At 49.0% G+C, this 282,450-nt stretch overlaps 11 protein-coding genes and 2 pseudogenes across 20 annotated transcripts in view; 7 read left to right on the forward strand and 6 right to left on the reverse strand.

Annotated features, from left to right (window-relative positions):
• Window positions 1-2,668: 2,668 nt before the first annotated feature.
• PIGM (phosphatidylinositol glycan anchor biosynthesis class M) lies at window positions 2,669-4,425 on the reverse strand. The gene has a single exon (XM_036344169.1). It carries the CDS (start codon window positions 4,195-4,197, stop codon window positions 2,926-2,928), a length of 1,272 nt encoding a protein of 423 aa, XP_036200062.1. The 5' UTR covers window positions 4,198-4,425; the 3' UTR covers window positions 2,669-2,925.
• A 9,128-nt stretch (window positions 4,426-13,553) lies between these two features.
• KCNJ10 (potassium inwardly rectifying channel subfamily J member 10) lies at window positions 13,554-42,134 on the reverse strand. The gene is made up of 2 exons (XM_036344162.1): window positions 41,942-42,134; window positions 13,554-14,693 (listed from the first exon to the last, which is right to left on the reverse strand). The coding sequence occupies exon 2, from the start codon at window positions 14,691-14,693 to the stop codon at window positions 13,554-13,556; it is 1,140 nt and encodes a 379-aa protein (XP_036200055.1). The 5' UTR covers window positions 41,942-42,134.
• Window positions 42,135-50,321: 8,187 nt separating this feature from the next.
• KCNJ9 (potassium inwardly rectifying channel subfamily J member 9) lies at window positions 50,322-58,630 on the forward strand. Its single transcript, XM_036344683.1, has 3 exons — window positions 50,322-50,645; window positions 53,549-54,503; window positions 57,090-58,630. Exons 2-3 carry the CDS (start codon window positions 53,654-53,656, stop codon window positions 57,431-57,433), a joined length of 1,194 nt encoding a protein of 397 aa, XP_036200576.1. The 5' UTR covers window positions 50,322-50,645; window positions 53,549-53,653; the 3' UTR covers window positions 57,434-58,630.
• Window positions 58,631-61,938: 3,308 nt separating this feature from the next.
• Window positions 61,939-69,629, reverse strand: IGSF8 (immunoglobulin superfamily member 8). Its single transcript, XM_036344376.1, has 8 exons — window positions 69,509-69,629; window positions 69,076-69,208; window positions 65,584-65,961; window positions 64,259-64,720; window positions 63,513-63,920; window positions 62,891-63,304; window positions 62,419-62,552; window positions 61,939-62,194 (listed from the first exon to the last, which is right to left on the reverse strand). The coding sequence occupies exons 2-7, from the start codon at window positions 69,125-69,127 to the stop codon at window positions 62,437-62,439; spliced, it is 1,830 nt and encodes a 609-aa protein (XP_036200269.1). The 5' UTR covers window positions 69,128-69,208; window positions 69,509-69,629; the 3' UTR covers window positions 61,939-62,194; window positions 62,419-62,436.
• A 14,726-nt stretch (window positions 69,630-84,355) lies between these two features.
• On the forward strand, window positions 84,356-108,377 carry ATP1A2 (ATPase Na+/K+ transporting subunit alpha 2). The gene is made up of 23 exons (XM_036343628.1): window positions 84,356-84,509; window positions 88,221-88,325; window positions 88,477-88,536; window positions 89,986-90,189; window positions 90,942-91,055; window positions 91,304-91,438; window positions 92,085-92,202; window positions 93,987-94,255; window positions 95,117-95,315; window positions 95,445-95,554; window positions 95,706-95,840; window positions 96,565-96,754; window positions 96,900-97,075; window positions 101,946-102,082; window positions 102,856-103,006; window positions 103,083-103,251; window positions 103,460-103,614; window positions 103,797-103,920; window positions 104,097-104,242; window positions 104,431-104,561; window positions 105,038-105,139; window positions 105,431-105,522; window positions 106,430-108,377. The coding sequence occupies exons 1-23, from the start codon at window positions 84,498-84,500 to the stop codon at window positions 106,456-106,458; spliced, it is 3,063 nt and encodes a 1,020-aa protein (XP_036199521.1). The 5' UTR covers window positions 84,356-84,497; the 3' UTR covers window positions 106,459-108,377.
• A 7,564-nt stretch (window positions 108,378-115,941) lies between these two features.
• Window positions 115,942-117,492, forward strand: LOC118673598 (annotated as a pseudogene).
• A 3,702-nt stretch (window positions 117,493-121,194) lies between these two features.
• Window positions 121,195-157,506, forward strand: LOC118673235 (sodium/potassium-transporting ATPase subunit alpha-4-like). Its single transcript, XM_036343823.1, has 22 exons — window positions 121,195-121,344; window positions 121,523-121,582; window positions 123,995-124,198; window positions 125,005-125,118; window positions 127,031-127,165; window positions 127,444-127,561; window positions 130,655-130,923; window positions 134,599-134,797; window positions 135,028-135,137; window positions 135,304-135,438; window positions 139,690-139,879; window positions 140,006-140,178; window positions 144,203-144,339; window positions 144,968-145,118; window positions 145,446-145,614; window positions 147,257-147,411; window positions 147,568-147,691; window positions 149,031-149,176; window positions 152,893-153,023; window positions 153,139-153,240; window positions 156,420-156,511; window positions 156,800-157,506. The coding sequence occupies exons 1-22, from the start codon at window positions 121,195-121,197 to the stop codon at window positions 156,826-156,828; spliced, it is 3,093 nt and encodes a 1,030-aa protein (XP_036199716.1). The 3' UTR covers window positions 156,829-157,506.
• On the forward strand, window positions 137,410-137,508 carry LOC118673800 (annotated as a pseudogene).
• Window positions 157,507-160,350: 2,844 nt separating the features above from the next.
• CASQ1 (calsequestrin 1) lies at window positions 160,351-170,176 on the forward strand. Its single transcript, XM_036344325.1, has 11 exons — window positions 160,351-160,851; window positions 162,964-163,048; window positions 163,824-163,924; window positions 164,142-164,253; window positions 164,551-164,624; window positions 164,936-165,066; window positions 166,144-166,189; window positions 166,807-166,861; window positions 167,061-167,161; window positions 168,145-168,219; window positions 169,555-170,176. Exons 1-11 carry the CDS (start codon window positions 160,573-160,575, stop codon window positions 169,705-169,707), a joined length of 1,212 nt encoding a protein of 403 aa, XP_036200218.1. The 5' UTR covers window positions 160,351-160,572; the 3' UTR covers window positions 169,708-170,176.
• A 3,244-nt stretch (window positions 170,177-173,420) lies between these two features.
• Window positions 173,421-183,406, forward strand: PEA15 (proliferation and apoptosis adaptor protein 15). 2 transcript variants are annotated; one of them, XM_036344158.1, is made up of 4 exons: window positions 173,421-173,560; window positions 179,354-179,527; window positions 181,166-181,321; window positions 181,475-183,406. In XM_036344158.1, the coding sequence occupies exons 2-4, from the start codon at window positions 179,356-179,358 to the stop codon at window positions 181,537-181,539; spliced, it is 393 nt and encodes a 130-aa protein (XP_036200051.1). In that variant the 5' UTR covers window positions 173,421-173,560; window positions 179,354-179,355; the 3' UTR covers window positions 181,540-183,406. The 2 variants fall into 2 exon arrangements, with proteins under 2 accessions (XP_036200051.1, XP_036200052.1); XM_036344159.1 differs by lacking the exon at window positions 173,421-173,560 and adding an exon at window positions 174,201-174,339.
• Window positions 183,407-184,676: 1,270 nt separating this feature from the next.
• Window positions 184,677-231,110, reverse strand: DCAF8 (DDB1 and CUL4 associated factor 8). 7 transcript variants are annotated; one of them, XM_036344155.1, is made up of 14 exons: window positions 231,001-231,110; window positions 229,873-229,946; window positions 208,720-208,794; window positions 205,311-205,984; window positions 204,256-204,396; window positions 203,253-203,347; window positions 197,033-197,143; window positions 193,197-193,269; window positions 192,675-192,732; window positions 192,071-192,178; window positions 190,586-190,716; window positions 186,738-186,857; window positions 186,232-186,348; window positions 184,677-185,642 (listed from the first exon to the last, which is right to left on the reverse strand). In XM_036344155.1, the coding sequence occupies exons 3-14, from the start codon at window positions 208,766-208,768 to the stop codon at window positions 185,526-185,528; spliced, it is 1,794 nt and encodes a 597-aa protein (XP_036200048.1). In that variant the 5' UTR covers window positions 208,769-208,794; window positions 229,873-229,946; window positions 231,001-231,110; the 3' UTR covers window positions 184,677-185,525. The 7 variants fall into 7 exon arrangements, 5 of the variants coding, with proteins under 5 accessions (XP_036200048.1, XP_036200047.1, XP_036200049.1 ...); XM_036344154.1 differs by lacking the exon at window positions 231,001-231,110 and adding an exon at window positions 230,830-230,994; XM_036344156.1 differs by lacking the exon at window positions 231,001-231,110 and adding an exon at window positions 230,874-230,992.
• A 17,601-nt stretch (window positions 231,111-248,711) lies between these two features.
• On the reverse strand, window positions 248,712-255,659 carry PEX19 (peroxisomal biogenesis factor 19). Of its 2 annotated transcripts, XM_036343689.1 has the most exons (9): window positions 255,551-255,656; window positions 254,793-254,920; window positions 254,192-254,301; window positions 253,625-253,790; window positions 253,103-253,188; window positions 252,731-252,892; window positions 250,232-250,408; window positions 249,954-249,998; window positions 248,712-249,792 (listed from the first exon to the last, which is right to left on the reverse strand). In XM_036343689.1, the coding sequence occupies exons 2-9, from the start codon at window positions 254,851-254,853 to the stop codon at window positions 249,709-249,711; spliced, it is 891 nt and encodes a 296-aa protein (XP_036199582.1). In that variant the 5' UTR covers window positions 254,854-254,920; window positions 255,551-255,656; the 3' UTR covers window positions 248,712-249,708. The 2 variants fall into 2 exon arrangements, with proteins under 2 accessions (XP_036199582.1, XP_036199581.1); XM_036343688.1 differs by lacking the exon at window positions 254,793-254,920 and having other exon boundaries at window positions 255,551-255,659.
• A 4,390-nt stretch (window positions 255,660-260,049) lies between these two features.
• COPA (COPI coat complex subunit alpha) overlaps window positions 260,050-282,450 on the reverse strand; it is a 40,748-nt gene continuing 18,347 nt past the window's right edge. Inside the window, exons 8-33 of one of the 2 annotated variants that reach the window (XM_036342348.1) lie at window positions 282,138-282,237; window positions 280,777-280,912; window positions 279,687-279,769; window positions 277,946-278,096; window positions 276,976-277,042; window positions 275,729-275,804; window positions 273,789-273,871; window positions 272,982-273,121; window positions 272,353-272,438; window positions 272,104-272,242; window positions 269,136-269,298; window positions 268,887-269,033; window positions 267,932-268,121; window positions 267,716-267,811; window positions 266,483-266,571; window positions 265,739-265,862; window positions 264,566-264,655; window positions 264,283-264,392; window positions 263,808-263,882; window positions 263,591-263,659; window positions 262,912-263,048; window positions 262,484-262,670; window positions 262,285-262,395; window positions 261,816-261,977; window positions 260,976-261,170; window positions 260,050-260,707 (exon numbers count right to left, since the gene is read on the reverse strand). In XM_036342348.1, the coding sequence (XP_036198241.1) occupies window positions 260,648-260,707; window positions 260,976-261,170; window positions 261,816-261,977; window positions 262,285-262,395; window positions 262,484-262,670; window positions 262,912-263,048; window positions 263,591-263,659; window positions 263,808-263,882; window positions 264,283-264,392; window positions 264,566-264,655; window positions 265,739-265,862; window positions 266,483-266,571; window positions 267,716-267,811; window positions 267,932-268,121; window positions 268,887-269,033; window positions 269,136-269,298; window positions 272,104-272,242; window positions 272,353-272,438; window positions 272,982-273,121; window positions 273,789-273,871; window positions 275,729-275,804; window positions 276,976-277,042; window positions 277,946-278,096; window positions 279,687-279,769; window positions 280,777-280,912; window positions 282,138-282,237 (3,066 nt within the window). In that variant the 3' untranslated portion in view covers window positions 260,050-260,647. The remainder of the gene's footprint in view (window positions 260,708-260,975; window positions 261,171-261,815; window positions 261,978-262,284; window positions 262,396-262,483; window positions 262,671-262,911; window positions 263,049-263,590; window positions 263,660-263,807; window positions 263,883-264,282; window positions 264,393-264,565; window positions 264,656-265,738; window positions 265,863-266,482; window positions 266,572-267,715; window positions 267,812-267,931; window positions 268,122-268,886; window positions 269,034-269,135; window positions 269,299-272,103; window positions 272,243-272,352; window positions 272,439-272,981; window positions 273,122-273,788; window positions 273,872-275,728; window positions 275,805-276,975; window positions 277,043-277,945; window positions 278,097-279,686; window positions 279,770-280,776; window positions 280,913-282,137; window positions 282,238-282,450) is intronic. The other variant, XM_036342349.1, reaches the window with a different exon arrangement.

Genomic DNA, 282,450 nt, shown 5'->3' on the forward strand with positions numbered 1-282,450 from the left:
TAGCAGATATAGTTAGCAAAGTGTCTGAGCAGCTAGAAACATTCCCATTTAGTGTGGTTTTTGTTCAGAATAATGAATATGAATGCTTGTTTTGACTAAATCAATGGTTCTCCTGGGTCAGTGCTGAATAAATGCTTGTGCTACTCTGATGATTCTGATCCAGGCAGAAGACATGTGCTTCCATCAATCCCTGGATGACCCCTCAACACAATGGAGAAAAGAAATGCTGTGTAATCTGTGGGCATGAGCCAAACCTCCACTCATTAGAGTCAGCTAATTTATGGCAGGATTACACAAATACGAAATTGTCAAGACGGAACCAGACATCTGAGAATCTTTACAGACATCTTCATGTATAACTACCACCATTTCAAAGAACCAGATCGAGATCAGAAGGAATAAAGTTAATAGTAACAGGTAGTTAAAACAATTATTTAGTACAAATCTAGGTTCTTTTCCTATATCCATTAGATTGAGGGGAAAGGTTTAACTCTAGACTCAAAAAGTTTTGTTTCTTTTTTAAATATTTGTATTGATTTCAGAGAGGATGGGAGAGATAGAAACATCAATGATGACAGAGTCATTTGAATGCCTCCTGCACACCCCACACTGGGGATGCAGCCTGCAACCCAGGCATGTGCCATGACCAGGAATCGAACTATGACCTCTTGGTTCATAGGTCAAGGCTCAACCACTGAACCATGCCGGCCGGGTACTCTTTGCACCTTTTAAGAAATGCCTAGCCCTAGCTGGTTTGGCTCAATGGATAGAGTGTCGGCTTGCAGACTGAAGGGTCCCAGGTTCGATTCCGGTCAAGGGCATGTACCTTGGTTGCAGGCACATCCCCAGTGGGGCGTGTGCAGGAGGCAGCTGATTGATGTTTCTCTCTCATCGATGTTTCTAACTCTCTATCCCTCTCCCTTCCTCTCTGTGAAAAATCAATAAAATATATTTTTTTAAAAAGAGAGATGCCTATAGTTCTTTGGTAGAGAATTTCTTGCAGGGCAGGACCTGGAATTGAAGTTCCCTTCAAAGACCCCAACAGAACTCAACTGACTTCTAAGAATGTTAAGGGAATGATCTAAAACATGAAAAATGTTTAGTCTTATTTAGAATATTCAAAGTAATCTTAAAGGTCTCATAGTGTAAGAATGATGCATTTACAAGGTTAACTGCCTTGTAATTTCAATGTAGTTATGAAGAGTAAGCCACAATAAAAATGTTGAAGAAAATTAATAAGTAAATATGACTATTTTTAAAAAGGTTGGAATACCAAAAAGATAATTATATTAGGATGTTAAACTTCTGTTACCCACCCCTTTCCCTGCCAGTTCTACCAAAAACATTTTAATTACTATTATAAAAGAATGAAAAAATGAAGTTAAATGACATGGCTGCAAGGTCACTAGCGAGCAGTCATATACTAAGAGACTACAAGATAATACCTAACATGGGATATAAGAAAGTCACAGTCCTCAGTTGTCTGTTATTTTCACAAAAACAGCAACCCATGCAAAGCCAACATTCTTTCCTTTTTTCTAATAGCAGGTCTCAAAAGATATCCATCAAAACACTGCTAGTAATAGCATTCTTAGTTACGATAGCCTATAGACATCTTGTTCTCAGAGGCATTTTTAGGCATGGCCTGACATACAATATACTACTCTGGAGGGATTTTGTTTATTGTTGTCTACTGTGAAAGAACAATGTTGTTAAAATACTCATCTTTTGAAATCACAATCAAAAAATCAAACTCATATATTACCATTGCAAGTTAGTGTTAGGGAATCCCCAACCTAATGGGCTATGTTAAAAAAAAAAACAAAAAAAAAACCGTTTTAAGGGTGATTGGTTGAAACTCAGAAAGCATTTTTACCCCAGAAATACTGTAGTAATAAGGGAAACTGATCTGCAAATCCTCATTTCCACTATCTGTCCCTCAATTTCCTGGTCTGAGACTAATGGACACTTAGGATGCTTCTTACACTTTCCAGGAGCCTCTCGTGCAGGTCTCTATTTCTATTATGGAATTTTCATAATTGGGGTACTTTTAAGCTGGGAAATGTCTTGCTAACAATCTGTTTTTTAATCACCTAAAATCTACCAACGTTCATTTTTACGATATAAACACTGAAATTCTAAATGAAAAATATTTTTAGTATCAGAAAATTAAAAACAAAGGGTCAAATGTCCTAAGTTTATAGACCTCAAACATCAAAAGCAAAATGCTATTTTAAGATCTGTAACAATTCAAATTTAAAAATGGATGAATTTAAATGTAATCCCTTTGGTATAAAACCAAAAGGTAATCTAATACCACTGGGACTAAGTGTTGAAAAACTAAGCTATAAAAGAAATACCTGTACATGAAACATGATTATAATTTAAATTCTTTGAATTCTTTATCTTCTAAGCCCCCATTAATACAGAATTAACTTTGCCAACCGAAACACAGTACTGGTACTTAACAATTCATATCTAAAATCTGTACGTTAGGAAAACTTTGTGAGTTTTCACAGCTATCGTGAGAGCTTTAGATGGAAAAAGTGAGCGTTAAAAGATAAGACTGCTTCTGGCAGTAGCATAGTATAACTGGAACAAATACTGGCTTAGACCTTATGTGTCTGACCACATTCCTGTATTTTTCTAAAAAAAACCACAAAAAACCTTTTAACATCCGAAAGTTTAATCAGCCCTTCCATTTTCAAACAGCCCTTCCATTTCCTAAAGGTGGGCCCCAATTTCTGAGTCCCCTTTATACATAAGTAAACATTTATCTTAATTCGTTGGAACAGATATTAGGCTCCAAACCGAACTTTCACGGGCGTGCTTAGGATGCTCAACATTTGTCCAAAGCTCTCTTCTGGTCCATTCAGAACCACCAGCACGTAAGAGATGGAAGTGGCAGACGAACCGGAGCATACACTAGTCATGTTTGCGTCTCTCCGCCAGCGGTTCCTCCTTGTAATGGGAAATGATCTGAATGAGGATGCAACAGTTGATAAGAAGGAAGAACAAGCCAGCTAACCAGATAAACAAAAAGGTGTTCTTTCCTTGAAACTCAAGCACATAGGCCGGTGCCAGCCACAGGGCCTGCCCCGCGAACCACAGCACCAGGAGCACCACCGCCCTTCTCCAGGGCATTCGCACCAGCGGCATCACCAGGGGCAGCAGGCAGAGGTACCACAGGAAGTACTGCGAGGTGCAGACTTTGTTAAACGTCACAAAAATGGCCGTGTGAAGAAAGCAGCAGAAGGCAAGGTCCCTGTGGTAGGCGAAAGACACCACCGCCAGCAGGACGGCCTGGGGCAGGAAGGCCGCCAGGCCCAGGGCAAGGCCGCCCGCGCTCTCGGCGGTCAGGTACAGCAGGTAGAAGTACGGGGAGAAGTTGTGGCGGATGTCCCGCCGGGTCAGGTGGTAGAGGTAGGTGTGCTCCAGGAAGTCCCAGCCGTATTTACAGTAAAAACCGACACTCAGGGCGGCGAAGGTGAGCCCGGCCACCGCTGCGAAGAGCAGCACAGCCCGATCCCACAGCCGCGTCAGGAAGGCGCGCCAACCGGCCTGGAGGGAACGCCGGGAGGCGCGGGGGCTCGGGTCGCGGCCCTGCTCTGGGGGCAGGTGGAGGATTATGGGAAGGATGTAGGTCACGGGGTAGATCTTCACGTGCACGGCGAACCCATAGGCCACCGCGGCCGCCGCGACGCGCCCTTTCTCCAGCAGGTACAGCGTCGTCAGCACCAGCGAGGCGACGATCGAGTCCGCGTTGCCCCGGCTGGACACCGCCATGGGGAGCGGGTTAAGCAGCCAAAAGGCGCAGTAGCCGCACGCCTGGCGGCGCCCCAGCCCCCTGAGCAGCAGCAGGCGGTATAGGAGGAAAGCCGTGAGCAGGTCGCAGCTGATGAAGAGAAACTTCCCGAAGAGTTCGCTGAGGTAGATGTTGGGGGTGAGGAGCCACCCGAGCAGGGGAGTGTAGCGGTAGGTCGCCCGCAGGTACGGGGAGCGCCCCTCGGTGACGAAGCGCGCGGCGTCCGTGAAGACCTGGTAGTCGATGTCCGTGTACCTCACGAGCAGCGTGCGGTCCTGGAAGACCCCGTAGAAAACCAGGGCGACTCGGGCGAGGAAGGCCACGCCGAACACCCCAGCGGGGGTCACCCGCAGGCTGAGGAGCCGCTCTCCCCACGGCTGGGTCGGGGCCATGGTCTGACGGCGGGGCAGCCGCTCCGCCCCACAGCCGACCTGCCTCCGGACTGCGGACCAGCGACCCGGCTCCTCGCCTGCGGCCGCCCGCGCATCTCCCACCACCTAAGCGGTGGAACCAGCCTGGCGGCGAGCACTTCCAGCGTGAGGCCCGCCCCCAGGCTGCTTCCGGTCGCGAGCCCCAGGCCCAATTCCCAGTCGCCTCAGCCGGAGTATTTCCTTCCTTTGGATTGGCTGTCTTGCTTTTAGGCCCTCCTCCGGAAGGGGCGGGACTTCTGGTCCCGGGGAAAGGCGACTTCCGCTTGCTTGCCGGTCTGTGCGCTTGCGGGACTGTCCTCTGGCCGAGCGGAGTTGGTGTTTCTTGTGTGAGAGAGCCCTTCTCTCTTCCCGCACTAACTTCAGTCGGCGGAGCCAGACCACCGAAGCGGAGCGAGCTGCGAGCTAAATTCCTCGGGCCTGGGCGGAAACCAGAGCGTGAAAGATGGAGTGAGGGAGAGTTAAACCTGTGCTAGTTCCTCGTGCTTTCCTCCGCCCGCTCGCGGATCCCAGGGGTTGGTGAGCCCCGGGACGGCTAGGTCTAGGAGGAGGTGAAGGGAGTCTGGAGCGTGCGTCCCACGCAGTATTTGGACATACTTATAAGTATTTTGAAGTTACCAGTTGTTTTTTTTATCTAAATCCGAACTTAGGCAGCCCTAGGCGGAGGGATGGGAAGGACGGGGAGTCCTCGTCCTTCCTAAACTGTCAGGCTCTTACCCGCCACTGTATTTGCTCTTCTTTCCGCCAAGATTGCCTTCCCCTCCCCGTCCCTACTCCATCCTTCAGACCTCGGCTCCAGTGTTGGCGCCTAAAGGCGTATCCTGGCTCTCCGCCGGGTGATACTGTTCAAAGGGCAGGCCCCTCCGTTAGCTGAGGGTAGATGGACAAGGGCAGGGGGCGCTAAGCTCTAGAAAATCATTGCACAGAAGGTCCTGCGCTGCTACATGAAAGCCTTGTCCGGTGCCTGCTGTCCTGTCCCAATGCTCCAGAACTCCACGTTGGAATGACCGTCCTTCATTGTATTTGTCACATTGCTTCGTGATAACTGATTTTTTGTGTTTCGCTTTCCTAGTTTTCCATCGGGGCACCTTGAGTTCTTTGAGGTTATTTTGTCCTTTTCTGTCCCTCAGCATCTGACACACGTTCCTATTACCAAAATTCTTCTAGAGTGGCATCCTCGAGGTGCTCCCAACTCCCAGTCCTTTTCTCCGAAATATCCTTTACCTAGCTCCAGTCCTGCCCCCTTCACCCACCCACTTCAACCCTACTTCTGTGAATTTCTCACTAAGGACTTTAATCCTGTAGCTGTTTCCTTTCTGGAGGCACTTACTCCACTTATAGTCGGTATTGTAGAATTTCATAATTTACTTTAGATTGTATTCATAACCCTATCAATGAGATTGTAGGGGTTTTGAGGTTAGAAATTATATCTTATCCTTAATTTTTCAATTAATCATTGCTGTCTCAGGCATATGGTCAATGTTCAGTGAATACTGATTTACTTGATTTTACAGGCATCCTATTTCCTAGGGCAAGTTTTCTAAACCAGGGTAAGGAGAATAGAAGATTCTATCCAGTCTGAACATGCAGCTCCCAGGAGTACCCTCCATTTATCCATCAATTTATACTTTGGAAGAACCATGTTACTCTTACATTCCATATTCATATTCTTATTTCTCTGCCCTTTTACTAGTATGTGCCTTTGTGTAATTATATGCCCTATGTTGATAATTACTTTTAACCATTTTTTGCATTATAATAGCCATATATATATGAGGACAGCACATCACCATTTAAACAATAATAATGCTGATGATGATTTCTAATAGCCAGCTTTGTTGAGGAATTATTTGCAATGTGCCAGGCATTGTGCTAATTACTTAAAATGTATGAAAGATATTTTGGCCTTTACAAATGAAGAAATTAAGGCTTATGGATATTAAGTAATATCCCTAAGTCACATAATGAGCTGGTGACAGAGCAGGGATTCAAAAGCAGGTCGGTCTGGCCCAGACTTTTTTTTTTTTTTTTGCCCAGACTATTCATAATCAATATGTAGCTAACCTGCAAATAAAATGTTGATGAATTCTGATTTTCTTCTCTGCCTCCTCTCATTGATCTCTTATCTGAATCTTTTTTATAGTTTCTCTGTGACTCTATCTCTGATTTATTCATTTTCTCTGCCAGAAAAATGAGACTTAGTCCCAGAAAGTAGAGGATGTGGAAAGTAGATGTCTGAGGGTTAAATAAGTAAGGGTTCCACTGGCTGGGTTGGTTAGGTGGTATGGTAGAAAGGCCCCCGCCAATTTGTCTCTATAGAGCTGACTTAATAAAGAGTTGGGAGACACCTAATTTGGGCAGATAAGGAAACAACTAATCAAAAGAAACTAAATTTGGGATCACTGAAATCTAAAGATGTGAGTTGTAAATAGTAGTGGGAATGAAGAAGAGACTGGAATCCAATTAAATAAATTGGACAGGGCAGCTTGATTTTCATTACTATTCCTAGGAAAGAGACATTCACAGAGGCTAAGGACCCCATATTGAGCTTTTTGCATTGGGCTTAGAATTCTATTTTTTTTTAATACTTTTTTTAAATATATTTTATTGATTTTTTACAGAGAGGAAGGGAGAGAGATAGTTAGAAACATCGATGAGAGAGAAACATCGATCAACTGCCTCCTGCACATCTCCTACTGGGGATGTGCCCGCAACCCAGGTATATGCCCTTGACCGGAATCGAACCTGGGACCTTTCAGTCCACAAGCCGACGCTCTATCCACTGAGCCAAACCGGTTTCGGCAGAATTCTATTTTCTTAACTCTCCCTGAAAAAGCTACATTTTTTCATATGCTTAACTGTTCATTGGCACTTCCTAATTCCACCTTTCACTGTCTGCCTCTAGGCTTCCATTCATTTAGAATAAATGGCTAGGGAAAGAACAGACATGGATAGCTCATCCCTGGCATCCTTAGCCAGGACCTTGACCTTGGTCACTGCTGTATATGCTCTCATTACCTTTTCAGATCCACTCTCCATCCTTCTGCCCTGTCTGCTCTACGTGGTTGACCTCTGTGGGCAACATCACATAGGCTTCCTTGCGCTCTGGCTTCCTATTAGGACAGGTCAATCAGTGGGAGGCACTAGCAGATCTTTGTTAGTGGCTGAGTTCTCTACCTAAGGCCATGGCTTCCACTGCAGCTATAGCCCTCTCCCTTGGCTACAGCTCTCACTCTTCCAATAACTGTCCCTTTAGGTTTAAAACAGGAAAGGCTTCCTACTGTTGTGAGTCCCTGGATGCTTCACTATTCCTTTTTTGGTTTATTAACCCAGGCCACACCTTTGTAAATAATCCCTTCATTAAACCATGTCCAGTTAGCCCTTTGAGTGTGCCATCTGTCTCCAGCTAAAATCCTGACTAATTAAATCTCTCTCTCTCTTTTTTTTTTTTTTTGGTAGATCTTGCTTACATTTCCTACTTTGTAATTTCTTTTGAATCTATTTCTAATTTTTATGCTCAGCATCCTTAGTCCAGGCCTTCCACAACTCAATGTAATGATTGAATACCTATACTGTCGTAGGATCTGTGACAATTACCTTTCCCCCCAATCTTTTGCAAGTCTCTTAACTGGTTTAGTGTCTCCTGTCTCTAGATTCTACTGCCAGATTGATATTCATAATGAATACTTTAATTAGACTCCATCCTTTCTCAAAAATCTCCAATATCTCCCAGCTGCCTATGAATAAATAATAAACTATGTAGCCTGACATTTAATCCTTCCATTATCCTACCTTTTCAACCTATTCATCTATAAAACCCTTAATTCTAGGTTTATTAACTACCCATTAAATATGCCTTGTGCTTTCTTCCTACAGTACTTTTGCTCATGCTGTACCACCTACAGGGAATTGTATTTCTCTTCATTTATTTAAATACTATTTGTCCTTTAATGCTTAACTCTAACCTCAACTCCTCTGTAAACTCTTCCCAGACCTTAACAAGTGGAAATGATCTCTCTCCCAAACAGTGGTGTTATTGTCTGTTCTATTTTTTTAATAGCTGATTATGCCATGCCTTATGAAATATATAAATCTTTTATGTTGTTTAACAAATATACTGACTCTGTGGTATACTAGTTGTGTGAACTTTAGGCAAGTTCCTTCCCTCCCTCCTCTTCTTTTGCTGCTTTTGTTGAGCATCATACATGGCAGGTGCTGTGCTAAGTGCTGGGCTTGGTCACTACTAGGTTCATGGTGATCAGATACTGACATGAATCCCAGTTACATGGCATTTAATGTCTGAGCAAGACAAACATCAGGCAAATAAATTTACAAGTAATATAAAATTGCAACTGTGGTAAGAACTATGAAAGAGGAATACAGGGTGTAATTATAGCTTTTTTAATGGGTTTGGTCTAAGATGGGCATAGTAAGAGTTACCAAGGTTGGGGGTTGGCAAGCAGTAGGGATCATTCCATAGAAGCAGGTGCAAATTCTAATATGATTGTACATCCCTTTATGGTGTGTATCATGTCTTTTATTTATTTATTACTTGAATGGTACCTTCCACCTAACAGGAACTCAGTATTTGCTGATTTTTCTTGAATCTTATGTTAAATGTATTCTAACCAGAACTATTAGATTGATACCATCTCTTTCCTAATACCTGTCCCTGTGAAATGTTTTCCATAGAGATCTCACTATTTGGAACATGTTGTTAATGGTATATCTGGCCCTTAGTGTAATGCTACTTGCTATTTTAGCTTGCCCTCCTCACAAGTTTGTAAGTTTCTTAAACTTTAAGGGATTGTATTTCATATATCATATATATCACATATGTCGTATGATTCATCTGTGAACTAGTGTTTTCCAAAGTAGATAAGTATTTTATTGATGATGATGATGATGATAAGAGTCCCAATTTTTTCCTCGGTCTTTCCATTTCTGGGGAACAAGAGTCAGTGACTGGTATCTGTTGCTCTTGTCAGAGAGAATTTAGGACTAGATATTGAACCAGACCTTTTTCAGGTTAGTGACAAATAGGAATAGGAGGGAAATCCATTCCTTTGAGAGGTGGGGGAAGAAATACCCAACAATTAATTGATTAGGCTTATAGAGCCTTAAGGAATGTCTCTATGGTAACATGGAAGGGAAATTGGGCATGTGATCACTGGCAAAGAGACGATGCCCAGTATCCAAAGCTACTTGACTTTCCTAGATTAAGCTGAGCCAATTTTCAGATTTCTGGGTCTTAAAAAAATCTTGTCCTTTAAAAACTGAATTTGAAAGGTATTTACTAAAGGACCCTAAAGTTAATGAGGGAAGGTATAGGAAGGTGTAGCAGGAATGGATACTAGCAATGCAGAGAACAGGTGTGACCACATGATCATAAGTTCTTCCAGCACAGCCAAATTCAGTCTTCTTTCCAGGTAGGCCTGTGAGTTCAGGCCTTAATCATAGATTGGTTTGGATTTCCAAAAGAAGCTAGAGTGAAAAACAGAGATTCATCCATTTTATTTAGTAGCTTGTTCTGAACAGACAAAAATAAACCAAAAAAATCTCACACATCTCTTTTCTAGGTAAATTTGACCTACTTTAGTCTTGAATGCAATGGCTGGGGAAACTATCCCTAGATACTTTTGCTTCAGTAGAGTTGGCCATTATTGAGCCTAGAGGCCCATGCTAACTTTACCGCAAACATCGTGTGTTATTTTACAAATAAATTAGGTTAAATAGCACAGGTAAAGGACCAGGGTAGCAGCCTTGGGGAGGTGGCAGTGTCCCTGGCTTGTAGCACTAGTAAAACTGTCTTCCTTTCTTTGCTAAGGTCTTATGGAAATCCCAGGATGGTCTTATTAGCTGACAGAGATTGAGGGAATAATGAGGTGAAGCACAGAGTAGGGATCTCAGAAGCCTCTCATGTAACTGCACAATCCCCTAGGGAAGCTGGTACCCCACTCATTTTCATACAGAAGTATCAGAGCCAAAGCACTCTGCCCCCGTGCCCAAATGCCAGGACTGGGACTCAGGATACCTCTAGCACAGGCAGCATTCTCTTTGGGCTTCTTGTAGCCACATAGAGGGCGACCCTCTGCCTTTGGAGTATCTTGGACCCAACACCTCTTTCATCCTGGCCTTTAGATTCTAGGGTCAAGGCTCCACTTTAGTGCCTCCACACACCAAAGGGTTCAGCTTTGCAGTTGAAGAGCCATGGCCTCCAGGGACTGGAGCTGCATTTGCCCCACTCTTGTGGAAAAAGAAGAAATTCAGTGTACTTCAAGAGAGGGAAACAGAAGGATGCTTTTATTTAAAAATTTTAAAAGTGCACAATGACAGGACACTTCTGGGGATAGGAGCACACAGTAAAAGTAGGGATTCTCCTAGATTTCTATGGATGGAGTGTCTCCTTTTTCCTCCTGTGTCCCTGGTCCTATCAGCAACACAGGCTTTATGAGAAGCCTCAGTGGATGCCTCTTATTTCTGAAGAGAATCTTGCACCACTCTGCCATAATCACACCTGAAAGCCTTCTTCAGATCACTTTCATATTAAAACTAGCATCACTGTTAAGCTTGGAAATCTGGGGAGCCCTACCCCAAAACCAGAGCAAGATATTTGCCCCGTGCTAAAATCTCTGAACATTTCCTTTCTGTACATTCAATATATTTGGTCCTATATACATCTCTCTATATACATATATATATGATCTGTTTCTCTAGATAAACCTTTCATATATATCATATCCTAATTTCCTGAGCTTCCACCTGCCTCTTGTTTGCTAGCTCACGTAAAACTCAAGGGTTTCATCAATTTCACTAAGTTCCTCAATAGTGCACTTTCTCATCTTTTGTTTTGCTCTCATCAGTTGTTTTGCCCATCTTCTGAAATCTCCCCCCTTAACATCTGTGCCTAGTGCTCTCCTGACATGCCAAGTCCATGGTTGGTGTGGTTAACGGCTTCATTTCTCACCAGACCTGGCTGCTTCTAAAGCCTAAAAGAGGATTTCAGCTCAGAAGAGAGGGGGCTATGGTGTGAAGAACCATTTAGGGTTGACCATAGGGGTGTTGTTCTGGAGGGCAGAAGAGCGGGGCTTATGGGAGAATAAAGCAGGTTGTATTAAAAGGACAGTATGATTTAAAGTGCAATTTAGAGCAAAGTCTGGGATCATAGAGCAGAATCAAAAAGTCAGAAAATATTCTCATTTTGTTATCCAATGAGAGGAGAATCTGGGGGCTTAGAATAGACATCAGGGGGTGGGAAGAGAGCGATTCCCTCAGAAGGGAAGCAGCTGTGTGCAGGAGAAACTGGATGGAGGCTAACTTGCTAATGGATAAGAAGACATATATATATACACGCAGTACTTTTTGCCCTTACCCATTGGAAGAAAGCCAGTAAGTCTAACATTGAATAAAGTTGAGAGCCCAGAAACTGGCTCTTTGCCTTCTATTCTGTTTAGACTTTCAAGTTTTTCTGGTTCTTTCTTTCTTAAGAACAAGGGAGGGGGAAGGGGGGGAGGGGGGTTTACAGTAAATGGAGAACAAAGGGTCTTCATTTTCAAGATATAATTAGAGTTCAAGAAGAGATCAATGTAAGAGAATCTTGTGCAGTTGTAGTAACTGGTGACCATAAGTCCACCTCAAAATTTTATGAGTTTCTCTGCAAGGCTCTGCACATAGATGTATACACATATTTTGTAGAAGTGTGTAGCTTGTACAGTTGGCTGAGTCCACCTTAAATAAACTTGCCACTTGATTCATACAGGGATTCTATACCAAACCATTGGGGTTGGGGGTGGGGTTCCTTTGTACCTAAATGAGACCAGGAAGCACTCTTGGGATTTGGGGTATTAGAAAAAGTTCTGGTGCCCTTATGCCCTTCCTGACCCCTGCCACAGTTCCCAGCAGGAAACAAGGAATGGCCTGAGTCTGATCTCTGAAAGTAGGCCTTTCAACTTGTCTGAAACTGGCCTCGTAGCCAGGAAAGTAGAAATGAGGTTGATACTCATTTTATAACACGTCTCAGGAATGACTGAGGGAGACCGTGGTTATTTAACCAGGAGGTATGATTTCCTTTCCCAGCATTACCTAATGAAATAGTTGGCACGTTGCAGATGGGAACTGGGAGGGGTAACTGCCAGCCAGAGTTGTGCTTCTGTCCAGACTTAAACAAAGCATCCCCAATTCCCAGAGGCTCTATACAGCAGTCTGGAAATCTGATAATTTACTCATCCCACTTGGTCTGGTTGGTTTAACTTTCCTGGGAACTCTGCTCTGTGAGTGCAGTTTTAGTCGAACATCAGTGTTAAGAAAGGGGAGCTCTTGCATTTTCCCTCCCTCTGAAGTGCTGGGGTTAAGGGAAGAGTGGGTTGGGCTGGAAAGAAGAGAAGCCAAGGACAGTGTAATTTGGAACACCATTTCCAGACCTACCATGGAGTCTAGGCACTGGCATTTTTCAGGGGAGCATATTGGTGAGGGGCATCCCATTCATAGGACACAGAGAAACCAATCCTCTTAGGGCTACCTGAAGGACAGGTTCAAGGATTTGGACAATAGCTTCGCAGTGGTCACTCCACACTGAAGAGTTCAGAATCCAGGATGGGTGCAGGTGTGGTGGTTGTGACTATAGGTTTTCTATTTCCTGGGTCATTCCAATTCCCTGGGAGCAGAGGCATCTATGAAATAACTGGGTATCCTGATGGTCCACTTTAGAAACTAAAAAAAGCAAAATGGTTGTGACCAAGGTCCTAGGTTAAGGCAGGAGTTGCCAACAGAAATTCACCAGGAAAAACCATGACTTCTTTCAACAGGTTGGTGGAGACCCCATTATAAATTGATTCCAGATTTCTATATTTCTGAGGACACAGACCTTAAGGGGACCATCAGAGTATTGCCTTGAGGAACTTGTTAAATAAAAGTTAGAGAAGGAGGGGACTCCAGCCCCAAATGACCAAAATCTCTGGTGGTGGTGATAGGTCAGGGGGAATCTGTCCATCCAACTGCATGGTCCTTCTAATGTGAGTCTCCAAGCATGCCAGAAGCCTCTAAGCCTTTCAGCCTAATCTTCCCTCTCTTTCCTCCATCCTGGCTTAAGGGGGTGGAGGGGGCGGTAATAATGCAGTGGAAGTGGGTGAGGTGAAAGGGGACAATGGAAGGAAAAATTGGACTCCAGTTGACCAAGACTACCCACAGGCCACTGGGTTAAAGGAGAGGGAGTGGAGAATGGGTGCTTCTGGAACTCTTCAGTAAGCCTGGGTAATATCCTCACCCAGAGTGCCAAAAAAGGAAGCGAGACTAGAGGGATAGGGAGGTGGGAAACCAAGGTATCAGACGTTGCTGATACGCACACTGAGGGCACTGCCCTCCTTCTCAGCTTGTTCTCTGAATGACTCCTCCAGCTTGAGCTTTTCAGGGTCTCCATAGCATACAGTGCTGTCACGTAGGCCGCTAGGAGGGGCCACTTTCACAACTTGGTCAAAAAGGCTGAAGTCAGCTATATATTTGCCACTGGCTGACAGCGAGATAGCAGGTGTGAACTCATAGCCCCAAAGGATCTCCTCTGGCAGGTAGGAAGTGCGTACTTGGCAGGTGGCACTGGTGGATTCCACTGTCCCACTTAGGATCAGCACCAGCTCGAAGTCGCCCTCACCACTGCGAAGGGGGAGGTCTTTTAAGGGACTCGTCTCATCTACCACATGGTAGAAGGTAAGGGGTAGAATGAGGAAGGGGCTGTCAGAGGCCGTGTCTACTTGAAAAGTCACATTGACCTGGTTAAGCCGGATGTTCTCACCCTCCTTGGTCTGGTGGGTCTGAAGCAGTTTGCCTGTCACCTGGCAGCCAATGAGAAGGCTCTTACGCATATTGGCAACTCGAATCATAAGGCAAGGCTTCCCATTGTGGGCAGCTACAACAGCATGCTGGCTGAAACGGATGGTCTCAGCCCGCTTCTTGGGCCGAGCAATCTTTGCCAGGAAGGTACCTGTGATGAAGATTTCCAGGATGGTGGTGAGCACTAGCTGGGCAATCAGAAGTACGATGGCCAGTGGGCACTCCTCACTGATGTAGCGGAAGCCATAGCCAATGGTGGTCTGGGATTCAAGGGAGAAGAGGAAGGCCCCAGTGAGAGTGTGCACCTGTACCACACAGGGGGTATGGTTAGCTGGGGGGCCCAGCTCCAGCAGGTCCCCATGGGCCACAGCTACCAGATACCACACCACGCCAAAGAGAAACCAGGTGCCTGCAAAAGTCGCAGAGAAGAGCAGAAGCTTGTAGCGCCACTGCATGTCGATGAAGGTTGTCCACAGATCCTTGAGGTAGAGGAAGCGCTTGTCAGCAATGTGCTCCATTCTCACATTGCTGCGACCATCTTTTGTCAGAACTCTTCGCCGTCGTATCCCTGGGCCCATTAGGGGCCGGCTTTCTGTCTGAGTGGTCTGACTGTAATATACCTTGGCAACTGATGTCATCTGGAGGGAGCAAGACAGTATAATGGAGGTTATTGCAGAAATCCAGCCAACTCCTAGCCACCACCCCATGGGAAGGAAGAAGTAACATTTTGATACCACTGATTTGTTGTCTTATTAGCAAATATTTATTGAGCACTTGCTATATGTCAGGCACTGCAAGATGCTGGTAGGCCAAAGATGAAAACATCATCATCCTTGCTCTCCAAGAACTCACAGTCTAGTGAGAGAGATGTGTTCAGTAAACAATTACAATACAGTCTAATATTTGTAATTCTTAGGGAAGACAGAGAGGAAAGAGTAATAAGTTCACAGTTCCTCAAAGATGGGGCCAGAGTAAAGAGGGCCTCTACTGGTCTCCATCACAAAACCAATTCTGTGAAGGTGTCTAATTTTGAAATCCCTCCTCACCTTCATGAATAACATCAGCAAGAACAACTACTCTGTTGATCCTTGCAGGCCAATTCCCCTTAACACACACCCTTAATCTCTCCATTTTTTTTCTCCTAGCCCCAAGTCAATATTGATACTAAGATATTCATCTGCCTCAGAAAATAACAGAAACTGCCCATTCTTCTACCCTTCAAGATGTTCTCTAAGCACCAAGCCCATTTCACTATGTATTAGTTACTAGTATCATCACCACCATCATTTATTTGCATCATCTGGGGAACTTTGGTCTGGGCTGGGGTCTGGGGTAGTATTAGGAAGAACACAGGGCAGAAAGAGTAGAAGAAATAAGCAGTGGCGGAGAAGCAACAATCCATTTTTCCAAGGACTGGGAGAAATGCCAGATTGGAGGTGGCAAAATTGCCTTGACTGAGTGAGTAGGAGGATTAAGAGTGTGTGTTAGTGGCTATGTCTGCACAAGCTTAAATTCGGGATTACTATATGTCCAATAGTAGAAAGTGGGACAGGCTCTGAAATAGAAGCTAGCTCACTTAATTTAAAGCGTCTAGCACCCCTGCCCCAAAACTAACTTGGGCTTTTCCAGCACAGAAAGAATTTTTTTAAATACATTTTATTGATTTAAGAGAGAGAATTTTTTAATCACATGAACCCTTTGACTCTGAAGCTGATGACCAGATCTTCTGGAATGAGAAAGTGGTCTCTGCAGAGTTTGGTTCTTCTTAGAGAACAGAGAGACTCATCACATTCTCCTCTCTGAGAAGTCTGAGCCATTGCATTTTATCATTCTTCACTACTCTATCTTCTCCATGGTCTTATGCCTTGAGAACCAATTACTTGGGTCCAGTCATGTATCCACCCAAGTAGGCACTAAATTAGAGATTATAATGAATGAAAATCCCAGAATGTTCAGAAGCAACCAGGAGCCCATTTTACCAGCCCCCACTCACTTGACACTTTTGCCCAAGTGACACTACTCAGCAAGACCTGCATGTCATTCACTTCCCCAATATCCTTAGCTACTTTGGAAAAAGGGAAGCTCTATAATTCTGAAGTTTGAAGAATTCTTATGTAGAGCCCCAGTAAAGTCCCATTCAGTACTCAGTAGTAGTAATAATAAACAATCATGCCCTAACTGGTTTGGCTCAGTGGCTAGAGCGTCAGCACTCAGAGTAGGGGTCCCAAGTTTGATTCCAGTCAAGGGCATGTACCTTGGTTGCAGGCTCGATCCCCAGCAGGGGGCATGCAGAAGGCAGCTGACCAATATTTCTCAATGTTTCTAACTCTCCCTCTCCCTCTCTGTAAAAATCAATAAAAATATATATATTTTTAAAAAACAATTACCACAATGCCTGCATCTATATATTTTTTTAAAATATATTTTATTGACTTTTTACAGAGAGAAAGGGGGAGAGATAGTTAGAAACATCGATGAGAGAGAAACATCGATCAGCCGCCTCCTGCACATCTCCTACTGGGGATGTGCCCGCAACCCAGGTACATGCCCTTGACCGGAATCGAACCCGGGACCCTTCAGTCCGCAGGCCGACGCTCTATCCACTAAGCCAAACCGGTTTCGGCTGCATCTATATATTTTAAAGTTTATACATTAGTATGCCTTCTCATTTGGTCCTCAAACTCTCAAAAAGATGGGAAACCTCTATAAGAGATTTTTAGGAACTCTTATTAAAGAACAGAGGAAGTGGTGGAAAGCTGTGGATGAGTGAACATTTTAATTTTCAGTAAGAAAAATGGGGGGTGGGGGGTGGGGGCAGGCTGGCCAGTGTGGCTCATTGGTTGAGCATTGACTTGTAAACCAGGTCATGGTTCAATTCCTGGTCAGGGCACATGCCCAGATTGCTTGATCCCCAGTAGGAGGTGTGCAGGAGGCAGCCAATAAATGATTCTCATTATTGATGTTTCTATCCCTTTCCCTCCGTCTCTGAAATCAACAAAAAAAATGTATTTTAAAAGAAAAATGAGGTACATTTCACAAACTACAGACAAACAGGCAAGATATTGATCCTAGACAAGATTCTGGATGGAGCATTAAGATTGTGAATACTTGGGTAGGGTGGAGGAAAGGCAGTTATCAGTAGGACCCACCATGGGTTACTAAGAACAAGTTACATCAAACTAACAATTTCCTTCTATAGCAAGGTTACCAAATTGGCAAATTAGATCACTGCAATAGATAAAGCATATCTAAGCAAGATTTTTTACAAGATCTCTCATGTCCTTGGGGATATGACAGAGAAAAATGAACAGTATGCTAATAGGTGAGTTAATAAAAAATCAAATGGTACTGGTGAGTGCATTATGATAGCCTGGAATCAGTTTTCTAGTGATGTACCAGAAAACTTTATCTTTGGACTTGCCCTTTTACACATGGCCATCAATTATGTAGATGACACAAAGCTGGGACAGATCTCAAATGCAAAGAATAAGGATCCAAAAGAAGACAGATGAGTGGGCCAAATCTAACAAAAAGGATAAATGTTGGGTCACATATTTGTGTCCAAAATTACCTGCGCAAGTTCTGGACTGGAAAGCAGAACTGTGGAAATAAATTTTGGCAGAAAGTCATGTATGAACTACCTATGTGTTTTGGTTGCCAGAAAAGCAATGCAATCTTAGGCTACTCTCATTGAATTAAAGTATCTAAAATAAAGAAGTAGATGATTCTGCCCTGCTCTGTTTATCCCACACCTGCACTATCGAGTACCAAGGAACAATCAGGATAGGAAAGGATTCAGAACTGATAATGTAAGAAATGGTTAAAGGAAATGGAAGTTTAATTAGGAAAATAAATTATCTGAGGGATATGATGACTGCAAATATTTTGTTTGAACAGCTACGTGAACGGGTTTGGAGTTTTCTTTGAGCGCCAAGAGAAACAACAGAAGCAGTGAGTTCAAACCACAGGGGGAAGGATTCTATATTGATATGACAAAGAACACTTTGCAAAGAACAATCAGTGCATCCAAATATGGAAAGAGCTTCTCAAAAGGTAGTGATTGCACTATTCCTGGAGGTGTTCGAGGATATGTTAGCTGAGTGCTTTAGAGGAGATGAAAGCTTTGGTTGGGAGATTGAAAGATTGTCTTTAAGCTTCCACTCACGGAGGATCAGGATGCCTGCCCATCTCTACCCAGACACTTCCTATGGTGACATTTGGGGATTCTTTATCAAAGCCCAGCTTTATTTGTGCTGAGCAGAGATTCTACGTATCTGGGGGAATGGAAGCTCCTGCAACTCAAGGAAAGCCTTGCTTATTACCAAAATAATGGTCTCTGATTACAGAGCACTTTACGATTTATAAAATATGTAATTTGATCCGCCCCCCCACCATGAGGTAATGGGAAAGGCCTCATTAGAAACTAAGGCTCAGAGAGATTTGCCCCAAGTAGGTTAATGTAGAGTTGATCTTCTGGCCCCTGGTCCAGAACTTTGTCATAGCAACTGTTTCTGCGTTCCCCAGGTTCACTCTTATGGGTCTGTGTTTTCAGGAGGTGCCTCTGTGGTACCCTGTATGGATGATCACAGCTGAGATAGAGAAGAGAGGGCCTGGAGCTTCTAGAGCAGCCGTGGGCAAACTACGGCCCACGGGCCAGATCCGGCCCGTTTGAAATGAATAAAACTAAAAAAAAAAAAAAGACCGTACCCTTTTATGTAATGATGTTTACTTTGAATTTATATTAGTTCACACAAACACTCCATCCATGCTTTTGTTCCGGCCCTCCGGTCCAGTTTAAGAACCCATTGTGGCCCTCGAGTCAAAAAGTTTGCCCACCCCTGTTCTAGAGGCTAGTGTTAACGGCCACTGACTTGTGGGCACTGGAGATGTGGGCTACTGGCTAAAACTGTTGTGATTGCCACCTCCAGCTTTGTGCCTGCTGTTGCCAGCCTTAGGTCTGCCTCCTCCAGCTGTTATCTGCAGCTGCCAGCTGTTGTGCTGCCAGCTGTTGTGCCACCACCCACAGCCAAGCATCTTTGTTCTCAGCAGTGAGAAGAGTCAGAAGCAGATAAACAATCAGCTACACTCCACTCCCAGCTGGCCAGACCCCTGGGCAGGGAGCAAGCCAAAGCTCCGGAAATGGTGGTTACTGTCCCACCTGAAACACCTATACTCTCTCCTCTAGAGCAGTGGTTCTCAACCTTCCTAATGCCGCGACCCTTTCATACAGTCCCTCATGTTGTGGTGACCCCCCAATTTCATTGTTACAAATTGAACATAATTAAAGCATAGTGATGAATCACAAAAACAATATGTAATTATATATGTGTTTTCCGATGGTCTTAGACGACCCCTGTGAAAGGGTCGTTCGACCCCCAAAGGGGGCGTGACCCACAGGTTGAGAACCGCTGCTCCAGAGGGTGCCGTTTCCCCAAAAAAACGGTCCCTGTCAGATGCCAGAGACAGATCTGAAGAATTCTGAAGACAAAGACAAAAACAGAGATTAGTTCTTCCTCTTCTAAAAAACGAATGAATGCGTCTTTCCCTGAAACAAAGGCCAGTCATGTCTACAGTGATATCTAGCATGTTCCCTCAGCAGATACCATCCCCACCTATTGCTTCTCACCTGTAGATAACCCAGAGCTCACTTTCTTTACCTGAGAGCTTGTGAGTCATTTATGATCCAGCATGAATGGGTTAATCAACCTTTCCTGAGTACAGGACTGCTCTGGGGTAAGAGCACTGCTCTCATGCCTCGTGACTAAAAGTGACCCAAGGCTCTCCACTGCTTTTAGGATAAGCTGCGAGCCTCTGAGCACAGCATCCAAGGCCTTCTTGATTCCGTCTGTACTTTTTGGCTTTACCACTGTTTTACATGGACCCTGGACTCCAGCCCTGTAAAGAGCATCACTTTCATCCTTTCTGCCTCTGGACCTGCTTTCACATCGCCCCGGTTCCTGCCTATCTGATGACCTCCAGTTCATCTTTCAAAACTCAAGTGTTAGTTGCCCCTTTGAAGTTTCCCCTGACCATCAAAAAAAGAGTTTGTCTTCTCTCTCTCCTCACCTCCAGCCCAGCATGGATTTACTAAGCAGGGTCTTGTACACATTCCTATTTTAAAACATCATCATGGACCCAGCAGTTCCACTTCTGGGAATATATCCAAAGACACATTAAACACTAATTCAAAAGAATATTTGCACCTCTATGTTCATTGCAGCATTACTTACAAAAGCAAAGATTTGGAAGCAACCCAAGTGCCCATAGGTGGATGAGTAGATTAAAAAAACTGTGGTACATTTACACAACGGAATACTACTCAGCTGTAAAAAAGGAAATATAACAGTCTGTGGAATCTCAGAGGGAAGGCGGGGGAGGGTGGGTGAGTGGGAAGTGATCAACCAAAGAACTTGTATGGATATATGCATAACCCCATGGATACAGACAATAGGATGGTGAAGTCCTGGGTGGGGGTTGGGGGCAGGCTAAAGGGGGTCAATGGGGGAAAAGGGACATATGTAATACTTCCAACAATAAAGATTTTGTAAAAAAATGAAATCTGGCCCTGGTCTATGTTGCTCAGTGGTTAGAGCATTGGTCCATGCACCGAATGGTTGCAGGTTCAATTCCTGGTCAAGGGCAAGTGCTTGGGTTGCGAGTTCACTCCCCCACCCCTCAGTCCTGGCGCTTTCGGGAAGCAATCAGTTGATGTGTCTTTCACATCAATGTCTCTCTTTCTCTCCCCCCCTCCCAACTGCCCTCCCACCCTTCCACTCTCTCTGAAAAGCAATGGGAAAATGTCTTCAGGTGAGGAAAAAAAAGAAGAAATACATTTGACCCTTGGACAAGGAGTTGAATTGCATAGGTCTACTTATGTGTGAATGTTTTTTCAGTAAATACTGTAAATGTAATTTCTTTTATGATATATTAACATTTTCTTTTCCCTAGCTTATTTTATTGTAAAGATACAGTATATAATACATATACAAAATATGTGTGAATCGGCTGTTTCTGTTATCGGTAAGGCTTCCAGTCATAGTTCAAGGGTCAACTGTATATCCAGCTACACTGTTTATGGCATATCTATTTGGCACATCATGCATCTCCTACTACAAATAAGCATATTGAAATAAGGATCCATGTGTACATTTTGATTAGCCTGAGGTATGATTAGCACAATGTATGACACCTAGTAAGTAGGTGCTCAAGTAGTATTTTATGAGTGAGTGAATGAGCAGAAGGGGGCTCCCAAATGACTCCAGCTGTAGGGGCCAATCTAAGAGACTTGAGAATGGACTTCGCCTCACAGTCGGGCAAGGGGGTGTGGAAGCTCTTGTCCTGGGGAGGACGAATCGAACTTCCCTCTAGTCCAGGGCCGCTCTCACTCTGGGCCTTCTCACTCCCCCTTTTTGTGTGTCTTCTCTTGATTTTTCTTACAATGTTTCCTCTTTTTCCTTATATACACGGAAACCCAATAATTAATTATCAACAGTAATAGATACACAAATGAGCCAGATGTTCTCATCTGTCATGATGTTTCCTACCACAAGGAAAGACCCATGCAGTTTCAGCTGTGTTTTCATAAACTTTTTTAGCGCTTAATGTTGCCAGATTCGAAACAAGACAGTGGAGTATGGAGATGAGTTAGATATAGATTCTGACCTTGAGGACCTAATCCAGTGGTTCTCAACCGTCTGGCCCTTTAAATACAGCTCCTCATGTTGTGACCCAACCATAAAGTTATTTTCGTTGCTACTTCATAACTGTAATGTTGCTACTGTTATGAATCGTAATGTAAATATCTGATATGCAGGATGGTCTTAGGCGACCTCTGTGAAAGGGTCGTTCGACCACCAAAGGGGTCTCAACCCACAGGTTGAGAACCGCTGTATCTAATCTAATAAGGGAGGCAACCATGAAAGAGACATGAAGTGATAAGTGCCGTAGAAGAAGTGCTAGGGAAGTTTGCAAACAGAAAGGCGACATCTAGCTTAAGGGGACAGGGCTGGGAAGGAAATTAACATTCCTTCATTGGACACCTATTTTGTGCTAGGCACTGGGCGAGGTTGTTGGTGATTTTTTTATGCTAATTCATATCATTCCCCACACAACCCACTATTTATACCAGGAAACATGGTAACTACCAGGAGTTGAGTTTTTCCTGCATATCTGACTGCCTCGCTCGGGGAAGACTATAGAAAAAAGTGGCAATGGGACTGGGCCTGAAGGAGAAGCAAGATTTGGACCCTTGGAGATTGGTGCTTAGGGGTCAAAGAGAAGGCCCTTCCAGGGAAGGGAGCAGTGTGAGCAAAGGGGATAACGGAGAAAATCCAGGGCCAGCCAGGGGGCATGAGAGAGAAGGCGGGAAATGCCATTTACTGATGTCTGCTGTAAACCAGCACTTCATATTTCATTGCTGCAACAACTCTGTAGAACAGTTTTACTCTTCGTGGTTACTGATGACATCCTGGTTCAGAGAGCCCACGTGACACAACTTACAAGTAGCAGGGCTGAGGTCCGTACCCGGTTCTGGCTGTGTTCCAAAGTCCTTTACTACGCCTTCAGGTGAATCCTATGGTGAACTTGCCTTCACCGAGCAAATCCAACACTCAACAACCAGAGACGACACCCAGCGCTCAGGGAGGGGAGCGGGAGCCAGCCCGGTGCGAAAGCTCAGTGGCAATGCCGCCAGGCTGTCTGGTGGTTGTGATGAGGCTCTTTGCCATTGCTTTATCCCGAGTTCCTTCTCCTGGGTTTGCATGGCATGTCTTTATCCTCCCTATTTCCCTCCCTTGGGCTCAGCTCCCTTCCCACATCTCCCGTCATCTGTGCTGCCTAGCTTGCCCCCTCTGATAGTTCATGCTGTTACTGAAGTGTTTCCCCCTTCTGTCCTCCTTTGCAGCTTCCTCTTTGTCTTTTCATTCCCTACTACACTTTGGTCTGGACTGTCCCTTCTTATAGTTTCCTCAGTCTCCTGTGTTGCATCCTGGAGAGCTGATTTTTGAAGATGGTGATATGGAGGAATAGTATGCTATCCATCTAATCACAACTCTGACCTTCAAATCCTGTACCAAGCTGTATCTCCATCCATGTGTCTACATCGATAGAGGCATTCTAAGCCTTGCAGCCTCCTATTCTCCCTAATTCTTCCCTCTAGCAAACAGCCTCTCAGTTTATGGTAGGAACTTGGAAATAGAGCCAGATAGGCAGTTTTCACTATAACTATTAACTAATTCAACCATTGTAGGCTGAAAGTATTTCTGAACCAATCACTGTGAAGTATAGATAATGAATAATAGGTGGATAGAAACAGGGATGTCCCAGCTCACCCTCTGTGCCAGTGTCTGCCCATCCTGCTCAAATGCTATGTGTTGGGAGAGCCCTGTGTACAAACAGAGGAGTCTGAAGCACTATCAGCCTCAGAAGCTGAGGCCAGGCTGGTCTCTGAGCCCACCCTCATCTTAGACAGCTGAGCAAGGTACATGCCCAGCATAACATTCGAGATGGAGTGAGAGAATCAGGCACAAGGATGTTTGAGGACCCTGCCAGGAACTAAGAGGCAGCATTGCCTGGTGGAGAGTGGGCTGGACTAAGAAGCAAGAGTCAGGAGCCAATCTCAATTCTGCCAGGGTCTAGCAATGACCTTGGGCAAGTCTCTGAACCTCACAGGCCTTTGTTTCCTTACTTGTGGGTTAAGGGCATTGGGTTAGTTTCACATGCCTCAAACTAGTGTGCCAGGACGTACTCAGAGCCGCAGGATTCAATTTCATGTGTTCCAGAAATGTCAGTTTTACTCAAAGATTTTGAAGTAATGCACTAACCGGTTTGGCTCAGTGGATAGAGCGTCGGCCTGCGAACTGAAAGGTCCCAGGTTCAATTCCGGTCAAGGGCATGTACCTTGGTTGCGGGCACATCCCCAGTAGGAGGTGTGCAGGGGGCAGCTGATCGATGTTTCTCTCTCATCGATGTTTCTAACTATCCCTCTCCCTTCCTCTCTAAAAAACCAATAAAATATATTTTTAAAAAAGATTTTGAAGTTAAATCTTATTTTAATATTAAATGATATATGATGGAGTAAAATAAAAAATTGCATAATTTATAAGGCAAAACAGATTCTAAAGATGTCCAGTTTATGGCGCACCTCTGTATCCTTTGGAGTATAATTCCCTCTCCTCTGCCTTTCAGAACAAATTGCTGGGTCAGTTTGGGAGACACTGTTCAAGGATTACCAAGGTCACTTCCTGCTTTAAAACTCTATACCCAGCCGGGCCGGTGTTGCTCAGTGGTTGAGTTTCGACCCATGAACCAGAAGATCACGGTTTGATTCCCAGTCAGGCCACATGCCTGGATTGTGGGCTCAATCCCCAGAGGGAGGTGTGTAGGAGGCAGCCGATCAATGATTCTCGTCATTGATGTTTCTATCTCCCTTTCCCTTCCTCTCTCTGAAATCAATAAAAACTTATTTTTTAAAGATGAAAAATAAAACACTCTGCCCAGCATGGGTCCCTCCCTCTGTACTTTGGTCCCATCCTTCCCACTGGCCTCAGTAGAGAGAGGAAATGGCTACTCAGCCTCCTCTCACCACCCATGTATCTTTTTTAGATATGGAGCCCAACTTGAATAGCAACCTTAGAAGCCTCCAGAAGGAGGTCAGCTTGCATTGCAGACTGAAAAGAAGCATTTCTGGGGTTTCAGGTGTTCTCAGAGAGAGGAGGAGGAAGAAGTGAGAACGAGGGGTCTAAGAGGAAGGCAGTAAGAAAAGCTCTGCGGGATTATGTAAGCCCTCAAGGTTGGAAGATGAATGGAGTTGGGTTTGGGGTTCTTTCCAAACTTGATGTCTTTCTTCATTAATCTCCCTCCTGTCCTGCCCTGGAGAGAAACAAATAGAAATAAGGCCAGATGCACACACATCTTGAGGTGGGGAAACAGAGGGCAGTGTGTGTGTCCAGGGCCTGCCTTGCCAGCTGAGTCACTGTTGCCTCTGCCCCCCACCCTCAGGTCTCCATCCCCTTCCCTCCCATCCTCTAGCCTCGGCCTGACACCAAGGCCCTGGCCCAGGGAAGAATAGGCTTTTCTTTCCTTGTGTCAACGTTTGGAAAGTTCTCATAGTCTGATCAAAAGAAAGGATAAAAGCCTCAGAGCATTTCCTGGGAGCCGTGGCCTCCATCTGGCCCTCTGATCCCCCCGCGTATTTTCCAGCCATGCGAGGGAGGGGCACAGCGATGGGGCCATGTCAGATGTTCTCCGCTGTCCAGAAACCACGCCTGCCTGTCTGTGGGCTGACCAGAACCACTGCCCCTTCCTCTGCCCCAATCCCAGGCAGTGCCTTCAGAGAATTGCCCAGAGGGGCATCTCAGGAACCACCACCCCCCCCCCCCCCCCCGTCCCCAGCAGAGAGAGAGGATGACTTCCTGGCACATGAGTACTGCCTCTTTGATGCATCTGCCCACTCCCTCCACCCCACTCACAGCAAACCCCACCCCGAGTCATCACTGGGCCACGGTGTCTGCTCCTACCTGCTGTCTGGGGCAGCGGGCTGCGCATCCTCGTCCTGTGTGAGGAGCTTGGCACCGAGCAGAGTTCAGCTTAGGACAAAGGATGCACCACGGCCTCCCTAGCCCCAGCTCTGACGATTCTGAGAGCCTTCTGACCTGGCCCCATCTGGGTTCTCACCTCAGAAGAACATCTGCCCGATGTTAACCCATCCCTCCTTCCCTCCACTGAAGAGCTAGGAAAGTCCATATCAGTGCTATGATATCGCTTGAAGCAATGACATGAATAGTAACCTCTATTGTCATTGTTATTCTATTGTTATCAGTAAGACAGGAGACACTGAAGAGGTTCCAAAGGACACGGGGAGACCTCGAAGGGTCTGGGCTGAGTTAGGTGGAAACAAGGCGATGACCAAGATGTCTATTCAGGATCTCTTGTTCGTGTGCCAGCCTTCCCTGGCCCTCTAATCACGCGTCATCTGGCCTCAGCTCCTGAGACTCTCCGTAGAGGAAATCTATATCCAACGGATCCCCAAAGATACTGATGGAGGGGCTCATACCAGTTTAGAGATTAAAAGTATTCTTCCGGACAGAGCCCCCTGGAGAGAGTTCACCCCCGCCCAGCTATTACGGCATAGGAGGCTGATAAGATTACAGATGGGGCAGGGGTAGCCAAGAGATGAGGGGAACTCCTACAAACTTGAAGCTTCATCAGGTACCTGCCCCTCTCTGCTCAGCTCTGAAGATTTACCTCCCTACCACCAGGGGGCAGGGCTCCCCAGCCCCACAGGGCAGGCCTTGGCTCTGTAGCTGGCCTTCTCTCATAGACTCCCCCACCCCAGCCTACTCCTTTTCCTATTAGGTTGAACCACATGAAATTGCCAATTTAAAAACTTGTATCCCACATCAGCGATATCAAATGGTTCGATCTGCTAATATTTAATAACAGTAAAAATAGGAGTACCAGCCACTTGTACACCATGAGGCTCTGCAGTCTACAAAACACATCGGAAATAATTCCACTTGATGCACACAGCCAGGTCGGGTGGCAGTTGAACAGCACAGAGCTCTCTCCAAGGTCACAGCTGACCTTCCAGTCATTAAATCCAAGGTTGTTTTCTCAGTCCTTGGTCCCAGCAGGCTCTTTACAGCATTTGAAACTGATGACCAACCGGTCTGTTCTTGACACTTTTATTTGGCTCATCCTGCAATGTGGGGGATCCACTGATTTCGTAGAACTTAAATAGACATTACGTAGCCCTGCCACTTCTAGGCTGCGTGATTTGGGGCAAATCACTGAGTTTCCATTTCCTTCGTTTGTAAAAAGGACCTAATAATACCTTCTTCACAATGGTACTGGGAGAATGCGTTGAGAGCATATATGTAAGAGCTTGGTGAAGCACTAAATATGAGGAGAGTGTCAGTGGGACTCTCTGACCTTGTCCTCTGCGTTCCCTCTCTATTACTTTTTAATTTAAATATATTTTTATTGACCTTTTAGAAAAAGAGGAAGAGAGAGAGAAAGAGAGAAACAGTGATGTTTCTCCGTCGGCTGCCTCCCGCATGCAGAGCCTGCAACCTGGGCATGTGCCCTGAGTGGGAATCAAACCAGTGACCTTAGCTGCACAGGACAACGTTCAACCAACTGAGCCACACTGGCCAGAGCCCCTCTCTATTACTTTTGATCAATCTCTCTTGCTGTGGTCTTTCCTCTGACCCTTACCTGTTGGTTTTTCTCGGGGATCCACCCTTGGCTCTCATCTCTAACTACTCTACTCTCCCTTCCTCAGCTGTTTCAGCCCCACCTCACCTCTGCCTGTCTGTCCAAGTACTGACAGGCTCCCTCTATGTGAGTCGTTCCAGCTTGAATGTGTTCAGACTCATGTCCTCTCTCCTCAAATCTCTTCTGCTTCCCTTCTTGTTCACAGCATCACCATCCGTTCAGTTCCCTGGCTTTCCGTGTTGCCCCTCATCGAGTTGGTCACTAGGTCATGTCAATTCTGCCTCTAAGGGCTCCTCTCCACCTCCTTGGAGGCTTCCCTCGTCCAGCCTCATCTTCTCTGTCACCTGAAATGTTGCAATGGTCTCCCGCTCGTCCTGCCCCCGCCTCACTTTCCTCACCTCCACCCACCTCAGCTGCCATAGGGCCTTTCCCACTGCTCTTGCTTTATATCCTTTAATGAGTCCCACCGCTTTTGTGATGAAACCCAGACTCTTGGCATAGACCCCTCCACCCTCTGATTCCAGCCTAATTTTCACGGCCTCTCCTTTGGTACTTCCATTTGTTCTTCCTACGTGGCTGCACTCCGCTTGCGTGTCCCAGGGCTCCGCTTGCGCAGTTCCCTTTGCCCAGAATGCCCTCCGCCAGGACTTACTCTTCCTCTGTGTTGCTAGGACATTTTGCCGCATCATCAAGATAGCACCTTTGTCCTTCTCGAAAGACTCTGAGCTCTTTGAGGGCAGAGACTACATCTTAGTTTTCTTTTTAAGCTGGTACCTTTTCATTTAGCTTGATTGATCAGTATTTAAAAAAGGACTTGGGCCCGGTCGCTGTGGCTCAGTGGTTGAGTGTCGTGTCCACCCATGAACCGAGAGGTTCCTGGTTCGATTCTCAGCCAGGGCACATGCAGGGGCTGCAGGCTCGACCCCCAGTAGGAGCCAGGCAGGAGGCAGCCAGTCAATGTCTCTCTCTCATCGACGTTTCTATCTCTCTATCCCTCCCCCTTCCGCTCTCTTCAAAATCAATAAAAACATTTTTTTAGAAAGAAAAGACTTGGATTTGAAACCCCTGCTGTAATTATGGGCTAGGAATGTCTAACAGACAGCACATGGGCCACCACTCACCCTGTCCCTTGCCCTTTACAGATATCACTAGTTCATCACAGCACTTGATTTCTCATTGAGCCTCAGAATCTTTCTCAACGTGGTGATACCGAGAGCCATTTTCAGTCAAATGGAGTTGGCCTAACAGATGAAACCTGTTTGTTATCCTGGCATGTCTGGGTCACAGCCAAAGGTCCCTATCTATTTTTCTTTCCCACTGTTTGCCATCCTGGTCTGTGTCATTTACTAGCTATGGGAACTTCAGTCAATCTCTTCATCTCTCTGGGGCTCAGTTTCTTCACCTAAGGAGGCAATAAAACCTCCCATTGTGTGGTCAGGGTTACAGGAGAGGAAGCATGTGAAATCTGCAAGGCCCTTAGACAAATATATATTACTATTATCCTATTTTGCAGATGAAGGAAAGTATCTACTAAATTAGAGAAACAAGGGCTCAGACAGGTAAAGTGACCTGCTGACAGTCATTTAACAGCTGAGCCAGAACCTCTGTCTCAAGTTTTGTTGATTTTGTCAGGCTGCTTTTCCACACCCTAGTGGGATTGATGATGCCTTATTTCTCCTTTCTCTAGGGGAACAGTGATTTGTGGGGTCGGGTTTACCATAGCCCCAGAATTGGAGGAAGCTTCCAACTCCCTGTGCTTCATTCCACCTCCCTATAATTCCCAAGAGGAGGCCCCCTTCAAAACTCCCCCACCCCCTGCTGAGAGGGGGTGAACAGTGAGGGGAGCTGCCTGGAGCTAAGTTCCTCGGCCACTGCCCTTTGGCCCTTGCCCTCCTTCTTGTCCCCAGCCTCGGTGGCTCCAGGCAGCTGGCAGGCTTCTCAAAGCCCTGTATGGCCAGGCCTCCGGAGATAAGGTTTTGGGGTGGAGGCCAGTGAGCCACTGAGCTGTCACCAGATATGCTACCAGAGTCTGAGAAACCAGAGAGGGGCCAAGCTGATGGGACCTGCTCCTTAGGGTCCTGGGACTAGCGGGGTTCCTTACCTGCGAGAAGAGAGGCAGGCAGACTAGATCCCAGCTCAACACCTCTTCTCTATACACTTTCTTCTCTGTGATCCTATAGGTTGCACTGGCTAGGGGTGAAGGAGGGCTTGGGCTGTTGGTGGGGGTCCAAGATGGAGTGTAGAGGGGAGGCAGGAGAGTCACTCCCCCCCCCCCCATCCCCGTGTGGAAGGACCCTCAGGAGCAGCTCCCATAGGAGTAATTTCATCTTCCCACTCCTTCCAGGAGGAACCCTGCCCATCTTCCCAAATAGAATCTTTTCTGAACTGGTTCTTAACCTATGTTTTGTTCATCTTTGTATCCTCCTCAGTGCTATATATATATATATATATATATATATATATATATTCCTTAAAATAATCTATAGGGTTGGTCTACATTCCTTTTTCCTCCCTCAGGCCCCTTTTTGGTGTGTAACATGCTTCCTCCCTGGGAAGTTCTCCTTCCAAGCTTCCTATTGAAGTGTCAACCTCGCAACAGTTGGGGGCACCAATTTGGTCTCCCCATCAGCCTTTACTCCAAGCTGAAGAGCCATCTTTTCTCTAGTGTCCCTCAGTCTTCACTCCACACTGCCCTCTCCCAGCTCTCTGTAATGAGGGGTCCGGATGGGGAAACCAAGGCACCATACTTAACAGTAGGGCCTCAATGCCAGAAATCCAGAGTCTTCTGTGGGAGATAAGTTCCTCTTTCATAGTGTCAGAGAGACAGAAAACTTCAGGCAGGGGCCAAAAACTGTTCCAGAGTAGGACGACTTTGGACTTGATCTTCTCCCTGGACCATTGAGGTCCTTCTGAGGAGCCCAGTGGTTCTTTGTGCCCAGTGACCAAGGACAAGAGGACTGAGACTTGGGAGAAAAGGAGAATGAGGAGTAGGGAAAGGAAGATGGAGGGGAAGCAGAGGGGCACCAGTTCTGAAGCCCCTAGGATTATAGGTGGGACAGAGGCCATAATAACCTGACCTCCGCTGGCCTTTCCAGTGCCCGTGTTCTCTGTCCTCTACCCAGCCCTCACAACACTGTCCTCCAGCCTCACTGAGCTTCTCTCAGCTCTCGACTGGGCTCTGCTTTCTCTTTCCAACCACAGTTCTTGGCAAATGACAGGCCTCGTCCATGGAGCTCTCTTCCTCTTCCCACCTTGCTTGGTGAATTTCTACACCCACTTTAGGCCTCACTTCCTTTGGGAGGCCCTTTCGGATGCCCACACCCCCAGAAGGATGTGAGGCCCCTCTGTGCTGCCACAGTGCCAGGGATTTCTTCTCCCCCCGCCCCACCTCACAGGCCCTACAATGAGCCGGCCTTGTGCTGAGAGTTTGTGCACCACATCGTCCTGTCCTCCCTAGGAGGTGGGTAGTGCCATTCCCCTCGTATTGTTGGTGTGGAAACCAGACTCAGAAACTGTAGCTGACTGGCCCAGAAGGACCACTAGGAAGCTGAACCCGGGTCTACTTAAACAGCGGTCCGTGCTTTTCACCTTGCCAGCGCACCGACAGAGGACACCCATGCTGGGAGGCACCAGGGGTCATCCCATTCAACCCCTCATTTCACTGAAGCAGCAGCCCAGGTCTGAAAAGCTGAGTAACTTGCCCATGACCACACAGCTAGCGAGTAGCACATGTGACTTTAATCAGGATCAGGGCAGTAACCTTGGCCTTCCTCCTCGTCCCAGTCTCCCTCTTCCTACAAGATCCTTTCTTGGCCCTGGGGTGCTGAAGGGCCAGGTGGTGGGGAGCCAACCTTGGAACATTATCCATTGAACTCTTCCCCTGTCCAACCACAGCTACAGCCCAGGAGGTGTCCAATGCGCCCCACCCATCAGCAGGGATCAGGAATCCTCCCCACCCCGGTAGCAGCTGGCCCAGAAACACGCCATCAAGATCATGAAAAAATGGCAAGTAGCTGGCCCATAGAGAGGGGCAGATTCAATGTTGCTCTCGCCTGGGAGTGTGGAAATGGGCAGGAGATGTCTTTGAAACAGCTGGAAATCCCACAGCCTCCAGGGGCTCTGAGCGACCTTGGGACTATCTCCCCCGCCCAGCCACCAACCTTTGTTCAATAGGACACCTCTCTTTCTCATCAGAGGCTGTGAGTTCTCTTTCCATCCTTCCCCTTTGCCTAGTAATACCTGATTCCCTGGACCTGCTTCCTGTTATGTCAAAAGCTACCTGCCGCTGCCTAAGCAGTGTATTCTGATCTTTACCCTTCGTGGAGCTAGAGACCCACAGGGACCTTATACTTAGGGCGCATATTCAGGAAACTGAGCCACCTTCCCTGAGCCAACTTCCTTTCCTTCTCGGGGCTCCTGGTTCATGTATGGGGAACAACCTCTGACCCTCAGAGTATTCTAAGGGGGTCACCCTGGTAGGAATCTACCCCCTCCCCAACTTTCTACTTATTCCTTATCCAGTTTCCTTGTTTTCAGAGAAGGATGGGGTAGGGGTGGCGTGAAGACACTGACTAGATGCAGAATAGACTCAGAGGTGACCGTATCCCTGCCCTCCCTCTCTCAGCAGCCAGATCTGCACGCCCCTGGGTGCATCTGGGGAGGCTGAAGTTATATTTCAGGTGGGCTCTTTCTCCGACAGGGGACATTGGAAGGGGCAGTTGGAGGCAGAAGAACCACACCAGGGTATGAGGGCGGGGGCGGCGTGTTCTGGAGGAGGTGGCTTCAGCAAAGTCCTGCAGCCACAGAGGGAGCATTCCAGGTGAGGAGCAGGGCTAAGGAATGGAAAGGCCCTGCCAGGTGTGCCATTCTGATGTGAGGAAAACCCCCCGGACCTGCAGCTCAGTGTTCGATGGGATTAGCAGATAAGCAACCCAACATCAGCTTAGCTCTCCGCCTGGCGGCGTTTCTGCAGCTGTGGCCCACCCACCACCCAGGTCCCCGCACAGCGTGGTGTAAGCAGCCTTCAAATCCGTGGGGTCCCGGTGGGCCCTCCATCTAACTCCCTTTCTAGGGCACCCGCTCTGGGCTTCCAGAAGATGCCCCAGACCAGAGTGGTCGGAGAGGCATGGACACCCCCTACAGAACCTTATACAGACATAGGATGGTGGCAGGGAGGGTCAGAGCCAGGCACCATGAAGGCCATGTGATCAATAGAGATCGTAGACTCTTCAACCCCAGCAAGAAGGCAGTGGGGCTTTCTCCCCAGCCATCCCGAGCCTGGAGAGGAGTGGGGTAGGGGGAGAGTCAGGAATGAAGAGATCTAGGTCACCCTACCTAGAGACAGTGGAAGGGTCAAGGTGACCTTTTGAGGTTCTTTCTGGATCAGAATCCTAGTTAAGGTTCCTGTACCTGTTGTTCTCCCTACTCACCACCTCTCCATGCCCCCCACTCCTTCCCAAGAAAGGTGGGTAAAGATAGCTCAGTGAAAACTCCACAGGGGGTCATCTGAGTGAAGCCAAGAAGCAGATAACGACCCTCAAAAATCACTAAAAACCACCCAGAGGCAAGGAATTTCCATTCTCGCTCCAGGCTTTCCACCTGGACACATCATGTCATCTCTCACAGGGGACATGACAACTGTCCCATCCACCTCCCAGGGCCATGAGGGGCTGCGACATATGCACATGCACTGGGCCGGTGCGAGGGTGGCCCCCCTGGGCCTGCGCTGTAGCAGCCAGGGTCTGGTCATGCCAGCAGAGCACCTCCTGCCTGCTTGGCTCAGCTGGGGGTGGGGGACGGGGCCCTGCCCACCCACCTCCTCCATGGTCAGATGGGGGGCACTGTGCTCAGAGTTCAGCATAGGCCGTGTCTGTGGTTAACGAATAAGCAAGTGGGTTTGGGGCAGCCGGACATTCCCCGCCCCAGGGCCACATTCTTGAGGTCACAACAAGTGCAAACTTGTTATAACCTGTGTTGGAGCAGCAGGGGTCAGAGAGGGCATGAAGGGGGGGCTGGAGTGGTGCTGAGCTGGCTGAGGCTGGTGGAGGGGGTGCAGGGGGAAAGGAGGGGTGGGTGGGGGTGTGCAGGGGCATCTGCGAGTGGATGGTGGCGGGCGTGCAGGTCTGTGGGCCTGGGGCAGCTGCTGTGTCGGGGCACGTCGCCCCCCCTCCGCCCCCCTGCCCCGTGCCATGTGTGGGGCTGCATAGATGAGTGTGTGCCTGTGTGCCTCTGCATATATGAGTCCTGCGGTGGGTGGAGGGGGAGAGGTAGCAGCCAGGCCCAGCTGGGCACGACGAACCAAGGAGCGGGCAGGCTGTGTCCCTTCTCCTCCTCTCCGCTGGCTGCACAGAACCTGCGTTCCAACTCCATCCACAAGCTGCCCTTGCCCTGCCAGCTGGGCCTCTCCCCTCCAAGTGCCCATTTCCCCAGCCTGGGGGTGGGGGTGGGGACTTCCTACCCTTCCCCCCACCCAGCCCTGGGCCCACTCCCCCAGGCTCTCTGGGCCCTCCGGACACTGGGGCGTGTAGGGGGTGGTGTGGGGGGAGGCTCTGAAAGCAGGTGACTGTTCGGGGGAACTTGGGGACAGAGCCCCCATTGTGCCCGCCCCTGAGCCGCCTCAATGGAGCTCTCCGGCACAAAGGGGCTTTGACAATGGGCAGGACATTAGTATGCAGAGCCAGCCCCTCAGCCCTCTCCCTGTCCCACAGCCCAGGCGGGAGGTAGGGGGCTGCTGGCCACGCCAGGGGAGGCAGGGGGTGGGGCAGGGCTGAGACTGAACTGATCTTAGCCCACAGGGGTTGGGGGGTGGGGGGGCAGGCACTACCCAGGAGACAGGGCAGGGAGACTGGACCAGAGTCCCCAAACCTGCCACTCGCCAGAAAGGATCTTCCAAGTGGAAAAAGCTACGGGGACTGGTGGGATGGGGGAGGGCCCTGGGAAGCCCCTTGCTTCCAGGCAGGCCCCGGAGAGAAGCGGTGGGCATCTGAGGCCACCCACTTTCTGCCTCAGTTTTACCCTTTATTCAAGGGAATTCCGTGGGCAGGAGGAGAACGGAGCAGCAGACAGCAAGACCTCAATGCTCAGCCCGCCACGTCTCAGAGTTGTCAGCTTGGGGGCTTCGGGTGGGAGCTGAGCCTCCAGAAAGTGTGTGCGTGGGGGCGGGGAGGGGGTCCTGGGCTTCTAAGGAAGGTGGGGTGCCTGCAGCCCAGCTTAGGGCCCAAGAGCCAGGACTAGCTCTTCCTCAGTGTATATCTGTCTGTCTCCCCATCTGCCTCAACCCCTTCCCACCCCCCAGCCCCCGCTGTGGGAGAGGCTCCTCTTCTGCCCGGGACCCCTGCCCCTCTGCACCCCAGGATCACCCCAGCCCCACCAGCTGCCTTTCCCCAGTGCAGTGCCTGCCCTGTGGTGCCTCAGCACTGAGGGCCAGGCCAGGGGAGCCTGGGAAAGAGTGGGGTCTGGAGGGGGGACCGCTGAGAGCAGACGATGCCCTGGAGGGGCTGGGGGCACCATATGAGAGTTAGTATTGCCCAGTCACAGATGCCCTGTCCCTAGGGCCAGTGACCCCCAGGAGAGAGGGCGAGGCCACTTCACAGAACTGTTCCCCACAAGGTGAACCAGCAAGATCTCTGGGCTAAGCTTGTCTGGCTCTCTCCTCTGTAGGTTGCTGGGATGTCAGGAAGTCCTCCTGCTCTCTGCCCTCAAGGCTCCCTGCTCTCTTCCCATGGGCCCTGACTGGCTCTCCTGAATTGCTGGGGGAAAGGTAAGGTCTGCTTCTTTCCCCGTCTTAGGACCTGGGGTTCCCCTCTACCCCCTGGAAAAGTCTGGTGGAAGAGCACAGGGCTTGGAGTTAGAACTCGGGGTTCAGGGCCCAATAATCCTGGTGACTGTCCCTGGGACCTGGCACAGGTATGTTCCCTCTCTGGGCCAAGAAGCCCCATCTGGAATGTAGAAAGAATCACCTCTGTAGCTCCCTGCTCTCTGGGCCAATGGGCAGTGCACTCAGGGGTAAGAGTTGAATAAGAGCTAACATTATTCCGCACTATGCTAAGCCCTTTTCTAGTGTTCTGTCATTTAGTTCTCAGCAAGTCTACAAAGCAGGCACTTTTTTAAAGCCCTAGTTCATAGATGAGGAAACTGAAGCACAGAGATGTTAATAATTTGCCCAAGGTCACACAGCGAGTGAGTGGTAAAATTGAGATTCAAGCTCAGGTAGGTAGTCTGTCTCTGGAACCCACATGACTAACTATGGCCCCCTAATTCATCCCTGAACACCCAAATGGATTTTTGCAAACGTTCAAAAGGCCATGACAGCTGGGGGAGACCAGCCAGGACAGCCAGGTTGGCCAAGGTTCCTCTCGACTAGTAATTCTCAAACTGTGGTCTGCAGCCCCTGGAGGTTCCCGAGACCCTTTCAAAGGCTCTCTGAGGTCAAACCTATCTTCACAACAATGCTGATGTGTTGTTGGCTTTCTTCACTTATTCTCTCAGGAGTGCTCAGAGTTTTCCAGAAGCCACATGACATGTGATAGTGCAACATGTTGAATTAAGATGCAGACACGAGAAGTCACCTGTCTTCTATTAACCCTTAAAAAGAGCTGTGTGCCGAAACCGGTTTGGCTCGGTGGATAAAGCATCGGCCTGTGGACTGAAAGGTCCCAGGTTCGATTCCGGTCAAGGGCATGTACCTGGGTTGCGGGCACATCCCCAGTGGGAGATGTGCAGGAGGCAGCTGATCGATGTTTCTCTCTCATCGATGTTTCTAACTCTCTATCTCTCTCCCTTCCTCTCTGTAAAAAATCAATAAAATATATTTAAAAAAAAAAAGAGCTGTGAAAATGTGAAACAATGCCACTCTTACTAAACTTTTTTTAATATAGCTATTTTCATTAAAAATGGCATTTACATTGACATGCAATGGTTTTGTTGTTATATTTACATTAATAGCTATTTAAGTCTCCTCAGTTTTTTTTTTTACAACATGCTTTTTATTTTATTTTAATATATATCTTTATTGATTTCAGAGAGGAAGGGAGAGGGAGAAAGAGATAGAAACATCAATCATGAGAGAGAATCATTGATTGGCTGCCTCCTATACTTCCCCTCCTGGGGACCAAGCTCACAACCCAGGCATGTGCGGGAATCAAACCCGTGACCCTTCAGTCTGCAGGCCGATGCTCTATCCACTGAGCCAAACCGGCTAGGGCCTCCGTTCTTATTTCTAACATATCAATGGCTGTAACCCACATAAGCAAAAGCTCTTTGATATCTTTGATAGGTTTTAAGAGTGTGAAAGGGTCCTGAGGTCAAAAAGTTTGAGAATCACAGCCCTCGGCTCAGACATACCGGCCCTCTCTCCTTGACAGTTACCTGTGACTTTCTTTTTTTATTTTTTAATATATTTTTATTGATTTCAGAGAGGAAGGGAGAGGGAGAGAGAGAGAGAAACATCAATGATGAGAGAGAATCATTGATTGGCTACCTCCTACACTGGGGATCGAGCCCACAACCCAGGCATGTGCCCTGACTGGGAATCGAACTGTGACCTCCTGGTTCATAGGTCGATGCTCAACCACTGAGCCAGGCTGGCCAGGCTGTGTCTTTTTTTTGTTGTTTTTGTTTTTGTTTTTTTTTATCAGAGGGTCAACAGGGAGATTTGGATGTGGGGAAGAGTTATGTGCTGGGGTCCCATGGTAAAGGTAGAGATGAGGGACAGTCCCAGGGGTAATGTAAGACAAGATGTCAGGGCTACATCCCACTTCCCCGCATGTCTCCCAGCTTGCAGGCCCCTGCTCAGAGGGATGCTCGAGACAATGGGCTGTCCAGACTGGACTCTGACCTTGGCTCTTGCTCCACTTCGTATACCTGCTGACAAGCCCAGCGTCAGGCAGAGCACACCTCCCTGGTGAGGAGAGAGGCTCTGAGGGGCCTGAACACCTACATGGATTTTTGCATTGGGGCCAACAGTGCTGAAAGGGCTGGAAACTGGGGGCTCTCGGGCCTGCTGCTTTTAATCTTCAGATGATGCTGTCTCCACGGGACCAGTGGTTGATAAATTTCTCTTGAGGTTCCCTTGAGAGTTGATAATAGGGTCTTACATATACCCTCCTCCAAAACTCCATGGCCTCTGAAGCCAGGGTCCTCCAGCCAGAAGCAGCAGTCAGAAAGGTTTCCTAGTTAGAGCCAAGCTGGTCAGCAGGCACTCTGGGGCCAAGGGTCTGAAGCAGAAAGAGAGGCCTTTGTTTCAGGGAGCCTGCTATCTGACAGACAGAGGCCTAACCCTAGAGGAGCCCCCATGTAATGAGGGCGACAGGATGTCCCTCCAACATCACCACTGCATTGGGTATCCTGGGCAACGTTACACAAGGGACAAGGGACAAGCAGGATGCTGAGGAGGAGGGCGTACACGATGGCAGAGCCGATAGGGACACAGGAATGGAGAGTGGCAGGAGGGGTAAGACTCGGAATGGCCCGTGTGAAGGCCCAGAGTGGAAGAAAGAGCGAGGCTCAGAATTGCCATTGAGTATATTCTCCTGGAACAAGGTCTGAATGGAGCAGTCCCCCAAAATGGGGGTGCTGGAGGGGACTGAAGTATCTCGAAGACTGTGATTGGGAGTTTTCATCTGAGAACCAACAGAGATATCTAGGGAGGAAAGGCGCAAGATAACACGGGTGCTTCACGGTGATGATGTCAGGGACAATTCTGAGGTGGAGAGGGAGTCAAGGAGAGAGACTGGCTGAAGGTAGGGAGGTCATTTCGTGGGCATCCGGGCTGATGAGGGGGACAGGCTGACAGAAGAGGAGTGAGCACACACCTGAGAGAAGGTGCGGGGCAAACCTAGGCAGGGGGAGGAACAAGCAAGGTCATGTGGGGTCAGGGGTGAGAGGTGGGAGAGAGAGAAGCTGAGGGAGAGAAGTTGCTCAGAATGGGGAGGTGGACTGTCTGGGGCAGAAGCTCAACAGTTATTAGGTCTGAGTTGAAGATAGGACATCTGCCTGGTGAAAACATCGCGAGGAAGGGGCTATGGGGGTGGGGCCCCAGGCCCTGGTGCTGATCAGCCTCATGGAATAAAGACAGGAACCTCATCTTAGATCAGGCGTGTTCAGGCACTACATGAAAATTCTCCCACCTTCCCAACTCTAGAAGGGTGGAGGGATGGAGACCTAGAACCTCAGAAAAACCACAGTCAAGGGCTGGGGCAAGGCCCACGAGCCAGCAAAAATGACAGAGTAGAAAGAGCCAGGGCCCTTTGTCCAGGCTAAGCGCCATGCCCAGCCCTTTACAAATACTGACTCCTTCACTCCTCGCCCATTGTTAGCCCCATCGCAAGGATGAGGAGGCTTGTGTAGCTAAGTGCTGAAACCAGGATCTAAACCCAGAAGTCTGACTCCAAGGCTGTGCTCTTAACCAGTGCCGACTGCCTCCCAGGCACAGCCAGGACAGAAAGGAGCCAGGGAGCAGCCCCGGGCATGGGAGGCGGTCCCCCTGGCTGCTCAGTAAATCCCCGTGCCTATCTGGGCTTCATGGCGCCTCTCAGAAGTCTTCACCACGGGCTTTTTTGTTTGGGGATTTTTTTTTTTTTGGTGTGTTTTTTTTGTTTGTTTGTTTGGTTGGTTGATTGGTTTTGGTCCAGAAGGTAGTCTCCCTTTCTTTCCCAATCTTTATTTTAGATTTCTTTCCTTGTATGAGACGTGCTTCCTGAACTCTAACCTAAGTCCTTCCAGCTGCAGCCTCACGCCATTCCCAGGTCTTGTGCCACTGGAAGGGGAGTGGATGGCCTTACACACACCCCCTTTCTATGTTACTCCGTTTAGGGTTCTGCTTCTCCAACCTCTTCTGCCAACCACGCAGTTCATTCAGCTCTTACTTCTCTCCCACATTCCAGAGCCAGCCCCTCCTGCCTCCCCACCACCTCAAATTCAGCTCCAAGCTAGCAGACACCCACGGGAGAGTTTTTCCCACAATCCCCTTCTCTTTGCCCTTTCAAGGTTCTGATGGGGGAGGGGATGAAGAGGGGCCACCTAGATGCACTGTCTCCATGAAGAATGGTGGCAACACACATATTAAACTTGGATGAAGGAAGATGAGCATTGAACTCAGCCTGTGGTAGAACGAGGTGACATGTAAACGCCAAAAGCTCTGCTTCCCGGGACCTGCCCCAGCCACCACCCTTCGCTGGGTGCTACAACACTTGGATCCCAATCTTCTCCTTCTCTCCAATCTTTCTGCTGTCTCATCTCCACGGTGTGCCTCGTATGAGCCCTTCTCTCTACCCCTTCCAGGGCCTCACCACTGTCCTGGACAGCTTGGCCTCCGGCTGGACAGTAACACTGACCAGTCAGGCAAGAGGAGAATCTAGGCCAGGGAGGGGAGGGAGAGTGGAGGTTTTTTCTTCCGTCCTAAATAACTCTTGGCAGGAAAGTTGAGGTGCTCCATTGCCCGATGTCTCTTTTCCTCCCACCAATGCCTGGGGCCCAGCCTATCTTCCATCTTGTGCACATTTCGCTAGGAGACCCAGAAGGCCTTTTTCTTTGGAGGAAGCGTGTGTTCCTGCACAACGCAGAGCCCTAAACCCCTTACCCCACCACCACCCCCTGGATGACCCCAGGGGACATCTGAGCCCACTCAGACCCTCCTGTCCCAGCCTCTCTGGTCCTGGGGGACAGCAAGGGGAAAAGGCCTCTGGGTCTTCTGCCAGACTCTTCCCTTGTAGCCCAATCCAACTGAGCTAGAGCTATAAGTGCGCTCACGCACAGAGGGGCACGGGGGCCATTCAACAGGGCACAGGGAGGAAGGAGCTGGGGGATGCCAGAGGGCAGACAACGAACCCTCCCACACAAACACGCGTGGCAACAGACTGGATGTGGGGGTGCTGCTGGGAGACGAAGCTTTTCCGCAGGGTAGGGGTCCGCAGTGGGATTCGGCATTAGAACCACAGGAGGAATGGAACCATAATCCAGCCTCCCCCCGCCACTCGGTAGAGTCATTGCCATTTGATATCCACTGAGACAAGTTGGCTGCTCGGGCTCCGGGTGGGGGCTGGGGGATGGCTCAGAAAACAGCAGCTCCTTTCAGGACCCAGGTTGGCAAGGGCTTTGGGAGGCTGGACTGGCCCAGATCACCCCCCCAACACCCCCTCTCTCCCTCCCTCGCCACCACCACCAAAGGACTGAGGGGGCGGGGGGGGGGTTGGCACTGCCTAGGCCATGCCTACTGCCTCGGAAGACCAGCCCTGGCTCCTCTCCCTGGGGTGGTGCCCTCCCTCCCTCTCCTTCCTCATTTCCTCCTCCATGAAAAACCAGCTATGAGCCAGGACACCTGCTTCCTTCTACACTTGGTCCCCCATACCCAGCCTATGCCCTTAGGAAGGAAAAAGCCCTACCCCTCAGCATAGGATGGTGCCTTCCATCATGCCAGGAACATGTTCAGAAAACCTTGGAGACTAGAAAAGGGTTTGGGGATAAAACTAAATGAAAGCCGGCAGTGGCTGCTGGCCCCTCTGCAGGCTGGCCTGGACACCCACTCCAGGCCCTCCTCAGCACCCCTAAGCAAGCAGCCGTCCTCACAGAGGGCCCCAAATCCCCCACCATCATCTCCCTCATCCAGAACTGCCTAAAGGCAGTTGCGGGGCGGGGGGGGGGGCAGGGGCGGAGGAGCGGGGGGGGCAGGAGGGAGGTGCAGATTCAAACCCCACAGCTAAGGCAGACGAGCCAAAAAGCTTTAGCCACAATTTGTATTGGTGAGCAACATAATCAGGCTCTAAGCCTTGGCCTTCTTTGGGTCCAAATTTGTACTGGCTTCTGCAGCAACCCCAGTTCCCCATCTCCCTCGCTCCGCCTGGGGTGCTTCATTAACAAGAATGAAATCTCTCCATCAGGGCGGCCCTGCTTCCACTTCTGTCCAGTTTTGTCCTTGTTTCCATCCCAGGCCTTAGCTCTCCTCCCCAAATCAGGGAGTTCCCTCATTTCTTTCCTAACACAGGTGCCCTTGGTGAGTGCCTGACGGAGAAGGGGTGGGATGGGAAGGGCATCTCCCCGTGAAGGTGAAGGTTAGAGCCCAGCCTGCCCTTCTCCCCCCAGCGGGAGTGGCCTTGCGGCTCTCCTCCTGGGGTCTCTCTCAGTGGGAAGCACTGGGGGAGAGGAGCCGTCACCAGGAGGTTGTGTCTGAAGTGGATGGCAAGTCCGAATGGAGGGTCCCAGGCACACCAGGTTACTGAGGATCCCCAACCTAAGCTGTGTGTGTTCTTCCCATGGTGCTAAGTGGGTGTCGCTATGTGGGTAGGGGGCAGGGACAGGGCTGGGCAGGGAGTGGGAGTAACCTGAGGATCCTGGGAAGAGGGGGCGCTGTCTGGAGGGCCGGGGTGGAGGTGCATGGTTCTATTTGTTGGAGGAGCTGTGATGTAACTGCAGGTCTGCCCAGTGGGAAGGGGCACCAGGAAAGCCCCTTCCTTGGCCTGAAGGGCTGAGGTGACCACGTTGGCTTACCTTCTAGGAGCCCTTTCCAGGGGGGTCCCTGTGGGGCCGCCTAAAAGGGGGGCTGAGGAACAGGGCCATACCACGGAGACCAGCCAGGGTGGGGGCCAAGTCTTGCCCCCCACCCCGACGTCTATGGAAGGGAGGTGGACAGCATCCCGGCCGGAGCGGCAGCCCTCCCTCATCAGGGCCAGGGGCTTACCTTGGGTCCGTGCTGAGTGGCCCTTCGGATGCGCAGCAGGACTGACGGACAGACGGGGCGGGCGGGCGGGAGTGAGGACGGAGCTGTGCGACGGCAGGGCCGGACTCTTAAACCGGAGCTGGGATCAGATAAGGGCTGGTCTGGGGGCCGGGGCCGGGGTCGGGCCGCTGGGGGCAGAGCTGGGCCGGTCCGGGCCGCCCCCTCCCTCCGCAGCTCGGGAGCCAAACTTTGTGTGAATGGAGGGCCCGGAGTGGGACCGGGTGGGCCGGGCGGGAGGGGGCTCCAGACCAGCCAATGGGAGCGTGGAGCGCCAGGCCCGCGCTGCCCGGATTGGAGGAGCGCGGGAAGGGGCGGGGCGGAGGGAGCGAGGGAGCCGAGCCCAGACGCCGGAGCAGAGCGCAACACCCAAAGACAGAAAACCAGACAGGCTCGGGGGGGAAGGGGAGACGGAGACGATCCGCGAAGTGATAGAAGCGGCGCTGGCAAGATGACAGGGAGAGGGAAGGAAGGAGGCGGCCGTGTCCGAGTGGGGAACGGCGCGGGAGCCGGCGGGGCGGGCCCGGGCCGAGTTACGGAGGTGGGAATGAATTCAGGGCTGCCCCAGGGGCGGACAGGGGCTGCGACGGGGACTCCGGGGTATACCTTTCAGTAGTTTCCTTGCCCTTCGCCGTCTCTCAGCACTGGGTGTGGTCCTGATGCCGGATGGATGCGCAGAGCACCATCCCCACCTGCAGCCGCTGGGTCAGCTGGGTCAGGAAGGAGTGATGGGGCGCTGGAGGCGGCAGACAGGGAAAGGTCACTCTATTTAGGGGGTCCCAGCGGACGGAGGAGGACCAGGTGACATCTAAAGAACGCGGGAGACGCCGGTACTGGGCGGTGATGGCACTTAAGGCAGAAGGAACAGCATTCACCTGGAGGCACAGGAAAATGCAAGTCTGCTTGGGATCATGCAGCAACCGGTCCGCTGGACTAGACGGGGTTGTGGTTTTCAACCTTTTCATCGCCAGCTTCTTTCATCTGGATTCATGGTTTTTTCCTGGGTGGGTTTTTTGTTTGTTTTTATTGAGTTTATTGAGGTGACATTGGTTAATAAAATTGGTTATGTAGGTTTCGAGTGTACAATTCTATACTACGTCGTCTGTATAATAATTGTATTATATGTTCACCACCCAAAGTCAAGTCTCCTTCCATCACCACTTAACCCTCCTTTACCCACTTATACCTGCCCCCACCCCCCTTTCCCTCTGGTCATCACTGTGTTGTTTGTTGTCTGTGTCTATGAATTTTGTTATTTTTTTCACCTTGCCCCCGTGAAGTCATGTTTTGTTTTCTTTTATTTTTATTTTTTTTTATTTTTTAATTTTTTTATTTTTAAGAACTTTTTTTAAATATATTTTATTGATTTTTTACAGAGAGGAAGGGAGAGATATAGAGAGTCAGAAACATCGATGAGAGAGAAACATCGACCAGCTGCCTCCTGCACACCTCCTACTGGGGATATGCCCGCAACCAAGGTACATGCCCTTGACCGGAATCGAACCTGGGACCTTTCAGTCCGCAGGCCGACGCTCTATCCACTGAGCCAAACCGGTTTCGGCTCTTTTCTTTTTAAATATATTTTATTGATTTTTTACAGAGAGAAAGGGAGAGGGATAGAGAGTTAGAAACATCGATGAGAGAGAAACATTGGTCAGCTGCCTCCTGCACACTCCCTACTGGGGATGTGCCCACAACCAAGGTATATGCCCTTGGCCGGAATCAAACCTGGGACCCTTAAGACTGCAGGCCTATGCTCTATCCACTGAGCCAAACTGGCTAGGGCTGAATTCATGTTTTGAGAGGTTTTTATTTCAATGTCCCACCCTTGGCATTTATTAAGGAAAAAAATAATTATCTCCCCATATTCGTTCATCATAGATATTTAACTACTAATCAGTAACCAGTATTACCATATTGAGTTGATACACATCTTGGAAAAAACAACAACAACAAAGAAACTTCAAATTTTACCTCAGTTCAGCCTCCAAAAGCCATATGATGAGTAAATGTACATTTCAAGTAGCGCCTCAGGGAGGGAGGAGGGTATGGGCTACAGGTCAGGCGCCTAGGCAGAGTGTGTTGGGCGAAGACCTGGAGTAATACAGAGTGGTGACAGTTCGTGGTCAGCTCTGAGCTCCTGAAGGCGGTGGAGAGCAATGGCAGGCTCTTGGGGGCGGGAGTGAGAGACACAGCCATGGCAGAAGTATAGAAGGATCCATCAGGGGGTGTGCAAGATGGTTTGAATCAAGGGGAAACACGGCAGCAATCCTAGATCCTTCATTCTTCCTCACCTCATTTCCCTTATCTAATCAATGCATCTGCTTTCTAAATCACCTAAATCCTGCTCCCTTCTCTCTATCTCATCCTCATGGCTGTGGTCCAGGACACCATCACTTCTCACCAAGATTACTACCAGGATCTGGAAGGTCACGAGCAGCCCAGGACCCTAACCCACCCTTCACCCTTCTCTCCAGTCTCAAAGGAAGAGGCAACCTGTATTCACTATGTGGATCCCTATACCTTTGTATCAAAACCCTAAATGCCCCTTGCTTACTGGTCACGGTTCTAACTCCTCAGCTCAAGACTTAGGGTTCTCCTCTGAGAGGAGAGAGAATATGGAGCTGAAAGAGCTGAAAGAGATGGCTTGTAGTGAAGGAGAATTCTCTGGAGAATTTCATTTAAAATGGTTCTTTTTCTGTAGAGCAGAAATGTCATTTTTTAAAACTCAGGGTGGGGACGGGACTGGGCAATTAGAAAGAGTTTTGATGTTCTAGAACAGCAGGGGTGTAAGATTGTGAAAAAGTACACAGATAGCTTGAATGGCACTGAATTTCTCTAATGCAAAAAGAGTGATGTAAGCCTGGCCAGCATGGCCCAGTGGCTGTCGACCTGTGAACCAGAAGGTCACGATTTGATTCCCAGTCAGGGCACGTGCCCGGGTTGCAGCTCAATCCCCAGTGTGGGGCATGCAGGAGGCAGCTGATCAATGATTCTCTCTCCCTCTCCCTTCCTCTCTGAAATCAATAAAAAGATATCTTTTCAAAAAGAGTGATTTGAGTTTTTGTTCTTATATTATGTTTTATAACAAATATACATATATCTGCCGTGTAGATTCCTTTGTGCATATCAAACGTCAGTTCTTAATTTTTAGGTCTTTCTACAGAAGAGAAGTCCTAGTATAGTCACCAGGATCTCAATAGGGAATCAATGATAAAGGCTTTAGGAAATTAGTATTTGTGAATGTTTACTGTGCATTTAAATATATTACTTGAGATGGGAAAACAAGTTCAGAGAGGTAAGTGGCTTGTCTACGGTAACATAGCTAGAAAGTGTTAGATTTGGAACTTGAATCCACGTATTTGTCTCAGTAAATACTAGAGTGAGTCTGCATGGTTTAAACATAATCTTCATTGTAAGCGTGAGTACATGTTGGTAGGGAAAACTTGCCAGGGTTGTGATGTCCAGTGTCCTCCATACAAAATGGCAGTTAGGGGAACCGTCTTTCTTTGACAACCTCCCTTCTCTTCTCCCAGTTTAGCAAGTTGTGTCTTTCTTATTCTTGATTGCTCCTATCAGACTCACTCCTTCCAATGTTAGCCTCATCTCTTCTTGCACCTTCTCTGTAATGAGACAGGGTTCCCTCAGAGCCCAGGAGTGAGCAATCTGTTCTGGAAGGAGGATCCATGAGTGGGCAGCAGTATGAGGGGCTTCTGCTGGGAAGAGCAGGTGTGGACAGAAGGCAGGGTGGGGGCTTCGGGTCAGGAGGTGTGAAGAGGCTCAGAATAGGCAAACTGGCACATCGTAAATGGGGAGTTGACTGGAAAGAGCAGAGCAAGCATGTCAAACTCGCAGCCCGCAGGCTACATGCCTCATTCATTTGGCCTGTGTTAGCCTTTGAGTTTGACATGCTTGGAGTAGAGACACTGACAATGCTCACTCCAGAATCCCAGGTGACCCACAAGGCTGAACAATTCCCATAAATAGTGGGCACCTTGGAGTTGGGCGATTCAGCCCACAGAGGAGAACTCCCAGAGTGGCTGAGCTACATGCCCACAGTCACTAACGATCATTATTTCGGTATACCACCTCCTTTCAGTAAATTCGATCTATACACACTTACATTTGTAAGATATAAATTAGGGCATACTTAATCACATTACTAAAGGATTCCTCCCAGAATTTCTTCAGCTAAGTGGTTCCTCTAGTACCTTTTCAATTGAGTCCAATAGAGAAAATTTCATTAACACACAATGCACCAAGGTAGAAGGGAGGCAACAGGAAATAAAGAAACGAAGGGCCAGGACCTGGAAGGCCTGAGTGTGAGTCCTGTCTGTTCTCTTACAGCCCATCCCTCACCTATAACGTGCTTGGGGTCCACCCCTTACCTGTAAAGTGAGGACTAATTCTGGGCCACCCCCAATGCCATGACTTTTTAAAAATATATATTTTATTGGTTTCAGAGAGGAAGGGAGAGGGAGAGAGAGATAGAAACATCAATGATGAGAATTATTGATCAGCTGCCTCCTGCACGCCCATACTGGGTATCGAGCCCACATCCTGGACGTGTGCCCTGACCTGGAATCAAACATCAAACCGTCACCTCCTGGTTAATAGGTCGATGCTCAACCACTAAGCCATGCTGCTTGGTGACTTTTTTTTTTTTTAAATACTCACCTGAGGGGGTGGGGGGGGGAATACTCACCTGAGGACATGCTTAGAGAGAGGAAGGGAGAAAAAGAGAGTGAGAGAAACATTGATGTGAGAGAGAAACATCAATTGGTTGCCTACTATACATGCTGCAACCCACCCACCCCACCACCACCCCCCATCTCAGATATGTGCCCTGACCGGGAATTGAACCAGCAACCTTTTGGTGCACAGGACAACGCTCAACCACCTGAGCCACTCTGGCCAGGCACCAATGCCATGACTTTTAAACTTTGATCCACCTCCACCCAATTCTATAAAGCAAGATAGACCCGTGTACGAGAAGTCTTCTCACCCTCTAGCTCTGCTGAAAACAGCCCAAAGGCCAGCAAGCCCCTCGGCCTCAGGAGCCCCACCGGGCACCCTCTGTCCTGGGTTGTCTGGTGCTTCTTCCATTTCACTCTACTCTCCAGCCACATTCAGTGCTTCAACCACATCCTCGCTCTGCTCAGAGTGTTCTAAGGTCCCATCTCCTTTGAATTTATAGGCATTGTTCTAGCCCGGCTGGCATGGCTCAGTGACTAAGCGTTGACCTATGAACCAGGAGGCCACGGTTTGATTCCCGGTCAGGGCACATGCCCGGGTTGTGGGCTCAATCCCCAGTGTGGGGCGTGCAGGAGGCAGCCAATCAGTGATTCTCTCTCATCATTGATGTTTCTCTCACCCCCTCCCTTCCTCTCTGAAATCAATAAAAGTATATTTTTAAAAAGGAATCGTTATAATCTACCATGTCAGCCTCCCTGCTCCATTAATCTCATATCCTCAACCATCTCCTGTTTCCCATCATGCTTCCTCCCCCACCTTTGAGCTTTTACCCAAGAAGTCTCATGCTCTCACTCAAGGAAACTTCCCAGATGTGTTGACCCCAGGGCTGCCCACCCAGCTGTACAGTTTGTGGGCTGCACAAAGGCACCCACTGAGGGGGCAAGTTGAGAACTGAGCTGCATTTTGCTTGGCACTTCTTGCACCGTGGTTCAGAGCTGTGTCTACTGGAGGGATTCCTATTATTATTATTATTATTACCCAAAAGTACCACTTGATCTCCAAGCTCCATGCCATACATGAGGAACGCATCTGCTGAGAGAGGTCTGTTCCAAGGTTCTTCACACACCAGCAATATGGCCCCAGCTGTGCCCCCCTGCCCTCAATATTCTCCATTTCCAACCCCAGCTTCCCATCATCACAACTGTACTGACATATTTCATTGGTTCCTTGTGAAATTGCTTTCTTTATCTCACAATATCTGAAAGCTGAGATCTCACCCATTTTTCTGAATCCTGGGGTACCTGAGAAAGCTATTTTCCTCTCACTGTGGTCAAGCTCAGTGGTGAACAGGAATTGAGGTTAGAGAGCAGGTAACGCCCAGGACCTACAGGATCAGTAAATCAGGGAGGGGGTTGTAGCCCCTTCCTTGTCCACGAGGCCAGACCCAGGGCAGCCCGGACTGAGGCAGGGACTGGCTGGTCCTCCTTCTGGAAGGTCCTGCCAGCCCTGTGATGTCCCCCTCCAGGAAATGGGGCCAGTTCTATGCAAATGCGTTCTTGCCCAGGAGTTTGGTTTCTTCTCTCCCAGCTCCTGGCACAGTGGAACCAACATGAGCGGCCGCTTGGCAGGACAGAGAGAAGCAGGCTAGCAGTCCCAAGGCTCAGGTGACAGGGCCCGGCCCAGGAGACGGGGATGTTGACTGGGGCTTTAACAGCCCTCCTGATGCCAATCTCAGCCGAAAACTCGATATTTCCACTTGGAACAAGAAACACCAGCAGAGGGCTGGGGAGAGAAGGGCCATGTACCAGGAGTGCCCCCTGCAGGTCTCACTGGGTTGCACCAGAACAGAGGAAGGCGGCACAGGATGGGTGGAGCTCTAGGAGATGCCTGGGATGGTAAGGATCATGACCGGGAGGAGGAGGAAGAGGGAGCAAGAATTTACTGAGTATTTACAATGTGCCAGGCATTGCCTCACATAATCCTCATGACAACCCCAAGGGATGGATAACGTTGTTTTCATATCTTAGGTGAAGAAACTGTTTAGAGAGGTGAAGCAACTTGCTCAAAGTCACCCAGTTGGTAGTGGACAGCTTTGGGATTGAACCCAGTCACTGCCTCCAGAGAGTATATTATTTAGTACCATCTTTCCCATCTTGCCAGTTCATTCCAGGAACTTTCATCCTCTGGTGTCCATTTCTATCTCTTCCTGCTCTTCTTGTTGAAATCTGGAGAGTAGCCCGGCTGGCGTGGCTCAGTGATTGAACGTTAACCTATGAACCAGGAGGTCACAGTTTGATTCCTGGTCAGGGCACATGCCCAGGTTATGGGCTTGATCCCCTGTGCGGGGCATGCAGGAGGCAGCCAATCAATGATTCTCTCTCATCATTGATGTTTCTAGCTCTCTCTCCCTGTCCCTTCCTCTCTGAAATCAATTTTAAAAATATTTTTAAAAAAAGGAATCTGGAGAGCAGATTAATAATATCAATAATAACAATATCCAGTGTTTGTATACCACTCTCTGCTTTTAATTATTTCCCTGGAGAAAATAAACATTGAGGTATTTCTATTTCTCCAAAGTCTTTCTTTGTTTTAATCTGTATTCCTACAGCTATTTCTGTACAGTTATCATCAACTTATAAGAATTTTCTATGTAAGAGTGTGCCTATAGGCACATTTACATATATAAAATAGTAACCAATTATATTGATATGCCACCAATATTATTGAGGCAGTGTAACTTTGTGAAAATAGCATGGGAGGGGGTGGCACAGGTGTGTGTTTGACTATCATCTCTGCCGTTATCCAAACTCTGTGACATGTGGTAAATCACTCACCTTTTCTCAGTTTTACTTTTTAGTTTTTCATTTAAAAATGAAGCAAATAATACTTACCTCATTGGGTATCTCACAGGGTTCTTAAATGAGGTATGTATCTACTTCATAGCTGATGCTCAACAAGTGATTAGCAGTAGTGTTAGTACTATGCGTGGACGCGTCTATCTCCCCCTGGGACCAGGAGCTGTCCTAGGTAGAGACGTTGATTTCTGTAACCAACCCCACCTAGCACAGTTCTTGGCACTTGGACTCCATAAACGTTTGCTGAATGAGTAGTTAGTAAGCCCTAACCTAGCCGTTTCTCGCGGTTGGACATCTGAATTGTTTCTAGACTTTCTAACAGAATTAACTTCAAAGGCCTGTGTATCTATTGCCTCATTCGGTCTGCACGCCTGTGAAGCAGGGGAAAGGCCCACACCCTGTGAGAGATGGAACAGCTGTGGCTCGGGAAGGGAGCGGACTCCTATGGGCCACATCACAACTTAGTAACAAAGGTTAGAGCCCCTGGCCCAGCTCCCCTTCCTTGGGGGAGCTCTTTCCCTCTCGCTCTCTCTTTCTGGATCACGGGGGCCTCTCCAGAAATAGACTGTGATGCTTGGCCTGACCTGAGAGCAGCAGGAGGCCCCTTGGAAGTGATGAGCTGCCGGCTCCCACACGGCCCTTTGAGTCCCCAGGAAATCAAACACCTTATTCCCAAACGCGTCAGGGCCTGCGCTTTCCCAGAGCAAGGATCTTCCCAGGAAAGAGCAAGCGTGCAGCTTTTTCCTTTTTCTTTCTTTTTCTTTCCTGAGGGGGTGAGAAGGCAAAGCTCTGAGCTGTCCAAGAGGAGGGACTTTGGCTAAAAATAACCACGGCGTGTGGCTCAGCCTCTAGTGGTACCCAGGACTGGGGAGGGAAGGGGGATGCTCTAGAGCTGTCGCCAGACTGGTTGCTGTGGAAACAGGAGAGGAGCAGGGGAGCCTGGGAAGTGGGTATGACACAGATAGCAAGTCCTAGTCAGAGCTGCCGCTACATTTAGGAGAAACAGCGTGTCCTCGGTGGCTCTCACCCTCCAAGGGGACGGGTGTGGGGCCGTCTCAGGGGCATGGACGCTCCCCTCCAGGGGTCTTTGCTGCCCGCTGCTTTCCTCTCCACGGACTGTGAGTTGAGTTGCAGGGAGGGGAGGAGGGTTGGGCCCCTATTTCCATGGCAAGTGGGGGTTTGGGGAGAGCTGATTCCTGAGGGAGTTTTTCACCAGATCTCCTTCCAAAATATAAGCCTCCTTGCTGGCGAGCACTTCCTAGGGGAAGAAAGCAAGATCCAGGAAGATGTGGAAAGGGGTCAGGGTATGCACGAAAACTAAGAAGCAGTAGGCTGGAGGAGCAAGACGCTGGAGAGAAGGTACAGAAACCAGGTCTAAACCAGAGCACCTGGGACAGAGGGAATAATTCCACACCTGTCCTTCCCCACTGAGAATGCAGCCCACTCGGGACAGCAGGAAAGGGGACCCCATCAAAGGAAGGCTCACCTAGATCCCTGGGCAAAGGGAGTGAGAGTTCTGGGGGATCACTCTGGGGCTCCTTCCCCACCCCTGGGCTGAGAGGTCGGTCCCAGCAGGCCAGCTGGGGGTCAGATTACCTGAGAGAACACCTGGCCGTCCCCCTGAAGCTGGAATGAGTGGGGCTCCCGTACCTGTCTGTATGCGCTGGGGTCTGTGAGCAGCCAGGGCTTAGAGACCACTTCCTGCGGGCATCCTGGGCTGAGGGATGGGAAGGGAAGCCCATTGTTGGGGGAGGGGAAGACCCTGATCTGCCATTGCATCGGGGCTCCTAGACCCTGTGTCCCCTGACTCCTCCTGGAAAATAAAATTGGGGGTTCCCTAAGCTCTAAGACACCTTGTGTTCGTTTCTCCTCTTGTGCCAACACACACACACACACACACACACACACACACACACACACACACACACACACACACACTCACACACACTCACGGCCTCCAGAGGTCTAGCTGCAGAGTTCCTCACTCCAGACCTTAAACTCTGGAGCGCTGGGTTTGGGGTTACATATCCAGGCTGCTTCTCCCCGGGGCCTGGGCGAGCATGCAGGCACCTGTGATCCTCATGCCACACTCCTCCCTCCAGACCCACCCCGGCAGCTCCGGTTTCCTTGAAGTGGGGGCAAAGGATGATCCCAGGAAGAAAGGCCGATGGAGAAGTCTCCAATCCTCATTCTAAGCCTTTCCTTGTGGGGTTCACATCTCCTGGGGGCCTGGGGGGGCCTGGACCGCGCTCTCAGGGCAGATTACAGCTCAGAGAGCTCCTTCCAGGGCAAGAATTTGAGGCAAAGTCAGGTGGAATGTGAGCTTTGGAGCAGGGGGGGGGCGGGGTGTGTCTGTGAGGACAGTCAGTGGGAGGTAGGGTGTTGTGGGAAGGAAATGGAGGGGAGGGGGAGTAAATGTGGGTGCTCAGTGTTCACCGGCCCTGATTTGTTACATCTCACGGAGAACAGGAGAGCAGAGGGATGCAAGCCTAACTCCCGGTGAGCTTGGTGCTCCCTCTGCCCCAGCGTCTGTGCGGATGATGGCATGTCCTTGGGTCCTCGGCCCATTCCAGGCTGTCCCCGCTGTGGAAAGAACCCGGGAAAACGGTTATTCTACAGTAACAACGGGCATGGTTAGGGCGCAGGGAGGTTTCCAGCGGGGATTTCCTGGTGTGGGGGTTTTCAACCCTTGCCCTGGAGACTGTCCCCTACTCTCGGCCACTTCCCTTTCTCCTTTGTAAGCTTGTTGAGAGGATAAGATGTGGTGGGGGTGGAGCGCGTGAGTGAGGTCCAGGGAGGCAGGAACTGGCAGGACTTTCTGTGTCCGTCTTGAGGTGAACTTCAGACGACCTGGGTGTGGTTAGACCGTCAGGGTGAATTGCGGGGACAGAGATTAGGGCACTGGCCTGACAACAGCTAGGGAGGGGGTGCAGCAGAGCAGCAGTTTCCAACCCAGATGCCAGGGCACACCGCAGTCTTAAGATGCAACATTCAACTATGTACTCAGGAGCACTGACCTCTTTTCCCTTAGATTGTCCAATTAAAAAACTACAACAGCCAACCCAACAATAGCCATCCGGTGTGAATGAGTCAAAACTATACCTATTTTTCTGTCAGAAGAAGTTCCGGTGTGCCGCAGAATTTTGGTAATTAGCTTCTGTGTGCCACAGGATGAAAAAGGTTGAAAATCGCTGCTGGAGAGGAAGATTAACTGCCCAAGGAGCCATGGAGGCCACGGGCTAATGATACCAGGAGTCTGCTCCCCTGCCTGGGCCTTTCGCCCTGGGAGGCCCTGGAGTGCTGCACACCCTGGTCAGAGGTGGAGGGCCACGATCTCGGCACCGCCTCCCCCTGGAAATAATCATCACACTTGGATAGTGCCGTCCCATTTGATCCTCATGATTCTGTGAGCTGGGGGAGCAGCGAGGGTTGTATGTATTGTCCCATTCTACTGATGTGGAGACTGAGGCCAAGAAGCAGGAAGGGCCAGGCCAGCGTGGCTCAGTGGTTGAGTGTCAACCTATGAATCAGAAGGTCATGGTTCCAACCAGAAGGTCATGGGCCGTCCCTCCTCCCACCCTCCATCAGGGCACATGCCTGGGTCTCAGGCTCCATCTCCAGTAAGAGGTGTGCAGGAGACAGCTGATCAATCATTCTCTCTCACCATTGATATTTCTCCCTCTCTCTCTCTCTCTCTCCCTCTCTCTCCCTTCATCTCTGAAATAAATAAAAATATATTTTGATATATTTTGGAAGGAGGGAAGGAAGGAAGGAAAGAAGGAAGGAAGGGAGGGAGGGAGGGACGGAGGGAGGGAACTGAGGGGAGGGGAGGGGAATGGAGGGGAGGGGAGGGAAAAGGAGGGGAGGGGAGGGGAATGGAGGGGAGGGGAGGGGAATGGAGGGGAGTGGAGGCAAGAGGAGGGGAGTGGAGGAAAAGACAGGCAGGAGGGCTTCCCTCTGGGCACCCAGCCCCGGCTGTCGCTGCCCCTCCGTGGCCCGGTTAACTCGGTCCATCTTTAAGTGCCTGCAGGAGCCGCGACGCTACCGAGAGGCGGCGGACCGCGGCGGTGCGGACCCCGGCGGCGCGCGTGGGGGCGCTGACCCCGACCCCAACGCTGCGGGGGCCATGGCGCAGGAGAACGCCGCCTTCTCGCCGGGCCCCGAGGAGCCGCCCCGACGGCGCGGCCGCCAGCGCTACGTGGAGAAGGACGGGCGGTGCAACGTGCAGCAGGGCCACGCGGGCGAGACGTACCGCTACCTGACCGACCTGTTCACCACGCTGGTGGACCTGCAGTGGCGCCTCAGCCTGCTCTTCTTCGTGCTGGCCTACGCGCTCACCTGGCTCTTCTTCGGCGCCATCTGGTGGCTCATCGCCTACGGCCGCGGCGACCTGGAGCACCTGGAGGACGCGGCCTGGACGCCCTGCGTCAACAACCTCAACGGCTTCGTGGCCGCCTTCCTCTTCTCCATCGAGACGGAGACCACCATCGGCTACGGGCACCGCGTCATCACCGACCAGTGCCCCGAGGGCATCGTGCTGCTGCTGCTGCAGGCCATCCTGGGCTCCATGGTGAACGCCTTCATGGTGGGCTGCATGTTCGTCAAGATCTCGCAGCCCAACAAGCGCGCCGCCACGCTCGTCTTCTCGTCCCACGCCGTGGTGTCCCTGCGCGACGGCCGCCTCTGCCTCATGTTCCGCGTGGGCGACCTGCGCTCCTCGCACATCGTGGAGGCCTCCATCCGCGCCAAGCTCATCCGCTCGCGCCAGACGCAGGAGGGCGAGTTCATCCCGCTGCACCAGACCGACCTGAGCGTGGGCTTCGACACGGGCGACGACCGCCTCTTCCTGGTCTCGCCGCTCGTCATCAGCCACGAGATCGACGCCGCCAGCCCCTTCTGGGAGGCGTCGCGCCGCGCGCTCGAGAGGGACGACTTCGAGATCGTGGTGATCCTCGAGGGCATGGTGGAAGCCACGGGTGCGCGGGCAGGCGGCGGGCGGGGCGGGGCGGGGCGGGGCCGGGGAGGGGTTAGACCGAGAGGCTGGTGGGGGGTGAGAATACGGAGAGACAGGGGGACCTCGGTTGGCCAGGGCATGTAAGCAGAGTTACCCCAACGAGAAGCCGGGAGATCCCCGAAGCGGCCCTGGCGGAGGGGTCTGCCCTTGGGCTCAAGGAGAGGGCTGTGATCAGTGCTTCTCTGTCCTGCGGCTCCCACGCAATTGACACCTCCGAGTTCATTCAATCTTAACGAGCACCTCTCCAAGGAAACTTGTTATTGTGCTCGTGTTTCAGAGGTGATTGCCCAACGGAAGGTTAAGCAAGTCGTCTGCAGCCACAGGCTATTCAGCGTGTTTAGTGCTACAGGTTGGAAGGGGGCGGGTCTGAGAGTCTCGCCCAGGCCCCTGGAATTTGGTGGTGAGGGTGTTCCCTGACCTGAGTTAGGCTGGCCCAGGCTGGCCTTTAACGAAAGGTTGACACCTGGTCTCACTTCTGCCTCAGTTTCCCCATCCATCCAAAGAGTCTCAACTTCCACCGACAAAGGAAATAGGTGCTCTTAGCATTTCTGGTGGCTCCCGGGAGGACTGGCAGCGCCCTGTGATGTCAGTGCCCCCAACTCAGGCTGCACAGTGAAGGCCCTGGAGGAAGGCAGGAGAAGGTCAGCGCCCGCAGCGGGGAGGCCCTTCGGGGCTTGAGGTCTCCAAGCGGGAGGCGGCTTCGAGAACTGCAGGTGGATGGCCGAAGGTTCCGGCCACTGTTGTCAGAGCTTTTGCACTCTGCCGGCTTCTCCCACAAGCCTCTTCCTGGCCCCTTCAAGCTGATCCTCTACCCACACCCTCTGCCTCGTGTTCCCCTTTTCTTCTTAACCACCCCCGGGGCCCCCTAGCTCTCTCCCTCCCCACTCACCCCACCCCCTTTTCTCTCTATCCCTCCAGCTCTGTTTTGCCAGTACCGGAGGCCGCCCCTCCCCTACAAGGATGTTCCTGCCCATCCCTCTTCTCCCTGTGCACCCAGTCCCTCCCTCTCTCCGTCTCAGCCCCCTGTCCCCAGGGTCCCTTTGGCCTCTTCTTCTCCCTCACTGGAAGCTTCCTATCCCCGCCTTCATCAAGGGAAGGAAGGCTGCAGTGACCCTGAGGTGTCCGTGTGGGGCTTGCCCTGGTGAGAGCCAGTCTGGTCAGCTGGTGTTCACCCTGCCCCCTTGTTCGGAGGTGCAGGTGGGCTGAGGTGGAAAGGAGAGGCCCCGGGGGAGGAGAACCGCTTGCCCTAGGGGTGTGCCCACCCAAGAGGGAGGACCGGACACAGGCCCAGGGCCAGGAGGGTGGGGTGGAGAAGATAGGGATGGACCTTGTCTGACTTCTGGAGCGGCAAAACTAGAAAGGATGGTATTATTTTGAGTGTGAGAGTCAGGATCCAAAATGCTTTTGAAAAGCAAGAATAATGAGCCCAAATCCAACAAGATGACATTTAAAAGGAGTAAATATAAAAATCTACATTTAGACTTTAAAAAAAATCACTTATGTAAGCACAGCATGGAAGAGCTCTGGTGAGAAAGAACTGGGGGTTTGAGTTGGCCACAGCAGTGTGATCCAGCTTCCAACGCGTTTATGTAATCTTGGGCCCTATTGGCTAGAGCACAGCGGTTCTCAACCTGTGGGTCGCGACCCTTTCACAGGGGTCGCCTAAGACCATCGGAAAACCCATATATAATCACATATTGTTTTTGTGATTAATCACTATGCTTTAATTATGTTCAATTTGTAACGATTAAATTGGGGGTCACCACAACATGAGGAACTGTATTAAAGGGTCGCGGCATTAGGAAGGTTGAGAACCACTGCTCTAGAGCATCATGGCCAGAAGAGAGCAGTGCGAAGCCCTCTCTCATGCAAGGATCAGGCCTCAATTGGATTCCTTATCAGAGAGTGCTTAATGGATCCTCCTTGGCCATTCTGGTTTACAGTCAAGAAAGTAAAATTTTGGAAACCCAGGTCGCATGAGCAGTGGTGACGGGGATGTTCAGCCTGAAGAAGAGAAGATGAGATGGAACCTCTTTCAGATACTTGAAGGGGTGTCATACGGGAGGAATGAAACCAAAGGGTGGCAATCCGGGAGGCAGATTTTAGCTCAACTATTACATCCATTGCGCAAAGGAGCGGGCACCTTGCAAGGTGGTGAGCTCTCGATTCTGGGAGGTAATTGAGTGCAAGCCAGATGCCCACAGTTGGGAATGCTCCAGTGGGAAGCCCTATATGGAGAGGGACGTTGGACAAGATGATCCCCAAGGTCAGTTTTAAGGTTAAGCTTCTCTGATTGGCATCCCCAGTGGAGAGGCAGGGAGAGAGCAGGTGGGAGATGAAGAGGGGCTGTACAAATGGACGAGAGATGAGAGAACTGAGCAAGTTCAGGAGTTGGGAAAGGGAGAAAAGTGGGCGGGACCAAAAGGGGGTGGGGCCCTCGGGGAGGGATATGAGGCAAGGTGTTGGGAATCAGGTCATGGAGTGAGAGGCAGGAGAGAGAAGCCTGGGGCTGGGATCCCTCAGGAATGACCCATGCCCTTCCCCCCAGGAATGACATGCCAAGCTCGGAGCTCCTACCTGGTGGACGAGGTACTGTGGGGCCACCGCTTCACATCAGTGCTGACCCTGGAGGACGGCTTCTACGAGGTGGACTATGCCAGCTTCCACCAGACTTTTGAGGTGCCCACACCCTCATGCAGTGCCCGGGAGCTGGCCGAGGCAGAGGCCCGCCTTGATGCCCATCTCTACTGGTCTATACCCAGCCGGCTGGATGAGAGGGTGGAGGAAGAGGGGGCAAGGGAGGGGGCAGGGGAGGAGGCAGAGGGAGAGGCGGGGGCTGACAAGGGGAAGAATGGCTGCCTGCCCCCGCCAGAGAGTGAGTCTAAAGTGTGACCAGCTTTGCAGACCCCGTGGCAGGATCAGACACAGGTACCTAGGGCGCTGGACAGTGGAGGTGGAGGAGTCCGGTGAGGTGCCTGGGAACGTGCTAAGGCTGGAGAGGCCCCTCAGAATCTCGAGTCCAGGATCCAATGTGGAAGGAGGCATCCTGATATTAAGAGAATGGAGGGCAGGGAGCGTGAACTTACCAGCCTCTCGTGTTTGACCTTCACATCTGCTCATGGGTGGATGGATGGACAGAAGGATGGACTTATGTGGATTGGATGGGAAGGTGGAAGCAGACAGGGAGACAGCTAGTGGATAGGTAAGAGGACCGACAGACAGGTGGTACACTCAGGGCTGCTGCTAACCCACTGAGCATCTTTGTACAAATTCTAAACAGGCACCCTTTTCCTCCAGACTGACACCACCCCAAACCAGGGTGAGTAGCCTGGGGCACAGAACGTGGGCTGGATCTTAGCCCGCACTCACCTCCTCAGCCTGCTTCCCTGTGCCTGGCACACCTGTCTCACCGGATACAGTAGCCCAGCTGACCCAGAGGAGAGAAAACTAGATGGAGGTGGGCAGAGCTGAGGAGGCTGCCCTCCCAGCTCCACCCCTACCCCTGTGGCAGGCTGAATGGGAGGATGAGGGGCCATAGGAGTGGCTCAGCAGGTGTGAATGACTTTGTCTGTTGCACAGGGAAGCAAAAAGTAGGGAGCTACCAGAGCTGGGGCCCTGGCAAAGGAGTGAAATGTCATAAACACCTTGGTGATGGTGGAGGGCAGAGAGGGGTTCTGAGGAGGAAGAGGGCCAGGGAGAGATTGAGGTGAGTTCACTAGAGCTGGGACACAGGGGCCCTTGGGAAAGCAGAATTAGTGAGAAGGAGTCACTCATACCATTCATAGGGTGCCCTTTGGGCTTAGAACACTGAACTGGACACATAGGGATGGACAGTCCGAGACCCATTTCCTATCTCGGAATATAGTGCGCCTGGGAAAAACAGAAATACTCCCATGGCATTTGTTTCAAACGGAGAGCCTGAGCAGTCTCTGGGCAGGGGTAGAAGGGTTTGGTAATCTGAAAGCTGGGGGTTGAGCAAGGCACGGAGAATGTCTAAGCCAGCCGTGGGCAAACTACGGCCCGCGGGCCGGATCCGGCCCATTTGAAATGAATAAAACTAAAAAAAAAAAAAGACCGTACCCTTTTATGTAATGATGTTTACTTTGAATTTATATTAGTTCACACAAACACTCCATCCATGCTTTTGTTCCGGTCCAGTTTAAGAACCCATTGTGGCCCTCGAGTCAAAAAGTTTGCCCACCCCTGGTCTAAGCCATCAGCTGTAATACTTGAGTGTGCATCAGCGTCACCTGAAGGGCTGTGGAAACTGGCTGTGGCCCCACTCCCAGAGCTTCTGACTCAATCGATCTGAGGCGGAGACCAAACATTTTCATGCCTAACAAGTTCCCAGGTCACGCTGACATGGCTGGAATGCAGACCACAGTTGGAGGGCTCCTGCTCTAAGCGAAGACCTGGAGATGGAGCACACAAGCTGAGGAGAAGCTGGGGGATCTTGGGGTGGAGACTGAGATATACAGAGTGGAATCTTGTGTGGGGAGAGGTACCCCGAAATCCAGGCTGATGAGTTTAACTCTGGGCCCAGGAACTCCCCCATCCATGGAAACTGGGAGTGACAGCTAGAGAGAGTGTTGGGGGAAGATAAGCAGGCATTTCAGATAGGAGGAGGCAGTGGCAGTCTTGAGGTGGGAGCTGCAGCAGGAAGTGGCAAGGAGGGGACCCCCTGGGCATTCTTACTTTCCCAGTAGCATCTTCGCTGTAAGCATTTTGGCCGCAAACATTTTCGCCACATACCTGATTGGCTATAAGGCAATTCTGCCATTAAAAAGAAGGAGACTCAAGGGCAGAGAGGATACATGGTGATGGAAAAAATAAAAGACTTTATTGCAAAATACAAGGTATTCGAGTACATTTTAAAAGGGTGCGGCCTCGCGGCAGTACTGCACAGGTCACTGATTTTATTTTGTGGTTGTACGTAACTACTTGGCTTAGTTCTGTGGGAAATGTGGGTTCCACGCTGCGCCTTCAAAGAGGGACCTTGGCCTCTCTTTCTGCTCTCAAGGTGGTGTCTTTCAAAGTAAGAAACCAACTTTGGGGGCAAATCATCGTTATCTGGAAGAAATGCTAATTATTTTTTAAAATATATTTAAAAAATAAAAAAATATATTTTTATTGATTTCAGAGAGGAAGAGGGAAGGACAGAGAGAGAAACATCAATGATGAGAGAGAATCATTAATCAGCTGCCTCCTGCACACCCCCTACTGGGGATTGAGCCCACAACTCAGGCATGTGCCCTTGACTGGAATTGAACTGGAGACCCTTCAGTCCGCAGGCCAACACTCTATCCACTGAGCCAAACCAGCTAGGGCTGAAATGCTAACTATTATAAGACCAGCATCCGTCTACTCGTCACTGAATAGACCACAATGGAAACTAGCTAAGATTTATATGCAATTTTAAAATGGGAGTACTGCAAGAACTTTATGAATGGAGAAATGAACCCAGAATGACAACTAGCTTAAATGAATGAAGTCTGCTGAAGGTGATTGGTTTGTCAATGGAAAAATGAAAACAAACAAACAAATACAAAAATACCCCAAACTGTCAAACAGTTACTTTATCCTGCTCACAGCAAAATTGCCTTCTGGCCAGTTAGTTATGCATTGAAAATGTTTCAGGCAAAAATGCTTGCAGCGAAGATGCTACAACGAACACACCAGATACATCCTTGTGGGATTAAATGTGGGAGAAAAGGTCAGAGAAGTGAGACATCCAATATCTGGCTGTGTCTGTGGCCTGCGGTCTGCCCAGCTGGGATGGGAGCCCCCGCAGGGCCATTCCCATTCCACATCTACCCTTCCTGGTTCATCCCAGTCTCCAAGGGCAGCCCCCCGGGATGGTGAGGGGAGAGCAATGGCCAAGTGGAGAAGCAGAGTTCCCGGGGACCTGAGGCTGGCCTCCTGAGAGGAAAGCGTGTGCCCCAGCAGGCATGCCTCTGACACTGGCCACACCCCTCTCCTGTCCCTCACTAAAAGTCTCGGGGAACCACAGTCTGCTCCAGTCCAGGCTGGGAGGCCGAGGCCCTGTGCCTCCTGGAAGCAGACATGTGGGTCCCGGGAGTCCATACCAGTTCAGGTCCACTCAGAAAGGATGTCTTCGCCGCAGGTCACAGGGCCACCTGAGCCAGCATCAATCACAGATGAGATCCTGGAAGCCTAGCGTCACCTGAAGAACAAATGTGGGGATGCAGGATGGGCTTAATTCCATGAGAAAGCTGGAGTCTGTGCGGGAGGCAGGGCTGTCTGTCCACACACACACTCACACGGTAGTTAATCCATTGCAATTGAATGGGCAGAGACACTGGGGCGGGATGGGAGGCACTGAGACCACCATACCGGTCCTCGCCACTCGGCACCGCTGGGTACAGTGCAAGGAGTCGGGAGACCTACGTCTAGTCCCGACACTGTCACTGATGAGTTCTATAACTCTGGGTAAGTCACATCCCTTCTCCCGGCCTCAGTTTCCCCATCTGTAAGAACAGCACTTAGCAAACTAGTAATGCTCAATAAATGTTTAAATAACTGAAATGGGAGACTGAAAGAAAATTATATACATATGTAATGATTTAAAAAAAAGAAAGAGTAGACTGTGCCCTTACGGTGCAGTGTAGCAAGAATCCTAAGATTAAAGATCCCTTCGGCAGAGGGTGAGGTAAGGCCTGGGGTGCCTGCAGGCTATGGGGCGGGTTGGTGCGGGGCTATGGACACACAGGCCTGCCCTGGCTGCTGTGTACCCACCGCCCAAGCAGGGCTGTGTTCTGGGGCTTCTTCTTCTTTTTTTATTGATTTCTGAGAGGAAGGGAGAGGGATAGAAACAATGATGAGAGAATCATTGACCGGCTGCCTCCTGCACACCCCACACTGGGGATTGAGCCCACAACCAGGGCATGTGCCCTGACCAGGAATCGAACCGACCTCCTGGTTCATAGGTTGACGCTCAACCACTGAGCCACACCGGCTGAGCCTGGGGCTTCTATTCTGCTGCTGTCACAGAATAATGAAGATCCCAGGAAACGTGCTGAGGCCCCAGGGCCCGTGGGAGGGGTCAGGTCCAGGACCAGTGGGACCAGCGGGACCAGCAGAATGAGAGTGCAGGCGCTGCCCGGAGCTCAGAGCTCAGACGGGGCACTGGCCCCTACAACCGAGGGGCCCCTCCCCTCTCTGTGCTTCCCTCCCTGAGTAGGAGTCCCAGGAGGAATTGGCAGCAGATGGGACCCAGGTGTCCCTTCCTGGGTGGGCGGCACAGCCCACGGAGGCCAGATGGTGTCTGTGGTGGGAGGAGACCTGGGTCACCCAGAATAGGCTGTCAGCCCCCGGCAACCTCCCTGCCACCCCCAGCCTCTCACAGCGCGATGCAGGGAAGACACGCCACGCCTGGATTTTATAAAACCAGTTTATTCACATCTTAGAAAAACTAACCAGGATGGGGAAGGCCTCCCTGCAGGCTGGGTGTGAGATACGGAACACAAAGCCAGAGGGAGGAATCGGGAGGCAGGAGTGGGGAGTGGAGGCCAGGCCCCCCACTGCGAGTGGGGGTAGGTCCAATAAATTAAAGAGCAGACAGAGGGAGAGGGTATCCGGGCAACCAGAGGTGGGCTTGGAGCTGGGCTGGAAGACAGTCAACACCTGTGAGACCTGCAGAGAAAGTGTGGAGTGGCTAAGGAGGGCCCTGGGGGGGCTCCCTCCCAGCCCTCACCCCGTGAATTCACAGGGTCCTGCAGAGAACTGTGAGCTGGCTCCTCCTCGGGGAAGCCGGGGTGGGGGGTGGGGGGGTAGGGGGGAGGCGGGGGGGGGGGGGGCAAGGAGCAAGCAGCTCCTAACAGGGCTTGAGAAGGCACGGCCGGGCTTCTTTCCCTCACCTGGGCCGGGGCCAGGGCTCATCGTTTTCGCAGCCTCTTCATGAAGCAGCAGGTGATGGTGCTAAGGATGGCGGCGCCGGTGACTAGGGCAACCGCTGCCCCCACCAGCAGGGGCATGAGCAGGGTGTCCCGGGCTGGGTGAGAGAGAATGGCTCAGCTTGGAGTGCCGCTGCCCCCCACACAGTCTCCCTGAAGTCCCAGCACCTTCTTTATCAAGCTGTCTGCACCTCCTCCCCAATCACAGCCAGCCCTCCCAGCCCACCCCCTGCCCTCTCTGCACTCAGCAACCTCCACCACCGAGGACTCTGGGCAGATGGGCCCTGGGGGCGGAGAGCTGGATTTTCAGGGCTCTCCGTGAGGTGATGTGGGGAGAAGAGGGGAGAGTGGTAGGAGGGTCAGATGGAAAGGGAGGAATGAGAGCGTGGGGCTGGAGGGAGGCGGGGAGTCAGGAGGTGGGGAGGGAGGCACTCACCATGCAGGTAGGGGTAGACTGTGACAGGCCCCGATCGGGCACTGCCCACCTGGTACCAGCTGTAGTCGGCATGCTGCACCCAGGCGCTGGGGGTGCAGTGGTATATGCCTTCGTCCTCGGGCCCCAAGCTGTGCAGTCTCAGCCGATGGCTCCGGGGCCCCACCAGCTCCACACTCACAGGGCCTCCTCCGGGTCGGACCCCCAGCTTTGCCACACCATCCTGGCCCATGCCACCCACCAGCTGGGCAGGGGCGGAGCTCAGCTCCGGGTCCTCGGGTCGCTCCACCCACCAGCTGGTGGCCAGCCGCAGCCCTGCGGGGCCACCGCGCACGGAGATGTTGCAGAGCAGGGAGGCCGTCTCCCCGCGGTACACCGCGCCTCCTGCCAGCCACGCCACCGCCTCCAGCACCACGCCTGCACAATAGAGACCAGGGCAGCAGAGGGTCAAGGGTCGGGGGCATGCGGCCAGGACCGCTGTCCAAGCAACACCCCAGGGAATTCAAGGTGTCCCCACAATCTTACAGGAGGAGTGTGAGACTAAGGCCTGGAGGCAGCTGAGGAAGGGAGAGAGGCCTGGGAACAGAAGGAAAAGGGATCTACAAGCCCAACTCGCCCCTCTTACCTTCCTCTCGCACGTGCACGGGGAGGGGCCGGGAGCGGGCACTGGCTGCTTCACGAAGCCGGACCCCAGACCCTCGGACATAGGCCTTGGCGAGGCAGCGGTAGGTGCCCGAGTCGCCAGGCTGGGCAGCCTCCATCCGTAGCCGGTAGGTTCTGGATGCCACCTTCTCCATGGCAATGTGCCGGCCGTCGTAGCCAGAGCCCAGGCTGCCCACACCCTCTGTGTCCAACTGGGCCACCAGGCGGCCAGGCCCAGGTGCCCCTGCAGGCGCCATCTCCCAGCCCACAGAGTACGTCGCATGATGGCCTGGTGGGGGCAGCGCCCCGGACACGTTGCACAGCAGTTCCAAGGGCTCCCCGGGGCCAATCCGACGTTCACCAGGCCCCACTGCCACGGCTAGCTGGCTGGCTGAAACACAGGAGGGGGAAGAGGCGTCACGGAGGCCGGAGGGGCACAGGGCACCTGCCTCACCAGCTGTCGTTCCCTTCGAGGCCACCCATCTGACTCTCCTGGAGTATGACCATCTCCCCGCCCAGGGGCCTGACTCACCCCTCAGCCAGAGCCCTCCTGTCTCCACTCCCACTCTAAGCACAGAAAAGCCATCCTGGGTACAGAGGGAAGTGATGCTCACAGCACTGCTCACTCTAGGGAAGGTGGGCTCCCTGGCCAGACAAGGACCATCTAGTGTCCCCAGTGCCCGCGGAGCCAGCCCCCGAGATACTCCAGCTCCCAGCCCCTGCCCTCACACAGGGTCTGCACGTCCACGTGGGCCAGGACCGCCCTCTTCTCCGCGATCTGGGCCCAGCTGCCGTCGGGGTCCTGAATCCACTCGGCGGCCGTGCAGTGGTAGGTGCCGGCGTCCTCGGCCTGGGCGCCCCCCAGCACCATGCGGTACCGCTCAGCCCCCTCCTTGCCCAGCCGCAGCTCCCCGGCAGCCAGCCGCTCGGCATAGGGAGCGCCGGCCTCCACGGCCAGGTCAGGCCGAAGTCCCACCACTTCCTGCAGAGTCGCTCGCCCCACGGGTGCCTCGGGCACCGCTCGGCCGAAGGACACCGCCAGGTGCGTGTGCTGCTGCGTGCTCGTCCGCGCCAGACAGCCCAGAGCCAGCTCCTGCCCCTCGTGCACCATCAGGCGAGAGGGAGAAGTGGGAGCCTGCCGGCCTCGGGGCCCGAGGGTGGCCGCAGACACCTGCAGCACATCTGGAAGAACTGGAGAGAACAGCAGAGTGAAGGAGGGCTGGGGCTGGCAGCCCTCGTCACTGTTTCCTACCTGCAACCCCTTTAGACTGTGCGCTCCTAGAGGGCGAAGATTTCATGGTGTCTGGTTTCTTCTGTAGCTCAGTGGTGCCAAGCACACAACAGGCGCTCAATAAACACTCGCTGAATATCAGAACCAGCCTACTGCCTACTCACCCTTATGTTTGGGACTGACCCCTGTTTGAAATACTCAGAGAAGTGGCTCTGTCTTCCTTCTCAGAAGACAAAGAATCTTAAGAGCGCGAGAATGTCACATGGCCTTACTCCTCCTACCCCACTCCTCCAGATCTGGAATCTAGAAGCGCCAGGAATGGAGTAGATTCACTCTGACGGGCATGGAGAAGGGATCGGACATTGTCAGGATGCTTCCCCTGTCCCAGGAGGCAGCGCAATGGAAAAGGAGCCGTGGACTGGGAGGGCAGCCACTGACAGGTTGGGTGGTTTTGTGCAAGTCACTTAACCTCTTTTTTTAAAAAAATATATTTTTTAATTGATTTCAGAGAGGAAGGAAGAGGGAGAGAGAGAGACAGAAACATCCATGATAAGCGAGAATCATGGATCGGCTGCCTCCCGCAAGTCCCCCACTGGGGATCGAGCCCACAACCCAGGCACGTGCCCTTGACCAGAATCGAACCTGGGACCTTTCGGTCCGCAGGCCGATGCTCTATCCACTGAGCCAAACCAGCCAGGGCTCACTTAACCTCTTTGGTCCTCAGGCTCCTCAGCTGCAAAGCCTAAGGGGTGATCTGACAAGTTCCTCCCAGCCCTGACTTTCTGCCTTTCTTTCTGCCCCCCCCCCCCCCCCGGGCCAGTACCTCTCAGCTCCACCTTGCCGCTGTAGCTGCCCAGGTAGCGGGCGTCCGTGGAGGGCGTGTAGCACTCATACACACCGGCGTCCTGGGCCTGCAGGCGCGCGATGTGGAGCACCGCGGCGTTGTCCCGCACACGCTGCACCTGCACCTCGCCGGCTGCCACCCGGGGCCCGAAGACAGCGTAGGAGAACCGGGTATCCCTGGTACTAACGATGCCCAGTGCAGCCTCTGGGGCCTCAGGCCTGTACAGGAACCACTCGAAGTCCTGCCGGGCGGGGCCCTCATAGCCAGTGACGTTGCAGGGGATAGAGACGGCCGTGCCAGCCACGCGGTACAGCGGCCCCTCGGGGACCAGCACCTCCCGGGCACAGCACCCGGCTCCTGTAGGAAAGAAGGGGAGTTGGGAAGGCCTGGATCCCCAGGTGTCCCCCCACTACCAGCACCATTCTTGGCCCCTGCCCCTGAAAGGAGAGGAAGCGAGGAGAAAGGCGGTAAGCCGGTGGGCTGTGTTCTGAGGACAGGCAAAGAGGACACCTGGGCCGCAAGGAACTGATGACACAGCCAGGCTTGTCTCAGAGCCCAGAAATGCCCCATTTCTGGAGGCAGAAGCAGAGCCTCTATGGGCAGAGTGGAGAACATCTGCCCGCGGTTTTAACACTTCCTGATTCCAGTTCCACCTTGATCCCCGCCGCTGGCCCGCCCCCCTCACTCTCACGTCTGGGGCTCCTGCTCTGGCCTGGTCAGCAGAGCCTCTAGCCAAGAGATGGTGAGACCACATGTCCCCCTCCTTTGTTTGAGAGGAGCTGGCAAATTGTTGCTCAGAAGGGCTGGTTGGCTCAGCTATGTCACCTGGGCCAGGGGACTCCAGACAATGGAGCCAGTGGCCCAAGCTGGACAGGGCACAGACCCAGTCATTTCTCACCACACAATGCCCGCCCCCCTCCTACCCCCCTCCAGCTGTGCCATGAGCTCACTGCTTCTCCCACCCCACAGGGCTGCAGCTGAGGCTTATGGGGCAAGGGCCAGCTTCTGCCCTGGCCTCTGGGGACAGAAGTTCCCCACCCCCACCCCAGTGCCTGCCAATCTTAGAGGCTGGTCCAGCTGATGCACAATTCCACCCCCCCTCCAACTCCCTAACAAAAGCCTTCATTTGCATATGATATGCATCCATTTATATATGGCTCCCTTTTCATAGAGAGACAGGAAATCCCAGCTGTCCCTTCCCACTTTTCTCTCCTAGGAGAGGACAAAACATTCTCTTTCTTTTTCTTTTTCTTTTTTGATTTTAGAGAGAAAGGAAGGGGGAGAGAGAATGAGATAGAGACTGAGAGAGACAAACAGCGATTTGTTGTCCCACCTTTTTACGCATTCATTGGTTGAGTCTTGTATGTGCCCTGACCAGGGATAGACCCCATAACCTTGGCTTATCGGGACCACACTCTAACCAACTGAGCTACCCTAACCCTCCCCCCAGGCCCCACACTGCCCCAGCAGATACTCCTGGGGGCTTGGAGGGCTCAGCTTCCTCCTTTCCTCTCATCCTAGCCCCACTAGGTAAGATCACGGAACCGCAGCAGGTAAGGAGGGCTGGGGCAGACCCATGAGAAAGGTAGGGCAGAAGTCTTGGCCAAGATCCCACTGTCCTTGGATGGTTTCCACCCGTCCCTGCAGAGGAACAAAGCCAGAGAGGAAGATGGGGAGCTCCAGGCAAGCAAGGCCTAAAGGGACGACCTCACCGGCCAGACGGTCCCTCCCAGGGGCATCCCCACAGCTGCTGGCCTGTTCACAGGGCAGGGGCCGAGTCCGCTGTCAAACTCCGTCCTCCAGCTCCTCCCAAAGCACTCCCTTTGGCTCCCACCCTTCCCGTGGCTGGGTCACCAGGAGAGCTTGTGGTAGCTCTAAGCTTCGGGAGCAGAGTGGGACTCAGCCCATTCCTGACCCCAGCTCTATGGCCTTCATTTCCCAGGCCTCAGTTTCCACGCTGGGGAGAGCTAACAGCTTCCGCTCTCGCAGTGCGACTCAGGAGGGCCCTGCCTGGGGGTGCTTTACATCAGGGTCCTGGCAAAGAGCGATGAGCTGACACCTTCCCTGGCACCTTCCCTGGCGTCCACCTGTCCTAGCCTCCACCTTCCCTGGCCCCCAGGCAGACTCTGCTCAGAAGGGCCCCCTCCCACCTCCCTGGCTCCACGCTGCTGATGCTTGGAGATGCCCATGGGAAAGTCACCCACAGCCTTAGGGAACCAGCCCCCAGCCAGGTCTCACCCCAGCCAGGTCCCCTTCTCTGGGTTAGCAGAGAGGGAAGAGGGAGCAGAGACTTGCTTTGCAGTCAGACAGACCTGGGTTCAAACCTTAGGCCCAACACTCACTAGATGTGTGTTCTCTGGGCAAGTGATCCATTTCCCTCATCTTCGAAATGACTGTAAGTGCCTGGCAGGCTCTTTCCTCTCTGCGCATCTCAGCGCACCTCCCTGGAGCTCCCCTCTGCCCACTGGGGAAAATGGGCCAAGTGCTAGGCAACGGGCCCGTGACATCCTCCTGCCTCCCACCCAGGACTCATTCTATTCCCACGGGCCCGGGAGCGGGCAGGAGAGGGAGGCTGCGTGGTGCCACTGTGGAGCTCTGGTCCAGGAAAGGCAGCGGGTGCTGTCAGCCTGTGCCTGGACCGTGGCAGCTCCGAATCCTGGCGGCAAGACTCCCCCGACCCTCACCCCACCCCACCCCCACCCCCACCCCAACGTCACCCCCACCCTCACCGTCACCCCCACACTGCGCTCTTATTTCAAGGGCTTCAGTCTCCTGAACTCTCCCTACAGGCCGTCAGTCTCCCTGTCCTGATGCCATACTCCTCCCGGGATCATCTACAGGGAGCCCTCAGTTCATGTCATAAACAATCCAGCAGCAGCGGCCCAGAGCACCCCACCATGGACACCCAGCAGACAGAAACGGGGTGCTTGGAGATCCCCGCACCGGTCTCCATGGAGCCTGGCTTCTCCTGAGGCAGGAAGCTGGGACTAACTGCGTGTGTCCACCAGTGGGAGGCTGCAGAGCCTGTCATCCCCGAGGGGAAGTGGGGCAAAGAGGGACCCTGCCCAGGTGGGAGGTGAGGGAACTACGCCCAACCTCAGACGATGAAGGGTGCAACCTCGGAGGGCAATTAGGGGAGACCTACTTCAAAGATCATGGGCAGGGCCGGCCCCTGGGCCTCCCGCCAACTAGGGGCAATTATGAAGCCGGGCAGACACTGCCCACGCACAGCGGGCACCCGCCTGGGCCTGGGCAGAATGGGAGGCAGAGAGGAGTCCCAGCTTTTAGGCGCAGCCACCCTAGGGTTCGAGTATCCCGGGAGTCTGGAGGCGCCCCTGACGAAGAAGTGGGATGCAAGGGGCTCCCAGATGTTGGGAAGGCTGCCCGGGCTGGGCGCCAGGCGGCAGGCACCTGCCGAGCGGGGCTGGGGCTGGGGCTGGGGCTGGGGCTGAGGGCAGGGGCCGGGCTTACCCAGCATTAGCAGCAGCAGCGGCAGCGGCGGCGTGGAACCAGGGGCGCCCATCCTGCGCGGCCGGCTCTTGGGTGGCTCCGGGGGGCGGCGTGAGCTCTGGGTGGCCAGGAGCTCGGGGGGCGCATGCCCGGGCTGGGGGCGCAAAGCAGAGCCGCGAAGCGTGGGTGCTCGGAGCGGAGCTGAGCCGAGAGGGCGCAGCCAAGTTCCCTCCTCCCCCCGCCTTCCCCCGCCTGCCCTCCCTCCTCGAAGCCTCGGGAAACCGTTCCCGCCCAGCCCTGCCCCGGCCCCGGCTCCGCCCCTGGCCCGGCCCCAGGCTACCGCCTTCCAGGCCCGCTCCCCCTGCCCCCCCCCACCCAGCAGTGTCCGGCCTGGTGCCCAGCCCCGCTTCGATCCCTCCTGACCCAGGCTCCCCCCGGACCCCCGATGTTGGACCTCGGCCCCGTTCCGGGCTCCGCGGTGACGTTAGTCCCAGGCGCTACCGGGTCGCTGTCCGGGGCTCCGCGAGCACCAGGGTCCTGAACCTCGACCTCAGCTCCGCCCTGACCCCGACTCTGGCCCCGCCCACTACGGTCCGGGCCCAGGCCACGCCCACCTCGGCCGTGGCCCCGCCCCTCCCAGCCCCTCGGCGACCTTGGCCTGGCTCCACCCCGCCCCCGCCCCCACCCCCGCCGGCGCGCGGGCGACCCGATCTCAGCCGAACCCCCATCCTCCGCGCAGCAGACCCCAGGGCCCTCCGACCCCGCACCTGCCAGACTTCCCTGGCGAGCTGGGTGCAGGCGCCCTGGGGCTGGTGGGGCGACTGTGCCACGCACTTGAGTCCGGTTCTTGGCTCCGGGCCGCTAGGCCTCGCCGCAAACCCCGCTTTTGGGGACGTGGCGGGACTCGGGGGTTCCGGACGCGAGGGATCTGGGCCGAAGGGCGCTGGAGACGAGTTTGCCAACCGCGGGGTGGCATCAGGAGGGTGGGCGCCTTCACTTCCTGGTGACCCTGGTCTGGTTGCCTAACCTCCTTTTATCCCAGTTTTCTTGTTGGCAAATTGGCATCCACCCCAAAGTGTTTCTGTGACTATTAATTGAAATAACGCACATAAGGTGCTTGGCCCATAGCAAGGGGTTTTTGAATTATTATTGAAGTTGCTTGCTCAGAGGTTTAATCTAGACTTAAGGGGAGGGTGAGCCTGGGGTTTGGGTGAAGGAGTCTTCATTTCCAATGAGGAGAGAGGAGTTCTGCTTGCTCTGCACTGGGAAGGGCGGGGCCTGCCCTGTGGGTGGGAGAATGCCAGAGGCCCCTTTCCTAGGGGGTCTGTCTCCTCCCCACTAGGAAAGGTGGGGACAGAATGGGAGAAGGAAAGTCAGATCTGCAACGCCAAGGCTGAGGAAGCTCACCTAGCATCTTCACCCTAAACCCCTCGCTGCCCCCACGCTTCCCCCACCCCCTCTAGTGAAGGAGAAACAAACCCTGAGAGGGGAAGTGGCATTGGCCAGACCAGACCTTCCTAGACTTCCTGTTCCCGAGCCTGGTACAGTGCCTGGCTCAGGAGGTGCTCAGTTGGTGCCACATGCAGAGACAAACCAGAGACACTCTGAGGCAGAATGCTGGAATCCCCCAGGGGGTCTCAGAGGTCCAGCCCCCTCTCCCAAGGCTTCCTGGACAGGCCCAGGGTCCCATTTTCTCCCACTCTGACACGTGCACAGCCTGGTCTCCCCATTTCACCTAAATTCATGCACAGGCCGGGCTGAGCTCTGTGAAAACCAAAAGACACAGGAAGTGCTGGGAGGAAAACCACTTCCTGTATTCTGGAGTGGAGTGGCTTTAATGCTTTGCTGATGCTTGAGAGATGGTGCCAGCCCTCCTCCTCCTCATGAAACTCAGGGTCCTTGTGACTTGGATTAAATTTAGCTTTAAAATTTAGCTCTAGAATTCACCTCTCTATCTCATATCCCTCTGAGAGAGCTCGACAGCCTCCACCCCGTCCCCATAACCAGCAACTACCCTCCACCCCCACCCCAGGCAGCAGGAGACAGTAGTTCAGACCTGACCAATGATCACAAGGTCTGGACCTCCACCGGCTAAAGATAACATCTTGACCTATGGTAAGTTTCAGCTCCTGAGCCCTACAGAGGGATGACTCCTTGGCTACTTTCCCATGAAACCAGACAGAGGTTCTGCCGACCTCAGAACTGTCCTTAAAACCTAAAACAATTATTTATTACCCTTCTCTGACCTCTGGTCAACCAGCTCCCAGCACGACACCGAACCCCTAACCCATGGTGTCTTGTGAGTTTGCCCTATATCATCTGTAACCTACACACCGTCAGGGAGTTTGGGCTTCTGAGCGTTAGCTTCCAGTTCTCCTGGGTGGCACCATTCATAGTAAAAATAGCCAATATTTGTCCACTGCAGTTCTCGGTGTTTAATGTTTGGCCTTGCTAGCGCCAGGTGGACGGACTGTTCTGTAACACTCATCATAGATTGCATTCACGGGAGGCCTAACACCATAAGGCCCTTTGGCTATGTTGACGTAAGGAATGCCAAGAATTTTTTTTAAAGAAATTGTAGAGAATTTTTATCAGTTTATTTGAGCCAAACTGTGGACTATTGCTGGGAAGTAGAATCTCTATGTATTGAGATAATGCCCCCAGAGAATGGCGGTTTTTTACCTAGTTTTATAAATTATCATTAAAGGAGGAGACATAAGTGGGTTACATGAAATCCATTGGTGATAGATTAGGGAGAAAGTAAAGTGGGGGAAACTCTGGGATTGGATAAGAAAGTAAAATGATAGACACATACTTATTGTACATAGGTGGGTACAGGATAGTTAACAGTCAGCAATTAACAAGATAACAATAACAAAGAGGGAATTTGTGGTTTTGCCCTGGTGCATTGGTTGTGTCCTGATGCAAGTTACCCAGACATTCCAAAGGTATGTTATCATAGAGGCAAGAAGACAATAGCCTCAGTTAAGTTCAAAGGTGATCTTTGTCAAGGAAGCTACAGGCCTACGGAGGGACTACCCACCTTGACCCACGGTTAGCTAGGAATTGTTATGCCCAGACCATCCGACGTGGTTACTCTTGGTCCCTGAGTTTGTCGGGCCTGCCATGCTGGCCTCCCCTGAGCTTGTCAGGTTTAGTACGTGGCTTCTTTTTTTTCATCACAGATATTATTTCTAGTCTTTATAGCATATTCACCAGTTGGTGTCATCTAACAGATAAGAAGCCGGAGGATCAGAGAGGTTAAGCATTTTGCGCAAGGCCACACAGCTTCTAAGCGACCAAGGTATTGTAGCTGAGGCCCATGTTCTGCTGCCTGCCACCACAAAAAACAAACTCGTGAGACAAATACTGGTGACAAAGGAACGTGGTTTCATTCACGTGCTGGTCACCTGAGGGAATGGGGGACGCTTGTCACAAAGCCCATCTCCCCACCTCGGTGAAGGCAGAGGTTTTTATAAGGAGGAAGAAGCAAAATCGAACAACAAAATCAAGGAGAGGGGGTTGAAAAGTTCTCAGCACAGTCCATCCCGATAAAGATCTAGAAACTGGTCAAGGGAGGTCTGGCATGCGTCATCCTGGCTCTTCGTCAACCTGGTTCTACGTTTGAAGGTCAACAACTCTCCCGGAAGTGGGGTGACTGAAGGTCAGAGTCTGTATCTTCTGCAGTTAGTTCCTAGGATTCTTATACAAACACTAGAGGCCCGGTGCATGAATTTGTGCATGGGTGGGGTCCAGCAGGCTGGACCCAATCAGGTGGGGGAGGGGGGGCGATTGGGGGCGGGGCTGGCCGAGGGAGGAGCCACGGGCAAACTCCTAGTCAAACTCCTGAACTCCCGGTCAGGGGACCATTTGCATATTAGCCTTTTATTACAGAGGATGCTGTTTATCTACAAGCGACATATCGGTCCAAGTCAGCATTTACAGAAACAATGTCAAAAGAATGGTGGGGCGGGTTACAATCCCCACTGCTACAGTATGAGGAGCTCAGAGGGACATGTCCCCAAAGCCCCACACTTCCACGCCCCATTTTCTCCACCCTATAAACTCCCTCATTTCACAACTACTGCCGGGGACAGGCCTCATACTGGCCGCTGGAGATGCGTGGTAAACAAGTCCAGCATGGTCCCTGCGCTCAGGGAACATACAGTCGTACCAGGGAGACATCCCACACTAAGTAATAACCAACGCTCAAGGAGGGCACACGCAGGAGCTGAGGGCGACGAGGTATTGAGGGCAAGCCTGGTGTCTCCAGTCCGGGTGAATGAAACCCAGCAGGGAATGCAGCTTTTTCCAGTTGCTCCTTCCAGACTGTGAGTTCCAGAGGCCGCCAGCAGGGGGAGCCCGCGGCCCAGGCCTGACTAGCCCCTCCGCTGCTTATGTAACTTGGAAAACTGGGGGAGGAGAGCAAGCCCCAGGCAGGAGGCTTGTCACACACACTGACAGGCCCAAGTCCTCGGGATAACACAAAGGAGCTTGGTAACAGAAAGATGTCGCCTACGCAGAGCAACGCACACACACACACACGGGACATCCACATGGAGCCAGGGAGGGGTGTGTGGTGTAGACTGCAGAGCCCTCCTGGGCCCTCCCCGTCTGGCCCGTAAAAAACCCACACAGCTCACCCAGCATCTTGCTGATGCCTGTGGCGGGGTGAGCGAGAGTGCGGCAGACTCGCCCTGAGGCTCAGGCCAGCCTGTGTTCCCATGAACATGTGTTCATTTCCCCACAAGATGACATATGTACAGGGCACCCAGGTGGCACTGAAGTGTCCTGAGTATTATTAAAGATAATTAAGACCCATGTCCTGCCCTAGCTGGTTTGGCTCAGTGGATAGGGCGTCGGCCCTCAGACTGAAGGGTCCCAGGTTTGATTCCGGTCAAAAGTATGTACCTTGGTTGCAGGCCCCTGGTCCGGGCGTGTGCGGGAGGCAACCCATCCATGTGTCTCTCTCACATCAGTGCTTCTCTCACCGTGTCTCTCCCAGTCCCTTCCACTCTTTCTAACAATGAATGGAAAAATATCCTCGGGTGAAGATTAACAACAACAAAAAATAAATAACATACTTCTTTAAAAAAGACCCACGCCCTGCTCTAAGGGAGTTTATTATCTGGCTGAGATGTCACAACCCAGAGACATGGCCCTCAGAGAGGCACATTCAAAGACAGGCCCATTAATGTACTCTGACCCGTGCCAGGCACATAGCATGATCTCATTTAATCCTCACCAGCACCTGCTGAGGTCCGTGCTATTATTATTCGAGGGAGAAAGCCGGGGGGTGTAGAAGTTCAGGACTGTGTGGACCTGGCATGGTCTGAGTGTGGAGGAGCCTGTGTTCTAGCCCATCTTACACGGCTTCCTAAGGGCTGACATGGGCCCCGCACACACAGGCACACGCCCCACTGTTGACAGACCTCACCTTACAGACAGAGTGGCAAGCACATCAAAGAAACAGGCCCCCCACCCCACCCCCACACACATTAGACAAATAGAAATGCCACGAACACACACATAGCACGCAGCTCTCTTTCTTTTAAACCCCAGCTCGGTGGGAGCTAAGGATCCCACACAAGAATGTCCTATGATTTGTTTCTGTTTAGAAAGCCTTGACGCATACTGCCAGGATGAGCTATATTTTCCCACCCTCCCTCCCAAAAGGAGACATTCTCTCTGCTGACTTGTTGCGAGGCTCAAGCCAAGATAGAGGTAGAACAAAAACCTGCCTTCACCCTGACAACCAACTCACACAGCGATGCACCCAGGCAGCTGCACACTTGGGGCCCCGGGCGCACACCAAGGTACACGCAGACATCATACGCCCAAACACACTCTGAGGACTGCAGAGCCATTTCCCCCCAACACACACATGCACACTGGACCTAGCCAGGCACCTGTACCCTCAAGTGTGTGTGTGTGTGTGGGGGGTGTGCTTCCTGAGCCTCCTCTTACCCTGGCTAAGCCCACACTCCTTCCCAAGGTCTCAAACCCCTTGCCCAGGTGTGGCACGTCTATTAAAGAATAGAGGAGCCACCATGCCATTGCTGGCCTTGGCTCAACCTGGCCCTGACTCCCAGGAGGCCCTGCCATTTCTATGCCCAGGATTAGTGGCAGCTGCCGCTCACCCCAGAATGCCGTGGAGGGACCCCTGTGAGCTGGAACCCCTTCACTGACAAGTCCCTTGTTCCTCAGTCTCAGGGCTGGGCGTCTGGGCTCCACTCCGTCCCTCTCCTCCAACTCCAGCGGCTGATAGGGAGCTGATGGCGCAGAGGTGCTGGGGGGTGGCATGGGCTGAGGCAACTCCCACCGTGTGATATCATGTCTTCCACAACCAGGGAGCCTGGGGTGGGGACAGGGACCCACGGAGGACAGAGACGGCCGTGGTTTGGCAGACAGAGGTTTTCGGGCTGGAGGCGGTTAGTGCCAGGTGGCTGCCTCCCAGTCAGAGATTGAGCAAGAGACAGGTGCAAAGAACAGGCCATTCACAAGTCTGGCCACACCCAGCTGGGAGCAAGGTGAGGAGAAAGCACCACACTCACTCACGCTGAACACCTGCTCTGCTCTGGGGACTCCGAGCACCCACTCACAGTCCTCCAACAGCCCCAGGGAGCTGGGTTGTCACCTGTTTTGCAGTTGAGAGAAGGAGGCCCAGAGAGATGATGTCACTTACCCCAGGTCATCTGACTAGGAGGTGGCAGCTCCCAGATGCAAGTACAAGCTGTTTAACTCCCGAACTTACGCTCCTAACCTTCTTCCTCCTGCTTCCCTAACCTGCACACACTGACTCATATATGCAAATATGTGATCTCTCTCTCTCTCTCTCTCTCTCACACACACACACACACACACTCACACACAAACCCCAGTGCATATGCAACCTCTTGAAAAAACTGTCTTTCCCCACCCGTGTATCTCCAGCTCCTGGCACACAGTGGGAGTCCGATAAAGCTTTGTGGGTGAATGAGTGCAGTGCTGGAGGCCCAGGGAAAGGGGAATCAGTGAACGTTGCGTGTCTGGTGCAACGGGGCAGAAAGGAACAAGGGGGGGGGGGTTTCACATACGCTCACGTCCAAAGCTGGGGTCCCAGCCTGGCGGAGCACCTGGGTAGGGAAAGAGAAATGGGTTCACGGGGTTTCCTGAGGTGGAAGGGGGTCGTAGCTCTGCCCTCCAATCAGAACAGAGGACAAGGAAACTTGAGGGGAACTCTGGGGAGAGAGTAGAGAAGCACACAGCCCTCTCAGCCCAGCGCAGGTCCTGCTGGTCCCCATTCCCGGCCCCGGGTCACATGGTCTCCCCGGGCCTCCCTCCTGACAGCCCGCAGCTCCACACCTGGACGCTCCAGGACCCGGCCACCCCTTGGCCATCCTGGCTGCGAGGAGTGGACAATTCCCCTTTTCCCTGGTCCAACCGAAACAAGGGTGGAATTTTTCCAAAGGCTCTCTATTGGGAAAGCAAAGGGAAAACAACGCCAGAAATAAAGACTACAAAAACAAAGAAGCAGATGGGACGCCGGGGGTGAAGGCACTCGCCGTGGGAGAGAGTGGGCCGAGGCCGCCACAGCTGTGAGCCCCGCGCCCAGCCCCCCGTGCTCAGCCCTTTGATTGTGCTCCCCACCTGCGCTGTCCTCACCCCCGGCCTTGTTCATTACATCTTCGCCTCCTGCTTGGCTGTGAGCCGCTCAAGGCCAAGTTCAGCTCTTTCGGGCTCTGCCCCCACGCCTAGCACAGTGCCTGGCAAAGAGTAGAAGCTCCACAGACACTTGCCAAGTACATGAGCCGGTGAGCGAGTGAGCAAGAGAGTGAGGGAGGAGGAAAGCACGGCCAGATCGTCTCCATGGCGGCCCTGTTTCTCCCTCCAGAGTGTGTCTCGCACTGGTCACTTCCATCCTCGGCTTTCAGAGAGCTTCTCCTGTGTCAGAGCTCGCACCTTCCCTCCCTGGGAAACAGCCTGGACTAGGCCGGGGGCAGGGAGCAGGGCGCTGGAGGTCAGAGTCAGCTGAAACAGAGACAGCTGCCCCAAGGCCAGGACACTGAAAACCAAGGGCAGAAAAATAACTAACGTGCATGGCGTTCTCAAAACAACCCTTTGAGTTAGAGCTTTAAGAAAACCAAAGCTCTGCCCCGGCCGGTTTGGCTCAGTGGATAGATAGAGCCTTGGCCTTCGGACCAAAGGGTCCCGGGTTCGATTCCTGTCAAGGGCACGTATCTTGGTTGCAGGCTCCTCCCCAGCCCGGGCCCTGGTAGGGTCTTGTGCAGGAGGCAAGCAATCGATGTGTTTCTCTCACATCAATATTTCTTTCTGTCTTTCCCTCTCTCTTCACTATCTCTAAAAATTAACGGAAAAATATCCTCGGGTGAGGATTAAAAAAAAAAAAAAAGGAAAACCAAAGCTTAGAGCAAAACTCTGTCCAGTGAGTGGTAGGCTAGATAGGACCAGCCATCATCCTGAGAGGGACCTGGGGCCGGGGGAGCGACAGGGTGCTGGTCCAGCAGCTGGAAGGAGAGGAATCCAGGTGAGCAGACTGCCCGCTCCAGGTGGCCCCGAGGCACCGGGCATTGGCGCTGCGGGAACCGGCTCCTGAGCTAGGTGTCCCTGGGGAGAAGGGCCTGGACAGAACAAACCTAAAACTGAGGGGATGAGGCAGGTGACCAAGGAGGAGTCCAGGTGCATGAAATAAAGCTTCCATGTTCCCAACCGCATCTAACACTTTGGAGCTAGGATTCCAGGACCAGGCAGCACAGCTTTGCGCGGACCTGGGTTACCAGCTGTGTGGCCTGCACCCCCTACTTGGGGAAGCAGCTTGGGATCTTTGTGTCTTCGTTTCGCCATCTATAAGATAGACCTGTATGAGGCCCAAACTAGGTAACGTCTAGAAAGAGCTAACGTCCTTAGCATGGCGCCCCAGCACCTGGGAGCTCTGAGGAGTGAGAGATCTGTGAGACAATCCACGCAGGGCTCTCAACCTTGCCTCCACGTCAAGTCATCAGGAGCTTTTATTTTTATTTATTTATTTTTATATATTTATTTTATTGATTTCAGAGAGGAAGAGAGAGAGAGAGAGAAAGAGAGAGAGAGAGAGAGAGAGAGAGAGAGAGAGATCAATGATGAGAGAGAATCATTAATCAGCTGCCTCCTGCACACCCCTACTGGGGATCAAGCCCTCAACCAGGCATGTGCCCTGACTGGGAATCAAACCGTGACCTCTTGGTTCAAGGGTTGATGCTCAACCACTGAGCCACACCAGCTGGGCTCCAGGGAGCTTTTAAAAGATACTGATGTCTAGATCCCACTGAGACCCATTAAAACATGATTCCTGGGGGTGACATCACGCATGGGCATTAATATAGCAAGCTGGCGGTGAGAACCCTACCCAGTCCAGTTCCTTCCCTTTACTGATGAGAGGTCAGTGAGGACCAGCTCACTCAGCTGGTTAATGCTAGAGCAGGTCCTATGTGGCAAGCTCCGCCCTCTCCGGCCCAGCCCACGGCTATTTCCAATGCTTCCTGGCCCGGCCTTTCTGCCTCATCTTTCCGGCGGGAGAGCCGCCCAGATGGAAGGCAGAGCCAGGCCCACCGGATGCCACTCAGCGGGAATGGAAATAGAGACGCAGGGGGAGCCCCACCCAGTGTGGCTCCGTTGGTCGGGCCTCTTCCTGTGCACCAACAGGTTGCTGGTTTGATTCCTGGTCAAGGGCCTCTGCCCGGGTTGCAGGCTGGATCCCAGCGGGGGCGCGCAGGAGGCAGCCGACTGAGGTTATGCTCTCACATCAATGTTGCTCTCTTTCTCTCCCTCTCCCCTCCCTCCCTCTCTCTCTAAAAATCAATAAACTATTCTTTTTTAAAACCTACTTTTAAAAAGACGTGGGGGTGATTGAGGGAAGAGAAAGAATCCCTGAGGGCTGGGAGAAGCCGTGGGGAGACCAGGTCAGCGGGTGGGGTAGGGGATTGGATACCGAACGGCAGGAGGTTCTGACAAAAGAAACTTGCCTGCCTTGACTGTAAGTCTCCCCAGGACCTCACACTGGCACACAGTAGGCGCTCCACAAAAGCTGGGAGAAGGGGTGAATGCTGCAGCGGCCTGGGGATGGGCGTGCGCCCCTGACTCAGCCTGCCAGTGCCAGCACATTTCCACGGGGCAGTGCTGGGAGCACCCAAACAGGAGCGCGAGAGGGAAGAGATCCTGGACTTGCAGAGAAACCGAGGCACAGAGGAGACCGAGCTCTCTGAAGCCCCGGAGAGAGCTGGGTCTGTGGGAGCCAGGCTGCGCCTGCTGCGGCCTGTCCCGGCCGGGCACCTGGAACACCAAAGGGAACAGGCAGACGAGCAGAGCTATGTCCTGGGTCAAGTGGAGGGGCCCTGGTAAGGGAAACAAGGAGTAGGAAGGAGGAGGCAGGGGGCCAAGCCAGGCTGCCTCTTGACAGGGGAGCGGGGAGGCGGGGTGCCCTGGGCCAGTGGCTGGGTCAGATCTCGGGCCAAAGCAAACCTGCCTCAGGAGGCCGAACACTTCCTCCCTGCCCAGATGGAATCAAAGGCACATGGGAGCCCTGGAGGGCCCCGCTATGACCCCTGCCCCCTCTCAGCAGGGCCCATGAGCCCAGCCTCCCACCTCCCCTGACATACTTTTCCAGCCCAAAGACTCTCTGGCAACAGACTCATCTGGTATTTGCTGATCAAATGCAGCCACAAAACGTCAGGTTCCTCAGCCCCATCGCAGCCCCGTCCTCCGTCACAGGGCTTCCGGGAGAAAGCAGGTGCTCTCTGCCCGGACCCGAGCCCCTCCTGGCTTCTGTGCCAAGAGGCAAAGGGGTCGGACTCATCTCTGTGGGTTGTACCAATAAATAAAATAGGAGTCCCTGCCCGCTCGGGTCTCCTCTGAACCCAGGTCTCCAACAGGTGGTTCTGGAATAAAGACGACAGCAGGGAAGCTCCCGTGCCCCTGGCTGAGATGTGCGCGGGGGAGGACGTAGCTGGGATTTGGGAGTCATCGGAGCTACAAAGGGCCCTCAGGGAGTTTCTCACTCTGCTCTCATTGCTCATATAGAGACGGAGGCCAGAGTGAGGGTGCCTCTTGTCCAAAGCCGCACAGCTGGTTCATGGCCCCACCAGGGCCCACGTACAGGCGTGTGCCCTTCACGTGGGGCATGGGGGGATCGCAGGGCGTGCAGGTGGGAAGGCGGAGGCCCAGAGCAGCCCTGGGCCATCCCGTCAGGGAGGGGGGTTGGCACGGGCCCCTGAACATCCTTTCCTTCTCCCTTCTCCGTGTTTGTGTCCCACGTGCATGTCTAGGTGGGACACGAACACGGAGCTAACCCGCCCAGAGAGCCACAGGAGGACAAGAGAAGTAGGATCGGGCCTGGCCGAGTAGCTCAGTTGGCTGGAGTGTCATCCTGATTCACCAAGGTTGTGGGTTCAATCCCCTGTCAGACCACATACAAGAATCACCAATGAATGATACATAAGTAGAATAATCTCTCTCTCTCTCTCTCTCTCTCTCTCTCTCTCTCTCTCTCTCTCTCTCTCCCTTCCTCCCTTCCTCTCTCTGAGATCAATTTTAAAAAATCACCTTTAAACAATATTTTAAATAAGAAGTAGGATTGGAGCAGCGGCAGAGAGGCTGAGGGAAATGCTTCTCTTCTCTCTTCGCCGTTTTTGATCCTGTCTAAAGGGATATGAAAACAGAAAATCATAAGGGCAATCCGGGGAAGGAGTAAGCAAACAGAAGCATGAAGAGGCAGAGGAGAGGGTTCAGAGTCCATTTTGAGGAGCTTGGAAAGGAAGACCAGAAAGAAAGCAGAGGAGCCGAGTCAAGGGGGAGAACCCCTGCCGTCCCGGGGTCCAGTGGGGAAACTGAGGAAGCCACGGGACCTGAACGCCACCCGGCGGCCCTGAGCCCAGCCTTCCCACCACCAGGCCACTGCAATCTTCGGACGTGGGAGGAGAGAGGGCCGGAGAGACGGGGGGTGTCAGAGGCACCTTTGTTGGACACTTGGCATGGCCACCCCAGGCCTGCTCAACACCCTTGTCCATCCTATCACCCCAAGGCAGCCTCCCCATGGAAGGAAAAACGTCCGCCCACACCCCCAGAAGGCCCCAGGAGCCTGGCCACCGTGACAAGACCACAGGCCCTGAAGAAGAAGAGAAAGGGGAGGTGGAGAGATGGGATGGGGAGAGGAGGGAGGAGAGGCTGCCCAGGGAGGGCTGGCCGCAGGGAGGAGGAAGGGAGTGAGCAGGGCTGGGGAGCTTGGTCCAAATCAGGACGGAGGCAAAGAAGTGGGGTGAGGGGCGGGAGGAGGGACAGTGGGGGTGACAGAGGCTCCCAGTGCTCCTGCCCTCCCTCTCTCCCTCCCTCTCTCTCTTTTATGATCTTGAAACAACCTTCAAGTCTGGGCTGGAGGCCCCAGGAGGCCAGTCACTTAGGAAACAAGACTGTTTCTTGGAGACCTTGAGAGCCCATCTGCAGCCGAGCCGCGCCCCCTCCCTTGGCTCAGGCGCATTCTCCCATGGACTCTCACGTACACCCACCAGGGCTCCGTCCTGCCTCCACCCACCCCTGCCTGGCCACGGACACGCACCGCTACACACAGACTTGGGGGTCAACAGACGGACACACATCCGAGGACACACATGTGTGGCCTTTCCTGTCCGAGGACCTACTCTTCAGGAATTACCATTTTGCGCCCTGGCTGGTGTGGCTCAGTGGAGAGAGCATTGGCCTGTGGTTTGATTGGTCCCAGGTTTGATTCTGGTCAAGGGCATGTACCTCGTTTGCAGGCTCCTCCCCGGCCACACTGGTCCGGGCTCGTGCAGGAGGCAACCAATTGATGTGTTTCTCTCACATGCATGTTTCTCCCTGTCTTTCCCTCTCTCTTCCACTCTCTCTAAAAAGCAACGGAAAAATATTTTCGGATGAGGATTAAAAAAAAAAAAGGTTCAATGGAATTACCATTTGGTGCATTCACAGGACTCTTCCCCACACACATCCCATACAGTGATGCTGCCTCAGTCATTAGCCAACACACACCTGGGTACACATACAGATGTGTGCCATATACTATTCTGTCTCTCTCTCTGACTCTCTCTCTCTCTCTCTCTCTCTCTCTCTCACACACACACACACACACACACACACACACACACACCTACCTCCCAGATTTCCCCATGCCAACCACCCATTTGGTTCAGGACCCCATCCCGCCCTTTGTCGATCCCCTCTCTGCCCTATGCCTTTCAAACCCACGCCCCAGACCAGTCTCCTGCCTCCCCCACCTCCTGCTTTCAAGTCTTTTTTACTCTCCGCTGTATTCCTCGTTCCAGGGGCCTCGATCCAAACTGGCACCACTGACTGTTCAAAGGAAGCAGGAGCCCAACCCAGGGTCCCAGATCAGAGGGCCAGGCGTCTGCACCCCTTGATGTCCTGGAGTCTGGCCCACCGTCAAGGCCCAGGAGGTCCCCCCAGGGCCCCCACACTTACCTGGGCAGGGAGGGTGCTCAGGGGCACCTGGGGGAGGAATAGGCCCCGTGTCCTGTCATCTGTCATCTAGTCCCAGTGTGGGAGCAGCGTGCCCTTGGGGCTGTGCGCTGGCCCAGTGCAGAGCAGGCACGGAGCCTGCCAGGCTGTATGGGCACAGGAAGGGCACAGTCCTTTCCGGTCCTGGGCCTGACCACAGGGCCCAGAGCCAGGGCCTTGGAGGGGCTGGCGGCTCTGGAAGGAACCAGCAGGCTGAGGGAGGGGAAGTAGAAACCAGGAGAGCCCAGCGCTGATTTCTCATCGATCGCACCTGGTGCTTGCAGAGGGCCGGGCAGAAGGCAGCCCAGAACCCCAGCCCAGGACTAAGGAGCAGGCGCTTCCTAACTCCCTAGTCATCCTCTGTCCACCCTGAGCCGGGACAAGGCTGCCCTTCAGCTGCCCCATGTGAGCGACCTCCTGGTGCGGCCAGTGACTCCCAGTGACTCCCAGTGACAGGGAGGCAGCCTCTCTGATGTCTACCCACAAGCTTCTTGCTGCACCTTCAGCCGCACCCCCTCTCTCCCGCACACAGGGGCCTGAACTGGGCCGGGTTCCTGTTTCCGCCTGTTCCCTCCCAGGCCCACATTCAAGGTCAGTGGAGGGGCCCGGAGGGGCCCAGAGAGCCAAGGGGGCTGCCCCCTCCTACCCACCTCCCACTTGTCAGCCAGGAGGTGAATGAAGGAGGTGAAAGCGGGTGTGACCTTCCAACCCTTAGTGGGAGGGCCCGTTACCGGGGGAATTCAGACTTGAGCCCTGTGCCCTCGGATGGATCTGCGGGAGGACAGGTGGGTAATCCCTCTGCACTAGCTTCCTCGGGGCCAAGGACAGACCAGCCCAGCCAGCGGCACCTGAGGCCTCCAGGCCAAAGGCCCCTTCCCTGCCCTCCTGCCCTCCCAGCCTCCTTTGGGCTCAGGATGCTCAGAGTTGCCCCCAATCCGCTGGCCTTCCTTCACTTCCTCTGTGTGTCCATAGAAATCGGGGCCCTCCGGGACAGTCCCTCCTCTGACTACTTCCGGAGGAGGCAGGGTGGGTTCGTCTCTCTCTCTGCCCTTCTGTTCTCCCTTCCTCCCTTTGCCCCTCATTCTCTGTCTCGTTCATCAAAAGAGCAGCAACTAGACCTTGAGATCAGCTGGTCCCACTCTGGGTCACCTCCTTGACACACACACACACACACACACACACACACACACACACACACACGTGCTCGCTGGCATAAGGTTACAGACACTCCTTCTCACCCCTCCCTTCCAGCTGGGGGGGAACGGGGACACCCCTCCCCACCTTCTCCAGACTCATACCAAGAGCCACCTTTGGCTCTCACCGGGTCCTTCTGCTTCACTGGCAAGGGCAGGGCCCAGTTTGGGCTCCAACGCTATTAACTTCCTCTGACTGCAGAGTCCCTGGGACTCCACAGCGGAGAACAGCCTGTTTCCCTGGGGGGTTGGAGGGAGGCTCCGGGGGACCTGGCTTCTGGTTGTCCGTTTACAGTGTTTAATCTCCTTGTGCCTGAGTTTCCTTATCACAAGGAAGGTGCACCCTGTGCCCTCGGGCTTCCTGGGAGGCTGGGAGGACTGCTCCCCTCTGCCAGGCCCCCGGGGCGCATTCCCACTCCCAGCTCCTCAGCACTGCCTCCCGGGCGCGGGAGGGGCTGAGGGGAGCACGCAGTAGGACCTCCTGACAGCCACTGCCAGTTGCTTTAGGGGCGGGAGGGGAGGAGTCCTCAGGGATCCTGTTTCAACAAACTGTTTCTTTCCAGAGGAGGGGAAGGCGGGAGCGAGGGGGAGAGGGACCTATTTAAAGCTACCCTGTTGCTGGTCATCTGTCTGGCTGCCGGGTCTCTGGCCGTCCCCAGACTGCGGAGTGGCCTGGGAAGTCTCCTGCCAACCTCTCCAGCCTAGACCCCTCAGCCACTCTGCCCCAAGATGGGCCGTGGGGTGAGTATTCCCAGGGAGCAGGGTGGCTCCGTGGGAGAGAGAAGGGCTCTCTGGAGGCTGAGAGTGGAGGGGAAGTGTGAGGTGGGATGGGCTGTGGAGGGAGGGACAGAGAGAAGCTGGCCAGCTGGGTGGCTTGAACTTGGGGCTCACAGCGCCCTGGCTGCAAAGGCACACACAGACCCACTATTCACACGCACAGACCCACTGCTCACATGCCCAGGAGCGCGCCCCTTCGGCACCCCACCCGTGACCAGCCCCAGCCCTCCAGCTCTCCCTCCAGCGCGTCCATCCGCATTGCATCTCTGTCCATTTCTGGCACAGGCCTCCCCCCCTCCACACACACACATCCCGGGGCCTCCCGGCGAAGGGGTATCTGGCAACTGTTGGTCCTCCCTCCTCCCCTGCTCCTGCTCCTGCTCCTGCAAATCTTCGTCTCCCTGGGAGCCCCAGCCTGAGAGGATGGAGGTCCGGTTTGAGGTTGAAGAGGGGCGGGGAGCAACTGCTCCTGAGCCACAGGCAGCTCCGGACACCACTGCAGCGCCCTGAGCTCCAGGACAGCTGGGAGGGTGTGGGGAGGGAAGCGATGTCCCCAGGCCCCAGGCCAGCACCCCTCCGCGGCTCCTGGCAGCATTGCCGGGGCCATGGGCTTGGAGGACTTTCCCAGAGGCTGGTGAGAGCTGCCTGCCTGTCCCCTGCCCCGTCCACCCTCCATGATACAGTGCAGCCCTGGGCATGCCAAGGGGAAGGTGAAGAGCCATGACTGGGGGGCGGGGGGCAGGCACCAGGCCTTGGATACTTGGAAATGAAATCTTTTCGCACGGCACCGGCTTTCCTTTTGTGCAACGCCGGGCACAGAGGGAAAGGGCACAGGGAGCCGTGGGGGTGCTGAGGACAGAGGGGCCTGTGGGACTGTGGGCAGTTTCTGGGCCCTGGAGGGGTCAGGCAAGGACTTGTTATTGCACTGAGTTTAGCAGCTGGAAAAACTCTAAGCTTGGACACCAGGGTTCCTGAGCTGGGGTGGGAACCATAAATAGAACGTGAGAGTGAGTGTGAGTGTGTGTGTGTGTGTGTGTGTGTGTGTGCACATGCGCACACGTGCCTGCTCCCCATCGGCTGGAGTTGATACACATTCATGGATGAGCACCTGTGTTTGGGTCTCAGCAGCAGATCTGAGAGTGTACAGACCTCCAAGCCTGCGTGGGCCTCGGTGCCACTGTGTGTGTGTTTGGGGGCGGGGGGGCGGGGGTCTGTGAGGAGCTGTCTCTGCAGTGGGGCCCCATGAAGGACGAGGTGACAACCGTGGGAAGACAGGCTGCCTTGGGACCTTAGCTGCACCTCGGCATCTCCTGGTCCCCGAGGGAAAGAGGGTCCCAGCTGGGGTGCAGGACTTCCGAGGAGAGGCAGGCCACCCCCCACTCCCCACCCAGGCCCTCTCCGTGGCTTCACCTTAAATCAGGGTGGACCCAGCGCAAGAGGTCCTGCTTGCAAAGCCATTTGACCTTGACTTTTTCAGGGACCCTAGCTGCTTGGGGACTGTGCTCCCCCCTCAGCATGGATGTCCCCTCCCCTGCCAGCCTGAGTGGCAAGTCAGGGAGCTGATCCAGTTCTGCCTGGACTGGGGATGGGTGAAGTGGGGCGACTTGGGGCTGGAGCTTGGAGTTCAACCGACAGGAGACTCCTGAGGACAAAAGCACCCCTTGCCCACATCCCCACACTGGGGTCCACTTCGTCTCCGTCCCTTTTCCCTGCACCTTCCCTCCAGAGCAAGGCCTGTCACCCGTCACCCTGTGGCTGTGAAGGGCAATGTGGGAGCTGGAGGAAGGGACAGCGGGGTGGGCGGGAACCCACCACTCCAGCTGCCACGAGAGGCTGGGGTGGGGGGAGCAGTGTCCGACTTCCAGCTTCCCCCTCGGTCCCAGCCTCTGGCTTTCTCAGAAAGAACTCTCTGTTCTCCGCGAGCATTCAAGCCCCAGACTGGGACTTGTGGGTGGGGGAGGGAAGAACAGGCTGGGGAGGTGGGGGGGGGGGGTCCTTGCTTCCTCTCTCTCTTTCTTGCCTAGGCAGCCCGCTGGCCCCAAATCTCCACAGGCTCCTGGCAACAGAGGCTGAGATCCTTGCCAGGGCAGGGGGAGGGGGAAGGGCCGGGTGTCCCAAGCTCTGAGCCAGGAGGACAGGGGGAGAGCTGAGGGAAGGGGTGCTGCGTGGGCCCTCGCCCAGCCACCACCCGACATGCCCAACGCCTGCCTGTGGACTGGCAATTATTTAAAAACCATCCATTTGATTCCAAGCTTCTTGGACTTTATTTTACATCTGAATGTACAGAAACCCTCAGGCTCTGCTCCTCTGCCCCAGGGGCACCCCTGCTCTGTGCTCACCGGCCCCCACTCCTTCCTGCCCCTGGAGCTCCAGGGGCCTCACTAAAGCTCCCAGGGCCACCGGCCATTCCCTTTCATCCACTTCTCAGCCCTTCCCACCAAGGACAGAGTTTGTGACTCGAAAGCATTTCAATTCATCCAATGGACTCTCCTAAGTCACTGCTGGAGGGAGGCAGACTTCCCTGCTCCCCCCTCCCCCCCTGCCCAGGGCTGCTTCAGTCTCATTGACATTTCTCATGGAGATAGTGCAAACTTTAGCATCTATTGGTCGAGGCTGTCCACTCTGGCTGCCCACCTCCTCTCACCCTGAGGCCGCTGGTCAGACTCCTCCCTCTCCAGGGCCCGGATTCCCAGTCTGCGATCAGGGCAACTGCCACATTCCCGGCATATTGCATAGTCCTGACTGGTGGGCCGCAGGCTTCATCCTGGCCACCGAAGGTTTCTGAGGCCGCAAAACGACTCCGCGTGGTGCCATGAGGTGGACACACGTCACTGTGCATCTGTCCAGACCATTACGCACTTGCAGACCGTACACACCAGCAGGAGGGAGCCGCTCTGGTGGGGACGCGGATGGGGGAGACCACCCCTGTGGGGACAGGGGTATATGGGAAACGCTCTGTACTTTCTGCTCAATTTTGCTGTGAACCTGAAGCTTCTCTAGAAGAAAAGGTGACTGTAGACGTGCATCGTACTTCCCCAAAAGGCCAACACCTCAGCCACGAGGCCCACCCAGGCACCCCTTCCTTACGGAAAAACAAACTGCACCACAGCATAGAAGAGCGCGTCCCGAACACCTTGCATGGAGGCGGGAACCACCACAGCGTGTGTCCCCCCCCCCCCCCCAGAGGGGCCGTTCCCCACCCTCTCCCCCGAGGATTCCCCAGGAGACACGGACGCCCGGTGGCGGCCACGAGACCTCAGGTGCTGAATCGGAAAGGGGATGCAGCGGCCTCCCGAGGCTCCTGCTAAAACGTTTCTCCGATTTCACAAGAGAACCCAAGAATGCCTGCCCCTGAGAGCCACGTGAAGTTTAGTTTTAGACTTTTCCTCCGAAGTCCAGCCACCAAACAGCTAAGCGTGGGTCCTGAGTCCTGAGCCCCTCAGTTCTTCCCTGAAATTCAGACATAGAGCCCGGTGTCTCTGTCCATAGTTTGCCAACGAAGGGCCTGGGGTTCCCTCCACCCTCACCCCCTTTTCCGCCACTGGAGCATCACTGCTTCGAACCCACTGCCCCCACTGCCCCCACTCCCCAGGCCTGGGCTCCCTGCCCTCAGGCGGGAATAGAGGCTCAGCCTCTGTCCTCCCTGACGCTCGGGGCTCTCCCTTCCTCCTGCAGGCCGGACGCGAGTCCTCGCCTGCCGCCACCACTGCAGAGAATGGAGGCGGCAAGAAGAAGCAGAAAGAGAGGGAGCTGGATGAGCTGAAAAAGGAGGTGGCCATGGTGAGGCCCTCTGCCCCCCACACATCCTCCCTCCCCCCTCCCCCTACCCCATGCTCCTTGCCTCACCTCTGGCCTCTCATTGACCTCACATACATTCTAAACACACACACGCAGCCTCCCTGCTCACGGTAATTCAGTCTCCATTCCCCAGGACGACCACAAGCTGTCCTTGGATGAGCTGGGCCGCAAATACCAAGTGGACCTGTCCAAGGTGAGTGGAGGGGCCTGGAGGGCACCAAAGAGGTGAGAGAACCACGCAGCGGCATCAGGAGCAAGGGGCCGTCCACCTGCAATCCAACCCTTTTTACAGATGGGGAAACCGAGGCCCGGTGACTAATTGGTGGCAGAATCAGAACAAGAACCCAGATGCCCTGCTTCCTAGTCTTGAGCCCTTTTCCTGTGTACCCACCTGAAAGCCAGGATCCTGGGGACCCAGGCCCCATGGGCCTCCAGGCAGGGCTCTCTGTCCCTCAAGCAGCTTCAGTGTTGCACCGTCTCATGGTACTGACATACATGAAATTGGGGAGTGACCTATTACTATTCTGACAGTGGCACGTTGGGGCCCCGCTATGTATGTACGTTTTACATACATTTTTCTAATCCTTGCAACCTTGAGGGAAAGGTGCTGTGGACCTCTTTCTCAGAGCAAGGAGACTCAGAGGAGGAGCACAGCTTCCCAAGGTCACGTCCATAGTAAGCAGCACTGTCAGATTGCCAAGCCCATCACTTTGAAAAAGAAAAACATTATTAGTAAAAAATATGGTCGTGTGACCTCCTCCTGTAGGCCCTCCGGGATTGCCCTTTTGAAAATTCTATGTCCCCATTGCTTTAACCTTATTTCCCTGAGTAACACTTCCACTGTCTGGCACTAATATCATTGATTGTGTGTCACCTCCCTAGATCATAAGCTCCACAAAGCAAGGACTCTGTGGGTCTTGCCCATCTCTGGGCAGAGCTGATAATAGAGCCTAGCATTCAAAACACGTTTATTAAATCAATGAGTGGACAGATAGAAAGATAAATAAAAAGTGTCCCCTGCCTTCAAGGATCTCCAAGTCTGGTAGCAAAGAGGAGTGCCTAGACCTCCAGTGCCATGTGGCGGTGCAGCTCGGAATCGTGTCTAGGATGTCATGGATGCAGAGAGGGGCGTCTGAGGCAGCCTGGGCCCGGGGGCAGGGCCGGGCCAGGCTTTCTGGGGAAAGCGATGGGCGATTGCTGAGGCCGAGCGACGCTGATGGTCAATAATGTAGGACTCTTCTTAAATCCTTGGTGCAAGGAACACAAATAATCCTTGGTGATGTGGGGAATGTGAAGGAAGAGAGACGGGGGTGGGGAGGGGAGGAACCAATTGAGATGACTTTCCAGTGAGCCTCAGCCAGGCTGCCTCCAGAGGAGATGATTGTGGCCCCAAATGTGAATCAGTCCAGTGATGACCAGAGATGGGGACACATCAAAATCCTCCTCAGCCGTCAAGGCCTCTAACACCCATTGCAAACCCCACCTCCCTCACGTGGCCTCTCCTGTGGCCCCTCAGCCCTTCCAACCAGGTGGGATTTCCCCTCCACCAGGGCCTTACTCCCGGCCAACGAGCTGGCGGGACGCGGTGAGGGGCCAGACTGGTGGCGGATGAAATTCCCACGCTCCTCCTTGCCTCCCTCAGGGCCTCACCAACCAGCGGGCCCAGGACATTCTGGCCCGGGACGGGCCCAACGCCCTCACCCCGCCCCCAACAACCCCCGAGTGGGTCAAGTTCTGTCGCCAGCTTTTTGGGGGCTTCTCCATCCTTCTGTGGATCGGGGCCATCCTCTGCTTCCTGGCCTACGGCATCCAGGCTGCCATGGAAGATGAACCGTCCAACGACAATGTGAGCCGGGATGCCTGACCCCTGGACCAGCCCATGACTCTGTCCTCCAACCCCGAATCTCCAGTCTAGCTGGGGGGCAGGGAGCAAGACCCTCACGTCACAGGGCCCTTTAGGCTGAAAATGGATGAGGCTTCTATACATACCTATATGCACCCCAACACACACAGGCACACAATCACTCAAGGATGAGAAAGCCCCTCTCTGTTCCTTTACACTTAAGTGGGCTTGTCTGCCCATCCCTCAGTCTTCACATCCTAGAGAAGACCTACAGTGGGGCCTTGACTTACGAGTTTCATTCATTCCGTGACGGAGCTCGTAACTCAAATTACTCGTATGTCAAGTCAAAAAGTGAATGAGTGAGACACGTGATGCTGGGCTGATGTTGTGGCGTTCACTGTGACATACGCTGCACCAACTAGCGGTGGGGTATCTGAAGCTGGCTCGTAACCCGAATTTTAACTCGCAACTCAAAGCAAAAAATCGGCCGAGAGACGGCTCGTATCTCGAAAAACTCGTTAGTTGGGACACTCATAAGTCAAGGCCCCACTGTAGTCCTGGGAACTCCCTAAGACTCTCACCACGCCTTCCAGCCTTAGGAGGTTGGGGACTGGAAGACTGAGGGGGAAATAAGAGAAGGACTTTCCTTGACCATTTTCACTTCCAGTCACAGACAAGGTAGCTTGTCCCACGTGGCAGTTGCCGCTTGAGGGTTGAGAGACGGGCAGGTCTCTCAAACCCTGTCTCCTTGCCAGCTCTATCTGGGCGTGGTGCTGGCAGCTGTGGTCATCGTCACGGGCTGCTTCTCCTACTACCAAGAGGCCAAGAGCTCCAAGATCATGGACTCCTTCAAGAACATGGTTCCGCAGGTAGATGGCCAGGCGGGGCTCTGGGCTGGGGCATACGGTTTCTGGGCGGGTCCGGCTCCTCCCTTCTCAACTTGGTGCTCTGAGATGGAGGCTTGGACAAAAAGTCCCCCTAGGTCTCTACCCCAGGACCTAGTTTTGTTGCTAAGGGCTTCTCCTCCTCCTCCGTGGGGCTGAAGGGGAGGTGGAAAAGCAGCAGGAGAGAAAAGTAGGGGTAGAGACTTCATGAGGTGCCCATGGCCTCCTTGCAGCAAGCCCTCGTCGTGCGGGAGGGTGAGAAGATGCAGATCAACGCGGAGGAAGTGGTGGTGGGAGACCTGGTGGAGGTGAAGGGTGGAGACCGCGTGCCTGCTGACCTCCGGATCATCTCTTCTCACGGCTGTAAGGTGAGGAAGCCAAGCCAGAGCAACTGGCGGGGTCTAGGAAGAAGGCCGGATAGAGCTGAGAGGGGCCCAGTTAGAGGTTTGAAGATTGGAAGGGCCAGATCCAAATGCCAACACCTACCCCGTACCCCCCAGCTGCGCCTGATAGCGCTGAGGCGCTGTCTCCTTGTACCTGTGTGTGGTGACTGCTCTGTGCCCTAGGTGTGTCTTTGAAACCCACTTTACAGCCACCTTGTACTGAGTCCCAGTTATTGTCAGATGTTTTATGTAATTCAGCTCTGTGAGGATGGTCTAATCATGCAGGGCTGGTGCATGTGGCCACACGAGGCTGTGCCATTTTCATAGACTACAGTGTTGATGGCACCCCCTGGAGTTGTGCAGTGCATAGATTCTGATGACATCCCCCATTTTACAGATGAGTGGAGGGTTAAGTAACTAGCCCAAGGTCACATTAAAATCTTGCCAGAGCTAGGATTCCAAACCAGCGCAGGGACAATAGCTGAGCAATGCTATAAATATGTGATGAGGACAAGTGTAATTTTGTCCCTCCTGTCATGGAGACTGAGCGCAGTTGGAGTTGGAAGACAGCTGTGTGTGCACAAGTGCGCCTGCCAGGCTGATGACTACACCCTCCCTGCTTCCTCCCCAGGTGGACAACTCATCCCTCACTGGGGAGTCAGAGCCCCAGACCCGCTCCCCTGAGTTTACCCATGAGAACCCCCTGGAGACCCGCAATATCTGTTTCTTCTCTACCAACTGTGTGGAAGGTGAGAGGCCAGCCTGGTGGGGGCCCCTCGTCCCAGCACCCACGGAGGGAGGCGTCTGAATCCTGAACCCCCAGCAGGATTGAGGGCTGTGGCTGTATTTACTCATCAAAAACCCTGCTCTAGAGAAGGGAACTGAGGACTTGGGGATGGGGATCCCTGAATATTACAGAAATAATCCCTTCCAGAGAGCAGGGTATTGGCTGGGATGGCACAACTCCATGGAAAAGTTACCTCCCACAGAAAGATCTCTGTTCTGTCCACCGTAACACTGAGTGGATTCCAAAGCCTTTAGGTCTTGGCCAAGTTCCCCCACCCCTACCACACACACTCACATTTACACACTCTGACACTCACACATCATACACACACGCACACATATGACACACATCACCCACTCACATGCACACCCGCCCCAAGCCAGCCTTGACTCTTGGGTGTCTTTGGCTTGACTGAAGGCTTCTGTTTCTCCTGAGTTTGGGACTTGTTGCCTCCATCTCTGGCCCTTGCTTTGCCCAGAGCCCTGGGCTGGGGGAGGGGCAGGAAAGCTTCCAAGCCCAGCGGATACTTGGGCCCTCCTTCGGGCTGTAGCTAGGACTGTGCTTCGCCAAGAGAAATTGTCATGCTCAGGCTGCCCAGGTTGACCCATCCCTGTTCTGGGTTCTAGAGATGACCAAAGGCCAGTGGACCGAGTCAGGGCTGAGGGCGGAGAGGGCAAGAGCTGGTGGGAGAAAGAGGCCCGACTATGCCAGGGGCCTCAGAAAGTGAGCCGAAGACCTTCCCCACCTCCACACCTTTCTCTTTATACCTGTCGTTTCCCTTCAGTGGATATGTGTTTCTGGGCTTCTCCCCTCTTTCAGCAAGTTGGAATTATAATGAAAATCACCTCACATTAAGTTTCCTGACTTTTTAATGTACTGAGATTCTGAAATTTGCTCTACATTTTTCACAAATGTTAAAAATGCCTAGTAAAATATTTCCATTGCTTACTCTAAAATTGGGCTTGAAGAAAGTATAGGAAATGAATGGAACTAACATTTGATAAGTGCCTACTATGTGCTAGGCACTGATCTAGGTATTACAGCACAATCTGATTTAATTGTTAAAATAACCCCTAGGTAGGGACTTGAATAAGGATTCAAGCTTAGGTTTGGCTGACTCCAACATGCGTGCTCTTCCCACTGCCCCCGCTCTCCTCTCCTGTAGGCCCCTTTAACGTCTACTTGAGGGTCAGTAATTGCCTAGCTTCTTTTATGGGATTCATGCCTAAAGTTGAGAAAGAAAATCTTAAGACTACATGGAAAACCTATAATAATAAAAGCGTAATATGCTAATTAGACCAGAAGTCCTTCCGGACAAAGACAAAGCCTGGGCTGCGAGGGCCGAGCCCCTTGCACGAATTTTGTGCATCGGGCTTCTAGTCCATAATAAGTGCCTTACTTTGTGTTTATAATATGTAAACACATCGTTTGTGGGTAATATGTAGGAGATTGATTTTACTGAAGTACTGCAGGCAATATTTTTGTTTCACTTATTGAATCTCCTCAGTTTGAACTTTAAGTTTATTTGCAAGCTCTTCCCACAGGCCCAAGTGTAAGAGAAAATAACTTGCTGTTGCACTGAGCTGGGGGTTGGCGATGTGGGCAAGAAGAGAGAGCCCCGGGAAGAACAATCTACTGACACTCCGGGAGCAGAGTCCCTGGTGGATTTCCTTCCTCAGGAAGTGGGACAGGACACAGATCCTGGGACCCAAGGCACCGAGCCTGGAGTCTCTTCCTGTGTTGCAGGCACTGCCAGGGGCATCGTGATCGCCACAGGTGACCGGACGGTGATGGGCCGCATAGCCACTCTGGCCTCAGGCCTGGAGGTGGGGCGGACCCCGATAGCCATGGAGATTGAACACTTCATCCAGCTGATCACAGGGGTGGCTGTGTTTCTGGGCATCTCCTTCTTCGTGCTGTCCCTCATCCTGGGCTACAGCTGGCTGGAGGCAGTCATCTTCCTCATCGGCATCATCGTGGCCAACGTGCCCGAGGGGCTGCTGGCCACCGTCACGGTGAGTGGTCAGGCGGAGGTGCCATCAGGGGTGGGCCTTGTTACCCTTTCCTCAACAGTGCTAGAGGCTCCTTGCTCCTCAGCAATGTTTTCACTGCCAGCCCTTAAAATCACATATCAGATTCTCATTTAATACATGGCTTAGAGTGTGAGTCTGAAAAAGGTCATTTAGTCCACGGCTCAGAGGTTGAGTCTGAAAAATCTCCGGTTGGGCTATACTTTGGCAGGCAGCCTCCCTCCCACAACTTGTCATAGTCGCCTCTTCTCACCACCCACGTGCTATTCATCTACTCCTGTCACCCAGAGCTCGTCCTGGCCAACACTCTTCTGCAAATGCTCTCCCAAAGGTCACCAGTGACCACCGAGCGAGCCCAGAGACCCTTTCTCAGCTCCTACACTCAACTCTGCTGCCGAAAGGAACCCTTCTGTCCACCTGCCCGGAACCCTCTCCTTCACTGATGACTGTGACATGTCACTATCCTGGTTCTCCTCTCCTCTGTCCCCAGCAGGGTCCTCTCCTTCTCCCCAAAACTGAGTCTCAGGCCTCAGCTCTCTGCTCTTCTCCTTAACACGCTTAAGTGAGCCCAGTTTTCACTGCCCATTCTGTGTGGGTGACTCTCACATCCCTTCGCCCAGCTCTACTCTGGCCTCTCTGGAGCTCTAGACAAATGTCTTCAACTCCATACTGGACATTTCACCTAAATATACACCCATGATCTCGGTTCAACTGCTCACACCTAGGTCCCACTCGTGTTTGTGGAGTAGGATCAAGAGAGGAGGGATAGAGCCATGCTCTGGGGGAAGGTCATAGACATCTCCGGCTCAGGCGTGGCCCTTTTGTATCCTCCTCTCTTTCTGCCAGGTGTGTCTGACCCTGACCGCCAAGCGCATGGCGAGGAAGAACTGCCTGGTGAAGAACCTGGAGGCGGTGGAGACGCTGGGCTCCACCTCCACCATCTGCTCTGACAAGACGGGCACCCTCACCCAGAACCGTATGACCGTCGCCCATATGTGGTTTGACAACCAGATCCATGAGGCTGACACCACCGAAGACCAGTCTGGTGATTGGGTAGCCCAGAGGGGTGAAGGGGTCTGGCGGGTGTCCAGGACACTGGGTGGTAGAGTGGGTGGAGAGAGAGAAGAGCTCTAAAGGGGAACCAAGCTCCTGGTTCTCCCTCATTTTCTCCCAGGGGCCACATTTGACAAGCGATCCGCGACGTGGACGGCCCTGTCTCGGATTGCTGGCCTCTGCAACCGAGCTGTCTTCAAGGGTGGGCAGGAGAACATCTCTGTGTCTAAGGTAGGGGGTCAGGGCCGTCTCCATGGCCTGTGCCCTTTGCTGATGGCCAGCTTCCCCTCATACCCTGCGGGGGCCTCCAAGGTTTCATGGCCTCTCCTCTTGGCCCTCCGTCCTTCTCCGGCCCCACTGTGACCCTGAATTCTCCTGGCAGCGCGACACAGCTGGCGACGCCTCCGAGTCAGCTCTGCTCAAGTGCATTGAGCTGTCCTGCGGCTCTGTGAGGAAGATGAGGGACAGGAACCCCAAGGTGGCAGAGATTCCTTTCAACTCCACCAACAAGTACCAGGTCTGGTCAGGGAACTGGGACAGGGGAATGGGAGGGACAGAGATGAGGGGGTGCACAAAGCCAAGGGGGAGTCATCAACATAAGAAGTGGAGGCATCTGGACATCGTGTCCCCTCACCCCTGTCTTATTCCCCAGGGCAACTTGGGTGACTACATGTCTGGTTGCCATTGCCCCTTAGCTCCCAACCTTCATTCCTTCATTCCGCCCACCCTTTTGACTCTTCCTCCAAGAGCTCCCCATCCTCTGGCCCCAGTCTCTCAACCCTTTCGTCACACTCAGTTGAAACATACTTCTGAAATCTCCTTAGCGTATCCCTCCACCTGTAAGCATTTGGGAAATGCCAATAACACAGTCTCAGCTACGTCCTGTGCAGGCCATAGAGGTAAAGTCCCGCCGAGGCCAGCTGAGTGGTGGGGAATGCTGACAACAAAGCCACCTAGCCCATGCACAAGGCCTGTCTTAACTGATCTGAATAAACATTTGCTGAGCCAATGAATGCCCTAGGAAAGTGACTCTCAGGTTACAGGCTTGGGACTTTTGTTTCAAACATCTCTCCACACACAGACACTGTCCCTATGTGACAAGGGTTGATGAGTCAGAGGTAATTTTATTAAGGGGGGGGGGGGTTCCTTACCAGCCTCTGCTCTGTCCCAGGCCCCGTGCTGGGCGTTGGGGCTAATAAGACAGTTATGGCCCCCGCTGTCACTGCCCATCCTGTCTCCAGCTGTCTATCCACGAGCGAGAAGACAGCCCCCAGAGCCACGTGCTGGTGATGAAGGGGGCCCCCGAGCGCATCCTGGACCGGTGCTCCTCCATCCTGGTGCAGGGCAAGGAGATCCCGCTGGACAAGGAGATGCAAGACGCCTTTCAGAACGCCTACATGGAGCTGGGAGGACTTGGGGAGCGAGTGCTGGGTGAGCGTCCAGAAGCAGGGAGCAGGGCTGCGAGAGGGATTCCCAAGCCCCAGGGGCTTCCCTAGGATGAGGAGCGTTAGGGGTGTTCAGGCAGCCACCTTGCTGCTCTCGATCCTCCCCTCTGCCTCCCCCCCTCCTCCTTCAGGGTTCTGTCAACTGAATCTGCCCTCTGGCAAGTTCCCTCGTGGCTTCAAGTTCGACACCGAGGAGCTGAACTTCCCCACGGAGAAGCTCTGCTTCGTGGGGCTCATGTCCATGATCGACCCTCCGCGGGCGGCTGTGCCTGACGCTGTGGGCAAGTGTCGGAGTGCAGGCATCAAGGTACCGGCCTCACTGCTCCCCTTCAGCCTCCCCTTCCACCCTCGGAAGGTCAAGAGCAGGGGTCCTCAAACTTCTTAAACAGGGGGCCAGTTCACTGTCCCTCAGACCGTTGGAGGGCCGGACTATAGTTTAAAAAAACAACTATGAACAAATTCCTGTGCACACTGCACATATCTTATTTTGAAGTAAAAACACAAAACGGGAACAAATACAATATTTGTATTTGCATGTGGCCCGCGGGCCGTAGTTTGAGGACCCCTGGTCAAGAGAATGCAGGAGCTGTTGTTGGCCTGGGGGCACCCAAGCCCCTGGTGATCTTTTTCTCGATGACTGGGAGGGGCAGCCGTCATCTGCAAGGAAAGGTCGGCCACGGCCGTGGAGAGCTCACCCTTCTTGTCCCTTGTGCTCAGAGAGCCCAGTCTCCCACATCGAACCTCTCCCTCCTTGGCATGGCTCCTTCTGTTCTGATGGCAAGCTGATATGGCACCCCTATCTTGGGGATATGGTGTCCTGCCCCTCCCAGCTACTGCCCACTGTCCCAGGCCATTTGGAATGGGGTTAGCAGGCTCCAGTCTGCATCCACTCACTCCCCCCCCCCCGCAACACCCCGCCCCCCCGCCCCCCAGAACCCTGCAGACTGGCTCCAGCACTCATTCCGCTTAGCACCCCTCTCCCATGTTTCCTTGTCCAGCTGTCATTGCTTCTCAATGGCCACTCCCTCCTTGGTGCTGCAGCTGCTCTTCATTTAACAAATATTTGTCATTTTCCAACTATGTGCCAGGCACTGTTCAAGGTGCGGAGATCAACAAACAAACCAACATAAATCCCTTCCATCTTGGAGCTTACTTTCCTGTTTCAAAGATATATCACTTAAAAACACACACACACACACACACACACACACACACACACACAAAAACACAAAGATACAGCACTTTAGCCCCGGCTGGTGTGCTCAATGGTTGGAGTGTCGGCCTGCGTAATGAAGGGTCTACAAGTTTGATTCCCGGTCAAGGGCACGTAACTGGCCTGCAGGTTCGCTCCCTGCCCCCCCACCCCCACCCCTTACCCCTCCCCCGCAACCCGTCAGTGCGCATGTGGGAGGCAACCAGTCAATGTGTCTTTCCCATATCAATGTCTCTCTCTCTCTCTCTCTCTCTCTCTCCTCTCTGCTTACCTCCCTCCCTCCTTTCTACTCTCTGAAAAGCAAAGGAGAAAATATCCTCTGGTGAGGATTAACAAAAACCAAACAAACAGACAGATACAGCACTTTTACACCCCCTCACCTAGTGGCTCACCAGGTAGGGTGCCACTGCTTCTCCGCTTTTTCTTAGCACCTCGCCTATCGCCACGTAAGTTCAACTCTCCCTGTGTACTGAGGTCAGGTACTGCGCTAGGCACTGGAGACTCAAAGGTGAATAGATACAGCCTGACCGCCAGAGTTCATGGTCTCTCAGGGGAAATGAATGCCTTTACAATTGATTAATCACAGAACAATCATAATAGCTAGGGGAGTTGAGCACTTACTATAGGTCAGATACTCTCATAACAAAAACAGCCAATTGTTTTGTAAGACTTTATATGAATCAGGCACTGCTGTTAGCACTAAACGTGTAACATCTCATTTAATCTTCACAACAACCCTGTAAGTAGACACTAATATTGTCCCTTTTTTACACAGAGGGACCAAGGCACAAAGTAGCATGCCCAAGAACACGCAGTCCACAAGTGGTAGGGCCGGGATTTGAACCGAGGCAGTCTGCTAGTTCTCAACCATCACACCAGAGGACTTGTCTGTATATATGTGTCTATGTATGATTTCTGAACCCCCTACCACTCTGTCCCTGAGGTAGGCTTCCCTATCCCCATTTAAAAATAAAACAAGCTGAGACTTAGAGCAGGTACGTAGCTTTCCCCAAATAAATCTGCCAGGAAGAAGTGGGCTGGCTATATGAAGCATGGCCTGCTCCTTAGCCTGCCTCTTGCCATGATCAGAACTATCACAGAGGCCTGGGGAGGGCCCCTCCATGGGAAGCCACAGCAGGGAGCAGTTAATTCTGCCTCAGGGAATTGGACAATGTTTTATAGAGGGCATGATATTTGATCTGGGCCTTGAAGGTTGGCAAGTATTTTGTAAGGCTGCGAGGGAGAGGAAGGCAGGTCAAGAGCAGGGAACAGCGTGTACTCTGTGGTTAGACTGTACCGGGCATTTGCGTGGGTTGCAGGGAGAGGTGGCAGAGGAGCACTGGGAATTGAGACTGAGATGGGCCAGGGCCAGGTGGAAGGACTTTGCTTAAATGCCAGACTTGGGCTTTACCCTGGGGTCCACAGAGACCCACGGGGGTCACAGGACACATCTAGCTTCTAGATGGAGGAAGGCCTCAATTTGGAGAAGAACTGAAGTCAGGGAGACAGGCAAGAAGCGACTGCAATAGTTCAGGCAAGGGACGGTGACCTGAACAAGGGCAGAGACAAAAGGGAGTCGTTACACTCAAGGAACCTTGTGAGAACTTGGTGACTAAACTGGATATGGGAGGTGAGGAAGGTATCGGAGACAAAGGGCCTGCATGAAAGGGACAGTGGCTAAGGCAGGGAGGTGAGCAGCAGGCTTGGTGGTGGCGGCAGTAGAGATGATGAGTTCAATTTGACCTTCCATTCAAAGAATCTATAAGACACCCGGGGAGAGATGTTGCAGAGAAAGTTGGAATGTGGCTTAGAGTTCAAGAAAGAGGGCCAGGACTGGAGATTGGATCCGGTTAAACTCTGGATAATTACAAGTTGTACTGCTTCACACTGCCCAGGAAAAGAGCGTGGGGTCTAGAAAGAGGGGGAGAATGAAGCCCTGGACCACACCAACATTTAGGGGCGCGTGCAGGAATCGGAACCAGTGACCGAGGGGAGAGGGCGATAAGACACGGCTAACAGTTGTTGGGCATCCACCCACGTCACCTACTCTCCATGACCTACGTGAAAGGTAGAACTCATCGTCTCCGCGTGCTGAGACTCAGTGAGGCACTTGTCTAAGGTCCCAGAGCCGGGGCAAGCCAGCACGTCCACTCTGGTAGCCTTCTGACTCCTAGGCCACTTCTACTGTCTTGGCTGCCTCCCTGAGGAGGGAGGGAAAGGAACCAGAGGGTGGAGAGGAACCAGGAACAAAGGGTCCATGGAAGCCATGGGAGGACATCTTTTTAAGGAGGGTGGTGAGCAGTGCCAAATGCCTGAGAGGAGTCAAGAAGGATGAGGACTTGACCGGAATCAAACTCTGGACCTTTCAGTCCACAGGGTGACACTCTATCCATTGAGCCAAACCAAATTTTGCCTCCAATGTCACGGGCGGGCGTGGAGGAGGGTGAGGCGGTTAGCAGTGGGGTGGGAGAATCATTGATCGGCTGCCATCTGCACACCCCTCCTGGGGATCGAGCCTGCAACCTGAGTATGTGCCCTTGACTGGAATTGAACCTGGGACCCTTCAGTCTGCAGGCTGATGCTCTATCCACTGAGCCAAACCAGCTAGGGCTTTCTTTCTTTTAATTTAAATTCTTTATTGTTGAAAGTATTGCATATGTCTCCTTTTTCCCCCATTGACCTCCCCCCAGCCACTCCCGCTGCCCAGCACATGCCCTCGCCTCCCTACTGTCTGTGTCCATTGGTCATGCTTATACACATGCACACAAGATCTTTGGTTGACTTCTTACCTCCTCCCTCCCATCCTCCCCTTCCTTTCCTCTGAGGTTTGACGGCCTGCTATTGGTTTTCAACTGGGAGGCACATGTAGCCTTGGGGGGGCAGTTTCAGCGGGGTGTTAGGGGTGGAAGAGAAGGCAGTGAGGCCTTCTCTTAGTATCTATGTGATTTGCCCCATAAACCCACACATGCAAATGCTATATCCTAGTCCAGCTCTGATTACCTTATGCTTAGAATAGCCTCTTAGCCAGCCTCTCAGATGCCGCCCCTCCCCACCCAGCTCCATCCATTCTGAAACACAATGCACACCAGGGGAGTGGGGAGGGAGGGCTCTCTCCCTGTCATCCTTACTCCGATCTGACCAGTTAGATGCCCTGCAGCAATCATATTGGACCCTAAGAAAGCCACGTCCTAGTTCTGGCTCCCTGTGCCCTTGAGCCAATCCTGGCCCTTTCTCAGCCTTTGCTTCCTCACAGGTAACAGGAGGAAGCGGTGAAGGGTCCTGCTAGCGCTGACAGTCTCAGAGCCTGTGAACTCCAAACTCCCGAACAATCTTGGAGGTTTCTCTTCCTAGGGACCCTCATTAGCATGTCATTCTGTCATGGCATTTAAACAAACGTGCTCTGATCCCCAGAACACAACTTGTCATTGTCTCTCCCCGACCTACCGTCTGAACACACACACACACACACACATACACACACACACACACACTCACACACACACACACTCACACACACTCACACACACACTCTCTCTCACACACACACTCACACACACACACTCACACACACACACACTCACAACACACACACTCACACACACACTCACACACACTCACACACACACTCACACACACACACTCACACACACACACTCACACACACTCACACACACACTCACACACACACACTCACACACACACTCACACACACACACACTCACACACACACTCACACACTCACACTCACCACACACACACTCACACTCACACACACACTCACACACACACACACACACACACACACACACACACATGCACTCCCATTGTTTTAGCTGGGATCTGAGAGCCCACCATCTGCCTTTTCCTGACTTTGGGAAAGGAATAGGCTGGCAAGGTGGGGGGCCCAGGCTTAATGCTGCTGTCCCATTCTTCGTTCTCTTTCCTCCTTTCTCCTCCCCGCCAGGTGATCATGGTGACCGGGGACCACCCAATCACAGCCAAGGCCATTGCCAAAGGCGTGGGCATTATATCAGAGGGCAATGAAACTGTGGAGGACATTGCAGCCCGGCTCAACATCCCCGTCAGCCAAGTCAACCCCAGGTGAGGCCTTTGCAGGACGCCCTGCCCCCAGCCAACCCACTCTCTCCCACAGGGCGCCCCAGTCAGACCAGGGAATCGGGACAGCAGCTCTGCGACCTGTACTGGCCTTTCCTCTGGTTCCTCAGTCCTGCGTGTGTCCGAGCTGTGTCACTGTTTATCTGTGTGACCTTGGACATGTCCCCTTACCTTCCGGAGCCTCCATTTTTTAAAAATATATTTTATTGATTTTTTACAGAGAGGAAGGGAGAGAGATAGAGTTAGAAACATCGATGAGAGAGAAACATCGATCAGCTGCCTCCTGCACACCTCCTACTGGGGATGTGCCTGCAACCCAGGTACATGCCCTTGACCGGAATCGAACCTGGGACCTTTCAGTCCGCAGACCAACGCTTTATTCCACTGAGTCAAACCGGTTTCAGCCTGGAGCCTCCATTTTCTCGACTACAAAATTAAGATACTGTCTACACTGCAGAGGGCTATAGCAATGAAATATGTATGAGGGAATGAGTGCAAGCCCAGGAAACTGGACTATGATTACACGCATGGCGAGGATCTAGCATTCTAGCATCACTTCCTGTGAGAGAGAGAAGAGAGAGAGAGAGAGAGAGAGAGAGAGAGAGAGAGAGAGAGAGAGAGAGAGAGAGAGAGAGGAAAACAGCTCCCTGGTCGGGAGGCGGGGGGGGGGGGATGTTGGGGAGGGGGGGGGAGTGTTGGGCCAGGCAGTCGGGAGAGGCTGGGTGAGGCGGGGACAGCACCTGTGTCCTGCCCTCCAGAGAGGCCAAGGCGTGTGTGGTGCACGGCTCTGACCTGAAGGACATGACGTCGGAGCAGCTGGACGAGATCCTCCGGAACCACACGGAGATCGTCTTTGCGCGGACGTCTCCGCAGCAGAAGCTCATCATCGTGGAGGGCTGCCAGCGGCAGGTGAGCGGGGCGGCCCACGGCAGGGCGCGGCCGGCGCGGGACCCGCACCCTCCAGCGTGGCTGTCCCTTCTCCCAGGGAGCCATCGTGGCGGTGACGGGCGACGGGGTGAACGACTCCCCGGCGCTGAAGAAGGCGGACATCGGCATCGCCATGGGCATCTCGGGCTCCGACGTCTCTAAGCAGGCAGCCGACATGATCCTGCTGGACGACAACTTCGCCTCCATCGTCACGGGCGTGGAGGAGGGTGAGGACAGGGACGCCTGCACACCTACTCCCCATGCCTTTTACCCAACCACAGAGCCAGCTCAGTTCCAGGCGTCTGCCACGCCGTGAGCTTCCCTCACACACAGTCTTCCTCTCCCAGAAAGTCAGGCAGCCACACCCCAGGGCGAGGGGAGGGGCGGGGCGGGGAGGGTCCCCCCAGCTCCCTGGTGCCCCCGGACTCTCCCCAGGCCGCCTGATCTTTGACAACCTGAAGAAATCCATCGCGTACACTCTGACCAGCAACATCCCCGAGATCACGCCCTTCCTGTTCTTCATCATCGTCAACATCCCCCTGCCGCTGGGCACCGTCACCATCCTCTGCATCGACCTGGGCACTGACATGGTGAGGCCAAGGGCTGGCGGGGGGGACAGGCCAGGCAACCACGTGGGCGCAGTGGGCACAGTGGGCAGCAGGTGGAAAGAGACAAGAAACAAGGGCAGCTGACCAGGCCTTGCTGGCTGCAGAGAAGGCGAGCCCCAGGCCCCCTCCGACGCCCTCTGTCCCCCACTCTCCACCCCACACAGGTCCCTGCCATCTCCTTGGCCTACGAGGCCGCTGAGAGCGACATCATGAAGCGGCAGCCGCGGAACCCGCAGACGGACAAGCTGGTGAACGAGAGGCTCATCAGCATGGCCTACGGGCAGATCGGTGCGGCCGGGCCCTGGGCTCAGAGGGAGCCCAAGGGAACTCTTGCCCCGGCTTTGGGAGTCCAGGACGGGGCCCGCTTGCCCAAGGGTCGGGATCAGACATCTCTGGCCTGTCGGTGCTGGCCCCGTCCGGCTTCCTGCTCTGATCCGGCCCTGCGTTTTGCCCACGACCCACAGGGATGATCCAGGCACTGGGCGGCTTCTTCACCTACTTCGTGATCCTGGCTGAGAACGGTTTCCTGCCGACACGGCTGCTGGGGATCCGCCTCGACTGGGATGACCGGTCCACCAATGACCTGGAGGACAGCTACGGGCAGGAGTGGGTGAGCGGGGCTGCGTGCGTGCGGACACGTGGGTGAGAGGAGGGCTAAACGCCTGGCAGTGTGGCCACCGGGGGCGGGGGCTCAGAGGGGACGGGGTGCCCAGGGTCTAACAGTGGCCCCGAACGGCGCTGCACGCCGGTCCTGCTGGTTCTTCTCACGCTCCTGCCTCTCTGCCCACCCCTCTGCAGACCTATGAGCAGCGGAAGGTGGTGGAGTTCACCTGCCACACGGCCTTCTTCGCCAGCATCGTGGTCGTGCAGTGGGCCGACCTCATCATCTGCAAGACCCGCCGCAACTCGGTCTTCCAGCAGGGCATGAAGTGAGCGCCGCCCCCAGCTCCCCGCCAGGGGGCGCTCACGGCTCCCCCACCCCCAGCCCAGGAGGATGACCTCCATGACGTCTCTCTCAGCTTGGGGACAAAGGCTTTAGTCACCCAGCTGCATACCCATAGTCATGTTTTAAGCAGAGGGGACGAGAAGGAGTGATATGACTATTTCTGAGGCGTCTCCAGGACAGAGCACATCACCCAACACAGAAAAATGATTTATCTAATGAATGAATATGTGTGCTCTAGACAGCAATAAGGGGTAACATCGCTAAGCATAACAATGAAAGAAGCTCCTTCTCGGCTTACGCACAGCATGAGGTGCCCGCAGAGAGCACGGAAGATGCACTGAGGACCTTCCCCCCACCTTTCCTCTTGCCTCTCTCCCCTCCACCACCAGGGGTCCCTGGATCCCTCCCTCCTGCCCTCCCTTCAGATGCCGCTTAACCCTCCTTTCCTTGCCTTTCCAGGAACAAGATTTTGATTTTTGGGCTCCTGGAAGAGACAGCGCTGGCTGCCTTCCTATCCTACTGCCCAGGCATGGGTGTGGCCCTCCGCATGTACCCGCTCAAGTGAGTATTTCTTTAAAAAGGCAGCTTCCATCCTGGCCGGGTGCTCAGCTGGCCCTATACGCCAAGGTTGCAGGTTCGATCCCAGGTCAGGACACATACAAGAGTCAACCAGTGAATGCATAAATAAGTGGAACAACACGTCTCTCTCCCTCCCTCTCCCCCTTCCTCTCTCACAAACAAACAAGTAAAAATTAAAAGGGCACCTTCTAGGGTCCAAGTTCTGGTCCATTCCAGTCCTCCTTGCTGGAACCAGCCTCTGATGTTCCTAACACTCTCCTCTGCTGCCTGCAGGGTCACCTGGTGGTTCTGCGCCGTCCCCTACAGCCTCCTCATCTTCATCTACGATGAGGTCCGGAAGCTCATCCTGAGGCGATACCCCGGAGGTAAGCACCTCCGCACCCCACCCAACCCCCAGAAGACGCAACCCCCACTGACCTCTCCAGGCACCCCCACCCCAACTCCGTTCCAACTACAGGGCCCCGTCCTTTCCTCGGAGCCCGCAGATGCTGGGCCCCAGGTCCCGGAGCCCTGGCTGTTGAGTCTGTCCTCCGCACCCTCTTTCTCTCAGATTTCTCTGGGCCCCTCAGTTGGTCTCTGAGGCCTTGCACCTTCCACCTGGAATCACAGGAGATCAGAGCTAGAAAGGCCCTGGCAGCCCTCTGTCCCGCCTCCACATTTTACAGATACAGAGAGACGAATTATTTGTCCAGGGTCATACAGCACAACGGACACTACAGCCAAGGCCTCCTGACTCCCAGGCCTCAGCCACGTGTGTTTTTCCCCAACAAGCATTTTGATCACTTCCTGGAGGGTGAAAAGGATGGCCTGTAAGCCAAATACAGCCCATGGATAATGTTTGGTCTGGCCTGCCCTCTCTCACGCACGTGTGTGGTTTTTTAATTGCCCAATATTTAAAACTTGGGCGCTCTCACAGAAAATCAACATTCCTGACTTCTCCTGAAAAAATTACAAGAGCTGCCCACCCTCTGCCCACACCTCTGCTCAGCAGCACTACGTGGCGGTCCCTCTAGAAACTCATTTGTTACCTGAAGAGCCACTGTAGTCATTTGCATTTTTACCTCCAGCCACTCTATGCCCTCCCTCTACTGGGCGAAGTACAAGCATCTACTGCCCCAGCTCACTGGGTCTTCTCCCCTCCCTTTTCACCTGTCCACAGTCACTTACCTCAGCCCCTGCCCCAGGCTCCCAGCCACCTGGCCTCCACCACCCCAGCCCCTGCCCTCTTTTGATGCTCACCTGGCAACCCCCACCCCCAAATCTCTCCAACAGGCTGGGTGGAAAAGGAGACGTACTACTGAGCACACTGGAAAGAAGAACCAGGACGGGAAAGACGGGGTGCCCTGGAGGAGTTGCAGGGATGGTGATGGGGAGGGGTGGTTTCAGGGGAAGATTTGGGGAGAAAGAATGAGGCCATTTAATAGGCTAAATGGGGGGTGGGGTGGGCAAATAAGCTTGGGGTGATTGCCCCAGAGATCTAACTCTGAGCAGTCAAATTAGACACTCTCCCCGGGTCCTGGTCCCTCCCATTCCACCATGCTGTCTATTTTTAGGAGGAACTGAAGGCTACTCCAGCCGCCCTATTCCCTGTCCCTCTGCCCCCACCTCTCACTAGAACAGACCAACTTCCAAAGGCAGGAACACGTCTAACCAGGAGGAAGGAAACGGTCTCAGGTCCCCAGCCGCACCCCACATCCCACCTTCACCCCTCTTCCTCTTCCTGCCCAACTCTGCCCCCGGCTTCCCCGTCTGACCCAGAAATCACAAATGGTTCCTCCTGTCGAGGCCAGAAAGGGAAGCTGGTTGGGAAGCCGGCCTGTCTCCCAGTCCCGGCTAGTTAGGAGCCTCTGGAGGAGACCAGGCAGGCGCAGACAGTGAGAGGTCAGGGTATGGGGGCCGTGGCAACCAGCAGGGGAGAGGCAGGGAAAGGAAAGAGATCCGTGCATTGGACATCTGGAATCTCCAGGTAGATACCTGGGCTCCAGCTCTGGGTCCCAGTCTTTTAGAGTGCCCTGCCAGCAGACCAAGGTCAGTGTCATCATCTCTGAGATCCCACACCCAGAGTTCCCACTGACCTTGCTTGGTGTTCTGTCTGGTCCGTGAGGCCCAGGCGGCACATCACCGATGCCCCAGCTCTCTCGATCACACGCACTTGGTGACACCTGCCCTTTGGAATGCTAGGAACTCGGAAGTGGAAGTTCCACGTTCTGAGAGGGATGGCTGCCCATCCATTCCCTGCCCGTCGCCCCCGCCCCTCCCCAACTCCCCATCCCGCCCCCGCCCCGCTCACACCCATGCTGATGAACCTGCTTTATTCCTAGGCACCGCCAAGCCAGGAGCTCCCTGGCCAACAGCTGGAATTGGGGTGCAGGGGTTCCCAGAGCTTCCTGTCTTCAAGGGACATGCAGAGTCAGCTTAGATCATGAACACGGTCAGCCCTCTGGGCCAGAGGGAAAGCACTAGGGACCTGCCTTTGCCTCGCAGTCCGCAGGGCTGCTCCTCCCAGGCCAACGCCCTTCATCTGATATTCATTGTGCCACTTTCTCATGGTGCCCGCAGTTGGTTTTCCAACTGTTCCCTCCCTTCCTCCCTCTCCTCCTAGCGTTTCTGCTCTGCAAGCAGCTCTGCCCATTCTTTAAGGCTGGTTTAGGAGGCACTGGGCGTGTCCTGCAGAGAGACCTAGATGAACAAAGCAAGTGAGAGACACTGAAGGAAAAGGGAAGGCCTAAGGCAGAAAGGAAGGAAGCAGAAAAAACAAACTCTACGCCAAGCCCATAAGCCACCTCCCAAGGCCTGTTACTTCATTACAGTGGAATTCTACTTTATGGGAAGTGCCTTGAAGTAAGTCATTGCCTTGGGCTCGGAAAACTAAGTGGGAAACCACACAAGTTAGAACCTGGTTAATTTGAGATTTATTGACTGTGGACAAAAGTTTATCTTTGTACAATTAATACAAAAGGCAATTGCTTAGTAAATTAAGAGCATAAACAATATTGCTAAGGGTGGCATATTTAGACTCCCTAAAACAATCCTTTTCAAGCACTTTAGGAATCACCATTTAGAAGTTGTGAGTGTATGGGCTAATTATCATTAATTCTTATGTATTTGTTAAAGAAACATCTGCAAGACCTTTACTTGGTGATCTTTTATAAGACATTAGTTTGAGGCACTACATATGTACTTGAAAATAATAAAGATGCATTTCTTTATGAAAAAAGAAATCCCTTCGATAATTCTATACTTAATACTTTCCTCTCTCCCAAATTGTGGCATTGAAAAGTGTGTTGAAGCAGGACTTGGCTTATAGAGAAAGAAATAAAGAGGGGAGACAGGGATTGGAGGGGAATAAACTGGGAGCAGACATCAGTGGAGAAAGCTAGAGGGGAAGAAGTTATGTTGTAAAATGATATAGAAGAAAATATAGTAGGGCCTCCTTCCTCATTGCTGAACCCACCCCAAGAATCACAAAGGGTTGTCCAGAACAGGAAAGGGCCTAGGAGTCTATTGGGGCCCACATACTTGGAGACACTCTGCTTTTTGTTTCAGATCAAAATCAGGCTGCTCTCAATCTGAGGAGGTGGGGGAAGGAGATGGTGAGCTGGGGGGCCCTGAGTGTCAGCACCAATTGACAGTCTATTGCAGCGGTTATCAACCTGTGGGTCGCGACCCCTTTGGCGGTGGAACAACCCTTTCACAGGGGTCGCCTAAGACCATCCTGCATATCAGATATTTACATGACGATTCATAACAGTAGCAACATGACAGTTATGAAGTAGCAACGAAAATAACTTTATGGTTGGGTCACAACATGAGGAACTGTACTTAAAGGGCCAGAAGGTTGAGAACCACTGGTCTAGACTCTATATTGTGTGCAGAGCCCTGTTCTGGGTGCTATCTTTGGGAGATGGAGGGGAAAGTGGGTGCAATCCTTGAGGCTCACCATGCAGCAGACTTCAGAAACCTTCATGGCCCTGGCCAGTGTGGCTCGGTTGAGTGTCATCCCAGGCACCAAGAGGTCACTGGTTCTATTCTGGATCAGGGCACAAGCCCGGGTTGCGGCCTGATCCCCCAGTAGGGGGCATGCAGGAGGCAGCTGATCCCATGGATGTTTCTCTCTTTGAAATCAGTAAGAACTTTTTTTCTTTCTGCAAAAAGCTTTATTGTTCCATTTGGTCCAATGCATGGGAGAGGGCTTCAGGGTGGTTAAAAGCATGGCTAGGAGTTTCCGGGAGAGGCTCAGGTAAAAGCCAGACACCAGGGGATGCAGAGGGGCCCCTCAAAGGCCTCTGGGCTCCACAGGCTCCTGGTTGTGCTTGAGGGTGAGCCTTTGGAAGAGACACTCGCCCAGCCCAGCCTGGGGGCGGCAGCCTGCGGAGGGGAGCCAGGTGTGGCCCATCTTCTTGATGAGCTTCACCTCCTCACCTGGAAGCGGTTCTGCAGGAAGTCGGAGCTGGAGGTCTGCATGGGTAGAACCCGGGCACACAGATCCACAGGGCCTGGGTCAGGTTCCTCCCCAAGGCCAGGGCGGCTTCCGGGGCACCCTGAGTTCTGCCCACTCATCTTGGGGGGGCTCCTGCATGTCCTGGAAGAGGATGCGCCCACCGCACTGGGTTTGCAACTTTAAGAGAAGCTCAGCGCCCTCGCGCTTCTTCTCCACCAACTCACGGAAGGAAGGAACGGCCTGCCCTCCAGAGCCACAGCGTCCAGGTGGAAATAGAAGCCAGAGAGAGGTAGGTGTGGGGGCCCGCAGAGGCAGGGGGCCAGGCGGTTGACGGTTGAAGGTTGACGGCAGCCTCCACCCTGGTGGAATAATGCTGATGAATTTGGGGGCTTGTGGTTGTTTGGCAGTAAGGATTAAGGTAGGAAAAAACACACACAAAAAACACAAAAAACGGTGAGTTGGCTGGTCCCGGAGGTGGTTCTGAAGGTGGTGATTGGATATGACGCCGGAGAGTGGCCGGAGGCTGGAAGAAGGGGAGTCAGGGTCTGTTCCATCCAAACACTGTTGAAGCAAGAGGCGGATCCGGGACCGCGAGGGCACTGCCAAGAACGTTTTTTGTTGTTGTTTTTTTAAAGAAACCTTCATGGATAGGGTGTGATGGGCAGGTGGGAGATACTTGTGTGCAGAGAAGGAGGGGTGGGTGCATTCCTCTGGGGTCCCATGGGGATGGGAGAGAGGAAGGCACCCACACGTACAGCCCTATGCCAAGATCTTGGAATAGCAGTCAGAAGTCAGTTCTTGGTCCTTCTTTATTACAACAGCTGTAGTGATGGTTATCGTAGCAATAGTTGTGGTAGCAGTAATGGCAGCTCACTTTGTGACATAACTGTACCAAACCTTTATTTATATATCTCATTTAATCCAAGCTCAGGGTCTTCTCTTTTTTTTTTTAAATATGTCTTTAGTGATGAGAGAGAGAGAGAGAGAGAGAGAGAGAGAAACATTGATGTGAGAGAAATCTTTCAGCTGCCTCCTGTACACCCCCCACTGGGAATCAAGCCCACAACCTAGGCATGTACCCTGACCAGGAATCAAACCAGGGACCCTTCAGTGCATGGGATGATGCTCAAACAACTGAGCCACACCAGCCAGGGCTCAGGGCCTTCTATCTTGATGGTCCCTCTGCCAGGAACATGTTTTTCTCCTTATTCACGGGCCTGCCTTCCTCACTTCATGTGAGCTGCCTCTTCAGAAAGGCCCTCACAGACCACCCCAAATAAAATAACACTCTGGCATTTCCTTCGCCATTCTCTTTATTTTTATTCACAAATACTTATTACCTCAAATTTAGGTAGATATAGAGATAGAGGAATGAACCAAGATGGCGGTGTAGGTAAATGTCTGTACTCACCGTCTCCCACAACCACATCAAAATTACAACTAAAATACAGAGCAACCATCATTCAGAACTGCCTGAAAGCTGGCTGAATGAAGTCCTATAACTAGGGAAGTAAAGAAGAAAACACACTGAGACTGGTAGGAGGGGCGGAGGCGCAGAACGGGCTGGTCTGATACCCATGTGTGCTGTATTTTTAATCAAGAGGGGCATCATCTCTGTGGAGGCCATCCGTGAGGAGCAAGGGGTCCCAGCCCCACAACAAACCCCCAGACCAGGGTTCCAGAGCTGGTAAGAGATGTCCCTGCAACTATGGGCTGTAAAAACCAGCGGGGATTGTGGCTGAGTGATGAGGAGGTTGCTGGAGACCCAAGTGTTCCATTTAAAAGGCCAGCACATGAACTTACTCAGACTCCCAGCACTGGGTGGCTTTGCGGGACCCAGACACATACAGGGAGTAACTGGATTGTCTGGCATCCAAGCAGGAACTTGGGTGATGGCTTCCTCCTAGTGAGGGTATTCACAGGGTTCATTGTTTCTGTGCTGGGACCTCCCCTGTCATAGGAGAGACTGGCAGCCATATCTGAGTCTCCATCAGCCTGGATCACACTGTTTCCTCCACCCTGGGGATTCCATGAGACCCTGCCCCATCCAATTTGCATCCCTACCCAAGCTGTTCACAGCGGCTTTTCCATATGAATGGCCTGTACTGGCTCAGGCTTCAGACTTTGCTAAAATCTCTTAAACAAGCTGCAGCTGGGGACAGGATGCCCCAAACCTACCAATAAAAGTCCAAGACCCAGCACTAGCACCAGCCTGCCTTGCTTCCAAGCTGGGCCTCACCTGGGCACCTCCAAGCCCAATACAAATAGTAAATAGCAGCCACATGCATATCTCTCTGTAGCTCCTGCCGGGTGGCCCCAGGCAGTTGTTGACTTTGCACCTCCATGGAGGCCCTAGAGCCAGTGCACCCAGTGGAATTTCAGACCATAGCAGATTATAATTCTACACATCCACAAGCGACACACTCAAGGGCAGACTCAGTGAGCACCAAAGCCCCACTGAAGCAAGTCCTGCTCCATAGGGGTGTTTCCTGCATAGCAGCTCTCCCATTGTAGTCACAGCTGGTCCTCACAGCTAATTGGCCAGAGGTCAACTCCTCCCAGTGATGCCAATAGCAATCAAATCTCAACTACAAGACTGTGTACACAGTCTACACAGGGGTACACCTAAAGTGCCCAACTTAGGTGACTGGGAGGCTGAGCCACTGGACCCTACAGGACACCTACTACACAAGGCCACTCTACCAATTCCAGGAGACATAGCAGCTCTACCTAATACACAGAAACAAATACAAGGAAGCAGCCAAAACGTGGAGACAAAGAAACATGTTACAAATGGAAGCAAACAAACTACTGGATACAGAATTCAAAACCATGGTTAAAAGGTTAATCAAGGATCTTCATGAGACTTTCAAGGATCTTAGTGAGAATGTCCAAGACATGAAAAAGGACCAATCAGAAATTAAGCATACACTAACTGAAATAAGAATAATTTATAGGGATTCAATAATGAAGTAGAAGATTCAGAGAATCAAATCAATGTTTTGGAATATGAGGAAGCAAAAAACACCCAATTAGAAGAGCAAAGAGAAAAAAGAATAAAAAGATATGAAGATAGTGTAGGGAGCCTCTGGGACAACTTAAAGCACACCAACATTCACATTGGGGGTGCCAGAAGGAGAAAAGAGAGAGCAAGATATTGAAAATCTATTTGAAGAAACAATGACAGAAAACTTCCCTAACCTGGTGAAAGAAATAAACATACAAATCCAGGAAGCACAGAGTCCCAAACAAGAGGAACCCAAAGAGGCCCACACCAAGATACATTACAATTAAAATGCTAAGGGTTAAAGACAAAGAGAGAATCTTAAAAGCAGAAAAGAAAAGCAGTTAGTTACCTACAAGGGAGTGCCCATACCACTGTCAGCTGATTTCTCAACAGAAACTTTGCAGGCCAGAAGGGAGTGATGAATAGCAATGACTTACAACCAAGATTACTCTACCCAGCAAAGTTTTCATTTAGAATTGAATGTCAGATAAAGAGCTTCACAAACACAGACAATAGGGTGGTGAAGGCCTGGGTGGGGCGAGAACCGGGTGGAGGGTGATAATGGGGGGCGGGGGGGCGCATCTGTAATCCTCTCAACAATCAAGATTTTAAGTAAATAAAAAGCTTCTGTGGAGCAAAAGAAACAATTCTCAAAATGCAAAGGGAACCCACTACATGGGAAAACATATTTGCCAATAATACATCTGATAAGGGGTTAATTTCCAAAATATATAAAGTACTCATGCAACTTAACAAAAGGAAGACAGACAATCCAATTTAAAAATGGGCAGAGAGATGAATGGATAAAAAAACTGGTACATGTACACAATGGAGTACTGTGCAGCTGTAAAAAAAGAAGGATCTCTTACCCTTTGAGGCAGCATGGAGGAACCTAGAGAATATTATGCTAAGCAAAATAAGCCAGTCAGAGAAAGGCAAGTGTCACATGATCTCACTCATATGTGGAATCTAATGAGCAAAATAAACTGATGAACAAAAGAGATGCAGAGACATTGCAGCATGCAACAGACTGATGTATTTTAGAGAGAAGAGATTAACCAAAGAACTTACATGCACATATGCGTAGCTCATGGACAACAATAGTGTGGGGTATATCTGGGGAGGGGGTGGGAGCGGGGAGGAGAGGGTCAATTGGGGGGAGGGGGATATCTGTAATACTTTCAACAATAAAGATAAATTTTAATAAATAAGTAAGTAAATAAATAATAAAATACGTATAACTTTACCCCCACTAGATAGTGGAATGCAAGAATAGTGCATTATACAGAAAACTGACAACTAACCTTCACTAGGAAAATGTTAAATAATTATTTCAAAAAATGATGAAGAGGTTATCAGTAAAATTCAACATCTATTCCTGATTTAAATGTTAGAGGAAGGAGCATGCAGGAAAATGGAATCCTGTTCAGAGAAGAGAGGAAGGGATGTGCTAAGGCTAGAAAACAAATAACAGTAGCAGGTACTATTATGGGACAGGAGACCTGGCCCTCAGCAGGTCTGCCCCCGGCCAGCCAGCAGTGTGTGGGTTCTTGACTTCGTGCAGGAAACATTTCACAGCACGAGTCTAGGTGACTGCGAGGGTGCATTTATTAAAGCTAGGGGCAGTGACAAAGGGCACGGCTCAGGGAAGAGGAAGCAACAGCAGAGGCCGGGCGGGGCTGCTTTAGCTCAGTAGGAAGTCACAGAAAAGAGGCCGTGGAGACAGGTTCATGGGGTTTGCCTGGGATTTGTGGCTGCTGCCCATTGCTGCCTGGTTGCAAGGCTCCTGGGATCCCTTAGAGTTTAGGAGATGCAGTGCCTATGGGGGGAGAAGAGGGGGAAGAAAAAGGGGATGTCCAAGGTGTGCTCCCCAGAGGGAAAGCGCAAGGTAGGGCCTTTGTCTTGAGGCTTTCTCTCTCTCTGGCAGGCAGGAATGTTAGGGGAGGTCTCAGCAGAGTATTCGTCAGCTTTTCCAGCTGTGCTCTTTCGGGTCCCGGTCTCCACTAATTGGTCGGCACGAGGGCAGGAGGTCCTTAGTCATTGCAGCTGGTCCTGGCATCACCCACCTAGTTTTGCTGCTTTTCTGGGCCTGGAGCTGAAACACAACTGAGGCCTTAATGTTCCCTCTAGGGAGGTGACCTTCTGCATCTGCTGTAAATTGCTCTGTCGGTTTGTTCAGCAACCTGCCTCAGTTTCCCTATTCCACTTGTCCTGGCTTACTGACCTGTCCCAGTACAACAAAAGCATACCAACCACATTTGAAATCCTGGATAAGGAGTTTATATTTAAACTAGAGGCCTGATGCACGAAATTCGTACATTGGGCAGGGGGGGGGGGGCCTTAGCCCAGCCTGCACACTCTCCAATCCGAGCCCCCTCTCACAATGCTGGACCGCTGGCTCCTAATCGCTCACCTGCCTGATCACCCCTAACTGCCCCCCTTGCCGGCCTGGTTGCCCGTAACTGCTCTCCACTGCCAGCCAGGTTGCCCCCAACTGCCCCCTTCCTGCCAGCCTGGTCACCCCTCACTGCCCCTCCTGCCAGCCTAATCACCCCCAACTGCCCCCCTGCTGGCCTGGTCGCCCCCTGACAGCCTGGTCGCCCCTCACAGGACCCCCCCCCCCCCCCACCAGCCTGGTTGCTCTATGCAGCCTGCTTGTTCAGTCATTTGGCCATCCCTCACTAACCCCCCCTGCTGGCCTGGTCATAGGCAGCCATCTTGTGAGGATGTGGTGGTTAATTTGCATATTACCCCTTTATTACATAGGATAGTCTAAATAAAGAAATAAACTAGGAAAATAAAAACATGTATTGGAGGGTAAGCAACATGATTAAATACATAAAAGATCCAAGGAAGTCAATCAAAGCAAAGCAATAGTGACAACAACAAAAAATCCTAGAAGCAAAGAGTTCAAAGTTACAGGATACAAGGTATCAATTTTTAAAAAATCAAATGTATCCCTAACTATGAGTGAAGTGGAAAATTCAGTGCAAAGAGCTTCTGTTTACAGCAGTACCAAGGTAAATCACATTCTAGATTTAGCATGTGTGACACATAGTATTTATTCAAGAAAACAAAAATTTTAAATATCATTTTATTGATTTTAGAGATGGGAAGGGAGAGGAATAGAGAGATAGAAATATCAATGAGAGTGAGACATCAATCAGCTGCCTCCTGCCTGCCCCCCCCCCCCCCCCCCACACACACACACACACTGGGGATCAAGCCTGCAACCCAGGCATGTGCCCTGACCAGGAATCAAACCGTGACCTCCTGGTTCAAAGGTCGATGCTCCACCACTGAGCCACACCAGCCAGGCAATTAAAGAAAATTTAAAAGGGCAAACAAAGAGGAGAAAGAGGGCAGCGCCCGCAGCTGCAGCTGAGCGCCAGGCTTCCCGGGCTCTGTTGGTGTTGGGAATGGTGGGATCTTTGTCCAGAGGCTCACAGGACACCGAGGCTCTCCAGCTGGCCCCCGCTGTGCATGAAGTTCCCTTTCCTGCCAATATTGATATAGACTGTGAAGTCTAAAGAAGTCATGCAGCAATACGACTCGGGCCCAACAGTGGCACATGAGCACCCAATCTCTTTGCCACCAGATTTGATCAGGTGATGAAATTTGAGGAGGCCCAGACCATGTCTAAACATGTCTTAATGGACACACCTGGGCAGATTGAAGCATTCACCTGGTCAGCCTCTGGGACAGTCATCACTGAGGCCCTGGCATCCTCATCCCCAATGAGTGCCATGGATGTGATGGACACATCAAGCAGCACCAACCCCGTGACCTTCATGTCCAGGATGCTCTGCGCCTGCAGCATCTTGTACAAAACCACGCTTCCTTCCATGGTGATCGTGAATAACACTGACATCATCGGTCACAGCTTGGCAGTGGGTTGGATGCAAGGTTTTGAAGCTTTTTGAGATGCTGCATATGTCAGTAACCTGATTCCTTCAGTGAGCTTGGTGTTCGATGAGTTGTACAGCTCACTCAGGATGGTGGGTGTGCCTGCTGTTCCTGGGTCAGGCTTAGGGGATCTCTCTGTGCAGTCACCAGTGCTGCAGAGGAATAGGAAAGGGAGAATCATCCCGAATCTGAGCGTCTGAGGAAATCACTGGCCAGTGCACAGAGCCTGCAGCAGGAAGGACAGCAGGACCACCTACAGAAAGACGTGGGCTCTGTGGCCTTGGACACAGGAACTGCTCCAGACAGCTTTTCTCCTGTGCGGGGCCCTCTGACTCGATCCTGACTAGAGAACCTCCAGTGAAGAGGCTGAGGAAGCAGACAGTGACACTGATGGTATGGACCACAGAGTTGCAGAGGAAAGCCGTGGAGAGCCAGCATCACAGAGTTTTATGCAAGAATCAATGGCACAGTCCTGGAAGAGGAACAATAAACCTCTCCAGAAATCCAAACATTTGGAACTATCCTTCCCTCTGACTGGGTTGACTATAAAGAACAATTTTTATTTTTTTATTTTTTTCAGAATAACAGAGTTTCTCTTATTAGGGAAATCTGACTCTAGTGAAGCCAGGGACAGATGCCAATTCCCCTGGGGTTTTTGCAAGGAAGGATATTCCGACTATTTTGAAACAGTATTCCTTCATGTGTAAAACTTCACGTCTTATCATTTGAACTCAAGTACTTTTCCTGCTGATAGGTGGAATGAGAGGGAACCTACTGTTCCCTTCAGTTCTCAATTATTAGGCTGAATCTATAGCCTCTAGTTCCCTAACATCTTGCCCTTGACCCCGGAGTTACCCTCTTTTTAGCAGAAAGGAAGTGGGGAAACATGAGCTTATACAGGGTGGCTGTGGAGTTTCCTTGGCAACCAGTCAAAGTTGGTAAGAAAGAAGCCTCATTATAGGACACCAGGTTTGTTGAAGAAAGTGGGCAAGACATATAATTATATATAACAAAAGTGTAGCATGCAAATTATCGCCTCCATCCGGGAGTTTGACCAGGGGGCGGGGCTGGCCTGGGGAAGGGAGGGAGGCCCCTGGCAGCCAGCAGCCACTAAGGACCGTACTAGTGCACGAATTTCGTGCACTGGGCCTCTAGTTAATAAATAAGAATCCTGCTTTCAATGGTGACTTGGATATAGAGTTTTTACTTTTTAAAGAAAAGCACAGTCAGAGTAATAAAAACATGAATACGTTGTTCTCTGAGCTAAATTCAACTGCTGTTTGGGAATTCGCAGTGTAGTAAAGATAAGAATAAGTTACTATAAAGAGTCAATCAAGCCAAAACCGGTTTGGCTCAGTAAATGGAGCGTCGGCCTGCGGACTGAGAGGTCCCAGGTTCGATTCTGGTCAAGGGCATGTACCTGGGTTGCGGGCACATCCCCAGTAGGAGATGTGCAGGAGGCAGCTGATCGATGATTCTCTCTCATCGATGTTTCTAACTCTCTCTCTCTCTCCCTTCCTCTCTGTAAAAAATCAATAAAATATATTTAAAAAAAAAAAAAAAAAAAAGAGTCAATCAAATCTGTGGGGGAGACCGAGGGCTGCTGTAGACCCAGATGTCATATTGTCTTAGACTCACTCACTCACAAACACTTGCTCTAAAATCCAGCGCTTTGAAAGTGCCATGAATATATGGGGAGGAACTGAATTGTGGCTTCAGAGTAAAGGGTGAAGGACCGCTCTGCTATCCAGGACTAAAGCGCCAGCAGGCACTGTTGTTGCTTTGCTGAGCCCGCCCCCTTGCAGGCACAGGTGAGTGTCAAATCTGAGTTTCCACTAACAAGGCTCACTCAGCTAGCCCTCAGGCCCTGCCCCACCCAGTTCAGGCTCAGGCCCCAGCCTCTTTCAGAGGCTAATCCGCTCAAGCTGCCAGCCTGGACCCCTGCTGCAGACTTTCCTAAAATCTCTAAAAGGTCCACAAACCCAAACAAGCAGGGCTGGCTCAGCGCGCCCTGTTCCTCTCGCTAAGTCGTGGAAAGCCAGGCTCCAGAGGCGGCCGGCCTAGTTCACAGCATAACCACTTGCAGGTGGTAGAGGAGCATATGGGAGTCTCTCTCTCTCTCCCTCTCTCCTCCTCCCTCCCTCCCTCCCTCCCTCTCTAAAATATTAATAAATACCACAAAGAAAAAAATACTCACTGACAAAGGAAAACACATCATAAAGCAGTGGACCAACCACCACTAAAGCTAGTACAAAATTTAAAAGGCAAAAGTAGAAAGATTATGTTTAATTGCAACAGTAAATTCAGGGATACGTACAAACACACACACACAAAAAGTAAAAAATTAGTGGCAAAAGCATCAACGTGGACAGAGCAGTAAAAATGGTAGTGATTTTAAAATGTGTTCAAACTTAAGCAGCCATCAACTTAAAATAGACTGCTAAAAAAAATTAAAAAAAATAAAATAGACTGCTATAAACATACTTGGCCTAGATGAAGCACCAGGTAACCACAAACCAAACACCTACAAGCGATATACAAAAAGTCCAGGGAAAGGCATCCAAACATCACACTACAGAAAGTCACCACACACCGGAGAGCAGGGAATAAAATAGCTGCATACCTATTAATAATTAATGCAAATGTAAATTGATTAAATGTTCCAATCAAAAGGCAAATGGATAAAGAAGAGGCGGTATGTATACACAATGGAACATTGTAGTCTCAACCATAAAACAGAGTAAAATCTTACTGTTTGCGAAAACATACCAGTAGATGGACCTGGAGGGGATTATGGTAGGTGAAAGAAATCAAACAGAAAAAGACAAATGCCGGATGGTTTCACTTATATGTGGAATCTAAAAACAAAACAAATGAACAAGCAAAACAGAAACAAACTCATAGATGGAGACAGAGAACAAACGGATGGCTGCCAGAAGGGAGTGGGGGTGGGGAGCTGGATGAAAAGGTGAGGGGATTAAGAAGTACAAATTGGCAGTTACACAATAGTCACGGGATGGAAAGTGCAGTTTAGGAACATAGTCGATAATCTATATATATATACTGCGTGCGGCCCCCACCCCAGCGGCCCGTGGGGAGGCTGGAGCTGGGGGCGGGCGGGAATGGAGACACAACACACGGGAACACCTGTCCCCGCCCCAGCGAACACAAGGCAGTGGGTCAGGTGCGGGTCCCAGGCCCCCCCCCCACCCCCGAGGGGTGCCTCCTCATACAATTTCAATCATGCTGGGCCTCTAGTATTATAATAACTATATAGGGTGTCAGGTGGGTGTAAGACTTACAAGGGGGTCACTTTGTAAATTATATAAATATCTAGCCACTGTGCTGTACACCTGAAACTAATATAATATTGAATGTCAACTAATTGGAAAAATTTAAAAAATTTTTAAGAGTCAACCCAATATCAAAATTCTCACTGTATTTTTATAAAACATGACATGTTGGTTGTGACATTCAGCTTCAAGAATGATTGGGCAAAAATATCAGAGTTTTTAAAAGTAATTATGAAGCAAATGGGTAGATAACAGTGATGCTAGCATATTTACCCTAATCGATCTTAAAACTTAGCAGACCCAAATGATGATTTTCAAAGCCACACAATCAGTAAGCAGACGAGCCAAGATTCAGGCTCAGAACTGATTTAAAAGCCCAAGCAAGTCCCTAGCCATTTTGGTTCAGTGGATAGAGCATTGGCCCATGGACTGAAAGGTCCTGGGTTCGATTCCGGTCAAGGGCACATACTTCAGTTGCAGGCTCCATCCCCGGCCCCTGGTTGGGGCACGTGTGGGAGGCAACCAAGCAATGTGTCTCTCTCAAATTGTTGTTTCTCTCTCGCTCTGTCTCTCCCCCTCCCACTCTCTCTAAAAATCAATGGAAAAATATCCTTGGGTGAGAATTAACAACAACAAAAGCCCACGCAAAATCTGACCTATTCTGCTATCTGAGCTCTTAGAACTGAGATAATCTGCTGGAGACCGTGCCTCAGTATCGGTGTGATCACACTTACGGTTCTGGGTTAGAACTTTCATGAAGCCTTTGTGATGGCAAACCTGGGCTGTTGCCACGGCAACCACAGGGCCTGGACTAGGGGCTCCCAGCATGCCCTGAAGCCCAGCTGGCCCCTCACTCCCACTGCATTGCCCACCTGCTGAGGTCCCTGTGGCATCTTCATCACTTAGGCACTAGCTACCATCCACCTACTCTTCTCCCAGGCCCTTACCTTCATTTCCTCAGCTCCATCTCCTCACCCTTTTGCCTCTAGGTAACTCTCCTGGGCCCCAGGCTCTTCTCCCCCCTCCCCCCTATTCCTACACTTCCTCCTCCCATCTCTGCCTGCTTCACCATCCACTCCCCTCACCTTCTTTCTCTAGTGTCCCCCCTCTGGCCTTGGCCCTCCTCTCTCAGTCTTCTCCTTAGTCCTCACTCCCCTTTCCCTTCTCATCCTCACTGCCCGCCTTCTCCATTCCGCTTTCTCTCTGCTCCCTCCTTTTCTCCCCACCAGTTTGTTCTTCTCAATGCTCTGCCTCCTCCCTTCTCCAGTCCCTCACACCATCATTCCTGTCACTCTCGCCCCTCAGCCCCTCCTCCCTCTCTGCCCCCCTACTCCCTGGCTCTGCTTCCTTCCCACCAGGTGAACTGGGTCAGCTGTGTCCAGGGACCACTATGGCACCTGAGGGGGAAAATGGACCAGTGGCTCCTCCTGAGCAGAATCCCAGCCCAACACCTAATGAGCCAAATAAGGGTGAAAAAAAGATATCGAAGAAGCAGCAAAAGAAGATCGATCTAGAGGAACTGAAGAAGGAGTTGGTCTTGGTGAGAAAACCCAGAATGGATGCTGACCCAAAGGCTTCTGAAAATGTTCTCAACCCTCCGCCTTTTAACATCTTACCCACAGGCCCCAGCCACCCCTCTTCCCCCAAGTGTTTCTCCCCCTCCCCTGGAAATGCCAAGGGTCACCACCTCTCCCTCAGTAACTCTGCTGTCTTCTCAGAACGACCACAAATTAACCTTGGAACAGCTGAGCACCAAGTATTCCGTGGACCTGACAAAGGTGGGTGAAGGCACTCCCCCAGGAGGCGACCAGGACAAAACCCATCACCAATGCTCTTACCCTTAACCTCCACGCAGACAAGTTTCACAGGCCACACACTTGGCAAAGATGACCATGGTAATAGCCCCCAAAGAGCTCAGCATCAGAGAAGAGGATGAAATCATGGTTTAGAGCAGCACTTCTCACACCTTTGTCCCTGGGGCCCTTTTACACTCAATTATCAAAGAGCCCAAGAGCTTTGCTTCTGCGGGTCACATCATCTATAACTAGCATATTAGAAATTCAAGTGGAGAAATTTAAAACTATTTTCTAATTCATTTTTAAACGAGAGTAGGCCCATCATATGTGTATTAGAATAAATAATAATTTTACGACAAATAACTGTTTTTCAAGATAAAAAATGTAGTGGCATTTTACATTTTTGCAAGCCCCTTTCATGTCTAGCTTTTTAATAGAAGACAGCTAGGTTCCCCTATATTTTCAGTCTTCAATCTGTTGCAATATCATATAGCCTTTGGGAAATTCCACTCTACACTCAAGAGAATGAGACTGAAAAAGACAGCCAACAATTTGGGATGATTATGAAAATTGTATGTACGTGTGGACCCCCATGAAAGAGTCTTGGCACCCCGTGGCTCCCCAGACCACACTGAGAACCGCTGGTTTGGCAGTAAAATCATATATTACTACTGTTACTATTGCTACCACTGCTGCTCCAGTCGCCGTGGCTTCTCCCACGACCACAGGCAGAGACCTTGGAGACGAGCTCTCCCAATGTGGGCTCCTCCTAGGTCTAGAATTTCTTCAGGGAGAGGCTTCATCTGGGGACCAAGGAGGAGCACAGGCTGCTTGTCTTGTATATTTGTCTTGAAAATTGTATATTTTTCAGAGGGAGGTTGGGGAGCGGATGGGGATGAGAGTTTGTTTTGCAGTCCTCTAGCAGGTTCTGCTATTTTCTTCCCGAGGAAACAGTATGCAGGCTTACACAAGGCTAACGTGAGAATCTATGCATTCAATCTGTCACTGTTTTATTTTTTTCCTATTTCTTAGCTAGAGAGGCAAAGTGGGAACCGTCCATATGTTATTGACAGTCATATTGTGTCCCATTATTACATGAGCCTTGTGCATTATTGCTGTATTATAAAGTATTCCCACTAAATTTAGAGCTCCATATGCATAGGGACCATTTGTACTCACTTTGGTAACTTACCAGAGCACTAGGCCCACGATGGGTATTCAAAAAGTTTGTGACTCACTTAGACAACGTAACAAAAGGAAGATAAACAGCCCAATCAAAAAATGGGCAATGGACCTAAATAGATACTTTTCAAAAGAGGACATAAGGAAGGCCAAGAGACATATGAACATGCTCAAAGTCACTAATCATCTGAGAGATGCAAATCAAAACGACAAAGAGGTACCATCTCACACCTGTCAGAATGACTATCATCAACCAATGACAAGTGCTGGCGAGGATGCAGAGAAAAAGGAACCTCGTGCACTGCTGGTGGGAATGCAGACTGGTGCAGCCACTGTGAGAACAGTATGGAGTCTCCTCAAAAAACTAAAACTGGAACTCACATTTGACCCAGTGATCCCAATTCTAGGAATATATCCCAAGAAACTAGAAACACCAATCAGAAAGGATATATGCACCCCTATGTTCATAGCAGCACAATTTACAATACCTAAGATTTGGAAACAGCCTAGTAAGTGCCCATCAGCAGGTGAGTGAATTAAAAAACTGTGGTACGGCTACACAATGGAATACTACGCTGCAGTAAAAAAGAAGGAATTCTTACCATTTGCAACAGCATGGATGAAACTGGAGAGCATTATGCTAAGCAAAATAAGCCAGTCAGGGAAAGATACACGTCACAGGATCTCACTCATTTGTGCAGTATAATGAACAACATAAACTGATGAACAAAAACAGATCCAGAGACAGAGAAGCATCCATCAGACCGTCAAACCTCAGAGGGAAGGTAGGGGAGGGTGGGGGTGAGGGGGAGAGATCAACCAAAGGACTTGTATGCATGCATATAAGCCTAACCAATGGACACAGACACCAGGGGAGGGGGGTGAGGGCATGAGTGTGGGAGGGAGGGTAGTGGGGAGATAAGGACACATATATAATACCTTAATCAATAAAAAAAAGTTTGTGAATCATTCCATATCCCTCCTATAGCATAAGTTTTAAAATCCTACTTATCTAGGAAGAACTTACAGTCTGACCTTCAGAGAAATTTATTGGTCTCTAGACCCATCCTGGGGCTATAATGGCAGATCGGAGTTATGAAGCCAGACTCCCCTTTGCTATAGCTGTTTTTCTTTTCTTTTAAATATATTTTTATTTATTTATTGTATAGCTGTTTTTCTTTTCTTTTTTTCATTATTTTCTTCTTCACATAGGGCCTTAGCTCCGAAGAGGCACAGAAAATCCTGGCTCGAAACGGACCCAATACACTTACCCCACCCCCCACCACGCCAGAATGGGTCAAATTCTGTAAACAACTGTTTGGTGGCTTCTCCATCCTCCTGTGGATTGGTGCCATTCTCTGCTTCCTGGCCTACGGCATCCAGTTGTATTTTCATGAGCAAGCTACCAGAGATAACGTGAGTCTGTTCAGCTACTACTGCCCGGCCCCGCCTCTGCTTACCCCTGACACACTACTGCTCAGCAGCCCAGCAGTCCTGAAGCCCAACTCCCTGGCACTCCCCGGACTTCCTAACGGAGCCCTCCGCGCCTCCTGGCTTCCCTGGTCTTTTCTCTGGAAAGCTACTGCTTCAGCTCACTGAGCTGCATGGTCCCCTCTAGAAACTTGCTCTCTCTTGATTATCTTCCCAACTGATCATCATAGCCCTTTGCAGTGCCTCTCTCTTTCCCAGAACGTCCATCTCTTCATCGCTTTCCTTCCCATCTCCTTCACTCTCTGCCCCCCACCCCATAAATAGCCTTGTTTTTTTAAAAAATATGTATTTTATTGATTTTTTTTTTTTACAGAGAGGAAGGGAGAGGGATAGAGAGTTAGAAACATCAATCAGCTGCCTCCTGCACACTTCCTACTGGGGATGTGACCGCAACCAAGGTACATGCCCTTGACTGGAATCGAACCTGGAACCCTTGAGTCCTCAGGCCGACGCTCTATCCACTGAGCCAAACCAGTTAGGGCATAAATAGCCTTGTTTGAGAGGAGAAGGTAGGCCTTCATGGACCTGGGATTTTGCTGGCCCCTTACCAGGGTTCCTTCACCAGGAAGCTGAGGAAGCCAGCCCTGTCTGGACTCTTCTCAGCCCCTGACTCTCCACCTGAGTCCTAAGGGTTCTTGCACTTGGAGAAATGAGTCTTCTCCTTGCAGGTTCCTGAGGGTGAAGGGGAAGAAAAGGATCCACTAACAAGCCCTTTCCTTCCCCACCCCCAGCTGTACCTGGGCATTGTGCTAGCTGTTGTGGTCATCATCACTGGCTGCTTCTCCTACTTCCAGGAGGCCAAGAGTTCCAAGATCATGGAGTCTTTTAAGAACTTGGTGCCTCAGGTAGGATTGCTGAGAGGGTCGAGTGACAGGAGGTATAGAACGTGGCCAAATGCATTGTTATTAAGTCCTGGGGAAGATTACGTCCCACAGTGAGTGAGGCTAGTGATGAGGGTGACGCTTACTTCAATTTTCCTCTATCTGGCCTTCAAAGTACCCTGAGGAAGGCACAGCATCACCTGTGAAGTGGTCTGCTCTAGATGCATAATTTGACTATAATGAGCATAATATGAAGCCCCAAATGAGCACATTCTATTTAAAAAAAAAAAAAAAAAGCCGGGGGGGGGGGGCGGGGCAAAGGAAGTTGGGGAGGCTAGATTCTTCAGATGTCAATGACCTTAAAGACGAGTACAACTGCAGAAATGTTCCAGGTTAAAAGAGGGTAAAGAGACATGATAACTAAATGGGATGCCTGGGCCCAGGCTGACTCCTGTGCCAGAGGAGAAAGGATGCTGTAAAAGATAAATTGGGTCCATTGACAAAACTGGAATGCAAACAGATTAAAATATTGTGCCAGTGTGAAATCACTTAAATTGATAGCTGTATTGTGGTTATTTGATATCCTAATACTTGGGGAATGAGCACAACAATGTAGAATAAAAGATCCTGATGTGTGTAACTTACCCTCACATGGTTCAGGGAGAGAAGGATTCTCATACACCCATATGTAAAACAAAGAGCAAACGACAGAGCAAATGGGATAAGATGTTAGTAGGTGAATCTGGGTAAAGGTTACACTGGCATCTTTGGTATAATTTTTATTCTGGCAACTTTTCTAAATTTTCAGGTAAAACGTATGTCTTTTACGTACCTGGAAATAATATGACAGTAGAAAGAGGTTCCTGGGCACAGGACTGGGAAGTTGGGGAGGACAGGCTCCCAAATTTCCAACAGCAGGCTAGTGTTCTAGCACTATAGCCCAGGGTCAGTATCTCTCTTGGGTGTGAGCATAACGTAATTCCTTCCTTCAGTAAGAATTCTGGGGACATGTTTCAATAGAATGAGCTAGGAGTTGGGAAACTATCAGTTGGCTTTTGCTACCTAACAAACCACTCCCCGACTCAGTGGCTCAAAACAACAAACATAGTATTTCTCTCAGTTCTGTGGCTGGGCTGTTCTGATCTGAGTTGAATGTAGCTGGTACTGGATGGTATAAGATGACCTTATTCACAAATCTGAGCTCTCAGCTGAGATTACTGGGGCCAGTTAGGGCCGTTCTCCTTATGATCTCTCTTCCTCCAGGAGGCTAGCTTGGGCTTGCTCAGGATGGCGGCAGAGGGATTCCCAGTGACAGCAGGGCACGCCCAGTGTGCAAGCACTTTTAAGCCGACCCTTGCATTGCAATTGCCAATGTCCAATGGGACAAAGCAAACTATAGCCAAGCCCAAGTGTAGGTTTGCAGAGATATACCCCATCTCTTAGTGGGGGAAGCCTCAAGTCACCGTGCTAGGAGCCCTGCGAACAGCAACGGTAAGAGTTTGCAATCTACCAAGAGCCCTTCAGGAATTATAATCCCGTACACCTGAAAATTACATAATACTATTAACCAATGTTACCCCAATACAGTTATTTTTTCTTTTTAAAAATTTTTGTATTGATAATTTGAGAAAAAGACAGAGCGAGAGAGAAGAGACAGACATGGATTTGTTACTCCACTTGTTTGTTTATTCATTGATCGGTTCTTGTATGGGCCACCGCCCTGGGACACTGGGACAACACTCTAACCAACTGAGCAACCCGGTCAGGGTCCAATGTTACACCAACACATTCTGCAATAAAAATGTAAAGATGATGTGGTGAGTGACAGTATGAGAAAGGGGAGCCAGAAGGAAGGAGACCGGGAACAGAAGGTTGGAGGCCAGGAGCAGGATTAGGGGAGCAGAAAGCTTTCCGACCCTGCCCTATCTTCCCACAGCAAGCTCTAGTAATTCGAGATGGAGAGAAGATGCAGATCAATGTAGAAAATGTGGTGGTGGGAGACCTGGTAGAAGTGAAGGGTGGCGACCGAATCCCCGCGGACATCCGGCTCATCTCTGCACATGGATGTAAGGTGAGGCGATGTGGGAAGCTAGGGGAGGGAGAGCCCAGCGTGGCCTTGAGGCACTGCGGTATCTGGGCTCAGTGAAAGAAAGTACAATCTTATTATTCAGAACCCTGAGAAGTTAACCAAGTGCAGATTTGAGGTTAGAGACAAGAAGGTGCTGATGTGTAAATTTGTGTTTCTCTCTGCACATCAATAATGATGAGCTGGTGGCAGACATAGCTGTGTCATCTTTATAAATAAATCTTTTTTCCTTGTGCTCACCTTATGACTCCTTCCCATCTCAGGTGGACAACTCATCCTTGACGGGAGAGTCAAATCCCCAAACCCGCTCCCCTGATTTCACGCATGAGAACCCTCTGGAGACCAGAAACATGTGCTTCTTCTCCACCAACTGTGTGGAAGGTGAATATTGCATTATAAATATCCTCGATTCAAAAGCAGAGATTGAAAGAATTCAGGAAGTCTCTATCTTCTAAAGGTAGTAGGGTAGGTAACAGCTGGCAAATAGTCTAGGCTCCCCATTATTCATGAGCTGTGTGACCTTGGTAAAAGGTCAAAGCCATCACATTCACATTTGTACAATGATGATGCTAAAAGTCACTACCCTGTAGATTTTTATGTGGATTAAAGGAATAATACATAAAATGCTTCACACAAGGCCTAACACATTGTAAGTGGCCTGTGATTATTCTAGATAGTGACTGGACTATGTTCTGTGGACTGGAAATAGCACAGAAGGGAGGAAAATAATTCAGCTTTCCTAGGTCATTCTTCTCCTGAGGTAAGCCCTATCTTCTTACTATTCAGAAAGAGGATATGGGCATTGGAAATTTGAGTTCCCAGAGGTGCCATTCAGCGTTGCTCCTGGTATCTCTGGCCAAAGTGGTAACAATGGACTCCATACTATGATGTCACCTTCACCTTTTCCCCTTAAGGAGGCCTGCACGACTCAATGGGCACACTTTAAAGTCATTATTCATACTGAAGAATCAATGTTTGGGTATCTAAGAAATAGCTATTTTTACCAATGGAATGTTTAGTATCTGTCAAGTGCTACAGATAACTCTGATTCTCAGAACACTATACAATAGACATTATCCCTATTTCACACATGAAAGACTAAGGTTTGAAGAAAGTAAATGCTATACCCAAGAGCACAACTCAACAGAAAAGAGAGGGTCAAGGATTCTAAAGCAAGTTCCAGACCCTCCTTGGGAATAAAGCTTGCTAATGACCTATCTGGTAATAAAATTAGTTTATTTGGAATTAACTTATAAGATAAAGTAACATTAAGGCAAAAAAAATTCAACTGGAAAGTAAAAAATAGATCAAAATGAATTTTTTAAAAATTTGATTGAACACAAAGATGCAAGTTAGCAAGCTTTCCCCACAAATTTTAGGAAGAAATTTCGTCAAATTTCTCCTTCCAAAGTAAATTTTTTGTCAGCAAAGTCTATGCATCAGATAAGAGGGAAGGTAGGTGATGGCATTCCACCTGAGGCACAAGCATCTGGCTAGAATGGAGGAGCTTGAGGGGGAGACCAGAGGGATCCAAGATGTGACCAAGAGGGTGGAGCTCGGTTGAAGGAGTTCTTGACTGTTCAGTTGAGGGGTTCCTGTGTCATCTGCACACTAGTAGCATAGCTTTGACCTTGATCCCAGATCTTTGCCTCTCTGCTTTCATCTCTGTGGACTCTGACAGGGCTGCTTGTACAGACATCGCTCTTTGGGTTCTCATGCATCTGCATGGGGGCCCAAGCTGTAGCTCTGGCATTATATAGAAGGCTATAATGGGATATAGGAGGCTTGGCCTTGTTAACCTTCCCCACGGTTGCCATCAACCCACCCTGTCTCTAGACACATTGAGATTAGTTATTAAACCCCTTCTCTCCAAGCATGGGGAAACAAACCATAGCACAAGGAATGAAAAAGAAGAACTAGACTAAACTCTGAACTAGCCTATAGATATAGGTGAAAGAGATATAGGTGACACCCGGCTCTATTCCCCCCAAAAATATAAACCATTTGAGCACCTCTCAATTATTTTAGTATTTTCCTGTCACAATGAATGCCTCTGGCAACCAGTCTGAAACGCATGTGGAGAGTACCTCCGACTGGGAACTTTCCAGAACCTCCACCTAACACTGACCTGACCTGTCTGCTGTCTGAACAGGGCCCTGTTCTGAGACTCATCCAGCTGACGGGGACTTTGGAAATATATGACAGATGTCGTGGGAGCGGCCAGATTAGAGCTGCCCCGCTAATTACACATGTGGCTTTATGTCTGCCCTTCTGGAGACCCCGAATTCATCTAAATGAAGAAAAGGATTAAACTAATATTTGAGTGCCTACTATGTACCCAACCCTCTTCTAGGCTCTTTTAGAAACATTTATTCCTCACAGCTTTGTAGGGCTTCCATCCCCTCTTAAAGACGAGGAAACCTGCATCTCACAGCATCTAAGTAACTTGCCCCAGGGCACACAGTGGGAACATTAGGAAGTTGAATTTTCGGTCCTGAATCTTTCTGATTCTAAAACAAGTACTATTTCCATAATATGTTGCTTTTCTGGGCAGTTCTGGCTGTGACTTTAATGGTAGGAATTTCAGCCATTGTGGTAAAGCAGGAAGAATTGTTTTGAGTTAAGAACCTTGCCAGGCCCCTCACTTCAAGCCATGCAGGGGAGTGGTCTGCAGCAGGTGTGTGTAAAGCCAAACATGACGTCCCAGCTCACCTTCTGATTGGGGCAAGTGCTGGCGGAGGGAAGAGCACAGAAGCCTAGCTGTGATGGCCTATCCTACCCAGCAGGGGTCAGGCTGGCTCCAGCCAGCAAAGCAGGGAGGGGGCTCAGGTCAGAGCAGGGTTCCTCACCTCAACACGATTGACATTTGGGCAGAATAATGCACTGTATGGGGAGAAGAGGCCTGTCCTGGGATAGCAGGATGGTTAGCAGAATCCTTGCCCACGAGATGCCAGTAGCAACGCCCTCCCACCCAGTTGTGACATTGTCTCTAGATATTGTCGAATGTCTTCTGAGGGACAAATGGCCCCCAATTGAAAACCAATGGGTCAGAGGATAAGAAAATACTGGAACAAAGATAGGACTCTAGCAGATGAGTGACCTCTATTTCTGGGGATCTGGAAACTTTTGGTTACTGAGGGCACACTAAGAAACATAGACAATAGAAGACATTTAAATTAAGTGTAAAGTAGACCTTCTTGACAGTGAAGACAATCAGGCAATAAAATTGGGTCTCTCTGTGAAATCTCTTCATATATATATATATATATATATATATATATATATATATATATATATATATATATATATATTAGATTAGGAGACCCTTATTTGTAGAAGCGAAATATGAGGAGAATAGAACATGATGACTTCTCAGAGGTTCTGGAGTTTCCACCTTGTGTTTGACCACTGACAGCTTTTGTATTAACCAAATCTAATATCCTTCCCAATTGAGACTCCCCGCTTCATCCACAGGCACAGCCCGGGGCATCGTGGTTTCCACAGGAGACGCCACAATGATGGGCCGCATTGCCACCCTGGCCTCAAGCCTGAGAGTTGGCAAGACCCCCATTGCTATAGAGATTGAACACTTTATTCAGATGATCACCTCACTGGCCGTCTTCCTTGGTATCGCTTTCTTCACGCTCTCCATTTTCTTGGGCTACGGCTGGCTGGAGGCTGTCATTTTCCTTATTGGCATCATTGTGGCCAATGTCCCTGAGGGGCTGCTGGCCACTGTCACTGTGAGTAGCCGGGGTAGAGGGTGGCCTCAGGGCAGACAAACCACTAGTATCTCTTTCATTGTCCAACCTCTCAAGTACAGCATACCCCTGATGTATACACAGATGTCAAATCATTTCGCTTCCAAATTACTTTTATTTGCCCCCACCATATTTTCTGGTGCATTCTTTTCTTCTCAATGAGAAAGGAAGTGAGTTGCATTGCAGAAAACATTAGATTATACATCTCGGGGAGTGAATTCCAGTCCTGGCTGGTGAACTTGTCCGAATCACTCACTTCCAGGCCTCAATTTATTCCTCAGTTTATAAAGGGAGATTAATTTAGAATCATGGAATCTTATTGGAGAGGATTCCAAAGCCCATATAAATTCAACTTTCCAGTCAATGCTGACTATCTTGCACAAAGTCTTTGGGAGATGATGGTCATTTCTAGTCATGGGAAGCCCATCCCTTTTTACTCTCTGTTCATTTCATTGTTGGGCTGCTCTAGTTTGATTGCATTGTGTTGAACAGAACTGTGTTTGGTCTCAGTTTTCCCAGCTGAGGAAATACAAAATAAGTCAATTCTCTCTCTCCTACAAACCACCCTTTAGAGTTTTGACAGTAACCATTATGTTGCCTCAAACTCTCCAGGTAGGCGGTGAAATAATAATCCCGTTTCCCTTAGCCATATGACACCGTCTTTGGGCCCCTGGTCTTGCTGGTCACTTGTTTAGGGTATGCTTTATCTTAATAAAATAAAAATGAGTGTACTACTCAGGGTGCGGTTGGACTAGCACAGAAACATTGGGACTAGGAAGAAACCAAGATGGCAGCATAGGTAAACACCAGGAATTGCTGCCTCGCACAACCACTTCAAAAATACAACTAAAAGACAAAACGGACATCATCTAGAACCACAGGAAGGCTGGCTGAGTGGAAATTCTACAACTAGAAGGAAAGAGAAAAGCACACTGAGTCTCAGAGGAGGTGCAGAAGTAAAGTGCAGAGGTACGGAGGTGCACGTGGAAAGGGCTGGCAACTGAGGACATGGTTGTCTTTTTCAATCAGGAGGGAGTCTCAAGCTCCTGACTGCTCTGAACTCCAGTTCCAGGCGAGTCTCTGGGGACCCAGACTCATATGGGGAGAAACTGGACTGTCTGGCATGGGTCGGAACTCGAGGGCGGCTTTCTCTCAGAGGTGCTTGGGACACTGAGACGCGAGGCCTCTTAGGGTAGGACTGAGGATCTGCCATAGCTGTTTGCTCCACCCTGTTGATTCCCTGAGACCCCACCCCACCCAAGCTGTGCACAGAGGCGTTTGCATATGAAAGGCCTGGCCCTTTGCAATCTGAAAATTACCTGACAAACTGCAACTGGGTCAGAGAGACCCAGAACTCCCAAAAGAAGGCCCGAGGCCCCACAACAGGTTGCATTGCTTCACAGTTGGGCCTCATCTGGGCACCTCCAAATTCCAAACAAAGAAGAGAAATCTGCAGATCTCTCCATAGCTACTGCTGGGTAGCCTCAGGCAGAGGCTAAATTAGCACCTCCTTAGAGATCCAAGAGCCATTGTACCCAGTGGTCAGATTGGGCCCATCCAGATTACAACTCCTCAGATCCATAAGGGACACACTTAGGGGGCAGACTCAGTGAGCACCAAAGCCCCACTGAAGCAAGTCTTGCCCCAGAAGGGTGTCTCCAGCACAGAAGTTCTCCTGCTGTAGACACAGCTGATTCACACAGCCAATTGGCCTGGAGGTCAATTCCTCCCAGTGATACCTAAAACAATCAAGGCTTAACTACAAGAAGACTGTGCACAAAGCCCACAAAGGGGTGCACCAAGAGTGTCCACCTCAGGTAATTGGGGAGGCTGAGCCACTGGGCCCTATAAGACACCTCGCACAGAAAGCCACTCTATCAACATAGGGAAGCATAAAAAATGTGGAGACAAAGAAGCAGGTCACAAATGACAGAAATGGAGGAAAGCAAACTACTGGATATAGAGTTCAAAACAAAACTTATAAGGTTTTTCAAGAATTTTCTAGAAACCGCTGATAAATTTCGTGAGACCCTCAAGAAATCTAGTAAGACCCTCGAGGATATGAACAAGGACCAACTAGAAATTAAGCATACACTGACTGAAATAAAGAATATTATACAGAGTTCCAACAGCAGACTAGAGGATTGCAAGAATCAAGTCAAAGATTTGAAATACGAAGAAGCAAAAATCACCCAACCAGAAAAACAAAAAGAAAAAAGAATCCAAAAATATGAAGATAGTGTAAGAAGCCTCTGGGACAACTTCAAGCGTATCCACATCTGAATTATGGGGGTGCCAGAAGAAGAGAGAGAGAGCAAGATATTGAAAACCTATTTGAAGAAATAGGCCCTTTGCAATCTGAAAATTACCTGACAATATTTGAAGACAGAAAACTTCCCCTACCTGGTGAAAGAAATAGACTTACAAGTCCAGGAACCGCAGAGAACCCCAAACAAAAGGAATCCAAAGAGGACCACACCAAGACACATCATAATTAAAATGCCAAGAGCAAAAGACAAAGAGAGAATCTTAAAAGCAGCAAGAGAAAGAAAGTCAGTTACCTACAAGGGAGTACCCATACGATTATCAGCTGATTTCTCAACAGAAACTTTGCAGGTCAGAAGGGAGTGGCAAGAAATATTCAAAGTGATGAATACCAAGAACCTACAACCAAGATTACTTTACCCAGCAAAACTATCATTCAGAATTGAAGGTCTTCACAGATAAGAAAAGATAAAGAGCTTCACAGATAAGAAAAAGCTAAAGGAGTTCATCACCACCAAACCAGTATTATATGAAATGCTGAAAGGTATTCTTTAAGAAGAGGAAGAAGAAGAAAAAGGTAAAGATACAAATTATGAACAACAAATACACATCTATCAAGTGAATCTAAAAATCAAGTGAATAAATAATGTATTGAACAGAATAAACTGGTGAATATAATAGAATCAGGGGCATAGAAAGGGAGAGGACTGATTATTCTGGGGGAGGAAAGTGGTGTTGGGGGGTGCGGGAAGAGACCGGACAAAAATCGTACACCTATGGATGAGGACAGTGGGGGGGTAAGGGCAGAGGGTGAGATGGGAACCTGGTGAAGGGAGCTCTAAAATTCAATGGAAAAAAATATCAGGTGAAGATTAACAAAAAAAAATTATTTTTAGTGCTGCAATATTTCTTCTCAATTTCATCATTTTTCCATTTTTTTAAAAAATAAATTGGTACATCCATACACACACACATTCCATACATAGCATCTTATTCCACAATAAAAGATTAGCTAATGCGGGCCTTGGAAAGATTGAACTTGAAAAAGAGGTGTGGCCTGAACGTGAATGAAAAAGAGGCTGCTGGATAGAAAAGACGAAAGGACCATGGGGGAGTGGAATATATCAGGGAAAATCAGATCATCATTCTCTAGAATGCCTGGTAAAGGAATACACTCTGGTTTTAAAACTGCCTTGAAGCCCAAACTTTCCTAATTTCCTTTCCTGTAGCCACAGATGGAGGGTTTTTGTTTTTTTAAATAGATAGGAAATTAAGGGAAATTAGTACAAAAAATTAAATTAGCCAAAAACAAATCAGATTTCCAAAACACGATGTGGTACGAGTAGCCAGTATCTTCTCTCCACTTGTTCTCTTGACTTTTCATGGCCTTAGGTGTGTCTGACCCTGACAGCCCAGCGCATGGCGAAGAAGAACTGCCTGGTGAAGAACTTGGAGGCAGTGGAGACGCTGGGCTCCACCTCCACCATCTGCTCTGACAAGACGGGCACCCTCACCCAGAACCGTATGACCGTCGCCCACTTGTGGTTCGATAAGACCATCTATGAGTCCGACACGAGTGAAGAACGCCTTGGTGACTAGTGGCATCGGTGGGCCAAGAGTGAAAGGGTTTGGGGGATTGTGATGAGTGAGCTGAGGGGGAATGGTGAGTTCAGACAAAGAGAAGACAGCTGGAAAGCAAGTGAGGGAAGGAAGGTGTGGATGAAAGATGTCTCTGTGAAGTTGTGGGGTACAGACAGGATGGAAATAACTCCCTGCTTTAAGCTCCCCTTTCCCTTGCTCATGTCTGTTCTTTCTCCCCAGCACATACATTTGACAAGAGCTCCGATACCTGGCCTATTCTGGCCCGAATCGCTGGCCTCTGCAACCGGGCTGACTTTAAGGCTAATCAGGAGGACGTTCCGATAGCTAAGGTGTCAGGCCCAAGGGGGTGGAGGGTACCTTAGTGTCCAGGGTATAACCCACCCTCTCCCCCCCAAAAGATCTCCTTCCTGGCGCTCAGTGACTTCCCCAGGCACCCCCTCCCCACTGGCCCCTCTCCTTGTCCCCGGGGCTTATATAGAAACCCCCTTCTGACAGCGGACAACAGCAGGGGACGCTTCTGAGTCGGCCCTCCTCAAGTTCATCGAGCAGTCCTACTGCTCCGTGAAGGAGATGAGAGAGAAAAGCCCCAAGGTGGCAGAGATCCCCTTTAATTCTACCAACAAGTACCAGGTACAGAACCCAGGAAAGTAGGAGAATGATTGGCAAGGGGGGCGTATTTGGGGGGAATCGGGAGTTTTGTCTTCCGCCTCACCTCTGAGCAGTAGGATAGAGAGGGCGGACAGCCAGCATCCCAACTAGGAAGAAGGCTCACCTCAAGGAAAGGTAACAAGCGGGTGAAGGGAGCAGCAGGCGATAAAAGGGAGAGGTGCTGAGCCCTAAGCAGAGCTGGAGACCCCACTCCCTGTGAAAAGAGTGAGTCATCAAAGGCTCTCTTAAGGCTGGAGGCGGGAGGGGGTGGGGGGAAGTCACGTGACAGTCCCTGCAGCTGTCAGGAGGCATCTCTCTGACTGCTGCCCTGCTGGCCAGCAGAATAGGCTGGGTGTGCCAGACACTCCCCAGAGGCGCCAGATTTCATTAGTCACCTTTTTTTTTTTCATTCCATGCCCACAGTTCTAGTGGCTGCCTCGGGTAAGCGGGTAAGCCATCAGGGGTCTCCAGCGTGTTTGTGAGTTTCATTTCCCAGGAGCCATTTGTCCGCTCTCCAGGGAGGAGTGGCAAGGAAGGAGAAGTGCCAAGTGAGGGGCACTGGTGGCATTAACCACACACTCCATGAGAGGACAGGGAAACCGGGACTTCTTCCCCACGTTGGAATCCTGGCACACTTTGAAGTGTGGAAGGTTGGGAGGGGTGGCATTGCCAGGACGGGAACTCTACCGGCTAAGGTTTGAGTTCTGTGGGACAATTGTGATCTGCTCAGGAGGGTGGGGTTCTCTAAGTTCACGCACGACTGTAAAGGTCAGACATTCGGGTGCGGTAACAGCAGAAAGGAGACTCCCAAGGCCAGTGCTGTCTTTGTGTCTTAAATTGCACGTAATCGTCAATAGCCAAGATATGAAAGCGACCCAAGTGCCCATTAATGGACGACTGGATAAAAACATTGTGGTTTAAGAAAATGTGGTCCTTTTTTATGAAAAAAAAAGAAAATGTGGTGGTACATATAGATAATGGAATATTACCTGGCCCTAAAAAAGGAATGAAGTCTTACCACGTGTGACAGCATGGAGGGACCTAGAGCAGCGATGTCGAACCTATGACACGCGTGTCAGAGGTGACACGTGAACTCATTTTTTTGGTTGATTTTTCTTTGTTAAATGGCATTTAAATATATAAAATAAATATCAAAAATATAAATCTTTGTTTTACTATGGTTGCAAATATCAAAACATTTCTATATGCGACACGGCACCAGAGTTAAGTTAGGGTTTTTCAAAATGCTGACACGCCGAGCTCAAAAGGTTCGCCATCACTGGCCTAGAGGGTACCATGCTAAGGAAAATAAGTCAATCAGAGAAAAACAAATACCATATGATTTCACTTATATTTGGAATCTAACGAATAAAATAAACAAAATTGAAACAGACTGATGGTTACCAGAGGAGAGGGGATTTAGGGGGCTGAGTGGAAAAGGTGAAGGATTAAGAAGTATATTGAGAGTTACAAAATACTCAAAGCGCAGGGAATATAATCAATAATATTTTAATAACTATGTATGGTGCCAGGTGGGTACTAGACTTATTGGGGAGAACACTGTGTTGAATATAGGATTGCCCGGCCGGCCTGGCTTAGCGGTTGAGCAACGACCTATGAACCAGGAGGTCACGGTTCGATTCCTGGTTGGGGCACATGCCCAGGTTGTGGGCTCGATCCCCAGTGTGTGGTGTGCAGGAGGCAGCCAGTCAGTGATTCTCTCTCATTGTTGATGTTTCTACCTCTCTCTCCCTCTCTCCTCCTCTCTGAAATCAATAAAATATAATTTTTAAAAAAGAGTATAGGATTGTCTAACCACTATGCTGTATACTTGAAACTAATACCAAATAATATTTTTTTAAATGATAAAACTAAGAGCAGAAATTCGTGTATAAACATTTTTAAATCACAAGAAAGCATTTTCTAAAAAAAACCCAAAAAACACATGGAATAGTGCTGGCGCCCAGAGAACATATACTAAAATTGGAACAATACAGAGAAGATTAGTGTGGCCCCGATAACATGCAGATTAGTTCATCATTCCGTATTTTTATATTTGAAACTTAAGAGGGTAGATCTTAAAGGTTTTCATCACAAAGAATATTCATAAAAAATATTCATAACCGAACATAATAAAATAACAAAAGCTAGATAGATTCTAAAAGCCCAATTACTGATATCTTCACAATGAACACCGAACAAGTAAGGGTTAAAGAACTAGATCCATCGTTTTTTGTCTCAACGGGATTTTAGTCGGTGTAATCAGATAGGTCTTTTAGGCTCAAACTGCAAACTTATTTCCACTTTTTTCTGACATTTAGTGGCCCCACTAACCAGACAGGAATTTTGTGCTAGACAGGCCTGATTAAAGCCTTTGACCGGAAAGAATTAGGTGCCTCTCCCTCTGTATGGTTCAGAATAAAAGCAAAACACAGCCACATTTGTTGGAATGTCCAACGAATAGCAGCGCTACCCAAAATGACAACGTTAGTGCTTTCTCTGAGCTCTTGAATATCGAACAGCAAAATCCTCCTCCGTGGTGTGCCCGTGTGCTCAGCCCGCCGCCAGCACACAGCTCTGGCGCTTTGCAGGGGACCTGCTTGCTGGAGGTTCCAGGAAAGCCCTCTGGCTACGTTCACTCCCTGCAGACAGCTGCCTTCACTAGCTTGCTCGTGGGGTAGTTGGAGGCCCCAGTGTGCAAGGTATTTCTTAGCCTGCAGGCCTTTTCCCTCCCTGAGATGAAAATGAAAGAAAAAAGGTTCTCTGTTCTCATATTTCCAGATTATTTTTCCCATATTTTCATCTGCAATTTCTATCAAGATGTGATTTTTCTGTGACCGAGTTAACAGCTAACGTAGGCCTTGCTGTCACCCCCACTAATCTCCAATAAATAGCCTACACAGATGTATTCAGCACTCAGAACGTTAAGCTTTTTTATTTTTTAAATATATTTTATTGATTTTTTACAGAGAGGAAGGGAGAGAGATAGAGAGTTAGAAACATCGATGAGAGAGAAACATCGACCAGCTGCCTCCTGCACATCTCCCACTGGGGATATGCCCGCAACCCAGGTACATGCCCTTGACCGGAATTGAACCTGGGACCTTTCAGGCTGCAGGCCGAGGCTCTAGCCACTGAGCCAAACCGGTTTCGGCCAGAACGTTAAGCTTTTTAAACCTTTGCAGCTTCTGCTTAAATAAGGCAAGGTGCTTCCTCTCAACTGCTCAGGCGTATTCTCAATATCACCGAACCGGTTTGGTTTTGTTTTTTTTGAAAGTTCCAATGGACCGACTTTGCCCAGGCTACACACACAGGCTTCCCCCTTGCTTACCCTTTGGGCGGTGCAGCCTGGCCTCTCTCTGCACCAGCTCACGTCCTATCCATGTGCTAATTTTGCTACCCAACAGGCTGTGTAGCAGGAATTTCCTGTGGATCCTAACAGGAACCCACAGAGTTCCTTTGCACAGATCAGAGATCAAGGGAAAATGCAAAACCAAAGTTGACCTGATTTCTCTCTCCTCCTCCTGTGTTGTTCCTCTGGTTTCCTTCATGAATATGCCCTTCTCTCCCCCCACTAGCCATACTGACCCTGACCCTGACCCCCCACGGCCCACCCACACCATCCAGCCCCTCTCAGGGGACTTTCTTGTGATTTTAGGAAGGGGTGGAGAGGGGACTAGAATGAGTAACCCATTTTTGAATTGTGTTTCACAGTTTTTAAAGGGTTTTGTTTTTGTTTGCAAATATTAACTATCATACAAACTCAGTGAAGTAGGCACTGCCGATCCTTTTGCATTTCATCAAAAAACACTGAGGTTTTGAGAAGTCAAATGGGTTGACCTGAGGTCATGAGGCATCCAGCCAGCTCAGGACACAGGTCTTTGGGCCCTAAGCTTTCTCTCCTGCCCGCTCTGGCCAGCCCACCACTTCTCTCCAGCCCTCCAGGCAGAGAGGAAGCAGGGCAAGTGAGGCACCAGCTTCTGCCCTCAGCCTCCAGTGGGGCTGAGAAGACAGAGATCCGTGTGCAAACAAAGCCAGCTGGAGGTTCCGGGACAGGGGGAGGGGTGGGCTGGCCCTGGGTGGAGGAAGGGCTGCATTGTTCTGGCACAAAGGCAACGGAGGGTATAAAACCGGTTGCCTGTCTGTTTTACCCTCAAAAACAGTTCCCTTGCTCTTTTGCCCCCACCCTGCTCTCCTGTCCCACCCATGCCTCCTCCCCTCTCCTCTCCCTAGATGTCCATCCACCTTCGGGAAGACAGTTCCCAGGCCCATGTGCTGCTGATGAAGGGGGCTCCTGAGAGGATCTTGGAGTTTTGCTCTAGTTACATTCTGAATGGGGAGGAGTACCCACTGGACAGTGACATGAAAGAAGCCTTCCAAAGTGCCTACATGGAACTGGGAGGTCTGGGGGAACGCGTGCTAGGTGAGAGAGCTGGGGGAGAGCCCCAAAGTGATTCTGATTCATGGGGTGCAAAATCTAGGATGCTGGGGTGAGCGGGATGGGGACATACATCGCTAATGACGACTGGTCCCTTGTGTCTCTCTCCAGGGTTCTGCTACTTGAACCTGCCTAACACTTTCTCCAAGGGATTCAAGTTTAACACAGATGAAATCAACTTCCCCATGTCCAACCTTTGCTTCGTGGGGCTGATAGCCATGATCGACCCTCCCCGCGCGGCAGTGCCCGATGCAGTGAGCAAGTGTCGCAGCGCAGGGATCAAGGTAAAGCTCGAGGGCCCCAGAAGCCGCGCCTGTCCCCGATCGGGACAGCAGTGGAAGGCCTTGCACAGAGTTGGTTCTTAATAATACCGCTCTCATGGATTTCTGTTTCCTTCAGCTTAGAATGTTTTCGTCTTAAGAGACTAAGAGTAAATGTCCTCTGTGGTTAGACTCCTGTCTTTCATGGAACATTAGAATCCTCAAGAGAACTTTAAAGATCTGGTGCCCAGGCCACATCCCCGGCCCATGGCATTAGAAACCCTCAGGGTGAGACCCAGGCATCTGCATTTTTTAAAAACTTGCCCAGAGAGTCCAATGTGCCGAGAGGTTTGAGAACAGTGTCCTAGGGCGGTGCTGCTCCAACTCATGTGCATGTGACATTGACACCTTCTCTGTTCCTACCTGATCTGCTGGATCCCAGACTTGGAAGAGGGCAGGTTGCAGTGGGGGGCAGGGGGCACCTTGAAGGTGTTTAAGGAGAGCTAGCTGCTATCTGTTAGACCTGGCTTTATCTTAGACCAGCCGTGGACAAACTACGGCCCACGGGCTGGATCCGGCCTGTGTGAAATGAATAAAACTAAAAAAAAAAAAGACCGTACCCTTTTATGTAATGATGGGGTTTTGTTTGTTTGTTTGTTTGTTTGTTGTTGTTGTTTTAAATATATTTTATTGATATTTTACAGAGAGGAAGGGAGAGAGATAGAGAGTTAGAAACATAGATGAGAGAGAAACATCCATCAGCTGCCTCCTGCACACCTCCTACTGGGGATGTGCCCGCAACCCAGGTACATGCCCTTGACCGGAATTGAACCTGGGACCTTTCAGTCCGCAGACCGACGCTCTATCCACTGAGCCAAACCAGTTAGGGCTATGTAATGATGTTTACTTTGAATTTAGATTAGTTCACACAAACACTCCATCCATGCTTTTGTTCCGGCCCTCCGGTCCAGTTTAAGAACCCATTGTGGCCCTTGAGTCAAAAAGTTTGCCCACCCCTGTCTTAGACCCTTGACTCTTGGCAGTTGGTTTGGAGGCAGCCTGGGCCAAGCTAAGTTCATAGAGGAGTGAGAGCCAAGGAATGGATGAAGAAAATTATGTTGAGTGAATCCCCTAATTACTACAAGATGTCTGGGGGTGATGGAGTTCTTGGCAGAGACAGCATTATTATAACACATCTACATAGGCCAGCCAGGTCATCCTGATACACCCCAATGGTTCTATGCGCTGCCATAGCATATTGTGGGAGCCACGTGGAGAGGGGCTTTGTTTGCATTTCCGAGCTGTGAAGCGGGCTGCTAGAGTGAGGAATAACGCGGTGGATGTGCCTAAAATTCATCTCATCTGGGAGTTCGTGGATCTCTGCAGCAAGAAGTAACAATTGTGCCCACGGGTGGGGAGGCCCGAACTGGAGACAAAGGGGTGACTTTAGCCAGGACATCCTCACAGCCCGAGGCAGAACGAGGCTGGCCTAGAGCGGGCAGGGGCCTCTGTGCTTTCTGGGCCACGGCTTGCTCTGCACACGGGCTCACAGGTCTTATTGTAATTTCTTGCTCCTTCTGGACCCTACGCCGGCAGGAACTTGGCAGCCTTGGTGGGGAGTTTGAATCCTCCCTTGCCTTACAGGGAAGGGAAAGACTTGCCATGACCACACGTAGTGGACACATGGGGGGCTGTCCCACAGGGAAGAGCCTTTCAGGGTCCACCCCGTCACGGGGTCGATGCGGAACTGATGGACAGCACTCGGCTGCTGGGAGAGGGCGGGTGACATCTGCAGGGCAGCAGTGTTTTACAAGAAGTGACTGTGGACCTGGTATTTCCCAGGTAGAGCCATGTGCTGGGTCTTTGGAATAACCGATTTATAAAAAACACAAAAATAAAAATATCTATTTGCCACTACCTGAGGCTCTGGGGGCGTGGAGCGACTCGACCCACGGGCTGAGCCTGGCCTCTACAAACCGCAGCAGAGCGGTGAGGCCGCAGCAGCGCTGCCAGCCCTGGAGCGCGCCTCTCAGATGCATGTGAGCCGGGGGAAGGGGGCACAAGAGGGCAGCTTGCAGGGCTGCGTGGGGACGTCAGAGGCCCAGTCAGCAGGAAGAAGTTAGCAATGAAATTCTTTTCATACTTCACAAATTCCAGAGACTGCCAGATGCCCTTTACCTCGCAGGGAGCCATTCTCTGCGGAACTGCGCTTCTATTGTCTGCGCGCATCTCCACTGGCTGAGAAACTGCGTCCTGGGAACGGGCTCTCGGGGTGCCTGGCATGGAGGTGGTACTGCCAGGAGCTGCTACAGAACCGTGCATTTGAATGTCAGTCTGGGCTAGGGACCAGGGATGTCCCCGGACGATACCACGCCTGGCCTATAGGTCTCAGGTCACTATTGATGAGCCACTGGGAAGCTCAGGGCACTGTCAGCCCAAAAGGCGCCGCTGAGGGCTCAGTCTGAACCACATCTGGAATCTTCTAATCTTCTGTGCAGTTCCCTCCCAGACCCTCACTTTATCCCACCCCCACAGGCCGAGCCTGGTGAGGGTCCAGTCCCCACAATGGAGCCAGGGTGCTTGAAACCAGTGGTGTGGGTAACAGCTCACAGTGTTGACCTTCCTCTGGCTCTGTAATCCCAGCTTAGCCACACTCTCTTCTTCCAGCACAGCCCAGGGTGCCGGTATGAATGATGAGGGCTCTGAGGAAAACTAAAAGGCTTCTCTCCACGCTCTGAACGTAGATAGGCTGGCTTTTCCAGGACCTCTGCTCCGGAAGCAGTTGGATAGTTCAGTCACAGTCAGATAGTATCCCTCCTGCTCCCTTGGAGCCTGAAAACCCAGGTCCTAGGGAATTATGGGCACTGGTGCCCAGGAAGCAGCCATTCCTTCATTCCCTTTTTAAAATATATATATTTTTTTTTATTGATTTCAGAGAGGAAGGAAGAGGGAGCGAGAGATAGAAACATCAATGATGAGAATCAATGATCGGCTGTCTCCTGCACGCCCCCCACTGGGGATCGAGGCCGCAAACCGGGCATGTGCCCTTGACTGAAATCGAACCCGGGACCCTTCAGTCCGCAGGCCGATGCTCCATCCACCGAGCCAAACCAGCTAGGGGCAGTGATGGCGAACCTATGACACGCGTGTCAGAGGTGATACGTGAACTCATTTTTTGGTTGATCTTTCTTTGTTAAATGGCATTTAAATATATAAAATAAATATCAAAAATATAAATCTTTTTTTTACTATGGTTGCAAATATCAAAAAATTTCTATATGTGACACGGCACCAGAGTTAAGTCAGGGTTTTTGAAAATGCGGACACACTGAGCTCAAAAGGTTCGCCATCACTGGGCTAGGGCCACTCCTTCATTGCTTGATTTGATCATTGTTCATTGCTGGATTACTATGTGTTAGGCAGCTTGCTAAGGCAGGAAACTTCACAAGGAGGCAGAGATACAGCCCCACCCTCACAGAGCTCTCAGCAGCGTGGGGGAGAGACACGTGTGAGCAATCGTCCAGGGTAAAGCAGAGAATGCTAGGAAAGCACGGAGCACGGACCCCTGACCTTTGGGAAGGAATGGGGCCCGGGTGGTAACAGCTATGCAAGAAGGGCTGAAATTTAGGGGCACAGGGAGGCAGCGGGGAAAAGAGAGGAAGGCGTGAGACTCAGAATGCACCTGGGCCTTGATGGAACTTCACTCGGCAGATGGAATATTCCAGATGTTCCTTTATTACCGTTTGTTCTATGTGTAGGCATTTCTGTCTTTGAGCTTAAAGAAGCAGAATAGCTTCTGAAGCAATTAAATGAAATTCTGAATATAGCAATATACCTCAGTCTCTGACTTCCTCCTAGAAAACCTAGTACCCAAATTGCCTTACGTTTTATGACCTGATGATCCTGGCCCACCCCCAAGGGTTGAAGCTAGAGTTCTTGGGAATGAGCTCCTGAAAGCAGTGGTCGGTGAGCTCGCAGAGAGAACGGTGAGGGACCCAGGACCTCCCGGAAGACGGTTCCATTCCTCTTCTCTCCCTTCCCAACACAGGTGATTATGGTGACAGGGGATCATCCCATCACAGCCAAGGCCATTGCCAAGGGTGTGGGCATCATCTCAGAAGGTAATGAGACCGAAGAGGACATTGCTAACCGGCTCAAGATCCCTATCGACCAGGTCAATAGCAGGTGAGATCCCTGAAGAACTCATATCTTCCATGTTTTCCTCTCTCACCAGCCTGCCCCACCAGATCGCACTCACTAATGTTCCTGAAGGACCCTGCAGCAGGTCGGATGTGCAGGGTTCACATAGTGCACAGTAAAGTGTACTAGGAAAACGACCACGTGGGTTTCAGAAGACGTGGAACAAAGATCGAGACAGAAAGGGGAGGAATGGTTGGGAAAGGGGGGAGGGGATGGCATGTGTCCATCCGGGAACAGTGAATGGCTGGGGGCCAGTGAGGAGGCTGGGCTGAAAGGAAAAACAAGGGGGTTATAGTAAAAGTTGGTTAAGGGGCAACTGATGAATTGTCAGCACTCTGAATTGACCTTTTAAAATTCTTTTTGCACCCTGGCCGGTGTGCCTCGGTTGGAGCGCCGTCCCAAGCACTGAAAGGTTGTGGGTTCGATTCCCAGTAGAGGCACATACGGGAACCGATCCATGTTTCTCTCATACACAGATGTCTCTCTCTCCCTCCCTCCCCCTCTCTTTAAAATCAGTAATAAATAAATAATCACACAAACAAACCCATATCCTCCAGTGAGGATTAACAGCAAAACATAATTTAAAAATAAAATAATTTTTTTTTTTGCTCAGGGATGCCAAAGCCATTGTGATACATGGCTCAAAACTAAAGGATCTGAACTCAGAACAGCTTGACAATATCCTCCAAAACCACACGGAGATTGTGTTTGCTCGGACCTCCCCGCAGCAGAAGCTCATCATTGTAGAGGGATGTCAGAGGCTGGTAAGGAGGCAGAGGAGCCGGGAGACCTGCAGACATCGCGTGGCATGGCCCAGGCCGACACCAAGCAGAGCAGTGCCTGCTGGGCCCAAGGACACTCCAGAGTATCCCATCTTGAACCTCAGAAATGGGCAGCAGTTTGCGGGCTCCCTGAGAGGGTTTTTCCCCTGAGAGTTTTAATATATTAGGTGGAACAGGAGAAGGAAGGGCTAAGAGGCCTACCTCAAGCATGATTATATCAAGAAACGGGGGATGATGAAATCAAACTGATTTGGGGAACTGGTCTTGAATCTGACAGTAATTATTTCGCTCCCTCTGTGCTTCTCCCAGGGAGCCATCGTGGCGGTGACGGGCGACGGGGTGAACGACTCCCCGGCGCTGAAGAAGGCGGACATCGGCATCGCCATGGGCATCGCTGGCTCCGACGTCTCTAAGCAGGCAGCCGACATGATCCTGCTGGACGACAACTTCGCCTCCATCGTCACGGGCGTGGAGGAGGGTAAGGAAGCAGAGTTGGGACTTGACCCTCAGACTCATGTGGGAGTTGGTGTGCGGCACTCTCATTCCCATCGTCCATCATCCAACTTGGATGATGCTGCAGAGACTGGGGAAAATCTATTATATTTCAAATCACTTTTCTTGAAATATTAATGTTTATTGCATGTCAATGGCTAATTATTTTGTATCTACAATCTGGTAATAGGTTTCATTTGTATATTGTAAAAAAAAAAAAAAAGACTGGGGAAAATCACTGTAAGACAAAATTTTGCAAACTAGATTCAGTTGGTACTTAGACCATTACAATCAGGAGCCCTTTTTTATTAGATTGGAGGAAAGGCCAGATTATTTAGCAAGACTAGGACTGTACTATAGTATCTTCTTTCTTTCATAAATATATACATATATATTTTATTGATTTCAGAAAGGAAAGGAGGAGAGAGAGATAGAAATATCAATGATGAGAGAGAATCATTGATTGGCTGCCTCCTGCACACCCTACACTGGGGATCGAGCCCGAAATCCAGGCATGTGCCCTGACCAGGAATTGAACCATGATCTCCTGGTTCATAGGTCGACGCTTTGAGCCATGCCAGGAGGGCTGTAGTATCTTCTTTCTTCTCTCATGGAGATTCAAGCAGGTCCACAATAAGTTCCAAGACATAGCCATCTCCCAGGACTACTTCATGCTCCATAATGTCAGGAGGGCCTCGTAGGGACCTATTCCATGGATGATGTTGACATATTAAGATCAATTGGAGCCTGATCTATAAATTGATTGCATGAGCCAAACTTATTACCTCTTTCCCAGAGAATTCTGAAGACAATACCCACTGGTAAACGAGAATTCCAGAATTCTGATTCCCAGGCTTCCTGCTTTCTGCCTGGAGCTATCTTACTAAAACTTACATAATAGGACAGTCCACATAATAGGAATAGCTATCGTTTTATTGAGACCTCAGATGATCCAGACATTGTTCAATATTTTATATTCAGTTCAATACATTTTTTTGAGCACCAACCATAGTTGTACCAAGTACTATTCTAGATGCTGGGGATGCAACAGTGAGGAATGAAAAGACACACAATCCTGTTCTCGTGTCATTTCATTTCTAGCAGAACAAGACAGACAATAAATTGTAGAGAATAGTCAAGGACGCTAAGTGCAATGAAAACAATAAAGCAGGAGTCCCGGTAGAGATGACAGTTTTTGAAAGGGTCATCAGGGAAGAAATCAAACCGTCTTACAAGGCAGAAGGTGAGGGGCAACCAAAGTCACAAGCCAGTTATGGCAGAAAATGAGATCAGAACCTAAGCCCAGGTTCTTTCAACTTTGGCCTTAATCTTCTCACCACTTTTATATTGGGGTTCACAAGCGCCTCTAAGTATTAACCGGGCCCAACCCTGCTTAATAAGCCATGTTGAATCCAAGAACAAAGAGTGCATAGATGGCATGTTAAGAAACCCTGGCTATAATTAATAGCCACACAATTTAGAAAGAGTTCGGACCACCGAGGCCTAGGACCTCCAGGCACTTTCACGGGTCATGACACTGCCGTATAGTGGTCTCTCTGTCCAGGAGCTGGTCTGTGGGAGGTGTGTCCTCTCTATTGTTCTCACAGAAGGTTGACCATTCTCCCCAGGCCGCCTGATCTTTGACAACCTGAAGAAATCCATCGCGTACACCCTGACCAGCAACATCCCCGAGATCACACCCTTCCTGTTCTTCATCATCCTCAGCATCCCCCTGCCTCTAGGCACCATCACCATCCTCTGCATCGACCTGGGCACTGACATGGTAAGGACCAAACTGGGACCCGGCTGCAGAATTCCTGTGAGACGGACTGAGCAGTAGGAGGACTCTGTGTCCAGGGACAGGGACCGAGCTGGAATGACTTCTGTGTTTCCTTCTGAATTTTGTGTCCCCCTGTTACTCCCACCCTCCATTCTCCAGGTCCCTGCTATCTCTTTGGCTTATGAGACAGCTGAAAGTGACATCATGAAGAGGGTTCCACGGAATCCAAAGACTGATAAACTGGTGAACGACCGTCTCATCGGCATGGCCTATGGACAAATTGGTGCGGCCAGAACGCGGGGGAAGGGAGTGGGGGATGTTTGAACCTGTCTAGTCATTGGAGCCATCTCATTTTGGAAGTCAGTTTGTTCTTAACAACAAACTGTGTTAGGCCCCGGGAATACAAGAGATCATTGATTTATGGTCTGCCCTTGACTTAAAGCCCAGCCAGGAAGGGACAAATATATATAAGATGATAGCATCTTTCCAAGGGCCAAATAAAATGAGCATAGACAGTACAAAAGCAAGCAGGCTCACCAATCATGAGGATTGTCAGACGTTTTATGAAGGAAACAGGACTTAAACTTGATGCTGAAAGATAGGGCTTAGACTAAGTGCAGTTAAGTGGGGTGGTGGGGGGCGGGGAAGAAGAGAGGAGAAATTCACATGGTCTGGTTGTGGAAGGGTGAATAAGCCAGTTTATTCCTGATAAAGGAGCAGTGGAAAATAAGGCTATAGGCAATTGGTCCAGGTTTGAAGTACATTTGAAAACCATTAGATGTCTTTGTTCTTGAGTTGCCAGGTGCAGTAGGGTGTTTCAGGAGTAGAATGAGGGGTGGACAGGGAAGAGATTGAGGACAGGGGAACCTGGCTCAGAGAAAGGCTTCAAAAGGCAGACCTTGGAAGGGGTCCATCCCAACATCTAAAGGAGGAAACACATAGAAAAAGTAGAGAAGTAGCAGCCAGACCTATGTTTGAATCCCCATTGTACTACTTCCTGCATGACCCTGGACAATGACTGAATCATTTTTGTGCTTTTGTTTTCCACTTAAGAGATGTAAATAATAATTCAGACTTGTGAAGAGCAATGTCCAGGGCATCTGCACAGTGCACAGCTCTATAGTTGCTAGGCTACTGCTGTGGTCCAGGCATGGGGAATTCAGGTTTTGAGTAAGGGAGAGGCAAGGGCCTGATGAGATAGAGGAGAGGAGAGGAGAGGAGAGGAGGAGAGAGGAGAGAAGGAAAGGGGAGGGGAGGGGAGTGGAGGGGAAGGGAGGGGAGGTCTTTGTGAGTGTTCTAATGTCAGAGAAAATGGAGAGGGAGGAGTCCAGCCCTTACTCATTGGGGAGAGGGAAGAAATTTTCTAGAAGGTCCTTTCAGATTTTAAGATTACATGATTGAAAGATGACTAGGTGAGACCTTAGAAATACACGTTGGGCCTTGGAGGCCAGTCCAACAGAAATGATGGGATCAGATCATTGCTGGAAGCATCCTCAGCATTACAGCTCCACACACACCAACCCAGCTAGAAGCAAGTCCCAGCCACCACCCCGTCTAAGGTCTGTCTTTTGAAGTCTTTCTCCGAGCCAAATTCCCCTGTTCTGTGATTCTACCACTCACAGGGATGATTCAGGCTGTGGCTGGATTCTTTACGTACTTTGTGATTCTGGCTGAAAATGGTTTTAAGCCTATTGATCTGCTGGGCATCCGCATCGACTGGGAAAATCGACACTTCAATGATCTGGAGGACAGCTATGGACAGCAGTGGGTGAGTAAGAGGGGTAGGGTAGTAGATAGTGACTAGTAAGAGTGAAGAAGTGACAGGGGCCCTGGCTGGTGTGGCTCAGTTGGTTGAGCATTCTCCCATACACCAAAAGATTGCCCGTTCAATTCCCAGTCAGGGCACATGCCCATGCATACAGGAGGCAGCTGATTGAAGTTTTGATGTTCCACTCTCACTTCAATCAATCTCTCTCTCTCTCTCTCTCTCTCTCTCTCTCTCTCTCTCCCCCTCTCCATCTCCCCCTCTCTCTAAAAATCGATAAAAACTCTTTTTTAAAAAGAGAAGTGACAGGGAAGAGTGGGTTTATCAAATTTTTGAAGAGTGGGAAAATGGAGGAAGTAGATAGTTGATGCCTTATCTCTAGTCCTAGATGAGTATTGTAACTTTCAACCTCATTCTCTAATCATGTCAGCAAATATTCTTCTCTTTGTTCACATGACTTCATTTGTGTTCATTCCTACTGTCTGTTGTCTGTCCTTACCTTCCTGTATCTTTTGGCTTTCTGGATGTCTTCTTTGCCTTGTCAACTTTTGAGGTCTGATTTCTGTTTTTCTATCTTCTAAGCATCATTACCCAGTAATGAGTGCTGGGTCCTCTGTCTCCTGTTTCTCTCTCTCCCTCGATGGGAGCTCAAATAATATAATTTCAAATCCTAAAACCCATTTTCTTTGTATATCCCTTCTTGGCTGTTCTAAATTTTTTTTAGAGAGAGGAAGGGGAAAAGAGAGAGAGGGAGAGAGAGAGAGAGAGAGAGAGAGAGAGAGAGAAACATCAATTTGTTGTTCTACTTATTTATGCATTCATTGGTTGATTCTTGCTTGTACCCTGACTGGGAGTCGAACCCGCAACCTTGGCAGATCAGTATGATGCTCTAAGCAACTGAGCTCTCTGGCAGGACTCATTCTAAACTTTTTAAACTTATAGGATTCCTCTCTGTAGTAGTCTTTTCTAACACTCAAGATGAATGAGACCCAAACTGAAGCCCTAAACCAACACTACGTGTTTAAGAATTTTAGTAAGCATGATTTTTTTTATCTGTGAATACTTCTGTCCCGAGTTCTAAGACAGTGGGAGATGTGACACCAGTTATTGCTAGGACCTTGGTACCACAGAGAAAACATAGGCTACTATCGTCATCTATAAGTGAGGACACTGCGTTGGGAAAGACTTAGTGACTTGCTCGAAGTCCTACTGTGAATCCTAGAAGAGTTGGACTAGAATTCTGGATTGATTCCTGCCTGATCCTTTCCTACTTCACCATAGTACCTCCAACCAAGTGAATTGCAAGTTTCTCAAAAGTATATTAAAATCTGGGGTGTAGCCCTAGCTGGTTTGGCTCAGTGGCTAGAGTGTCAGCCTGCAAACTGAAAGGTCCCAGGTTCGATTCTGGTCAAGGGCTCATGCCTGGGTTGTGGGCTTGATCCCACCATGGGGCATGCAGGAGGCAGCCAATCAATGATTCTCTCATCATTGATGTTTCTCTCTCTCTCCCCCTCTCCCTTCCTCTCTGAAATCAATAAAAATATATTTTTTTAAAATCTGGGGTGTTGAAAAGATTCCCCTCACACACAGTGAGCCTCAGGAGGTCATCAGATATCGGTGTTTCCAGCTGCCAACACTGCTCCAGAGTCAATGATGCCCTGAGTCCCCACTGTCCATATCACCTCAATCCCCAGCTCAAGCCCTTGTTAGTTTTATGTCTTTTTAAAAATATATTTTTAGCCCTAGCTGGTTTGGCTCGGTGGATAAAGGGTCAGCCTGCGGACTGAAAGGTCCCAGGTTCGATTCCAGTCAAGGGCATGTACCTTGGTTGCAGGCACATCCCCAGTGGGGGGTGTGCAGGAGGCAGCTCATCGATGTTTCTCTCTCATCGATGTTTCTAACTCTCTATCTCTCTCCCTTCCTCTCAGTAAAAAAAAAATCAATAAAATATATTTTTTAAAAATTAAAAAAATATATTTTTATTGATTTCAGAGACAAAAGGAAAGGAAGAGAGAGAGAGAGAGAGAGAGAGAGAGAGAGAGAGAGAGAGAGAGAGAGAAACATCAATGGTGAGAGAGAATCATTGGCTGCCTCTTGTACACCCCCTACTGGGGATTGAGCCCGCAATCAGAGCATGTGCCCTGACCAGGAATGGAACCATGACCTTCTGGTTCATAGGTTGACGCTCAACCACTGAGTCACACCGACTGGGCAAGTTTTATATTTTGATACCATCTCCCTGTTGCCAAGATGCAACTTGACGTGTATTCATTTATAATAAATTAAAGGTAATTAAAATTATTTTGAAATAACATCAAATCACATCAAAAATATCCTGAGGGAATGCAAAATGGTTTGAGAATAATCATCCTGAGGCTTAAGCTCCGTAAAGGCAGGGTCTCCGGTATGTCTCTTCCACAGCTGTGACTTTGAGATAATTGAGTACAGAGCTCTGCACCCTGGAAGTACTCCACATATTACTAGAAGCAAGGATAGCTCCTTAGCTTCTAAATATCTCTCACCAGTCATTCCATTGACTACCACTCATCCACTCATTTAGCAAATATTTCTTGAGCATCTTCTATATACCAGTTACTGTTTTGGCCCTGGAGATATGATAGTGAGCAAAAATGACCAAGTTATTGGTCTTGTAGAGCATATATTCCAGTTAGGGGCAGAGGAGGAAACAGATAATAAGCAAATATAGGACATATTGGGTCAGGTGGGGTTGGAATTGAGATATGAAGAGTCAGTGAGATGGAAAGGGAAAGATAATGGTCAAAGAGAAAGGAATGCTTGGCATTGAAACTACAAAGAGATTTAGCTATTGAGAGCACCCTGGAGTTTCACCTGGGAAATAAGCCCAGGTGGGGAGTGCTGAAACCTTCACGGGATGATGGAGAGCGTGGTGCTCAGCAGCCCAGTGCAGTGACGGAGGGCGGTGGTGAGATCTGATGCACACAAGGAGCCCATCGATCTATCCAAGTTCAATACTTGGCTCTAATTTTCAGCCTTTGTTTGCTAATCACTTAAGGCTCTGTAGCTCCCTCCAAGTACAACTTTGACCACATTCCATGATCTCTAGTATCTCAGTATTGTTCAGTCCTATGTAGCTTCAAATTCTTTATCCCATCTGCAAGAATTATAAACATGCTCTTTCCAGTCTCATTTGGGTGCACCTCTTCTGTGTTCCCATAGCCCTGTGTGATGGCTCTCTTACAACTTACCTATTGTACTCACATAACACATCTCTCTTCCCCACTAGACTGTAAGTTCCTTACATGGAAAGTGTGAATGAAGGAATGAAGGAATGGAAGAATGCTGTCTCCCATCTGGTACCACCCTCAGACGTCCTCTCCCGTCTTCAGATTCCCCTTTGGCCCAATCTTCCTCACTGGCCTCTTTTCTCCGACTCTGCTTTTCTCTTGAAGCCCACCTTCTTCTCCTACTCCACCCTCCTTATTCACTTAGTCCCGAGCCAAACGATGAGCCAGTCACTGAACTAAGCATGGGAGAGGGACACGAAGATAAATATGACTTAGGACTCTCTCCGGCCAGGAAAACAACTCGTCCTATGGCATGAGAAGTGCTAGGAGAGAGGGGAGCGAAGTGTTGGGAATCTAAGGACCTAACTCGGCTTTGGGGTCTGGGGAGGCGGCAGAGGGAAGACACCTTTGAGGTTGTCTGAATCCCTTCTGGCACTGCCCACCTCCCCGCAGACCTATGAGCAGCGGAAGGTGGTGGAGTTCACCTGCCAGACGGCCTTCTTTGTCAGCATCGTCATCGTGCAGTGGGCCGACCTCATCATCTGCAAGACCCGCCGCCTCTCGGTCTTCCAGCAGGGCATGAAGTGAGCGCCTCCGAGGGACCCAGTGCGCCCCCAAACCTGCACACAGTGCCGCCCATTGTCCCTTCCCCTCCCTTCCTCCCTGACTCCAACCTACAATGAAGCATTTTTTCCCCAGAAACAAGATCCTATTATTTGGCATCCTGGAGGAGACATTACTGGCTGCTTTTCTGTCCTATACTCCAGGCATGGACGTAGCCCTGCGAATGTACCCCCTCAAGTGAGTAAGAAAGGGATGCAAGTAGGGGGATCTCAGTGCCCAGGGAATATGTGCCTGAGCAGGGAAGGCCCAGCTGGGGCCACCTGGGAAAATGGGGTACACTCAATGTTGTAAAAAGAATTGTCTGTGCTCTGACAAATGCTTCTTATTTAGAGAGAGATTGGGGACTGTGGCCAGTGATCACAACCCCCTAGACATGCAAATTGGCAGACTTACCACAACGGCCGGAGTGGCTTTTTTTTTTTTTATGATGATATCTGGTTAGTTGTTCAAGGATACCTATGCTCAGGGCTGAAGCAATCATAAAATTAACCCAATATGCACGGCTAATTCTGTCGTATGCATGCAAATATGTGTTAACCTGCCTCTACGTGAACGGGCATACTGAAAGTCTTATTTGGTTCCTTGTTTTGTTCATGCCTGTGTTTTTGTTTTTCACATTGTATATGCTTGTGAAAAAATTCTATTTAAAAACTTTACAGAGAAAAAAACAAAACTCCCATTCCACTCCCCCCTCCCACTCCCCCCCCCCCCTCCCGCATAGAAGCAACTCTGTTAATGATTTGGTGTGTATTCTTCCACTCATTTTCTCTGCACTTACATACTTTGCTCACCTTTCTGTCCCTTGCAGTGTTTTACACAGTGCTTTGTATACTGTAGGTGCTCAGTTAATGTTTAATAACAGAGATTGTCATGGTTCTTAGATACTGACAATCCCAGGTTTGAATTTCTTTCTTTTTTTAAATTTTATAATGATAGTTGGCATACAATATTCTATATTGGTTTCAGGTGTACAACTTCGTGATTCAACATTTATATACCTTACAAAAGTAATCACCAGAGTACGTCCAGTAACCATCTGTCTCTGTGCAGTTACCCAGGTTTCAATTTCAACTCTACAGGGTATGATTCTGGTGCCTTGGACAACTTCTTAGCCATTGTAAACCCCAGCTTCATCTGCAGAGTCTCACTAGTACAAACCAGGCAGACTGTTGTGAGAATGAAATGCAGAAATGCATGTACTGCACCGAGCCCAGGACTTGGGTCAGAGTTGGTGCTTGGTTAAAAGTAACTCTGTTATTGTTGCTATTGATGCCAAAGTATAAGTGACAGTAAGTGCAGCTGGACATTGCCTGTTCTCCCAAACACTCTGCATGTGCCTGGACCACAAGACTCATCACCTAGTATTGAGATTATTTATTTTGTGTGTTTCTTTATCCCCTTTTCCTTGTTTGCCTGAGCTCCTTGAGAGCAAAGACCACACGTCATCATTTTTATTTTCCCAGAACCTAACACAAACACAAAGACGACATATGGCGATTGTTGTTGAATGAATGGGTGGCAGTATGTCCATCTCTGTTTATATATATTTGTGTGTGTGTGTGTGTGTGTCTGTGTGTGTGTGTGTAAATAACCTTGGCCTAGGCCTGTGCTGTCCACTATGGTAGTCACCTGAGTTCTTGAAACATGGCTAATGAGATGGAAAAACTGAATTTGTAATTTATTTAGCTTTAGTAAATTTTTTAAAATATGTTTTTGTTGATTTCAGAGAGAGGAAGAGAGAGATAGAAACATAATTGATGAGAGAGAATCATTGATCAGCTGCCTCCTGCATGCCCACCACCGGTGATGGAGCTCACAACCCAGGCATGTGCCCTGACCAGGAATCGAACCGTGACCTCTGTGGTTCATGAGTCAACACTCAACCACTGAGCCACACTGGCTGGGCTAGTTTCAGTAAATTTAAAGTTAAAAACTAAAGCAGTGCCCTAACCTGTTTGGCTCAGTGGATAGAGCGTTGGCCTGCGGACTGAAGGGTCCCAGGTTCATTTCCGGTCAAGGGCATGTACCTTGGTTGTGTGCACATCCCCAGTAGGAGGTGTGCAGGGAGCAGCTGATCGATGTTTCTCTCTCATAGATGTTTCCAACTCTATCCCTCTCTCTTCCTCTCTGTAAAAAATCAATAAAATATTTTTTTAAAAAAATAAATGGATATGCTTTCCATTAGTGATAGACTGAATCTAATTTGTTTTTTTAAAAAACAACAACACTAAAGCAGTGTCAAATATTTTTCTATTAAAGAAAACTTTACTGTTTGGGGTAAACTACAAACATTTTCATTTAACCACTGAAAATTTAGTGTCTGATTTGCAGTGTGCTGTGAGTATAAAATACTCACTGAATTTCAAAGATGTAGTATTAAAAGAAGACTCTCATTAATATCAATGATATCAATTACATTTTGAAATGATAATATGTTGGATATATTGGATATATCCAATTGGATATATTGGATATATATTGGATATATCCAACATGTTGGATAATATGTTGGGTTAAGTAACATATATTATTAAAATTAATTCACACATATGTAATACCCTTTGTAATACTTTAAGCAATAAAAAAAAAATTAATTGTTTCTCTTCTTTTAATGTGGCCACTAGAAAACATTACATTTCACATGTGGCTCTTAACACGTTCCATTCCGACAGCACTGGTCTAGGCCATCTCTCTGTCTTCTGAGAGAACACATGTGGTTCTGCTTCAACCCCGCCCAGAGTCCAGCTCCCTGGGCTCTCATCACAAGAGAGGTTCAGAAGGAAAAGTGTCCCCATCACTGCAACACGGAGGGGTGTGCATATTCCCGGGAAACATCCCCACAGTCTAGTCTCCGATAGGCCTCTCCTGCTTGGACAACCTCCCCTTGGTGGGTAGAAGGCCTAGAGGACCCAGAAAGCGAAGGGGCCTCCCTCAGCAACTCCCCAAAGTTGGTAAATAACCCCCAGGCACACTGCCTAGACCCGTGGTCGGCAAACCGTGGCTTGTGAGCCACATGCGGCTCTTTGGCCTTGAGTGTGGCTCTTCCACAAAATACCACGTGCGGGCGCGCACGTACAGTGCGATTGAAACTTCATGGCCCATGCGCAGAAGTCGGTATTTTGTGGAAGAGCCACACTCAAGGGGCCAAAGAGCCGCATGTGGCTCGCGAGCCGCAGTTTGCCGACCACTGGCTAGACCCCTGATGTGGCATTTATCTCTCCGCTCTCATCCCCAGACTCTGACCTCCTCAGGTGGGGGGACCAGCCCTCCACCCAACGCCCGTGCGCTGTTCTCTGTGGCTGCCCTTCTCTGGCCCCTCTGTCCCCAGCCACACTGACCACCTCTTGTCCCTACAGGATACTCTGGTGGCTCTGTGCCACTCCCTACAGCCTTCTGATCTTCGTCTATGACGAAATGAGGAAACTCACCATTCGTACTCATCCTGGAGGTAGGCCCCCTGCACCCCCCTCTGACTGAGTGGTCACCGGCCTCCGAACTAGCTCTCCCATCCCCCCTGGTTCCTTCAGACCCATTGCCCTTCCCTCCTCACTGCCTGGGCTGTGCATGGACCCCGGTCCTTCAGTCCTTGATTCCACCATCCTGCTCCTTCCAACCCTGGGCGCCCTGCGGTCCACCCTCAGGCCTCCCACCTGGTCCTCGCTTACCCTTCTGCTCACCTCGCCTGGCTGCCTCCCATTGCCTTTCCTGGGTCAATTCCGTCTCTTCTCTCCCGCAGGCTGGGTGGAAAGGGAGACCTACTACTAAACTCAGAAGAGGAAGAGCTTCACGTGACATGGGCTGGTGGGGGGTTAGGGAGTATGAGTTCGGCACGACATCTGAGTTGGGACAGAGAAATGCTGGGATGAATCACCCTGGATGAGAGAGAGAGAGGCAATCCTGGGGCTGGGCTGGTCACACCATGGGGAGGAGAGGGAGTGGGTTGAGGGTAATGAGGCCCAGTCTGCATCTCACTGGGCCCAGCAGGGAGGGACCTTGTCCTGTTGAATCAGTAGCCAGTCTAGACAGTAAACGCTGACAACATCTCTCACGTGGCTGGTTGTGTCGCATCAGATTTGGGGAGAGTGGTGATGACTGTGATGCTCTCATTCTAGGTCTCCATGGCAGCCAGGCAGCCAGGGAAAGTCAGGGACCACCGTGGAGGCTGGGAGGGGATCAGAATCGAGCAGCGTTGCCCTTGGGGGGCTCTCCCAATCTTAAAGTCACTCCCCTGCCCGATGGGAGCAAGGACAGGACAGGGCCAGCTGGAATCAGAGGAACGGGAGAGAGGAGAAAAGAGCAGCGGACCACACGCGACGGGACCCGGCACCACAGCCAGTTCTGTTAGGTGGGCTCACCCAGCCCCCACTTTTGGTCCTCGGATCAGCTTATAGAATCAGTTTTCGTGCTAGAAGGGACCTTATTTCATCAGTGAAGAACCTGAGGTCAGAGAGGTTCAATGACGTAGGAAGGGTCGTATGGTGAGTGGTGAACGTGGGGCCGAGGAAGGCACGGTGATCCCTGCCCTCCACCCCCTGTGCTGGGCAGGTCATCTCCACCCTATCCCCCCCACCCCCACCCCACCCCCTTCAGCCCTGGTTGCCGAGCCTGGGCCCACACACGTTGCTCAGTGTCTGGGGACTGAGGAGTCCGCAGGGAGCCTCTCCCTCCTGCCTGGCTCTTCCTCCCTCTCCACCCATTCACAGCTTTGCTCTGTGAAGTGGCCTATTTTGCCCTGTGGGTCAGTTCATGTTCAGGCTTCTGTTAGAGGAGACCATTGGCTGTGCCCCAAGGCATACAGCGCAGGAGAGAAAGGCGAAGGAAAGCTGGGGGGAATCATAGACCGTCTCCAAAAACAAAGTAAATGTGTTTGGTGGCTGTGTGCTTTGCCTGCCGTGGACAAGGGCCTTATACCGCCCATGAACTCACACAGCAAACATATTCTTATCCCCGCCCCATGTTAGAGATGAGGAAACCAAGGTCGTTCTGATTCCAGAACTCGTGCCCTTCTCCACTTTTCAGACTAGTCTTACAACGAGGGCTGGGCCAAAAGTACATACAACAATAAACAAGCAAGAGAATAGGAGAAGGGTTATGGGCAAGTCCAGGTGGGAGGCCAAAGAGAAGGGCCTTGGAAGGTGCAGTCAGCCCCGTCCCCACGTCTCCCCACCCATGCTCCCCTCCCTCTTCCGATGCAAGGTCTCCTAGGGACAGAGCTATGTCAGTCTGGGGTCCTTCCCTCCCCCTCCCCCCACCCGGCTGCTGACACGGCTGAACCAGACCCTGGGAGATGGAGGGGCCAGGGGGTGTGTGAATGAGGTATGGAGGGGCCAGCTCCTCAGGTTTCAGGAGCGAGAGCTTCGGGTGTCTGGTGGGTTAAAAATACAAAGGCCCCAACTCAGGGTCATTTGACACCAGTGGCTGAGCCCAAGGGCCTGAAAGCAGGGGCTCAGAGGGAAGGCGCCAGCAGAAAGCAGAGAGCCCAGCGGAGCAGCGGAGCGCAAAGGGTGGGGGAGGGTGCAGCTACTGGAAAGCATAGGGTGGAACTGAGGAGCCAAGAGCAGGAGTGGGAGCGGGTTGGGATGAGAAGTCTGGCAGCTGCAGAAGAGGAGGAAACGGAGTGAGCCTGGGCCACCGTTGAGTCCCATTTCACGCCCTCGCGGGCACGCGGAAGGTCAGACTCATCGTGGACAAGTCTGATGGCCCAGGGTCTCTGCCCACGTGCGCCCCCTCCCCCAGCGGGCAGCCCACGTGAGAGACGGGGCTGGACGTCATCTAGAATCTACCACCTACTGCTGCCCCGTGGGTCTGCCCAGCCGTCCCACGGGCTGCGGGGCTGTGCGCCCTGAGTCACACTCCCGTGAGCCAGGAGCCGGGCTCTGAGGTCCCGGGCTCCAGCGTGCCCGCCTCGGCTGGCTCCGGCCCCTCCTGCACCAGGGGCAGCTGTGCGCCCGGACTCCCTCTGCCACGCGCCCGAGGCTTTCTGTGGCCTCCGCCCTGCAAGGTCTGCCCACGGGAGCGTGGGAAAGTTCACTCCAACAGAATTCCACGCCGCCGCCTGGCTGCAAAAGGAACACCGTCGCTCCAAATCGGAGCTATCTCGGGGTGGGCATGGGGGTTTCTGGCTTTGACCCCGCCCCGCCATGGGGGTGCCTCCGTTTACCAGCGAATGGTAAGCGCCCTGGAGAAGGTCCTTCCTCCCCAGGTACCCAGAGCTGAACTCATCCGCTTGGCCCTCGCCCCCAAGATGGACTCCAGAAAGTTAGAGAGAGCCGTTCCCAACTCGGCTTGGCTCTCGGGCGCACAGAATTAACCTACATCCTTGGCGCAGGCTTTCCCAGTGTTAATCCCCCCGCCCCCTAGTGTTTATACCTGATCCTCCCTGTGAAAGACATAGGAATGAATGACTGTATTCGCCGCTCTCCTCGGCACCAGCAGCCCCGGGACCCTCCCTCTCCCCTGTGCGCAGAAAACCGAGGATCAGAGTCCAGAGCAGGAGCAGGGGGCAGCGGCCAGGGGCTTTCTCCATTCCTCGGGGGACAGAGGCGCCCCAGGCCCATCTCGCAGCGCTGCCCGCCCCCCGCCCGTCCTGCCCCTGCTTTCCAAGTTAGGAAGGAGTGCTGAGTGAAGCAGAGGAAACCGGCTGGAACTGAGCCCGGCCTCCAGTCCTGGACGAGGCTCCATCTTTTATTCAGAGAATGACCTCATCCTTGGTCCTGGTTCTTTAAAGGGAAGGGCAGAGGGTCTCATTGCTGCAGCCTGGATCGCATTTGCGCTGCCCCTCTTCACTACAGGAGCAAAGAAACAGACTTCACCTGGAAGGGGTTCCAGGTTCTAGGACTTAGAGTTAATACTGCCCGTGTCCCTTCTCTCCTGCTTCATGGGTTTAACTCTGATGCGGAATATCTCCCTCTCTACCCCCACTTCCTCCTCTCTGAGTCCCCTGGCCCTCACTTCCCCTACTCACCCCAACTCCGCCTTCACCAGCCCCAGTTTCATTTACCTCTGGGCTCATCTGCTCTTATTTTTAGCTCCAGCCCTTTCCTTCCTTAATATGGTGATGCGCTAGGCTGGTGTGGGGCAGGGGCCGAGGAGCCCTGGACATTGTGGGGAGGGGAGAGGAGGGAGGCTCTGGGAGCCGGGGGAGAGGCGCGGGAGGTGGGCGATGCCAGTCTCATGGCGCTGTCCTGGCCTCAGAAGGTTACCCGTCTCCCCTGCCAATTCTGCAAACATATTTAGACAGGACCAGGTGGGGCGGAGGGGTGCCAATCTCAGGGGCAGCTCGGGTTCCCTCCCCGCCCCCTGCTCCCAGTCCTCCTCCTGACCCTGTTCCTCTTGGCTCTGCAGACAGTGTCTCCAGGACCCAGCAGTGTCCTCTGTCCACTGCCCTAGGCCCTTCCCCACCCCACCCTCACCGTGAGCCCCCAGCTCAGGAGTCAGGACCCAGGGCCCCTCCCTCCCCAGCGAACCTCTTCTGGACCAGCAGAGTCGCCCCGAGATCTCACTACCTCCATGCGCGCCGCCGTCAGGATGGGGGCCAGAGCTGCGCCGGGCCTGCGGCTGGCGCTGCTGCTGCTGCTGGTGCTAGGGACCCCCGAGTCAGGGGTGCGGGGGCAGGACGGGCTGGACTTCCCCGAGTACGATGGCGTGGACCGCGTGGTCAATGTCAACGCAAAGAACTACAAGAACGTGTTCAAGAAGTACGAGGTGCTCGCGCTGCTCTACCACGAGCCCCCGGAGGACGACAAGGCCTCCCAGAGGCAGTTCGAGATGGAGGAGCTGATCCTGGAGGTGAGTGCGGGGGGGCGCAGGCCCCGCCCCTGTGTGCAGCCCCCCCACCCCGGCCCCCATCCTACCCCCCACGCAGGCCTTTGAGGCTGACAGTGTGGCAGGACCCCGTCTTTGCCAGTAGGACCCAAGGGGCATGTGGCCTCAGCCGAAGGAGAGAGAGAGACTTGGGGACCAAAAGTACCACTGGAGTCTGGGGGTGGGGTGGGGGAGGGGAGGGGGACTGCGAGGAACGTCTCCTCCACGCTATAGGAGGCTGGTAGTACCAGGTTTGGCTAGGACGGGGGTGTCCTCAGAAGGGGGGCAAAAAAGGAGAAGGGAGGTCCTCCAGGGGAAGGGGGGACGTGCCCCTCTGTGCACTTTAGGAGCAGCACCCCGAAGAGGGCTAAACTGAGTATAAATGTCACTGTTACTAACATCTTGCAAGTCATTTACTTCATGGCTAACGGTGTCCCAGAGCCCAGCAGGCCTCCACATGCCTCAGTCCCCCGCTCTGCCTCCGCTCCCTTGCTCCCCAGCTGCCCTATTGGATCAGGCAGGCTATTCTGGTGGGAAAATTCTTGTGGCTGGAAGAGGCTTCAGAGTGCCTTCCCCAGCTTCTCTTTGTGGGAAGGCTCTCCGCACCCCCAAGCTGACCGCGGGCTCAGGGGAGAGGGGCTCTTCTACAGGAAAACGCCTGCGCCTGGAGATGCCGGGCGGGCGATGCAGCCGCACATCCCTCCCGGGCCGGCATGTGAGCGCTCCTCGTCCCGGCCTCAGCAGCCCCCTCTCTCTCCTGGCTGGACAGACAGGCCCCGCTGACCCGGGGCTTGGACCAGGGGTGGGCAAACTTTTTGACTCGAGGGCCACAATGGGTTCTTAAACTGGACCGGAGGCCGGAACAAAAGCATGGATGGAGTGTTTGTGTGAACTAATATAAATTCAAAGTAAACATCATTACATAAAAGGGTACGGTCTTTTTTTTTTTTTAGTTTTATTCATTTCGAACGGGCCGGATCAGGCCCGCGGGCCGTAGTTTGCCCATGGCTGGCTTGGAGTATTTCAGGGCGAGATACCAGGACCGCGGGCTCCCACGTCTGTGTGCCCCTGCCAGGCTGGAACCTGCCATCTGAGTAATGAGCTGAGTATTTTTATCCTGAGGGCTCAGCATCCGTGGCCCTCCACCTGCCAGCTGCCACCCTTCCTGTCCCCCTGGGACTCCAGGAGGCTGTGTGAGGTGGGGTTGAGCCGAAAGCCACACCCAAGGCAGAGCGCACCAGGCTGAGAGTCTAGCCGGCAGGCCTGGGGAATGAGAGTGAAGGGGAACGTTCACCTGGATGAGGGGCACCCAGCCATGTCTGCTCCGGCTCTGGCTCTCTCCCTCTGAGGGTGACAAGTGCTGGTCCAGTGACCTCTACTTTCAGGCGTTCCCCGCTCATCAGCAATGTGACCAGCCCACCCCACCCCACTACCCTCCTGTTCCCCAAAATTCTCCCCATCGCGGGTCACTTGTGAGAACCCCAGGGATGTTGCCCCCCCCCCCCCTTGGGCATGGCCTTTGGTGAGAATGGATGCGTGAGCTCAGCCCTGAGCGAGGGAAGAGCCTCAGTCTCTTAAAGTCAGATTCCTCCGCATTCCTGAGGAAGCAGGCGTATCGCGCTTAGCGCTTCGAAGTTCAACGTAATAAGCTCATGGCAGCCCTAGCTGGTTTGGCTCAGTGGATACAGCATCGGCCGGTGGACTGAAGGGCCCCAGGTTCGATTCCAGTCAAGGGCACATGCCCAGGTTGCGGGCTCAATCCTCAATAGGGGACGTGCAAGAGGCAGCCAATCAATAATTCTTTCTCATCATTGATGTTTCTCTCTCTTTCCCTCTCCCTTCCTCTCTGAAATCAATAAAAATATATTTTTTTTAAAAATAAGCTCATTGCAAGCGAGCAGTAGATGGTCAGGCATTTACTGAGCAGGGGAACGTAAGGGTGGGGCTGTAGGAAAGGTGGGGGCTTTCTGGATCCTTACACAGCGTCAAGGTCAACTCTTCGACTGCCTGCACCCCAAACGGCCACTTGGAAGCATGCGGTGGGGAATAGGGGTTGCTGTGAACTCCAGGGGCTGACTCACCTCGCCCTCCCTGCAGTTAGCAGCCCAGGTCCTAGAAGACAAGGGTGTTGGCTTCGGGATGGTGGACTCTGAGAAGGACACAGCTGTAGCCAAGAAACTAGGTAAGGGCGGGTGGGAGCGCAGGGAGGGGCAGGTGGCCTGGAGACTGGATGGGCAGCCCTGGAACCGGCTAGGAACTCCACCCTGCTATTCTGAATGGAGAAAATACTGACATTAGAAGGGTCATGGCCAAGGGTCCTGGCCTCCTTTATTCCTTATAGAGGCCGATGCTCAAGTCCCAGAAAGAGGTGGACACGGCCTTCTTCATATGTTTTTCAGAGAACTAAACCACAGGACCAGGTGCTGAGGGAAAGGGGAGTCAGGGAACTCAAGTGGGGCTGCAGAGGCCTCAGTTAACGCCTCTTCCCACCCCTCCCCCTCCAGAGCCCTGGATAGGTGTTACAACACCGGCCACCAGGGGGCAACACAGGCCTGAGACTGGCCATCAGGCATGCATGGGGGTGGGGTAGTCAGTGATTAAGTCTTCCAGTCAGTAACAGCAGAGGTTAAAGGACTGAACTGGCAACTGGCCACTGGAGTCCTCAGGGGAGGTCACATGAATATCTCTCTCTAGTATGACAAACAGAGAAAGAGAAATCTTTCTACATCCTCCCCTAACACCCCCACCTGATCTCAGCTTCTCCCTGGAGAGCCCCTTGAACCAGGGCATAGACCCCAGGGGTGTAGGGCTAAGGGGCAGAGGAGGTGAGCGAGGCTGGGGAAGGGGAGGGGAGGTGGCGGGGTCCAGTGGGATATAGAACAGGCTCTGGCCCTGAATTAGGACTCTGGGGTCTGCGGGAAGGTTGGGGTCATGCTCTTCTCTGGCCCACGCCCTAGGACTAACCGAAGAGGACAGTATCTATGTGTTCAAGGGAGATGAAGTCATTGAATATGACGGCGAACTCTCTGCTGACACCCTGGTGGAGTTTCTGCTTGATGTGAGGATTCATGACCCTGGACCTAATGTCCTTGCTTTAAGACTTTGTGCCTATCCTTAACCAAACCCAACCGTATACGTGCACGCACACACACACACACACACACACCAGTGAGCACCTTCCTCCTGTTCCCAGCCCTCTTCTCCTCATCCTCATTCCTCTCTCACCAGTAAGGACGGAAACTCACTCTCTTCCTTCCATGTCCCTGCTATTCCAGGTCCTAGAGGACCCTGTGGAATTCATTGAGGGTGAACGAGAGCTGCAGGCATTTGAGAACATCGAGGATGACAACAAACTCATCGGCTACTTCAAGAGCAAGGACTCAGAGCGTGGGTAACCCTCCGACTCCACGGCTCTCCTCCCTGGAATCCCCCTCCCCCACACTTAACCCACTTCACAGCCCCTCTATCTCCTAACTCCTTGCCAGTCAGCTCCATCACCTGCCCTGATCTCCTGCACACTGGTGGTTCCCAGAGGGGCACCTCCAGCCTTCCACCTCCCCCATCACATGCTTTACTCACTCTCAGAGGGTTAGAGAGGGTGGGTCTCAGAACTAGGGAGACAGACGGGAGAGGGCTCCTTGCACAGCCTGCTCTCCCAGAGACTGACTCTGCGTCCCCCTCCAGATTACAAGGCTTTTGAGGACGCCGCAGAGGAGTTCCATCCGTACATCCCCTTCTTCGCCACCTTCGACAGCAAGGTACTCCACCCCAGAACATAGTGGGTCTCCCTCGTCCTCCTCAGCAGCCCTCCAATCCCTCTCCCAGAATCTATGGGGGCCTATTCCCTCCCTGCACACCACGCTCCCACCTCTACCTTGGGGCTCCCCCACCCCAAAGATTTTAGATGATCTATCCCAGTCCTCTCACGTCCACCAATCAAAGCCCAGAGAAGTGAAGACACTTGTCCAATGTCACAATGGCAGTCTGACTCCCTTCCTCCTCCCTGCTCCCCCGTCATACTGCTGCTCACCATAACCCTGCATCCCCTGCTCCGCCCCCACCCCCAAAGGTGGCAAAGAAGCTGACCCTGAAGATGAACGAGGTTGACTTCTATGAAGCCTTCATGGACGAGCCTGTGACAATCCCAGACAAGCCCAACAGCAAAGAGGAGATTGTCAGCTTCGTGGAGGAGCACAGGAGGTAGGGCAGGGGCAGAGCCCCGAGCAGGCGCAAGCACCTGCCTGAGACGTGGGCGGGGGGATCTCAGACAACCAGGAGGCGTCTCTCACCTGCGGTAATTCACCGCCGGATGCCAGTGCTCAAGATACACTGACTCTTTTCCACAATCTTTTGCACCCTAACCAGCCCTGAGCCCTCACGCGTAGAAGGTTCTCCATGAATGGGTACTGTGGGTTGTGACGAGTGTGGAGTGCCTGTGGTCTGCCCGGAACCGAGAGGTGCTTTCTACCTGTATTCTCCTATTTAATCCTTTTAACACCCTCAAGTACAGAGGTTCCACAGGCAACAAGTGTCAGAACTGAGTTCCAACCCAGATCTGGCCTGGGCTCTTCCTCATACATCACCCTGCACCAGTCCTACTCAGCAGGGTGGAGGGACTGGCGAGGTAGGGCGAGGATTTTGCTCTCCAGGGGATATTTGGCAGCGTCTGGAGAGAGTGTTTGGCTGGGGGCAATGCTGCTGGTATTTAGTGGGTAGAGGCCAGGGATGTTGCTAACCATCCTGCAGTGCACAGAACAGACCCCACAATGAAGAGTTAACCCGGCCCCAGATGTCCATAGTGAGAAACCCTGCCCTACACTCACACCTGGCTCCCTTCTTTCATAGAACTGCACAGCTGGAAACACCCTTTCATCTGTGTAAACCACACTCACTCTCTCCCTCTAGATCATGGTCCCCTTTATCAGGGCAGAAGTGTGTTTGCTTTGTTTAACTCTGTCTACACAGCACCTAGCACAGGGCTCAGAACATCTCAGACACCCAAATTTATTGAATGAATGAGTGAATGAATGAATGAAAAAAACGAATACTCAGATGCCCAGTTCTTACCTTCCTACCAAAAGGCTCTCTTGCAGTCCCCTTGCCCACCCTCCATCCTCCCACCTGTTTAAACCATTCCATGATCTGAGCCTGGTGCCCAGAGCTTAGACTTTGCCAGGCGTCTTTGTTCTGGGCTACAAGCTGCCCGTGCTCTAGGCAAGGCCCACAGGCAGCCTCTGCTATGGGGACTCTCTGGGGGGTGTCCTCTGTCTGTTCTAGATCGACCCTGAGGAAGCTGAAGCCTGAGAGCATGTATGAGACCTGGGTGAGTACCCCGAGACAGGGCCAGGCCCTGGGGGAGCATAGGTGGGTGCAGAGTCAAGCCCTAGAAACGTCCTCATGCCTCACTTGTAGGAAAGACAATGCGCCAGCAAAGGTTGGGGGTTTTTGTTCTGAAGAACGTGTCACCTGTAAGTTGATGAAGATGACAAGGTACCCTAGCTGGTTTGGCTCAGGGGATGGAGCGTCGGCCTGTGGACTGAAGGGTCCCGGGTTCAATTCCGGTCAAGGGCACATGCCAAGGATGCGGGCTCATTCCCCAGTAGGGGGCATGCAGGAGGCAGCCGGTCAATGATTCTCATCAATATGTTTCTATCTCTCTCTCCCTTCTCCCTTCCTCTCTGAAATCAATAAAAATATATTAAGAAAAAAAAAAGATGACAAGGTAGAGCCACAGTTCTGGGGCTGAAGGGTTTGCCAGAGGAGGTCTGGGGCCTAGAGCTGAAGGGAGGTGGCACTTGGAAAAGGATTACCACCATAAGAAGTCACCTAATCCAGAAGCTGAGTTTCCGTAAAATTCAGGTTCAGGGAAGAGGTGGGGTCTGTTCGGGGCTCTCCGACTTCGGGGAGTACAGCTAAGGCCCCCCCCTTCCCCCACCACAGGAGGATGACATGGACGGAATCCACATTGTGGCCTTTGCAGAGGAAGCTGATCCCGGTGAGGGAGGAAGACTGGATGAACTGGGGGGACTGGTGAAAGGGGGAGACGCGGTGTTTGGGAGGCATTCCTGGGAGAGTGCAAGTGGCCTGGGCTAGACATGTGGAGCTGTGGGAGGTGAGGAGAGATCCGGGTTCTGTCTTCTGCTTGTCCCTTTTCTCTCCACCCAACTCATGCTTCTCTCTTTGTTCCCTCCAAGACGGCTATGAGTTCTTAGAGACGCTCAAGGCTGTGGCCCAAGACAACACTGAAAACCCTGATCTTAGCATCATCTGGATTGACCCTGATGACTTTCCCCTGGTAAGAGGCACCGCTCGGGCCCGCTGTCCTGTTAGGGCCTGGACTATGGCGCGTTCTGAAGGGAGCTTGTTGCTGAGTTCCTATCCCAGCTCTTAGCGGGAGGCCCTGGGAGATGATGCCTGCTGCATGCTCAAGGGCACTGTGGGCATGGAGAGAGCCTGAGAGGGGAGCGGGATGGGAAGTGAACCACATGGGACATCACCCACATGGCTCCCAGAGCAGAAGCTGGGCAGAGGTTGGCTCCTTCTAGATAAAAGGAGGATTTGGGGGAGCAGATGGATACATGCACCCTGCACGTGGATATGCACAATCATAGAATTGAAGCACAGAGGTTCCGTGTTTCAGGGGACAGCTTTGTTCCAGCCTAATCCCCAACACCCAGCATTCATTGTTGAAAACTAACTGAATGAACAAACAGGAATGTGAGGAAATGAGCAGTTACCAGGCATGACTACCTCAGTTTAGGGATGTGGAAACGGAGGGCGGGGAAGAAGTGACTTGCCCAGCATCACAGGGTCACCCAGTGGCAGACCCAGGATCAAAACAGGGAGGAGTCCAGATGCCTGGCTGGTCCTCCTGATACTTTCCCTTCGGATTTCTTTCCTTTAACTCAGTGGTTCTCAACCTTCTGGCCCTTTAAATACAGTTCCTCATGTTGTGACCCAACCATAAAATTATTTTCGTTGCTTCTTCATAACTGTAATGCTGCTACTGTTATGAATTGTCATGTAAATATCTGATATGCAGGATGGTCTTAGGCGACCTCTGTGAAAGGGTCGTTCAGCCGCCAAAGGGGTCGCGACCCACAGGTTGAGAACCGCTGCTTTAACTGCTTAGCTCTACCTATGCCCTCAGGCCCTGCAGCTGGGCCCCTCCTGCTTTCCTGGGCTCCTGGTGCTCTTTATCCCTGTACTGACCCTCACACCCTCCTGGACTCATGTGCCCTCGACCCCCTTAAGCTGCCCCATGTGATCTCTCCACAGCTGGTTCCGTATTGGGAGAAGACGTTTGACATCGACCTGTCAGCCCCACAAATAGGAGTCGTCAATGTTACTGATGTAAGTTTCCGTCATTCACCCCTGGTTGACCCTCAACTCTGCTTCCCAGAATAGCTGACTCTCCTCTGCTCTGCTAAGGAGGAGCCGAGTCTTCCCAGAAGAAGCAGACATGCCCAGCCTCACCCTAACCCCGAATGCGGCCGTCTCCACCTGTCAGAATCGGCTGCTCATCCTTTAGGGCCCAGTTCAGACATCCTCTTCTCCATGAAGTCTTCCCAGATCTCTCACTTGGAATCATTTCTTCCTTAGCGCTCCCAGAGCCCATTGGCATTGAAAACATGACTTCCATGTGACTATTTATGTACCATACGTGTCCCTTCCAGGAGACTTTGAGCTTTTTGAGGGCAGAAATCTCATTCGAATATGACAGGTGCTTTGATAATGTTTGTTGAGATGAACTTAATAGGCCAGTCTTTGCTTTCATATAATTCTCAGTTTAACTAGGGAGGCAGGTATTCCATTCACTACCAGGACAGGTCTGATAAACTCTATAATAAAGATACAAATAAAATGCTAGGAAGGCCAAAAAAAAAATCAAAGTGATTTTTGCTTGAGAAAATAAAAGAAAAACATGTTTATTTTTTATATTTTTATTAATTTCAGAGAGGAAAGGAGAGGGAAGTAGAAACATTAATGATGAGAGAGAATCATTGATCGGCTGCCTCCTGCACACCCCACACTGGGGACTGAGTCCACAATCAGGGCGTGTGCCCTGACCAGGAATTGAACTTGTGACCTTCTGGTTCATAGGTTGATGCTCAACCACTGAGCCACACTGGTCAGGCAGAGAAGGGTTTAAAAGGAGTGTGGCATTCAAAGTGGAGATTGCACAATGTGGAGGAGTTCTACAAGTGAAAATTATGAAAAATCACTTCCAAATGAATGGAAAAGTTAGCACAAAAGGTCAAAAGTAGGAAAATGAATATTAGGATCAGGAAAAGGCAAGTCATTTTTTGTGGCTTGAGAGTCTAGAGGTCTCTGAGGATGGTGCTGGAAAAGCAGGTTGTAAAAAGCCTTGAATGCTGAAGTTTCTGATTTTACTCTTTAGGCCATGCAGTGGTTCTGCATCAAAGGGCAGTATAGAGAGGTCTGTTTTAGGAGCTCAGCATGACAACAGCATGGCAGAAAGACTGCAGGGAGAAAACCTATTTGCCCATCCAACCATTCTTTCTACTACTACGGTCACTGTTCTAACCTAGACCTTCTCCCCTGGCCCCTGACATGAAGGGAGGGGACAGGGGACTCAGGGAAGGATGTGCCGAGCCCATCGAGTGGGAGGACAGGTCCAGAGCACTAAGTCGGGCTTAGCTCAGTCCTGTCTGTGCTGTGTCCTAGGCGGACAGCATATGGATGGAGATGGACGATGAGGAGGACCTGCCTTCCGCTGAGGAGCTGGAGGACTGGCTAGAGGATGTGCTGGAGGGTGAGATCAACACAGAGGATGATGATGACGACGACGATGATGATGACGATGACGATGACGACTAGTTGCTATGGCAACCATCTCCGTGCCCCATCTGCTCTCCTCAGGCTCCCTCCCACCTTCCCTAAAGTCCTCCAGGGATACTAGGTCATTTTCTGCTATAGGGCCCCTGGGGCCTATATGCTGTGTGCTGAGACCCTGGTCCCCCTCACCTGGTGAGGAGAGGAGCTACTTTTCCCTACACAACAGCCCAGCGATCTCATCTGACTTCTGTGTCCTGTCCCACAATGTCCTGTATCTATTATGTTCCTTCCATTACTCCCTAAACTCTTCCTTGTGATTTTCCTCTTATCATATCTCTGGGCCCCCCTCTCTCCTCTGTTCCCCCCACCTGTGCTTCCCCCACTTTCTCAAATCCTATATCCTTGGCCAAGAGGAAGGGAGGGCCCTGCGATTGGGGCTGAATCTCAGCATCTTTTGTTAATGTATTTGGGTCAAACAAGAGGCCTCAATAAAGGATCTGGGGCAGCTGAACAAGTGTCTGCCGGTGAGGTCTCACCCCGATGGCAGGAGAGAGCCAGCCAGACGGGGCGCGGGTGCGTTAGGTGTGGGTGCCTTTTGAGAGGTGGTGATGCGGAGTCGGGGGGCTCCCTTCAGGCAGTTAAATCAGACGAGCTTGGATGTTTATCTGCTGCAAGTCAACAAGCCTTTTCTGAGCACATGGTGTTTGTCCGGCACCGCTGTGAGGCTCGGGAGAACAGATCGTGCCCGCCTGTCCCCGCGCTCGAGCTGATTAACCTCACCGGGAAGGCAAGACAAGCACACGAAAAACAGTTGGAGAAAAACACAAAGCAACCTGCAATTACGTGATTCTGTTTGGCTCGATAGCACCCTCCCTGCCGCTCTTATTTGAACGCCAAGACTGAGTGTGAATAACCCTTCCCTGGTGAGGCCCTTCTAGGGGTGGCGCTCCCCCGGGTTCCCTGTACCTTCTCTGCACTCTATTCTAGCCAGGGTCACGTTCCAGCCTAGCTCTCCATTTCCATGTCTGTCTGCCCCCACTAGACTGTGTGCCCCTTGAAGGCAGGAGCCCAGGCCTTTTCTGTGTCCACAGGGCCTGGCACTCAAAAAGTTGTGGTGAGACGGCACGGCCATGGCGTACTCAGCCCCAGGGCGCCTTATATGCCATGCCAGCTCAGCCTGGTTCAGTGACCCTGAGTTGGGGCGGTGAAAGGATTAAGAAAAGACAGATAAGAGAATGAAAGCTGGGTCTTGGTGGGACGCTGCCTCTCTGATGGAGAGACAGCGCCAGCGCCCACAAGCCGTGTCTTTATTTTATAGCAGATTCCACGAGGCAAAGTAGGGGCGAGATCAAGATGTTTACAACATTCTCGTGGGTTTCACTCCTACACAACTACGTGCACCTGAACTCTATCAAGCCCACATCACTCAGGCACATGGGGCTACGTGTTCGGACCGTAGGTTCAAGCTCACAACTATAGCCGTTGGCTATAATTGTGCTGGGAGGGCTCTGCCCTCCAAGCTGGGACTTGCACGTGGCCATGAGAGGACTGTGCCCTCTCCTCAGTCCAAGGCTTGAACCTGTCCAAACACAAGAAGTAGTCCCCAATAAATGTTGGTTGAAAGAAGGAACAAATAGAATGGGCTCAGAAGAGAGAGATCAGAGTGGGCTTCGATGGCTTCATAAAGGAAGGGAATCGTTTTTTGGGCCTTAAATGAAGAGTGGGATTGGATTAGGGGCAAAGGAGTTGGGGAGGGGACATTCCAGCCAGTGGAAACGTTAGAAGCACCAGAAGGCCGTGTGTGTCCTTTTGGGGAGACAGAGGAGACCAGAAAGACAAAAAGAGAAGCTTAAGTGGTGGCTGCGACCTGGAGTGGGCGTGATGGACCTGGACTGCCGAGGTGTTTGGATTTAATCCCGTGACTGGGGAGGAAGGGGGCCAGGGAGGGGAGATGAGGGACATACCAGAGGCTGGGAGCCCAACTCTGAGGATCAGAGACTGTTATCATAACGGGGTGGCGCTGGGAGAACATGCACCCGGGTAGTGGCCATGGGAATGGAGAGGAGATGCTGAGTTTTGTGCACTGAGGACCCCCCAGACCCGGGCCGGCTAGAGTTCCCGGCAGGAAGGAGTCACATTCTCTCCAGCACAGTCCAGGCTGGGGTGCCTGTCTGTAAAGGAGTCAGGGTTGGGGGCGGGGGGGAGACCAAGCTACTGAACAAGCCCATAACTAACAGTTCTCATGGATCAGGGATAAGGGTGTTGCTGGGAGACTGACTTTCTGAGTACGGAAGAATGAGACCTGCGGTTAGAAAAGTTTTCCCCCTTCACAGACTAATCCAGAAAGTGCTCCTGGGGAAGGTGGCAGAAGTAGAGAGTAAAAACCACGTATTCATCCAACTTGTGCCCACTTAATGGCTGTTTAATACACAGTATGGGTACGGGGTCAACACATTAGTATCATGGAGCCCACTGCTTAGCACAGCTCCCATTTTAGGCCCCCATCGGCGCCAGTCCCTAGAGACAGACAAGTTCTAAATCACGAGAGCCCTGGGGAGCGGCCCCAGGGTCCCCGTCCTGCCAGCAGGGATGCCAGGGAGGCTCAGAGGCGTCACCTGCCTGAGGAAGGGGCAGAGGCAGCGTGCAGCCCTGGTCTCTGTACCTGCTTGTGTCTGGAAGACCTGGAGCTTCCTCTAATGCAGAGAAACCATTCAGCTTCTTTGAGTCTCAAACATGCCTCAACGAAATCGTTTTGGCCCCACCACACAGAACAAATGAGATACAGACCAAGGCAAATTAAGGGGGTGTTACCATCGAAGGGGCAGCACAGGGCACACTGGGGGCCGGGCGCAGAGCGAGAGAAGGGCTGGGAAGCCGACGCGATCGCGATGCCGCAGGAGCCTGCGCCTCTTCCAGGGGGAGTATGGGCTGCAGAAAGGACGCCCTGTGGCTTCCGGCGGGGTCTCTGCCAGGTGGCAGCTGAGGGGAGGCCAGGGCCCTCCCAGAGGCCGTCCAGACACGAATGGGCCAGACCTCTCCGCAGGGCCAGACCCCGCCAGAGCTGAGCCTAGTCCTTCAAGCTGGAGATGGGGGCGAAAACAGATGCTTCCCCACTTCTTCCTTCCTCCTTTCAGTCTGGCTGAGGGTCCGGGAGGAAAGTCCCTGGGGTGGAAGGGAAGTGAGAGCCGCCTGGGGGCCTGGGCAGAGGCCCCCGCTAGGAGCCGGAGCCGCCTGTGGCTTTGCAAGTTGTCTATATTTGCATGCTGAGCTCAGTGCTGCTTTTTCTCCTTAGAAAATAACATGACATCACGGTGGGGGGGAGGCCCGGGTGGCATATTTGGGAAAGGTAAAACAACAAGAACACACCCAGTGGGCTGGCTGGCCTCATCCTGGAGGGAGATCCATGGCCGCAGGGCCCGTGGAGGAGGCCCCAGAATTGCTCCCGGTCCCCACCCTCTGCCTTCAACGTGGGCAGTCGGGGCGGACATAGAGGTTTTTCCAAATCCCAAGTCCGGCCGCTAAGAGGACCCGAGCCAAAGGCCTGCGGACCCTCCACTGACTCGATCGGTGCCCCAGGCCCCGGCCGCGGCAGTCACGCAAGGTCGTCGGGGGGAAGGGTGGCCCCGAGGGGCAGGACTGGACCTGGGAACTGGGGGCTGAGGCTGGGGAGGAGGCAGCTCCCCCTCCCCGGAGGCTGCAGAGCCCCAGCCCCTCGTCCGCCCCTCCCCGGCTCTGACGTCACGGCCGGCGGGTGGGGCGCGGCGCTGGGCTCGGCTCGGGCTCCGCGGGCGGAAGCGGCGCGGCGGGAGCCGAGGCGGAGGCTCCGGACGCGGCTCGGGAAGCGGACGGCGGAGGGAGTGCCCGCGCCCCGCGCCCCGCGCGCTCAGCCCAGGCGGTGAGAGGCCCGGGGAGGGCGGCGGGAGGGCCCGGCGGGTCGGGGCTGGGAGGGACGTGGGTTCGAGGCCCGACGGGCGGGAGCGGGGGCCCGGGTCCGCGGGTCAGGCCCCCGGCCCCGTCCCCGCGGGGCGCCGCGAGCCTGTGCCCGAGGCGGCGACCCCGCCCGGTGGTGCCCTGGCCCGCGGCCGGGAGGGCGACGGGCCTGCTTCCCGCCCCGCGGAGCGGCACCCCCTCCCTCCCCGGCCGCAGGCTGGCCCCGGGGTGGCCACTCCCGCCGGCCGGCCCGGCCCGCTGCTCCCGGACGCGCCGTGCGCCCCAGCCGTGCGCCCCGGCGCCCTCTGCACCCGGGGGAGCGGTGGGGCTGGCGACGGCCTGTCCCGAGGGAGGGGCGGGTCTGGGGGTGGAGAGGAGTGAATGTAGCTAACGTGGAACCCTGATTAATTTCACACATCACCTTCCCCATCACACACACCTCCCCGGGACCCGCCGCACACGCGGTGACACACACCCATGTGACTCCTACACGCCCGCGCGGCGGGTCACACGCGTCCCTGCGCTACACACCCACCCCCACCCCCACCTCGCCCGCTCTCCAGTCTCCCGGGGGAGCATCACGCGCAGTGGGGGGCCTGTCCCCACGTCCACCCTCATCTTCCGGGCGTCTTCTCCCTGGGCTTCAGGTTGCCCCTCTTTGGAACTGGGAAAAGAAGGGGGCATTTTGACTCCAGGACGGGGAGACAGGAGCTGAGGGCCAGCGAGCCTGGTGCTCTGAAGCTGGTGAGTAGGGGATTAGGGGTGCTGGTGGCCACTTCTGCTGCTTACCCTTAGAACCCAGGGTTCTGGGAATGGCTGGGTTTGGGGCACCAGAATGGCCAAGGGATGGAGGAGGGGTGGGAGCAAGGGAGAGGGAGAAAATGAAAGAATGAGTGAGTCAGCCAAGGATGGAGCCCAAGTCAGAGAGAGAGAATGAAGGGAATGTGTGTGAGAGGGACGGAGATGCAGCCAGGGAGCTGGGGAGGGAGGAAGTGAGCCGCAGAGCTGGTCCTTATCGAGGGGAGGGTGCTGGGGTGGCCAGGACAGGGGCTCTGAACCTGGGGAGGAGGGAAGCAGGATGGCGGGGAGACTGGGGAGAAGTGAGACCACAGGGAGTTGGGCATACGTGCTGAATCCGTGTTTTGTGGCCCCCAGGCTGTGGGAGCGATTAGCTTTAATTGCTCTTCCCTTTGTGGTTAAACATTTGTGGGGGAAATTGCCAGATATGCCCTAGGCTACTGACAGCCCTGCTTGCCTGCTCCCTCACTCCCCGACAACCTGTGCCCATCGTGTGTGCACGCATCGCCAGGTCAGGCATGAAGGAGGGCCACAGCCCTGCCTGCCCTGCCATCTCTCTCTGCCACCCGGCGCCCCGGGGGGCATCATCAATGTGTGTGCAGCCAACCCACCCGGGCTCCTCCCCACCAGCCTGACTCTGTCTCCGCAGCAGGGAAGCTACTCCTTCCTCACAGAGTAGTAGCTCTGCGTGTGCAGCTGGGGCTGCTGAGCCAGAGCCCGGGAGCCCTACGCATGCATGGCCACCACCGAGTGGGATGGGATGGAAGCCCACTGAAGGGAAAGGGGGAAGAGACTGAGGGGTCAGGGAGAGGGAATGGACAAGGAAGAGACAACCAGATGAGGGGAGTGGGGCACACGCCTCACCCCTCCTCACTGCCAGGTGGCCCTACTCTGCCCTGCCTGGTCCAAGGCCAAGTAGCTCCTCATCTCCCGCTGGTCCTTCTCCTCTTAGACTGAGGGCCAAGGGCTTCACGCTGTCCCTGTGCCTAGGGGCAACCCATTTTGCTGCTTGAACTGGACACCGAGAGACCAGGTGTCCTGCCCCTGTCACTCCCAGGCTGGCTCTGGAGTCTTCGAGCCCTATTTTCCATTACAGGAATAAAGATACCCCCCTCCACCACACACACACACACACACACACAGACACAGACACACACACAGACACACAGGCTGAATAGAAGCTACGGGAAGAAGTCAGTTGAGTACAAGTATGATATTAGTGAAATAATTAGGGATGAACTACAGAACTGCTGGAATTTGGGGGCCAGATAAAATTTAAAATAGGAAGCGTGCACTCTCTCGACCTCTCTGCCTCTCCTCTCCCCCGCCCCCCCAGGACTGACAGACCGATGCCTACAAGCCGCCCCCACCCCCACCCCCGCCCCTCTGCCCACTGCAGGACCTCCTGGCCCCTCCCTCAGCCTTAGCTGCCCCAGGTGTGAGGGAGGGGGCGGCAGCTCCCAATCCTCAGGCTTCTTCCATTTATTGAGGATTTGGAAGCAAAGGCTCGGGAGAGGGGAGAATCATGAATTAAGGGCAGAATGCACAGACATGCCCCTGTGGGCATCCCGTGAGCCCACTTTGCTAGGCTTCTTAAGGTGCCCCCCAGGCCTGCTCCTTCCTCCCCAGTCCATGGAGCACCTCCCTGTCATGCTTCCAGCTTGGCCCCTGAAAGGTCAGTATATACTATTCTTGCCCCTTCCCCTCCGCTTCAGTGTTCTAAGTTGGACGGACCTTTGACAGGGCTCCACCTGGGGCCAGCTTGGAAGGAGAGGGAGGGAGGAAGGAAGGAGGAAGGAAGGTAGGTGTGAGCAGAGCACAGAATGATCGGGGAGGGGAGGGGCTGACTTCCTGGCAGCCTGGCCCCGGTTCCCGGTTCCGGTTCCTGGTTCCTGCCCTGGTATCCTGTCCCAAGAATGGCCTCGCCCAGGCTGCCTGGTGTCCCCTGGGCAGCCTCTGCCCTGCTCCAGACCTGGAGGGCTCCTCAGAGCTGGGAGGGCAGGAGGCCCCGTAGACCCTCAGGGATTCTGGGACTCGGTGAGGAAGGTGACATGGAGCGTGAAGGAGCCAAACTTCTGCAAAGCCCCAGCATGGCCACACCACCCCAGGGACAATTTTCAGCGAGACTTGGGAACCATGTGAGGGGATTCCACCTTGCACCCACAGACCGTCCTGCTCTTGCCTCAGCTGGGATCTCTCCAGGGAGGGAGGCCACTCAGCTGCCTCTCCCTGCGCCTCAAGGAGCCTTACTCCTGCTTTGTCAGTCTGTTCTTACAACTCCCCACACCCTCCCATCCAGTGGTGTCATTGTCCTGACAACTGAGGTGGGGGCACCCAGAACAGAGGTTGCCATGGTAACTGCTGAGCTGAGGCAGCAACCTTCTCCTGGACTGTGCTCCCTGCCTCCCTCCCCCATGATTCCTCGCTTGCAGCCTGTTCTTTCTCCCAACCCCAGCTCTCCCTCCATTCTGTGGGCCCCCTCACCCCTTCCTCTTTTCTCTGGATGTGAGCCTGTGGTTATCTTCCTTCTTACATGTGCTCTCAGCTGCTTCAGTCACATCCACACACACAGACCACACTCACATCCACACACCCACTGCCTGCTCGCGAACACATGCCCATACCCAGGGGTGGGCATCCGCAGTGGGACCTGGCGCACACACACTTCCCCCTCCACTCGACATGCCACCCCACTTCTTTGTATCTGTTTCACTCTTAGAAAGCTCCTACCCACCCATGTGGGTGAGTACCTCACACATTAATCCCTTCCCTCCCACCTCCCTATAAATGTTTTAGATTCAAAGCCCCAAATCTTACCTCCTCCCAAGAGAGAGAGACAGAGACAGAGACAGAGAGAGACACACACGTTCCCACCAGATCTATTTACAAACTTCTTCCATGTGAAAGCCAGGCAGGTGACCCTAAACCCTGTCCCACTTTGCCACTGGGGCAGGGTCTTCCTGGGGCTTCCTGCCTCTTCCCCAGGCCCATTCCTTTTCAGTCCTCACACCCCTGCCTCCATCATTGTTCTCATCCCTGGACTACTCCCTCCCCACCATCCCTTTTGCCCTAACATCCCTCCCCCCCTTTTCTGCCCTCGGATTATCAGTGGAGGGGGCAGCTGGGCTCCAGTCTGCTGCTGTGACCTACATTTCAAGGCAGAGACGGCTCCTGGTGCTGACAGTCAGAGCGCATTGTTCCTGGCCCAGCCTGGCAGGGCCACTGCGGGGTCCTTCTGTCTGGTTGGACCTGGGTGTGTGAGTGAGTGTGCCTGGAAGTGCCTGCTTCTTGTGGGGGTTGTGCTGGCCCTGCTGCCTGGCTCATTGTGTATTTGTGTCACACTGCCTGCCACCAAGGGAGGCTTGTTCTGGTCCAAGTAGGGGGCTGGGAGTGGCGACTAATGGTTCCATGCCCCTTACTATGCCATGCCTCTCTGCCTCAGTTTCCCTGCATATAGGCCAGAACTAAGGAACATAGGAGGTGTCAACCAGGCCCCTTTTACCTGCCACATTCCCAGCCCATTGTCGGTGTGATTTGTGGGTAGTCTGTCAAGTACAAGGTCATTTTACAACTTGTCCCACTCTGATCTAGCCGCAGAGTGTTTGACATGATTTACTTTTAAAAATGCTTTACTTTTTTAAAAAATATGTTTTATTGATTTTTTACAGAGAGGAAGGGAAAGGGATAGAGAGTTAGAAACATCGATGAAAGAGAAACATCGATCAGCTGCCTCCCACACACACACTACTGGGGATGTGCCTGCAACCAAGGTACATGCCCTTGACCGGAATTGAACCTGGGACCCCTCAGTCCACAGTCCGACGTGTTATCCACTGAGCCAAACCGGTCAGGGCTGCTTTACTTTTTCTGATAAAATATATACTCATTGTGTGTGGGGGGGGGGCGGGGGGGGGCACTTGGTCTGACTTGTCTTCTGTCTCAGCCGCAGTTCCTATCTTAGTGAGTAGGAGGGCCTTGAAGGTTCTCCCCCACCCAGGGGTCTCCAGGAGAGGCGGGGAAAGGCCTGGGGAGGTCTAGCCTGGCCCAGCCCCTTCTGAGAGGTCTTGCTGAAGGTAGTGCCAGTGGGCTGTTGATGCAAACGGGAGTGGCAGCCCCCTTCCTGCCAGACTCCCCCAGTGATGCCTCGAAACCCCTTCCCCGCCACCCAGCCAGCCTGGGAACTGGCAGGGGGCCAGAGCCAGCCACTTGGTATTCTTGGGCACTGGGGCTGAAGGCACAGCACAAAGGCTAGGAGATGGCTGTACGGAGGACCATCAAGGAGGAAAGCGGCCCATTGCCTCCCCCTCCCCACCCCCACCCCCCTTGAGCCCTAATGACTGAATATAAGGCTGAGCAGAGGGGCCAGGGGACCATTAGACCAAGCAACTAGGCATCCCTCCAAAATGAGTCATTCGTGGGGTGGTGGGAGTTGAGTGAGGGACCCCTTTGCTTCTGGGGAAAACTGGAAGCTGGAACATGAGACCAGCCAATTGCAGCCCCTTCTCACTTCTCTCAGCCACAGCAAGCCCATCCCTGTGGTCATTGTTTTAGTTGTTTTGTGTGTTGTTGTTTTTTATGGGTTGCAGGTGGGTGAGGTGATTCTGGGGGGACTTGGAGGCAGCTGGTGAGAAGCTCCAGAACAGGTTGCCATGGTAACCGCCTCCTCAGTCTGGGGAGCTGTTGCCAGGGTTACTGTTAGGAGGATAAAATGAAGAGAAAGATGGTGGGGGGAAGTCAGTGTAACTTCTCTCTCCAGGCTCCAGCCTGGTCCCTAGCTTCCAAATATCTTCCTGTCTGCTCCCCCTCCCTCTCTTTTCTCCTTCCAGCCCGGGCCCTCCCCAGCCTCCATGTTCTAGGCACTTGCCTGGTGGGGTGGAGGAGGGGGTGGGAAGTGCCGGAGAGTAAACCAGATTCCACACTTCAGGCTCAGCCTCCCTCCCTTTGTTCCTCCCAACCCCAGTCATGGCCGAGTACGGGACCCTCCTCCAGGACCTGACCAGCAACATCACCCTGGAAGATCTGGAGCAGCTCAAGTCGGCCTGCAAGGAGGACATCCCCAGTGAGAAGAGTGAGGAGATCACCACGGGCAGCGCCTGGTTCAGCTTCCTGGAGAGCCACAACAAGCTGGACAAAGGTGGGGAGGGGCCCCAGGCACCCTGCCAGCAGCTGTTCTGGGGGCTCAGTTCATTCAGCAAATAGAAATGAGCTCCGAGCTCCTATACACAACCGGGTGCTCCCCTCCGGTAAGGCAGGACAGAATTAAAATGCTCCGAGAGTGGAGGGGCTGCAGGGCCGTGGCCTTTACATTCTTCAGCATGTCCTTGTCGGTAAAAAACATTATTCAGAGAGTGCTATTCTATATAATACAATATTAAAACATAAGTTGAAAGTGACAAAATAAAATCCCAAGTTCTAAAATTTTATCCACTTTTTTTTTTTTTTTTAATATATTTTATTGATTTTCTACAGAGAGGAAGGAATAGGGATAGAGAGTTAGAAACATCGATGAGAGAGAAACATCGATCAGCTGCCTCCCGCACACTTCCCACTGGGTATGTGCCGGCAACCAAGGCACATGCCCCTGACCGGAATCGAACCCGGGACCCTTGAGTCCGCAGGCCGACGCTCTATCCACTGAGCCAAACCGATCAGGGCCACTTTTTAAAATATATTTTTTTAATTGATTTCAGAGAGGAAGGGAGAGGGAGAGAGAAACATCAATGATGAGAAAGAATCATTCATGGGCTGCCTCCTGCACACCCCCTACCAGGGATCGAGCCAGCAACCCAGGCATGTGCCCTTGACCCTTCAGTCCACAAACCATCGCTCTATCCACTGAGCCGAACCAGCTGGGCGGTTTTATCCACCTTCGGAGACCACAACTGTGGAGGGGCCTTAGGGAGCAATTGGTGTATAAAAATAACCCTGAAAGGCAAGTGGGATTTCAAAGGCAGAATCCAGAGGAGGGATGCTAGGCCAGGACCATCGTGCTGGAGGTGGGAGAGTAGCTGGTACGTTTGGAAAAGCAAGAAGCCCTGCTTTGCTTGCTGGGGCACAGAGTATGTGCAGAAGTGGCTGGAGGGTAAGTTAAGGCTGTGCTGTGAGGGGCCTGGAGTGACAGGGCATTTGATCGGTGAGGTGGGTGATCTGAGTCGGTGTAGCGGAGGGAGGCTGAGAAGGTTCCAGTTACTACCGCAGTGGTCAGCGGAGGAGCCAGGGAAAAGGCCTTAGAGCTGGCCAGGCCAGGGAAATCCTCTGGTCATGGTTGTGCCTTCGCTCGTGGATAACTACCTTTCACTGGGCCCAGAAGTAGCCCCGGCTTGTCTAGATCCCACCCTCCAGTCCCACCTGTGCTATCAGGAAATGTTTTCTGAAGCTTGCTTGGAGGAAAAGTGGAAGCAGCTCAGGGTGGGTGGCGAGTATTTGGAAGCCAGTTAATTTTTCTCTTTTGCCTCACCCCCCCCCCCCCCCGACATCACATGTATTGAACCTAAATCCCTCATTCTAAATCCGTGACCTAGAATCATCACTGATGGATGCTCTGCTCTCCTTGGGAACAGTCATCTGTACTGCTCTTTGGCGCCTTCGCTTTCTTTTCTCGGCTTAGTGGCTCCTCCTCCTCTGTTGCCCCCTCTGATACCCACTGTGAGCAACTCAGTCTTGGTTCCAGAGGCCTGATCTGGTAGAATGGGGGAGGCTGACCCGCACCCCCCAACCCCGCCACACACACGCACAGCTCAGCTCTAACCCTCCGTTTCCTGCCTTGCTCCAGACAACCTCTCCTACATTGAGCACATCTTTGAGATCTCTCGCCGACCTGACCTACTCACTATGGTGGTTGACTACAGAACCCGTGTTCTGAAGATCTCTGAGGAGGACGAGCTGGACACCAAGCTCACCCGTATCCCCAGTGCCAAGAAGTACAAAGGTAAGAGGCCTTGCCTTCACTGTGCACTTGTGCCCTCCCCCGTGGATGATCCCTGGAGTTGCTTGCACTCTGGGAGCATGAAGGCTGATGTTCAACGGGCCTGCCTGGTGTCTCCCCTATTCCATCCCTGGACCTGTCCCTTTTTGCCCCCAGACATTATCCGGCAGCCCTCTGAGGAAGAGATCATCAAACTGGCTCCTCCACCGAAGAAAGCCTGAGCAAGGGGGAGGAAGAGGAGGAAGGTTGGACCTTCATAGGACCACTCCCTTCCCCCAGCCTCCAGGGGAGGGGGCAAAGGCACCCCCCACCCCCACAAATCTACCCACTTACTAACCTGGTCCTAACCCCCTTACTGTGTGCGTGTGTGTGTGTGTGCACACGCTCTGGCTGTCTGTCTACATGTCTAGCTCATCTAGCTCCTCTTCCTTGTGAGGGGCTGGGGGTCAGAGGCTGGGGTTGGGGGCTGAGTTCCCACTCTCGGGAAACTGCGTATAGAAATGGGCACACCTCCTATTCCCCCTTTCTCCGCTTTCCCACCACCTCTCGCAAGTGTGAGAGCAAAACGGACCTGCATGTTCCTACACTGAGGAGCCAAAGTGGGAGTGAGACACAGGAGATGCAGGCGGGAGGGAAGGTGAAGAGGCTACCCAACCTCCACCTGGGAGGGGCAAAGAAAGCCCGAGTTCAGAGTTCGGTTTTACCCCACGCTGGACTGCTGTGGAGTCCAGCTATTCCTCAGGTTGAGGGGCCTCGGTTCCAGCAGGTCCCGTTGTGCTCCCCTCGGATGGGTATGAGCCAGGACCGAATGACAGGACCATGGATCCTTTCCTAGCCCCAAAGCAGAGCACCCAGCATTAGGTCCCCCCCCCCCCATCTGCTCTGGAGACTGTGCTGGGAGAGCGCCCCCTGAGCCTGAGCCGGGCGGAGGGGCTCCTTCCCCCCTTTATTCCTACTCAGACTGTTGCACATACTGACCCCGAGCCTCGGGCGGTTGGGGAACGAGAGTCTTACGTTTTCACTCCGATTCTGCCCCACCTACAGAGTCCCAGAGTGGTCACGTAGGAAGCTTTCCCTTTCCCTGGTCTAGAACACCCCAAGCCCGAAGTAAGGGAAGGAGTTAACGACAGTGTTTTCCTTGCACTGACCCCCAATTCAACCCAGGAAGGGACTTGGGAACCCCTCTCCCGCATCCTGGCACCGTGGGCTTGTGAACACCTCCTCTCTAAATCACTACAAGTACGGTGACCCCGGCCTCCTGCCTGCCCTCCCACCCTGACCGTGCTAACTGTGTGTACATATATATTCTACATATATGTATATTAAACCCACACTGCCATGTCTGCCCTTTCTTGTGGTGTCTAGCATTAACTTATTGTCTAGGCCTGAGTGGGGGTGGGAGGCGAATGCCACAATGAAGGGAGTGGCAGAGTCAAATTCCTATATAGTCAGAACAAAACTTATTTTTTAACTTTAAATTCACATGTAATCTCAAGAAACTAGAGAAAGTTTATGTTAGGAGCTTCTAGGATGTGGGAGCAAAACTTGGAATGGGAGGGGTGGCTGTTGGAAGAGGGAAGAAGCCAGACTGGTTGGAGAGCACCTTCCACTCCTAGCCCAGCCCAGCCCAGCCTGCCTGTCCCCTGGCCACTGCTGCGGACACCTGCCTTAACACATACACCTCGAGTACTCCAGTTTTGCCTTAAAGGACCTTCCCAAGTTCCCCAGCCCTGTCTGGCTTCTTCCTGAAGGAGAGAAAGACTTGTAGGATTGGGAAAGGGAAATGAGCATGAATTGTCTTTCCAGTAAGGGTATATTATATGAGAGCAAGAGACCGAGAATGAGGATGAATGAGAATGAGTAGGAGCCTTCCTTTGAAGAGAGGAGAGGATGAGATAGGGAGAAGGCAGACAGGGTCGTTTCAGCAGTCTAGTAATTGCTCTGTAAGGCAAAATCATCTAAAAAGACTAACTGCCCCACCCCCACCCCCCACCCCCCGGTATTGCTGTGAGACTGCTCATTCCTGTGCTCCTCTGTGTAGTGTGCACGGCCTTATCCTAACCCTGGAATAAAGGTGATTGACTATAACTGTATCTGACTGATTCTAGAACTCAGATGAATGATCAGGATTTTGGAGTCTCTGAATGGCTGGTAAGGGAGGGAAAGCAGTATTTACCCCCAAATCCCTCACTGCAGCCTGGAACAGGCCAGGAAAACACCCCTAACAATATCTCCCCTGCCCCATCTCCCAGGTATCACTGAGCTATGGGGCCTATTCCACCTACAACAGTCTCCAGTTGGAGCCCAAGCACAGGAAACATGGATATTCCAGATTCGATTTCCTGAAGTGCAGTAAGGGCAGGGCCAGGTGCCTATACTGGAAGGGGCACAAACAGCCCATCACAAGCGAATGGCCCACTACCGCACAGAGAGCAGTCCGCGGCGGGGGCTTTACCAATTGCGAGCGCACGGTTCTGTGCCCGCTCCATCACCTCACCCATAGCGGCAGGAGCACAGACCACTGTCAGCACACAGCCCCAACCCCGAGACAAGAGCCGCAGGAAAGGGGGCAGAAGGAAGGAGTGTCGGCAATTCCACCCTTTTCCTCTTCCCTTCGCTCCTAGCCTGTTCTAGTAGAATGTGACTGCCGCAGGATGCAGAATTCCTGGTTGAGGGTGCAAAGAAATAGCAGCAAAAGCATTTGAGGGCAAGAGTTCAACTGGGACCTTCATATGCAGTGACCAGTGGGAAGAAGGTGCCCAAGGCCCAGCCACCTTGATCAATCCTTAGAGGAATGGCCTGTCCCTCACCCCAAGATGAGATGTGGGTAAGGTGTAAAGCCCAGGCGGCCTTACCCTATATAATCTTCCATTAGGAAGATTGCTGTTGTGGGGATTGACGGTATAAAGAATCAAGCAGCTAAAAAAAAAAAAGGCAACAGCAGCTAAAGCGAAGAGTGTCTCTGTCACACATGATCCTAGGAGAGACCGTCTGCAGTGGCAGGACCTTTTCTGAAATCAAAGTTCAGTCAAGTTTTAAGGATGAGCCATGGTTAGAAGAGCCATCCTGGGAACCCCGACAAGAGAGGTAGGAGACCTGAGGCAAAGAGTTGAAGGAATTTCCTGTTTCCCCAACCCCGAAACAATGGAAGCAGGGAATGGGAAAATTGAGAATCCTTCCATTCTTGAGCCTCTCACAACCCAAGGGGTTAGTTAGCCCCAATCTCTAATGGCCATACAAGAGTAGGCTACCCCCTCCACACCGTTACTCTCCATCACTCTCTCCTGTAAGCCCCTTTATTGCCATCACAGAGAATGGGTAGGTATTTCAACTTGAACAATAATGTTAACATGATACATTCAGATTTGACTTGCTTTTTAATATATTTATAATAGATATAAAATTAGGCTTCTAACAGTGATAGGGACAGGGAGATTGCTGCCACCAAACAACTTTTTTTAAAGTAACAGAAGAGGTAACATCCTTCCTATTCTTCCTCCACTTCTGCCCCTCTTCCCACTTCCCACCAACCTCCCTCACCAGATATTAGGGGGTGATGGGATGAAGAGAAGAGAGTAAAGGATACATAATCAAGTGCAAAACACTGTGATAAGTAGAGAGGATGAATGGGTGGAAAGGAAAGTGAAGAGTGTGGGATGGTAAGGGGCTCTAAGGACTTCCCAGAAAAACAGGATCTGGGGGGGGGGGGGGGGGAGTGGCGGCGGAACGGGTGGGGAATAATATAACTGTCATAGATTTTTTAACAATAAAGGAAAAAAAGGTCAAAAACCTAAACCAAAGAGAGAGTGGAACTTCTACCACCCCCACTCTGGCTCCTTGGTACTGAACAGCCAGTTACATCCCCAAACCCCCACCCAAGAAACAAGGGAGATTAAAGAAAAGGAAACCCCACTCCTTATCCCAAACCAGGTAACAAAAAGGCTCCCTTTCCTACTCCCCCAAAAGGCTTTGGGGAGAGGCCTTTTCTACCGAGTCCTATGCATCTTCCCATGGAACCCCTTCCAGGGCTCAACCCCACTCCTAGGTACTCTGTAGGTTCACTCCTCTCTGGTTTGTCCTCCTGGGATTCTTTCTTTTATCTAAAGCAAAAAGTCCAAAGTGCGTTTCAGCTGAACGTAAGGACAGGAAAGGGCTCCCAGGCAGGATCAGGTTGGCAGCCCCAGCCCGCCCTCCTGGGTACGAGGCCTCAGGACGGCATGCACTGCACCCGGTCAGGGCCCTCCTCCTCGTCCGATGTATCTGAGGAACTGGGAGACTCATCAGAGTCTGCATCTGTGGCCCCGACCCCAGGATCTCGCCAGCGCTGTAGAATGGAAAGGCTTGTCAGTAACTTCCCTGAACGACAAACCTGGTAGATCTCAGCTATATAACTCAGATACTCTAGGCCAGGGGTCAGCAGAATTTTTCTTAAAGAGCCAGATAGTAAGTATTTTAGACTCTTGGGCCATATAGCTGTTGTAACTATGCAACTCTGCTGTTGTAGTGTGAAAGTAGCCACAGACAATACATAAATGAATGGGTATAGCTGTGTTCCAATAAAACTTTATTTACAAAAGCAGGCAATAAGCCAAATGCCATAGTTTACCCTACCCTAGGCCTCTTCTGGCATGAGAAGAAAAACAGAAGGGTCTCCCTGAGACTTATTCCTTTTCAACTCCTTCCCCACCCTCATGACCTTGCCTTTTTGAAGACATCACTGTACATGAATGGCAATGGAGAACAAAAAGCAGATGCCACCCATTTTTGCCAGTGGCTCTCCCAAGGCTACCGCAGGGCTCTGATGGGAATGCGGGACAATGAACAGAAGCCCAACCAAGACCACCCGGTTCCTCTTTAAAGCAGCGAGGCAGCGTGCACTAGCACCTGGGAGCTCCCTTCCCACTCCCGCTTACCCGGTGATGGCGTCTCTGCCTCAGGTGATGCATGAGGAACCAGAGCATGTGGCTATCGAACAGGTCAGTATGGTGCAAGCTATCTTCATCCCGTTCCCGCTTGTTCTTCTTAATCACCTGGAGCAAAAAAGGGTTAGGGACATGGGAGCATGTAATGAATGGGGACCCTGGACCTGATCAGGAAAGGCTGGTGTTCTATCCAATAAAGACTTCCCTTAGAACTGTGAAGCTGAAGTGGAGCTAGATTAGATTAGGAAAGGGTGCCCAGGTCCATCCACTGACAAGGTGGAGACTTTAAATAGAATGATTCTTCCTAAAAAATGTCCCCTGCCCCCACTCTAGCAAGAGCCAGAGGCACTTCAAAGCTTCGCGCCAGACTGGGACTGTTCCTAGAGAGGCAGGGACAGGCATGCGGGGGAGAGGGGTTAGAGCAGTGCTTTTGAATAACTGGGCAGCAGATTATTCCTTCCTATGACAACGAAGAACTTCTGCAGTCAGCTACTTACATCCTTTAGCCCTATAAGCTCAGTAGAAGCTTCAGCTGTGGGTGCCCAGATCTTGACATCATGGTCCAGGCCGCTGGTTGCCAGCACAGGCAAGTGAGGGTGGGGCTCAAGACAGTTTACCTAGTCAGGAGGAGAGGAAAGCTCAGGCTCAGGGGTATGGAGGAATACGGTTTCAAAACCACTACTCACCTTGAGCCAAATCACTATCCCTGAGCAGGGCTGAGCAGCTACTGGAAAGGCAGGCTCACCCATTATGGGGCTAAGCCAGAGCCCTGGAAGTGGAAGAAACTCTGGCACAGACTGGGTAAAAAGACCAGGCCCATTTCTCATTTCCTATGTATAGGCAGGGGTGACCTCATCCCCAGAAATAGCCCTAGAGGTGGGCAAGTGACTGGCCAAGCTTAATGCAGGCTTCAAAAAAAGGCAATGAGGTCCAGATAATTTCATTCACTACAGATTCCACAGCTCCAACTCACCCAAGACTGGAAAAAACCATCTCGGGCTTTCACCAAGTGGCAAATTTAAAAACAATGAAGAAAGCAGCAGAGAACAGTCAAAGATGTGGCACCGTTTACTCGAACTGGAGGAAGGCACAGGCTAGGAAGAGGCTGAGGTGGGGAGTGGTGGGGTAATGGAGGTACATTCATGTCTGCTTGGGAACCCTGCACATTTCAGGGGACAGCATCCTGATACCTGCCCTAAAAACACAGAAGGGCTAGCTCTAGGGTGGCCGAGGATACCAGAGCAGCTTCTTAGGGCAGCCATAGCCTCAATCTCAACCACCCTGTAGTTGTACTCACTGAGCAGAAATAAACTAGGGCAGGCAGACAGGCCTCTGGCTTAGGCAGCTTCCGCCTGTCCAAGGCCCCCCTGCCCCCTGCTGTCTGACTTGGAAACTTCAGCCTTCTGACAACGGCAGGGCCGCTCCCGTGCCCATCAGAAGTGCTGGTCCAGATGTAGCTGCTGAAACATTCCCAGCCTTTCAGTCAGGTGAAGACTAGACAGGAAAGGCACCAAGACTGAAGAAGGTGTGTGTGGTCCTAGCCATGGCTCCTCTCACCCCCCCAGCCTTGCAGCCACCCTACAGTCCAAGAAGTCAGCCCCTGGCACCAAGTCTCTGTTCTCTGGACCAACCTCCTCTGCCTCGTCTGACCTTGCAGAACAGATGAGGGTAAGCTGGGGCCGGCATGGAAAATAAAACTGACATACAGACTTCTAATCTTTTGTTTTATATTTACAAGTAAACAAAATGCTCAGTAAAGAGCCTACGAGTAAAGTAGAAACCCCATTTCCCTTCTTTGCACTCCGTATATCAGCACACTGCACTTTATATTTGGGCTCCTTCAGTTAGTGTGTAAGAGGTTCCAGCATCTAGAACATGAGGAGGCACTAGATAGAAACTCCAATGCCCAGGAACATTACCAAAAGCTAAATGACAGCTTATACACAAACCTTGAATTCACTGATCTTACCTTCTAAGTCCCTCTACTCTGACCTGGCTCTGCTTGAACAAGTCAGTAAATTTAAAAAGCACAAGGTTCTTGAGAAATTCCTTGGAACTTAAGACTAAGGACAAAGCCAATGGCAAAAGAAATAACAGATAAATTACACCACCGTACTTAAGCTGGAGCCTGCTGAAGGAGCCAATAGTTTCTGGACCAGGGTACCTGAGCACTTCACCAGACCTTGCCTGAATGCCAAGACTTATCTGGTCAATAATGCCTGAGCAGAGAAAGGAGCTCTGGCCTTAGCTGTCCTTTGACATCACCCCCAACCCTTGTCCCTGAATGGGAACAAAGAAAGGACTAGAGTTTGAGGCAAAAACAGAGTCAAGAGACCTAGGCAAATGTGGACGATCATTTCTAAGATCCCTTCTGGTTCGAATATTCTACTTGACAATACAGACCTGCTATCAGTCTGCACTGAGGCTGGTGCCTGGTGACCCCATTGCTGGGAGTTTAAGACAAAACAAAAACAAAAACAGAGGAAGCCAAGTGAGAACCACATGAATCATTCAGCTTGCAGAGGTGAGAATAAGCCAGGAAACACACTGTAGGTCTAGTCGCTCATGTGACCACCCAACACAAGCAATTACCCTCTTCATCTGGGCACCTAGACTAACCATCAAACCCTAAGAGTGGCTGAGCTGAAAGCAAATTGGCCTGAGAAGTGATTTTTGGAGAATAGCGCAGCTCTGCATCTCTGCAACGGAATTCAAGACAACAATTTATAATCAAGAAAGGATTCACTGGCCCCTTTTGACTTCCTTCTGACTACATGCCTGTTATAGAATTCTCATTAAGACTCCATTATTTTGGGTTTGTTCATTGCAGATGATAGATGAGGACTTAAGAGTAGAAAATGAAGCAGGCGGCCTAGTGGGTTTGGCTCAGTGGATGGTGCGCCGACCTGGGGACTGAAGGGTCCCAGGTTCCATTCCGGTCAAGGGCACATGCCTGGGTTGCGAGCTCAATTCCCAGTGGGGGGCGTGCAGGAGGCAGCCAATCAATGATTTTCTCATCATTGATGTTTCTCTCTCCCCCTCTCCCTTCCTCTCTGAAATAAATAAAAATATATTTTTTAAAAATAAAAAAAATGAAGCAGGCAACAGACACACCTTCAAGTTCTAGATTCCTCTTCACTTATACTCAGGCCATAGAAGTCTTGAATATCTACTGGTTCTAGGTCCAAAAAATTTACAGGAAACCAGTAGAAAATCTCAAATAGCCTCACACCAGGGCAAGAAACACACAGAGGAATGGGGTCCCGATTGCAAGAAACGATTCTAAATTATAACACCACTCTCGGGGTGAACCTCATCAGAGGAAGGCTGGGCTCTTTGCAGCTCTCCACAGCTCAGAAGGATGAAAAGGAAGAGAGACGAAGCTGACCAGCCATCCTTAGAGGCTCTCAACCAGACTGTCTTGGGTAACCAGTACAATGTAGTCTCCCAAGCAGCCTCGCTCAGATCTTCTGCAGTCCAAAAACCTGACAACAGAAAGCTATTCAACTTCTTTGTGACTCTGGGTTTTAAAAAAGAAAAAAATATATATGGTTAGCCAGATACATCTTAAGCTGACCACGCTTCACTCCCCAACTCAGGATCCTCATGCTTCCTTTGTGCCCTATCTCTATGGAGGTTGTCTGGAGAAGTCAAAGGACAAGCAGACGGATGTGATCATGGTTTGTAAAGCAGGCTGCCCAGTCATTATTTAAAAAAATTTTTTTTGACCATATTTGTTCTCTCACATATGTTGTGTGTTTGAAGCCATTTGAATATAAGCATGACACTTCACACTTAAATACTTAATATATATCTCCTAAGTACAAGGATTATAAATAGAATGCTATCACCACATCAAATAAATTTAACATTGAATGCTATTTATCTAATATACAGACCTTTTTTCTGATTTTCCCAATTATCTGAAAAATGCCCCTTCCAACTTATATCCACTGATCCAGAATCTAGCTAAGATCACTACTTAGCTCCTGGTAAGGGATGAGACATGGAGACCTCTTTGGCATTAGATAGGATGGTACCTACTCAACTTTCATGCTTTCCTTTTGCAAAAGGTCCATGCCTAGAGATACCCCACTCAGGCCAGAGGTTCTTCCCTAAGATCCATTTCTCTTTTCAATAAGCCATGTCTTACAGGGGCAAAAGATAGGAAAAGGAAGAAAATATCCTATCGAAATCTCAGCTCTCCCAGACCACACTGTCTTGTAGCTGGCCAGCCCTCTAAGACATGGTATCATGTCGTCACAGTGAGAATTCAGAGGCCCTGCCAAAACCTACCTTAATGACTGGAGAGCAGGGAGCCAGCCCACCAGCACACCATACTCACCACGCCTCCCTTGTCCCCCTCCATGAACTGAATGATCTGGCAGGATGATTTCTCCCAGAGGAAGATATGGCCGCAGTCACTACCGCTCACCACAAACTCACTCTTGGGGCCATAGAAATTGACGCCTTTAACTGAAATGATAAATGAGGGAATAAACCACATGACGGTTGGCATCAGGCCTATACATATTTACCTCAGAAGGAATTTAGTCACAAACTCTAAAACAGCTAAGAGCCAAAGAGTGCCTTTCATTTTCACAGAACTATCAAGGGAATACATATGTATAATAGTCATAACAAGAATCATGCCAGTCCCTGAGACTATTTCTATTGTCCCAAAGAGACCCAAGGGCTGAGGAGTTGGCAGTCCCTAGCAATAGTCTAAGTCTCATCACTCCACACCCTTTCAAGCAACCACAGGCCTCACTAATGCCTTACTGTCCCAATTTGAATCACCCCAGCTCTGCCTACTCCTAGACAGCTCTGTCCTAGGCCCTAGGATTTTCTTGGGATGTATACTTCATTGGTACCTTGTCAACACTTTCTTTCATCAGCTGACCTGAGACTGATAGAAGTGCACATCACAACTGCCTAAAGCAGCATCTAAACTGTGCTTGTTACCAAGCCTCTGCACAACGGGGCTCCACTCTCTCAAGTTAGTGAAAGAAGCCAGGAGTCCCAACTATGATGCCAGTCTTTACCAGAAATGGGACTGGCCCTCCCTCTGTCTGGCCATGGACTAAGATCCAAGTACAGGTTTTCCCTCTCTTCTCACCAGCTCAAGAGAAAAAGGAAAACTAACTGCTCTCTCCAAATCAAAATTATGACAGATATCTGTTAGGCATGGTAACAATAACGAAGAGCAGTGATTCCCCAATTTTCCTGTACATCAGAATTGTGTAAAGGGCTTTCAGCATCCCAATCGGGCCACATCCCTTACCAATTGCATCAGAATGCCTGGCGTTGGGAGCCAGGCACTGGTATTTTTAAAAGACTATCACATGACTCCACTGTGCAGCAAAGAACAAGACAGAACAAAAAGGACAAACTCCATTACAAACTTGGGCGAGGTACTACACCATTCCTCCTCCTCTGTTTCATTCAAAAGAATCACTTCCTCCTCCTCTTCTCTAGAAGTACAGAGTCACCCTCTATTAGGCAATCCAGTACCACTGACTGAGGAGGGCTTTCCCAGACTTCCTTAACAAGCCTTTGAATCCTGAAGTTAACTGAAACCATAAGAAAAATAGTCCAGTCTCCTTATGCTCAAACCAAATAATTGCAGAGGTGAGAGATGCCCCCAAACCCTCTCTCCTCTAGCAAAGTAGGCCCACGACAACTCCAGCCCAATTAGGGATCCCCTCCCACAGCCCTCAGTGGCAGGCAGTCTACTCCTGTAGGAAGTTCCTATTTGCATAACCCAAACGAGACACTGGTTCTCCAAGCCAGCAGACTTGGCTACAAAAACCTAGAAAGACAGCCTCACCTGTGGCGTTATTTCTGTGGCCCTTATATCTCTTCACATACTGGGCCCCATCACTGTGAGAGGAGTTGAAGAGATAAATGTCTTCATCGTTGTAACTGGCCAGGAGCTCTGCCAAGAACAAGCACACAGCAGTGAAGGCAAAGGCTGAAAAAAAAGTTGGGATCGGGAGCTGGGGGTAGGGGTGGGGCTTCTTGCCAGTAGTGCCCCCTCCTAACACCCATGTATATTAACACCCATCTTACTCGATTGGAACAGCAGGCAAGTCAGCTGTCTCAAGCAGACTAGGAACACGCTGCCACACAGGGGTAGCAGAATGCTCAAGATCACACCCATTAACTCAGGAACAAGTCAAGGCTTAAGCACCTGCTCAGGCATGTGGTCTGGACTTCAGGACAGGCCCTGTCAAATCTCATCTGCAGCATTCCACAGTGTACCTGGCATCTCCAAGGGTCATCTGCTGCATCCTCCCACTGTGTGCTCACCATCAGCAACTACTTGGAGCTCTAGCACAGTGGTGAGCACTACAGGGCACATGCCTCACTGTTCAGCAGCTTCCTAGACAGAGGGGGCATGCCAGCCTAGGAGCTGGGCCCTGCTCACGTACCTGTGCCGTCGTGGCTGTACACAAGACAGGTGATGTTTGCTTTGGACTCACTGTTCACCTGCAATAAGGAGCAGATACTGACTGATGCCCTACCCCCACCCCCATTTGTTATACCATCTTCAGGAAAAAAGTTTTCCTTCCAACTCCCCTAATGTTCTCCCAGAGATTGAGAGAAAGAGAGAGAGAGAGGACTACAACCGATGAGATGTAACCATCTCTGGGGGAGAGGGCTTTCTGTCGGCTATCTTCTGTGTGCTAGCCACTTTATATAATATATTCGTTGTCTCATTGAGCCTTACCATCATGGCACAGGCATTTACGTCTATGTTGTCAGTAAGAAAACTGACCAACAGAGGTGAGGTGACTGCCCAAGATCACAAGACGGTAAGTGGTGGAGCCAGGATTCAAATCCAGATGTCTGATTCAAAAGTCCAAGCTCTTCCCACTATACCAATAAGTTTGGGAGTAGCCTTGGGGTCGAGTCAGGGAAGCCTAGAGCCACTGGCCCTTCATGACTCTTACCAGGTGATGAGGACAGAATTTCTTGAGTACTCCATTGTTTTCATTCTCATTAATTTTCCTCTGGTCATAAATCCTATGGTGGGAGAAGCAATGAAAATGTTAAAAACTTACTCTCTCCTTCCTTCATTCCCATCAAGCACCAAACTATCTTCACCTTCCCTAATCTCTCCAATTCAAACTTTAATCATTCATTCAAATGTTTATGACACATATCATGTCCCAAGTATTATGCTAGGTGCTGAAAATACAGTGAAGAACAAGACAGCCCTAGCCGGTTTGGCTCCGTGGATAGAGCGTTGGCCTGCGGACTGAAGGGTCCAGGTTTGATTCAAATCAGGGGCACATGCCTGGGTTGAGGGCTTGATCCCCATTGGCTGGGAGGGAGGTGATGATTTTCTCTCATCATTGATGTTTCTGTCTCTCTCTCCCTCTCCCTTCCTCTCTGAAATCAATAAAAATATACTTAAAACACACACACACACACACACACACACACACACACACACACACACACACACACAAGCTCCAATGTCCACACCCATCATTCTCCTTCAATCTCAGAGCCTCCACAGCTGCTCTTAATCTCGTTCCTCCAATAACTTTGGTGATTACTCCATTCTTAGCCTCTTCCTCATCACTGTCTGTCCATTTTCTAAAAATTCTCCTTCTACTGATTGTCCTTTCCTTGGAGTCAAATTACAAAAGAGTAATCTACATTCAATATTTTCACTTCCTCACTTCCTATTCACTTCTCAAACCATTCCCACCTAGCTTTGGCCCTCAACTCACCACTGAGCTCCTCTGGCTAAAGCAGGGGTGTGCAAACTTTTTGACTCAAGGGCCACAATGGGTTCTTAAACTGGACCGGAGGGCCGGAACAAAAGCATGGATGGAGTGTTTGTGTGAACTAATATAAATTCAAAGTAAACATCATTACATAAAAGGGTACGGTCTTTTTTTTTTTTTTTTTTTTAGTTTTATTCATTTCAAACGGGCCGGATTCGGCCCGCGGGCCGTAGTTTGCCCACGGCTGGGCTAAAGTCATCAGTAACCAAATTGCCAATGCCAACAAGATACTTTTCAGGCCTTTCTCTCTTGTCCTGACATGTTCATTACTCCTTCACCTAAAATACGTTCTTTCCTTGATGTCCAACCACTCCTCAATGTTGTTCATGGGCCTGTCTTTCTTTGTCTATCCCTTAAATATTGACCTTCCACAGAGGTTTAGTCTTAAGTTCTCCTGACTCTATATAAGGAAATTTTAACCTAGCATCTTAGTAGTATGTGAACATCCAGAAACTGTACTTATGTGTATTTTCCAGGGAGAAGGGATCATATTTCTCCGTATATACTCAAAGAGGCCAGAGATTCAAAGGGAGGTGGGGGAGAGAAGTCTGATCAATACTTTCCATTAGTGATCAAATTCCATTATCAATGCTTTCACTACCTTCTACGAACACGTCTCATAAACCTGAATCTCCAACCCAAACTTATTCTGAGATCCAGATTTATATCTATGTGCCAACTGAAGTTATACTGAGATGCCCAAGAGTAAACTCATTCTTTCTTCTAAAATTAAACTCATTCTAAACTTACCCTTTCCCCTAAATCTCTGTTAATGGCATTATCCTGAATTTAAGTGACCAAGCTAGAAATCAAGTACTTTCTCTCATATAGAACTAATTTCCTTCCTGTCAATTAGATTCCCTGGGTGAATTTCTTGACTATATCTACTTTCTCCACCCTTAATCAAATTTTGCCTACGTGATATGTAGAATCCTTCTAAACCAATTTCCTTGCTTATACTGTCTCCAGTTTGGAATTATGTCTAAAATGCAAAATTTTATATAAATTTCCTGCTTAATTATCTTTAGTGGTTTTGTGCTTTCTACTAAAAAAAGTCTAAACTCCTTAGTATGGCTGCCTACTACTTCTCAAAGATCCCATACATTATACAAAACAACAAATAAAGACGACGCTTCCTTGAACATACCATGTCACATCTTGTTATCTCTAAACATACTGTCCTCTCTACCTGAAATACTAACTCCCCACTTGTCTTTAATGCTTCCTCAGTGGAATGGTTTTTACTGCATTTAAGGAGTCTGATCTGAGTTCAAATACTAACTCTGCCACTTACTAGATGAGTCATACTGGGCATATTAGTTCATATTTGTAATCCTTACGTAGGTTTCTCCAGAATCCTTTCTGAAGGCAGAGACTGTCTAAGTATGTATCTAGCACACGGCAGATATTCAGTAAATGCTAGATAAATGAATCAATATATGCTTATATTCTCAACAGTCTCTTGCTTAATATCCTGCATAAAGAAAATATCCAGGAAATGTTTGCTAAAGGAACCAGAGAAAGAAAAGAGGAATAAGGCCCTGGCCGGGTAGTTCAGGTGGTTAGAGCGTCATCCCAATATGCCAAGGTTGCGGGTTTGATCCCTTGTCGGGTACATACAAGACTCAACCAATGAATGCATAAATAAGTGGGACAACAAATCTATGTGTGTCTCTCTCTCTCTCCCCCCACCTCTTCCTCTCTTTCAAATCAATAAATACAAAAATTAAAATAAAAAAGAGGAGATTGTTGTATTACCAATTACTACTCTTCAGCAAATGTATATTACCTGCTAATCAAATTGTTTTCTTTCTATATTAAGTCTAAACACAGCTCTCAAATGTCACTAAGCCATCATAAACTTCAGCAAGTCAGTAAATTAGTAAAAAATGCTTAATATTTGGTTGTGTGAGCTATTCCGTGTTCCCTGGTATCTAACACTCTTTGTCCTCCTTCTTTCATGGGGAAAGCCTTATTACCTTTCTTCCCCTTTCCTATAAATAAAATTAATTTCAGAATATAGTTATAAAATGTGCTCTCATTGAAAGAAGATAATGCTTTTCACCCACCATCAGGAAAGGAAAACAAAGTCACTCAATTCTCTAGGGATCCCTTCTCCTCCTCCTTTTCAAACTGATAATCCCTCAGCAACAAAAGAAATATAGCCCTAACTGGTTTAGCTCAGTGGATAGAGCGTCGGCCTGAGGACTCAAGGATCCCAGGTTTGATTCCGGTCAAGGGCATGTACCTTGGTTGCGGGCACATCCCCAGTGGGGAGTGTGCAGAAGGCAGCTGATCGATGTTTCTAACTTTCTATCCCTCTCCCTTCCTCGCTGTAAAAAATGAATAAAATATATTTGAAAAAAAAAAGAAATACAGAGTTAAAATAGGCCAATTGGATAGGGATGGAGTACAGTTTATGGCTAAGGGCCAGAAGGGAACTAATTAATATACCTGGGGATTGAATCCATGAAGTCCATTTTCCTTAGGATATACACCTACCTTAATAGCCAGTGTTACAACAGATATTCACAGTAACAAAAATATCACTACAAAGAAATATGGTTCAAGGCAATGGAAGCCAAAAAGTTCTGAGTTCACACCAAGCACTCCGAAGTCAAATCATTTCTGTATCATAAACCAGCATTCAAACTTCTAGTGCATGTTAACTTATATATGAAAATGGTGGGGGTTATTTACTAATACAACACTTGGGATTATGCCTTAACTGCTATGTGGGAACCTTGGTCAATTCATCAAAGTTCTTTAAAACCTGATTATTCCTATGTTAAACCATCCCTCAGAGACTGTCACATTAGGGAGCAGAATACCCACCAGGAGCTAAACTCTTTTGGAAGAGAGTAAAAAACTCAAGATGGTGGCTAATGGATTCCTAGGCAATTCATACCTTTCCATAGGGACACCTGATAGTACAAAATGCATCAGAGTCTCAAACTCTTTTCAAAGACACAGAAAAGCCACAGACTCACCTTACAAACTGATCTCGTCCACCCACTGCAAACTGGTGAGTATTGGCAGGATTTACATAGATTGTATACAGCCCCACTTTCTTCTCTTTCTCTTTTGTCACCACCAGCTTCCTTTAAGAATAGAAAAGCATAAAAGTTATATCCTCCCAGATACAGATGGTCATGGCAAGTGACAGCAGAGAGAGTAATGTTTGTTTTGAACATAAGACAAAAACCCCTTTCCCATATATTTACTAAGTGCTACTTTGGAGATGGAAAAAAATGTACTGAAGTCATTTTTCTGGTGTTCCTCAAGAAGCGTAAGTGAAAGGTATATGGAAGTATTGTTCCTCAGGTAGTTCTCAGGTTAGCTGGGATCCAATATGATAACCTAACATTAAACAGACAATACTATCCACATCTCCCCATCCTTCATTCATAAATACATATTCCATATCACCTGGGAGCAGGGAATGAGGGGAAGATGAATCACAAAACAGTGGACAGAAAAGACCTTAAGATCAGAATCTATCTCCTAGATTCCAGAAAAGTGTCACTTACAATCCAGTGTTTAAAATGCACATAGTAGCCCTGACCAGTCTGGCTCAGTGGATCAAGCATTGGCCCTCAGATGGAAGGGTCCTGGGTTCATTTGGTCAAGGGCACATACCTCGGTTGCAGGCATGATCCCAGACCCTGGTCAGGGCACATGTGGGAGGCAACCAATTGATATGTCTCTCTCATGTCAATATTTCTCTGTCTCTCCCCCTCCCTTCCACTCTCTCTAAAATTCAATGGAAAAATATCTTTTGATGATTAACCAAAATAAATAAATAAAAATGCACACAGAATGACAAGCCACAGTTTTCTAGCACAGAGGCAATCCAAACGAAACAGCATTCTTCTTCCCTTATCTGAAGTAAATTAGGAGAGGAGATTCTTACGAAGATAGAGCTGTTTTATATATATATATTTTTTTTCTTTAGAGTTAGCATATAATATTATGTTAGTTTCAGATGTACAACCCCATGATCAGACATTTATATAACTTACAAAGTGATCATGCTGAAGAAAGCGGTGTGGTTTTTTAAAAAATATATATTTTTATTGATTTCAGAGAGGAAGGGAGAGGGAGAGGGAGAGGGAGAGAGAGATAGAAACATCAATGATGAGAGAGAATCATTGATCGGCTGCCTCCTGCACACCCCCTACTGGGGATTGAGCCCGCAACCTGGGCATGTGCCCTTAACTGATATCAAACCTAGGATCCCTCAGTCCTCAGGCCAATGCTCTATCCACTGAGCCAAACCAACTAGGGCAAGATAGCGGTTTTCAAATCTGGAAAAAAAATATCTAAATTATTCGCCTGGTTGTACCACCAAAAAAGGGGATCCTTAGCAGGGCTTCTGGCTCTGAGGAAATACTATGAAATTTCAGTTTTACCCAGAAGATTCTGGCTTTTAGCCATAATCTGTCCCACCTTAAGGGTAGCACTATGAATCCTCTTTCCAGATCTCAGTATCCAGTCAAATATGACATCATAAAGATTAGTAAATTTACAGAAAAGGAAAGACATGAAAGGAAAGAACTGGGCTTTAGCTTTTGTTTTTAATCTAAGCTTTTGCTCATTTCTGTTGCTATGGAAACTGAAAGAAATATAATCATGACAACCAGTTTTTTGTAAAGAAATGATTTTTAGCATCCCCTCAGCCAAGACCTGCTCCAGGCAAAGTGGAGAGATTATACTTGCTTTGAAAAATCTCTGCAGTCTTCCATTAAAAGAATAGTGTACAGAGGTCATTAAAAAGGAATGTCATTAGGGAAAACACACACACCCTCAAAAACACTAGGCAGAAAACATATCAAGAGTTTCAGGAACCCACTAGCAATGGAGAAGAGATGGTGTTAATTGGGTTTCTGACAGGGAAAAAGAGCTGCTCCTTTTCACAGGACTATCTTATTTCCTCAGCAATTTGGATTTTCAAAAGGGTCAGGCAAATATAAAGGTTGCCACGTGGAAGCAAAATGAAGAAACTGTAAGGATTATTATAAAATACTGGCTCTACTGTCATGTAATCCTGACAGAGCTTAATCTTTCTATCTTGCAATTTATTTACTTAAACAATTCTCTCTTCCAATGGATAAATGCACAGAGTACCTTGAGCTCTCTGGAGAACATGTAATGGTGCTATAAAAATGATTCATCAGCCCTGGCCGGGTGGCTCAGTTGGCTGGAGCATCATTCGGTACACCAAAAGGTTGTGGGTTCCATTCCCAGTCAGGGCACATATGGGAAGCAATAGATCAATGTTTCATTCCCTCCCTCTCTCTCTCTCTCTCTCCTTCCCTCCCTCCCTCCCTTCTTCCCTTTCTCTCTCCTCTCTCTCCTCTCTCTCTCTCTCTCTCTCTCTCTCTCTCTCTCTCTCTCTCTCTGTCCTCACCTCTCTAAAAATCAGTAAGAATATATATCCTCAGGTGAGGACACAGATTAATTATGGCAGAGGGAAGCAGCATACAAAAGAAACCATATGAAACAAATCCACTAAGTTTTGTCTTCAAATCTACAACTTTTTAAAGAGCAGGTATGTTCCACACTTGTGCACTGCTGGTGGGAATGCAGACTGGTGCAGCCACTATGGAAGACAGTATGGAGTTTCCTTAAAAAACTGAAAATGGAACTCCCATTTGACCCTGTGATCCCACTTCTAGGAATATATCCCAAGAAACCAGAAACACCAATCAGAAAGGATATATGCACCCCTATGTTCATAGCAGCACAATTCACCATAGCTAAGATCTGGAAACAGCCTAAGTGCCCATCAGTAGATGAATGGATTAGAAAACTGTGGTACATCTACACGATGGAATACTATGCTGCTCTAAAAAGGAAGGAACTCTTACCATTTGCAACGTCATGGATGGAACTGGAGAGCATTATGCTAAGTGAAATAAGCCAGTCAATGAAGGAAAAATGCCACATGATCTCACTCATTCATGGATAATAGAGACCATTATAAACTTTTGAACAATAATAGATACAGAGGCAGAGCTGCCTCAAACAGATTGTCAAACTGCAGCAGGAAGGCCGGGGAGGGTTGCGGGGCAGGAGGTAGGGGGGTAAGAGATCAACTAAAGGACTTGTATGCATGCATATAAGCATAACCAGTGGACATAAGACATTGGGGGGTAGGGGAGGCTAGGGGACTGTCTAGGGCGGGGGGATAAAATGGACACATATGTAATACCCTTTGTAATACTTTAAGCAATAAAAAAAATAAAATAAAATAAAAAGCAGGTATGTTCCAGCAAAAATGGAAAGATAATTACAGATCAGACCAAAAAATTCCTTTGAGGAGTATTTCAAACTGGCTTCCAGTAGCTAAAGGAATATTTACCCACAGCTCCAAATGCAACTCTTTTCCTAAGATGGTAGCTAATTTCACCAGCTTCCAGAGACTCAACTATCATACAGGATGGGGCAAAAATAGGTTTACAGTGTGAGTACCCAAAACACAGTTTATTCTTGTATTATTATTTATTATTTTATTATTTTCAATACAAACAAGTATATACCTACTTTTGCCCCACCTTGTATATACACAAAAGAAAAATTCCCCTATGCCAACTTCACACAACAGTGCCTGGCCATGACCTTCACATTCAGCCTCCCACCTCATTCCAGCCCTCTACTTGTTCTTCAATCCCTAAAGCAAAACCTTTTTGAAGGCTCACTGCATCTTATTCCCCAAATCCAGAATTTGGGCATCCTCCTACGTGAAGTTTCTCTTATATTCCCCTTTTTAGTTCCTATCCCATCTATCATTTAGATCAGTGGTTCTCAACCTGTGGGTCGTGACCCCTTTGAGGGTCGAATGACCCTTTCACAGGGGTCACCTAAGACCATCGGAAAACCCATATGTAATTACATATTGTTTTTGTGATTAATCACTATGCTTTAATTATGTTCAATTTGTAACAATGAAAATATATCCTGCATATCAGATATTTACATTACAATTCATAACAGTAGCAAAATTACAGTTATGAAGTAGCAACGAAAATAATTTTATGGTTGGGGGTCACCACAACATGAGGAACTGTATTAAAGGGTCGTGGCATTAGGAAGGTTGAGAACCACTGGTCTAGATCCATTGGTCATCTCTCAGCCAGATTTTCTGCTATCATTTCATCCCAAATTCAATGACTTCCCAAAGCTGAATACTCTGCTCATTACTAGAACCAGATTCCCAATTCCTTATGGCCTAACAATACTTTTCCTCTCACCTTGATCCACAGGATAAGATCTCATGCTGCTTCACAACTCTTCACCAGAGCAGACCAGACAAATTCATACTATTTTTTGCATCTTTGCCCTACCCCCCCCCTCTTGAAAACTTGCTAACGTTCCATTATCATCACAGCACTTCAGAACTGAAAATAACAAAAATCATTCAGTTCAAGAGACTGAATTATTTTCTCAGCGCTAAATAACTGCAGGCTAGCACTGGAAGGCAGATCCCTTCGACCCAGTCCGGTTCCTTTTCCAGTATAAGCCAAATAGTTCCCAAACCTCATCCTCTTGAAGGTTTATATAAATAACTAGTATCTTTTTTCTGCAAGCCTAAAACATTTCTGTCATTTAAGTAGTTTTTGAGACTCTTCCACAATCAACTTTTTCTATACTTATGTTTAATAATAATCAGCCTTAAGAGTATGTTCCCTAAATTAATTTATACTATTTTACTTGTATACTATATAAATCAGTGACATACATCCCTTAATTTTAGTATTAACATACAAGATTTGTTATGATTTTTAAGACTAACAAGACAATAACTAATCTAGATAACTCATCAACAAGGTCATGGTTAAATGAACTGTGGTATGTCATGTTATAATGTATATGTCATGGTTAAAAAATGAGGTAGGGCCCCAATTGGTTTGGCTCAGTGGATAGAGAGTCGGCTTGCGGACTGAAGGTCCCAGGTTTGATTCCAGTCAGGGGCACATGCCTGGGTTGCGGGCTCGATCCCCAGTAGGGGGCGTTCAGCAGGCAGCCGATCAATGATTCTCTCTCATCATTGATGTTTCTATCTCTCTTCCTCTTCCTTCCTCTCTGAAATAAATAAAAATATATTTTTAAAAAATGGGGTTGCCAAAACCGGTTTGGCTCAGTGGATAGAGCGTCGGCCTGCGGACTGAAAGGTCCCAGGTTCGATTCCGGTCAAGGGCATGTACCTGGGTTGCGGGCACATCCCCACTGGGGGATGTGCAGGAGGCAGCTGATCGATGTATCTCTCTCATCGATGTTTCTGACTCTCTATCCCTCTCCCTTCCTCTCTGTAAAAACTCAATAAAATATATATATATATATAAAAAAAATGGGGTAGGCCTTTATGGCCTGACAGGGAAAGATTTCCAAAATATAGCATAATATGAAAAAAGCAAACTGCAGACATGTTTCTATATTAATTATCCTACTTATAGGGAAAAGTATACAAAAAGGATTGCATAAAAGTATACATATTAAGACACACAAAAGTATACAAAAAGGATTGGAAAGGTATTTAAAATTATTAACAATGATTACCAACAGCCAGAAAAGTGGGGGCCAAGGGAGGTGTGCATGAGGGAGCATTTTGTCTGTATATTTTTTATTTGAATTTCCTGTGTGTGCATGCGTGTGAGAGAAACACACACACACACACACACACACACACACACACACACACACCCAGACTGCCTGGAGCCAAACAAGATGCTATGATATCACACAGCTGAAAAAATATAATTTACCCAGGAGCTCAAACTGATGTAAAAAGGAGCTGTAATATGATGGAGTTCTATATATACCGATATTTCTGTTCAAAATTTATAATTTGTTTACACGTTTTGATACGTAATTAAATTGAAACTACATAGGACCATATCTCTAAGCTGCTTTGTAGAGTAATATGCTTCTTGTGGGTAAGCTGAGTGGTACACAACAGAATCAAAAGTTATTAAAGCCCACATATAATAAGATAACCGAACTCTGCTTTAGAAACAAAAAGACTGAATGGCACTTCACTTCTGAGGAACAAATAGCAACAAAGTAAGAAATTCCTAAACCCTAATCTGCTTCTCATAGGAACAAAGGGACCATTCTGATGGACCAGAGAACTGAGTATTACCTATGCCATGTGGAGTATTTTCAAGGCCAAGACAGCCAGTTCCGTGAAAGGACTACTAGCTTACTTACGAAGCTGGCCGGTCTTGTCTGAGGTCAATGGTGAAGACAACTGCATCTTCACCTGCAGATAGAAACGTACAAGGAGAGTCTGGTTCCAGGGCCAACTGTAGGAGAAAAAAGGGAAAGGATGAGGTTTCTAAAGATTAGAATTAGAGGTTATTTAGTTCATCCCTTTATCTTTAGAAGGGCTGCATTTAAAATGTGTCAGCAGGAAAGGTGATAATTTAATAAGCCCATCCTCTCTTGTTCTGTGTAAATTACTTACAGCTTGTTTACGCTATACAAGTCAAAAGGAGAGGTAATTTTCTATTTTAACTAAGTTCCCAAGGGATTTGAACAGTGATACCAAAGGAAAACATCAGAGATTAGGGCTTATTCTCAAATAAAATCAATTCCCCATCCTTAGGTGGGGAGAGAAAGGGTGCCCACGTTTCATTTCCCTGTATCTTAGTTCTATAAATTAGTTATCGAGTGCGTTGGAGGTACAAAGATTCAAAGAAATACATAATTTTCACATTGCCTGAGCCATTAGAAAAGGACACTCCAGGTCCACCTATATATTAGCTGAGGCTTTTAAGAGCAGAGCCATTGTCTTTCCATGACACGAAGAACACGGTACCTACTCTGAGACTAGGCAGCTCCTCACTGGCTGCCACCATGACTATTTGGTCTATACTCCCAGGTCTAAATAGAGCTCCCAGCAATAGTGATCAGAGTAGAGTTTAAAGGTTTGGAAGGCATAGGAGACCTCAAGGATCTCCAACTCACTATGGTTCAGCTTAGGGGTTAATTATAATCAATTAATATTGCATGCGCAAGATTTACAGATCTCTCAAATACTTGCCTTCCAAGAAGTTTAGGATGGTGGCTGCTTTCTCTCCCTTCTTATGTACAAATCTTAGGACTAAAAGAAGGGAGGAAGGTAACTACATTAAATACAGATACAAGAAGACCTTGGTGAGATCCACAGAGGAGCTGAATTGCACATCCTTCGGGGCAAAGATTTACTTACCTTGTGGGACGCTCCCTTATGCTGGGCCACACGCTTCGTATTCTTGCAGCACTGTGTGGCAGACAACTCTGCTACCCGCACCTGCCCATCACGGGCACACATGGCCAGGGTAGAATCACCACTGTTAGGAAGGAACTTTGCCTGGGGTGTTAAGAATGAAAAAAAGGGACACACAAAAGAAATTCAGGAGGTGAATTTGAGAGAAAAAAAATGAGAACCCCAACTCACCCCCTTTTGTTTCACAACAGATGAAAATCTAGCCCTCCCACTTTAACATAATTGGTTCAAGTCTAATTTCTTCCATGAGTTAAAGGAGAGTGAGAGGGAAAAAAATTCTCTGATATAAAAGCATTTCAGTTGATTCTGGAAGATTGAAGTGGTACAGGATAAATGCTCAGGTGAACTAGGACTCCACCTACCAGGGGAGAAGAGCAAGGAAAATTTGCTACAAAGTAAATTAAAGGGATGTTGGGAAAAGAGAGAACATGCTTAGAGATAAATGGTCAGTACCAATATGATGTATTTCACTGATGAGTAAAATCTTCAGAGAATAATAACAATATTAATTAATATCAAATATTTACTAAGTACCTGACATGATTCTAACTGCTTAGTTTCTATTGTTTAATCCTCATAACCCTCTGTTATTAGACCTATATGGTAGATAAATAAACTTAAGACAGAGGTTAAATAACTTGCCAAAAATCACTTAGCTAATAAAGGATAGGGCTAGGATTTGAACCCAAGCAGTCTGGCTCAATAGTCTCTGCTCTTACACTATGCCTCCTTCCAGGGCACATCTGGTTCCTTCCTGATGATTTTTAAGCACCCTATCTATAATGAGACTTCCAAGAGTCTTTATGCTCAAGGGAAGAAAAGCTTGCCATAGGCCTTTCAGTGTACTAACTCCTCCAAGGCATTATGAGAGCCAAGGTAGGACGGAGTTTGATGTCTAATTCCTACAACTTTCTACTAGCTCTCACTACAGGAAACAGCTCAGATTTGTCCAACTCATGCCTAATTTTCTCAATTGCTATTCTGCTCCCTTGCCTCACCTGGAAGACATTGCTTTTGTGGCCACTCTCAAAGTCCAGTACCGGCTGCCGCCGCACCCAGTCCCAAACCACCACTTTCAGGTCATCACTGCCACTGGCCAGCCAAGTTCCACGCTGGTTAAAGTGCAGGGTATTGACACAACCAGTGTGGCCCTCAAGCCCATGCTGCAGGCGGAAACGCTGCACAAAGACCCTTGCCCCACAAGCCTCATATACAAAGCGGGAACTTGAACCCAGTTCCCGCTCCCGAAGGGCAGGAAGGGCTTGCCAGCGAGGTCGGGGAAGGGCTGATGTCTCTGAGGACACCCAGTCCTCCAAGGCCCGCTCATCATCTGATGAGTCCTGGTCACGGTTGGCCCGCTTGAGCTGTACACGACGCCGAGGCTGCTCTTCCTCCTCCTCTTCTTCTTCCTCATCCTCTTCCTCTGAGCGATCATGGACTTGGTTTTCATCATTGATGGAGTAATGGCCAGTGTCCTCCATGCTGTCAGAGTCCTTGTCTTCACCTGAGCTCTCTGTATCTGTGTCTCGACTTTCTGTGCTGGTGCGATTGGGGCCACCATCATCCCCCGTCAGGCTCAAGCTCAGGTCTGAGGCCTCTATTTCAATGCCTGAGGATGTCTCCCTCCCCTCTTCAGCGCCAGACATCTCCTCTGGACTGCTAGACATGCTTCCTGCATGTAAATGAAAAATGGGAAGTTGAGGGGGGGGGGGGACAGAGAAGGAAATAGGATAGTGATTAGAAGCATTTCTCTGCCTTAGTCTAAGAAATTGTCACATCAAAAGACCCAGAAACCAACTTTGGTCAAAGTTTTCTCTGAGAGGGAATGTTGGATAAGAAATTGAAAAAACTAAGATCAAAGCCACACCCAAATAAGAGTACTTACTTCAACAGGACTGAAGAAATGGAGAACCCAAGAGTATAAAAAATTCTCATGAGGCAAAGCATTGACAAACTGTATGGAAAGTATGTTTGATACCTTAGGCTCAGTTCTGCTGGATGGGCACCCATTAGTTACAGTAAATAAACTAAATATAAGAAAAAGAATAGCTGTCCCTGCAAGAGTTGGCATGGCTATCTCTTAGAAAAAGATGGAGAAATAACTGAATAAAATCACTATGACAGTAAATAAGGAGTTAGACTATTTCCCACTACTTCCCACCTCCCAAATTCTAAACTGAAAGGTCTACTAAGAATCTAGAAGTAGAAAAGTGGGAATTGTGATCATTTGAATGAGTTCTTGCTCACTTTTTGTTAATATATGTATTCTGACTTACTTCCATTAATTTAATAATTTTAATACTATTTTTAGTTTTGCAAACTGAGACAAAGTTCTATCAGGAAGCATACATAAACATGATAAGAAGAGCTACTACACTGATACCTGAAAAGCAAGTTCACCATCTTCTAGGCCTGCCCTGTTGGTAGTTATAAAACTGTGTCATATTGAATGATATAATCCCCTACAATTAGACACTGTATTCTATCGAAAAGCAACTAAACTGTATTCCAATAAGCACTTGGCAATGTTCTACAGCCACAACTTCCAACCTAAGGTGAAGGTGTGAAGGAAGGGGAACTGAGGACTTTAAACACTGCTCACAGCCTTCTTTTCTTAAATAGAAATTTTATCTTGCAAGAAATAAAGGCTGTTAGGAAAGGGAGACCAACTATGGGTGATTCTGGTATGAGCTTTTCAACTCTAATACCACACTAATGTTTAAAAATTCAAAGGACTGGAGCACTTTACTGTTTATTCATCTAGATTAGAGCAGTAATTTCTGAAAATCTTTGTAGCAATGGACCCTCCCCCCACCCTTCCAATGAACTCTTAGACAAAACCCAATACAGAAAACTGATAATGTAAGTGCTTTGGTTCAAGTAGTGACAGAAAGTTGGGAGACATAAACAGCTCTTTTCAAAAAGCACCTCAACTAAGAACTCAGTGTGAAAACAACTAGGCTACTAGGACGATAAAGGGGACAGTGTAGCAATTTGCTCCTACAAACTACAATGGCCAGAACTGCTACATATACTGAGAAAGATTAATAGTGTGGTTTTTGAAATGCAATTGGTTTAAGATTTGGAGCGGTGAGAAGGCATAAAATATCATACCTATCACTTCTGTGGAGAAGGAAAAATAAAAGGCCAAACCCTTAGCATTTATTGTTAAAATCATGATTAAAAAATTAAGACAATTTTGGAGCTCTTCTATCACATCAACATAAAGGCCAAAGCATACGACAAGCTCAGAAAGAGGACCCTAACAGTCAATGGGCTAGCAAATTTTTTTCTGCCAAGGGTCAGACAGTAAAAATTTAAGGCTTCATAGACCATATGGATATCTGTCACAACTACTCCACTGCTGTAGCACAAAAGCAATCATAAATACTATGTAAATGGATGGGGCATGACTGTGTTCCAATAAACTTTATAAAAACAGTGGCAGGATAGACTTGGCCTACAGGCCGTAGTTTGTCAATCCCTGATCTAGCTAATGGCAAAACTCCAAATCAATTGTATACCTCAAACCCTTCTAGATTGCTGTGTCTTGCAACTAAGCCCAATGAATAATATGAACCACAGTGGTAAGAAAAAAGGGACAATAAAACAACATGTTGAAAAATCTCACTTTCCCCTCATCGATTTCATTACTCTGCCAATCACATCAAATAGATTTTAGCCTATAATCCTGACGTGCAAGGTGCTGAGGAATGCTGGACACTGTGGTGCCCAACTACTATATCCATTTGATGGATGTTTCCCTAGTTTAGAAGTTGGCTCAAGGTTAAAGCATTGGTTGAATAACCCAGGCAGTTAGCTAACTCTATCAGAATATTCACATCCTGCCTTCAAACCTGCACTAGAGCCACTTGGCTGCACTGGCAAAAGAAAGGAAGGATGGATGGATGAATGGAAAGAAAGCAGGAAGAAAACCCCAATTCCAGTCGGTTTAGGTTATATCTTCATCTCTTATCTAATATCTTTATTAAACTATGATCTACCATGAAAAGAGACTTCTCATTCTAACTGCACAACCTCACCTTCCCAACAACTCTCTTATTCCCACCACCAACTAGATGTTTTTTTCTCCTTTATTAAGAGCATTTCCTAGGTTTTATCCACCCTTACAAACTTTCAGAATTCCAAACCATCTGACCTCTTAGAGGCACAAATCTATTATTGATCTTTTGCAAACAATCAGATAAAAGTTGAAGGAGCAAAAGTGTCAGACAGTCCAAGGCATTTCAACCCTGTAATTTCCTGTACTCAAAACAACTTAAGAAGGGTTCACTCTTAGGAAAGATTTCCTTCCCTCCACTAAAATCCATGTCTCCACTCTCTTTGGGGGAGGAGAACCTCAGGTGATATAACAAAAATAGCTTCACCTTCAATTTGGCTCCTTACCATTAGCTAAGTCTGTTTTGCCATCTGTGCTGCTCCCTTTTCTGGACATCTTGATTGATGTTTATTGTAGCCAGCCTGGATTTGGAAGGGGGAAAAATAACAATTAGAAAACAATCTTGTAAAGACGATAAAAGGAACAAGGAGATTTAACAATGGACACCTTTGTCATTTTTATAAAAATGATTTTTTTTTTTTTTGGTGTGTGCTCAATAGGGCTTCTCAGCTACTGAAATCACACCAGATTTTCCCCCTATGCCTAAATTCATAAAGAGACATATCTTTGGGAAGTCAACTGCAATCTCTTGACCTTACTGAGTGACTGGCAGTGTATTTTTCAGAAGGGAAAGAGGGAACTGAAATAAACTTGAAACTGTAGGCATATATCAAGTGATATCCTATATAATAAAAGCATAATATGCAAATCGACTGAACAGCTGAACAGCATAATGACCATCTGGACCATCCAGGACCACACTCTGACACCCACTGGTGCCAGGCCAGCCAAGGCAGGTGCGATGAGATTGGTCCAGCCCGGCCATCGCTCCATGATCGCCCCACAGAGGAAGGCCCAGGCCACCAACTGGCAGGCTGCGGTGGGTGGGCAGGGCCTCCCTCTGCGAGGAAAGCCTGGGTCCAGTGGCCAGTCCCAGCAGCCAGGGGAAGGAAGGCCTACTCTTGCACAAATTTCATGCATCGGGTCTCTAGTATTGAAGCATTCATCTTATATAAAAACTGCTGTTTGAAATTTTAACCCTGCTATATCTGGCTTCTGTAAATGCTTGCTGGCTTAAATAATAAGGAAAATAAGACTACTCCCATTTCAGAGAGGCCATTAAACCTTCCCCAGACGAAGTTATCAGTGCTGGCATCAGGCCAAGCCTTTGGTTGAGGTCTCAAAGCGCCAGCACATAGGGCCCTTTAAGAACTTGCAAAGGGCCGCTTAGCCCCAACCAGGGTTGGGGGATCGAGCCTGCAATGTTCCCTTGACCAGAATCAAACTTGGGACTCTTCAATCCATGGGCTGATGCTCTATCCACTGAGCCAAACCAGCTAGGGCTTTTCTGGTATTTTTTACACTTTATGTTTTTGCTAGTCTTGCTTAATGATTTCGGGTGACCAAACATGCCTTCAGAGCATTCTCATTCCTACTTCTGACTTTACATGTGTTGTGACCATGTTCCTTATAATCTAAAAAAAAAAGGGGGGGGGAAACCTTATAAAAATAAAAGCAAAAAACAACAAATCTTATTCCAAGCATTCAAAAAAAAAAAGAACTTGCAAAGGGAACCGGAAAAACCCCATATTGGGGAGACAAAGAGGGTAAGATAGTATAAATACAGGAAACTTCCTGTGTGATTTCACCCAGAATTTGAGAGACATATTCCTCTGGGCCCGCGCGTAATAAACGTAACTCCACCTCTCTAAGCGTGGCTTGGTTCTCCTCCGGTTTTTCTGTAACAGTATATTATGAGCAGAGAGCCTTAACTCAATACAAAGAGCTAGCTTCAGCATCGCCCTCCAGGCAAAAATCTTGTCATAACTGTTAGACTTATGTATCTACAAACCCTATACTACACTGTCTTCACAACATGAAGAGGTGGGTCAGACTCTTTATATAATTTTGGACACTAACCAAGAGATGAAAGCGCCTGGCTGGTGTGGGTCAATGGTTGAGTGTTAACCCATGCACCAAGGGGCCACTGATTCAATTCCTAGTCAGGGCACATGCCCAGGTTGCAGGCTCGAATCCCAAGGGGGGGCGGGGGAGGAGGCAGCTGATCAATGATGTTTCTATCTCTCTCTCCCTCTCCCTTCCTCTCTCTCTAAAAATCAATAAAAATGTTTTTGTTTGGTTTTTAAAAAGAGATAAAAGAAATCAAGCTCATGAGGTAGGGTAAGAGCTTGGGCAACATGTTCGCTCAGATGCCTACCTTCACACTTATAGGTGCAGGAACAGTATTAATTACTATAAGAAGCAGAGATGAGTTAGAACTCGGAGGCCCCCCCCCTCCCCCCGCCGCCCCCGACCTCTAAGAAAGAATGTAAAAGGGTTTTTCCTCCTCTTACAACTAATGATAGTCACCAAATACAAAGCTGGGGAAGAAAAGGGCAACATTTGTATTAAACCATCTCAGTCCATTTCAAAACAAGCATCATTTCACAATCCCACCAACTTTCAACAGATTTGTCTTTTTAGCAAAATATAACTAGGAATCAGGGTGCCCAGCTTTTTTCCTTTTATACCACTGTAACACATTATTTTTTCAGGGTCTCACTCCCACCGCGAGCAAATTCCAAAGAGCAAAGAAAAGTATTATTCAGCCCAGAATTTTGTTAAGCCCTTTCAGTGCCTTGACAAAAGGCGATGGTAATAAAAGACAAAGTATGATTATGACTCCAGTCCTGTACCCAAGCACACTGGCCTCTAATCTTTCAACAGCCTTTTCATTCCCATAACAATGATCCCAGAGGCAGCCCCATCCTTAACCTTATCCCCTATTATCCTCTATAGAAATCCAAGTTACTGCAAAAGTGTCCTCTGCCAAGAGACAGCTGCCCAAAGCTTGCCCATAGTAGGCCAGAGCGAGGAAGTGAAAATAATGCAAGAGCAGGACTGAAGCTGAATTTGAGGGAAGAACACCTGGAAGAGTGAGGATGAAAGACAGAGCCAATAAAAAACAGATTTGTGGCCGAAACCAGTTTGGCTTAGTGAATAGAGCGTCGGCCTGCGGACTGAAAGGTCCCGGGTTTGATTCTGGTCAAGGGCATGTACCTAGGTTACAGGCACATCCCCAGTAGGAGATGTGCAGGAGGCAGCTGATCGATTTTTCTCTCTCATCGATATTTCTGACTGTCTCTCTCCCTTCCTCTCTGTAAAAAAAAATCAATAAAAAATATATAAAAAACAAACAAACCCAGATTTGTGAAGCCACAAAGGAAAAACAGTGGAGAGCTGTTTGCAGAGCAGGCTGTTTTCCTCCTCCTACTTCGATGACATATTTTTGTACAGCATTCTTCACACAACACTTGTTTTTCCCTCATAGCAGTCCCTGTTTATATTCTTTAATATCTCAGTGATATTAAAGAATATCTTCCCCACCTAGGGTTTTAATTAATTACATTAATTGTAAAAGTCCTACAAAGTGAGGAAAATAATTGTACTACTCTGTGAAGATTAAAAACTAAGATCATAAGTATACCTTATGGCCAACTGAGAACAGATCTGGTATTTTCTCACCTCTAGAATCAAAGTTGTCAACCGTGCTACACTTCCCACCCCACTATTCCTCACTCCCAGAGAAGACTGAAGCAGTTCGAGAGCCTTCCTCAAAACTGAATCTCACCCACCTCTACAGAAGCCCAGCCTGATCTTCAGACTTACAATGGCTCTATGCCAGTGGTTCTCAACCTTCTGGCCCTTTAATACAGCTCCTCATGTTGTGGTGACCCCCAACCATAAAATTATTTTCGTGGCGACTTCATCACTGTAATGTTGCTACTGTGATGAATCGTCATGTAAATATCTGATATGCAGGATGGTCCTAGGCGACCCCTGTGAAAGGGTCGTTCGACCGCCAAAGGGGTCGCGACCCACAGGTTGAGAACCGCTGCCCTAGAGGCTTTCCCAGCCTCCATGACCAGGAGGAACCAAAGCCTTGTGCCGGCTTAGCTCTGAGAAGCGGGCAAAGGAGAGCCATGAGGTTCAACCCATACCCAGAGGTTACAGACCTCATCTTTTGGGGAAATTGGTTTAAGGTTCTTACAAGAAGAAACTCTGAGGAAAAAAGTTGACAGAATTTAGTGCTAAATCAGAAACAAAGAAAACCCTGTGAATGCTTATGTTAACTCTCATCACTAAGTTGATATAGGCACATAGCTTCTAAAGGTCACATTTTAGGGGCCACAGAATTTAGCAAGGGGAAGGAGGGAGGAAGGGAAGGAGAGGGGAAGGGAGGGGAGCGGAAAAAGGGGGAAGGGAGAGAAACATCGATGTGAGAAACACTGACTGGTTGCCTCCTACACGAATCCTGACCTGGGCTGGGAATTGAACCTGAGACTCTTTGGTGTGTAGGCCAACGCTCTACACTGAGCCACACCGGCCAGGGCCCTTCTTCATTCTTTAATGCACTATACTGCCAACAAATCCAGTTTTACTTTGACAGATTTCCATGTAAAATCTAGTCCAGAACAAACCAATCTGAGCTTGGAAGAGGTAGCCTGGGAAGCTTAATTAGCTTAGCTCTACTGCCTGTACTCTAAAAATAACCATAACCCCTGCCAAACTGAAGGTTAAAGAGTGAACTATTGGGGGATGGAGAAAAACAGGCTCAGGTGTCATTTTAATTTATTCCAGTGACCTCGATTTTTCTTGACTCAATAAGAAAAAGGTCTTAAATTTTTAACCAAATAGATGACAATATTAAGTGTAAACTAGGAAGAATGAGAGTTAATACAGTATGTAAGAGTATTTTGAGGAAGAGGTACCAAGTGTCTCCTTGTTAAAAACCACTGAGGCTGCTTCCTTTTCTTAAAAAAAAAAAAATTAACTGAATATACCAAAAATAAAAATCTACTCTTCAAGAGACACTGTTAAGAAGATGATGCCCTAGCCCAGTGGTTGGCAAACTCAACAGAGCCAAGTATCAACAGTACAACGACTGAAATTTCTTTTGAGAGCCAAATTTTTTAAACTTAAACTATATAGGTAGTACATTGTTATTAACTTAGTTAGGGTACTCCTAAGGCTTAGGAAGAGCCACACTCAAGGGGCCAAAGAGCCGCATGTGGCTCGTGAGCTGCAGTTTGCCGACCACGGCCCTAGCCGGTTTTGCTCAGTGGATAGAGCGTCAGCCTGCGGACTGAAGGGTCCCAGGTTCGATTCCGGTCAAGGGCATGTACCTTGGTTGTGGGCGCATCCCCAGCAGGGGGTGTGCAGGAGGCAGCTGATCAATGTTTCTCTCTCATCCATGTTTCTAACTCTCTCCCTTCCTCTCTGTAAAAAGTCAATAAAATATATTTTTTTAAAAAGAATATGAAAAGACAAGCTACAGACTAAAAGAAAATATCTGAAAATACATATTAAGGGTAGCAAGCAGAATATATTTATAATCTTTCACAACTTAATAAGAATCACTAGAAGAGATCCTCAATATTACTAGTTATTAGAGAAATACAAATTAAAACCACTATGAGAATCCTCCACATACCTATTAGAATGTTAATATATTAGAAATAATAATGCAAGCTTTATCAAATGCTAACAAGGAGCAGAGCAATTAGAACTCACACACTGATGCGAAATGGTAGTCACTTTGGAAAACAGTTTGGCAGTTTCTTCTACAGTTAAACATACACTTACCACACAACCCAGGAATCCCACTCGGGCATGTACTCAAGAGAAATGAAAGTACATGTCCACCCAGAAGCCTGTAGGTAAACGTTTTGGTGGCTTTACTCAGAGTCATCAAACACTGGAAACAATCAAATGTCCTTCAGCTAGGTCATGGATAAACAAATTGTGGTCCATCCACACAATGGAATACTAGTAAGCAATAAAAAGAAATGAACTGCCAAAACCGGTTTGGCTCAGTGGATAGAGCGTCAGCCTGCGGACTGAAGGGTCCCGGGTTCGATTCCGGTCAAGGGCATGTGCCTGGGTTGCGGGCACATCCCCAGTGGGGGGTGTGCAGGAGGCGGCTGATCGATGTTTCTCTCTCGTCGATGTTTCTAACTCTCTATCTCTCTCCCTTCCTCTCTGTAAAAAATCAATAAAATATATTAAAAAAAAAAAAAGAAATGAACTACTGATACACACAGCAACACGGTGGATCTCAAATATGCTATGCTAAGTGAAAAAAAAGCAAGATTCAAACAGCTACCTAATATGATTCCATTTATAGAAAATCTGGAAAAGATATACTATAGGGACAGGATGCAGACCAGTGGTTGTCAGGGTTAGAGGAAGGGGTACTGTAGGGAAGGGAATGACTACAAGCGGGAGAAAACTTTTTGGAATGATGAAAATGTTCTATGCTTCAATCATGGTGATATTGAGTAACTATGCATTTGTCAGAATCCATAATAGGTCACTGAAAAAAAGGGTAAATTTTACTCCATGTAAATCATACCTCAATAAATCTGATTGGAAAAAAGTGGAGGAAAGGAGATAAATCATGCCAAGTGTTAAACCCAACAATAAAAGAGACTAAATTTTCAAGGCTGTGATTATTATTGTTTTTAATCCTCACCCGAGGACATGCTTAGAGAGAGGAAGGGAGAGAGGGGGAAAGAGAAACATCAATGTGAGAAACACTTATTAGTCACCTTCCATATGCTCCCCTGGGGATCAAACCCACAACCCAGGTATGTGTCTTGATCAGGAATCGAACCGGCAACCTTTCCGTGCACAGGACAATGCTCAACTAACTGAGCCACTCCAGCTGGGCAAGGCGGTGATTGTTAACAGAAGTTAGCTCAAGTGGTCCATATGCTACAGTAACCGAGAGCAAAATGTCAGGTCTTCTTGTTTGAAAATGAAAGTGCAACCACATCCGAGGCAAGATGAATCCTAAACTCATAAATAGTCTCCACCCCTATTATTGTTGTTGGCAGCTAAGAATATCACAGCATTTCAAAGTAATTCTAATGGCTGTACGATTAATATGTATAGTTATGCTTTTCTTTTTTTTAAATTTCTCTCAAATTCATCTTGGAGTCTAGAATCTCTGAAAAATGATTAACTCTACCTTACCTCATATCCAATGGAAACTTCACCATCTAAATATTAGTCCTGATCTCTTCACTAAGCTCTGAGCTCTCAATGAGTTCCCATGAGTTACATAATCCCAGCACTCTCCCAGGCCAGTCCAGCAGTCTTGCTGTGCATGCCTTCATTTTGCAGCTCAGGTGGCCCAACTCTCCTATACAGACACCCATATTTACATGAGACAAAGTTTTAGAATTTCCTCTGAAACTGAAAGATAATCTTCAAAAATGCTTCAATTATTAGAAAGACAGATATCTGAGAGCCACACAGTCTTTTTTGGTTCCTCTTGAGAAGACAGATGTCCCATACCACTCATAGCTGAACAGCTGTTCAGGGCTGATCTCCATCCAAAGTACAAATTTGCTTTTCAGTCCTAAGTCACACAGTCCATCTGGAATCAACCAGTCCTACTTCCCCATCCCAAATTTTTGTTTTCAAGCTGAAATGGCTCATTTTTTAAAATATATTTTTACTGATTTCAGAGAGGAAGGAAGAGGGAGAGAGAGGTAGAAACATCCATGATGAGAGAGAATCATGGATCGGCTGCCTCCTGCAAGTCCCCCACTGGGAATTGATCCCACAACCCGGGCATGTGCCCTTGACCGGAATCGAACCTGGGACCTTTCAGTTTGCAGGCCAACACTTTATCCACTGAGCCAAACTGACTAGGGCATGATATGGCTCATTTTTAATTCATCCCCCTTACCTTACTATTCTTCTGCTTAACAACAGATACTTCTACGAGCCAACTTTCCTGACTCCTCCTGCCAGCCACTTGCTAGTTTTTCATTTATGGAACCTGATTTACCCTGGGCACCCAGTCACGCAAATAATATAGTGTTTATTAATCAGACAGAGAACCCCAGGCACTGAAATTCAAAGGGATGACTCCCAGGAAGATGAAACTCATACAATATACATGTTTATGGGAAGGTGGGCCTTTAGTTCTGGGCCACTTTCTATTTAGTCTTTGGAGGAACTGAATATACTACACTGCCTCCTCTGGTAAACTGGAGAGAGGAGCAGAAAGAAACTATGAATGTTTCTGGATCATGGAAATTAATCTCTATTCCTACTGTGCAAAAGATTTGACAACACAGGGCAACCCAACTGTACATCCAGCCTCCCTTGTTTATCCAAATTATAGGCATCTGGCACCACCCAGTGGCCCATCTGTACACAAACATGCTAGTAATACAACAATGTACAAGTCAATATAGGAGCTACAGATATGAACAAGGCAGTCATCACCCTTTTGTAGCCAATAGTCAATTAGAAAAATGAGCATACAACCAACTATAAGAGATAGATGTATCATTAAAAATAAATTTAAAATAAATATAATTCCAAAAAATGTATATATACACTTTGAATAATTATAAAGGCAGTGTTTATTTAAATATATTTCATTTTCAAAACTGAGCTATCAGCTATTAAAGTGCCTATACATTTTTTGGGGACACCCTGTACATATAATGCAGTTGCAGTTGATCAGAGGAAAGGATTATATTTAATTTCTGGAAGAAAGGAAAAGCTTCCATGGAGAAATTAGCTTTTAAGCTGAGCTTTGAAGGAAGGATAGGATTTTACTTTATTTCCTAAGATTTTTTTGATTGATTTTCAGAGAAAGAAGAAGGGGAAAGGGGAAAGAGAGGGAGGGAGGGAGGGAGGGAGGGAGAGGGGGAGGGAGGGAGAGAGAGAGAGAGAGACAGACAGACAGACAGACAGACACACATCAATCAGTCACCTCCTTCACAACCCTTCTTCCCCACCGGGGACTGACCCATAGCTGGGCATGTGCCTTGACCCGGAATAGAATGGACAACCTTTCAGTGCACAGGTGGACACCCAACCAGGGCAGGAAGGATAGGATTTTAATGGGTAGAGTTGAGAAATACATTCCACCAGCATTAGAATAGGCATAGGAAATGAAGAAACCTGGTATATTCAAGAAAATGCATGTATAGTTTGGTTTGGCTAGATAGCGGGATAGAGTTGATAAGTATAGAAGGTGCTCTAGCCAATGTGGTTGGAGTGTCATCAAGGGATGATGGGTTCGATTCCCAGTCAGGGCACATACCCAGGTTGCAGGTTTGACCCCTGGTCCAGATGAGTGTGGGAGCCAACCAATCAAGATTTCTCTCCCACTTAATGCTTCTCTCTCTCCCTCCTTCCCTTCCTCTAAGATCAATTTTTTTAAAAATTACTTTTTAAAGTGTGGAAGGTGTATGTGTATTAGGCATCAGGAAGATTATTTTGTCAATGATAGTAAAATGGACTGAAATAAACAGAAAAGGAAGGAGAAACAAGTTTAAAAGCTAGTATTATTGTTGCCAAGGTAAGAAGCAATGAGAACCTGTCTTATGTTGATGGCAGAGGAAATTAAAAGGAGATCAATGTAGAAAACATTATAGAGATAGAATTAATAGTATTTGACTCAATAAGCTGCTATAAAGCTCAAAAGATCAAAAAGACAAGTTTGAGCCCAGATTCCTAGAGGAAATCAAGTGCCATAAATGAGAAGATTGCATGTGGGGGAAGATATGAATTTTATTTTAATTATATTTAAAATCTAAGCTGATATGTCAGCAATGTAGAGGAAAACCAATATAGGTCTGAACCTTGATAAATAAATTGGGGCCAGAGATACAAACTTGGAAATTATTTGTACTGAGAAGCTTCAAAATCAAATACCTTTAAATTACACCTCACTTTAAAAATAAGCAAATACACAAAATTTACCATAGCTAAGATTTGGAAACAGCCTAAGTGCCCATCAGCAGATGAATGGATTAAAAAACTGTGGTACATCTACACAGTGGAATACTATGCTGCAGTAAAAAAGAAGGAATTCTTACCATTTGCAACAGCATGGATGGAGCTGGAGAGCATTATGCTAAGTGAAATAAGCCAGTCAGAGAAAGATAAATATCACATGATCTCACCCATATGTGGAATATAACGAACAACATAAACTGATAAACACAAACAGATCCAGAGACAGAGAAGCATAGATCAGGCCGTCAAACCTCAGAGGGAAGGTAGGGGAAGGTGGGGGTAATGGGAAGAGATCAACCAAAGGACTTGTATGCATGCATATAAGCCTAACCAATGGACACAGACACCAGGGGGTTGAGGGCATGAGTGGGGGGTGGGTGGGTGGGCAATGGGGGGATAAGGACACATATGTAATACCTTAATCAATAAAGAAAAAAATAAGCAAATAGCCCTGGCCTGTGCTGCTCAGTGATTAGAGCATCTGCCCACACATGGAAGAGTCTTGGGTTCAATTCAAGGTCAAGGGCAAGTACCTGGGTTGCAGGTTGGATACCCGGCCCCTGTTTGTTAGGCCAGGGCACCTGCAGGAGGCAAAAAATTGACGTGCCTCCCTTACATCCCTCACATTGATAACTCTCTCTCTCTCTCCCTCCCTCGGTCCCTCCTCCTTCCTTTCTACTCTCTAAAAAATCAATGGAAAAAATGGGTGAGGATAAACAAAAATAAATAAAAAATAAGGGGAATAAGTAAAAATAACAAATTAAGTACCCAAGAAAGCTCTGAGAATCAAGTCCAAAGAAAGAATCCCGGGGGAATACCTACCTCTAGGAAAAAGAAAGGAGAGGGAGACAGGCGCAGGGAAGTAGAAAGAATGACTAGAGTGTTAAATGCTGTGGATGTCAAGAGATAAAAAGGTTTCAAGAAGATGGGGATGGTCCATGTTTCAAATGCTACAGAGAAGTACAGAAACATGTATACTAAGAAAAGGCTGTAAGAGTCAAACAACTTTCCTATGGAATTACCCCAGTTACTGAGTAAGAATCCTGGTTTTTCTCCTTTAGAGTCATAAAAGGATTCAGCTATCTCTTCAGTTTAGTTAAGTCCATTAAGGTGATTTCCTTAGCCCTAGCCGGTTTGGCTCAGTGGACAGAGTGTCAGCCTGGGGACTGAAGGGTCCTGGATTCAATTCCAGTCAAGGGCACATGCCCAGGTTGTAAGCTCGATCCCCAGTAGGGGGCGTGCAGGACACAGCCAATCCATGATTCTCTCTCATCATGGATGTTTCTCTCTCTCTCTCTCTCTCTCTCTCTCTCTCTCTCTCTCTCTCTCTCTCTTCTTCTCTGCAATCAATAAAATATATAAATATAAAAAGATTTCCTTAGCTAGAGAACCAAGATGGCAGCATAGTTAAACACTGGTACTCATCACCTCCCACAAACGACATCAAAATTACAGGACAACCATCAATAAGAACCACCTGAAATCTGGCTAAATGGAAGTCCTACAGCTAGAGAAGTAAAGCACATTGAGACTGGTTGGAACAGGCTGACCCAACACGCACATGTGGCATTTTAGTCAGGAGGTATATCTCCAAGGTCTCCCATGAGATGCAAGGGGGCCCAGCCCCACACCAGACCCCCAGCCCAGTGTTCCAGAACTGGGAAGAGAAGTCCCCATAACTTTGGGCTGTAAAAATCAGTGGGGATTATGGCCGAGTGACACGGAGGCTGCTGGAGTCCCAGGTGTTCCTCTTAAAGGGCCCACACACCATCTTACATGGTCTCAATTCCTCTAAGCTCCTGCACTGGGAGGCAGCTTTGGGAGAATCCAGGGACATGTGGGGAGGAACTGGACTGTCTGGCATTGGGGCAGGAACTCAGAGGCGGCTTTCTCCCAGACAGGGGTTCTCGCAGGGATCATTGTTCCTGTGTTGGGACCTCCCCCACTGCAGAGCTGATTGGCAGCCATATCTGAGTTTCCATTAGCATGGCCCACACTGTTGGCTCTGCCCTGGTGATTCCCTAAGACCTTGCCCCATCCAGTTTGCAGGCCCACCCAAGCTGTTTGCAGCCGCTTTTCCATATCAATGGCCTGTCCTGGCTCAGGCTTTAGAGTTTCCTAAAATCTCTTAAATAAGCAGCAGCTAGAGTCAATAAAAGCAAGACCTAGCACCAGCATGCCTTGTCTCACAGCTAGGTCTCACCTGGGCACTTCCAAACCCAATACAAATAGCAGTCATCTGCAGACCACTCTGTACCTCCTGGCGGATGGCCCCAGATAGTGACTGACTTTGCACTCCCCAGAGGCCCCAGAGCCAGTACACCCAGTGGACAGCTTCAGACCATACCAGATTACAACTCTACACATCCACAAGAGAGACACTCAAGGGGCAGGCTCAGTGAGCACCAAAGCTCCACTGAAGCAAATCCTGCTCCATAGGGGTGTCTCCTGCACAGCAGCTCTCCCATTGTAGACACAGTTGGTCCTGACAGCCAACTGGCCTGGAGGCCAATTCCTCAGTGAAGCCAATTCTCCCAGTGACGCCAATCAAGGCTCGACTACAAGACGACTGTGCACACAGCCCACACAGGGGCGCCCCTAGAGTGCCCAGCTCAGGTGACTGGGGAGGCTGAGCCACTGGGCTACATAGGATACCTATTAGACAAGGCCACTCTATCAATTCCAGGGAACATAACAGCTCTACCTAATACATGGAAACAAACACATGGAAGCAGCCAAAATAAGGAAACAAAGGAACATGTTACAAATGAAAGAAATGGAAACAAGCAAGCTACTGGATATAGAGTTCAAAACAATTGCCCTGACCGGTTTGGCTCAGTGGATAGAGTGTCGGCCTAGGGACTGAAGGGTCCCAAGTTCGATTCTAGTCAAGGGCATGTACCTTGGTTGCGGGCATATCCCCGGTGGGGGGTGTGCAGGAGGCAGCTGATCGATGTTTCTCTCTCATCGATGTTTCTAACTCTCTATCCCTCTCCCTTCCTCTCTGTAAGAAAATCAATAAAATATATTTTTAAAAAAAACAATGGTTATAAAATTACTCAAGGATCTTAATGAGAGCTTCAAGGAACTTAGTGAAACTTTCAAAGATCTTAGTGAGAATGCCAAAAACATGAAAAAGGACCAGTCAGAAATTAAGATACACTAACTGAAATAAGGAGTAATTTACAGGGATTCAACATAGAGTACAGGATTCTGAGAATCAAATCAATTATTTAGAATATGAGGAATCAAAAAACACCCAATCAGAAGAGCAAAGAGAGCCCAGCTGGTGTGGTTCAGTGGTTGAGCACTGACCAATGAACCAGGAGGTCGCGGTTGGATTCCTAGTCAGGGTACATATCCGGGTTGCGGGCTCGATCCCCAGTATGAGGCTTGCAGGAAGCAGCCAATCAATGATTCTCTCTCATCATTGTAATTTTTAAAAAAAGGAAAAAAAATCCAGTAATTTGAAGATAATTAAGGAGCCTCTAGGACAACTTCAAGCATACCAACATTTGCATTTGGGGGTGCCAGAAAGAGAAAAGAGAGAGCAAGATATTGAAAACCTATTTGAAGAAATAATGACAGAAAACTTCGTCCTACCTGGTGAAAGAAAAAGACTTACAAGTCCAGGAAACACAGAGTCCCAAATAAGAGGAACCCAAAGAGGCCCACACCAAGACACATCATAATTAAAATGTGGAGGGTTAAAAACAGAGAGAATCTTAAAAGCAGCAAGAGAAAAGCAGTTAGTTTCCTACAAGGGAGCACTCACAGACCTGCCAGCTGATTTCTCAACAGAAAGGTTACAGGCTAGAAGGGAGTGGCAAGAAATGTTCAAAGTGATGGAAAGTAAGTACCTACAAACAAGATTACTCTACCTAGTAAAGCTATCATTTAGAATGAAGGTCAGATAAAGAGCTTCACAGTAAGAAAAAGCTGAAGGAGTTCACCACCATCAAACCAACAATCATGAAATGTTGAAGGGTGTTCTTTAAGAGGAAAAAGAAGAAAAAAAAGATTAAAATATGAACAATAAAAAGGCAACAAATTCATATATATCAACAATTGAATCTAAAAATCAAAAGAAATGAACAAGAAATCTAATGAACAAAATAAACTGATGAATAAAAAAGAATCAGAGGCATGGAAACATGGAACAGACTGATGAATCTCAGAGGGAAGGGGGGTGGGAAGGGGTGGGAAGAGATTAACCGAAGATCTTATATGCACACATTACCTATAGACACAGGCATTACCTATAGACACAGGCAACAGGGTGGTGAAGGCCTGGGTCGGGGCAGGAACCAAGTAGATGGATATTATGGTGGAAGAAAGAAGGGACATCTGTAGTACTCTCAACAATAAAGATTTAAAAGAAAAGATTACTTCCTTAAAAAACTCACCGGCCGCCCTGACCAGTTTTGGCTCAGTGCCTAGAGCGTCGGTCTGTGGACTGAAGAGTCCCAGGTTCGATTCCGGTCAAGAGCATGTACCTTGGCTGCGGGCACATCCCCAGTAGGGGGTGTGCAGGAGGCAGCTGATCGATGTTTCTCTGTCATCGATGTTTCTAACTCTCTATCCCTCTCCCTTCCTCTCTGTAAAAAAATCAATTAAAAAAAATTTAAAAAAACCTCACTGGCCTACTAATTAATCATAACCTAAGACCCACCTATATATATAAAAGCCTAAGCGACCACCGTTCAAATGGTCACTATGATGTGCACTGACCACCAGTGGGCAGATGCTCAACGCAGGAGCTGCCCCTGGTGGTCTGTGTGCTCCCACAGTGGGAGCGCTGCTCAGCTGACCGACAGGTGCCGGACGCCAGCTGTGAGCCCAGTAAGCTCAGCTGTGAGAGCTTCTCCCACGAACAATCCTCCTGCTTGCCCCTCCCCCATGCAGACTGGGACCAGGACCAGGACTGACTGGGCGCAAGTCCACGGCCGCTTCTTGGTCATGGGCACAGGGAGACCACAGCCGAGTGGCAGCGAGCCTACCGAGTAGTGGGATGAGCAGGAGCTGTGAGGCACCTGGCCCAGGCTTGGGCTCCTCCCCAGCTGCCTGCCACTTCGCACACTACTACATCCCTTGTGGGATGTTGGACTGCTGGTTTCGGCCCGATCCCTGCAGGCCATGCCAAGGGACCCCACTGGTGCACAAATCCGTGCACCGGGCCTCTAGTGTTTAAATAATTAAAAAATGTTTTTATTCACATTGTCATTTGGAAAGTATACAGACATTTTTATATACTTCTATAATTTTCTAATTTATATACTTTTATAAAAAATACTAAATTCTATTTTTCACTTCATTGAAGAGCCTGTTTTAAAAGATAGTATATAGCCCTGACCGGTTTGGCTCAGTGGATGGGGCATCAGCCAGGAGACTGAAAGGTCCCAGGTTCGACTCCAATCAAGGGCATGTACCTTGGTTGCGGGCAACATCCCCAATGGGGGGTGTGCAGGAGGCAGCTGATCGATGTTTCTCTCTCATCGATGTTTCTAACTCTCTATCCCTCTCCCTTCCTCTCTGTAAAAAAATGAATAACATATATTTTAAAAAATAAATGAATAAAAATAAAAGATAGCATATAATCCTATCTAATAATACACAAACATGGTAATTGACTGTACCTTTGCTACACCTCCCATTGGCTAATCAGCGTGATATGCAAATTAGCCACCATCTTTGTTGGCAGTTAATTTGCATACTGCAGGCAGGGCGGGTCAGTGCCATCCCGCCTGCCCTGCCGCCATCCGGGCCTGTTATCTGTGACCTGGGGCGGCGGGCATCCCTTGTGTGACCCGACCCAGGGAGGCGGGGCGAGACAGCATGGTTCCTGTAACCCCAGCTTCCTAATCACAGCTCCCTTGGGGGCCTAAGCCTTTAGTCGGACATCCCCCGAGGGCTCCCTGGCTGCCAGAGGATGTCTGACTGCAAGCTTAGGCCTGATCCCCCGGGGAGTGGGCCTAAGTCAACAGGTGAACATTCCCCAAGGGGTCCTGGGCTGCAAATGGGTGCAGGCCATGCTGAGGGACACCTCCCCCCACCACCACCAGTGCACAAATTTTTGTGCGCCGGGCCTCTAGTAAAAAATAAATACGTTAAATAAAATAGACAGTATATGAAAAGAAAGGAGAGCATATGGTATAAAAGAAAGAGCTTTAGTATCAGTTAGACCTGGTTTTGAATTGTACTTCTACCATCTACTTTAGAGGGTTTTAAAAAAAAAAAAAATATATATATATATATATATATATATATACACACACACACACACACATATATATATATATATTTTTTAATATATTTTTAATGATTTCAGAGAGGAAGGCAAAAGGAGAGATATTAACATCAATGATGAGAATCACTGATCGGCTGCCTCCTACATGCCCCCTACTGGGGATCAAGCCCACAATCCCGGCACGTGCCCTTAACCGGAATCGAACCTGGGACCCTCTGGTTTGCAGGCCAATGCTCTACCCACTGAACCAAACCAAGTAGGGCCTTAATATGTTTTTATTGTAGTTTATTTCTTTTTTGTAAAAAGCAATGTCATTACCCTGCAGAAGGTAGTTTAGAGGATTAAAAACAATGTTTGCAGCCTGTACTTCGTAGCATTTATACTATTTATTCCTAGCCTCTCAACCTTGGTTCCAGATTACATTTCCTAGAGAACCTGGAATTGCCTGCCACTCAGCAATGATCCTACAGACATTATATGGAACTTTGGATATAGTCCCAAGTCCTTATCTGCTTAACTGCTCTCACTGGCCTTTTAAAGAATTCAGAGGCCTCTGTTAACATCTTCTTTTGAGCATATTCATGTCCTGTGAACTAGGGTAAAGCAATATACCCAAGAACCCACAATATAAGCCTCCTTTTCTTAAAAGTTGAGAGGAGAGCCAAGATGAGAACTTCAAAGCAACCACCACAGATGAGGAGGAGGAAGATAAGGAAGTCCTGCATCAACTATCCTATGAACAAGGAAATTTGTTCCCCTTTTGGATGGATGCCTTCTCTTCCTGTTGGTAATACCAAATGCCTCCAGTGTTTAGTTTATTGCCTTTGGTTCCAATAATAGTATTTTAGTATGTTAAGAATTCATTCTAACCCATTAGTGCTATCTCCAGCTGTAGAGCTAAGGAACTTTTTATAACGGTTAAGCCCATTTATCTCAATTTAAATGATTCTAAGGAAAATCCATTAACTAAGGAAATTCCATTGTGTTTCCACTATAAAATGATTTACTTTCACATCAAAATCCAGTATTACCAGTTTTTGCCATTCACATTTCAAATCTTCTTGAGCCCTAGCCAGTTTTGTTCCATGGATAGAGTATCAGCTGTGGACTGAAGGGTCCCGGGTTTTATTCAAGGGCACAATTTCATTTCCAGCCCTGGTCGGGCACGTGCAGGAAACAATCAATCGATGTGTCTCTCTCTGTTTCTTGCTCTCTGTCTCTCCCTCTCCCTTCCACTCTCTCTAAAATATCAATGGAAAAATATCCTCAGGTGATGAGTAACAAATATTTTTCCCCCCTCAAATCGCTGGAAAGGACACTAGAGAGAGTGGTGATATGCCAAAGGAACAATTTATAATGAAACAAAGAAAGGCTAAAAACATCAAGAAGTGCCCGCCTACCTGCACTCAGAGGGCAGAGTTAAATAAGGTGAAAATATACCTGATAAAGGCACTGCTTAAAGGACACTAGAGAACTATGTCCTCTTGGCTACCACTAGAGGTAAATCATAGTAGCTTTCCAGATGGCTAAGGAAAACCAAGAACAAAAAAAGGACTTGTGAGATAACTTCACATTAGAACTTGGCCAGACTTCCTTAAACAGTATCCTCACAGGGTAAGAGCAAATACCTAACCTCTCAAATATAATGATGAAAATTTTTGCAATAACCCAACCCATTAGACATACCACATTTCATTAAAAGATGCCATCTCTGTCATATTAATCATGGCCCACGCCCTACATGCAAACTCGAGACAGACTAACTTCATTAATTTATCTCTAACATACACATTCCTGGGGTCAAGGTAGTACTCGATAAATTGGGCTTCTGGCTCAGAAACTGTGTTCTGTAGGGGTAGAGATATAAAAAAAATGCTATAAATAAGTGACCAATTTATAAAATTCATCACACACTAATTTTCAAAAACTGCTCAAGGACTTTCTTCTCACTCCAAGACAAGAATAGCTGAATAAGTAAATAAGAACAGCTAGTCCCTTTTTCTGACCAACTTTAATAGTAATGAAGATTCTTTTTTGTTGTTGTTAATCCTTACCCGAGGATATATTTTTTCCCATTGATTTTTAGAGAGTGGAAGGGAGGGAGGGAGGAGGGGAAGAAAGGGAGGGAGGGAAAGAGGAACATTGATGTAGAGAGATACATGGATTGGTTGCCTTCTGCACAAGCCCTGACTGGGGCTGGGATCCAATCTGCAACTCAGTACATGCCCTTGACCTGGAATTGAACCCACAAACCTTTGGTGGGAAGACCAATGCTCTAACCACTGAGCACACCACGGGGAAGGTAGGGGCAGAGTGAAGATTCTTGTGCATATTCACAAAAACCAAAGATAAAGTTTTCAATATGACTGTTAAATCTAAAAACCTTGACATTTGTCTCAGAAATTAAGATATGCATAGTCACTACCTCCATGCCTGTTGCTGATTCAACTGTTTCAATTGCCTGGGCTCCAAATGGGTAAGAGTAAATAACAGATTATCTTGCCTCACTGATAATCTGCTTAAAAATAATAAAGCTAATTCAATCTTAAAAACTAACTCTTAACACTAATGTTATGCAATAAAAAGCTCTGTTTGGCTAACTGTTTTTTATAATCTGGACATTTCCTAGACATGTTTTGAGTAACTTTCTTACAGTAGATAATATCCAGAAATAAATAATACTCACTAAAAACAAAGTTTAACTAGTCACTTCATGATTTTAAAAGCCTGTAACTCACTGATGGAATACAGGACCACAGAGTGTGAAACTGATCATCTCAGGCTCCCCCAACAGGGCACACTTCTACGGAACGTCTTCCACTCGCGGTGTCCCATTTGCTTTTGAAATGCCAGTACTGTTTTAAACTGGCAACAAAAAGGCTGCTTTTTTCCAGCTCTCTGAAGACAGGCTTCTGTCCTGGGTTGATCCTAGTCAACACTAAGGATCACAGCACTGGGACTGAATTTTACACATTTAATAAAGTGCTGTATTAAATGCCCTGTCAGGTTGGGAACTAAGGTCACAAGCATACCTAGCCTCCCACTTCAGCCACACTAGAAAATTCTTCCTAATAAAATGGAACAATTCTTATGCAACACCATGAAATATAAAATATCTTCAGAATATGTGAAATCCTTGGGGGGGGGGGGGATGGAGAATTCTTATCTAGCACATAGAATAATAAGGAATAGTCAAAATGATGCCTCTTCAAACGTATTTCCTTTTTCCACTCTTTCCCAACATAGACCTAAAAATCTTCTAAAAATACAAATAATAAAAATGTAATCTCACCACTCTCCATCCCAAGTCTTTATCTTTTAATGGAGAGAATTTAGATCCTGCTTGATGTTAATGCAAGTTGATCAACTCTAAGTTGATCCCTGGCTTGAATATAATTGCTTTCATCACAATGTAATCAACACTTTTTTAATATGCATTTTTGTTGATTTCAGAAAGGAAGAGGGAGAGAGATAGAAACATCAATGATGAGAAAGAATCATTGATCTCGGCTGCTTCCTGCCTGTCCCCTACTGGGGATCGAGCCCACCTGGGGAACTCCGGACCCTTCAGTCCACAGGCTGATGCTCTATCCGCTGAGCCACACCAGATAGGGCTAACCAACACTTTCTTAATTTTCATGTGGCCTAACCTACTCCAAAAAGGCATGGAAGAAAACCAGCAAGAGAAGGTTAAAAACTTTTCATTTGTGCTATCATATTATTAAGATGGTCCAACTGGGGAGGTGAAATAAAAAACTCTGTCTTCCTAACCCCCTAGTCCAGGTTCACTTCAGAAAGAAAGGAGACCTTTTCACGGTCTAGTTCTCTGATAATCTACTGACGCAGATCACTGCAGAGCCCACAGGGAAAACAACAACATACTCCCTCCATGGCAAAGGGAAAAGGCACCAGCGGCGGCTAGAGCAGAGGTGGTGAACCTCTGGCGCAGGAAAGGGAGGGATCACAGGCATTGTGCTTCCCTTCATGGTGCTTCACAGATGGTGTGTTCTTTACAAATTGAATGCAAGACCCTTCACCAGCAACAAGAGTACAATTCACTTCACCGCAATACTGCCTTGCTGCAGTGTTCTGGAACTGAACCACCAGTATCTTGAGGTGCCTGTGCAATACCTGTGTCAACTCTGGTCAGGTACACTCACAGACACACCAAGAGGAAGGAAGCAATGAACAAAGAAAACTTACAGATATTCAGTTTAAGAATGCATTTAGAGATATACATACACCTGCATCTAATATTCCCCTGTCCTCTGGTCTTGAACTAACCTGAATCATGTTCAATAGACAACCCTGGGTGGGCACAGACAAAGTAACATCTAAGCTGACCAATTAAGAATGAATTGAAAAAAATAACCAGGAAAACATGTTTAAAGGCAAAATGCAGAGAGATGTAAACTAATGTATAACTTACTCTAAGCCGTTTCAATGATGTGTACAGAAAACAGGGGAAAAAAAATGTGTCTATCATGTGCTAGCCATAATTTAGAGATGTATATAGGTTCCTTCATACAATACGAACAGTGGGAAGTGGTATTTACCCCATTTTCAGAGATGTGAAAACGAAGGGAGAAGTTTGAACAGCATGCCCAAGGTCTAAATCTTAGTACAGTATTTAAACACACGTCTTCCAGCTCTAGCGCTGTACTTTCCCCTTCATATCCTACCGGTACACCGAGGTGCCACCAATAACGATCGTATTCCAGTTCGCAATGAGCATTTTCTAAGCAGAACCGGATGTGGAGTAAAACTCCCCAGTGTCACCCTCAACCTTTTCTACTGCGAATCAGAGGCATCAAGAGTCAGCCAGACCTCCCTCCCAGACACTCCGCTCCCGTCGCATCCCATAAACTCCCCCCACAGGGCTATTCTCTGCTCCTAGAAACCCAAAAATCTTGCAAAAATCACACTGACACGTACGTTGTGACTTTCCACGCTGGCTCCTGCTGCTGCTGCTGTTTTTTAACCCAAAGTTTTCTACCTCCTCGAGAGCTGGAATTCGGAGGTGAACCGAACCCAGACACCAACTGACGGCAGCGTTCGGCTCTGAGTGCCAAGCAGCTAACTATTCTCCTGTAAAGAGCGAGGAAGGCCGGCCCCAAACTACCTCGCAGCTTTTACCGGTGTAGGAAACACGATCCGCACGGGCAGAGCACAATGCAAACGAGGCAGACACATTCCCTTCCGGGCTTACGGAGTTCTGAAGACACACGGCAAGCGTTTACGGCAGAATGGAGATGTCCTCGGCCCACGAGGCTCCTAACAGTAATTCGGCCAGAGCTGGCTCGCGGCCGCACAGTCCCCCGACCCCGGGTCCCGGAACCCCAGGCGCTCGGCGCCCACTCACCTTCCCTGCTCTCCCGCGGCAGGAAGGGCCAGGCTCGGCTCCGAGAACACGGGTCTCGTCGATTCACGGAAGGACTGAGAAACAGGAAAGTTTAAGTGGCAACGGGGTCTCTTCCACCAAACACAGTACAAAAATAGATAGGTACATTTGAACATGTTTTTAGACCACCTCCGAGCTATTTAATGGATCTAATGCCGGCTACTCAGTCAATAACCTACAAACATAGTTCCAGAAACAAAACGAGCCCGGCAAGGATCCTCCTCCCCGCTCCACGGACATGTCAAACCGGAGCCTCTTCGCCCCGAGCTAACGCACCCCCCGCCGCCCGGGGAGAAGCCAGCGCGCAGGGGGAGGGGTGGGTCCCGGGGAGAACGTGATCGCTCCAGCGCCGGTTTGTTTACAGACTCCAGCCACAGCCATGAGTCAGAAATTCAAGCCACCGGGCGCGTTCCAGCTAACCGGGCCCGGGGAGGACCGTTCTCCGGTGTCCCGAGGACCCGGGGGTGCGGGGAGGCCAGCGACGGGAATTCTGTGGCGAAGGGGACGGGACCAGCCGGCAGCAACTGCCTCCCGGGTCCTCGGACCTCGGCCTCCCGGGTGAGGTGCTGGGCCCGAGAACCCGGGATGCGGGGGGTGAGGGGGGAGCTAAGGGGGGTATCGCGCGGGGGCCCCGAGGGGACTGGGAGGCCAGGGCGAGCCGTGTCCCCCGATTTCCGGGGGGAGAGCCCACAAGCGGGTCGTCGCCCGAAGAGGCAAGACGTCCCTGGAGGGTGGTGGGTCAGGCCCTGGAGGGCAGTTCCGGGGCTGCCGGGGGGAAAGGGCAGCCAGTCCTTCCTGCAGAGACCTGGCTCCGGGGAGGGAGAAGCCCTGAGCCCTGGGCTGGGAAACGAGCCCCCCGATCCTGAGGGGAAACCTAACAGGGCAGAGTGGCAGGCCAAGCCGGAACGAGGCACGGACCGGGTCGGTCGGGGGTGGGGGGGTTGTCCGGCTGGGGCAGTTACAAGCACGGGAGCCGGCGGGGCTCAGCAGCCCGCTCCCCGCCTCGGGTCATCCTGCTAGCAGCTGCTCCAACTGTCCCAGGCCCGGCCGTCCCGTCCACTGCCGCCACCAACGCCGCCGCCATCTTACACTGGCCAGCGGCCGCCGCCACCGCCGCCTCCGCTCTCTGCGCCTGCGCCTGCGCCGCCACGCTTTCCGGCCCCGTTTGCGACGATCTGCCGTGGAGGAGCCGGAGGGGAGAGTGGTCGCGCGAGCTCTCGGCTTCCCAACCTCCACGAAGGACGCGTGAGGGGCGGGGCTTACGGCCAACGGAAAACACGGCGGCGCGCGTGCGCATTGCCGAGGAGGCAAAGTTGATTTTTTTCCAGTTCTTGGAGGGTCGCGCATACTTCTCGGGATACGCAAGGCAGATCTGAATTAGCAGCCTCCCTGAGTGGGGGTGGAAATAAAATGTATTTCTAATGGGCTGCAGGCAACCTTCCGGGCGACCTCCATTTCTGCCCTGTTTCTGAATACTGGGAACAAGCAGTTCTCTCGCCAGATTTTTTCCAAAAACCCGATTTCCTTTGAGGACTATTTCCACAAGTGGTTTCTGTATCTTCGAGGCCCACTTCACCCCGAGAGCCTCCGTGTATCCATTTTTAATGAAGGGGTTCGGAGCCTTGACTTGTAGCTCTTTCAAGTGGGGTGGGATATTGAGGGTTCCCAAGAATGGGCCCAGGAGTGCATACTCTGCTTCCTAAGAGAAAGCATGTAGGAGACCCCTGACAAGGTTGCCCCCGCCTGCCCGGGTGGAGGATTTTTGATCAAAAGGCCAGCGTGCAAGAATCTGACCTCACCTCCCGTACCGCTACCCTCCACGATAAGTCATCACTTAGACTGTGGCAGTAGACACCTAGCAGGTTTGCCTACTTCCACTATTGTCCTAGTTAAACATAGGGCGGCCAGGGTGTCCTTTTAAGCTGTAAGTCAGGTCAAAACTTCCAAGCTGCTCATGACACAGTAAGGATCAAAATGATGACAGCAGCCTGTAGCACAGGCTTACAGGATCTGGCACCTATTTCTGACTTCTCCCACGCTGCCTAGTTCTACTCTAGCCTGGTTGGCCTTTGGTGTCACTCCAGCGGAAGCACGTTCCTGCCCCGGGCTTTTGCATTTGTTTTCTTTTTCTAAAATACCCATCTAGCCCTAGTCGGTTTGGGACATGCAGGAGGCAGCCAATCAATGATTCTCTCTCAGCATTGATGTTTCTCTCTCTCCCTCTCCCTTCCTCTCTGAAATCACTAAAAATATATATAGATTTTAAATGTTCATCTAAGATTTTCTTCAGATATTAGAAATGCAAATGACTTTGATATGTTGTTCTTGTATCCAGCAATCTTGCTAAACTTTCTAATTCTAATAGTTTATTTGTAGATTCCTTTGGGTTTCCACATACACAACTACAGTATACTAGTTAAGAACACTGGTTTCATTTCATTTATTTTTGGGCCAAAACCAAGCTTTTCCTCCATCACCTCCACCTCCTACCCCTTTGGCAATCACCAACTTGTACTCTATAAGTCTTTTTCTGTTTTGTGGTGTTTATTTGTTGTTGTTTTTCAGATTCCACATATAAGTGAAATAATACGGTATTTGTCTTTCTCTGACTTAGTTCACTTAGCAAAATACCCTGTAGGTCCATTCATGTTGTAGCAAATGGCAAAATTTCATTCTTTTTTATTGCTGAGTAATATTCCATTGTTTGTATACCACATCTTCATCCATTCATCTATTGATGAACACCTAGGTTACCTCCATATTATGAGTAATGCTCCAGTGAACACAGGGGTGCATATATCTTTTCAAATTGGTCTTTTTGTTTTCTTTGGATAAATTACCCAGAAGTGGAATTGCTGGGTCATATGGTGGCTCTATTTTTAATTTTTTGAGAAATCTCCATACTGTTCTCCATAGTGATTACACCAAGTTACAATCCTACAACAGATCTTTACTGGACTTGAGCTCTCCACTTAATCTCCACAGATCTCTACTCAAATACTGCCTGAGGCAGCTCTTGACCATTCCAACTAAAATGATACCTTTTACACACACACAAAGAAAAGAAAATGGTACCCTACAACACCACTCTCCTGTATCCTCTTACTCTGCATTTTTATTTATAACATTTACAAATATATACTTATTGATTTTTAGGGAGAGAGAGACATCGATGGGAAAGAGAAATATCCTGCACAACCACCACCAGGGATTGAGCCCACAACCCAGGCATGTGCCCTGACCAGGAATGGAACCAGCAACCTTTCCATGCATGGGATGACGTCCAACCAACTGAGTCACACTGGCCAGGGCTTTCATAATATTTTTTTACCTGTAACATTTAACGAATAATTACATATTTTTTATCTAAATATATATTAGAATAAAATTCTGTGAGGGCAGGGTCTTTGTCATCTTTGTAACCCAAACATCTAGAAGAGTGCTAGAACACAAAGTAACTATCAAATGCCCTCCCATTCCATTCATTTATTCTATCCAACAACTATTGAATTCCTACTACATGTAAGGTCCTATTCTAGGTGCTGCGTATTCAAAGAACAGTAAGGAAAGCAAAAGAGCATGTAGGAAATTAGTTTAGAGAAACAAGACGGGGGGCAGATGAATTATGGACTTATAGAACCAAGGAAAGGACTTTGGATTTTACCCTAACAGTGCTAGGAAACCATGGAGGGTTTTGCATAAAAAAGTGACATGATATGATTTATCAATGAAGAAATTTACTTTGGTTGATTCTTTAAGAACTGCCTGCAGGGAGGCAAAATAGAAGCTGAAAGACTAGTTAGGAAGGTATTGCAGGCCTACAAGGCTAGTGTTGCAGTTTAAGTGGTAGGAAGCGGTTGGATTCTGGGTATACTTTGAAGGTGGCAGAAGTGATTTGCTAACAGATTGAATTTGGGGTCCAAGATAAAAAAAAATACGTCAGACTGGAGCAACAGGATAAATAGCAATGCCATTTTCTGAGATAGAACTCCTGGGGGTGAGGGCACAGGAGCAGGTTTTTGGGGAAATACCCAGTTACTATGTTAGATCTATTAAGCTGGAGATGCCTATTAGATTACAAATGAAACTGCTGAGTAAACAATTGAAATACAGATCAGAAGCTCCCAGGAGAAGGAACAATTGGTGGTATTATTTGGGGAGTTATTAAGGTGTAAAAGTTACAGATAACCATGGGATGGGAAGTGCTCAGTTAGCTAATGTGGAAAAAAAGAGAAACAATTATAAACTGAGCTCTCTAATCCTGAGGCACTCCAACTAGTAGTGGTCAGAGAAAAAGGAAATCCATCAATATGTATTTAAAAGGAGCAGCCAGGAAATAGGAAGAGAGCAAGAGGTCTTATAAAATAAACTTTAAAAAATGTTTTAATCCGTTTAAGGTTGAAGATGACTGAAAACTGCACAGTCAGCGTGGCGCCGTGGCTGAGCGTCAGCCTATAACCCAGAAAGTCACAGTTCGATTCCCGGCCAGGGCACACGCCCAGTTTGCAGTCGATCCTCAGTGTGGGGCGGCAGGAGGTGGCCAATCACTGATTCTCATCATCGATGTTTCTATCTCTGTTGCCCCTCTCCCTTCCTCTCTCTGAAATCAATTTTATATATATACTAGAGGCTCAGTGCACAAAAATTTGTGCATTTGGCGGGGCGGGGGCGGGGGGGGGGGTGGTCCCTCAGTCCGGCCTGTGCCCATTTGCAGTCCAGGACCAATTGGGGGATGTCCACCTGTCGACTTAGGCCCACTCCCTGGGGGATTAGGCCTAAGCTTGCAGTCAGACATCCTTCCGGCAGCCGGGGAGCCCTCGGGGGATGTCCGACTAAAGGCTTAGGCCCCCAAGGGAGCTGTGATGAGGCAGCTGGGGTGGCAGAGGAGCCACGCTGTCCCGCCCAACCGCCCTGGGTCGGGTCGCACACGGGATGCCCGAGTGGGCCGGCGGATCGCTGCTGCCCCACCCAGCTGGGTGGGACACAGAACGCCTGGGCAGGGCGGCCAATCGCTGCTGCCCTGCCCGGCCACCCCGGGTCGGGTCGCACACGGGACGCCCGCCGCCCCAGGTCGCAGATAGCAGGCCCGGATGGCGGCAGGGCAGGCGGGATGGCGCTGACCCTCCCTGCCTGCAGTATGCAAATTAGCCTCCATCTTTGTTGATGGTTAATTTGCATATCACGCTGATTAGCCAATGGGAGGCATAGCGAAGGTACGGTCAATTACCATGTTTGGCTATTATTAGATAGGAGATATATATATATATATATACACACACACACACACACACACACAAATTTTTTTTAAGGAGAATGACTGAAAATTGACCACTGGATTTGGAAATATGAAGGTGAAGACCTTGACAAGAGTGGTTTTAGTGGAGCTATGGAGATAAAAACCTCCTCTTCTGTGATCTGGTTTCTGTGCTCACTGTTTTGGTGGACACCATTGCTACTACCACCAAATTAATTGCTACTACCACCGATCTTCTCTTTCTTATTTTGGGCATTTGAGGTTGTGATGACCTGCTCTAAATATTTAATTCCACTGATTTCTGTGGCACATATTCCATAGTTCTATTACATTTCTCTGTCCATTTATTTAGTGAGCTTCATTGTACATGTTCTTCTAAACTGATCTTATCCATTCCCACAGTATAGACCAGCCGTGGGCAAACTACGGCCCGCAGGCCGGATCCGGCCCATTCGGCTGTTCTATCGGGCCCACGGAGCCGAAAGAGCGGAGGGTTCTCTTGCTCTCCCCTCCGCTCCTTCACCAGCAGCAGTGTTAACATGGCAACGTCGGGAAACACGGCCGCAGCTCCTTCTTCTGAGTCCAGTTTAAGAACCCATTGTGGCCCTCGAGTCAAAAAGTTTGCCCACCCCTGGTATAGACTATTACCCATATAATGATTCCTAAGTATTCATTTCCAACACAGGCTTATCCTTCAAGGTGTAGACTCACATACTTGATAACCAATGGCACTTTTTAAAAACAATAGCTTTATTGAGATGAAACTCACATACCATACAATTCACCCACTGAAGTGTACAACTGAAGGGCTTTTAGTACATTCACAGAAATGTGCAATCACCACCATCAGTTAATTTTCAACCATTTTTATCTCCTTGAAAAGATACTCAGTACATATTAGCTATCACCCCCTAATCTTCCCACCCTCTCTAGTCCTAAGAAACCATTAATCTACTTTGTCTCTATAGATTTCCCTATTCTAGACTTTTCTGTGAATGGAATCCTATAGAATATAGTCTTGTGTGACTGGCTTCTTTCACTTAGCATAGTTTTCTTTCTTTTTGGTAAAGAATTATATCGCCCTGACTGGTTTGGCTCAGTGGATAGAGCATCGGCCTGCGGACTGAAGGGTCCGAGGTTCGAGTCCAGTCAAGGGCATGTACCTTGGTTGTGGGCACATCCCCAGTAGGGGCTGTGCAGGAATCAGCTGAATCAATGTTTCTCTCTCATTGATGTTTCTAGCTCTCTATCCCTCTCCTTCTCCCTTCCTCTCTATAAAAAAAAAAAAAAAAAAAGAATTATAAATTCATTGGATTGTCTAGAAATCAGATGGGCTGAGCACCAAAATGGCACCAGCAGGCCAGAACGACCGGTGGGCAGGAGGGCCGGTGTAGGCAGTCCACTGAAGAGTGGGTGAGGCAGTTTACTGGAGACTGGAAGCCGTTAATCATGTCTTGTGAAACAGGTAATGAGAATAATAGGAACACCACCGGGAGGGCAAGAGCCTCAGGGGAGTGCAGGGAGAGGTAGGGAATGTGCCTAACACTCCAGCCTCTTATTTATTTTCCTGTAAGCTGAAGGTCTGTTTAACATTTTCCACCTCAAGGATTTTTGGCACTGAATTGTTTCAGAGAAAAAGGGGCATCAGGTCCATTCTATAGCTGCTTCCTACTGGAAGCCAAAAATCCATGCTCTCTGTCAGAGGGACGATGAAGCCTGAGCACAAAAGGAGGTTGTGATAGTGTCTAGGGTTGGTATTTCCTGAATATAAGAAGGGCTTGTTAACCTGATAGAAAAAAAGAAATTGTTTATAAATTTCAGTATTATTGGGGCAAAAACTAGAACAATAAGAATTATGACAAATGGTCTGGTGGAAGGAAGGAGACATCAGTTTGGAGGGTTGTAGCCAAATATTTAAGAAAACTAGGAAAAAAACTCAGGTCATAGCCAGCCCATGGACTGAAGGGTCCCAGGTTCAATTCCAGTCTAGGGCACGTACCTCACCTCAGTTGGAGTCTCAATCCCTGGCCCCAGGTCAGGGCGTGTGTGGGAGGCAACCAATCAATGTGTCTCTCTCACATCGATGTCTCTCTCCCACTCTCTAAAAATCAATGAAAAAATATCTTTGGATGAGGCTTAACAACAACAACAAAATTTAGGATTTAGTTTAGTTCATGGGTGAAAAATAAGACTTTGAAGATAATGAACTGAACTAGAGTTTAACATCCACAGCTGCATTTGAGAATGCTTTTGGTGGCACCCAGAGTCCAGGCACATCTTTTTCAGACATGACATACTTAGTAAGAATTGCCAAATTCTGAAGGGATCAGGTAGGGAGAAAAATATAAAAGCTCCCATATTGTTTATGAAGGTATAATTTACCAAATTGTTCCAAAATGGGGTTAATTCTCTTAACTTCCTTTGTCCTTGGGTGTGGTAACAAATGGGATAATTGGATTTCTGCTGTCTTATTGAATAGATTGATTTAAGCTATTTACCCTCTGGCTGGGGAGGAACAGTGCAAATCATTTACTTTTAAGTGTCCCTGGTTTAGGGAAAATAGGATTTACTAGATGGCTGCAGACTACTCAGCAACTAGGTTTTCTAGTTGCAAAATGCTGTTTAACTATCTCAGTTTCCCTATTTTGCTTGTCCTGGCTTACAACTTTCACAAACTTTTTCTTTATTTTTTAAAAATATATTTTTATTGATTTCAGAGAGGAAGGGAGAGCGAGAGAGAGAGATAAAAACATAAATGATAAGACAGAATTATTGATCGGCTGCCTCTTGTACACCCCACACCAGGGATCAAGCCCACAACCCAGTGTACGCCCTGACCAGGAATTGAACCATGACCTCCTGGTTCACAGGTCGACACTGAACCACTGAGCCACACTTTTAGAATTCCCTTTCCTTTTTCCTTCAAAATGCACCTCCATTCCTCATGCCTTCTGTTACTAAAACCATACAATTTTTCCAATTTAATTAGAATTCTTAACTCTTAGAAACCTTAATTTTCCAATGATAACCAAAGAGTAAACAATCAGCATTTCTTAGATTGACATTTATGAACACTCTAAATTTCAAAGAACACACCTTCAACAAAGCACAAGACATTACATTAACAGTTCCAAATCTACTTTATAGATTTTCTGTGACAAAAGCTAAAATCAGGTGAACTTACAATTTTTTGAAATATGTAGATGTTTATTATTTAACCCAGCAATGGTCCAAAGTTTTTAAGTTGCCAAAGACGGGAAATTATGTGCAGGCATATGAGGTTGGAGAAGGTGGAAGAGAGGCGGGGAACAGCCTGTTCTAGGGCTAGAGTTTCCAGGCCTCCTGGATTTAAAACAGCAACATTTTCCCTTAGAGCAGCGGTTCTCAACCTGTGGGTCTCGACCCCTTTGTGGGTCGAACAACCCTTTCACAGGGGTTGCCTAAGACCATCAGAAAACACATATATAATTACATATTGTTTTTGTGATTAATCACTATGCTTGAATTATGTTCAATTTGTAACAATGAAATTGGGGGTCACCACAACATGAGGAACTGTATTAAAGGGTCACGGCATTAGGAAGGTCGAGAACCACTGCCTTAGAGATTAACATGCTAAGGGGTTGTACTGAGTTCTGCTTCTGATAGTAGCAGGACTATTAAGCATTTGCAGTTTTGTTTACTTTTTTTAATTCTCACCTGAGGATATGTTTCCATTGATTTTTAGGAAGAGTAGAAGAGAAAGGGAAAGACAGAGAAACATGGATGTGAAAGAAACACATTGATTGGCTGCCTCCTGCACGAGCCCCGATTAAGGCCCAGGCCGGGGAGGAGCCTGCAATCCAAGTACATGCCCTTGATCGGAATTGAACCTGGGACCTTTTGGTCTGCAGGCCTAAGCTTTATCCACTGAGCCAAACCGGTTAGGGCAACATTTGTAGTTTTGCTGTAAAGAAAGTTGTTCTTTAGGAGGAGTGTAGGGGAGAGAAGACAAAATCAGGGGTTCCTCATGGTTTTAGGGGCCTGGAGGTAGAAAGGAAGAGGGAGGCTTTAGAGCTGGGGGTGGGTCTCAGGGAGAGTAAGGCCAAGGCTGAAAAGAACAGTCAAGGGAACTTAGGGTGATAGAGTTGCAAAATTTAGAGAGAATATCCCTCCCTAGGATGGGGGGCGGAAGGGAGCTTTGAGTGGAGAAGTAGGATTTGATAAGTAGAGCAGGTGTGACACAGAGGACGACTATGGAGTATGAAAAGGACCTGGACGTAGGGGATCTCTGACCATTTCCCATTGCGGTGAAAGGAACTAAGTCCTGAAGAATATTAAGACTGAACAATCGAATGTTCCATTCTCAGGCCACGGTGAATCACTGTCTAATTTATACTGTGGCCAGGCAGCATCACAATAGAAGAGAAGGCGCTCTGGCCTGGACCTCCGTGGAAAGGCCGAGTGTTAAAGTCCCAGAGGTGGGATGGGGAGGGGGGTGGGAATGGAAAAAGAATTATCCATGGTGTAAATTAGGAAAGGAGGTCAGAGGAAGACAGTTGGATCTGTGTGGCAGGCGTCGCGACAACGAAAACTGTGGGACCTGGTCCTGGCACCGAGGCTGGACAGGAGAAGATTTCTGACCTTTGTTTGAGACGGAAAACAGCAAATCAGAAATCCTGAAGGGTGATCTAATTGTTACTTGCAGAAAATGAAACGAGCTGGTGTTGAGTGCAGGGTCAGCAATGGGAAGGAGAGGTTCCCGATCAATCAATCGATCTAGGCATCCTCCTTGGCTGGTTCGTGAGGGCCCGCAAGGGAGAGAGGCCTAATTGGGGTCGACCTTGTCACCAGAGTAGGTAGGATTTGGAGGGGAGCCCAGGTAGAGCTGCCGCTGTCTACCGCTCTCCAAGTAACAGACTCGGGGTGACTGAAGCTGGAGCAATGGCTCCCCTTCCCCTTGGAAATCTCCAGGGTTTTGGCACCAAATGTTAGGGTCACCAATGGAGGTAGGCACAAAGCTGAAAGTGGTAAAGAATTATAAATTTGCTAGAACATCTGGAAACCAGATTAGGCTGAGCCCAAAAATGGCACCAGCAGGCTTACCATAGTTTTCAAGGTTCAACCATGGTATAGTATGTATCAGTACTTAATTCCTTTTTGTTTGTTTTTATTAATTCTCAACAGAGGATATTTTTCCATTGATTTTTAGAGAGAGTGGAAGAGAGGGAGGGAAGGGAGGGAGGGAGAGAGAGAAAGCATCCATGTGAGAGAGACACATTGATTAGTTGCCTCCCACACACGCCTGGACCCAGGGCCAGAGACAGAACCTGCAACCTAGAACTGGCAACCCTTTGGTTTGTGGGCCGACCCTGAGCACACCAGCCAGAGCTCATTTCTTTTTTTTTTTTTAAATATATTTTATTGAGTTTTTACAGAGAGGAAAGGAGAGAGATAGTTAGAAACATCGATGAGAGAGAAACATCGACCAGCCGCCTCCTGCACACTTCCCACTGGGGATGTGCCTGCAACCAAGGTACATGCCCTTGACCGGAATCGAACCTGGGACCTTTCAGTCCGCAGGCCGACGCTCTATCCACTGAGCCAAACCGGTTTTGGCTCATTTCTTTTTTAATATATTTTGATTGACTTCAGAGAGGAAGGGAGAGGAAGAGATAGAAACATTAATGATGAGAGAGAATCATTGATCAGCTTCCTCCTGCACTCCCCTTACTAGGGACCAAGCTCACAACCTGTGCATGTGCCCTTGACCAGAACTGAATCTGGGACCCTTCAGTCTGCAGGTCTATGCTCTATCCACTGACCCAAACCAGCTAGGGCTCATTCCTTTATAATAACCAAACTAGAGGCTCGGTGCACGAAATTCAAGCATGGGTAGGGTCCCTAAGCCTGGCCAGCGATCAGGGCTGATCTGTGCGGCAACCAGCAGGGCAATAGGGGGACACCCACTGGCACCCGCCTTGGCTGGCCTGGGGCCTGCATGCAGCTCCTGTGTTGAGCATCTGCCCCCTGGTGGCCAGTGTGCATCATACCGACCAGTTGTTCTGCCGTTCAGTTGATTTGCATATTAAGCTTTTATTATATAGGACTAGAGGCCCAATGCACAAAGATTCGTGCAAGAATGGGCCTTCCTTCCCCTGGCTGCTGGCACTGCCTTTGCTCCGGCCAGAGCCACCTTTCTGCTTTCCCACACTGCCCACAGGCCCGGAGCAGCTGGGGCAGTGCGGAACTCAAGCGTCCCGCCCCACCACCAGCCGCTTGGCACCTGCATATGCAAATTAACCCATCATCTTTGGTTAATTTGCATACTCACACCTGATTGGCATCACAAAGGTATGGTCAATTTGCATCTTTCTCTTTTATTAGTGTAGATATTCCATTGAATGGATATACCATATTTTGTTTGTCCATTTGTTGATAAACATTTGGGTAGTTTCTACCTTTTGGCTCTTATGAATGCTGGTATAAACATGCATGTTCATATTTCTGTGTGGACATGTTTCATTTCATTTCTCTTGGGTATATTCCCAGGAATGGAATTGCTGGGTCATGATTAACTCTGTTTTTAGTCATCTGAGGTATTGACAGTCTGGTTTTCAAAGCCGTCATATCATTTTACAGTTCACACCAGCAATGTATGAGGGCTCCAATTCTCCCCATCCTTGCTAATACTTGATATCTGAGTTTTTAGTTCTAGACATCCTAGTGGGTCTGAAGTGGTTATGTCATTGTGGTTTTGATTTGCAATACCCTGATGACTAGCAATGTCAAGCTACTCTTCATGTGTTTATTGAACATTTCTATCTTCTTTGGAGAAATGCCTACCAGCTCCTTTGCTTTTTTTTTTGTCAGGTTATTTGTCATTTTTTGCATACAAGATCTTTGGTTGATTGCCTCCCACGCATCCACCCTCCCCTGCCTTCTCTTTTAATGATTGAGTTGTAAGTTTTTATATATTCTGGATACAAGTTCCTTTTCAGGTATGATTTGCAAATGTTTTCTCCAATTCTGTGGGTTGTCCTTTCACTTTTTTTATGGTGTCCTTTGAAGGACAAAACTTTTTAATTTTGATAAGGTCCAATTTTTTCTCTTGTTGCTCATGCTTTTGATGTAATATTTAAGAACCCTTAGTCAAATCCAAAGTTATGAAGGTTCTACCCCTGTTTTCTTCTTAGGGCTTTATGGCTTTATTACTTTTAGGTCTTTGATCTATTTTGAGTTAATTTGCTAGGGAAGGACTGAACTCATTCCTTTGCATGGTTCTATATCCAGTTGTCCCAGAACCATCTGTTGAAGACATTCTTTGCCTAATGGATGGTTTTGACACCCTTGTCAAAAATTATTTCATCATAGATGTATGGGGCTTTATCTGGGCACTTAATTCTATTCCATTGGTATCTATGTCTGTTCTTAGCCAGTACCACACTGTTTAGATTACCATTGCTGTGTAGTGAGGTATTTTATTTTACTGTTGATTCTATTACAGATGTCCCCCATTCTCTCCCCTTGGCCCCCTCCACCCAGCCCCCACGCCTCCGAGGGAGTTTTGAACTGGAAAGTGTGAGTCTTCCTTCTTTATTCTTCTTTTTCAGGACTGTTTTCTTGTTGTGATTCCATATGAATTTTAGAATTAGCTACTCAATTTCCACAAAGAAGTCAGCTGGGATTCTGATAGGGATTGCATCAAATCTGGAGATTGTTTAGGGAATACTGCCATTTTAACAATGTTAAGGCTTCTGCTCCATAAACATGAGATTTTTTTTTTACATTTTAGATTTTTCCCTCTTTCAAAAAAGTTTTGTAGTTTTCACGTTATCATTCTGTACATCATTTGTTAAATTTATTTCTAAGTATTCTCTCTTTCCTTGTTTTCTTTTTGATGCTATTATGACTAGAACTAGAAGCCCAGTGTACAATAATTTGTGCACTGGCGGTGGGGGGGAGGGGGTCCCTCAGCCCAACCTGTGCCCTCTCACAGTCTGAGACCCCTCGGGAGATAACCACCTGCTGGCTTAGGCCTGCTCCCCTGGTGGCAGATGGCACGACCAATCCCGCGGTGTCTGCCCCGTCTACCCCGGTCGCAGATGGCAGGCCCAGATCTCACGCTGGGTTGGGCGGCCAGTCAGATCGTGCTGCTGCCCGCCCCGCCCACCCCGCCCCACACACGGCAGGCCCGGGATCGCGCTGCCGCCCGCCCTGGGCCGCACATGGCAGGCCCGGATCCTGGGCTGGGGCAGGCGGTGGCTGGGGATCTCACTCTCACCCACCCCGCCCCACATATGACAGGCCTGGATCCCGTGCTGGGGCTGGCAGCGGCTCAGGATTGCACTGCCGCCCACCCTGCCTGCCTCGCCCACGGCACTGCCGTCCACCCCACCCGCCCCACACAGGACAAGCCCGGATCCCACGCTAGGGTGGGCAGCGGCTCGGTATTGCGCTGCCGCCTGCTCCACCCGCCCCGCCCCGCACACGGCAGGCCAGGATCTCCTGCTGGGGTGGCCAGCGATCGCGCTGCCACCAGCCCCAGGCGGAGCGGCCCAGCGGGATCTGCCTGCAGTATGCAAATTAGCCACCATCTTTGTTGGCGGTTAATTTGCATATCATGCTGATTAGCCAATGGCAGGCATAGCGAAGGTATGGTCAATTACCATGTTTGTCTATTATTAGATAGGATTGTTTTCTTAATTTCATTTTTGGATTATCCACTGCAAATGTATAGAAATATGATTGATTTTTGTATATTGATCTTATGTCCTGCAATTCTGCTGAGCTCATTGTTTTTGTGCCTTTCTGTAATCCTCACCCGAGGATATTTTTTCCAATAATTTTTCGAGAGCGTGGAAGGGTGGAAGGAGGGGGATAGAGAGAGAAACATCGGTGAGAGAGACAAATGGATTGGTTGCCTCCCACACCCACCCCTATTGGGGCTAGAGAATCTGCAACCAAGGTACACTGGATGGGGCTGCTGAGAAGTAGTCCACATTTGGTTTTCCCTAACATATCAAGCCAACCCATCCATGAACCAGACCTGAATGTGTTTCCTCCTCAGATGGTTGAAGAATTCTTATGATGCCCTAAGTATGAACTAAGAGAAAGGTATCAGGAATAAATGTAGGTAATATGGAGATCTGGGAATGTTTGTTCAATTTAACTTACTTGTGCCACTAAGTTTGCTTGGGCTTCTCTCTCAACTGTAATTTCCACTGTAAGATGGATTGCTATTGTATCCACCCAATCTTATGGCTTGGCAGGACTGACCAGAACCAGCTGGTTGGTTATATGGGTAACTGGTCACAGCCACTTTATATTTTGTGGTCAGGCACTGAGTCTCTATCAGAACCTAAAAGTATGCCAGGAGATACTTTAAAAATAATAGCCAAAAATGGTATTTAACTGTACCTTCGCTACGCCTCCCATTGGCTAATCAGGGTGATATGCAAAATAACTGCCAACAAAGATGGTGGTTAATTTGCATATACTGGCTGGGAGCGTAGCAAGCCAGGTGGCCAAAAACAAGCTGGGTGGCGGAGGGGGGCGGGAGCAAAACAAGCCGGACATCCCCCGAGGGGTCCCAGACTGCGAGAGGGCACAGGCCGGGCTGAGGGACGCCCCCCTTCCCCCAAGTGCACAAATTGTTGTGCACCGGGCCTCTAGTCCTATATAATAAAATGCTAATATGCAAATAGACCAAACAGCAGAACAACCGATAGCTATGACGTGTACTGACCACCAGGGGGACGTGTGCAGAACATGACATGTGTTGGCCACAGCAGGATGGTGGAGTGGGGGAGCCAGACCAAAGGGGAGCACCGGTCGCTGTCATCAGGGCGAGCCTCTGGTGGTTACTGAAAATTCTTTGCGTGCCGGAGCTACCACTCGCACCCACTGCCAGCACCGGTCCTGCTCACACCCGCAGCCAGTGCCCGGCACCGGTCCCAATCACTTAGCGCCATCAGCAGGTGTGAGCAGAAGTTGCCAGCCCTGATCACCCCTGAGGGCTTATCCACCTCCCCCTGCTCCTGAGGGGCGATTGGAGAAGCAGCTGGTACTGCTTGCACCCGCTGTTGGCGCCAGCCCCAATCACTCCGTGGGGGGAATGAGGCTGCCGGCAGACAGGGGACACAGCACGGAGGATGGGCTGAGACCCACCCCTGTGCCTACCACAGCCTCGCGGCCCAGTTCTTTTTAAGGTGCACGAATTCCTGCACTGGGCCCCTAGTGTGTGTGTGTGTGTATATTTTTATTGATTTCAGAGAGGAAGGGAGAGGGAGAGATAGTAACATCAATGATGAGAGAGAATCATCGATCAGCTGCCTCCTGCACGCCCCACACTGTGCATCAAGCCCACAACCTGGGTATGTGCTCTGACTGGGAATTGTCACCTCCTGGTGAATAGGTCGATGCTCAACCACCAAGCCACAGCAGCCGGGCAGTAGATACTTTTAAATTGTTAAACTTTATTACAGATGACATCACCTTACTCCAGAACCCTAGAGGTTTGTACTAGGGCTTTCCTATTGTGGATTGCCAGAGAATCCACACATCTTTTCGTTCCTCTAATACTGTGGAATTTTCCGGGTCATATGGTCCTGGTATCATATCCTGGCCTCTTGCATTCCATGTACAGAATATGCTGCCTTCAGAACTCAAAGAGGTCTACTGAGACACTGTGCTTCTTTCCTGGGGTAAAAGACACAAGATGCAGCCCGGCCGGCGTGGCTTAGTGGTTGAGTGTCAGCCTATAAACCAGGAGGTCACGGTCTGATTCCTGATCAGGGCATATGCCTGGGTTGCAGGCTTGATCTCCAGTGGGGGGCATGCAGGAGGCAGCCGATAAATGGTTCTCTTTCATCATTGATGTTTCTCTTTCTCTCTCTCCCTTCCTCTCTGAAATAAAAAAAATGTATTTTTTTAAAAAGACACATGATACAGTTATGCAGTAACTTATCTTTTACTTTGGAGATGTTTCAGAATGCTGGACTCAAAAACCTAATATGGCAAGGCCCTAAACTTTTTGTAGGGTTTATCTCCCACCCAGTAGAGTGTGTCTCATCAAGGAATTCCTTATGACGAGATGCTACAAGGGACTTAACTCATGTTTGTATTAATTAGCCTATGGTAAAATTTGTTTCATTACATGGTTATTTTACTTAAAGTCACAAAACCTATCAATGTCATTAAATGCAGCCTAGAAGCTTGGCAAGGTACTGTGACATTTCATTGAAGTTACTGACCTCTGCATTCTGTCCATCAACTTTTGGTCTCTCTTAATTATATAAAAATCAATATCCTTCCTGGCTGCCCATCTATCTGGTCTGTAAGACCACCCATGTTCCATTACCCAACTGCGCTTGGACCGTGCTGCCCAATAGAACTTCACCCACCCTGCCTCTGAGAATTTAATGTTGCCATTTGGCCTCTGCTATGCCAGAGTCCTGTCATCCCCACTGCTTCGAGGGAAACCAAATCTTAAATAACACCCCTCTCCCATCAGCTTCTACCAACAGAGACAACCACTTCTAAACTTCTCAAAGATGTTGGTGACCACATTGTTCATGCTTTCCTTTATAAAAATTAGTCAGCTGGTATGTTTTCCAGTGTAACAGACACTCATTCCTATATCCCCACTTCCTCTAAGCCTTTGATAAATTCTCATATGGTCTGTCATCTTGACTTCATTTACTGTGGGCCATTGTTTCTCCCAAGCTCCCCAAAGCCATCTCAGCAGCTTATTATAAGTACCTCCTGGGGAACTTGCCGGGATGTTCCAGAGTCACAGGAAAGTGTCCCTATTATCACAAATTCTCTATGAATTTGATTAATTCTGAAACGATCCAAACCACCATGAATTTCTAACATACAGAAAGGGGCGTACAAAGGGCATCTCCTTTAAAGTTTGAGAGCAGCATAAACACTTTGCATTTAGCTTAAACCCAAGCTCAAGAATCGAACTGTGACCTCCTGGCTCATAGGTCAACCACTGAGCCATGAAGGCTATTTTTAAGTAACAGAAAAGGCAGGCTAGGAAAATACTAGCGCTGTCCTTACAGTGACACATCTTGCTGAAGGAAAAAGTTTACTGGGGGCACCTTCACCTAGGAGAGATCTCTAGAGCTGCTAAGAGGCTGGGGCGGGCCCAGCGCAATGCTACTCAAAGGTGGTTCGAAGACATACTGGTCTGTGAACTTTTTTTTAAACCATTCTGTGACATGATGAGTTAGATTTTGGGTGTTTAGAAACTTTTAGCATTTTGACATTGTTGTGATATTCAAGTGCATGAGCAGTGGACTTATCTTGATAAATGAGGTCTGATCAGTTTTGAGTGTTGTCAAACTTTCGTGGTGGGGAACACTGAGTGTGAACTGCACACTTGTCATGGGCAACAGGAATACATACTGGTGGTATGAAGAACTGGATATTTATAAAACAAATAACCAGTTTGAGAGGACCGTTCCATCCTTTCAAAAGTCTTACAATAATTCCAGCAGTGTTTTTAGAACAGAGAGTCAATTTGTTCATGATCAATCAAAGTAAAAATGAAAATAAATGGCTTGAGAACAAACTAAAGCAGATGAGGGCATACACTCCGATTCCTGGAGTAAGCCCTGGCCGACCCGGCAAAAAGCGAGAATTTATAAAAGAAAATGGGCAGCAGGGTCGGCACGCAGTTCAAGGGCCGGACTCTTTGGTCTTTCCTCTCTCCTTTCTATCCTCATCCGGTTTTTGGCTGGAGCTGTAAGCAGAGAATTTTGGTCATTTAGGCCCATCATCACCAGTCTATCTACACTTTTCCGTTCTCCTGCAGAGCACAGGAGTCTCAGATTCAACCTGGGCTCTTCCACACTCTGGTTAGGAACAGTAGTTAGACTTCCCCCAGCCTGTGACCTCAAGAACATTTCCTTCCTTGGCAATACCATAGAGCAGGGGTCCTCAAACTGCGGCCCGCCGAAAACATTTATCCGGCCTGCCGGGTGTTTTTGCCGCCGCCGCCTGTCCTGCTTAGCAGCCGACTCGTCCCGGGCCCGCAGTGCGCATGTGTAGAATGTCTGAGGGACAGTGAACTGGCCCCGTTTAAAAAGTTTGAGGACCTCTGCCATAGAACATGTGAGATCTTATGGGCTGAAAGGCTTACCCTGTGGGAAGTGACTGAGACGGTGAACGTGAACCTGCTTTGGTAGTTATTTTCTGAGGGCGGAGCCAGGACAGCCAGTTGGTCTCACCAGATTATCCACCAATACATGGCAGCCAAGGTCCATAGATCCACTAGCTCCCGTAGGAGGGGAAGGTCCGCTCAAAGAAAAATAATTTAGACGACACATTAACAAAAGTAATGCGAAATGTTAAAATCAATACAAATGAAAGGGCTTCCGATTGAAATACTCGGAGGAAGTGAGGAAAGGTCATTCCGTCTCCTTTGCCAAATGAGGTAGATTGAGCTGGGGAAGGGGGGAGGGCGGGCAGAACCCAGCCCTGCAATGTTATGTGGAACTCCTCTGCTAACATTACTCACACTCTGTGCAGAAGCTGAGGAAGACAAAGACCTGGATGAAAAACACTCCTCACTTAAAATATTTATTAGTCTGGAAAAAGGACCCAGGCTGCATCCCAACTTTTCTTGAACCACTTCCCGAATCAAGCCACAGGACTCAAAGGAGGTGTTTCAAATAAGCCAAAACCTATCTGGGGAAGAACAGTCAATCATTCCCTAGACCTGACATTACAATTACATGTGTTTGCTGGGGGTGGGGGGGTGGGGGCAGCGAGAACGGTAGGTGGACTAGATGAGGGAGGGGAAACAGGATGGGCCCTTCTTTGTCACAGTTTGGGCTCAGAGAAGGGCTGAGATAAACAGGTATTTTTGAAAGAGGGGAGATAAAAGGAAGGCCAAGGGCTGGTTCACCCTGACCACACAGCACTGCAGAAACAGGGTAGCAACTTGAGGTGCTGGAACAGGGATTTGAGGACTCAGCACCTGGAGAGAGGAGAATCCCAAGGCTTCTTTTTCACCCCCACTGTGAATAGAGGCAAAGCCTCCACCTCCTTTCCCTTCGGAGAATTCAGAAAGGTCTGCCTGAAGGCAAGAGGGCATGGTGGCAGACCTATAGCTCCAGCCCAGACTAAGTTTCTCCCCATTCATTTCCAAAGGCCCTGCTCAAGAGAACTACTGAATAGAGTACCAAGATTCTGTCCCTGCTCCCCAGGTCCAAGAAAGGGGAGTGGAGACAAGGCACAAAGACCCTGGGTACAAAGGTGAACATCAATGTGGCCAAATATAACAAGGGATGCCTTCCTTCACCTGGTAGGTAGCTGGGCCTTTGCTAGCAGCAGACACCACCATCAAAAGGGCTCACAGAAATGGCCTGCGGAACAGGCCTTATTCCTAGAAAGTCAGGGGAAAAGCCCCAGTTGGTATGGCACCATCTTGGATGGGATGACGGAGGGCAGCGGGCAGACCACTCCCACGACAACACTCCTGCCTCAGCTCCCAGTGGTTCTCCAGACGTTCCCCGTGGCTGGCAATCAGGGAGGAAACATGCTGTGTTTCACATGATCAGACACTGTTCGCCATTGGCACCTGGTGGGCCTGACAGATTGAGGGCATCCAGGTCAAAGTTGAGGCCAGGAGGCTGGAGAGAGATGAAGGAACTCAGAAAACTGCTCATATTTCAGGTCAGAGCATCGGAAGGTCCATCCCCAGGAGCCACAATTATCACCTGAGGGGGAATCACTAAAGGCTAAAGAATTCTGGAAACCTGGGCTCAGATTAAAATCTAGAAGATATACTCACCATCTCCCCAGCCAGCTCTTTTGGAGGATGGCCCAAATCCTGTAGCTGGAAAATAAGGAAAGAGGAACATCAGACAGAGAAAACCCCAGAAGCAGCTAAAAGCAAGAATCTGAGCTGTGGTCTCTCTGCTTTCTCCTGAGGACCATGCTATCTGGCCTCTCTTGTGCTCCCTCTTTCACCTGGGTTTGGCACTGTGGCCTGGGTTCCTTCCCAGATTGTCCTCCACCCAACACCCCGCCTGACAGCACCATCGGGCAGACAGCAGGAGGAGGCCTCACCTGCTGCATAAGGTCCAGCACTGTCTCAAAACGAGCTTTCTGCGTGGCCTCGCTGTCGGTGGGGGTCTCTGCTTCAAACTGCTCGCAAATCTTGCCCATGACGCTGTGCTGTTCCTGATATTTTTCAAACTGTTCTGGAGGGAGAGACTCCCGGTGACCCTGCAACCATTCTGGATACTAAAAGAAGAAAAAAATGGGCGGGGAGGAATTAAGTGAATAATGGATAAGGAAGGGCAATAGAATATGAAGAGCTGCCGAAACCGGTTTGGCTCAGTGGATAGAGCGTCGGCCTGCGGACTGAAAGGTCCCAGGTTCGATTCCGGTCAAGGGCATGTACCTGGGTTGCGGGCACATCCCTAGTGGGAGATGTGCAGGAGGCAGCTGATTGATGTTTCTCTCTCATCGATGTTTCTAACTCTCTATCTCTCTCCCTTCCTCTCTGTAAAAAATCAATAAAATATATTTAAAAAAAAAAAAAAAAAAAAAAAGAATATGAAGAGCAATAAAGTACCAAGGAGAGGGGAAGACAAGAGAAGGAAAAGTTAAACAAGCTAATTCAGCATGAGAAGTAGCAATGACCCCAACCAATCACCTGGCTATGCTAGCATTTGTCACTGGAGGATGGTAAACTTTTTCCATGAAGGGACAGACAACAAATATTTTAGGCTTTAAGGGCCACATATGGTCTCTGTCAAGTATTTTCCTTTTTGTTTGTTTTGATTTTATATCCTTTAAAAATGTGAGAGTTGGGTCCTAGCCTGTTTGGCTCAGACTAAAGGGTTGCGGGTTCAATTCTGGTCAAGGGAACATACCTCAGTTGTAGACTCGATCCCCAGCCCTGGTTAGGGGGTGTGTGGGAGGCAACCAATCGATGCATCTCCCTCACACCGATGTTTCTTTGTCTCTCCCTCTCCCTTTCACTCTCTCTAAAAATCAAAATATCAAAGGAAAAATATTCTTTTTTTTTTCTTTTGATTTGGGAAATTAGTGAGTTTTATTTTTTTATTTTATTTTTTTTATTGCTTAAAGTATTACAAAGAGTATTACATATGTCTCCTTTTTTTCCCCCTGCCCTTGACATTCCCCTGGCCTCCTCTACCCGCCAGTGTCTTATGTCCATTGGTTATGCTTATATGCATGCATACAAGTCCTTTGGTTGATCTCTTACCCACCCCCCTCCTGCCCTCCCACCCTCCCCGGCCTTCCTGCTGTAGTTTGACAGTCTGTTCGAGGCAGCTCTGCCTCTGTATCTATTTTTGTTCATAAGTTTATAATGGTCTTTATTATCCAGAAATGAGTGAGATCATGTGGTATTTTTCCTTCATTGACTGGCTTATTTCACTTAGCATAATGCTCTCCAGTTCCATCCATGCTGTTGCAAATGGTAAGAGTTCCTTCTTTTTTATAGCAGCATAGTATTCCATCGTGTAGATGTACCACAGTTTTCTAATCCATTCATCTACAGATGGGCACTTAGGCTGTTTCCAGATCTTAGCTATGGTGAATTGTGCTGCTATGAACATAGGGGTGCATATATCCTTTCTGATTGGTGTTTCTGGTTTCCTGGGATATATTCCTAGAAGTGGGATCACAGGGTCAAATGGGAGTTCCATTTGTAGTTTTTTGAGGAAGGAAAAATATTCTTGAGTGAGGATTAACACACACACACACAAAATTAAAACAGACAAAACAAAAAGAAGAAAGCTCGCCCTAGCTTGTTTGGTTCAGTAGATAGAGTGTTGGTATGGGGACTGAAGGGTCCCCGGTTCGATTATGGTCAAGGGCACATGCCTGGGTTGCGGGCTCAATCCCCAGTAGGGGGTGTGCAGGAGGCAGCCAATCAATGATTCTCTCTAATCATGGATGTTTCTATCTCTCTCCCTCTCTGAAATTAATAAAAAAAAAAAAAAAATATATATATATATATATTTTAAAGAAGAAAGCCCTTTAAGGGCTGTTAACATTAAAAAAAAAAAAAAAAAAGTAAAAGTTGGATGTGTTCCACCCAGATCTTAGTTTGCACTATTCATTTCACACTTGATCATATGTTCCTCTATGCAACTGAAAAGCTTCTATTCCTGTATTTTATTTCTTTAATAAAACTATATACTTGTTCAAGGCAGCAACCACCATTTACATTGCTCTTAAGTTGTTTTTAGCAAAAAGCCAGTAAATCCTCAGTGAAACACTGTTAGAGAACTGAACACAGAGATGAAACAAGGGGTTGCTCAGACAACTAAATATATTAAACCATTTTATAGTAAACTAGAGCTGAAGGGTTTCCCTTTCTCCCTTAGATATCCTCAGTGTGGTAAAGCTTTATTCTCTTAGAGACACAACTCTCCAACTCTCCCCAATCCAAACAAACAAACAGGAGAAAGAAACAATGGGAGTTATATACCCGAGTTTCTCTATCTTTGCAGGCTCTAAGCAGACAAAGTAGCCACAGGAGTGGATACAACGGGGAACAAGGAGGACAAGCAGAAACAGTTCACAAACCTTTTCTGTGATCTCCTTCAGTGATGGGTACAGCACATCCTTGGACAGTAGGTTCTGCATGATACTCTGCATGATGGGGAGGATGTTTCCTTCAGCATCCCCTTCATCCATGCCCAGTCCTTCCATGGCCTTGGTCAGCTCCTCTTCTGACATGCCTGAGTTCTAGAAAGGACAGAGAGAGGTGAGCAAGTACACTGCCTTCTTGGGATGCTTCTTACCTTTTCAGGTGGGAAAGAACTATTTAAATTTGACTGTAGCAAAACAGTGAGGCAGGGACAGACTGGAGATGATACCCAAGAGTCTGTCTTTGAGACCCTGCTGGTGAAGTGTCTGCGAATGAGCCCCTTGTGGTCCCCTCCCTCCTCCCCTCACCTGCAGATCAGTGGCATTTTTGGCCAATCCACTTAGTGTCTCCTTTAGGCAAGAAGTGAATTCTTGTTGGGAAGTTACATCACTACCTAGGAGAGATCAAAAGAGCCATGGTCATTTACGATTTTAACTGTTTGCTTACCTAGACTGACCTGGTTACCAGCTTGGATATGGAGCATTTAGTTGTGAGTCACTAGCACTACCAAATTTCAGGATGCTCTATGGTTATCTTCATAGTCATTTTCACAAATCGACATGGCCTGTGCGTTAGTTTGTGCTCCATGATGACACTCAGGATAACACTACCCCTTTGAATCGATCCGTTTCCAATAAAACTTTCCATTCCGTTCCACCTATCATACCCCTTTCATCAGCAGGATTCCCTCCCTCCTCCCCTCTCCCTCTCCACCCCATGGCAGTGGTGTCATGATTGCTACCAACTTCATTAAGAATTCTGGTGGTCTCAAGCAAGGATGACGTAAGAGGTTTGCTCAGGTATTTCCAGTTGTCTGGGGCCCGCCTCACCCACTCTTCCCGCAGCCTCCGAGAGCTTTTGGAACTGCTCCACCAGGTGGGGCTCTTCCTCAGCCAGCTCCTTCATTGCCTTCTCGAACTCGGCAGTGGCTTGGGAAGCCAGCTCGCTGTCGAATAGTTCCTGGAAAAACTTCTCTTGGGAGGCGAAGAGGGCATCCTGCGGGGGAAGAGTGGCCAAAATGCATCTCTTGGCACTACCCTGCACCTGACCTCTGACAAAAGTCACAGGCAGAGGATCTGGGAAACAGTGCCTCCCTCCTACCCATCCCTATTGGGCATTCTAACCACCTCTCTTAAGGCATCTGGCCTCAGCGGGAAAGGTATGGAGTGGCGTTCCCAAATCATGTAAATGTCCTCTTTTCTCAAAGAATTTCCTGAGATCCACTCCACTGCAAGCCCCTGTTTCACAAGGACTGAGGCCTGCAAGGGCACTCAGCATGTGAGGTCAAGGCACCCTCGTCCCACTCCCCTCTGGCCCACAGGGACGTGCCCCACCGCTGCTCAGAGCTGCATACTATCTCCGCCCACTCCCACGCCCCAAGCAGGTGGAATTTATACTTTGGCAGTGTCTCCTGGCGATCTCTTCTGGGGCCCTGAAGCATCAGGGGCCTCGGTGGCAGGAGGAGGTGCCGGGGAGGGTCTGGCCTTATCGAAATCATCAAGCGCACCTTCAGAGACAAGAGACACGGTGTGTGTGTTGGGGATGGATGAGAATAGAAGGCTGGGCAAAGCACTGAGAGAACAATCTTTCCAACTGCCAACTTCCCTACATGCTTCTTTTTTTTTGAGTCTCCTTATTCTGGCCCACTCCTAAGCAAGCCTCCCAATTCTCTCCCCATTACCTAATTTATTGGGGGAAAAAAAAAAGAGGGAAACACACCTTCAAGTAGAACAGGCACCTCCCTCAGAACCGGGAGGAGTGTTACACAGAAATTCTGCAGAAACACCTCTACCTACAGCGCCTTCCCTGCAAACCCTACACATACATCCAACAGGAGCAGAGAACACAATACCCTCAACCCCCCCCCACTCACTCCGCAGCCCTAAAGGAACTCACCTTTGGCAGGAAAGCAGAAGCCACCCTCCTCCCACCCACCTTCCCATGGGTCCTGGTACCAGTACAAACTGAACTCCAGGGAAGGGCATCCAAGCCTCTCACCCTCCAATCTGGCCCTCCCTGGGCAGAGCCCCGGGACTCCTCTGGCCCCGTCTCTGCACATGGCCGTGCGCCAAGTCACACAGAGTCACTTGGCACTCGCCACCGTTTGTTCATCCTTCCGCCTGTGACTGGGAAGACAAGAACATTCACCTCTGCCCTGCAAAGCCGGTGCCCTCGCTGCCAGTCTGCGCGCCAGGCCTCGGGGGCGAGCCCTGGCCCACTCCGGGCAACACCGAGAGCATGGAGGGCACGGCGAGGGAAGGAGGGGGGGTGACCTGTCTCCCTGAGACCTTCTCATCCTCAGCTTTTCAAAATAATAGGAAAGGAGTCGGCTCCAGCTCTGCCAGGAGGAGGGAACGGGACGGGGCCCGGGAGAGAGGTGGGAGGCCTGGAGGAGGGGAGGGCCCGCCGGGAGGGGCGCGCCGGGGTGGCGAGTTGGGGAGCCACCGTGAGCGTCTGCGAGCAGCCCCCGGAGGCCCGGAGAACCGACCAATGCAAAGTAGGGGCCTGGGGCCCAGAAACGCCGTCCGCCGGACTACCGTGTCCGCTCCGGCAGGGCGATCGGCCTGGGTCCTCGGGGGGCTCCCAGCTCCCGCCGCCGGGGAAGGGGCCAGGAGAGGCTCCTCCGAGTCGCAGTCAGACCCGCCGCCCCCGTCCGGCCCCGGGACGGCCTCCCCGCTCCGCCCCAGCAGCTCGGGTTCACTCAACGCCCCGAGCGGGTCCTCACGCCGCCTCGCGTCTCTCCGTTGCGGGCTTACTTTCCAGAAGCTCCTCCAACTCCCGGTCCGCGTCGGCCGCGACCCCACAGTCCCCCTCCGCTGCGGCCATCTTGCTGCCTCCGCTGCACCGTAGGGGGCGGGACTCCGCACCTCGCGCCCCACCCCTTCCGCCTCTGCGACCAATGGTAAGGCGGGCCCGGGTAGAGTCGTCATTTTTAAAGGGACAGCAAGGTGTGGGGTTTGTTTTTCTTTTCAGAACCATTTAACTAACAGAGGGGAACTTACTGGGATCTTTTGCTAGGTTTCTTACTGGCCTGCACACTTTCTGACATACTATGTATTTTACCTATTTATATTGTTTATATTGTCCTCCCTTCCCCTTCGCCTAGGCCTCTCCCTCTGGAATTTCAGCGCCGTGATAGCAAGGATTTTACTCCTGTCTTCACTGCTGTCTTCTCACTCCTAGGCGGGGCCTAACACTTAGTTGGCTCTCCCAGACCTTATATGAGGACCATCTTTATGCGGAATCAAATGGGCATCTCTTGTTTCCTAGTCTCCATGAGAACTGTCACACTAAGGCCTGGGACTTAAGAACTCAATGTTGGTTGAATCAATTCAGACAGGAAAAATTGCTGGGATCCAGCCCCAGCAGGTCCAGGGGTTCCCAAAGGTGTGGACGGAGTCGGAGAAGAAGGAATAACATGGAGACAGTGTTCAGTTGATCACCATGGTTGGGTTCTCTATTGTTCTATTACATCTGTATTTATACCATTTGATCCTATAAGCATGCCTCTATAGCAGGGGTGGGCAAACTTTTTGACTCGAGGGCCACAATGGGTTCTTAAACTGGACTGGAGGGCCGGAACAAAAGCATGGATGGAGTGTTTGTGTGAACTAATATAAATTCAAAGTAAACATCATTACATAAAAGGGTACAGTCTTTTTTTTTTTTTTCATTTCAAACGGGCCGAATCCAGCCCACAGGCCGTAGTTTGCCCACGGCTGCTCTATAGTCTATAATCACATCATGGTATGTTTTGGGTAACCTTCTACAGTTCCTTGTTTCATTTCCAGTTTCTTATCTGACCGTTGCCAAAAATCCTGTCTCTATCTAGTTCTGTTGATTTTAATCCTGTCTAGGTTAATCTCTGTGTTCCATTACAAGGGCTATTCCAAGGTCACTGCTCTACTGATAAGCTATAAGGAAGTCACTGAAGGAGATAATCCTACCCAGTAAAGGTCATGTCCTCTCAGCCTCGCTGCTTGCCTTCCCTGGGACTGCCCTGTGTCGGTGGGTCTCCAGGGGTATAGGCTTTGGTGCTTTCCCTGGTGGGCAGACCCCTGGGGATGTGGGCCCAACAAGTCCCAAATTTATTGCCAACAGTCTTAGTCCAAGTTCTTCATAAGTAGTACATGGTATTTCTGTAACACTAGGGGGTCTTACCGATGCATTCCCTTCCTTAGTCCTGTTAATTCCTAACTCCAGGGAAACATCCTCACCTGGGAAACAACCTTTCTCGGGGAGGTGGTCCTGGTTAAAACACATAGCGCTAAGAGGGGGAGCAAACATATGCCATATACACCAGGTCCCTTGAAACATAAGCTGTGCAGATGTTTCTTCCCTGCAGCGACTGTGTCAAGCAGCAAGGGTGGACCGGCTTCCGGCAAATTCCCCCATTTTTATTTTTTAAATGACAGCACGTGTAAATCAGCGGCCACCTCTCGGATTAGGGTGTTTAAGACTCGGAAGAAGACTTGTTTGTGACTTTGCCAACAGGTCAGTCCCAGGCTTAACCTTTTATCGGCTCCCCACAAAAAGTATTACCCTGGGACCTTGAACTGAGCAAGAGAGCAATTTGGATGTAGTAGTAATAGACCTGCCTTCCCTGACCATCTCCTCTTCTCTGTACAGAATCCAACCGCCAATGGAGGGAATTTGGGGAGGCTCACACAGAGACACTCTAGACAACCCCTCCTCCTCTGGATTGTTCTATTCAGATCCATCAGAACACACAAACTGCCCGAGATACAAATCTAATTTAGCACTTAGAGGGCACCTACTGTTGAAGACCCCGCACAGTGGAAGACAGATAAATCAGGACCAGCTGTAAAGGAGCTGACTGGGGATTAGGCTGGAGGTAGTACTAGACATATACACAGTAAGAACAGCACAAGGTCTTTTTTTTTTTTTTTTTTAAATATATATTTTATTGATTCTTTTACAGAGAGGAAGGGAGAGGGACAGAGAGTTAGAAATATCGATGAGAGAGAAACATCGACCAGCTGCCTCCTGCACACCCCCCACTGGGGATGTGCCTGCAACCAAGGTACATGCCCTTGACCGGAATCGAACCTGGGACCCTTCAGTCCGCAGGCCGATGCTCTATCCACTGAGCCAAACCGGTTTGGCAACAAGGTCTTAAAAGTGTCTTAAAAGAGGTCAGGATAAAGTGCTATAAAGTTTAAAAAAGGAAAAATCACATTAAAATGAAAAGTCATTTCATGGTTTTTATCGTTAGCTTCCCAAACACACCTGAATACTGTTTCAAAGCACCATATCTGGTACATCCTTTTTCCTTTACAAACAGAGCACAGACTTATAAAATCACACCTGTGCACAACTTACTGTATTCTTCCAAGCAGTGGGAGACATTCTGAACTAAATTCTAGCCCTAACTCTCACTAAATCACTTTAAAACCCTTGCCACTCTAGACCTCAGATTACAAATATGTAATAATAAAGTTGGGACAGTTAGGTTCCTCTTCAATTATAATCTTCTCTAATCAAGTCCTCTGATTAACCTAGTTCTCCCCAACACCTGAAACAATTACAGACATTCTCATTCAATTCCAAACTGCTACCTGTGTATCTCTAATATGACTATAGTCACATCAAGCACATGATTAAAAAATAGGCATTTCTATTGGCTTTTTTAAAAAAATATTTTTATTGATTTCAGAAAGGAAGGGAGAGGAAGAGAGAGATAGAATCAATGATGAGAGGGAATCATTGATTGGCTGCCTCCTGCAGGTTGGACCAAGCATGTGCCCACAACCCAGGCATGTGCCCTTGACCGGAATCGAACCTGGGACCCTTCGGTCCACAGGCTGACGCTCTATCCACCGAGCCAAACCGGCCAGGGATCTATTGGCTTTTCATTAATGTGGTAATATAAGCATGTTAATAAGGAAAATACTAGATGGTAATTGAGAAAATTATGATGGAGTTGAAAACAAGCATGGATCTTCTTTTGCATTCTTAAACTTGCTTCTGCTTTTCTGTTTTACTACTGATACTACTACACCTCATCTCAGTATTTACTCACCTCTTGCCTTTCTAATGTATAGTGAACAATGTTGTGAAACAGTAATTCACAGCATTTTTTTTATAGCACTCTAGATTAAGGACATAATAGCTCTCCACTGTTTTTGACCAATTTCAAATTCTTGCCTGGTATTCACAATTTCACATTTATCCATTTTGTTTTCCCAATTCCATAAGCTTCAAGAAACATGGAAGGGGGCGTGCAGGAGGCAGCCGATCAATGATTCTCTCTCATCAATGATGTTTCTCTCTCTCTCCCCCTCTCCCTTCCTCTCTAAAAATCAATAAAAAATAAAAATAAAAAACATGGATAACTCACTTTTTTTTATATCCCTGAGTTCAGAATAACTCATATGTTTATATGCAGTTAATTTTGTACTTTAATTTTTAAAGTTACAGAAGTCTTTTTGGCCAAAATTTATTACCAACTTGCATATATTTACAGAAAGCATGGTTGTAACTTGAGACAGTGTTACCAAAATAAGGCAGGCTTAGTTTGGGGATACTTTAAGAAAGCAACTCCTAAAACTAAAAAAATGTAAAGGACTATGCTCTTTTTTAAAAGACAATTTTTAAAAGATATGCTTTTATTGATTTTAGAGAGGTAGGGAGAGGAAGAGATAGAAATATTGATGAGAGAGAAACATTGATCGGTTGCCTCCTGCATGCCCCCCAGTGGGGATCGAGCCCCCATCCTGGGCATGTGCCCTGACCAGGAATTGAACCAGTGACATCCTGGTGAATGAAATGACACTCAATCCACTGAGCCACACCAGCTGGGCAAAAATATATATATTTTAATCAAAGACACAGCATGTTATTCTACTCAGTCTTAGCACATAGCAAGCAAAATACTATATCAGCACTGTAATTATCCTAATTTAATGTATTTATCTCTAATTAATCTTACATATGTATATTACATGTAAAACATCTAGAACAGTGACAGACATGATAGGTGCTCAATAAATACTGGCTGTAATTAACAACAGATGAAAGGTTGCAGTCAATAATGGAACAGGGGAGCTATTTGCTTTCCACCATTCTCACAGCAGTTTAGTATATCCTATGAAAAATGTGTGCTTAGTTTTAAACAATGGGTATTTACTATTTTTGTAATTAACCTAGTTCCCCCCTAGTTCTTTGGTGGGCAGCTGCATGGAGTAAGTGGGAACATGAAAGTGTCCAGAAAACAAACGGCAAGCCACAAAACTCTCGCAGTAATTTACTTTATTTAGTGTGAGAAACAACAAATAAGAACAATGATTATAAAAAATCAATAAAAAGTGACATGCATTTTTGGAAAACCAGACAGTTTCTTTTCAGACTTTAAATTTCTGGGGACAGGGTACCTGCCTGGAAGTTTAAAATGCAGGATGGTTTAGTTTGCTGTGACGGAGTAAAAGATGCTATCTTATTTATTACATCTCACTCCTTTCTGACAAGAAGGATACAAAGGTAGTAGGGAAGAAAAGGATTAACATTGAAGGAATTTACTAAACAAATGTTCACCTTTGCATTTTCATTTGTTTCTTGAAAGAGCTAAGCTGGGAAAGCAAGTCCAATTGTGACCACAACTGTAAGATTGAGAGAATGAAAGGTCCTCAGAGGCAAAAAATAAAAAAAGTCAAGCTGAGACATTTATTAGCCCTAGAACAAGAGAAAAGAATACTTGATTTTAGGGCAGGGAAAGGTAAATGTCAATTTGAAAGGTAGCTAAGGAACATGTTAGAACATAAAGACTAATTCTTGGGGTTGGGGTGGAGGCTGAGGGGAATATGGTGACTGACCCTATACACACAAAGGGGGCCTTAGCGAAACTGCAGAGGACTGATCCTTAAACCAATCACATCTTTGCCAACCTCTGTCACCTGTGGAAGAGGAAACAGGAAAAAGTTAGGAGTTTGAGAGGTTGAGACGCCTAGAAAGCTTACTCCCTCCACTCTTCCATGAGCACAGTCAAGTGCTTCGTTATTGTTAGTGTAGTGACTGACAAAGAGCAGTGGGAGAAGCTCTAGCTGTGTCCAGTATACTGCCTCAAGGCGGTAGGGGCAAATGCAAGAGAAAAAGGACCAATGTGCTTCTTCTCTTTCCCTTCCCCTCAATATCCTGGATGCATTTCTTGAGGACAGTACTTACTGTAGTGACTCTGCAGATTTGACCCTTGAATTCAGGGGAATAGCAGGCCCCACTGAGCGGACATTTTTCCACTGGTTTCCCACGGTAGATGGGCCGATAAGATGCAGCACAGATGTCGAAAGGGTTGTGCATGTCGTAATTAAGTTGGTAGGCATCTGTGGGGTTCTTCTCACAGGCTGCCAGGATTTTCCGGGTCTAAGAGAGGGAAGGCATATTTTATTTGAGAGTACTCAAAGCTTCACACAACTCAAATGATCTCATCTTTATGGTTTAGTAGTTTCTTTGGGGCAGGATGAAATTGCACTGAATTCAGAATACAACCTCTGTGCAGGACATGTATGAAGGGGTAATAATGACCATTCCTGTAGTATCAGGCTTTTCCTTCTCAACATCAAAGAAGTTGCCTGGATCTAGACCCATATTCCTCTACCAAGTCTGAGAATTATCAGGGTCGGGCCTGAGTTAGAACTGGCTTCTACTGCCCAAGAATGCTTTTGGAGAACACAATGGGACATATATGTGGAGGTTAGTGGTGGTGGTACTGGGAGATCTTGAGCTTAAAGTCAGGCATACGGCTATTTTCAGGTGCAGTGGAGCTATTCTAGGTTGCCAGTCACTCTCACACTGGTGCCATGTCTGAATAAGTTATTAGTTCAGTTTCCAGGAACAAAAGGAGATGCCCATGCCAGTAAGTAAAAAGAGTCAAATTCTGTGGCTGTTTTTGTTGAATATCATTCCGTTTATTCTGTTTATTTCAGCAGCAAGGGCCTTGGTCTACTACTCCCTCCATGTAAGAGCAGACCTGGTTCTTTTATGCTCACGGACAGAGTTCCTATCTACCTGTTGAGCCACCTCTGGCTTGGGCCCAAGTTCCAACAGGCGCCGAGCAAACGTGGCAGCTGTTTTAAAGTTCTTGAGCTTGAAGAAGAGGTTGAGGGCTGTCCGCAGCACCAGGATCATGTGCACAGGCTGCAGGTTTGAGTGGGTGAAATAGGCTGCCATCTGGTGGACAAAAAGAGGAACACATGAGAGGCTGATGCTACTGTTGAGATAGGTCCTGCATAGCTGGTACACATGCATTTAAAAAAACCACACAAATAAAAACAGGACTGGTAAAAAGCAGGGAAGTCTTCTGCTTCCTAGGTATGGAAGACTGATGAGATGAGGCAGAAGGGTGGAGAAATGCATTCTCTTCTCACAGAAATGGGACCAAATTTCTCTTACTCCCCAGATTGAGATCTGGGTTCAGACGTAATGGAGGGAAAAGGGAAGGAAACCTCTTTACTGCTCAGAGGGCCACAGATCCTACCTCACAGGTGCGTTTCTGCTGTTCCAGACTCTCCTTGGGCAGCTTCTTCCTTTCTATCTCCATGGACAAACCCACAATGTACTCACGGCAAATGGTGATGAGCTGTTGGGCCTGAAGCAAGGGGCAAAGGAAGATCATGGTACAGAGGCAGGAATGTGGGGGTGCCCATGACTAGGACAAGTAGGAGACCCCTCCTAACCTCTGCAATCTCCTGTTTATTGTCCACAACAAGGAGCGGCACACTGAGTAAAATGGAACGGAATTTTTCCACTGCCTCCTCAAACTTGCCCACTGTGGTGAGCTGGTAGCACAGTTGCAACCGTTGGATGAGGTCATTAAGTTTCAGGCCCACAGCTGGTACACCATTCTTCAGCCCTGCATCCTTCCTACAAACGGAAAAGCAGGAAGAAGATAGACAATAATTAGGAGGCCACTGGGACTCAACTACTTTTTCTGGCAACATAATCACTGTGAAAGCAGTAACCAAACCTCACAGAGTGCCAAGCCAAAAATCTTTCCCTATCAGGAAACCCCAACTTTGGAGAAATTGTGACTGTCCCTGAGGCTACCACCTGAAATATCTAAACCATGTTGGAACAGATAAAAGTCAGGAACAAGAGGCCTTACCAATTACGATTAGGGTAGCCATACATGGAGGGCAGGCAGGGCAGAGCCTGATAGGTGGTTCGGCCTCGGGCGTAGGTCTGCATGAAGAGTTGCTTGTAGGGGCCAAACTGAGTTACCCCTACCTGGTCGTGAAGGAGCTGAAATACAGGAAGCAAGAAACATAAGGATGTTTCTCCTACCTACCACTTAAAAACCAATTACCAATTAACTTCTCTGTACTCGTTTCCCCACCAGTAAATTACACTTACTTATAGGACCTACCTCATTTAACAATACCTATTAAAGCATTTAGGATAGAGCCTGGCACACAGTGAATAAGTGTTAGGTGTTACAGTTGTGGTGGCTGTTATCATTGCTATTGAACACATGCTTAGTGTTCAAAACATGTACCTGCTCATGAAGGGATGCTTACTTCACTGACGTGAGCCAGAAAGCAGGCTATAAAATGAGTGGAAGATGGCTGGAAGGACTCACCTAGGAGATTACTAAGCCAAATGGAAAGCAGGTAAGAGGAAGGCCTTATGAGACAAGTTTCCTCAGTTAAGACCAAGGGTTTCCATGGTAAATACATGCCTGTGCCCTTGTGGGTGGGATAATTTCCATTTGGGTTGGTCAACCATCTCCCTGGGACTCTGGTTGAGACACACTCAACAAAAGCCAAAGTTACTTTAAGACTTACCCGCATGGCAGTTTCAAAAGATCCTGCCAGGATGTGATCAACTGGAAGCTGAGAGTTATTGCACCAGGTCTAACAAAAAAACAGAAAACCCAAGCCCAGTGAAAGCTTGTTCTTACTCTTCCCAAACTATCCTATTCTACATCAATACCCCTGGCACATCAATCAATGATTGTCTGCTCAGAAACACTCATCCCCACAGGGCTGCCTCCCTGCTTACCTGAGTTGGGCTGGTTCCCTTGGTGGGGGGCACAAAGAACCCATCCTCAGCCCCACCAGCTGCAGGGGGTATATCCTATGGGAAAAACAGTGAGTGAGTCTCTTTTTTCAAGCATTCTGTCCTGACAAATCTGAACAGAGCATGATACCTGGTTCCCAGTCTCTACTGGAGAGGAGGGGTTGTGGCTGTGGGAAAAGACACTCAAAATGGGAGCAGCTTTACAAGTAACAAAATGATACACCAAAGCGTGCTGACACAAAGCCTGCTGCCTTCCCATAAGCTGCTGCGGGCACAACCCTGGTTACCTCATTCTTTCTTCTTTCAAATGGGAGACAAAGCATCAGATTAGGAGGGTCTAGACCCCCTTCCTTTTGGGGACCTCAGGACGGGGTGGTGATGGTGGGGTGGGCAATAAGGCCATTGGCTTCCACAGGGAGAAGAGTGAGAACTTTGCAAGGGTAAGAATTCCACATACCAGCTCAGGCGGGAGCTCCAGATCTTCTTCTACCTCCCAGCCACCTCCTTCTTCCTGTCCCTTCCCAAGAGCGTCATCCCCCAAACTGTCTGAAGCCTCCACAAACCCATCTGTAAGAAAAGGCCAAGCTCAGAATAGATCCCGGTAGTGACAAAATCTTAGCCAAAGAAAAGCAAAATGTTGAGATCCTTATTAGTCCCATGGTTTGGGACCCTGCAGAACTGCCCACAGCCCACTCCAGGGGGCGCATCTGCTCAGACCAGTCCTAGAATAGTATTCTTACCTTCATCCAGCTGCAGCTCTGCATCCTCTCCCCAGCCCTCGGTACCAACAGTGTCAATGTCAATGTCAGCAGCCAGTGCTCCTCCCTTCCCTGCAGAGGAAAGGACAAACAGAAGCTGGTTATAGTCAGGCAAGTGTGAGATGTGGCCTCCTCTGCAGGCAGCTGAATCCTTACAAAAGCAGGTGATAAGGTTCTGTCTCCTTATTGTTTTTGTTCATTATTTATAATATGTAAATTATGCTTTCAGTAGGTTTCACAGGGAGAGGGAACAGAAAAGAGGGGAAAAACTGGCCTTCCAGCTGCCAAAAACTGCCTCTTAATCATTTAACTTACCAACCTTTGGCTACAAACTTTAGAATTTCTTACTGAGATCTTTGCTAAGTTATCACTATAGTGTGCACAGGGCATGAGGACATAGGGTTGGTTAGAGGAGCAGAGCTGGGAGCAAAATGCCTAAGGGTCTACTTAAGCTGTAAGTCAGGAGAAATGACTTAGTAGACATATCCAAGAAGAAAGGAGGAGAGTTAAGGGTGGGTGTGGTGGCACACATCTGCATATACCCACATGACAGAATTTGAGGTAGCTGAATTTATACTTTTTTTTTTTTTTAAATATATTTTATTGATCCTTTACAGAGAGGAAGGGAGAGAGACAGAGAGTCAGAAACATCGATGGGAGAGAAACATCGACCAGCCGCCTCCTGCACATCTCCCACTGGGGATGTGCCCGCAGCCCAGGCACATGCCCCTGACCGGAATCGAACCCGGGACCCCTCAGTCCGCAGGCCAACGCTCCATCCATTGAGCCAAACCGGTTTCGGCATGAATTTATACTTTTAACATTGTACGTCATGAGTGATAAAATACTCAATGGAGAGTATTACTATATATATGGTAAAACCTAAGGAAATACACCAAAATGCTAGTAGTGGTTGTTAGAAGCATGAACTAAGACATCTCTCTTTTTCCCCACCTATTTTCCAAATGTTAAGGATCTCATAACGTTTTTTAGATTTTAAAACACTGTATACCGTAACTCTGGCATCTCAGTGCTCCATGAGGTTTCATACAGAAAAAAAAAGGAAAGATGAAAAGGAGAGGAGAGCCGATGGTACTCCCCAGGACAGTTCTCCACAAAACAAACAACAACAATATGGGAGCAGTGAGCACTTACCCTTGCTGGCAATGGAGCCTTCAAAGAACCCTTTGGACACAGTCAATAAGGGCCAATTGGTATCCAATGGCATGATAGGTGCAGGTGGCTGGAGCAACTTGGCATTAGGGTCAATATCTGGAATCTGAAAGGTAGAAGAAGATTAAAAGCAAACAACTCTCAGGAATCATGCAGGGGATAGTTACAGACCCTCAGTTAGGACAGGGACATTTGTAGGTTTAAAATGCCCCAAGATTGCCAGGCTGGTGTGGCTTTGTGTCGACCCATGAACCAAGAGATCACGGGTTCGATTCTTGGCCAGGGCACATGCCTGGCTTATAGGCTCAATCCCCAGTAGGGGGAGTACAGGAGGCAGCCAATGTTTCTATCTCTTTATCCCTCTTCCTCTAAAAAAAAAAAAGAAAAAAAAATCAATAAAAACATATTTTAAATGACCCAACCCCTGCCTATGTTTCTCAGTGGTTAGAGCGTAGGTGTACACATTGGAGGGTCGCGGGTTTGATTTCCGGTCAAGGACATATACCTGGGTTTCAGACTTGATCCCGGACCCTGGTTGGGGTGCGTGTGGGAGGCAACTAATCGATGTGTCTCTCACATCAGTGTTTCTCTCTTTCTTTCCCCTCCCTTCTACTCTCTCTAAAAATCAATGGAAAAAATATCCTCATTCCTTGGGTGAGGCTTAAAAAAGAACACAAACGTCCCAAGATTTCAGAGTTAATCAGAGACACTCATGTAAAGACTCACTGTCTCCTTCTCTGGGTCAAATGTCTCCTTCAGGCTCTCAGCTTCTTCATCTAAGCCATGGGTAGCAGCTGTGAGATAAGCCAGTGACTCTGTAGAGAAAACGGACTGTGGTTCAGGTATATCCAAGTGAATGCTGCTGTGGGTAGGCAGACTCAAAGATGCCTCCCCAGTGATCCCTGCCTCCAGGTATTCAAGTCCTTGCATTATCCCATCCCCTTAAGTGTGGCTGGACTTGCTGACTTGCTTCTAATGAACAGAACATCATGGCAGAAGTAATGAGACATCAATCCTGAGATTAGGAAACAAATACTGTAACTTCCATCTTGGGTGCCCTCTCTTGTTCACGTGCTCTGAGGGAAGCTAGCTGTCGTGAGTTACACTATGGAGAAGCAGAAAAATGCCATCTCCCAGCCAATAGCCAGCAGGGACCTGAGGACTGCCTATGCCACGTCGTGAGCGCCGGAGCGGATGCTCCCCCACATGAGCCTTGAGATGTCTGCAACCTTGGCCAACACCTGGATTGCAGCCTCATGAGAGACACTAAGCCATGTTGAATATGAAAACAGTCAATGTTTGTCATTCTAAACTACTAAGTTTGGGTGCAATTTGTTACATAGCAACAGATAACTAATACAGTGCTTATCTTTAAGATCTATCATTAATGTTGATGAGAACCTGGGAATCACTGCTGACTCCTCTGTTAAACATCCCACATCTAGTCCTTCAATAAACCACGTTGATTCTACCTTTATCATTGGTCACCCCTTCACTGCTAGCACATTGGTCCAAACCACATCTTGTACATTTCTTGTTCCCTGACGTATCTCACATGCTAGTATAATGCTTGGTATACAGTGACATTTAAAAAATATCCCTTGAATATATAAACAAAGAATAAATGAGCAAAACCTCCAGAATTGAATTAAAAGAATAAAATTCGAATGGCATCTAATGAACTGCATTAACTAGGGTGCCTGCTCTAGGACCTTTTACAACTTCTAACTCCTCCATGACTATTAAATATGGTCCTAAGAGTGCTTGGACAGACTCAATATCCTGGCTGTGCCTCCATTTGGCTTAGAAGAAAGTCTCTGAGCGTGGTAGGAGCATATTGTCTCTTCTGAAAAACTGCCAATGAAGGCAAATCCCTCTCTACTACACCAGATAACTCACCATGAAGAGAAAATACTTCCTAAGGCCCGAAGGAACAGGGGAGTCTGGGTGGATACTCACTCTGCCCACAGTTCTTTAGGATCCGCACCCGTTCTGACACATCACCCAGGTACAGGGCATTCTGATAATGGCCACTCATGTCCTTTCGGATCTCAGCTGTACCAAGTCAGTAACAGACACCAAGTTAGGTCTTCTCTCTTAAATTCTCTCTCTCCTCTCTAGCTTCCTCTTTCCCCCAAGGACCCCTCTTCCCATCCTTAGTTTCTGGGGCCTCACCAATCTTCATCATCTTGCGAAGTTTCTCTAAGTTGCCAGTGATAAGATAGAGGAAGGAAAGTTTGTCAAAGTTTTTGGTGCGCTGATAACACATTTCCACAATCTGGTGGTTCCCCTGTAGCAAGGCCACTTCTCCCAGCTTTTCCCAGCAGTTCTTGTCATCCAGTGCTTTGGCTGCTTCCAGAGCAATCTAAAGAATCCCCAGGGTCAGAGTTAACAGGATGGGCGCTGTGGCTCCAAGCCAGGACTACAGTCAGGGTTTGCCTCTAAATACACCTCCCAAGGAACTTTCAGTCACACCTAACTTTCAGCCTAATTGTACTGAAAATCCTACCAACAAATATAACCCCTATGGAGCCATGGATAGAAGAATTACATCACATTGTCATCAGAAATTTAGTTTTTACAAAATTACTTCTTAGCAGTTGTTGATTCCATAGAGCCAAATCTTTCTTAGCTATGTTATTAGTATTTCCGACCTGCCAAGTCTAAAGGTCCACAGGGGCTTCAGGAAAGACAGAAGAAATAATAAAAGAAGGAAGTTCTAAACTGAAAAGTCTACATTCCTAAGCCCTCTCCCATTTAAAAATAATGCCTACAGACTCTAGGGTCCAACATTTAATGAGTACTCTTTCATCTAAGCAGCCAATCAGCAAGTCAAATGTCAAGAAAGTAGATTTTTCTAATCCCATGCTATCTTGCCCCTATTCTAAATTTACTGAATTCAAACTAACTGAGCATAAACAGAAGTGCTGTGGCAGAAGCAGACAGGAAAAAGTAGAAACGGACAAACAGCAACAGAAAGATGGTTATAGCTAACAACTAAAAAAACAAAAACAAATCCAAATTCTATTATACTTGCTAAAGAAGCAAGCCCAGAATAATGCCTTCCTAATGCCACTCTAACCCTTACCTTCTCACATTGTTATGGAGCTTATAACCACATTGTTCTCACCTCAATGTTTCCACACTCCAGTGCCAGACTAAAGCGAGTTTTCTCGTCCTTGACAAAATGCAGTGCCACTTCAGGATAGCCCTTCTTCTGGAGATAAGCAATAATAGACTGGCCTACTAGTTTGGCATTTCTTACCATGTGCAGTACCTAGACATTTGGGGCGGGGTAGGATAGGAAATAGAGATTACTTATAGGAAAAAAGGAATGCTTCCCATCTCAATACTCCTAGCATGTTTTCTTCTTTCATACCTCATCATATTTTCTGTTGATCAGGGCCAGCTTGAACTTGAACTCGGTAGGATCAATGGTGAGCACACGAGGACGACACTCCCTATCTAGGCAATATACATTGTTGCCCTTCACCCTTGTGACATAGATGGGTAAATCCAGAGTTCGAATGATCCCATAGTCCCTAAGAGGAGTCAGAGAGCACAACTTCCAGTGAGTGAGGGGGAAAATCCAGCCTATAAAGAAATGGAACAAGCCTAGACACAGCCTTTTATCTTCTCATTACCCTTTTGTCTAGTGCAATTTGCACAATGGTATAGATGGGAAGTGATTCAAAATAGAGCAGAATTAAATGCCATGCTTATTTATTTTATTCTTTATTATGAAGTGGGAAAGATAAAGCAAAGAGCATGATTTTTCTTCATAAACTATTTAGGAGTTAACAGACATGGCAATAGGAATCCGACCTAAAGTTAACTGAAGTTCTGATATATAATCACTAGGCCACTATGGATAATTAATTCCTTCCTTATAAGGTATAAGAGAAAGTAGAAGAGAGATAGATGTGAAGAGTTCTGACACACATACAAAAAAAGATAAAAAGCATAAAATATTTTAAACTGAATGAAAACACAAAATTAAAACTTACAAGTATAAACAACATAATATCTGATGGATAATTTATAATGTTAGATGCATATGCTGTATTAAAAGAAATACTAAATGTATAAATTAGGAGAAAAACTAAAAATTAATAAGCACCCATCTCAAAAAATGTTTTTAAAAGTTAAACCAAATAATGTACTTAGAAGAAAATAATAGCCCTAGCTGGTTTGGCTCAGTGGATAGAGCATCAGCCTGTGGACTGAAGGGTCCTGGGTTCGATTCCAGTCAAGAGCACATGCCCAGGTTACAGGCTAGATCCCCAGTAGGGGGCGTGCAGGAGGCAGCCGATCAATGATTCTCTCTCCCTCTCCCTTCCTCTCCGAAATCAATAAAAATATATATTTTTTAAAAAAGAAAGAAAATAATAAAGCCAAAAGTAGAAATCAAGAAATTGAAAAAAATACAATAGAGAAGTTTAATAAAGGCAAAAGGTGGATAAAACTGATAAAACCTCTTTGAGACTAATTAAGAAAAAAAGAGGTCTGACACACAAAGAAATGATAAAAAGCATAAAATATTTTAAACTGAATGAAAAGAAAAAGTTTACAAAATTAAAACTTACAGGTATAACTAACATAATATTTGATGGATAATTTATAGTGTTAAAGATACTGAGTCCCCTATACCTCAAGCCATACACAAAAATAAACTTCAGGTAGATGGACCTACCTACAAAAGGCAAAACTATAAAAACTCTACAAGAGAATAAAAAGAATACCTTTATGATCTTGGCGTCAATAAAGAGTTTTTAAATAGGATAAAAAGTTCAATACCCATAAAGGATAAGATTCACAGATTCAACTACATTAGGAACTTCTGCTCATTACTAGTAAAAGTTATCATAACGAGAGTCAAAAGACATGCCACAGAATGGGAGGAGATACTGATATCTGTAATACATAGTCCTGACAAAAGACTGATACTCAAATACAGTTGACCTTTGAACAACACGGGTTTGAATTACGCAGGTCTAGTTACACAGATATTTTCAATAAATACTGTAAATGTATTTTTTCCTCCTTGATTTTTTTAAATAAAATTTTTTCTCTAATTTACTTTATTAAAGACTACAGTATATAATACATATAACATACAAAATATGTGTTAATCAACTTATTTACATTATCAGTAAGGCTTCTTGTTAACAGTAGGCTATTACTGGTAGTAGTTAAGTTTTTGGAAAGTCAAAAGTTAAGCAAGGAATTTCAACTTCGTGGGGGGTGGTGCCCCTAGCCACAGCTTTCAAAGGTCAAGTGTATATAAAGAACGCCTACAAATGATCAAGGATAACTCATTAAAAAGAAGAAAGGACGTGAATGGAATTCAAAGAAGAGGAAATCCTGATGGATGGCCAAATGAAAAGTTGCTTAATCTTATTAGGAATCAGAGAATAGCAAAGTAAAATTACAGTGAGATATTGTTACACACCCACCAGATAAACAAAAATCCGTCTGACAAAGGAAGGTGTTGGCCAAGATGACAAGCAAGGAAACTTTTATAGTACAACCACTGTGGAAAGCAAATTCACATTACCTAGTAAATGTAAAGATATGCATACCCTATGACCCTGCAGAGTTTGCTCTGGGTAGATACCTAAGAGAAATATATGTTCATATGCACCAGAAACATGTAAAAGAATATTTAAAAGAACATTGTCCCATAATAGCCCAAAACTAGAAATCACTCAAATATTCCTCTAGAGTAGAACTGATAAAATGTGGTATATTTGTATAATAGAATATTATACAACAATGAAATAAATAATATTAAAGCTACATCATGGATGAATGAATCTTAAACAAAATATTGAACAAAGCAAAATATGAAATAATATATTCAGTATGATTTTATTTACATGATGTTCAAAACCAGGAAAAATTAAGTCATATTATTTTAAGACACAAACTGAGTGGTAAAATCACAAAGAAAAACAAAGAAGAAATTATCATAAAAGTCAGAATAATGTTATCTTTGGGTGGAGAATGAAGGGGGATGTCATCAATAATGACCAAAAGGCTTCTGGGGTGTCAGAACTGTTCTATTTCTTGACTTAGGCAGCAGTTGTACAGATGTTTACATAACTATTTGCTATTCTCTCTCTATAAAATCTGTATAATTTTCTATATATGTGTCGTATTTCACAATTCTAAAAGAGTTGAACAAAGAATGTTCGGATGCCCCTAGCACATGTATGTCTAATATGTTAGACAAAGCTTTTCCATGAAGAAAGTTCAGGGAGGAGTTCAGTTACATCTCTTGAGACAGGACAGTGATTTCAAGAAGCCACCTTCTCCCAAACTGTATCTTAGATAAAGTAACTTACCCAGTGGTGACAGCATATTTGATGTGGTTGCTTGTCGTATAGATAAATACCCCACTCTCGTCCCAGGCCCCACTCTTGACACGAATGTTCTCATGAATGTTACACAGAGCCTCCAGTTTGCGGTTACAGATCACAATGGCTGTAAGAGGCAAAGGGGATGAGTGCTCTGCTAGATAGGGTGAGTGGACTTGCAGGGATAGGGAGGGAAGGACTGGCTTCCACATCAGGGTGGATATAATGCAGACTTACCATGTTTGGCCAGTAGAGCTACATGGGACATGTCTGCTGACCAGATAACATATTTCACCTTGGAAATCTTCACAGATGCCAGAGTTCTGGGACCAAAAGAGAAGGGCAAACATGAGTACACCTGATTCCTTTGTCCCAGGTTAAGACCTACCTTCTTCCTATCTCCAAATTAATGTAAACTTCAATTTCTTAAAGAGTACCAAAGAGACATTCTCGGTATTGTAGCTTAGTGACTTAAACATTTTAGCTCACACTGTACACTTCCTCCTTCTTCAACTCCCTCATTAATGGGCCTTATTTCCATTATTAGGGATTTGTATATGTCTGTTTTTACCACTTGACTATAAGCCCCTTCAAGTACAGAAACTGCATTTTTCATCCCTAAGTCCCTAGCATTCTACATCCCAAGAGCATTCTTTGTTCAGGTTCTAAAAATAAATAAGCCCCTTATTATAATGTTATGCATATGTACAGGATGGAGAGTCACACAGGAGAAACACAGCTTGGAACCGTAGCCCAAGAAGCAATCAAGCCAAGAGGCAAACTCACTTGGGGGAAAAAGCTCCCACTAAAGACGTCTACTCTCCCCCACTACACGCCTGTCTGCTTAGGGGCACCCGGCACGTTACCGCTTCTGCTGCACGTCAAAGAGTGTGATGGACTCTGCGTCTCGAAGCAGGAGGTTGCCTGTGCCGGCGTAAAAGATCTCATCACAGTTGGGCACCTGAACTTTTTTGGTGATTTCATTCTTTAGATTCTTGATCAGAAGCTGAAATGACAGTTAGAGGGGGCTTAAGAGAAGAGTGGGTATATAAAATGACAACCGCTGACAATGTCCCTCGGCCATTGTTTCTTAGCTTCAATAAACGAGGCTTGGTGTGTTTTTTCCTGTCCAGGTTAATCAGCAGTCTTGGTAAACTCTCCAACCAAGATTCTCTCCAAGGGCCCTGATAGCTTTTTTTATTTTCTGTTTTGTGTTTTTTTTTCAATTGAAATATCCTGAGAAGTCCAATAAAGTCTTAATTCTTCAATCAACCAAAGAAAGAGAACAGTGCTTCTGGGCTTAAATTTGTTAAATATTTTCTTGAGAGAGCTTTGTTTATATTGTTTAGGGCCTATGATATTTTAAGTACCAATGGAGGCAGTAGGATAAGGTCAATTCCTCATCTAGACCACCTTTTTCAAATTTGATGTTGTCAAGGGTGACTTTAGCTTGGTTCTTAAGCCCAGGGCCACAGTAACCCAATCAAATCAATTTTAAGTCCATTTTCCCATAGGGGGATTGGGATAGGGCTAAGGATAGAGGTAGAGCTGATACACAAGGATTACAGCTGCTTAGGGGAGAGTAAGAGGGGAAAAATGCTCTTTATTCTTTAATACAAAAGCCACTGCTATCATACTCCCCAAATTAGGTTCCCCTTTTAGTCTTGACTCACTGAGTGCATCCGATCTAGGACAGCAAACCGATTTCGAGCAACCCAAACAGCTGTCAGGCCCGAGGATCGTTTCCCTTCAGGAGCTGAGAAGAACAAAACCAAAGGGCGGGAGCATGTGGTGAGCCACTGGCAGGTGACAGAGTCAGGTGCCATGGAGCTGCCAGTCTGGCTGCCATGTTGGCTTTGCCAGTTCAGCTGCTTCATAACTAATTCAGCCATAACCGGGGGCTGTTGTCAGTGACTTTCTCCCATCAGTCCCCTCCAAACTCCAACCTCTACCCCTGCCAAGCCTCTTTTCTCTAGGCCAAGTGACTGCATTTCAGCCAACACCATGTACTGGCAGAAGGACTGCCCATCTTGGGAGGCAGCACACTCCATCAAGCTAATGAGCAGGGCCGCGCCGGCCAAGCTGTTGGCACACTGCAAGCAGCCTGCCAGTGTCATAGGACCTCCTATCTCCACAAGCTGCAGTGGAGACAGAGCCTCCTCCCCAGGCTGCAGCTGCTCTGCTGCTTTTAACATGCAAATGCAGACCTCCTCCTAGAGCAGGGCGGGGCAGAGCACTCCAACACATCTATGCTGGGCAGTACTTAGCACCAAGTTGTTGCTCCGAAGACTTCCCATTACTCTGAAGAAAGTTACCAAATGTTCCCCAGTTCCCAAACATTTCACTGGCTGATTAGAATTCTGCAGGGCACTCCACTCTCTGGAAAACTTCAAGAAGGATACGCCAAGGAGTGTGCAGCAATATTCTCTGATCTATTAGCATCAGCAGAAAACTGGACAGAATGTGCTGGCCAGCCTTGCTTTGTACATCTCTGGCGCCTGGGGGGAGGGAGTCGGAGGGAGGCTCTTTACAAAAGTAATTCTTACAAAACTAATTCTTAGGACAGCCTACGCTCTCACTTTCTAGGAGCCAGGGAACCTCACTATCCAGGCTTTTGGTCTTCTTCCTCTCAGCTGCCTACCACTGGAAGGCACCTTTACTTCTTTACTAATTATCATCTCCCTCAAAAGATGGAGAAGAGAAAATAAAAGTGGCAAGATGAAACTAAGGTATCTTAAACTCAATTCACTGTAAACACATGGCGGGAGGAAGCAAGGGGTGAGTAGGGAGGGCCCAAATCACAAAACTCAGTCAAAAATGGCTTAACTGATTAATTTATAGAAGAGACTTTGCTTTATTAATACCAAAGACATATAGGCTTTTTCTTTTCTTGCCATAACCACAATAAGAACAGAGCTAGAAAAATATTTCTCAGAATTTGTTGATGGGGTCTAAACTATCATGAAAGTATGCTAGTACAAGCGGGGACCTGAGGAATAAACCTGACCTACAAAACAACTGGAGGAAGTGCACTGACAGGAGCATTAGAAAGGCTCAGATCTATTCTGACAATGTTTTGTCAGCAAGTTCTAATAGTAAGGACACCAACAAGACATGGTGGTGATGGAAGAGGGAGGCAGGGGTCTCAGCTGGATCCTGGAATCCCTGGTGGAATGTGGGGCTGTTAGCAGCCTCATCTTTTTGACAAGCAAAAGGAAGCAAAGCGGATCTGGATGGGGATGGGGGCATAAATCCCTAGTCCCAGGATGAGACATTGCAAGATTGGAACCACATTTTAAATAAATGAAATTTCCAGGGTGAAAGTCATATCAGCTGGCAATAAACTAGGATGACATGCTGTGCTGAAAGAGAATATGGAGAGTTTCTAATAACCAAATTATAAAATATATATATCTAGCTGGAGTAATAAAATGGAAGAGGAACATGAATATTTCACACCATGGTCGCCTGTGATGCAATTGTCAGTGCCACCTGCCACAGCCCTGAGTGATGTGGCCACAGCCTGAGGATGGAATGTGAAAAATTCAAAGAGGAGGGATGATGTGGGAGGGGAGAGCTGGAAGTAGAGTTGGGGAATAAAGAGAACACATACCATCAGGATTCTGAGAGTCAGCATCCTTGGGGATGGTGTATAGGTCATAGGTACTATTCTCTAAATTGCTGGCTCTCTGTAGAAGGAGAAAATTAAATTATTAGTAAGCGGCACCCAAGATATTAGTTTATTCTGACAGAGAAAACAGTATGAATACACAGACAACAACATGAAACTATACTTTTCTCATCCTTCACCCCAACGGCATTTGAATATCTCCATAGCTAAAACTTATAGGGCTTGTTGCCAAATAACTCAGCATTCCTGTCACTTCATTTTTCTTTTATCCTCCAAAGATGCAGATATTACTTGAATGAAAACAAGGACTGCTCTCTATTCCACAAATTAATAGACTAAGACCCCAATATTCCAGTGCCCCAACTAAGTATACTCATCAACTTAAAAGTGTATTTGAAGGGGAAAAAAAGACATAAAAGAAAAGACTTTAAAGAAAATTGCCAGGAGGAAGATATGGGACTGCTAGATATTGAAAAATAACTGGAGCCTGGCAGGCGTGGCTCAGGTGGTGGAGTGTTGACCTATGAACCACGAGGTCATGGTTTGATTCCCGGTCAGGGCACATGCCCGGGTTACGGGCTTGGGCTCGATCCCCAGTGGGGGACATGCAGGAGGCAGTCACGCAATGATTCTCTCTCATCACTGATGTTTCTATCTCTCTCTCTCCATCTCCCTTCCTCTCTGAAATCAATAAAAATATATTTTTTAAAAAAAGAAGGAAAAGGACTGGATTCGACACTAGAAGTCATATTGGGAAAGACAGGTCTCATTTTTTTAACTTGGCAACCAGGGCTCTAACCTTAGAATGTCATTTCCTTTTTGAATTGTATGGCAAGAAATGAGGATGATTCTACTTGATGACCCTGAAGACAACCGCACTGAGAGGAACTCCTCTCAAAGTCAGCTCTATTATTTTCACGCAAATGGAGGGGTCAAAATAAGCATCTCTCTTTCCTAAGGTGTAACCTTAAACATTCTCTCAAATTATTTTTAAGGGTTTGGGTCATTCATTTGGATGCTCCATACAGTTTGGAAGGCATTAGTTAGCCTTATGTAAGATAGACGTTCACAAACCCTTAACATGTTTATGACAACTGAAGCCTACTTGGTTTGAGCCTGTTTTGTGAGAGTCCTCTCAAAACTTCTAAGAAAACATTAGAGATTCCTACGGCACAAGAAAGAGACCTATGGGAAACGGGGAGGCCTAGGAGCACTCGATGGTTACTTACTGTACACAGTAGGACAGCATTTTCTGCTGGATTGTATGACATATTGAACACTGGAAACTTGGAACCACTAGAAATATATAGAGAAAATAGGAAAGAGGCATAAGGATAGAAAGAAGAAAGAATTATTCCCACACCTCTTACTTATCTCATCTTTACACATATACTTGTCACTTTTATAATCAGGAATAAAAGTAAGTAAGTAGTGCATCTATTCCCTTCCTTCCCTTAAGGTTTGGGGACTTCCCTATCTCAGCTTTGAGCAAACAGTATTTAAAAAAAGCAAACCCTACTACAAGTCAAATTATTCAACAGAAGGCAGGGTTAGCACTACTGTAATAAATAGGATTGGTTTTCCTTGAATACAAATTCCAACACATAACTGCAGTGGACACCACAGAGTAACATGTGATTTGTCTCTGGTTAATTTCTCCTGTTCCTATAAACCATCTTTTTATTGTAGTCATGCTAGAGGGTCGTTATCAAGCCCTCATGCCAAGATTTGCCACCATGAATGTTTCAGCGTGATGATGCAGCTGGCTCTTAAAGAGGACTGTTCCTTTCGCCAGGCATCCCAGAAGTTATTGTATCCTCAGAGTTAAAGAGTTTCCAGAGACATATATCTAGTTTAGAGTTGCATGTATTTTGCTAGAAAGCAAAGAAGAGTTATAGATATGCCAAATAAAGGCAACAAGGCCTGTCATCAAATTGGGCTACTCTCTACCAGGAAGCTTTCTCCTGTTTGCAAGAGAGCTGGCAAAGTGTGGCAGTATGATTTCCTGCCCACAGAGTCACTGGCATTCTCAACAGGGGAACTCCCATTCCCCAAATGGCTATCTCCTTGTCCATCATGCTCTTGGGGTTTAAACTGAACAGTCTCAGCCAATGGGGGTTCAACCTGTGACAGGAGAGAAGATCCAAAACGTTAAAAGGACTGAGTTCGGTGTGAAGTGAAGAAACCAGTCTGATTTACCTCCGCAACTGCATCACAGCTACATCTTTAGAGCTGTTGAAATCCAACTGACGTAAGAACCGGTCCTTGACATAATGCAGCATATTGCCGTGAACAGCATAGGCTGGCCTTTCCCGTTCTAGTTTAAACACAATCATGCCACCATCATGGCCTGGGGCACAGAGAGAAGAGAGGAAATAATTAGCTGAAGGCAAGAAGGAAAGCTGGAAACAGGAGATACACGAAGATAAGGATTATATATGTATGCTAAAAACAAAGTTAAGACATCTAAATGCATCAGTTATTTGCCTAAATTATCATGATTCTTGGACTTTTTAGTCAAACAAATTTCTGTGAATCCTTTCCTGAAACACAAGTCCTTACCTAACATGATTGATAGGTTTTGCAACTTTAAGCAAAACGATGTATAATGAAACCAACTTTATCATAAGGTAATTGCTATAAAGAAAAGTTAAGTTCCTACAGCATCTTAACATTATAATAAAATGCTGAACAAAATATTATTTTTATTTGAGGACCTGCAGTACTTTCTCACACTGTTACGTTTAGACATGCCTTCTTGTGTTCTCTTAACACTTTGTGCAAACCTCCATATAGCACTCACCCTACACGGTAATGTGTATGTCTACCATCCCCATGATGCTATGAGCTTCCTGAGGGAAGAAATTACAATAACTTCCATCCTCCCCCAGTCTTAGCTTATAATCCTATGTAATAAAAGCCTAATATTCAAATCGACTGAATGAGGGACCAACTGGTCACTATGACGCACACTGACCACCAGGGGGCAGACGCTCAATGCAGGAGCTGCCCACAGGGCCCAGGCTAGCCAAGGTGGGTGCCAACGGGCCTCCCACCCCCCATCACCCTGCCAGTCGCCCCACAGATCGGCCTTGATCTCTGGCTAGGCCTAGGGACCCTACCCATGCATGAATTTCGTGCATCGGGCCTCTAGTAAGAACATAAACATATTTGCTGAACAAATAGATGCTAGTTTTGAAAGCCTTTGTGGTTTTGTTCTAGACAAATGTTTTGCTTTTTTCCCACTGGCATCATCCATCTCTTAGAGAAACCTTCAACTTTTGCCCTACAGTCTACTCTCCACGAATAAGCCAGATTGTGTCACTTCCAATGGCTTTCCCTTCAGAGTCACATGCACAGTCTGGCCTGGTCTTACTTCCTGTACTTAGCCCCTTACTCACTGTGCCCCTATTGGCATGTTCTTCAAACATGCTCAGCATCCCTTACATCACGGTCTTTCGTAATCCCCACACTCATTCCTCTCTTTCTTCCTTGCTTTTGCTTAACTTTCCTCAAAGCTTTTTCACTATATATTGTTATGGTCTAGCTCTTTTCACTGCAAATAAAAGTTCCATCAAGTAAGGGACATTGGTTTATGCTATACCACCAGCACCCACACTAGGGCCTGACACTAGTATGCTTTTGCTAAATGAATAAAACTCAGCTTCTAGCTCCTCAATCTAAGAAATCCATGTGTCCAGTATTACACTCCTAAGCCTCCTGGAACTAATGGGCTTTACTGTTAAATGGCTCTCGGTAAAGAAAGAACACTGCAAGAATACTACTCCAAGAAGGTATGAAGGAAAAAAGCCTCAACAACATGGCTCTGATAATTCTATTTCTCCTTGTCACCCTACTATGCATTTACTGGAGACAAAGCTAATGGAGAATCAAACTTTGAACTAAAACAAGGAAGTAAAAGAAAAGATGCGGCCCTTACCTGCTGCAAAGAGGTTAAGGTTGGGGTGGGCAGCTAGGACCCAGAAACGATCATGGTCCCTACGGAAGGTCTGAACCCCAGTTCTAGGAAAATAAAAGATGCACAAAGAAAAATATTAATTTCAGAGGAATCTTCAGCCCATCCTATGTAATAAAGAGCTAATATGCTAATTAGACCAGAGGGCAGAATGACCTTCCGGAACGACCAGTGGGCGGGGTGCGGGGCTGCAAGGCAGCTAGGATTGCTGCAAGGGCCAAGGCGGCAGCCGGGGCTGCTGTGAGGGCCGAGACAGCCAGGGCTGCGAGGGCCGAGCCCCTTGCACGAATTTTGTGCATCGGGCCTCTAGTCATATATAAGAGTATTGAGTGGTAAGCCAAAATGTTAATTTAAATCAGTAACAGTATACTAAATATCCTAAGTAAAGGTAGTCATGATAAAGTCTACCAACCCCTCCACCACCCCCAAAAAACAGGAGGAAACTCCAAACAGACTGTATTATTTTGATATTTCAATTTCTCTATTTGTCACAATTTTCTACTATACTGCTTTCATTTCATATTTCTTATTTTTCTAGCTACAGAAGAACATGCTTGAATTTAAGAGAAAAAGAATACACATGGAGATTTCTATTTGATAGAAAACTTGTAAATGTTGGTTGATCTTTAGGTCCCTTCAAGATTTCATAATACAGGAATACCTAGTTTTATCAAACTTCACTGTATTGTACTTTGCAAATACTGTTTTTAACAAACTGAAGGTTTGTAGCAACCCAGCACCCAGCAAGTCTATTGATGCCATTTTACCAACAGGCTCAGTTGATGGTTAATATAACTTTTATATGCACTGGGAAACAAACAAACAAAAAAATTTGTGTTTCTCGTTGTATTGCCATATTTACTTGACTACGGCAGTCTGGATCTGAACCCACATCTCCAAGGTGTGACTGTGTATGATCTGACTTCTTTATATGCTATATGCTGAAGACAATGAGAAACAAACATCAGTATTCTAATTTAATTTTTAAAAAGAAAGAGGGTAAGAGAACGGGGCTTCCCCTGGGTTTGGTACCACTACATCATAATCCCCTTACCGTTTAGACATGTCCCAGACTCGGATACTCTTGTCCTCGGAATTACTAAGGATCAATTCTTGACGAGGGTGGAAGACAGCACAAGACACGTTGTTGTAATGGCCCCGGCAGGTATCAACCTCCCATGCCTTTGATTCTGAAGGACCAAAAAAAAATAGGTCATTTGGGATTTGGAATTATGACATCCTCTAATCAAATGCAAAGGTAGACTACAAAGTGTAAAATTAGCAACTTCTTTTTAATACGGTAATTCTCTTCATTTAAGCCTCTGAATCTTTACATATTTATTTGTTCTTATATTTTGACCCTCCTATCGGTTATAGCACATTTTCTCCATTATTATTTATTCCCTTACCCTGTTTCACTTGTCACTAGCTATCATTAGAAAATAAATATAAGCTCCGTATGGCAGAAGTTTTATCTGTTTTAGTCACCATTGTATCTCTAGAGCCTTAAAAAATGTGGGATATAAAACTGGAACACATAGACACAGGCAGACACAGGCAACAGTATGGTGGTTACCAGATGAAAGGGGTGTGGGGTAGTAAAGGGTAAAGGGAGCCAAATATAAGGTGATGGAAGATGATGTGACTTTGGGTGGTAGGCACACAATGCCATATACAAATCATGTACCATAGAAATCTACACTTGAAACCTATATAATCTTATTAACCAATGCCAGACCTATAAATTTAACTTAAAAATAAACATTTGTTGATGAATGAATTCCTACTCTTCACTGTGTTCATACACTTCAAAATCAGGATGCCATCATAAGAAAACAGGGAATGAGGAAATTTTTATGCTCCTGGGATTAACATAACCATCTAAGGCAGCGGTTTCTCAACTTGTGGGTCGCGACCCTTTTGGGGGTCGAACCACCCTTTTACAGAGGTCGCCTAAGACCATCGGAAAACACATATATAATTACATATTGTTTTTGTGATTAATCACTATGCTTTCATTATGTTCAATTTGTAACAGTGAAATTGGGGGTCACCACAACATGAGGAACTGTATGAAAGGGCCGCAGCATTAGGAAGGCTGAGAACCACTGGTCTAAGGTAAGAAAATAGGTCTCTAAGTCCAGAAGACCTGGCTACATCACCTTGCTGGCCAGCAATCAATTTTAAAAAATGTATTTTTATTGATTTCAGAGAGAGGAAGGTAGAGGGATTGAGAGATAGATACATCAATGAGAGAGCAACATCAATCAGCTGCCTACTGCTCGCTCCCTAACTGGGGATCAAGTGCCCTGACCATGACCTTCTGGTTCATGGGTCGAACTCAAACACTGAGCCACACTAGCCTGGCCAGCAAGCAATTTTTTAATCGTAGTAATACCATCACTGTTCACTAACCATTCATGCGCCAGATCTTCACCTGACGGTCATCTGCCCCAGACACAATAAGGGGCATAGTGGGGTGGAAGGCGGCCCAGTTTACTCCACGATCATGACCCTGTGGAAAAAATGAGGAAAGAAGTGGTTCTTCTAAAACAGCTTTATGTCCGTTACTCAAAGCAAACTAATGAACCATGCTTATGGTTATAAAATGTTTCTCTGATTTTTATTCTTTGTGTGAAAAGACTAAAGGGACTATTACTATATCAATCTATCCAATATTATCCACAAATTCTAATGGGAGTTCTTCTATTCCCATATTCAGCTTCAT

Source organism: Myotis myotis, unplaced genomic scaffold (assembly GCF_014108235.1).
Source record: "Myotis myotis isolate mMyoMyo1 unplaced genomic scaffold, mMyoMyo1.p scaffold_m19_p_18, whole genome shotgun sequence".
Taxonomy (NCBI): Eukaryota; Metazoa; Chordata; class Mammalia; order Chiroptera; family Vespertilionidae; genus Myotis; species Myotis myotis.

Bases quoted from the DNA above. Each gene is read 5' to 3' on its own strand.
- PIGM (XM_036344169.1), bottom strand. From the start codon at position 4,197: ATGGCCCCGACCCAGCCGTGGGGAGAGCGGCTCCTCAGCCTGCGGGTG.
- KCNJ10 (XM_036344162.1), bottom strand. From the start codon at position 14,693: ATGACATCAGTTGCCAAGGTATATTACAGTCAGACCACTCAGACAGAA.
- KCNJ9 (XM_036344683.1), top strand. From the start codon at position 53,654: ATGGCGCAGGAGAACGCCGCCTTCTCGCCGGGCCCCGAGGAGCCGCCC. The intron at 54,504-57,089 runs GTGCGCGGGCAG...CCTTCCCCCCAG, and splicing joins GGGCATGGTGGAAGCCACGG to GAATGACATGCCAAGCTCGG.
- IGSF8 (XM_036344376.1), bottom strand. From the start codon at position 69,127: ATGGGCGCCCCTGGTTCCACGCCGCCGCTGCCGCTGCTGCTGCTAATG. The intron at 63,921-64,258 runs GTGAGGGCAGGG...CCTGTGTTTCAG, and splicing joins CGTGGACGTGCAGACCCTGT to CCAGCCAGCTAGCCGTGGCA. The intron at 62,553-62,890 runs GTGAGTGCCTCC...TCTCTCACCCAG, and splicing joins AGTCTACCCCTACCTGCATG to CCCGGGACACCCTGCTCATG.
- ATP1A2 (XM_036343628.1), top strand. The intron at 94,256-95,116 runs GTGAGTGGTCAG...TCTTTCTGCCAG, and splicing joins GGCTGCTGGCCACCGTCACG to GTGTGTCTGACCCTGACCGC. The intron at 105,140-105,430 runs GTGAGTATTTCT...TGCTGCCTGCAG, and splicing joins CTCCGCATGTACCCGCTCAA to GGTCACCTGGTGGTTCTGCG.
- LOC118673235 (XM_036343823.1), top strand. From the start codon at position 121,195: ATGGCACCTGAGGGGGAAAATGGACCAGTGGCTCCTCCTGAGCAGAAT. The intron at 125,119-127,030 runs GTAGGATTGCTG...ATCTTCCCACAG, and splicing joins TTAAGAACTTGGTGCCTCAG to CAAGCTCTAGTAATTCGAGA. The intron at 153,024-153,138 runs GTGAGCGCCTCC...TTTTTTCCCCAG, and splicing joins GTCTTCCAGCAGGGCATGAA to AAACAAGATCCTATTATTTG.
- CASQ1 (XM_036344325.1), top strand. From the start codon at position 160,573: ATGCGCGCCGCCGTCAGGATGGGGGCCAGAGCTGCGCCGGGCCTGCGG. The intron at 163,925-164,141 runs GTGAGGATTCAT...CTGCTATTCCAG, and splicing joins TGGTGGAGTTTCTGCTTGAT to GTCCTAGAGGACCCTGTGGA. The intron at 166,862-167,060 runs GTGAGGGAGGAA...GTTCCCTCCAAG, and splicing joins TGCAGAGGAAGCTGATCCCG to ACGGCTATGAGTTCTTAGAG.
- PEA15 (XM_036344158.1), top strand. From the start codon at position 179,356: ATGGCCGAGTACGGGACCCTCCTCCAGGACCTGACCAGCAACATCACC. The intron at 179,528-181,165 runs GTGGGGAGGGGC...GCCTTGCTCCAG, and splicing joins CCACAACAAGCTGGACAAAG to ACAACCTCTCCTACATTGAG. The intron at 181,322-181,474 runs GTAAGAGGCCTT...TTTTGCCCCCAG, and splicing joins CAGTGCCAAGAAGTACAAAG to ACATTATCCGGCAGCCCTCT.
- DCAF8 (XM_036344155.1), bottom strand. From the start codon at position 208,768: ATGTCCAGAAAAGGGAGCAGCACAGATGGCAAAACAGACTTAGCTAAT. The intron at 197,144-203,252 runs GTAAGTAAGCTA...CTATTCTTAAAG, and splicing joins AGACAAGACCGGCCAGCTTC to GAAGCTGGTGGTGACAAAAG. The intron at 192,733-193,196 runs GTAAGAGTCATG...TCCTTATTGCAG, and splicing joins AATTCTGTCCTCATCACCTG to GTGAACAGTGAGTCCAAAGC.
- PEX19 (XM_036343688.1), bottom strand. From the start codon at position 255,620: ATGGCCGCAGCGGAGGGGGACTGTGGGGTCGCGGCCGACGCGGACCGG. The intron at 253,189-253,624 runs GTGAGGCGGGCC...GATCTCTCCTAG, and splicing joins GGAGGCTGCGGGAAGAGTGG to GTAGTGATGTAACTTCCCAA. The intron at 249,999-250,231 runs GTGAGGCCTCCT...CTTATTTTCCAG, and splicing joins TGCTGGACCTTATGCAGCAG to CTACAGGATTTGGGCCATCC.